This window comes from Lissotriton vulgaris, chromosome 4_1 (assembly GCF_964263255.1).
Source record: "Lissotriton vulgaris chromosome 4_1, aLisVul1.2, whole genome shotgun sequence".
Lineage (NCBI taxonomy): Eukaryota > Metazoa > Chordata > Amphibia > Caudata > Salamandridae > Lissotriton > Lissotriton vulgaris.
The window spans coordinates 1,389,389,279-1,389,677,636 of record NC_141691.1 but is presented as its reverse complement, the minus strand read 5'-3'; positions in this window follow the sequence as shown (position 1 = coordinate 1,389,677,636).

Sequence of the window (288,358 nt, the reverse complement as noted above, 5' to 3'; positions counted from 1 at the left end):
TTGAGCGCCCCCCAGAGTCATGCGTTGTAATAGAATGCGATTTAAAAACCGCGTTGCAATAGCACTGCATGCTAAAAGTTGCGTCGTAAACGACGTTCCCCCTTTGCAACACCCTGTTGTGAGCAGGGTAGACAAAAATGCCTTAACACAAAGAGGTTGGTAGCACGTGCGCGCCCCATCATGAGGTCACACCATGGAGGACTGAAATAAGATGGGCTTAGCCTCGCTGTCCCACAGTTGGTCCCAGTGATCCACCAGATGTAGCTGCAGGAAACGGATGAAGTTTGTCATAGAACACCGTCCCAAGGTGGAACTGCTGTACTCCCAGAAGCCTCTGGAACTACCAGGTTATCATGGTCCCATAGGTCAGTTAGCGGTCCATTGTCTGAGAGATGGGCATTTGAATGACCTAAACAATGTACGTATGTCCTTTCGGTCATAGCCCAAAAAAAGAATTTGGTGATTAGATTATTGGCCATTTGTCTTACCTGGAAGGACACTTAGTTAATCACCACTGGTCCAATAGAATTGCACAGTGGTTCACACGTCTTTTAAAGAGCCTGCAAAGTTTGCGAAGGAGACAGAAAAGGTCACAAAGCTGGCAAAAACCTGTAGGCAATGTCTATAATGCTGCCAGAGCACACACATAGTCAACATTTGCCCCGATTTAAAATTGAGTAGTTCCACAACTTTGACATGTGTTTGTCAATGGGCTGTGGGTTTTCTGTGCTGTGTTTGAGACCTTCACTTCCTTGCTGAAGTAGCGTTATGGAAAGGACAGTGGATTGCTTTACGTAAGATACTATCTGGTTGGTATCAGTTAATGGACCATGAAGCAAAAGATGAGTGTGGGAGGTTGATGGGAAAACACTATGGTGGAGGACCTATGCGTTTTATTAGCACGTGCAAGGGATTTTATGGCATTACAACGCATGCCTTTACCATTCATTCCTTTTCCATGCAGCCTTTAAGAGGCAAATCCCTTTATCATGTGTGTCTTTATCGCGCATGGCTTTACCACACATGGAAGTATATGTGAGGTAAGTAAACTTCACTCTATACATAAATACATATTTAATTTTAATTTAATATTTTTTTTCTTTTGGGGGGGGGGGAACCCTGCCAAACCTCTCTTTTTTCTACAAACTCCTAACTTCCCTTTAGCCCTACCCACCCCTCAAACCTAAAATTACGCATCCCATTCCAACTACCCACCCTTAAACCCTAAAAGTACTCTAACCTCCCTTTACCACTGCCCACCCCATAACCCTAAAATTACCCTTACATCTGGTTACCACTACCGATACCTAAACCTTTATAAAAAAAATAACATAATCATGTTCTTTGAAAAAAATCACCTGCCTGGTGAAGGCTGCGTGGTTAAGGCATTACGTGGTAAAGCCTTTGTAGTTGTAAAACCTGCTTCCAGTGCAAGGAAGCGTTAACATATTCAGCTTTCAAGTAAATGCAAATTGATGCACGGAGCCGGTTGAACATGGTTAAGGTTTCCAGAGAATACATTATTTAATGTTTATTATCTAAGACGTTTACCCTGATGAGGGGGGCATAGGCCTAGCCGATGTCAAACTGTATTACTAGGTGAGCCACACTGTACCAATCAACGATTGGCTCTTTGCAGACAGTGACAGTCCATTTTGCTTTAAAGCTGGACTGCATAGAGTCTATGCTGTATGTTGTATATTACATCAGCCCTCGGGATCCTGTTCGCGCTATATAAAACTTTATAAATAAATAAATATGGCCCATGCCCTAACCCTGGCCTTCCACCCACCCAGGCCATCACTGGCATGAAGCCCTCAGGTGGAGTAAGCGGGCAGGGTGTTAACTGCTGAAACTCCCCTATGGACAGGCACTTGCCTCAAACATATGGTGAAGTTGGTGGGATTCCATCCTTGGGAACATATTGAGATTTCCATAATCTTGGACACAGGAGAAGCCAACCACATTAGACAATTCTCGCGCCTAGTAAAAACATGCAATATGCGACACTCACAATTTTATAGATACCTACAACTTCATCATGCCATACAAGCTCACCGCTACTGCCGCTCCCTGACTAAAATTCCTTGGATGGCCAGGTCACCATCTCCGAACTAGAGGGGGGGACATATGTCGACTCTATCGTACACTTGTAGATACAGAGATGGATGGATCCAGAGCGCGGGCCCCTTGACAGAGGCGAACTGGGATGAAGCGAAAATGGCCCCTCGGGTTTTGGCGATTTCATTGCACATTAAATTCATGCAACTGGAGTACCTACACAGGGTTACCAGAGCCCATCTAGGTTTATTAGGATGACGCAGGGTCTTGACCTCTTCTGCCTCATATGTAAAGCAGGGTTATGCACCTTTTATCATAATGTATGGACATCACATCATGTACTGTGATGCAAAGATATTGGGAACAGATAAACTCAATTCTCACTGAGGTTGTGGGCCGAACAATAATTCCGGATCCAAAGATTATGCTCTTTGGGCTTATTTATTTATTTATAGCATTTTATATATGGCGAACTAGACCCTGGAAGGGTATCAGAGCGCTTTACAAATGTTACAGCAAGTGGAAAGCAGGATAATAGATGAGTGAGGGCAGTCCGCGTGCAACCAGACTCCTGGTGGCTATGGGCCTATCGGTCGCGAAACAGGACATAGCATAGCAAGACGGCGCTCCAGCAGAGCCCCCCACCCCATACAGGAATGGATGAATGGCATGGGTTTGCGCGCTCGGGAAGAGGAGTATGTCTATAAGTCCAGGAGTTCCCCCAAAAGACATCAAAGTATGACGCATGTGGTTGGATTATTCTTAATATGTAAAGATTTTCGTTATTTGCACGATTTCTGGATACTGTGATTGATAATGATGTGGACATGTTTGGCGGTGCCTCTGATTTTCCGTTTGGTTTTGTTATTTCATAAAAATCTATATGTGTCATACATGCCAACATGTTAAACGAAGAAAGTGGGAGATTTTTAAAAAATAATTGGGAGAATGCATTTTCCTCTATTGACTTATATTGAAACTGAAGCAATTTCATGCGGGAGACAGCCAAAATGAAGCTATTTTTGGCATTAAAAATGGGCAGTCTCCCGCCTGAATCGGGACTACTGGCATTAAAAAAAAAACAAGCATTTACAATGCAATAGGTCTCGCAGCATTAAAGTTTGAGTTATTGGCATTGTGTATGACAATGCGGTGCATAACATTTTTAGCAAACTTTGAATTGGTGAGCAGTGAGAGTGTGTGCAAGAGTATGCTGTTTTTAAAAGCAGTGTGGTAGAGAGTGCAGGAATTTGGGTGACCTGAGCAATGCGGATGATGCACCTCACGCACAGGCCTGCCCCAGTTATTATTCACACAGCTCTGATGGTGCACTTCACTCACGGGCTCACAGCTGTTATTATTCACACAGCTCTGATGATGCACCTCCGGCACGGGCTCACAGCTATTATTCACACAGCTCTGATGATGCACCTTAGGCACGGGCTCACAGCTGTTATTATTCACACAGCTCTGATGATACACCTCACGTACGAGACTGACGCAGTTATTATTTACACAGCTATGATGCACCTTGGGTACGGGCTCACAGCTGTTATTATTCACACAGCTCTGATGATGCACCTCACTCTCGGGGCTGATGCAGTTATCATTCACACAACTCTGATGATGCACCTTAGGCACGGGCTCACAGCTGTTATTATTCACAGAGCTCTGATGATGCACCTCACGCACGGGGCTGACGCAGTTATTATTTACTTAGCTCTGATGCATCTTAGGCACGGGCTCACAGCTGTTATTATTCATACAGCTCTGATGATGCACCTCACGCACGGGGCTGACGCAGTTATTATTTACACAGCTCTGATGCACCTTAGGCACGGGCTCACAACTGTTATTATTCACACAGCTCTGATGATGCACCTTAGGCACGGGCTCACAGCTGTTACAGTGCTTCCTTCTTTTTACTGGGGGCAACCTGGCTGGATAAATGCAGTGAAGTTTCTCAATGTAAAGACTTTGCTGCCGCAGCTGCATGTTTAAGTCTAAGCTCGGGACTAAGCTCGGGAGAGGATCCATGCAGTACAGGCCGGACCCCGCTTCACTCTCACGGGCTCTCTTCCAACTGTTGCCCCACAGCAGGAGCCCTCGGGAAGCATCACACGGGTCATGAGGAGAGTTCAGCCCACAACGTACAAAGTGTTCAGCAGTCGGAAAAAGATGTCCCCCTATCAGGCTGTTCTGGGGCCAAACCAGTAATAACGAGCAACACCTTTGGGTAAAGTTCGCGCTTTACAAATTCGCATTACATAAATAACAATAAAAATAAAAAAACGATCGCTTTTGTAAAAAAAAGGTAAAACCCATACCAGATATGCGACCCCAGGGCGAGAGAGCGGAATGAGCGGAAGCAGGAATAGACGTGCGCGTGCACTGCCGAAACCTGCCGTGGGGCAGGACTTCCGTTTCTGCTGGAAGCCCACGCCCACGAGTGCCCGGCCAGAGGATCAGTGGTGACGCGGGGCTTCCATGCCCGAGGGAGAGCCCAGCGGTGGCGGCTGAAGTCCGGAGTGAGGTGAGTGGGGCTTAGTTGAAGTGGGGGGTGGCGGCGGGGGAGGGGGGGTGTCTCTGTGTGCTGGTGTGTGTGTGTGCGCTCGTGTGTGTGTATGCGCGCGCTCTTGTGTGTGTGCAGTGGGGGGATGTGTGTCTCTGCGTGCTCGTGTGTATGCGTGCGTGTATGTGCGCTACGCTAGTGTGTGTGCGTATGTGTATGTCTCTGCGTGTGTGCAAAGAAAATGAAAGCTGACAACACTATCGCTCTAACCGTGCACTTCCAGAGCCATCTGGACAGCAGTAAAAACGAAACTTAAACAAAGTGAAAGCACTGTCTCTCTAAGCACGCATTGGAAGGGAACCATAAACTGCTCAATGGAACGCGCGTTCGCGTGCCCCGCTCAATTCCGGCTCTTTCACATGTGCGTGGCCAGTCTTGTCTCCTGGAAAGCAGAATCTCTAACAATAGGCCTCTGGCGAGACCGCACTTCGCGCGGTTAACGCCACGAGCCCTAAAAAGGTTCACCCGGGGGGCGTGGCTAGCAGCCGATGATGGCGGCAGCAAACTAGAGAGGCTCCCGGAGTAAGGCGGCTGTCCGCATCAATCCGCATGCCTATCCGCACAAAAACGAACCCAGACGAGATGTCCAGGGCCCGGTGACCGAACGGCACTTGGAGGAGAACTTTGGGAGTATCGGTGCCCCAGGAACGGGAGGAAACGGTGACCTCTGGGTGTGGCCTGGTGGCGTGAATACAGCCGCGGCGACTTGTTTGGGAGCTGCCCGGGCGGAAGTGGAGCCTCGTCGGTGCTGTTAACCAGAAGTGCCCACAGCGAGTACAGACCCCGCGATAAGGCGCTAGAAGTCTGAAGCTCCTTAAAGATCACATAAGGGCTGGACATTTTGCTCCGAAGGCAAGACTTTGCTGTGGAAGACGGCACTGCTAGTTGCCACTGAAGCCTGAAAAGTGAGTGCGTAGTCGCCGCCATTTTATATCACATCCCCCGCTGTGGGCACGAACCTTCTCGTTTGCAAGGCCAGGCGTCCTGTACCATTCTCTTGGAACTAGATCTTGAGCAATCATCACGATTGAAGTACAGAGTGCGGACCCGGCCGTGGGTAGCCAAACGACTACGAAGATTGGTCGCCGCTGAAACTCGGACGGCCCGGCAGTCCGCTCACCACGGGCACTCCCGTTACAAGGGACCACCACAGGCTGAAAGTACCGGAGTGGTAAAATGGCGGGCAAAGGGTCCAGAAATACCTCCACCCAAGCTAAGCTTGATAAATTTGCCTATGAGAAACAATCACTCTCCCAAACGGAACAGCGCAAATCCCTGGGCAAAGGCTCTGAAGGAGAGGGAGCGAAGAAGGCTACTTTGGAGGACTTATTGAACGCTTTGGCCCAAGTACAGGCAATGGTGGGAGCAACCGCAACGGAAGTAACTTTGATACGTGCGGACCTCCAGAAAATGAGCGAAAGGGTGAAACAAGTGGAGGTAGTCACTAACAGCCTGATTCATCAAGGTGAGTATTTGCTATTCCTTAATAGCGATTATTAAGGAATCGCTATTAAGGAATAGCAAAATGCTATTCATTAAAAAATCGCTAAATAAATTGCGATTTCTAATTATTCCTTAATTGCGATTAGCAAATTGCTAATCGCAATTAAGGAATATCTCCCCATTCATTCCTATGGGCCCAAAGGCCCATAGGAATGAATGGGAAGACATTTCAATGTGCGAATCGCATTTAGCGATTCACATATTAAAATTGCGATTTCAAGGGTGCAGGGGTGTCCAAAGGACACCCTGTAGCACCCCTGAAATGTATGCTACATTGGTGTTGTGCACACACATGTCCCAAGGACATGTGTGTGTGTAACATGAAACTTAGAAAAAAGCATTTAAATGCATTTTTCTAAGTTTCCGCTATTTACCACGAGGTTTGACCTCGTGGTAAATAGCGGGAAAATTTTGCGAATTCGCAATTTAAAAATGTTTCAAGAATAGCATTTAAGGAATCTCTAATAGAGATTCCTTAAATGCTATTCCTCGCAAATATGCGAATTCTTAAATAGCGATTTTTGCATTTGGGATGATGAATCCCAAATGCAAAAATACCGCTCGCAAAGGGCCAGATTCTCAGAATCTGGCCCTTTGCGACCGGATTTAACAATGATGAATTAGGCTGTAAATCTTTGGTGGAGGACGTCTCAGACTTGCAGGTGGAAATGGAGAAACTGCAGGCCGACAATAAGTTGCTCAAGGAGAAGCTGGACGATCATGAAGGACGCTCCCGACGAAACAACGTTCGCATTTTGGGTGTCCCGGAATCTGAAACCACGGGAGCTATGGATTTGTATGTGGAGGACTTGATCAAGAACAAGCTAGCCCCAAAAGGTGTCTAGAACTTCTTCACCGTGGAACGGGCCCACAGAGTACCAGGAGGAACACCGAAACCAGGGGCCTCACCGCGCCCGATCCTGGCGAGACTTTTTAACTTTAGGGACCGCGACACCATCCTCCAGGCGGCCAGAGTGACACCAGCCATTCAAATTCAAAACTCGCGCATATCCTTTTTCCCGGATTACACGGCGGAGGTAACGCGACGGAGAAGAACTTTTTTGGAAGTAAAAAAGACAGTGCGTGAGCAGGAATTACCATACTCCATGCTGTTTCCGACTCGGCTACGGGTGGTCGCCGAAAAGAAAGTCTGGTTTTTTGATTCCCCTGAGGCGGCAAGGGACTGGCTCGAAGGCTGGCGCACAGTAGAACGCAAGTCCGACAGAATGCATCACAGACACCGAAACGATAGTCGGACCGGCTCACAAACTTCGGATAGAAGAGGCGCGAGCACATCACCGACACCGGATCTATCTGCGGCAGCCGGGGGAATATAACATGGCCAGCCCATGCATGACTTGAACACTGACTCCCTGATTGAATACACACACAGGTCGTTAGTGAACGCCGGCCTGGATACTCCGAAGGGTGCAGGGAAGCCGCCTGCTCGGGGAGACACTCTCCCCCAACGTGCAAGTACTCTGTTTTTGGGATGGGTTAAGCGCTCTGCTAAGTTGGGGAGGTGGGCACTTGAAGGTCCGTTAAGCAGGGAGGCAGGGAGGGAATGGGTGGGGGGGTTGGTTTTTGGCTGGAAATTCAATATGTTGGTCAGGAATGGGTACTCGCTGTATATGTGCTAGAGCTGGTAGGATAGGCCTACAGGTACGATTGATCCTTTTAAAATCGTTTGTATGTGTCTGCATGATTGGGAATGGCGACTGAGCAGCTAAGTCACGTGGGGAACGCTGAGTCACAGTCGGGAGGTTCCTCCCTTAGAATACTCTCGTGGAACGTGAGGGGGCTTGGGGATAAGGTGAAGCGCGGCCTGGTACTAAATGTGTTAAAGAGGCAAAAACCCCAACTGGCGCTCTTGCAGGAGACACACTTGACGGGGGGGGGCCACTAAGGCCTTAGATAGGAGAGGGTACAAGATGGTGGCACATTCGGAATTTACATCAGCTCTCGGGGAACTGGTATTTTGCTTAAAAAATCCTCACAATTCATTCCAATGGGCACAAAAACAGATGGTCAGGGGTGCTTCGTAGCCTTGCAGGGGCAATGGGAAGGTCGCCCCCTAACTGTGGTATCGGTGTACATCCCGCCGTCCCTTCATTCAATAATGCTTCCAGCTCTTAGCGACTTTTTGTTGTCTCTCCCTGAAAGTGATGTAATTGTGGGAGGGGATTTTAATGCAGTGGTAGATTCACAGCTGGACAGATTCCCTATGACAGCTTCGCCAGGGGGGCCCTCCCGGTTTCAGCGATTCCTGACAGCGATGGGACTGATGGACATCTGGCGTCACGTACACCCCCAAGACAGGCAATACATGTTTCACTCCACAGTCCACAACAGTCTCACCCGGATAGATTATTTCCTGGCATTGGGGGGAGGGTTACAGCACATAGATTCTGCAGACATACACCCGAGAGGCATTTCAGACCACTCCCCGATCACCCTAACAGTCTCCACCCAGGAAAAATCTCACCACCGTATATACCCCATTCAAGCGTCATACCTCAAAATCCCGAAAATCAGGAAAACGCTCCAAAAGGCTACAACACAGTATTTCGAGGAAAATGTGGCTACTGTGGCCTCTTCCGAGGTGCTCTGGGAGGCCTACAAGACTGTGTTGAGAGGGCAAGCTATAAGCTCTATTGTGGCCCATAAAAAGGAACAGACGGCTGAGCAATCTCAGCTTGAACTGACACTACGCAGTTTAACAACTTTGCATGAGGCTAACCCCACAGTAGACACTGCACATACCCTTGCACTCCATTAGCAACTATATACAGAACATGTTGGCCAAATGGTGAAGGGACACATTACCGATACACAAAATCGGATATACGACGTTGGCGACAAGGCAGGAAAGATGTTGGCCTGGCTCGACAAGAGGGGGGGTAGTTCCAGAGGGATTCAGCAAGTGAGAGAAAGCAACGGCGTATCACAAACAAGCCCTGAACAGATAGAGGAGGCATTGGCGACACATTTTGAACAGGTGTATACTCCGGAGAGGGTAGTGACCGCCGACATGGCATGGGAAGCGCTAAGTAGAATGGAATTCCCAGTACTGCAACCAGAGGCAATAGCAGACCTGGATGTGGCCATAACCAGCGATGAAATACAGCTGGCCATACGAGCACTCAAGCCTGGCAAAGCTCTCGGACTGAACGGCATTCCAGTGGAATGGTATCAGTCCCAGTCCGAGGAACTCAGTCCATACCTGCTCAACATGTATGAAGTGTGCCGAGATAGAGGTGAGCTTCCACTCGATCAAAGGACGGCCACTATAGTGGCGTTACCTAAACCCGGGAAGCCACAGGATGACTGCGCCTTATATCGCCCCATCTCCCTGCTCAATGCAGAAGGTAAAATCCTGGCTAAACTCCTGGCTACCCGATTGATGGCACATCTGCCTGATCTTATCCATCCAGATCAATCCGGATTTATGCCCCACAGGAACATGGCACTAAATCTCCGCAGGGTACATGGGGTACTGGCGAGGGCGGACTTGATCCAAGACCACGCAGTTATATTGGCCCTGGATGCCAAAATGGCTTTTGACTTAGTAGAATGGGCCTACCTCATTGAGGTTCTGTCATGTATGGGCTTCGGCTCGAAATTCATATCGTGGATTAGACTGCTGTATACGAAACCGATGGCACATGGAGTGGCGAATGGCCACATTTCTCGTACATTTTCGCTGGGGAGAGGCACCCAACAGGGTTGCCCCCTATCACCTCTGCTTTTTGCGCTTTCCCTAGAGCCACTGGCTAACTTAATAAGGCAAACGCCCTTACTTAAGGGAATACACTGGAAGGAGGGTTGGGAAGACCGACTGTCCCTCTACGCGGACGACATGCTGGTGTACTTAACTGACCCCGAACATGGTGTACTGGCTCTCTTGAATCTATGTGACGGTCACGGTAAAATCTCAGGTTACACGATTAATTGGAACAAGTCAGAGCTATACGTTCTGAAAGGCCAGATCCCAACGCTCGGCCCTGATTGCCCCCTGAGACTAGCTGGCTCTTCTTTCAAGTATTTAGGTATTCATGTCACACAGGATCCATTGGAATATACGAAATTAAATTTGACGCCACCATTGGAACGGCTCAAACAAGATGTCAAGTTCTGGGCAGGGTTACCATTAACAATGCTAGGAAAAGCAGCGCTATATAAAATGATGTCTTTGCCACGTTTTCTATATATACTGAAAAACACGCCTTTTCCGGTGGCGCCGGGATACTTTAAGAAGGTGGCAGCAGTTGTCTCCGGTCTGCTTTGGGGCAATCGCCCGGCACGCATAGCGCAAGCAAAGCTACACAGGGGTTGGTACGATGGCGGAATTGCGTTGCCGAATCTTCACTTGTATTATTGGGCGGCACATCTTAAGCCCATTAGCCAGTGGATACATGTCTCACAGACTGACCCAGCATTCCAAACGGATAGGGCACAACTGGGCGCCAACAACATGCTGGCCCCGCTTTACGACCAACATAAAGTGAGAACATTAACGGGGCCTACCAAACTTACTGTGTCGATATGGTATGCGGCACTGGCCGCACTGGGCTGGAAGGGGAAGATCACCAAGCTCACCCCACTTTGGGACACCCGTGCCTTGGGAAACCTGAGATGCAGTAGGGGCTTCTCTCACTGGGATTCCATCGGGATATCCACAGTGGGCGACATGTGGGAACGGGGTGAAGTCATTTCATTCGACCGTCTGAAGGAACTATATGAACTGGGTCCACACGAAACATACCGCTACGTTCAGATACGCCATGCATTGCTTGCAGCCATCCCCTCCGGGTCGGTTCTGCCAGAATCATCTCCGTTGGAAGATCGACTTCTAACTGACTTTATGTTAGAAAGAGCGACATCACTGACTTACCGTAAACTCCTGAATAACCTGCCTGACCCGTTGGCCCCCCTGAAAGATAGGTGGGAAGGGGAAGTGGTCGCCCTAGACGAACACGAATGGAATGAGGCACTGGCATCCCCTAAGGAGGTGGGCATCCCAGGTAGGCTGAGACTTGTACAGCTTAAGGTTCTCCACAGAGTATATTACACGAGAACACTTTTACATCGCATCCACAGAATACAACATCCCTTCTGTCTCCGTGGCTGTGGGGAGGAGGGGTCCTTTTTCTACAAATTTTGGGACTGCCCACGCATACAACATTACTGGAGACAAATACTGCGCACTGTGTCTCAGACTCTGGAGACCTCACTTCTCCCAGATCCGAGGCTATGTCTTTTAAATGTGTGGGGACCGACTGACCTGTCCAGATGCGGCCAACTCTGGGTCACATTAGGCATGATAGTGGCTAAGAGAGATATTGCCCAGCGTTGGGGGGCGGCAGAACTACCGACGAAGTCCTGAAGTCGCAGTGGTGTATGAATATGGACAAGATGATGGTGACAGAGAGGGTGGTCTACTTGAGCCGCGCATGCCCTGGAAAGTGGAATAAGATATGGTCCCTATGGAATGTGTACCGCGGTGAAATTTGTGACCCTCTGCCAGAGGACGACCAGTTGGAGTCGGATGATGAGGGGGGGGGCAGGTTGAGGGGTAGAGGGAGAGTAGGGACGTTATACAATTACACGTAGATTTAGGGATGTTGCCACCTTTCATTTTGGCCTGCACTCCTGACAACACATAGCAGCACGTACTGTCATGGGACCTTTCATACGGTTAAACTGCACTACTATTTCTAGATGACCGCATTGTGATTTCCTGATTGTTATTTTTGTTAATTTCATAAAAAACAAAAAAAAAAAACCTTAACTGACTTGCAACATGATATTGATTGTATACCTTTCACCCGACCGTATGATACACCTTTTGTCCTTAGCAGCATGAATATAACATGGACTTACTATATACAGGACTTCCAATGCTCATTTATTAGCGGCCGGCCCTTTGGGTTGTAGGCAAACTGCTGTGTAAATCTGTGAAGGTATAATAAAGGTTGTGAAAAAAACAAAAAAAGGTTCACCCGCGAGAAATTTCTAACTCTGGGCGTAGTACTTCGCTATGCCCACGGAGTGGACGTAGTGTTGCCTACTTCGCCATTTACGAAGTAGGTGTAGCAGGCAACACTATGCCCACTCCGTGGGTGTAGCGAAGTTGCCCGCCACCTGCCTCCCTCCCGCCCTCCCAAAATACTTAAATAATGTTTTTAAAAAGAATAAACACCACTTACCTTGTCGGCTGCGTCTCCGGGGCTCCCTCTGGTAACCGCGCCACCATCTTGGATACTAATGCGCATGGGCGGCCGCGCATGCGCATTAGTATTCAAGATGTTGGCGCGGTTACCAGAGGGAGCCCCGGAGACGCAGCCGACAAGGTAAGTGGTGTTTATTCTTTTTGAAAACATTATTTAAGAATTTAGGGAGGGCGGAGGGTAGTATTTAGCGAGGGCGGGAGGGAGGGGGGTGGCGCATAGTGGGGCTACGCGAAGTGCGTGGGTGGATGTAGTTTCTGTCCCACTTCGCGTAGCTTCGCGTAGCCCCACTACGCCTACTACGCCCAGGCTTAAAAATTTCCCTCACTCTTAAGGCAGCTGAACATTGTCTCTGAGATAATACCGACGGGCAGATGGCTTTTCCAGGCACCATGTAAAAGGCTAAAATGTCGGTATGGCTTTGGTGATATTTTAAACCACTTATGAATGGCAACAAGAAGGACTTTTAGGTTGTATGAGGGTCTGATTATGTCCTGAGTCCGTGTGGAGAGTATAGAATGACATCAGTGGAGATCTAGATATGTAAAATGATGCCTCTGGGAGCATGGGGTTTACCCCTGGACTTGGGGGACTATGGTGTACTCTGTAATTGACCAAATTAGTGGAACAGAAAAGTGAGAATAACTAACATTGGCTTTGTGGGGTTGTTCCTCACTGTGGTGGCCAAGGAGAGACTGCCAATCAAAATATACGTTTCCGGTCAGCAAACTGGTCCATTGTGCAAGTAATGAACTGTCCCCATGCTCTTATCTTACAGAGGACATCTGTACATAAACATTTGATGATGAATATTAATTTCAATGTATGGGTGAATTAAGTCAATTTTTGCGAGACTGCCGCAAAGAAGTTGCTCATGCTCTCTTACTTCAAGATGAAGGTAAGTCATAAAGGGCTCCTGTAATACAGCTGGAATTTTGGTACCCAGAATAGAGTCTTCACGAAGATGAGCCGCGGTAGCGCCAGCAGGCCTTCAAGGATGGTTCACGAAGATGAGCCGCGGCAGCGCCAGCAGGCCTCCAAAGATAGTTCACAAAGATGAGCCGCGGCAGCGCCAGCAGGCCTCCAAAGGTGGTGCACGAAGATGAGCCGCGGCAGCGCCAGCAGGCCTTCAAGGATGGTTCACGAAGATGAGCCGCGGCAGCGCCAGCAGGACTCCAAGGGTGGTGCACGAAGATGAGCCACTGCAGCACCAGCAGGCCTTCAAGGATGGTTCACGAAGATGAGCCGCGGCAGCGCCAGCAGGCCTCCAAGGATGAGTTCGTCTCGGTGTCTCTCGAGTCCAGGATACAACTGCCTTCCTCCTCTGGAGCTGCTCCAGTTATAGGTCTGGTGCCCTTTGATGACCGGACCTTCGCACTTGGAGGTCGGGGGGTCCGGGATGAGGGAGTCCAGACACCCAGCAGGGGGGTGGAGCCAGCGCCCAGGGAGGCTGGGGGCAATCGAAACCAGGCGGAGGGGAGCCATCGACACTCCTTCTCCCATTGACTCGCCAAGTGGTCTTCTTACCCCCCTGGGTGAACGGTGGTGCCTCGATGTCGGGGCTTGGATGGGCCGGAGGCTGAGGTCAACACGAGGCCATGGGGCCTGGTCCTGGAGGGTCCAAGATGGCGGCTGGGTCGGAGACAGTGGTTCGGGAAAGGACCCGGGCCAGCCGAGAGGGCTGCGGATATGAGTCTGGGTTCCGTCGGGGAAGAGCTGGGGGGTGGCCCGGAGGGGCGGAAGGTGCGGCTCTTGTCCGGGGAACAGGGGTAGCAGTAGTCCGGGACCCGCCATGCGGGAGGGGTCGGACCACGCCACGAGGCCGGGTCCAACAACACTAATGGTTGATGGATGGTGCTACAGCTTTAATTGTGGAATAGACATTGCAAAAAAGGGAAAGCAAAATCATGAGCAGTTGTATGGCTAGTAGTTTTACTTTTCTTAGAAAATTCCAGGTCTAGGGGTGAACTACACGTGAGGTTCCCAGAGACAGGGATGTTGGGTGTTTCAGAAAGATGCAGAAAGGTGGCTCCAGATATGTGGGAAAGTATTGCCATCCATCTTGAGGTTTAAGCTATTTGCCTGCACTTATGTCCTGACTTTCTACAGGCCACTGAGGATGAGTGTGATGGCAATGGCCAAAAGACAACAGGAGGGTCATTGATTCTTTAAAGACAGTTGGGTGGAAGACAAGAGATTGGAGTTTAAGATCAAATCAGAGCCAGATCAGGCTGACGGGGGCAAGGGATGGTGCTGGGAGCTTCCACCAAGAGTCTTTGGGTATAGGTATGGATCACCAAGGAAAGCATGCCTAGTATGAAAACTAAATAACATGAGCTTTATATTCAAGATATAGAGTGGGTGCCCACTTACTATTTAGAAATGTGTCAGTGCAAGAAGACTACATTGGTCAAGTCTGGGCTGGGGCACATGCACTAGAACATGCTGGGATAGGAGCAGCCTTGGAAGAAGCTGAAATGACACTCGACAGTCTGATGGACATGGTAATGTGGTGGTCCAAGCAGCACATTAAGCAATAGTGAGTTAAGGCAATGTGAGAGGCAGACAGCACAAAATGTGACCTTAAACCGCAAGGATACATCGCTAAGAGGTCGCATGAAGGACCCATTTTCATTGTTGATCGTTGATTGGTGAAACCCATATTCTATTTCCAATTGGTTAGGTTTCCCTGGAAAAGTTGGAATGGGTTTCCAAGGCATGAGAGGATAAGGGCAGTTTCAGAATGGGCTAACGTTTGAGAAATGGAGTAAGACATTGGGCCCACACCAAAACGTTTGCCAACCATCTTTGGAGGTTATGACAATACTGCACCTCTTGATCCATCAGGGCCGGCTTTAGGGCAGTGTGACCAGTGCGGCCACACTGGGTGCTGACCTGGAGGGGGGGCTTTGACCTCAGTGGGGGGGCACTCTGTTTAGCAATAACATATGATTTAAAAGCACCTGCTCCAGAGTTCCTTGGGGGTCCAGATTTCAGGCAACAATAAAAATGTCAGGATAACTCTTGTGATTAATGTTCCTGCTAGAGACAGAGACCCGAGTTTTGTCTAGTGGCAGTTTTCACTCGCCATAAGGTAGCACAGAGGTTTAATATGCCTGCTGCATAGAGCAGATCTATATTTTATGTGGATGGCTGAGTGGATTAGTAAAGCCAGTCTTTACCAGCGCTTCAAAACAAATGATTTGTATTTCAGAGAGGGGCTATGGAGAGATTAGGGGCTCTTTTGTGGGTGGTAGTGAGGAAATCCAAGAAAGAGGTCATGGGGGGGGGGGGGCACAAAAAAAGTTTGCCGCACTGGGCGCTACCAGCGCTACAGCCGACCTTGTGCTATGTTTCAGTTGTTGATCACTGTTACATGGCCTCAGTGTAACTTCTCCTTAAATATTTCCCTAGAGTTTTTTTTTGAGTGAGTAATAGAAGGTAACCTTTTCTCTTCCAATGATTTGGTGGTGTCAGCGCTTCGTTGAATTTCTGGTAGGAATGATATGGTAGCTAGTAACCTGCTAAAAAATTGGATGAGCTGCATTTTTTCACCAACTTTTGGTATTTACAAAAGGTATTTTGTACTCCTTAAAGAAGCGAGTGATGGTGTGCTTGCTATGTTTTAAATGGAGAATCCCTAGGCAGAGTGGACTAGCACAAAGTTGGAGCTAGAGACTGCATGTGATGATTATTAGTTGCAATGTCCATCAATCTAACTAGAGCCTTTGAACTAGATGGCTGAGGTGGTTTTATTCACTGGGAGGCACAAATTGATATTTTGGAGGACTGCAGTTACCGCAGTCGCTCTCATGTGAAAGAGTACTCCACCTACTAAAGGGAAGATAGACTGTCAACATATCCAGACCGCGGATGCGGTTTAAGGTGTACTCGTTTGAGATTAACAATCTCCCCCACCCTCCTGATTATCACAACCTCCTTTTAGCGTTTAATAATCCAGATGCTAGAAGGCAGCACTTATCCCAGTATTATCATTTAAATCACGTAGCTGTTTTATGGCACCCATCCATGGAGGTTTGAAACAATTATGTAAATATCAAAAATGGTTGTTGTCTTCTAACCCCATGCATGTGTTGAGTCTTAGGTGTAAAGAAGAAGGCTGGGTTAAATACATTATGATCAATCTTCTGTCAGGTCCTCGTGATCAGCCTGGTCATGTGACCCAGTGTGCACCAGTCAGCCTGGTCCAATCTTATCAGTTGTTCTTGCATTCCACCCCCAGCTACACTGAGAACACTCCCTTTATCACAGTGTTGCATCCTTAAGCTCCATTTGGTTCCTCTCGGCTAGTTTGTTAGACATTTTATGATAAACCTTTTGGCCTAATGTTTATCACCTTCCACTCTAGGAAATCCCCTCATGGCCAAAGATAGCAGTTTGTACAAAACCCATACTCTTGTTCTTAGAAAGTAAAGGTGGTATTAGAAACTTTTCCCAGGGCAATAGGAAGTTGTGCTGCTGGGACAAAATAGGATCTCTTGCATGAGCCAGGGCTTTGGCTACAATGAGATGACCACAGCCTACAGCTTCTCTTTTTCCTCTTCAATCTCAGCATTGCGGCTAAGAATGTCACCAATGGAGGGTCATCAGAAAGGGAGGTCTTCTGGGTTTAATCACCAGTTTTGAATATAAAACTAATTTGTTCCGATGAGTGTACACAAACTTTTCAGGGCCTCCCTATCTCTAGGAGAAGATTTACTTTACCACATCATAACATTCCACCAAACTGTGTTAATATTATGTTTGAATAAATGTTTTTACAAAAGTAAATCCTTTGTTATGAATAGAAAAAGTTTCTTTACCCTCATAAAAAGGCTATACAGGGTAAAAAAGGCTATGTGCACATGAAATCAGAATTTACAAGCACAAAGAGCTTTGCAAAATTGGGCTCTAAAGGCTCAAATGTAATGACAATATGTAGAGTCATGAAATACAGGACAAAGAAGGCTGTAAAATCATTTTAGATAATGAGTGGTACTGGCTTATGGGGCAATCAAGCAGGGTTAGAAGTGTGGGCCTGTTTTATGGACTGGTGGGCCATTTTTGACTGTTGATTTCCCCGATATTATCTCAAATATTGCCTCTGTTATGTTATGTGTATTTATAAAGCGCACTATCACCCGTGAGGGTATCCTGATGCTGAGCAAGTGTGGGCCTAGCCTGCATATGGTAGGTTGGTTAATTGAAAAGCCAGTTCTTTAACTTCTTATAGAATTCAGGAGAGAAGGAGACTCTGATGTAGAGTGGGAGGTCATTTCCACTCTTTAGGAGAAATGTAAAAGAACATTCATCCTCCTGGATCTGGTTCACTGTATGCGTGGGATTGTGCGAGTAGAAGTTCTGTGGAGCGGAGTTGTCTGGGGGGATAGTGGAAGGAGATGGGACTGTTCAGATAGGTGGGGCCAAAGTGGCATAGTGCCTTGGATGTGTGTATGAGGCATTTGAAATTACTGTGTTTGTTTATCGGGAACCAGTGGCGCTCCATGCGGTGTGGTGTGATATGAGTTCTGTGTGGGAGGTTGAGCATCTGTGTGGCTGCAGAGTTCCGGATGGTTTGTAGCCTTCCACGGAGTTGCTTGGTGTACCCAGTGTAGGGGTATTCCCTTGGTCCAACTTGCTGTGGCTAGAGCTTGAGTGACAGTTTTTGTAGTGTTACTTAGGAGCCATGTGAAGATCTTTGTCAGCAACCACAGCAGGGCTTGAGTCAGGGTACCACGCGGGTGGACGGCGTCCCCCCACTTATTTTACCCGGGGGACACCGTCTCCCCTGCCAAACAGCTGGACTTCACTCTTTGGCCTCTCTGGGACTAGGAGCTCAGCACCTTTCGTGATGTCACTTCCGGTCGTGATGTCAGCGTCCCCCCACTTCTTTTTTTACGACTTGTGCCCTGAACTACAGGATATGGAAGCATGATGCAGTAACAGCATTGACTTGTCCATGATTATCCTGAAGTTCCTGACATGGGTGCTGATTCTAAGTTCAACCAGCCACCCGTTTACGTCCCATGATGTGTTCTTGCCGAAGATCACTACTTCTGTCTTGTTGGTGTTAGCTTGAGACAGTTGACAATTATCCAGTTCGTAACTAAGGTCATGCAGGCGGTGAACTTGTGCCTGTGTTTGGTGCCTTAGCAAACACAAATGCATGCAGTCTCTCCTACCTTGAAAACACCTACACAACATTTCTTTACCAGTTCAAAACTGCTCCGATTTCAGATGTGGACCACTTTTTAGCTATCTAATTAGCTAATGGGGTTTACTTTTATTTTGATGCCCCGGTCTATTATCTGTACCAGTTCGACCCAATTCAGAGGTACTTAGCATTTTAATTGCTAAATTGCTGGCCTTTGAATATTGAGATGTAGATTTTTATGGTGGTTTCTGCACTTTATCATCCATCATCTGGTTCTCTAAATATCGTGTCATATTGCCCTATGTGTCAATTGTGTAATGCAAAAAAAGGTACAATGTGCTTTCTTTTTTATCATCCCAAATTCATATTACTGCAGGCCATCTCCATCACATCCTGGTTTCTTTTATCTTGTTTCAAACCAAATCTGCACACCTGTTAGGACCAGATGCACCGGGGAATGTGGATACAAAAAACCTCAAACTTTAATTTAGGCACAAAACTGAATTCATTTGCAAGGGAAAAATCCCAACCTTGACTCACAGTATTAGGACTGACATACTTTTATCCTCAGAAATAAGATTTTTAACTACTGAACTTGTAACAGCATGGTGAAGTTTCCAGTATCGCCAATTCAGAGTTAATGCAAGTTCGTGGATATGTGAGATAAAAAAAAAAATCCTAGTGCAACTGTAACTGTAACTGCTATAGCCATCTTCTTGCTTTTGCTAACCATGCCTTCAAATTGTGTCCATCTATGATGTCTAGAGATTGGAAGCACTTGAGATGAGTAGCTTCCTAGGCAGAGAAAGTTTACATTTCAGTATCTATTTGAAAGTTGCATGTAAACGTTTTCTGACTTCAGAATCCAGCACCTGTGTAACACCTTTGTTTCAGTCTCATCACATTATCTCTATTCAATCCCTGTGTAGGAACTCCAATAATTTTGTTTCTTACCTCTGCTTGTTCAGCTTATGCTCAGTTGAGGTACTTGGACATCCCTTTGTGCCTATTTATATGATTCAGAAATCTGTTTTTCTTATGTTGATAAATATTTTCATTCTTCTAATTGGAGTGTGGGCAGATTTTTCAGGTGTGTCTTCATTAGTAGGCGAACAAGCACACACATGCAAATCAAATATCCTGTGCAGATAGTTTTCCATTCTGGAAATGCTGACACACACTGCTGACAATTGTATGAGTAAGTGCTTTTTTGTGGGAATTGGCAAAATACCTCTAAATTAATAAGGGTACGCGCAAGAAGAGTTTGTTTTATGGTAAAATATCCCTCAGAGAAAAGAAAACAAGAATATGACATGTGCAAATGTACATTTGCTTCACATTCCCAAAAGCAGTATTTTGCACTTTGTGGACATTCTGATAATTTTGAGCATGTCAGTACTTCAGGTAAACTGTAACTATTTTCAGGAGTACTCAATGGATTATTGGATTATCCTATACTATTTGGAAATTTGTTCCAATTGTTGGAGAAATCCAGCTGCAAATATTTCTGGCTTTATTGCCCTATTGTTTGTGAATAAGCGCAACAGTTTTCACACTGCACAGTGTCTTCAAGACATTGCTGTTGGAATAAAAATATACTTTCTAAAGGGTTCCACTGCTCCTTGGCTCTGGGGAGACAATATAATACATATCTGCAATAAATAATTACCAGCTCTGGGGCAAATCAGAGGGTGATCCTGTTGGTTGCATCACATTCTATTCTGAGTAGGTGGTATGGAAAGCCAATGACAGAATGGTGGATGAAGCTGGAAGTCGGTAGATGTTGTGCAGCTGTTTTATAAATCACCTATAAATGTGCAGTATTTGTACAGCACTTACTAGCAGTGCTCAGCCAATTTTTAAGTGTAGCCATTTTTTACACATTAGAAATAAAGAAAATGTGGATAATTTAAGTAATGTACAAAATAAGTTTATTGTTCAGTTAATTAAAACCCCAACAATAACAACATTAAAACAAATATCACTTTTTGTGTTGTCTAAAGATAAAACTATTTCTTATCATGATATTTACACTTCTTCCTATATAATATAAACAAAACCTTTAATAAAATTACTCAATATTAAAAACAATACCTCAAGTGTTACATCAAAAAACTAAGTAATGTAGGCTCCCTCAGTGTGGTCCAATGGGGAAGCAATGCTTAAAATTAAGTTCTTTTTAGACAACAGTGGTCCCTTATAGGAGGTATACCATAGAACAATAAATATAGACTCAGTCGTTACTATATTGATTTGACATGCCCAGCCGGACAGAGGTCTGATATTTACTCGCAAACAGTAAGAATGAATATTACACAGCAATAAACAAAGTGGGGCACAAGCCTGTACCCTACTTAACACATGTGCAACATACAGTGAATGACAAAAACTGAAACACAGGGCTTTTAGGCAAATAGCTTGAGGTTTGTTGCAACGGTAATTGCACATTGTCAAGATACAACAAAACATAACAAACACCTTTACATTTAAAGTACACGTAAGGTTTGGGATGTATAAGGTGCTTTCAATTGTCGACGGCGTTTCGATCCGTTAAAATTAAGGGCTCTTGTTTCCATCATCCACGTTGTATGTCAGACTATCACAGACATAAATATTGTCTACCATAAATATCATGGTACAAATATTATTTACAAAAATATCATTACATTTAGTGTACATTATTCTATTATTAAGTCCAATGGGGCGGTGATGTTTTTGTAAACGATATTTAGAACACAATATTTATGTTAGAAGTTATTCTGACCACAATATTCCAGTACCACACCACAGTCCACAATTTAGCCCCCAAGCAGTATATTCTTCTGAGACATACTCTAGGGCGGAGGTTTTCAAACTGTGGGGCACACCCCCTCCCTACCGGGGGGCCCTGGGTATGTTCCCAGGGAGGTGCAAATGCCTTTGTAAATAATTGTAAATGAAGATGGCCTGGAAGTGCATTTATCGCATTTCCAGGCTGTCTTCATTTACATCCAGAAGGCAAAATGCATATAAAAGTATGACAACTGTGATTCTTGGTGCCATGGTGGCGGGGTCAAAGACATGGCTAAGTTGCTAAAACTGAAAGAGCAACATTTTCTGTAAGTATTTTGATGTTTTTTCACATTTAGCCAGCTGCATGTAAAATAATGCACATACAGTAAACAAAAAATAAACGCAAATTAATCTCATCCTTGGGAATCTCATGCGATCACTGCAGATTGCTGTTTGTAAGACTGGGGGGCTGGGTGGCATCGTCCCTGCTGCAGTGCCAAGTGAATCCTGGTTAGCACAGTGCGAAATCGGGACCTGTGTATATTATGTTATGAAGTCTCAGTAAAATGTAAATTGATACTTGTTTAGCGCACTACTCACCCGCAAGGGTCTCAAGGCGCTTGTACGAATACCACTGTGGAACCCATCCTGGCTTTCCCTGTGAGGCGTCCACTCCTGGGCACCCCCAAGGTGGAGGCCAGGCATCCTTATGTTTATGTTTATGTTTATGTTTAACCAATTTATAAAGCGCACTTTGACCAAGGTTTCATGGCGTTGTTGAGACTGTACTGAGTAGCCTGATCTGAAATGGTAGCAGTGGGAGAGAATTACTCATGTGCCTGTGTAAACAGCCATGTCTTAAGCTGCTTTCTGAATTGGAGCAGATGGGGACAGGACCGGATCTCCAATGGGAGTGAGTTCCAAAGTTGTGGCGCCAGGTAGCCAAAACGGCTTCCACCATGCCGTTTGCGTTTAAACTTTGTGCTGACCAGCAAGTTTTGATGTTTAGAGCGGAGGTCACGGGAAGAGATATATCTCACGATTAAGCTGTTAATAAACATAGGACTGTGACAGTTTAGGGACTTGTATGTGAGACAGGCGGTTTTGAAGGTGGCACGTTGGAGAAGTGGGAGCCAGTGAAGCTTTTTTATCAGAGGTCTGGCCGATTGCCACTTAGGATGTTGATATATCAAACGTGCCGCCTGGTTCTGCACAAGCTGGAGTCTCTTGATCTGAAAAGAGGGAAGGCCTAGATAGATTGAATTTGCATAATCTAAATGCGACAGGACTAGGCCAATCACAGCTTGTATCAGTGCTGCCTGGGTGAGCAGGTGATGTATCTTCTGGATTTTACGTAGTTGGAAGAAACATTTAGAAACAACTGCTCCCACCTGGGTGTTAAGGGACAGGTCTCCATCAATAATCACTCCTAAACTTTTTACAGAGGAGGAGGGTTTAGGAAAGGGCCCCAGTTCGGTCGGCCAGTAATGAGGGCCCCAAGAGATGCGACTGTCTCCTATTAGCAGTACCTCCGTCTTTCCAGGGTTTAGCTTCAAATGGTTATGATCCATCCAATGACGGATGAACACCATAGTGTCCTGAAAGTTGGTTATAGATTCGATAGAATTATCTATTGTAAAGGAGAGCTGCAGATCATCTGCATAATTGAATGTTTTTACTTTCCTCTGTTTTAAGGCTTTGATCAAGGGGAGTAGATAGATGTTGAACAGGTGTGGGGACAGGGAAGAATCCTGGGGGACCCCACATGTGGTACTTAACTCAGAAGCTGTGAAGTTAGCCAGGCGAACCGCCTGTGAGCGATCTTCCAGAAATGAGGTAACCCATCTCAAGGCCCTGCCCTGCAGGCCTGCCCATCCGACACGGTCCACCAAGATCTTGTGGTCCACCGTGTCGAACGCGGCTGACAGATCTAAGAGGACTAAGGCCTGGGGGGTTCCAATGTCAGCCTCCCTTCGAATCTCATCCAACACTGCCAAGATAACCATCTCAGTCGAATGACCTGGACGGAAGCCTGCTTGGTGGGGGTCCAAGTGTCCAGACTCTTCTATGAAGGTGGACATGGATTTAGCGACATGTGCCTCCAAGACCTTGGCTAGAAATGGGAGCAAGGAGATGGGGCGATAATTGGACGGGTCAGCTGAATCGCTACCAACCTTTTTGATCAGAGGGACCACTGTAGCGTCCTTGAATGATTTAGGGACGCAGCCTTGGGTGAGTGATAAGTTTAATAAGGAGAGAGCAGGTTGGGGGATGGTGGAGAAGACTTCCCTCAATATATGAGGGGGACAGCAGTCTCTGGGAGAACCCGATTTAACCTTAGACATCAAGGAGATAAGAGATTCGTGATCGATCGTTGGAAAACTATCCAGGGTACGATTGTTCGTGAAGGAGTCAGATGGGATCGCGGCTGATGAAGAGCAAACAATACTGGCTTTGATTGTAATGATCTTTTCTATGAAAAATGTATTTAATTTATCACATAATTCCTGTGTAGGGGTAGGTTTAGATGTCACTCTATCAGGGTTGGATAGTTCATCCACTATTGAGAAGATCTCTCTTGATTTGTTTGTGGACGTTAGGATCTTGGAGGAAAAGTAATCTCTCTTGGCTGATTTAATTGCTATGTTATATTTTGCCTGCTCTGATTTATAAAGGAGTTTGTCTCCAGGGTCATAGCGAGCTCTCCATCTCCTTTCCTTTTGGCGGAGTGATAGTTTCATCTCCTTTAGTTCGGGGGAGAACCATTTATGGGCATCTGCCTTCCGGTTTATTTTGATTTTTTTGAGAGGGGCAAACCGATCACTTGCTGTTTTTAACCAGCCGGAGATCTGAGTGTCCAATAGGTCCACGTTCTGGTCCGGATTGGGTATCGATCCGGCCAGAAAGTTATTAAATTCAGATAGATCAATGGATTTCCAAGATCTAGCCGACCCACCCTCGACCAGGGGTGATTTACTCCTGATAGTCAGAGTGAGGTGAAATCTAACTAGACAGTGATCGGACCATATACACGGGGCTACCTGTAATGCGGAGATGATCGGAGTTGTTGTCCATACATGGTCCAGTATATGGCCTTTATTGTGAGTAGGTGTGGAAATATGTTGTTTAAGGTTAAAGTTAGATAGAAGATTGGTGAATTCAAGTGAATGGGGGCCGCCAGCTTGGTCGCCGTACCAATAATTGAAATCGCCGATAAGCAGAATATTGGCATATTTGGTTGCTAAGTTAGCTATCTGTTCACTCAAGGTGATGGGGAAAAGAGGCATGATCTGAGGGGGTCTATAAACGACCACGCAGATCAAGGATGTGTGATCTGAATCAAGTTTGATCACTAAATTATCTGCAGCGGCTAGGTTGAGGGAATCAAGCGATGTGAAATGGTGTTGGCGGCTAATAATAGCAGCCACTCCTCCTCCAGCCTTTCCAGCCGGACGGTCGGAGTGGAGAATGTAATAATCAGAGGGGATAGCGGCCAATATGTCAGGAGCCGAGTCCGGAGTTATCCATGTTTCCGTGAGAAACAGTATATCAGGTAAGTCAGAGGAGAGTAGAGTGAAAATCTCCAGTTGATGTTTTATTAAGGAGCGAGTGTTTAAGTAGGACACACGAAAGTTCAAATGATTATGTAGAGTAATTGCCTTGTTGTACCTTTGAATACGACGTATTTCCGGGAATGTATCCCTTTGCTGTAGGAGACCTAGTCTGTCAAGGCGAGGCCTAATGGTTGCATCAGATAATTGAAACGCTCTGTGCAGATGGCAAAGGTCAGCGGCGGTATATTGCAGATAATGTACAGAGTGAGGTGCCCCATGTCTCGTACTGGCGCGGACGGGCGCAGACGGGCTTGCCTTAGGCGCGCCTTCGGCGCGCTGACGGCGCGCCCGCTGCGCCCGTCCACTGCGCTCCCTGTTGTGGGGGACCATTTTGTAGTGTATTGCGCGAGGGGCCGAGCACTAGACCGCTCGCTGATTTTCCCCCCTAAGATGGCGGGCGCCAAGGAACCTAGTCGAACCCACGCAGCGTTTAGTCGGCTGCAGTGGGCTAAAACAAGCAAGTAAGTCTGCAAATCCTACAAATTGGTTACAGTTTTAAAATATACTTTTCTAGTGCAAATAATAATTAAGATCGTGCAAGGTTTAAAATTGCGGCGTAATTGCTAATGACACAGCAGTCCCGGCTTCCGCCTCAGGACAAGACTCACACACTCTCATCCTTAGCATTGTGGGGGCCGTTGTGGAGATTAAGCAAGCTATTGCCCAGAGTTGCAGAGTGGGACTGCATGATTGGAATAGGCACTGAGGCGAGAATGATCAGGTCCGTGGAATTTTGAGCCCAAGACCCGCCGAGGCAGGGAATTGAACCCTGGTCCCGGGCTAGACCTCTGCATCAGGGTCTGCCGCTCTAATCATTGAGCCACACTTCTCCACATTGGGCCACACTTCTCCACCAGTCCGCCTTAAAAAGCACTATGAATATGCAAGTCATTATTTAAAAATTGTATTATACACTGTATAAGCAAGGCTGCTGGAATTATGCATGGGAAGGAAAAAAATATTTGGCAGGGTTGACTAAATCATGCAGAGAAAAAAAGCGAACATATGCGGCTTAATGCAGCACTTTTTGTGAAAGTCTTACTACTTTATTTTATCGGTTTTACACATGCTAACACTGTGTGGGCAAATGTTTCACCTCATTATTGCCAGATAAACACCCAAATTCAGCAATAAGCAACAGAGAGGTGACTGTCAACCTTTGTGATGCGCCTTCCAGTCAGTGGAGTAACAAACCTTGAGGGCCCCCCGCTGCAGGGTACGTGAAGGGGCCCCCTCTGGACTCAATCTAGAGCTCACCAGAAGTGCGGTGCTGACGGACCCCCCTGGAGGGTGAGGCCCCCCCGCACCACGGGGGCTGCAGGGGCCTGTGTTACGCCCCTGCTTTCAGTGCGTGGCAACATGTCTTGTTGCCTTTTTAGCAGTGGTGGCTGCCTCAGAACGGGTGTGGTGAAACTGGGGGAAGAAAAATAAATTAAATTAACTTACCTTTGGCCGCCGCTGCCTCTCCTCCATCCTCACTCGGCACTGCAGCAGGGACGATAGCACCCAGCCCCCTGGACTCTCCCAGCCTATAACAACCCTGGAAGAGTAGGTTCGTGATTGGTCTGAGCGGCCTGTTTGGCCGCACAGGCAGTGCCAGGGAGCCTGGGCATGTTCTCCATCGGGCTGTGCAACACAGCCAGGTGGAGAACATGCTAAGGGTGGATTTCTGTTTGGCCCGCTGTACAGTCATGCGCACTTAGCAAGTGCAAACTATTCCTCACTTTATCGAGCTCAGCCCCGCCCCACCCTGACCTGACTCAGAATTCCCGCAAGGAAAAATTAAATGATAATGTCTTGTTATAATCATTTTTTTTCTTTTGCACTGCTTGAAGAGCAGTGAGGCAATGCTCCTCTGCCTTAGTGGACGAGCCACCATTGCGTTTTTGTAACTTTTGATCCCTTTGAGCTACAAACACATTTTTTGTTAAAATCTGTAGAATTTGCAGCCGATGGTGGATTATGTCACAAATGCAGCAAATCCATAATTATGTGGAAAATGCAGCAGCAGCAAAATTGCATAGTTCCAGTGGTCCTGAGAATAAGATAGGTTGACACAGAATGATTTAGCAATTAAGAGGAAACAAGTGCTTTCAAGAAATATATAATTACACTGTACCCAGTGCAAACATTTTTTAAATCCATTTAAAGAAAGCTTTCCAAAACTTAACAGCCTTAGATCACCTCTCAAAAAAAATAGTGACTTCATAAATTAGTCTGTACTCTGTTCCAGACATCCTTTACATTTGGTGAGTAACCACTAGCAAACATTTACTTTTCTTTCAGACTGTAGGTACCCTGGAGAGAAGGCCTGTTTCTTCTTTAGTTCCCTGTCCATGAATAGCCTCAAGGAGATGGCCCAGAGGAAAGGGTGATTTGTGTGGGCTAATTCTTTTCCTTTTCAGCAGGGCCGTTTCTAGGTGTTTTGCCGCCCTAGGCGAGAATTGAAAAATGCCGCCCCCTCCCTTTTACTACAATCTCTATTGCCCCCGTCATCCAGGCTAGAGGAATTATTCCATGTACCTGGAGAACACTGTATAGGCAACAGACGCTACTACATACATTTCCTCTCTCAGCATCATTGTAGATGAACCAGCCAGAGCGAACCCTTCCCAGCTCTGGTAGAAGGTCGAATCATGTGAGATCTCCAGGGACACCGTTCTGCCCACCCTTTGCACCAATCACTACTCTCTAAGCCCTATTGGTTCAATATCTCCATGTCTACCTTATTTTATTTATTAGGCCTGGCTTCGGAAAGACCTATTGTAGCCAAGTCTACAAAATATCCACAGAGTAGCCCGGAGGAGAATTTCCCTCTCTTACCTCTTGCTACTGGATGTTTAATGCACCACTCCTGCTTCCATTGCAATGCAGGACGGATTATTGTACATCTCAAAAGCACAGGGAATTCTTGCACATTATGTTTTTCATTTTATGTGTGCATTGCATACAGAAAGAAAATCGTTTTTTTTTCTGTGCATCAGGTTTCTTTGCTTTTTTTGTCAGGAAATGTGCATGAGTCATATACACGCATATTTTCAAAAACTTCTATCGAAACAGCCCAGGAATCTAAAATATAATAGCATTGGCTAAACGAATAGGTCTGGCATTGCATGAAGCACAGGCACTCCCACATGCAGTTTAAATATTTTGCACGCATACAGTTTAAATAATTTACACATTAACATCAGTTCTATTGGCTTTGCCAAAGCTTGTGGCTCAGAGGCTCGCTATCTTCTTTTTATTTTTTTCAGATGCCTCCACGCAAGTCTTTAGTGCTAGCTAGGAGCAGCTTCGCCTTATTGCCTACATGTTTCCATTCCTGGCTTTTGTTTTAAAAAGTATAATCAGGGTTAGGGCCTGCTGCTGCAACAAACAAATGAAACCCACACCAACATCCATATCCCTCACAGTTGTGCGCCCATCTCTGGGGCCGTGAGGACCGAGATGAGTTCATAGACTCACTCACAGGCCTCTTTTAAAATTACAAGTAGGGACTCATTACAAATGTTCGCAGTCACATGCAGCAAGCCTGAATGATGATGTTCTAACTTCTTACTCACCTGTGGTCACATCCACACGCAAGTCCGCTCTAGCAGAACAGACCCTGGAATCGGATGTACAGTTTGCAGACTCCGAGGCTCGTGGTGCACTGCTGGCTCGTGGTCCTGCTGCTGCCTGCATGTTTTTTGCCGCCCCCCACCTTCTGCCGCCCTAGGCGGCTGCCGCCTAGTCCTGCCTAATGGCAGAAACGGCCCTGCTTTTCAGATGAACAGACACAGCTCTCTCAGGGAAATCCCGTTAGGAAGGTTTAGATTTTTTTAAATGGCCATCACTACCATTAGTGCAGCAGGTGCAGAGGCACTAGGGCAGTGCATCCCAATTTTGTTTGTGTTGCTAGCAAAATGATGGGTGGGAGCCCTTTTTCCGTGTTAGCATTAGGACCCAGGTTACCCTTGCTGGTTCAAAGCAACATGTGTTGAGATGTTATGTTATGTTAATGATACTTATATGGCACACAAATACCACAGGTCTCTTGGCGCTTACCGTGGGACTATTGCAACATGTTACAGCCAAGCTTGTTAAAAAAAAAAAGTCTTCAGCCTTTTCCGAAAGAGAAGAAGAGCTACTTTTTTCCTCAAACTCTCCGGCAATCCATTACAAATATAAGGAATCAAGAACGAGAATGCCCAACCCCCCAAGGTAGCTTAACTAAATTGTGGGCAGGTCAACAAATTTGCCTCAGGGAATCGGAGATATCTACTGGGCAAATAGTGCCCCAGGCCACTCTTTTATATAGACCTGCACAGTACCATACAGTGTCTTCTGTGCAATACATAAGCCTTTAAACGTGTCCCTCTGTTTAATCGGCAACCATTGAAGTTGTTGCAACAGTGGAGTGGCATGCACCCTTCTCAGCAGTTTGAGCAGCAAACTAGCTGCATCATTGTCACCTAGAGCTTGCCAATTTATTAGGGAGGCCGATGTACAAGGCATTCCCCTAGTCCAGACGTGACAATATCATTGCTGCTACCCCTGCCCGCATAGTTGAAAATGAAAGCACTGGGACCTGTTTCTGTAGTTGTCTGAGAAGGGCTACTGTCTAGCTTAATGCCAAGACTTTTTACTACTGGTACAGAACACAAATGGCCAAAAACTGCCCAACCAGGGATTCCCCTTCGTAGTGATAGTCAGCACTTCGGCATTTTCTGGATTGATCTTCAGAGAGTTCGCTGCCATCCAGTTAACAGTGAACCGCAAGCTATTCTGCACGTTCAACTGTGACTGCGTGGAGCTCTCAATCCGCAGGACCAGCTGAGTGTCATCCGCATAATTAAACCGTTGGAAATCCAGCTGTGCCAGAGTTGCAGTCAAAGGCTGTATATTGATGTTAAAGAGCAGGGGGGATACTGCGGATTGTTGAGGCACCCCACTGGTTAATGTCTTTGCCCTTGAGAAATGACCACCCATCTGTACCCACTGTGAGCGATCAAACGATAAAAGCCTCAGAAGGGCAGATGCTGTAATCCCACAAACCAGCAACAGATGCACTAGCAGTTGAGGATCGACCGTATCGCACACTGCCATGAGATCTAACTAGATTAGAGGCAAAGATCTATTCTTATCTGCTGCCAACCTGAATTCATCCAGCACAGAAAGTATTACTAACTCTGTCCTATGATGGGCCCAAGACAGATTGTCATGGGTGGAGCAGCTGTTGATCCTCCACAAATTTTGTAAGGGTCTTAGTGACATGTCGCTCCAGAATCTTAGCCAGGAATGGCAGCAAGGATACAGGGCGATAGTTCTTTGGGTTCTTAGGGTCACCCCCAACTTCTTCAGTAGAGGGCTTATCATGGCACTTTACCTGCCACCAAAGAGGTGTTCAGGAGCAAAAAAAGCTCAACCCCCCTCCCCATAGCTGAAAATTGCTGCTTTAAACAACTCTGGCAGGCATGGGTCATCCGGTGAACCAAAGTCTCCAGATCCAAAAGTGGGAATGTAGCTAGCTGCAGGCCCAGGTAAGGGGACACAACAGCCGGCAGCAAAGAGTAAGGATACAACAAAGTATTCCTTATCTCATGCTTAATATTTCTACTTTTATTCTTATAGAAATCCTGCATATGATTGCTGTCCTCGCCGGGGCATTATCTTTAATCTGGCTTAATTCTTTGAGCACCCTACAGGTTTCTTTCTTGAAGTCTCTGGCTTTAGCAATCCTATGCTTATAAGAGGCAGCTTTAATAGTCATGATAGCTGTTTTATAGAAGCCCAACTCATCTTTGTAATTTCTCAAAGCTTCCGGATCATAGTGCTTGCACCATCACCTTTCATACTGATGAAGCCTCTTCTTCCGAAGTGAGGGGTTGTGCTAAGGAGCATACATAGACCTATCCCTTACTTTTTCCCTATGTGCTGGAGCCACCATGTCCATGGTGCCTTGAATCCAATTCAAGAACCGCTCACTTTCCTGCTCCAGATCCACTCCCTTACTTGGGTTCTGCATCGAAGACAGTAAGGAGGCTACCAGCTGTGTATCATCAATTTTAGACCAGCTGCGAGTTGTATGCCAAACTGGTAGACAGCAAACATGCTGGGTTGGCAGGATTACCATAACATTGATCTAGTAAGAGTCTGACCAACCACAGGGTTCAATCCCGTTTAGCCTGGATATCGACTGAGTGGCCAATACCAAATATGACCCTTTTCGTGTGGAATTTATTCCCTTCTTTTTTACACATAGGGGCATACAACTTGCTTTGCACCTCATGTGTAGGAGTGATGGGCCAGTGGAGAGATGGGCAGTGTAGTATGTATCATTTGTGCTGCAAATGCAGTGGCATAGGGTCCCAGGGGTGTGAGACATTTACAAAATCCCAATTAGTACTATTTTACTATCTTTTCTTGCTTACTTTAGGCATGAGTGCACCCTTGTTGCGCCAGTGTTGCTTTGGGCCAATTGCCCATGAGAAGGGAAAATTGAAGCAGTGGAGACACATTTGCTTAAGCCTCAGAGAGATGAAAGAGCGGGGAATGGGGCAAGCCGGAGACCAATTTTTTCAATAAGTGGCAGAGAAGACTGCCACTTTGCAAGGCAGAAGATCTCATTACTGAAGCAGGTGCAATGGCACTGGGGCCCAGAAGTGAGAGGTCCACTGCATAACAATTATGACTCCCTTCATTTATAAAAGAGGTTTGGAGGATCACTTTTCTTCCTAGCATTATAGCTCAGGGCACCCTTGTACAAAGTGGTGGGCAACATGCTGGAGCTCATTTTACTCTGAAAGGGACAGAAAATCTGTTCCAAGATTGATGTGATGGCTCTGCGGGGTGGAGAAGGGGTGAAAGAGACAGAGGACACAGTCATCTACTCAGGACTGCAGCTGTCATTAGTGCAACAGGTGCAGTTGCATTTGATCCCAGGAGCATGAGGGGCTCACAACACCCCACATTTCAGGAGCCGTGTTTTTGTTAGATATATTTACTCATTTATAAGTCTCACATCTAGTGTGAATTATCAACTACACAAAATCTACGTCTGAAATGGTAATCCAACCCCCTGCACTCAGGACAGACTTGGGGGACTATTCTGCTCCCCCAAGTCTGTCATAAAGTTTTGGAAAGGGCTCCAACTTGAAAACATTTTGCTCAGGAAGGCTCACAGTAAAAATGTTGGAAGTCTTCTGCTCTAGGATGGTGCATTCCATTCCGGAGGTCACATTTTTTGTACAGCTTTGAAAGACTGAAACAGTCCTGAAGACGGCTACTGAAAAAGTCAGAATCTGACCTACCAACCACAGGAGCTGAGCGCTAATCAACAAAGAGGTATGACCAGGGCAGCAACCAACATGGCCCAAATGAGGGGATATTTGAGTGTCAGTGCAGATACTACAGGGATCGTGAGTTATGATGGAGCATTTCTTCATGAATATATTGAGATTTGAGGCTTTATAGTTTAGTCCCTGGGAAACAAACCAGTGCAATCAAATAAGAAAGGGGTGAATTGTTGATACTCTGGACAAGTGAGACTGTTGATGCAGATGTCATCCTTTGGTGCGGAAAAGCAGTATGAAGGAGCAAGCGAGGTGGAAAGAGAGGGGGGGACAGACCCAGCCTGGTGAGGCTCTGTCTACATGGTGATACTACACCTGGAGTATATTTGGGGCACAGCACACCTGCACCGGGTTTGAGGGGGGTGGGGGGGGGATAAACGCCTGCATCTGAACTTTCACACTGAAATGCACTAAGAGGATCCAACATTATTAATTAATCAGATAATATATGTGACTGCCTAATATTGATATACTCCTGGCCTCTGCTTTCTTATTACATGTGCCTTCCTACACCAAAAAAATGCCTGGAATAAAAAGATTACAGTGTTACTCACTTATAATAATCTATTACAGTTGAGTATGGATGTCCTCCACAGCAGGACAGAGCAGTGGCGGGGCCCAAGAACGTGGTCTGCTTCCAAGCAGCAAAGTAGGTGGCTGATACAAATGAGACCGCATCATAGTCATTCGTTTTCTGCCACGAGGTGCAAGGCCCTGGGCCATTTATTAACTCCCACCCCTGTTACGTCATAGCAATTACCATCTCGGACAAGACGGAGGTCCTCATCCTCGGATCCCCCCCTTCAGCCTGGGATGACTCCTGGTGGCCGACCACACTGGGAACTGCCCAACACCCACCCACCATGCACAAAACCTAGGGGTCATCCTCGACTCCACCCTCTCCATGACTAAGCAGGTCAACGCTGTTTCCTCCTTCTGCTTCAACACCCTCCGCAGGATTTACAAGTGGATCCCCACCGAAACAAGAAAAACAGTCACTCAGGACATCGTCACCAGCAGGTTGGACTACGGAAACGCCTTCTACGCAGGAACGTCGGCCAAACTCCTGAGACGGCTGCAACACATCTAGAACGCCTCTGCACGTCTGTTCCTCAACATCCCCGAGGCAGCCAAATCACACCCCACCAGAGAGACCTGCACTGGCTCCCCATCAACAAGAGGATCACCTTCAAGCTCCTCACCCACGCGCACAAAGCACTCCACAACACCGGACCAGCATAACTCAACAGATGACTCAGCTTCTACACCCCCATCCGCCAGCTCTGCTCCGCCGGCCTTGCCCTCACCACAGTGCCCAGCATCCAAAGAACAACTGCCAGCGGCAGAACTTTCTCCCACCTCCCCGCCAAGACCCGGAACACCCTCCTTACCCACCTATGGCATAGCCAAAAGCTGCTGGTCTTCAGAAGACTCCTCAAGACCTGGCTCTTCAAACAGTAGCAGCACCCCCCCTCCCCCAGCGCCTTGAGACCCTCACGGGTAAGTAGTGCATTTTACAAGTGACTGATTGATTGATTCATTGATTGATCATAGTCTCACGTAACGTGGTTGCTCCCTAGAGACTCCCTCACTCGGGAGGCGGCCTTGGAACAATACAACCCCGGAAACACAACAAGCAGGTGCCATGCTTTCCTTCAGAAAGTCTGAGTGAAATGAAGTGAGGCAGCCCAAACCCAGTCTGTGTGACAGAATACAAAAACTCAGAGGACAGAGAGTCTATTCGATTTCTGTGCATCATATCCCTCACTGATTCAGAGGAAAGGTGTGAGTTTGTCCATTGAAATTGCCTGTCTATTGTGAACTCTTTATTTCTCACGCGGACAGTGTCTCAGTACAACACCCTCTGAAGAGACCATGGCAGAAAAAATTGTTATATAAAAATATAATTTGGCCCGCAAAGGGCCTCCCTTAATACCGCAGCCAGACTGATAACTGGTACAAAAATAAATGATCTCATATCCCCAGCCCTAACAACCATAAACTGGCTGCCGTACAAAGCAAGAATACAGTTAAAGATTGCCTGCATGACTCATAAAGCTCAACATTTCAAGACCCCCATATATCTGGTACAACAGGTAGAGTTATCAGGGGGACGCAGAACTTCACGAAGTGCAAGTTCACTACTACTGAAACCACAGATTTTCCACAAAAGGAGAACGAGTTACAGAGCCTTCTAGGGCATCGCCTCAAAGATTTGGAACTCTCTGCCAACGGATGTCCGTCGAATCCCATCTACTGCTTCATTAAACAAGCATTTGCAATGCATTCGGTCTCGCCTTTGGGACCTTATATGTATTTAGCTATGCAGCACATTAGCCTGGGCGCTGAAACATCTACTGTTCTTTAACATGGAGGGAAAGTAAGCACCAAACTGCGTGACACACCAGGTATGGGAACACATTGAGCAAATTATTGCCATTCAGGAGGAAATGGTATAGTCCAAAGCTCTGTTTTTAATATAAAAGCAGGGCCTTCGGTGGTCATATCACTGAAAATACAAGATCTGAAAAAAATATTATTGTCTATGGGTGATCGTGGAAGGCAATTTCTGTGGACTGGAATCTAGAAAATGCCAAAGTGATTCTGGTATTTTACTAACCTCTGCTGGTCGTTTTCTATCAAGAAAGTTAAATAGAGGCAGTTGGCAGAAAAATAAACAAAGAAAGCCCCCTAGCAGAAAGCAATTCTGGTATTTTACTGACCTCTGCTGCTCATTTTCTATCAAGACAGTTAAATAGAGGCAGTTTAACAGAACAAAAAAGTCCCTAAGCGGAAGCAGACAAGTCCCAGGGCTGATCTCCATAGCCCACAAAGTACATACACATATAAGTATATACTAAAGTATATATACAAAAGTACATACAATAGGTCTCGAATGCTCGACCTAAAAAGTTTAAGATACTGTGCCCAAGAAAGGTTTTTAGGAAAAAAAGACTCCAAAAACAGAACCATGGGCGGTGCCTATTGAATTAATTCAACAGGTCTGTCTGATGTAGAAACTAGATCAAGAGGGATCTAGTTGGCAACATTATGCTAGTGATGGAGCAAGGATTTGCACATAACGCGACTTGCTTGAATTCAGTCCTCTCGACATAACGTTAATGCGCTAACCAACATGTTTGTCCTATTAATATTGCATTACATGACATCTAAGTGAAGCTTGCATATGTGCTTTTACTAATTTTAATCCGCTTGCAATAAAATGGCCGCTGCTACGCGGGATTTCTTACTGCGCATGCTTCTGTCACACTCACGTGACATGACGTACTCTTTGCTTTGATGGGAATCTTTTGCTTCTGTGCATTAGAACTAAGATGGCTGCTCTGTGTTACAGCATGCATGAAGCTTGCACTGCTGCTTTTGCTAAGCTGTTTGTTCTGCCTAATTTCTAATGCAATAGTTGAGATAAAGTAATGAGAATAGAGTAGAAATAAGTGGTATACAGTACATTCATGTATTCTGTGTTCTAAAACTGTTTCTTTCTATTTTTTCATGTAACGTAATCTTGGGCCTGGGAGATGCTATTACTCCATTTTGAAAACCCACATCGCGCATGTCTAACTCTAAGAGAACTGAAGTCATCCAACCTTGAAGCAATGTCAAGCTACAACCCACCAGAAGATGCGCATGGGAAAATGAACTTTTGAACCCAAATGGAACAAAGCTTGTTAATATATTGTAACAATGTATTTGTTAATAGAACATTCATTGTCGGGTGGAATAAAACATACGTGGGAAAATAAATTGATGGGCGGGAACGCAAACATTAATATTAATTCTGAAAGTTTAATTTAAGTGTGCTGTGATGACCTATCCTCATTCTTTTGTCCAATCAAAATTGGGGATTCTTACACTAGCAACATTAGGGGTGGTACAGTGACCTGGAAAATAGTATAACTAGGGTAGGCTTAGCTAGTTAGTTTGTCCGACTTGTCCGAATAGCTGACCTGTCACTGACCCAACGCACTCAATAAGTGATCGGGAGCAGAGATGCTGGTGGAGCCCTCTGTCAGAAGGTTCGAAACCCAGATCGGGTTTGAGAGCTGAAGTGCTGGCGGAGCACTTTGTCGGAGAAATCGATAACTCTTACCGGGTTCTGGCTGTTAGCTGCAAAGAGGGAGTAATGCAGTCATTGCATCTTTAACTGCGGGTGCTGGTCTTAGCCCTTGGTGGTCCTGTCCTGATCCAATTTGGCTTTACCTGTCCTGATTCCGATCTGCACCTGCTTGCCTTTATGGTTCCTGCACTTTTGGGGTTCTGTCCTTTAAACTGACCCATGGCCAGGGTTAGTTCTTCACACCATTCTAGGTAAATATTCAATGTGGGTATGTCATTGTATTGTTTCCTTCTCTCTTTCCACCCTCTTGTCAAATGTGTAAAGATTGCTTTATAAAAACTCTGCATATTTTCATCCTAATCGTTATTTTCCTAATTAAGAATTTTCTATTATTCAATGCTTGGATTATGACATTTTAAAGATTTTAGATAAAGAGGTTAAACCTTTACTGAGTTGTGGTTATTTCATGAGTGCAAATGCTCTATTTCTACCAATTATGCTAACACCCTGATCCATTAGGTTTACAGGTACCGGTGACTAGGATTGGTAAATCCAATGGTATAGGTCCTGAATGGTTAAAACAACATTTGATATGAGTGAAGGTTTTACCTGTTCAAATTGAATATATATATAATTTATGGGTCCAGGTGAGTATGGTAAATAACGGGCAGGTGAACCTGTGCTCTCTCACTAGTTGTATCAAATGAGTCACAGAGGTCCAGGCAGTTGAGAAAATTAGTCACAGATGCATTCTGAGTTTAAGCTTTACTTTACTCTACCCCTCCCCCCCCCCCCGCTTGAGAGGTAATCTTTCAAGTCCAGGCAAAGAGGTGATTTGCTAAATGATTGATCATACTTGTGTTGAGAAGAAAGGTGCTGGAGGGGCAAGGACAAGAAAATCTATACTGTCAAAAATGCAAGATACACTAAACGCCACAGCGGGTAGCGGTTGCCGGGGTGTTTGCAGAGAACCAACAACAATGGATTTTGTATAGTGGGCCAACTAGAAATCCAGGCTGCGAGAGATGTGCAAAGAGCTTCAGTCTGAGATCAGGGAGGGTTGAAGAAGAGGTTGGGATAAGGACAATTTTGCAGTTGGGTGGGAGACTCATAATGGGAACGGGTGGCAGAATAGCCCAGGCTGGAGTGGTTCACAAATAGGTTCAAACTGGGCTGATCTACAGAAAGGTACAGGTTGAGTGTAACAGAAGGATCTGAGCCAATATCCGCAGGCACCAGGAGCTACACTTTACAGAGATGATCAAACTTATATTATATCGAAAAGCCATGACAAGCCTGCCTATTGAGAGCACCTGAGCAGAAGTCTCAGACCAAGGGGGCCGGGGTGGAAAAGAGGATGCCCAATGGAGTTGTCCTTGCAAACCAGACAGTGACAGAGTACAAGGCAGTGGAAGACCGAGTGTGTTTATGTGGGGGCTTTGCAGAAGTGGTAAAAGGGTATCTTGCAAAGGGGAGACTATTATGCACCAAGTCCTAGGAAGAGAAATGTAGTGTATACGGGCTGCTTTTAGATCTAGGACTCTGCCCATGCCCAGAGTAGTGGTGGGATGCCCTTGTAGGCAAGAGACTTTATGCACAGAGTCACAGAACGACAGTGGTCTGGGGCAGTGGGTTCTGCTTAGATCCGAAGACGGACAAAGGGGCTCCTTGCTGACAGGGCAAGCAAGCATTATTATGCACACACATCAGGGTAGATGGCATGACACGTCTACTGATGGTAGGGGGACACTCCAGTCACAGATATGTGTGGGAGCCAAGGTCCCATACAGACAAGGCAGGGAGATGAAAATACTTTTGTGCTGAGCCCCAGGCATAGGTTGACTGACAACCAACTGGTCGGTGAGGGGGCAGGCTCTGTCTAGTCCTGGGCAAGGAGACTCAAACCAGTCTGTCCAGAAAGCCGGCCAGTAACAGAGAGATGCCTTTGAAGCCTGGACAGGTTGGGGGTGTGCCTGCTGACAGCCCTGGACTCTGTCCAGGTTCGAGGTGTTCCTTGCAGACCTATCCGCTATCCCCACCCAAAGCCCGGGTCGTGAAAAGCCTCCGAGCTGGCTCAACTTTGGGTGGCAGTCATTTTTTAAAGTTGTGCTTCACCTACAGGATCCGTGCCATGGGGAGGTCCCGTGGTCAGCTTTGTTGGTTGGCGATAAAAACATTTCACTACTCACAGCTAGGACAGATCACTAAATCTCCTGTGCCTACCAAAAGCAATGCAATAGGACTCGCATTTACGCAAGACCTATTGCAGTGAAAACGGGAGTGCGGGCGGAGGGCAGGGAGCAAGAAGGCACGAACAACAAGAGTGGGGGGGCGAGAACACATGGCCTGCGGGAGGGGGGCGGTGGGGGAGAGGCACGGGAAGAAAATAGATACCATGCAACACTGGAAGTAAAGGGGCCAGTAGCCTGGGAAGGATACAACTGACGACATGGTTGTCATGAGGTGGGACAAACCAGCCTAAATCCAATCGGAAGGCAGCATTTAGGACCTAAGCCAATGAAAAAGATGGGCAGAGAATGGGCGGAGCTTCCACAAAGCTTCCACGCTATAATAAATACTGCATGCCTCGCAAAGCGAGCAGTGCATGCGCTGCAACACTAGGCTCGACCTAAAAAGGAAGTGAAAACAATACTAATGAACAAGTTTCTGCCCTAAGCTACATTGGTTCTATTGTCTATTTACCTGCCCACTATTCCAATGGCCTGAATGACCATTACATTGATGTGCCACCATGAACTTCAGCTTTACCATGCTTTTCCCATATGTAACGAATGTCTTTTCTTACAACCGTATCCTACATACCCTATAATGTGAAGTGCTCTGATACCCTCTAGGGTCATATTCGCCCTATACAAAACTTTATAAATAAATAAAAATAAGAAAGTAATTCGACCAAAGCGCAAGCACCAATTAGCGTTTTAATAAGCCCTAGGCCGTGATTCATGCTATAAAAATAAAACCGTCAGTGTCCATGCCTGTCTGATGGTACCATAAACGGTCGCTTAGCAGCTATGGGAGGAGGGGTGCAACATAGTCTTCTGGAAAGCAGGTAAGAAAGTAAGGCCAAACATTATAAGGAATAAAGTACATTATAAGGAATAAAGTACTTTAACCATATTAAACCATATTAAAAAATAATGTTGCCACCTCAGAGTTGTGTAATCTCAGTAGGGCATTCGGTTTTGTTGCTTTACAGATATATATGGCACCTCTTCTGTGAATTACAATATCCTTATGATGTACAGTTGAAAGAACTGTTTCCCATATTTAAATGAGATCAGAGGAGTGACAGGGCATGTGAGCCTAAGACCACCTAAATCTGCATATATTATGCATGACATATATTATACATGACATATGCAGTGGACACAGAATATAGATGTGTAGAGCTTGAGAAAAACTGCTATGCAGAGAGCCAGTGGACCCTAACCCCGAGTGCTGATAGTGGTTGGGACATGGAGCTGAGTATCACTGCTGCCTGATGAGGTCATTGAGTCAGGGAAGAGGGTGGATCTTGACAAAGCGAATCGCAAAAAAAGATGAAGAGCAAATAAATGATTCTGTCATGACCTTAAAGGTGAGGGGGAAAGCACTTGTGATAAAACTACTGTATGTAACAGCCAGAAACGTTAAAAAAAGCAGTGCTGATGAAAAAACTTTCAATGGAGCTGGATCGAGCATTGACAAAGCCAGGAAGTATCAGCTTCAAAAAGGCTAGGTTATTGGCTTTGCAAAGGATGTTTTGGCACTGGCTTGGGAATGCATGTGTCTAGCTGCACATGCATGCATGACCAGCAATCTTGCAAAAAGAGAGAGAGAAAGGAAACACATGAACTCCCACGTAGTTCTCAACAAGAGACATAAAAGAGTCCCTTTAAGTATGCTGTGGAATTATATGATTCTTCCAATCAGAACAGTGAGACCAAAATGCTCCTGAGAGGGATAAAAAGCCAGCAAATCAAGAGTAGGCAACTGTGATAGACAAGCAAACCATCAAATCATGACCAAGGAGTTGACCAAAGGCCAAAGGCCAATCATAGTATATAGTCATAGTATATAGCTTAATATATGTATTCGAAACAGTAGGTCTGCCTACAGACAGCTCAAGCTGTTATGATACCATAAAAAGGTGATAATTATTGGCTTGTGGAAATGCTTGGCACTGAGGTAGTCTATCCACCGAAATTCTAGGTAGTTGAATCAGTGGTCTCTTGAACCTACCACTATGCATATGCTTTGAACATCCACCAGATTAGCAGCATTGACTTCCACAAGAAGTGCCCTTAAAATTGAAGCAGGACTGACCATACATTTCACCTTAAAAGGCAAACTTAAAATAGACACACATTTTCGCACCTTGAACAGAGAAAGAAAAGTTAAAATGAGCAGATCTGCCCAAATCTGTACACTGAAATGGAGGACCATAGAAGGATCTTTGAGCAGCTTTGAAAGCATGTTCTTCTCTGCAAGTCAAGAAGTTATGTCCTGCCAAGCTAGAATAGTTATAGAATACTAGCAAAAATGTGGTCTGAGATGTTAAAGATGAAAATATGTTGCTCAGCTCAGTACAAGCATCTCTGTGCAGAGATGCTGTCTCACCCGCTGCACATTCCCTTAAGGAGGAGTTATCTCACCGGTGTGGCCCCTTCAAATGGTGCGCTTTTTTAATGGATTTAAAGACGGCCCGCTCGGTCGTGGAGGGGGCCCGCTGCCGGAACGGCGAATCGTGAGCCACTACTGTGTAGTTTCTAAGACCGGTGGGTCTCCTTTTGAGACTGTAATATTGGCAGTGATGTGATGCACGGACTCTATGCCAACCCACTTGGGATTTAATTTTGATAAAAACTCAGGCGAACATTACGGAGCCCACTGTGGTAAGATGAGAACACTACAAAGAACAGAATGCCTTGCAGCCTATAGGGGCTGGGCTTGATTGAAATAAAATGGTGACTTCTCTTCCTGAATTGCTTGTGAACAAGGGTGCAAGCCATAAACGCGTACAGCTAAAGAATTCTGTGCAGAGATGCTGTCTCACCGGCTGCACGTTCTTTTAAGGAGGAGTTATCTCACTGGTGTGGCCCCACCAAATGGTGCGCTCTTTGGATGGATATATATATATATATATATATATATATATATATCAAGTGAGCAAGGACACAGCCTCGTGTCCGAAACGCGTCTTGAGGCATGCACTGTTCCAGCACTTTGTAATCAATACATTAATTCTGAATACGGAGTGGATATATATATATATATATATATATATATATATATATATATATATATATATATATATATATATATATCCAACATCGAAGTTGCCACTGTGAGGAGGCCCTCACAGAAACTTAGACTCTTGCAGGGAGGTCGAACAGCCTCTGCTCTATCTCGCTCTGACACGCTTCCTTCGCTGGCTTTACGCGTTTCGGGACAGACTCCCTTGATCACAAGCCTTGACATTCAAACAACAGCAAACAATGTTTGGGAACACCTGCTTTTATTTCAAACTAACCAAGTACGCCCCGTGAGCAGAGACTTCCGCCTACGTGGGCGTGACCCAAATTGATTTCTGGTACTTGCAGTCCCAAACTTCCTTAAACCCCAGTGGGTGTTGCCTTTGTTTGAAAAATAAATGTCTTTAAAATCCCAAGTGGGTGAATGTCAGTTCGAGTGCAGCAGCTCTGTCAATAACTGAACACTTGCTTAAGAGCGTTTCCATCCTTGTTGTGTTCCCGAGGGTCCGCCCCCGAGGTCCGGAGGGGCGGACAAGTTGGTCATGTGACCGCTCTATAATAAAAAAGAGGTCGAGCACGTGAGAGGACGTTCAGAGACACGCGCCGACCGACCAAGCAACTTTATTCCCAGTGTCTGGCTGAGTTTATTCTAGGGCCACGTGCTAGGCCTAGTCAGGGTTAGATGTCCCTTGAGCGTAGATCACCCGACACAACAATTGGCGACGAAGGTGGTGATCGATTCCCCGCTCGGGGTACGTGTGTGTGTCCCTGTTGGGGTGAGGCGGCTGCGGGCACTACCACGTGTCCGCGGTGCTCGTGCCTTACCACCGCACACCCCCCGCTTTGCCTGCCTGGAGGAAATACTCTGATCCCTGGCTCTCTTCAGGTGAGCAGCGCTGGCCTGCATCTCTCTGCAGCGCGCAGGAGTCTGATTGGTCGCGCGAGGTGCGTCCGGTGCTCCGACTGCCGCTGGAGCATATCCCGGCTGCCCACGGACATCCTCCCGGGCGTCCAAAGTGATGGCTAACATTCCGCCCATTGAGCCGTTTGTGGTGGAAGGTGCGCCGTCCACTCTCGCACCGAAGTGGAAAGAATGGGTGGACAGGCTCTTCATATTCTTTGAGGCCACCAAGGTCCATAAGGAGCAGAAGCGTGCCATGATCCTCCATCTTGGTGGCAAGGACATTCACTCCATCGCCCGCACCCTTACGGAAGCAACTCCCAAAACCCACCACACGCTCATAAACGCACTCAATGCGCACTTTGAACCCATGGCTAACCAAGACTATGAACGGTTCATCTTCAGACAAGCGCGACAACTGCCAGAGGAATCGCTGGACGCCTATCACTCTCGGTTGAAGAAACTGGCACTAACGTGTGGATTTCAGGATGTCACGGAGGAAATCAGAGGCCAGATCATTCAGGGTTGCGCTTCTGCTAAACTGCGCGAGAGAATTCTGGAGGAGTCGGGGAAACCCCTCCCAGACATTCTCACGCTGGGCCGCACGAAGGAGCTGTCCAAGGCCAGGGCAGCCCACATGGAAGCAGCTCTGCAGGCCAACATGAAAGTGGAACCAGTGAACAAACTGCAGGTCCGCCCACAGCCCAAATGGGTGAAGCGAACAACAACTCCGCAGGGCGGAGCTTCGGCACAATCATGTGGTTACTGTGGAGGCCCGAGACACCCGGCGCCAGAATGTCCAGCACGGGGCAAGATATGCTCCGGGTGCGGAAAAATGAACCATTTTGAAAAGGTGTGTCGGTCCAGAAAGTTCAGCAAGCCCCGCCAGACAGTACACGCGGTGGCGGAGCCTGAAGGCGCGGAAGGAGGACCCAGCAACAGTGATATGGACGACGACGAGGAGGAGCGGTCCGTACACAAGGTGCACATGATCGGCACGGCCACCCGACGCACAAGGACACTACCACAGTGTGCAATACAAGTAGCGGATCAGGACATCATGGCAACGGTGGACACGGGCGCCTCAATAAATCTGATGAGTGCGTCCCTCTACGGAGACATGGCTACTCCACCCAGCCTCCGCTCCACTCCGATCACCGTTTTTGCTTATGGCCAGGACGTGCCCCTCCGCATTCGAGGAAAGTTCAAAGCAGCAGTCCGACATGGAGACAAGATCACGCGTGCCAACATCTTCGTGTCGGAGGAAGGACAAGGCATGCTCCTGAGTTGCCGGACGGCAGAAGACCTGGGAGTGGTCTCTTTTGCGTTTGGGGTGCACGAGGAATCAGTGCAGCAACTGATTGCAGACTTTTCGGACCGATTCGAAGGGATCGGCCGCTTCAAGGGTCGGGAAATACACCTGCATGTGGACCCCACTATCCAACCGGTGGCCCTGCGACACCGGCGGGTCGCGTTTCATTTGAGGCCACTGGTTGAGGAAGAACTACAGAAGCTGGAAGCCGCGGGCATCATTGAAAAGGTGTCCGGACCTACCCCCTGGGTATCGCCCATCGTGGTCACCCGGAAACCCAAGCAGCCGGGAGCGGTCCGGATATGTGTGGACATGCGCCTCCCCAATGCGGCCATCAAAAGAGAACGACACATCACCCCCACGATCGATGACCTGATCGGAGAGATGGCTGGGGCCCGGTGGTTTCCAAGTTGGACCTCAGGGCGGGGTATCATCAGCTCGTGCTGGATAAAGAGTCCCGGAACATTACGACGTTCTCCACTCACATCGGACTGCGCAGGTACACCAGACTGAGCTTCGGAATATCCAGTGCTGCCGAGGTGTTCCAGAATGTCATCCAAGAGCTCATTGCTGGCATACCGGGGGTGATCAATGTCAGTGACGATATCATGGTGCACGCAAGGACAATTCCTGAGCACAACCAACGCTTGGCACAGGTGTTCCGCAGGCTCCGCAGCGCTGGACTCACTCTGCACCGAGACAAATGTGAGTTTCTTCAGACCAAGCTGGGGTTCTTCGGCTACGTGTTCTCGGCCGATGGCGTCAATCCTGATCCGGACAAGGTCAAGGACATCAAAGATGCACCTCCGCCCACGACTGTCACGGAAGTCCGAAGCTTCCTCGGGATGGTGAATTACTGTGGTCGCTTCATAAGAGACCTAGCCAACCTGACCCTCCCTTTACGTGATCTAACCAAAGACTCCACGCCATGGAACTGGGGACCGGAGCAGGAGAGGGCATTCCAAAACATCAAGAGTGCGCTGTCCAGCAACACCACGCTGGCGTTTTTTGACCCCAGACACTTCACTCTTATCGCAGTAGATGCCGGACCGGCGGGATTGGGGGCTGTCCTGATGCAGAGAGCCCGAGACGAGATAGATTGGGCCCCCGTCGCCTTTGCCAGCCGGTCCCTCACGGACACAGAACAAAGGTACTCCCAAATTGAAAAGGAAGCCATCGCGATTCATTGGGGATGCCGGCACTTCCACCTATATGTATATGGCAAACCTTTCACAGTAGTAACGGACCACAAGCCGCTGCTGTCGCTGTTCTCAGGTACCTCATCCAAACCACCCCCCAGAATTGAAAAGTGGATCTTGCAATTACAGGAGTACAACTGTACCATTGAGTACCAGCCAGGGGCAAAGAATCCGGCGGATTATCTGTCACGACACCCCCGGGCGGCCACCCCCGAGGAGATGGAGGAAGCTGAAGAGACGGAGGCCTATGTGCGATGGGTCGTGGCCAGATCATGCCCGCGCCCCATATCCCTGGAAGAGGTGGTGAGCGCCACGGCTCAGGACGCCTGCATACAGCGGGCCAAAGATCTGCTCCGGACGACCAACTGGCAGAAAGCCAGGGAGAGCTGGAAGGCACTCACACCTGAGGCCCAGAAAATCATGGACGGTCTGTACCACGTGAGGGCTGAACTGAACGAGGACGCGGCGGGGTGCCTCCTGCGAGGGCATCGTCTGGTGATCCCGACGGCTTTGACAAGCCGAGTAGTTCAGCTGGCGCATGTAGGGCACCAGGGAATGGTTAAGACAAAGGCCCGGCTGCGGACAAAGGTGTGGTTCCCGCTCATGGACGATATGGTGGAAACTGTTGTGCGCACATGCACGGCCTGCCAAACTACAGGCGACAGCCCCCGTGAAGCCCCCATCATCGTGGAACCCAGGCCCCGAGGCCCTTGGGAAAGGGTCAGCATGGATTTTGGCAGCCTTCCGGATGGACGGCACACGCTAGTGATGATCGACGATCACTCCAAGTACCCGGAAGTCGAAATCATCACCAGTACCAGTGCCGACTGTGTGATTCCCAAGATAGAGAAAATCATTGCCACCCATGGAGCCATGAGAGAACTCAGAACGGACAATGGGCCGCCCTTCCAGGGTCAAGACTTTGCAGACTATCTCTCGTCCCTAGGAACCCGTCACAGGCGCATCACCCCAAGGTGGCCTCAGGCCAATGGAGAGGCCGAGCGGTTTATGAGAACTTTAAATAAGGTGATCCGCATCGCGCATGATAAAGGACAGTCCATGGAAATGGCCATTCTCACTTTTCTCCGTAGCTACCGCCAGACCCCTCACTCCACAACGGGGGTAGCTCCTGCACACCTCCTCCTAGGGCGGGTGATAACGGACTCCATCCCTCATCACCCCCAGTGGGCACCTGAACTGATAAATGAACAGACAGTAGAAACGAGGAGACGGGCTGCCTATGACCAGATCAGCAAGAAACGTAGGGCTGTGGCCCCCCATTTCAAGAGAGGTGACTTTGTGCTCATAAAAAATCGGGCCACTGGTGGCAAATTTAAACTCAGTTATGAAAGACGACCATGGCGAGTCAGTGGTGTGAAGGGCACCCGCATCACAGCCACTCGAGGACGAGACAAGGTGACTCGCAACGTGTCTCACTTCAAGCTCTATCACTCGTCGAGCAGCGAGCCAAGGCGCCAGCAAGGCGACAGAGAAACCGAAACTGCAACTACGTTGCCACCTGGTGAATCAACATCTCAGCCCGAGGTCAGGCCACGTGACGAGCAGCAGGTTTCTAGTGAGGATGTGGGTGGAGACACGGAGGCCCTGAATGAGGCCCCAGATCCGGAGGGGGCCGACAACGAGGCGCCAAGCCACGAGGTGGAGGCTGGAACAGAGCCGATGACTCAGCGAGGGTCCCAACGCCAGCTACGTGCCAACCCCACCCCCTCCAGCTGGCTGAGAGACAATCCTGTACCAAATGTCAGGCAGTCCCAACATCTCAGGTTCCTCCTCGCGGCTCGGGCACAGCCGCAAAAACATCCAACATCGAAGTTGCCCACTGTGAGGAGGCCCTCACGGAAACTTAGCCTCTTGCAGGGAGGTCGAACAGCCTCTGCTGTATCTCGCTCTGACACGCTTCCTTCGCTGGCTTTACGCGTTTCGGGACAGACTCCCTTGATCACAAGCCTTGACATTCAAACAACAGCAAACAATGTTTGGGAACACTTGCTTTTATTTCAAATGAACCAAGTCCGCCCCGTGAGCAGAGACTTCCGCCTACGTGGGCGTGACCCAAATTGATTTCTGGTACTTGCAGTCCCAAACTTTCTTAAACCCCAGTGGGTGTTGCCTTTGTTTGAAAAATAAATGTCTTTAAAATCCCATATATATATATATATTACTTACTGTGGTCGCCAGTAGGTAGGTATAGTTAGGACCTATTATGCATAGGAAATACGCAACGTTCTATTTGAAATAACTTTTGCGCCGATTGACGAATCTTCCAGAAATTTTCAAAATGTTTGGCCAGCTCCGGTCCGCTCCTATCCTGAAAGCTTCACTGTGATTCATCAAGCGGGGGCCAAGAAAAAAGGGGGGTCCAAAAAAGCGTTTTCTCCATGCAATTTCCCATTTGACCTTTAGCCACAGCTACAGCCCGAACTGCTGAATGGAATTACACCAAATTTAGCAAATAGGTAGTCCTTAGTTCAGACTTGTGCCTTATGCATAAATAGTGTAAATCCGTTCAGTAGTTCCTGAGAAAATGACAGTTAAAGTTATTTATATATCTATGGGCGCGGTGGATCCGCAGACGGATCTGCGTACCCTAAGCGAAGCCAATGCGCACCCTGCCGTGCACGAGCTGTATTTTAATTGGCTGTCAACACTCCAAACCAGGATGTGTTGGCAGAACCGAGGCACAAGAACCCCCCAAAAAGTTGTAAAACGCAAAAAGGGGGCAGGGTAGAAACACTCTGACCCCCTAGGCCTGCTCAGGGGGTCCCACAAGGACCACAAAGGCCCACATTTTTTTTTAAATTTAGAAAATGGGAGTATGAGTGCAGAATACACGCATCCTGCCGATAAAAAAAAAGAAATGGGCCTTCCGCGCTAAATATGCAAATTTGCCCCCAGGAAAGCCAAATCCTGGGGGCATCATCAAAAAAATAGTGTGGGGGTCCCAATCCCTCCCCACACTGCCCCGGGGACCGCCACCCCCAGGGGCTCTAACTTAATATATGCGGGGGTTCACGGGCCCCCCAGCCCTGAGGACCGCCACCCCGGGGCTTCAAAGCCTGACTGAGGGGCGTTCTGAGGCCTCCCTAGCCCCAGGTTCTGCCACCCCCCGGGGCTTCTGCAAAATGTGGGAGGGGGGCCATGCGGCCACCCTCCTGGAGCCTTTTCTAGGCCCTGGGGACCGCCACCCCCCAGGGCCGGCTACTGCAGTGTCCAGGGTGCCCACCCCCGGGACACTGTAGTTTGCAATGACAGGGCGTGAGCCTCGCGGCTCCCACCCTGTCATTGCAAACTGCTTTCCTATTTGGAAGAGAGAGCAGGTTAACCTGCTGTCTCTTCCAAATAGGAAAGCAGATTGCATGTTAGCTGCTCCCCATGTGGAAAAGCAATGCCAGTTCCCGCAGGACGCAGGGAGCCGGCTGGGACCGTGGGGGATTGGGGACCATCCCCATGGCCCCCTACGAAGAGGGCCAGCCACGGGGAATGGGGTCCCAAGGGCCGTAAGTGGCCCAGGAGGGGGGCCAGGTGGGCCTCCTACCCATTTATCAAAAAATAATTAAAAAAACAAGGCAAGGCCGGGTCTGGGGAATGAGGTCCCCAGGGCCATGAATGGCCTAAGGAGGGGAGCTCCCGCCCACCTAAAATTTTAAAAAGGAAAAAGAATGGCCATGCCCCGGGGGATGGGGTCCCCGGGGCAAATTATGGCCTTAGGAAGGAGGCCACGTGGCCCCCTTCCGTTTCTTTTTGTTTAATTAAAGATTGGGGGCAGGCCCTGGGGGATGGGGTCCCCAGGGCCAATAAATTAGACAAAGAAGGGGGGCTACACAGCCCCCCTTCTCAAAAATAAAAAAGGGATGGGCTGAAGGCCACGCCCCCTCCTTGCACCACTCTGCAAACGCGCCCCCCTGGCGCGTTTGCAGAGGGGGAACAAATTCCCCTTGAACACTGGGGGTCCCTGGGGACCAACTAGCCCACCAGTAATCTCCAGTATACGCCAGGGGGCTACGTTGCAGAGAGGTGTTCTGAGGCCATGCCCCTTTTTACACCTCTCTGCAACACAGCTCTATGGCACTCACTGGAAGTACCTGGTGGGCTAGTTGGCCGCCAGGGGACCGCAGGATTCAAGGGGACTTAATCCCCCAACTTAAAACGCGCCACGGGCCGTGGCCTGAGGTGATATGTGTGCATACACGCATGTGGCACGTTTTAAGTTGTGGAATTAATTCCTCTTCAATCCAGAGGCCCCCTGGGGCCAACTGGCCCACCAGGTACATCCAGTAAGTGCCACAGAGCTGTGTTGCAGAGTGTTGTAAAAAGGGACGTGGCCTCTGAATACCTCTCTGCAACCAGCTCCCTGGTGCATACTGGAGGTACCTGGTGGGCTGGTTGGCCCCCAGGGTACCGCAGGATTGAAGAGGAATTAATTTCCCAACTTAAAATGCGCCACAGGGCATGTTTGCACACATGTCACCTCAGGCCCTGCCCCTTCTTTCACCATTATACAAATATTCCTGTAAAATCGGTCGAACTACGAATTGCGATTTACTTACCTGTTATCAGGAGAGAACCCAGTGCTGCATCTTTTAGCCCAGCACTGACCCTGAAAAGTAATTCTAATCGTACTTACCAGTAACTTGTATTTTCTTCCATAGGAATCCATTGTGTGGTTTTCACCAGAAAAGTTTGTGTCGATTTTTAAAACGTACAAATATTCCTCTAAAATCAGCCCAACTTGCCAAGTGAATTTCCTTCCATAGGGTAACATTGACTGGATTCACTTGCTAATTCTTCTAAGTGTGGAGTTTTGGAACTTTAAAATCTATACTACTATTATAAAGAGAGAACACAAACCTTTTGGCAAGGTAAACTCGGGAACCACAGCGCCAATCCACACACCCAATACATTGTTGTAATCCTCAGGGTGTGCAGATGGACATAGGCTATAGAAAATAAAAAAAAAAGTATTTAAAAATATAACTTAAAAAAAAAAGTAGTGCCCTGAAAGTAGCGCCGGCTGCGACGCTGACGGCCACGACGTAGCGCTGGCCGCAACGTACGTGATGACGAGGAGGAGCGGCGTGAAGTGAGGAGCTTGGGGAGGAGCGGCGGCTCAGGTAAGGCTCTGGGACACGGGACGGGAGGGAGCCGGTGCAGGAGGTTGGCCCGGAACAACTGCGGTAAGGCTCAGGGTCTGGGGGCAGCATTTCAGGGACACGGGACGGGAGGGAGCCGGTGCGGGAGGTTGGCCCGGAACAACTGCGGTAAGGCTCAGGGTCTGGGGGCAGCATTTCAGGCTTGCGTGCACTCCCGCCCCGGACCCCGCCCGCCACGACATTGTCCGGGACACAGACAATGTCGTAGCGGGCAGGGGGCCGGAGCGGGAGTGCACGCAAGCCTGAAATGCTGCCCCCAGCTCCCTTCTTCCCCGGGCAACGCTGGGGCGGGCTGCTACACAGACCCACGGCTGATAGTAACACTCCTGTTCACATTACAAGACTAGGGGGCATATTATCAAGGGGGGTTATCTCCGCTTTTTTGGCTTTAAAAGCCAAGAAAGCGGAGATAAAATTATCTCCCTATTACCTAGCTGCCGCTAACACCAGTTAGTGACAGCTAGTAGGAGATAGCGACCATCTTGGGCCCCACTTTGCATGTCAGTGATATTTATCACTAATGAGATGCAAAGTGGGCGTGCCAAGATGTTAGAGACTGAAAACAGTCGCTAACATCGCTATCTCCTATTACCAACTTTTGGAGATATTCGCGCTAAGCGGGAATATCTCCAAAAGCTAACACCTGCCCTGAGCAGTTCTTAGCCATGTTATCCAATGGGAGGTGGATAACATGGCTAAGAGCATTAGCTCGCTAATGCATGAATATCGCTGACTTTTCAGCGATATTCATGCTTTGCGGCGATTTTTACCGCATTTGCGTTAAACCTTGGTAATACCAAGGTTTATTTGCGGTAAAAATCGCCGCAGCGCTGCGGTAAATTTTTGTCTCTAACCAAGCAATAGCGATAATTATCGCTATTGCTTGGTAATATGCCCCTAGATTCCAACGTCATTCTATCCCCCCTCAGGAACTTCATGATTGTAGAGAGGTGCACCAACCTTCATCAGCTGCGATCTATTGTTTGGAGACCTGGGTGAGACATGGGAAGATTGGGGTAGTAAGTGTTTTCCTTTACGATCCAACAACCAAGAAGAATACCTTTTAAAGTTGATTGTTGTGACAGAACAGAAATAAATATCTGCCTTTACCAGTATTTACAACTACAGTATTTAGTTACAATAATTAAAAATGTTAGAGTGCACGCAAGCCTGAAATGCTGCCCCCAGCCCCCTTCTGCCCCAGGCAACGCTGGGGCGGGCTGCTAGTATTCCTATAAAATCAGCAGAACTACGAATTCCGATTTACTCACCTGTTATCAGGAGAGAACCCAGTGCTGCATCGTTTAGCCCAGCACTGACCCTGAAAATTAATTCTAACCATACTGACCAGTAACTTGTATTTCCTTCCATAGGAATCCATAGTCTGGTTTTCACCAGAAAAGTTTCTATTTTCACAAACTAAAAATATTCCTTAAAAATTGCCTGTATGACTTAAATGCATTCTTTTTTACCAAGTGACGACGAGGCGGTCTATGGAATACCAGACTCGCAAGTCTCGGGAGATCTGCCTGATATCACACCGCAAACGTCAGACCTGTTCGGCTGACGGAGCGACACGTATTAGCGGCCCGTCAATAGTGCCCCACTCATCCTCCCGCCACCCCCCTCCCTAATGGCTCCCGACCAGAACGAGCAGAGCATGTGAAGGGGGCGGCCACGGGGTATTGAGCACCTGCACGAGATGGACACGACGAGCCAGCTTCCTCCTGCGGAAACACCGCCTGGGACACAGTGAGTAGACAACTTTGCCAGGGTAAGATGGGGGGCACAAGGGCAATTCACGGACTCATTTCCAGTTTTACGAGGAGTCCGTCAGGGGTGCGTCCTCGCACCCACGCTATTCCTACTCTTTATAGATCAGGTAGTGAAATTCTTCGGGTCCACCAATACTGACGCTCCGTCTCTGGCGGGGACTAAATTCCCAATGTTGATCTTTGCAGACGACACCCTCCTCTTATCAAAGACGAGGGGTGGTTTACAGAGGGCTTTAAATCTCTTTGAGGAATACTGCAACCTAAATGACCTTCAGATAAATGTGGGGAAAACTAAGTTCATGGTTTTCTCCAGGAAAAAACCTATACGTAGTAGTGTACAACTAAACAGGGTTAACCTGGAACAAGTTGACACGATGACGTACCTGGGGGTCACTCTGGATTGCCAACTGTCCTGGAGGCCACAAATAGAGACCCAACAGTTAAAACTGGCCCAACTGACCGGCTGTCTCCTGCGTGAGCAAAAGAAATCTATCACTAAAAGGGTTGCCCCCGCCTTACAAATTTATGATGTTAAAATTAATGCTGCTACACTTTATGGGGCAGAGTTATGGGGTTTCATGGACCTCTCGTGTTTGTACAGAATCCAGTGTAGGTTTCTTCGCAATTTGGTGGGGCTGCCCCAATCAACCCCAAAGATCCCTCTTTGTCATGACATGGGTTGCCCGCCAATAACGGACATGGCCAGATACAGAGTAGTGTCCACTTGGAGGCGCTTATGGACCACGGAGGATCTGGCACTTTTTGCAAAGGAGCTAACCGAGGTGAGGGCTATTGTGGGTTCTGATCGAATCCCCTGGCTTCGCTCAGTGAAAAAGAGCCTGCATGATATGGGCCTGAGTCATCTATGGGTCTCGCCAGGCACTAATAACTTCCCCTCGAAAAAGGAATTTAAGGGTTTGTTTTGGGCCTCAACTCGCCTTCCTTTGGTACACGCCTCTAGTTCTGAAGATCTGACGGGGCGCTTTTTAAGTTTCAAATTGGATCCGGCTCGTGAGACATATTGGGACCTTATCTCCAGGCCAATGGACAAAAAATTGTACCATCAATTTCGGGTGGGATCATTACCCCTTAATTCCTTTACCTCATCTTGGGGCAATAACTCTACTAATCTTTGTAGTCGTTGCTCCGGATGTAAGGAAACCGAGGGCCATTTCTTGTTTGCCTGTCCCCAATATAGAGAACCTCGTTCGAAATGGCTAAAACCCATCTTCAAACGTATGAATTGTAAAAAATCCTCGGATGCAATTTGGGCCTTAAAAACAAATACCCCTGATTTTACCGTGATATGTTTGGCCAAATATTTAGGTTGGGCATGGGCAATCAGAGTTAGAAGGAATTTGACTGCCACATGATTTAAAAAAATGTGTAAACTGTATAGTGCTTTTTTAGCAAATGCTAAACGTATCTTTAAGATTATTTATATTTAATGTCTTGTTTCTTCTCAATAATGGTTTAATAACTTTTTAACTATGGATCTAGACATACTGTATATTTGTTGATAAACATCTAGACTTAACTATTTTTATAAGATTTTGTAAAATGTAGAGACTTTGAAGTTGTTCTTAAATGTTTTGTCAAAACTGTCTTTTATGATTTTATTATCGAAATAAAGACATTAAAACCTGAAAACCTGAGTAGACATTGAGACATTCATAATGCTGGCTATTGCCAGACGGATGGCCAGAGGCGTCCATTTTCCAAAGGTTATGCTGTCGTGGGGGTCCCCTCCAGGTGGGTCTGGACCGCCATCGCACTCTGAGCTATGGCAACGCTGGTCCCACATGACTCGCTGGGAGCGCTGCTCTGCCTTCGGTGGAGCCAACAAGATGGCCAGCCGGCGACATGCATTTCCTTCCCCATGTGTGATTGCACACGCACCCATGCACTGCTCGATGTTTGTATTACATTTGCCCCACGTAGCGGGTGTAGCAACCCCTCAGACTTGAACGTTAGCTGTCTTGGCAGAGTGTTTGGACGGCTGCACGTTTGGCAGCCGACCCTGTGGTATTATCCCCAGTTCATGTTCTTCCTTCTCCCTTTTGTTGAACTATGCTGCACCTACAGTTTGGCGATGACTCTGCTGTCTTCACTATTGTGCCCAACAGGTTTGTGTGGAGATGTTGTTGAGACGGGTGGTGGGTGGACGTACGGGGGACTGTACGGGCTGGGGGGGGGGGGGGGATATGACCCACCTGACATGCTGCGATGACTGAGGTTAGGATCTGCACTTGGAATGTGCGTGGCATACACACACCAGCGCGTAGGTACATGATCTACTCATACCTAAAGAGACACAGGGTCCAAATAGCACTCCTGCAGGAGACACACCTGACGACATCTGAGGTACACACATTACGCAGGCGGTGGCGCGGACAGTTACACGCGACTGGGTTCTCCTCTTATGCGAGGGGTGTACTGATTTGGGTGAGGCCGGGGATCCCGTTCGCCGTTGAAGATACCCACATAGACGGAGAGGGGAGACTGGTGGCTGTCAGGGGACGCCTGGACGGGCGCCAACTGGTGTTGGCGTCGGTCTACGCTCCCAACACGGACCAGCAGGGTTTCCTCGTGAAGGTATCGGCGGCCCTATCACACTGGCATGGGATACCCTGGATACTGGGAGGGGACTACAACTGTGTACTGGACAACACATTAGACCGCTCCTTCCCACCATTGCCTACTGCGCCAGTGGTGGGTGCCATGAAGGCCCTCAGGGCCTGGGCTGAGCATTGGAACCTCTGGGACGTGTGGAGACACCGAAACCCGTCCACTCGAGCATACTCATATTACTCGGGGGCTCATACCTTGCATACTCGACTAGACAGGTACATGCTCACTGAGGACTTACTCCCGCTGGTGACGGATGCACACTACATGGGGAGGACGCATTCGGATCACAACCCACATATGTTGACAGTCTCTTGGGCAAACGCACGACCCCCTATTCCCACCTGGAGACTGCAGCCAGATCTCCTGCTAGACGCACCCTTTCGGGACTCACTGTCCACACACATAGTGCATTATTTTGAGGAGAACGCGGGTTCCGCCACCAACCCCCAGATTGAATGGGACGCGTTCAAAGTGGTTATAAGAGGGCAATGTCTGGGCACGCAGGTCATCCTTAAACAAAGTGTAGAGAGTGAACTAAGAGGGGTCGAGGCGGAGTTGATGCAGCATGAACAGGACTCCATACGGGGGGACGGGGCTGAACTGCACTCCGCGCAGGCGAGACACGACGCGTTGCTGGAGAGGCTGCGATGTTTAAATTATGCGGCCCATGCAGCGCGCACTCATGATAGAGGCGACAAGCCAGGCAAACTACTGTCCTGGCTGATCAGCAGGGAGGAGAAGACCAGATCAGTCACAAAAGTGCTGGGGGCCAATGGCACGCTCACACATACACAACAGGGAATACATTCCGCATTTACTGAACATTATGGCGCGCTATACCGCTCTCACCTGCCCACTCCCGCCCCAGACACGGAGGGATACCTCAGCCACATACCGCTACCGGCACTACGCGAAGCACAACGTGATGACCTAGCGGCGCCCATTACCACTGAGGAACTCCGGGTAGTCATAGCAGCGCTCTCCAATGGGAAATCTCCGGGCCCGATGGACTCCCAGCGGAGTTCTATAAGGCGTATCCGGACCTCCTGATCCCCGAACTAATTAAAATGTATGAGTCGGCGATTGAAGACTCCTCCCTACCGCCCTCTCTGAATGAAGCCACTCTGGTCTCCCTCTTGAAACCAGGTAAAGACGAGACGCTGTTGGGTTCGTACAGGCCACTCGCCCTCCTGAATACTGACTATAAAATACTGGCGTCCACACTGGCCCGGAGGCTTGCCCAATATACACCCTCCCTGGTCCACGCAGACCAGAACGGCTTTGTACCCACACGTAGCACATCGCAAAACATCCGCCGACTCTTCAGGGTACAGGAATATGCGAGGGAGCTCTGGCCGCGGTCAGGATGCCTTGTCCTAGACCTGGAAAAGGCATTCGACTCAGTCGAGTGGCCGTACCTCAGGGCAGTCCGGCGGAAATTCGAACTGGGAGAGGAATACCTGGATATGGTGGGCCTCCTCTACCAAACGCCGAGCGTCCGGGTTCGGACTGGGTGCCTCCTGTCAGACACCATACGAGTCAGACGGGGCACGAGGCAAGGCTGCCCCCTGTCGCCTCTGCTTTTTTCCCTAGCAATGGAACCGCTGGCGGAGTTGCTAAGGAGACGGGGCGCAGAATGGGGTATCACGTTGATAGACGGCACACATACGGTCTCGCTGTACGCGGATGACCTGCTCCTCTATATCAGGGACCTCACCCAGATGCCGCAGGACCTCACAGACACCCTACGTGACTTCACAGCCCACTCGGGATTGAGCGTAAACTGGGGGAAATCCGGGGTATACCCCTTTCATCCCAACATGCAGGAGTGCGAGGTGCAATTAGGCGGGACGACTTTGGCCTGGCACGCGGGTACCTTCAAATACCTAGGCATTCGTATATATCGATCTCCGGCAGATGTGCTGGATGGCAATCTGGTCAGGGCCATATCTTCCTTGCGAGCCCAGGTGGCTTTCTGGGGCACACTTCCGTTGAACGTCCCGGCCAGAATCACTCTAACAAAAATGATTGTCTTGCCGAGACTCCTTTATTACTATTCGAACATACCGGTATATGTCCCCGCCCGGATATTTAAAGAATTGGAGTCATTGATACGAACACTCATATGGAACAAAGGGAGACCCAGAGGGGCCCTGAAGAAGCTGTACACCCCGACATCCCTGGGGGGACTCGCGGTTCCCAATCAGGAACTTTATTACCTTGCAGCGCAGCTTCAATGGGTGTTGGCCTGGCTCGCTGGAAGAAACCTAAGCGACACGGCCTCGACGGCACCGGCCCTGACACATGCTGGGGCTCTCGCGATGTTCCATCCCTTAAATACGGCTGCCCGTGGGGCACAACTGCATCTCACGGTGGCCTTTAAATGCTACAGACGTGCTCTTAGACTCACGCGGGCGGCTACCCCCTATGCTCCGGCACTCCCAATACAGGGCATTCCCAGGCCGGGAGGGGCGGTCACCGCGACGCAGCTGGACAGTTGGGGGCGTGAGGGGATAGAATCGATGGCGGATCTGTATAATGAAGGCGCCCTGATCCCGTTCGAGAGGCTGGTGGAGGACACTGACATTCCGGCAGGGCAGTTCCTACTATACGCCTCTGTGGTCCGGGAACTCATGAGACAATGGGGGGACATCACGGAGGAACCGCAGACGCACCTGCTGATACAATACCTTCACATCATGGGGAACGGCTCCCACGTGATACACTGGCTGACACAGGCATTACAATCCCACACAATATGCACGCTTCAGCCATTGAGGGACAAATGGGCAGCCGACAGAGGGAGGGACTGGACAGACAAGGAGTGGGAAAGAATCCTGGAAGGCCCCCGCCACATACCTCGCAACTCTAGGTTCAAAATTATACAATTCTACATAATACACAGGGCGTATCTGTCCCCGGACAAGATCAACCGTTACTTCGCGCTGGACACCTCCAGTTGCCCACGATGCCCGTTGGTGAGCGCAGACCTCCTGCACATGCTTTGGGCGTGCCCCAGGCTTCAGGCGTACTGGCAGGATGTGACCACACTCCTGACAAAGGGGACGGACACTGAACTGCGGCACGACTGGGATACCTGCGTGCTAGGCCTGTTTAAAAGGACGAAACAGAACAAGGCTCATACCAGGTTCTGGGATTTGGGACTGATCACTGCCAAGCGACTCATAACGCGACATTGGAAGGACGCACACCCACCACTGACGAAACACTGGTGTGCCTCTCTCACCTACTGGGCGACGGCTGAGGGCACGGTCCTCCGCAGGGAAGAGACCGCGGGACGGAGAGCCATCCCGATAGCGCAGATCTGGGACGATATCCTAAAGACATTCAGCGCGGCCTGCCGAGAACAGGGGATAACGCAGGCGGGGCGACTCCCCCCCCCCTCCTCCTCAACCCCCCTCCCCTCATAGTAGCGCGGCGACACACTACAGGGAGGCGAGACACAGGGTAGAAGCGAGGTGACAGGAACACACATGTAGGGGCATGGGGGCAATGCTGCCTCTGTCTCTCCGCCCCCCCACCCACAGACCCTCCGTCCTCCCTCCCCCCTGCACGGGACGACCGACAGTGCGGCCGACTCACCCGGAACAATACCGCCCCACAGCCAGCGGCCCCCGCCACTCGCCCGCGCGCACCGACTCACGTGTGTAACACATCTTCACTTCACGTACACACGATACATGGACACAGGACTTAGACAACAGGAACCGCAATGCAGCACCCCTCACCCCATTTGAACTCAGGTTCACTTCATCCCCTGATTTCTCTCTTATTTCCTCCCTTGATTCGGAGGTTAGTTCTGCAGATAGTCGCCCCCCAGTTGACTGAGCTGCACCCTAATAACTGCTACACATGTACATGAACACACGCCACACGGCGCCCCGGGCCACAGCCCTCCATTACACTGGGATAATGATCAGGAAACCCCCATAAACACCAGCGCAACTGCACTGCGCAGACCGACAGATCTGACCGGCGAGGCCGGCTCCTTGGGAAAATGGCGCATAGTAACACCTAGTGGAGGGTTGTGAACATCATTGAGGGCTCCGGCCAGGGCCCCCCCTGCACGACCGGGCGTGCCGGATGCTCTGGTGAGATAGATGACGCAACATACGACGATATGCGATGAGAGACTGTTATTTTGTGGCTGCACTGGGATTACTCCCATCACAGCCGAACACACAGTGCATTGATGATTGACTTCATTGGACTTTGGCTGATGTAACGGCTCTCACGGAATTTGTACGGACTACATATCCTTCTGTTTTCTAATTGTCCTATGCTCACGATACAGTAACTATATGTTAAATGTTTCAATAAAACATATTTAAAAAAAAAATGACTTAAATGCATTCTTTCAACTGTTTACAGGAGATGCACCAGTGCTGGATCCAGGATCCACCACTGAGTAAGAAAAAGTGACAATAGCACTACTTACCTGCTAAAGGAATTTCCTGCCATAGGATAACATTGGTGATTCTATGTGAAAAAAATTCTGAGTGTCAACTTTTAAAATACAATAATATTCCTTAAAAATCACTACTGTAACTAAAACGCTTTTACTCAAAAGGTTACAGGCGATGTCCAAGGACTGAATCTAGGATCCAGTCCTGTGGTTAGAAAAGTAATCCATAAAGTAACTAATTGCATTTAACTAGAAATTCACATTGAGGTCAATGTTGTATTGTGTTTGAAATTGTATTACCCATTGCAACAACTGAAACTACTGTACTTAAATGTCTATTGCCTATTGGCAAAGTATTTAAACTAAAGTAATTCATTCTGAGAAAGTGTATTTTGTAATATAATGTATAATGTAATTATAATGTAATTTAAAAAATAAAATATTTAAAAATAAATAGTTTAAAAAATGTAGTAAATCAGTATCAAAAAAATAAATATAACAAATAATACATTTAAAAATTGTCATTTACAAAACCTCAGGTTTCAGGCTTGACATAGTTAGAAATTAGCATTTAAAAAACCTTTGAAATTCACTGAAAAAAAAACATAGGTTTCAGGCCTGATATAGTTAGGAATTAGCATTTAAAAAACCTTAGAAATTCACTGAAAAAAAAATAGGTTTTAGGGGTGTTATAGTTAGCTGGACATTTCACTCTTACAAAACCATTGAAATTCCTCCGATACAGTTAGTTGTACTCACAATATCACGCGCACCCGCAATCCACTGCTGATGATGTCACATATTACATAATTCATGACATGGTCAGTGACACACATCTAATCACTTACCTATAGATTCACTCCTACATGCAGTCAATGATAAATAGAAGACTATCAAATATACTTAAACACCTATATCGACATTACACACCAGCACACATCCTATTCACTTATGAAGTCATCCTATTCACTTATGCAAACAATGGATCATACTTACATTTACTTAGCTATATATACACTTATACAAACACCACTTTATCTATTCATATAGATAGTAACTCTTACTTAGTGTGTTATAAAATCACTATTACAAGTATATAGTTATCCATACAGTCCCTCATACAATCACTGAGTCTTATGTATACCTATTTATAAACAACAACAACTGACACATACACTGCCATTTATTTTTCTAGTTTGTTGGACATGTACTAACTATTCACACATCTTTGGGCAGTCACACACCCCCCACCGAACCACACACACATTCACTCTCCCATACAAATACTCAGTTAACTAATCAATAACTAATATAGACTTTCAAATAGCTAGTAACCAACTGGAGAAGCAGTTTACACAACAACTGACAAAGTGATACAGATGTTCACACAGTTTAGTCACTAACCAATATATTTAGTGAGACACTTTAAATTAGACAAGTAAACAGTCAATCACACTGCTACTAAATCCTCCATACAGATATTTATATTTATATATCCACTCATTCTTCAATGCAAATTGCTATATATACATAATACATATTTAAATAACGAACCAAACCACATTCACTGGATGATGTCATCAGTGATGTCATTTGAGATATCATCAGTGCATCAGTGATGTCACTGACCATTTCATGAATTATGTAATATGTGACATCATCACTCAATCAATCAATCAGAGTACTTGTAAAGCGTGCTACTTACCCATGAAGGTCTCAAGGCGCTGAGGGGAGAGGGTGCCGCTACTGCTCGAAGAGCCAGGTTTTGGGGAGTCTTCTGAAGGCGAGTAGGTCTTGGGTCTGCCATAGGTGGGTAGGGAAGGTGTTCCAGGTCTTGGTGGTGAGGTAGGAGAAGGATCTGCCGCCGGAGATTGTTCGTTGGATGCGGGGAACAGTGGCGAACAGTGGCGAGGGTGAGGCTGGTGGACGGAGCTGGCGGGTGGGGGTGTAAAAGCTGAGTCTGCTGTTCAGTTAGACTGGTCCGGCATTGTGGTGTGCTTTGTGTGCGTGGGTGAGGAGCTTGAAGGTGATCCTCTTGTCGACGGGGAGCCAGTGAAGGACTCTCAGGTGGGGGTGATGTGGCTGCGCGGGGGACGTTGATGATCAGTCGGGTGGAGGCGTTTTGGATACGTTGTAGTCGTCGTAGGTGTTTGGCTGGGATTCCTGCGTAGAGTGCATTGCCGTAGTCCAGTCTGCTGCTGACGAGGGCCTGTGTCATCGTTCTTCTTGTTTCGGTCAGGATCCACTTGTAGATCCTGCAGAGCATGCGGAGGGTGTTGTAGCAGGAGGAGGAGACCTGTTTTGACATGGAGAGGGAGGAGTCGAGGATGAATCCTAGGTTGTGACCAGGAGTCGTCCCAGGCTGAGAGGGTGGGTCCGAGGATGAGTACCTCCGTCTTGTCCGAGTTCAGCTTCAGACGGCTGTTCCTCATCCTGTCGGCAACGGCCTTCATTCCCTCGTGGAGGGTGGTTTTGGCGGTCTGCGGGTCCTTGGTGAGGTAGAGGATGAGCTGGGTGTCATCAGTGTATGGAGATGATGTTAAGGTCGTGATGACGGACCACTAAGTGCGAGGGGGCCATATAGACGTTAAACAGCGTTGGGCTGAGGGATGAGCCCTGGGGGATGCCGTAGATGATGCAGTGGTTTTGGATCGGAAGGGCGGGAGGTGTACGCTCTGGGTTCTGCCGGAGAGGAAGGACGTGGTCCAGTCAATGGCCTTCTCTTGGATTCCGGCTTCTAGGAGGCGTGTCTTTAGAGTGCGATGGCAGACCGCGTCGAAGGCGGCTGACGGGTCCAGGAGGATGAGGGCTGATGTTTGGCCTTTTTCTAGTTGGCGCCTGATGTCGTCTCTGGCGGCGATGAGGGCTGTCTCGGTGCTGTGGTTTTGTCTGAACCCGGACTGGGACGGGTCCAAGATGTTGTTGTCTTCCAGGTGGTGGGCCAGTTGCATGTTGATGATTTTCTCGATGACCTTAGCCGGGAACAGGAGCAGGGAGATGGGCCGGAAGTTCTTGAGGTCCTTGGGGTCTGCCTTGAACTTCTTGAGGAGGGCGTTGATTTCGTTGTTCTTCCAGCTTTCCGGGAATGTCGCTGTTTTGAAGGAGATGTTGATGACCTTCCGTAGTTGGGGTGCGATGGCTGTGTCTGCTTTGTTGAATACGTGGTGTGGGCACGGGTCTGATGGAGATCCTGAGTGGATGGAGTTCATGACCTTGCGTGTCTCGTCGTTGTTGACGTTGGACCAGGAGGTCAGGCGGTTGGCGCTGGTGGTGTTCACAGGGGAGCTGGAGTCTGGCGTAGTCGGGCGGTCGTGGTGTTGAAGCTGTCATGGATGTCAGCGATCTTGCGGTGGAAGAAGGTGGCTAGTGAGTCTCACAGTTCTTGTGAGGGCGGTATGTTGTTGGCGTTGGCGCTGGGGTTGGAGAGTTCCTTTACGATGCTCAAGAGCTCTTTGCTGTCGCGTGCGTTGTTATCCAGGCGGTCTTTGAAGGAGGATCTCTTGGCTAATCTGAGGAGGTGGTGATGTCTGCGGGTGGCATCCTTGTGGGCTGCGGGGTCGTCCGGTATGCGTTCGGGGAGCCATATCTTCTCCAGTTTCCGGCATGCGCGTTTGGAGGTCTGAAGCTCGTCAGTGAACCAGGTGGCTCTCTTGCTGGCGTGGCTGTTGGAGGGTGTCTTGAGCGGGGCGAGGGTGTTGGTGCAGTCGTCGATCCACTGTCTGAGGTTGCAGGCTGCGGTGTCTGGGTTTGTGGGGTCAGTGAGTGGGTTCTGGGTAAGGGTGGGGATCAGCTGGTCTTCGGTCACTTTGCTCAAGCAGCGGCGGGGTAGCTGTTGGGTGCAGTGGTGCGTGGGTGGTTTCTTGAAGGTGAAATGGATGCAGCGGTGGTCGGTCCAGTGGAGTTCAGTGGTGTGGTCAAAGGCAATCTAGGTGCCTGTGGAGAAGACGGGTTCCAGCGTGTGGCCGGCGGCGTGGCTGGGTGTGGTGACAAGTTGTCTGAGTCCAAGGTTGGCGAGGTTGTTGATCAGGGTGGTGGTGTTGGCCTCGTTGTTGTTCTCAAGGTGGAAGTTCAGGTCCTCGAGGAGGATGTAGTCCGTGGAGGCGAGTGCGTGGGTACTGGCGAGGTCGGCGATGGAGTCGCTGAACTGAGCTCGGGGTCCGGGGGTCTGTAGATGAGTGTTCCTCTGAGGGTGGTGTTGGGATCGGTGTGGATCCGGAAGTGCAGGTGTTCAGCGTGTTGAGGGTGTCATCTGCGTGGGTGGCAACCTTAAGGGTGGACTTGTGGACGATGGCTATTCCTCCTCCGATTCTGTTGGCGCGATCCCTGTGGGTGATCTTGTATCCGTCCGAGATGGCTATGGCGATATCGGGCGCCGAGGAGTCGTTCCACCAGATCTCGGTCAGGAAGGCCACGTCTGGGGTGGAGGTGTCGAGCAGATCCCAGCGCTCGACGGCGTGTTTGCGTGCTGAGCGGGTGCTGAGCAGTGATGTCATGAGTGATGTCACTGACCATGTCATGAGTGATGTAATATGTGACGTCATCAGCAGTGCATTGCACGCGCAAGTTATAGTGAGTCCAACTAACTATAACGTGGGAATTTCAATGGTTTTATGCGAGTAAAATTTCCACCTAACTATAACTGGTGTGAAACCTATGGTTTTTTCAGTGAATTTAATAGGTTTTGTAAATGCTAATTCCTAACTATAACTGGTGTGAAACCTATGGTTTTTTCATATATATATATATATATATATATATATATATATATATATATATATATATATATATATATATATATATATATATATATATATATATATATATATATATATATATATATATAAATAAATATATATATATATATATATATATATATATACATATATAGATATATAGATATATATATATGTAAAAATTCTATGGCAAAATGAAACCCCTCATTTTGTTCCTTTTCAAATTAAATGTAATAAGTGTTACCACTTTATTCCAATCAAGATGACTTCAGGTGTGCCATACCTTTGTCATAAGTAAGACTTTAGCGTTCTAGTTGTTCTTTAAAACACTCTGGGACATTCTGTCATTAAGCTATAGTTGGGCTACATCTGGCTGATATTTGGGCTACATTTGGGCTCTTTTGTCTCTAGTGGCCATCTTGGGAGACTGCATATCAGAATTTTTTTAATGAAATATAAGAGGATTTGAGAAGTCACTCAAAATGTGCCCTAATTTTTCTTTCTTCAGCACTAATCATAATTTCTATGGCAAAATTAACCCCCTCATTTTGTTCCTTTGCAAATTAAATTTTTTAAGTGTTAACACTTTATTCCAATCAAGATGACTTCAGGTGTGCCATACTTTTGTCATAAGTAAGACTATTAGCACTCTAGTTGTTCTTTAGAACACTCTGGGACATTCTGTCATTGGGCTATAGTTGGGCTACATCTGGCTGATATTTGGGCTACATTTGTTTTTTTTGTCTCTGGTGGCCATCTTTGGGCTACATTGGGCTACATCGGGCTACATTGGGCTACATTTGGGCTCTAACATATATATAGCCCAATGTAGCCCAATATATATTTTTTCAAAGTTAATTTTCATAAAAACCACTGGAGCACATATCTTGAGACATAGCAGAGGCACATCGGGCTACCAATCCCTACATTGTTGCCAAGTTTGGTGCGAATCCATTCAGCCGTTCGGGCTAAAAGTGAGTTCGACCGCCCTATTGAAATTAACATGGGGAAAACACGTTTTGGGACCCCCCTTTTATCTCGCCCCCGCTTGACAAATCCCCCCCAAACTTTCAGAGAAGGACCGGAGCTCCCCGAGGCAAATTTGAGGACATTTTCAGGCAGATTCGTCAACCGACGCCAAAGTTATTCACAATAGAATTTTGAGATTTTGCATTGAAAAAAATCCTAACTATAACTACCTACTGGCGACCGCCAGTAGGTAATATATATATATATATATATTCACTGAAAAAACCATAGGTTAGAGACCATATATAGTTAGCTGGACATTTTATTGACAAAAAACCAATGAAATTCCATATATAGTTAGTTGCACTAACTATATATCGCGCACCCGCAATCCACTGCTGATGATGTCACATATTACATCATTCATGACATGGTCAGTGACATCACTGATGACATCACTGATGACATCTCAAATGACATCACTGATGACATCACTGATGACATCTCAAATGACATCACTGATGACATCATCTAGTGTCTGTGTGTTTTTGTAAAGTTTAAATATGTTTTACATATTGAAGAATGAGTGGATGTATGGAAGACTGAGTGTGTGTGTGGCTGGCTGGGAGGTGTGTGACTCTGTGCATATCAATGTGTACTTGTATCAGTGATTGTATAAGAGAGTAAGTATGTGTTAGTATATGTGTGAAAAGTATGGTGTTCTGTGTTTAACTGTATAGATGAGGAAATCGAAGTGTGATTGATTCTTCACAGGACTGACTAGGTGTATGAGTGCATATGATAGTGTTGTAATAATGAGTGACTGTATGTATGAGTGATTGTATGGGTGAATGAGTGAATGTGTGTGTAGACGTAGGAATCAGTGAGTGCGTATGTAGTAACTGGTATTGGTGTGTCATGATGTCATCAGTGATGTCATTTGAGATGTCATCAGTGATGTCATTTGAGATGTCATCAGTGATGTCATCAGTGATGTCACTGAAGTATGGTGTTCTGTGTTTAACTGTATAGATGAGGAAATGGAAGTGTGATTGATTCTTTACAGGACTGACTAGGTGTGTGAGTAACTCCATGGATGAGTGGCAGTGTGTGAGTGTCTGCATAGGTGTATGAGTGCATATGATAGTGTAATAATGAGTGACTGTATGTATGAGTGATTGTATGGGTGAATGAGTGAATGTGTGTGTAGACGTAGGAATCAGTGAGTGCGTATGTAGTAACTGGTATTGGTGTGTCATGATGTCATCACTGATGTCATTTGAGATGTCATCAGTGATGTCATCAGTGATGTCATTTGAGATGTCATCAGTGATGTCATCAGTGATGTCACTGACCATGTCATGAATGATGTAATATGTGACATCATCAGCAGTGGATTGCGGGTGCGCGATATATAGTTAGTGCAACTAACTATATATGGAATTTCATTGGTTTTTTGTCAATAAAATGTCCAGCTAACTATATATGGTCTCTAACCTATGGTTTTTTCAGTGAATTTTCAAGGTTTTGTAAATGCAAATTCCTAACTATATATGGTCTATAACCTATGGTTTTTTTCAGTGAATTTCATTGGTTTTTTAAAAGCTAATATCTATAGCTGTAAAATATATTCTTTATTACGTGACGTATCACGTAGCCACGTGAGACGCCTCATGACGCGTCGCATAACCGTGACGTATCGGTTCTGCAGCGCAAACAAAACCCGTAACGTAAGCGTGCCGGAGCACGCTTACAGATATATATATTTTTTTTAACCTTAATTAGACAAAATCCACACGTGCACATATCTTGAGGCCTTGCAAAGGCACATCAAACAAACAGTCCCTACAATTTTGCCAAGTTTGCTGGAACTCTATTCCCTTAATTTTTTTTTTACTGTTTCTCTTGGTTTTCCCCTTGTTACGCTTACCGGGACGCTACCCGGTACGCGAACCGGACGCTCCAAAAACACAAGATGGCGGACTCCCGTTACGCTGCCGGTTAGCTGCACGGTTCGCGTACCAGGAAGCGCCTCTACCGCGAAAAATCACGGGGGACTTTAATATCCCCCTCATAAATCCTAGGGGGTCAGGAGGGGTTTACCTTGCCCCCTTTCCTTCATTTCCCCCTTCTTTTTTCACCACATCTTGTCTCTCGAACCTACCGAGAGACAAGATGGCGGCCGCTCCGGACTGTTTACAATGTTGACAGCTACGCTGCCGGTTAGCTGCCCGGTTAGCTGCCCGGTGAGCTGCCCGGTTCGCGTACCGGGACGCGCCTCTACGGCGTAAAATCGCAAAATTTTTTGCCCCGCGGGGCACTTTAATATCCCCCTCATCAATCCTAGGGGGTCAGGAGTGGTCTACCTTGCCCCCTTTCCTTCATTTCCCCCTTCGTTTTTCACCACATCTTGTCTCTCGATCGTACCGAGAGACAAGATGGCGGCCGCTCCGGTTTGTTTAGAATGTTGACAGACACCGGAGAGCCAATCAGATTCGCTTCGCGAAGTTCCGTTACGCGTCAGGTACGCGAACCGGGGCGCTAACCGGAGCGCTGTCACAGATATATATATTTTTTTAAACGTTAATTTCTCAAAATCCACTGGAGCACATATATTGAGACATAGCAAAGGCACGTCGGGCAAACCATATCTACAATTTTGCCAAGTTTCATGTAAATCTATTCAGCCGTTCGAGCTAAAAGTGAGTCCAACCGCCCTATGGAAAAATGAATGGGAAAAACGCGTTTTGGGACCCCCCTTTGTTCTCGGCCCCCCCTTGACGAAACCCCACCAAATTTTCAGGGGCTGCTCAGAAACAAAATGTGCCATTTTCCTGAAAATTTCAGCCAATTCCGTCCACAAACGCCAAAGTTATTAGACATAGAATTTTCAGAAATCCCATAGAGAAAAAATCCTAACTATATATACCCACTGGCTATCGCCAGTAGGTAATATACATATATAAACATATGTAATCTGCATATCTATATAAATATAAATGCATGCATACATATACATATATGCATACATATGCATGTTATTTACATGAAAGTTTTAAAAACACTAATAAAAGCAAAGCTAAAAAGCCACCTCATTACAAACAGAATGGCTTTAACTTAAACGAGGGCGAGATCTATTGCATTTTCAATGCTTGTTTACTTTGGTTCTATCAAGAAGGCATTCAGATGTGTCACACATTTGCCATAAATTCTGAATGTTAGCACTCTAGTTGCTCATTAGATCACTGTAGTAAAGCTAGTGCTCACCGGGGAAGTCTGCTCCTAATCATGGTTTGCAGCCATTTTCCCGCATTTTTTATCCCGCAGACTTTCAGTCCGCATACCATTATCCCGCAAGGTCATTGAGCTCGCATACCATTATCCCGCATTTTTTCAAAACGCATGTGCATTTATCGCGCATGCCTTTACAAAGAATTACGTTTTAAAGGCATGTATGGTAAATGCATTTGCGTTGTGAAAACCACGATGACGAGAGAGGTAAGTGGGTTTGTGTTAATTTTTTCGTGGGTTAGTGATTGTGTAGTGTAGTGTAGTGTTGTGTAGTGTAGTGTTGTGTTAGTGTAGTGTAGAGTTGTGGTGGTTGTTTAGTGTAGGGTCATGCTGGGGGTAGTGTTTTAGGGTTTAGGGTTGTGTTGTAGTGTTTGCGTAGTGTAGGGTCATGCTGGGGGTAGTGTTTTAGGGTTCAGGGTAGTGTTGTAGTGTTTGCGTAGTGTAGGGTCATGCTGGGGGTAGTGTTTTAGGGTTTAGGGTTGTGTTGTAGTGTTTGTGTAGTGTAGGGTCATGCTGGGGCTAGTGTTTTAGGGTTTTGGGTAGTGTTGTAGTGTTTGCGTAGTGTAGGGTCATGCTGGGTGTAGTGTTTTAGGGTTTTGGGTAGTGTTGTAGTGTTTGCGTAGTGTAGGGTCATGCTGGGGGTAGTGTTTTAGGGTTTTGGGTAGTGTTGTAGTGTTTGCGTAGTGTAGGGTCATGCTGGGGTGTAGTGTTTTAGGGTTTTGGGTAGTGTTGTAGTGTTTGCGTAGTGTAGGGTCATGCTGGGGTGTAGTGTTTTAGGGTTTTGGGTAGTGTTGTAGTGTTTGCGTAGTGTAGGGTCATGCTGGGGGTAGTGTTTTAGGGTTTTGGGTAGTGTTGTAGTGTTTGCGTAGTGTAGGGTCATGCTGGGGGTAGTGTTTTAGGGTTTTGGGTAGTGTTGTAGTGTTTGCGTAGTGTAGGGTCATGCTGGGGGGTAGTGTTTTAGGGTTTTGGGTAGTGTTGTAGTGTTTGCGTAGTGTAGGGTCATGCTGGGGTAGTGTTTTAGGGTTTTGGGTAGTGTTGTAGTGTTTGCGTAGTGTAGGGTCATGCTGAGGGTAGTGTTTTAGGGTTTAGGGTAGTGTTGTAGTGTTTGCGTAGTGTAGGGTCATGCTGGGGGTAGTGTTTTAGGGTTTAGGGTAGTGTTGTAGTGTTTGCGTAGTGTAGGGTCATGCTGGGGGTAGTGTTTTAGGGTTTAGGGTAGTGTTGTAGTGTTTGCGTAGTGTAGGGTCATGCTGGGGGTAGTGTTTTAGGGTTTAGGGTAGTGTTGTAGTGTTTGCGTAGTGTAGGGTCATGCTGGGGGTAGTGTTTTAGGGTTTAGGGTAGTGTTGTAGTGTTTGCGTAGTGTAGGGTCATGCTGGGGTGTAGTGTTTTAGGGTTTTGGGTAGTGTTGTAGTGTTTGCGTAGTGTAGGGTCATGCTGGGGGTAGTGTTTTAGGATTTAGGGTAGTGTTGTAGTGTTTGCGTAGTGTAGGGTCATGCTGGGGGTAGTGTTTTAGGGTTTTGGGTAGTGTTGTAGTGTTTGCGTAGTGTAGGGTCATGCTGGGGGGTAGTGTTTTAGGGTTTTGGGTAGTGTTGTAGTGTTTGCGTAGTGTAGGGTCATGCTGAGGGTAGTGTTTTAGGGTTTAGGGTAGTGTTGTAGTGTTTGCGTAGTGTAGGGTCATGCTGGGGGTAGTGTTTTAGGGTTTAGGGTAGTGTTGTAGTGTTTGCGTAGTGTAGGGTCATGCTGGGGGTAGTGTTTTAGGGTTTAGGGTAGTGTTGTAGTGTTTGCGTAGTGTAGGGTCATGCTGGGGGTAGTGTTTTAGGGTTTAGGGTAGTGTTGTAGTGTTTGCGTAGTGTAGGATCATGCTGGGGGTAGTGTTTTAGGGTTTAGGGTAGTGTTGTAGTGTTTGCGTAGTGTAGGGGCATGCTGGGGTGTAGTGTTTTAGGGTTTTGGGTAGTGTTGTAGTGTTTGCGTAGTGTAGGGTCATGCTGGGGGTAGTGTTTTAGGGTTTAGGGTAGTGTTGTAGTGTTTGCGTAGTGTAGGGTCATGCTGGGGTGTAGTGTTGTAGGGTTTTGGGTAGTGTTGTAGTGTTTGCGTAGTGTAGGGTCATGCTGGGGGTAGTGTTTTAGGATTTAGGTTAGTGTTGTAGTGTTTGCGTAGTGTAGGGTCATGCTGGGGGTAGTGTTTTAGGGTTTAGGGTTGTGTTGTAGTGTTTGCGTAGTGTAGGGTCATGCTGGGGGTAGTGTTTTAGGGTTTAGGGTTGTGTTGTAGTGTTTGTGTAGTGTAGGGTCATGCTGGGGGTAGTGTTTTAGGGTTTAGGGTAGTGTTGTAGTGTTTGCGTAGTGTAGGGTCATGCTGGGGTGTAGTGTTTTAGGGTTTTGGGTAGTGTTGTACTGTTTGCGTAGTGTAGGGTCATGCTGGGGGTAGTGTTTTAGGGTTTAGGGTAGTGTTGTAGTGTTTGTGTAGTGTAGGGTCATGCTGGGGGTAGTGTTTTAGGGTTTAGGGTAGTGTTGTAGTGTTTGTGTAGTGTAGGGTCATGCTGGGGGTAGTGTTTTAGGGTTTAGGGTAGTGTTGTAGTGTTTGTGTAGTGTAGGGTCATGCTGGGGGTAGTGTTTTAGGGTTTAGGGTAGTGTTGTACTGTTTGTGTAGTGTAGGGTCATGCTGGGGGTAGTGTTTTAGGGTTTAGGGTAGTTTAGTTGTTTAGTGTATGCTAAAGGCATATTCGTTCTAAAAGTTTTCGTTATTTTAATTTGCGGCCTAATAGTACATGCGGGATTTTTTTTGCGGACTGATGGTATGCGGGATTTCGTCATATATTCGCTAATCATACTTTCTATGGCAAAATGAACCCCCTCATTTTGTTCCTTTTTAAATTAAATGTTTTAAGAGTTACCACTTTATTCCAATCAAGATGGCTTCAGGTGTGCCATACCTTTGTAATAAGTAGGACTGTTAGCACTCTAGTTGTTCTTTAGAACACTCTGGGACAATCTGTCATTGGGCTATAGTTGGGCTACATCTGGCTGATATTTGGGCTACATTTGGTTTTTTGTCTCTGGTGGCCATCTTTGGGCTACATTGGGCTACATTGGGCTACATTGGGCTACATTTGGGCTCCAACATATATATAGCCCAATGTAGCCCAATTTATATTTTTCAAAGTTAATTTTCGTAAAAACCACTGGAGCCTATATCTTGAGACATAGCAAAGGCACATCGGGCTACCAGTCCCTACAATTTTGCCAAGTTTGGTGTAAATCCATTCAGCCGTTCAGGCTAAAAGTGAGACCAACCGCCCTATGGAAAATTGCATGGGAAAAACACGTTTTGGGACCCCCCTTTTTTCTCGGCCCCCCCTTGACGAAAACCCCCCAAATTTTCAGGGGCTGCTCAGAAACAAAATGTTCCATTTTCCTGAAAATTTCAGCCAATTCTGTCCTCATAAGCCAAAGTTATTCGACATAGAATTTTCAAAAATCCCATAGGAAAAAAATCCTAACTATATATACCTACTGGCTATCGCCAGTAGGTAATATATATATATATATATATATATATATATCCCCTACTGGCAGTTGCCAGTAGGTTGTTATAGTTAGAACCTGGTTTCCATAGGAAAAGCATTTTTCGACTTGGTTATAACTTTGCGCCGTTTGATCAATCATCATAAAATTTTCCAAACAAAGGGTTAAAGTAGGTCTTGGTTGTCAGGGAAGGTTTGGGGGTGACTCGTGCAGTGGGAACAGAAAATTTGGGGTGAAAAATAAGGGTGCGTTTGTAATGTTAATTCCCATTGGAACCTTTAGCCACAGCTACAGCCCGAACTGCTGAACAGAATTATGCCAAATTTGGCAGGAAGGTAGATGTTGGTTCGAGGAAGTGGCTTTTGCTTATTTGGTGTAAATCTGTTCAGTAGTTGTTAGGAAATTAAAGTTTATAATTATAGTGATATCTCTGGTCATGAAGTCTTTGCGAACAAAGACGAGCTCCTGCAGGAAAATGCACTGCTCTGCTTGGCCGCCAACGCCTCAACCAGGAACTGTTGGCAGCCATATTGGGACTGGACTTCACCGAGTCCCCCCAAAAAAGTGAAAATATAGAAAAGGGGGCATGTATAGGATTAAAAATGGCTCCAAATTCGTGATATTGACGAATTTGCTGCAAAATATTTTTTTCAAAAGTAAGCCCGGGCTCCGGTGCTTGCTTTAAAATAACCTCCGGGTGGGCCAAGTTCCGGGGGCATATATTCTATATAGGAGGGGGGTGCACAGGTCTATCAGCCGCGGCACGTGCAGGTAAGAGTGGTGGGCCGGGTAGGGGGATTTTGAGAGACGATGAGGAAGGAAAATTAAATACATCATTAATTTTCCCTCGTCATCATCTGTCAAAATCCACCCCTCCCCCCCCAGGCCCCATCACTCGTACCTGCACGGGCCATGGCTGGCGGCTATTATTATTATCAGTTCAGGCAGGCACACAGGATACGCTCGCAGCCCCGGGCCTATCCCGCCCAACCCCAGGGGCTGCCACCCCCTCAGGGCTAATTGAAACAATATGGGAGGCCTCGCAGACCCCCCTTCCCCAGAGACTGCCACCTCCCTGGGGCTAATTTCAACAGTGTGGGGGAACCTTGTGGACCCCCCTGCCCCAGGGACAGCCACCTCCCCAAGGTACATGCATATTTTCTTTATTTTAAAGCGGGGGAGGCCCTACTGCCTACCCTGCAGCCCAAGGGACCGAAACATCCCCGGGGTTAAAGTAAATCAACAATAATGCATGGGGGAACCTCTGGCTCTCCTGTGCAGCCCCAGGGATCGCCACCTACCAAGGGCACCTATATACTAAAGAAGGGGGTCCATTACAGACCCCCGGCCCCCGGGGACAATCACCTCCCTGGGGCTATCTATATACAAGATGGGAGGGGTCCGCACCCCTCCTGGAGCTCTAGATGGCCCTGGTAACCTCCACCCTCCAGGGCTGGCTCCAGCAATATCCTGGCGTGCCCACCCACGGAACATTGCAGTTTGCTAGTGCTCCCGCCACCCCACAGCAAAGAGTGTGCTCTGCTTTGAGCAAGAACAGTTTTCTTTTTACACCTAGGGAGGTGCATGTTAGCAGCTCCCTGGGTGTAAAAAGCAATGCCGGCTTCTGCAGAAGGCAGGGACCAGCCGGGACCATGGGGGGTCTGCAGGCTCCCCCCGATCCCCAGTGAGATAGCCATGCTCTGGGGGATGGGGTCCCCGGGCCGAAAATTGCCCGGGAGGGGAGCCACTCGGCCCCCATCAGCCCCCTTCATGTTAAGAAAAAATAGCCAGGCCCTGAGATATGGGGTCCCCCGGGCTAAAATCGGCCTCAGGAGTGGGGCCGTGCAGCCCTCTTCCTTTTAAAAAGAATTAATATAAAAAGGGGCAGGCCCTGGGGGACGGGTTCCCTGGGGCCATAAAGGGTCCAGGGAAGGGGGGCCACATGACCCCCCTTCCTTTAACTAAACAAAAAAAAATGAAAGGCCTAGCTCGGGGGCTGGGGATGGGGTCTATTTATTAGGGAGGGTGGCTGTGCAGCCTCCCTCCCATTTTATAAATAATAAAAAAAGTCTCCCGGGGTCCAAAATGGTGTAGGGAAGGGGGCCTCACAGCCCCCTTCCTAATGAATAGGAAAAATAAAAAAAGCCAGCAAATTGCTGAGGCCCTGTTCCCTTTCGTCACTACTCTTCAAACACACCTCCTGGCATGCTCCTTGTTGCGGGATGAAGTCCCCTTGGCTCCTTGGGGTCCTTAGGGGCCAAAGAAGACCTTCTGTTACCTCAAGTTAGCCCTACACAGCAGGATTACTGAGAGGTGTTCAGAGGCCACGCCCCCTTTCTCCACCACTCTGCAAATGTGCCTCTTGAAGCACAGCTGGTGGGGGGATGAGGTCCACTCTCCACCCATATTTGTCATTGGTTTGTGTCATTGTCCTTTGTAAGTACTGGCTTCTGATATGTAAAAAGGCTTGCTAGTCCCTCCTTGGTGATGAAATGAAAATGTTTTTACTATTTTGTCCTTGCATTGTTCCATGTAAGTTAGCATTCGTGGCGTCATTTTATGTTTAGCTGCCATTTTGAATCATGCCATTGACTGCTTATTGTCTCCTGGTGAAGTAGGCTATGGAAAGTTTCATTTCTCCAAGGTTAGTCCTCACTCTTCTAATGAATACATTGTTCCTATTAGTGCATACCTTTCCCTCTATATAGAGGTCTTCTCCCACCAGTCTAGAGGCAAGCACAGACAGAGTGACCTTGAGACAAGATACTGTGTGCCCGGCCTCAGAATCTAAACCCATCCTACTGTACGTCTTTGTTTTAGTTGCACCTGCTTGGAAAATTCCATTACGAGCGGGTCTTCCTTGGTTCTGGAATGTACATAATGTATTGCTATGTTTGCTGAAGTCTGTCCTCTCTGCAACACCTCTAAGCGACTGGGTTATACTTGGTTTGTATTCTCAACTGTCTGATCGACTCTTCATTTGGTATGGAAGGATGAGAGGTGGTCGTGAATGGCCGAGGTGACCCTAAACGGGCCAATTCCTTCATTGGTACCACCTTGTCTGTATTTGTTACCGCCCATAACGACTGGACCTTTTAATTGGCTTGTTACTCGCCCTGCTTTATCTAGTTGACGCCCGAACAGGGACTCCTTCGGGTGAGCGACCCATCCCCTCCCGGTGACAGGTGGGAAGGTCGGGGCTATCATCAGGTCAGATGGACAGATCAGGGATCCCTGCACAAGAGAGTTCCTAAACTTGCAGCTGCCCCTTCTGTTCCACCGGACGGTGCCTCGACCAGTGGTCATCCCAACTAGAGTCCAGAACGGCGAAAGCCTTTGATCTGACCGCTTGGTCCAAAGAGTCGGCAGTGGAGAATACATTTGTTTGACCTGCATATATCAGGTGAATTTGTTTTGGTTCTTTGTGGATATGGTACCATTTTGGTTTGTATTTGGTATGGTCAGAGGACCAATTTTGGGTGAAAAGTGTTTGCAAATACTTTGCCGGGCATATGTAGTGAACTTGCTTTCTTTTGTTTTGTTTGGGCTGTCGTTGTTGTTCTACTGATGCTCGATTGGAGGAAAGTCAGCCAGCGCCTCTAGAAGGCACTCCTAATGTTGATATGTATGTGAAGCATGGCCTTGGCCCTATTATGTTTAGTACGTTATGGTACAAATATACGAGCTGCACTGGCCATTGACGGGTACTTTTGATGAACAAAAGCTTGGTTTCTTACAGGAAATATTGTTTGCAAAGCGAATAAGGCCGTCTTTGTTTGATTCTCTTCGAATGTGGCAAAAGGAAGCTAAACAGAGACAGATAACAGCAGAGAAAGAGGCCTGGAAGGGGAGAATGCAAACATTGACTCAGAAAGCGGTAGCACATGATAGAGAGAAACAGGAGATATGGATCGAATGTGCAGTTAGGATGTTTTGATTGAATATTGATGAATCTTATGTAGCCCAAGAAGAAAATGATACCTTGGTGGAAGAATTGTTAGATACTCGACCCCCACCTCCAGGTGCCCCACAGAGGATATATCCTACTATTCCTTCACAGTCTAAGCCTCCGCTACTTCTGCTCCTTTTACTGTTGATCACACTGCTTTAGCCAGAGGTCCTCCTGTCTTTTCTTTGCCCTTGCCATCTGCAGCAATGATGACTGTCAGTTCCCCTGACTCACCTATTGTTTCAGCATCCCTTTCGCCAGCTCTTACACGTACGACGCAGCCAGCAGCAACGTTAAAGCCTGTTACTTCTGTTGCTACTCCCGCTCTGTTCTTTCATCCCCCAACATTAGGGAGTAGTGGGACACCAGTACGTGGCCTTAAGGAGCCAGACTGGACAAAATAAAAGGAACACATGGGGCAAAAGTTAGTGCGATCTGATGTGGGAGATGAAGAGAGAAGAGTAGTAGCTAATCAGGCTGCCTAGTGGGCTTCAAATCCCATTTACAGTGTGGAAGATGTTTGGCACTTGATGAAGGATTATGAGCCTTATATACAACAGTATGCCCTTGAGCATATGTCTGCTACTGTGATTGGTCTTTGGGAGCAGTGTCTCAAAGATGCAGCACCACAGATTTTATATGATATTAAGGATCATGCAAATGTCACTAATATGGGGCATGATCAAGTTTTTAGTAGTGTCACAACAATGATTGCTTATCGGGGTAGGGTACTTGAGAGGAGCCCCACCTCGGTGTCTCAGTTTTCGATGCGGAAGGTTCACCCTATATATCACCCCTGGATACCAGAGTTAAGGGACCAGCACAATGCTGTTATCAGACCAGGAGAAGCAGCCCGTATCCAAGAACAGAAGTGAAGTATTATCTCTTAAGACTCACCCGATCCTAGGAAAACTCCTACGGCATATTATAAAGAATTGACTGAAGCTGCTTCTTCCAAGGTAATGACACTTGCAGATATTGAAATGTTCTTTGATTTGTTGATTGCAGTTGATATTTGGAGGCAAGTGCATACGCAAGATCATGTGGTGGAACTGAAAGGTACATGGGATCAAATCTAAGCATGGGATCAGGACAGGAAGCCAGGTGATAAGCCCAGGGCAGAGATACTTGCTTTGCTAGGTCACATTATAACTTATGTGAATTCTCTTATTCTGCCAAAGAAGGTTGATTGGGACAAGTTATTGGCTTGTCGTCAGAAGAAAGATGAGAGTGGGTCTGATTTTTTCACTTGGTTTGAAAATGTGTTTCCGGATTATAGTGGGCAGGATTTGCCTTTTGAGGGAGGTGTCCGATTGTTTTTTAATAGATTTGTTTCACATTTGCTTCCTGAGATTGCAACTCGATTGCAGGCTTCCGAAAGCACCTGGTCCACTTCTTCACCTTCTATCATTTTGAATATGGTGCAGTATTATGAGCATAGGGAAAATGAGGATAAGGAGAGGACAGAGAAGAAGCACATGGATTCGAAGATGAAGGTGTTGTTGCAGCAGGCTTCTAGAGGGAATGGTACGGTACGTGGCAGTGAGCCTTTGCAGCTTCCACACACTAGCAGGAATACTACGCCTGCAGGGCCGAATCAGTGTGCGTATTGTACGGAGGAGGGGCACTGGTGCAGCCAGTGTCCTGTGTTGATGCAGAAGAAAGCAGTCCTAGAGGACGAGGTTCTCATGGATGGGGTTTTGGAGCTGGTGGATCGGACAGAGTTCAGAATGCCGTGGCCTCACAGGATCGTTCTGATAATAATTATTTTGATGATCCTTGGGCGGACAGTATTATCATAATGATTATGACCCAGATGAGGTGACAGAAATATCTTACAGCTAGGAGAGCCAGGGACAGAGTGAAGGACCAGTTCCGATACCTGTAGATCAGCATGGTCTTTATGTTACTGCGAACCTGCATTGCTCAGCTAAGGAATTTTTGGTGGCTACAGGTGCAACAAACAGTTCTAGTTCTCGTTCTTTGGTCCCTGGGGTGGCTCTGTCTGGCCGTAATAATGTTTCAGTTGGTTTTTTGATGTACCGGTTATAAGCCCCATTTCAAAACCTCTTGCATTGACCATAGGTCCTTTTACTATGGATTCATCATTTTTTTGACATCTAATTGTGGTGAGAATTTGATGAGTCTGGATTTATTGAAAAAGTTGCATGCCACAATTTATTGTTCTCCAGAAACTGTCTATATGACAATACGTCCGGATATGGTGTGCGCTAAGCAGTGTCTGTCCAAAGATGCGCCCCTTTCTGCTGAGCTTAAAGACACGCCACCCACTCCGTGGGCAACAGACAACACAGACGTGGTATTGTTGCAGATATCGCCTGTTTCGATACGCATTAAGAATGGTGCCATTTTACCCCGTGTCCCTCAATATAGAATATTGTAGGTTGGAGAGCGAGCCTTGTTGCAGATCGTACAGAATTTGTTTGAGAAAAGTGTGGTTCAGGAGACGATGACTAATATTTGCTATAGCCCTATTCTTCCGATTCTTAAAAAGGGCACCCTTTTATCGTTTTGCGATTGATTTGCATGAAGTTAATAAAATAGTGATCCCCCAGTGTACGGTGGTTCTTGACAGCACCACTCTCCTGACAATGATTTCCTCTTCTGCTAAGTTCTTTTCTGTCATTGATTTGAAAAATGTGTTCTTTAGTATTCCCATTCATCCTGATAGCAGATATCTGTTTGGGTTCATCCTAGCTGGCAGAAGCTTTAGATTCTATCGAGCTCCTCAGGGCTATACTAAACGTCCATATATCTATGGTCAAGCTTTGAAGGCCCAATTGGACTCCCTTATGCTTCCTGCAGGTAATGTATTGCTTCAGCATGTTGACGACCTCCTCATCGCTTCTGACACAGAACAAGGCTGCATCTGGCACACCACCAATGGATTCTAAATTATTCCCAACTAACTAAACCTCTGCTTGCTTTGACTCCTAAAGCTGTACATGAACCCCTCCCTTGGACTCCTGAATGTCAGCTGTCTTTTGAGCAATTAAAAAGTGTGCTTTGTTTGGCTCCAGTGCTTAGCACATCTAACTATAGCAAGCCCTTTGTATTGTCCATGAGATGGCTGGTTGTGCACTTTCTGTTTTAACACAAAAATTTGGAGAAAAGCAACGGATGTGTGCTTATTTCTCTGCTCTTCTTGATCCCATCGCAGGAGCCCTCCTGAGCTTTCTAAGAGCGGTTATAGCTGGGCTGTCTCAATAAGACAATCAGTTGGGCTCATGCTTGATACTGATCTCACAGTCATGGTATCTCATGCTGTGGAAACACTTTTGAATGAGACTAAGACACAGCACCTCACCAGTGCACGTCTAACGGGTTATGAATTGACACTCTTCCCAAACATATTACGATCAAACGATGTGCCACTCTGAACCCAGCCACAATACTAGCCCTCCCTTTTGAAAATGACAAAAATGAGAAACATGATTGTATCTTCTGGATTCTATCTTCCGGACGGAAGAAGAGACGAAAGGACGGGTAGACTTGACTGATGTTTCCTTATCTGACCCACTAGGGGAACTATATTTCGATGGCTCTCGTTTCAAATTGACAGATGGCACTACAACTGCTACTTATGCCATCACCACATTGCGTAGAGTCGTAGAGACATTATGAGTTCCTTATCAGTCCGCCCTAGCAGCTGAGTTAGCCGCCCATCTTTGAGCTTGTGAATAGAGCCAGGGACTGGTTGTCAATATTTATACTGACAGCCAGTATGCCTTCGGGGTTGCACTTAATTTTGAACAACTCTGGGCTGAGAGAGGGTTTCTTACTTCCCAAGGCACAAAAATCCAACACAGTCCCCTTATATTGAGACTTTTATCTGTTTGACACTCCCTAAGAAGTAGACAATAGTGAAGTGTAGCACCCATAGGAAGTTCACTGATGATGTAGGTAGGGGGAATGCCTTTGCTGATCAGACAGCTAAGGAAATGGCATAGACTAAAATGAAGAGAATGTTTGCAGCAGGTCCCACGAGGCGAGTGCCTGAAGAAGCTATGTTTGAGGATATGCTTGAGAACGGGAAAGAGATACAAAGTGAGGCTACAATGGAAGAATTAGCAATATGGCAAGAGAGCACAGCAGATTTGAATGAAAAGTGATGTTGGATTGATAAGTCAGTAAAGCAGAGATGGATGTTACCAGATGCAAATGTCATTCCTGTGGTCACAATGGCCCATGGCCCAGCCCATATCAATGCTAAAGGTATTTGCAAGTTGTTAGACCCTGTATGGCAAAATGATAACATCCCCAAGACAGCGGCACATTTAATAAGATATTGCATGGTGTGCATGATGCACAATCCTGGAAAAGGCACTACTATCCCACCGGTAACTTTGAACCACCCACTTTCCCATTTGAGATCCTCCAGATGGATTACAAAGAGTTAGATAGTGTTAATAACTTGAAGTACATATTGTGGTTGTCTGTGCATTCAGTAACTGGGTTGAGGCTTATCCCACTAAAGACAATACAGTCGTTACAACTGTAAAGGTACTCCTGAAGGAGTTCTTTCCTCGATTCGGCTTGCCCCTTTTGATTTGGAGTGATAACAAAAGTCATTTTAATACCAGGGTCATTCAGCTGATTTGTGATGGTTTGCACATAAAACAGAGGTTTCATGCTGCAAATCACCCACAGTCGGCAGGTTTGGTTGAGAAGTACAATGGTACTCTAAAACTGAAATTGGCCAAGATCCAGGAGACAACAGGATTGCAGTGGCCAGATGCTTTACCATTAGCTCTTTTGTCAACAAGAACAACAGCACATTCTAGGACAGGATTATCAACATACGAGGTTATGTTTGGGTGCCCCGCAAATGTCTGGGGTGTCCAACGTCCTTGTAGATTTTCTGACATTAAATACCCATTGTTAACAGATCACCCTTGCAAGTTAACTAAAAATGTGCGTTCTATTCACCAACAGATCAGAGGGCCCCTTCCATTTACACCAGAGGGACCCGGACATGACATTCGGCCTATGGACTTTCTGCTGATCAAGAATTTCCAGCTGAGGAAAAGTCTGGAGCCACTTTGGAATGGACCTGAACAGGTCTTCCTGGCCACTCGCACAGCCTTGAAAGTCGCCGGCCGAAAGAACTGGATCCACACCACTATTTGCAGCAGGATCCCGTTGCCCTTGCCCTTTGACCAATGGGTGGGGGATGGTGTTAAGGATACTGAGTGTGAAAAGGTGACTCCGTTCATCCCATTCAGCGACGCAAAACTGCCTTGGACCCAAATGGAAAAATAAAATGATGACGTGTTGAATGCAGCAGTCCCCCCGGAGATAAGAGCCATAAAGGAGTCGCTGTTTCTTGATCAAACGGTGCCTGGGGCTGCTAGGTATAATTTACGGCCCGACCTGGGAATAGTGCACAAAAGGAGAAGTCAGATTAGACAGGGATGGACTGTGTAAGTTAGGGTGTACTTTGCTGTAGTACCAACTGAGTCAGTTTAGGATGAAGTGATATTTGTCCACTGTTCATGACATTGGACAGGATATGTTGCATGTGCTCTCCTAGAGGGGGGTACATTATCCTGATTGTCGTGGGATTCATCCAGAGCTTAGGACTGAGCAAGCTCCACCGCCGGTGCTCAAGAGCACCAACATTTGATGAACAGTAGGAGCCTGTACCATTGAGGCTGAGACGGACACTGGGAACACTTGTTTTTATTATCATTTTCGTTGCATTTCTTTCCTTGCCTAATCACGCATCCTTTTGGTTGGCCTGTGGCTTAGGAGGAACAGCCATTTGCAAAACTGCGGTCAATGAAGGGTTGGTCGAAAAAGAGTAAAGTCATTTGCATATTGATTGTTGTGATTGTATTAGCAACAATACTTGGAATATCTGGGGGGCGTGGCTTGGGCGCCGATGGCGATGGTCGCCTGAGAGCTCGGCTCCGGGACTAAGCCCGAGATTATCCTGAAAATCGGAGGCTGAGGGGCACCCCAGACCCCGCATTCGGTTGTGCGAGGCGACGACACCCTGCCGGGGGCCTTAGTGGAGGTTGGACGGGGGCTGCCCTGAAGAAATGCCGAAGTCTGCGGAGTTGCGGAGTGCGACCCAACATGGCGCCCGGATTCCTTTGTCCCCTCGATCGAAGCTGCTGAGTTGAGGAGGACTCGCGGGTGTCGGCTGGCACCCGGATTCCCCATCCTCGGTTGATTTGGACACTGGACATTGACGGGCTCGGACTTTATACAACGGGTTCACACTCGATTAGACGACCGGGCGGGTGCCCACGCACTGGAGGGCACCGGGTGTGGGAGCCCTCGGCTACAGGTGGTGGTCCGCATCGCGACTCCGCAACCAGCTACGTCCTCCCGGCCAATCCAACTACATGGGAGGCGCGACACTCTGGCGCCACGGAACGACCGGGGGAGTTGATGGCCCTCACCCGGGAGCTATAGTGGGTGAACGGGCCTGCCCGTCCAGGCGACGGTTGTCTCCGCCCCCTCATCGGTGCCCTCGGACGACGTGGCGGTGGTGTGAGCCGAGGCGGCGGAGTCCTCACAGGCTCTGGAGAAGGAGATCGCCCAGACCCGACGTGAGAACGAATTCCCGGGAAGGTCGTGATCGACTCCTGTACGCGGAGACGCATACTCCGGGACACCTACGGAGAGCCCCCGGCAGCATGGGGAAACCCAGAGGAGCCAAGGGATCCAACCAGACCACCTCGGACTCCGAAGCCCAGGACAAGGAAGAGCAAGGAGACCCCAAAAGACCTGATGGCGCTCCGCTGCAGCAACAGTTCGACCGAATACTGGAGGCGATAGAGGCTACTCGGTCGGCCCTCCAACAGGACATTGCTCAGGTGGCGACAGGCCTGGGCCTCCTTCGGGCGGACCATGGTAAACTCTCAGACCGGGTCAAGGAGGTGGAGGGCACGGTAAAAACTTTGGAACCGGCGCAGAGAACCTTAGCTGCGACGATTAAGGATGCCATGTCCCGAATCGAGACCCTCGAACGGAGGGCGGAGGATGCGGAAGGCCGCAACAGAAGGAACAACATTCGAGTGGTGGGCCTGCCGGAAAAAAACGAGGATGGTGATATGGTGCGATACTTGGAGACCTGGCTCCGAGACACGGTGGTCCCGGAGGGGCTGTCCTCCTTCTACACTCTGGAACGGGCCCACAGAGTTCCAGCACGACCCCTACAGCAGGGACGCACTCCAAGGCCGGTGGTGGCGCGGTTGCTACATTTTCGGGACAGAGACTTGATCCTAAACGCCGCCAGGCACAATGGCCCGTTCCAGGTTGCGAACAGTCAGGTGAACCTCTTCCCTGACTATACCTACGAGACGCAACGCAAGCGGTTCTCCTTCCTGGCGGTTAAGCGTGAACTCAGGAGTGAGGGCATCCAATATTCCCTCCTATTCCCCGCAAAGCTCCGCGTCATTGTCGACGACAAAACCCAGTTCTTCGACACCCCGGAGGAGGTCTGTAACTGGCTCGAACTGTATCGGACAGGGAAAGATGGTTTCGGCGCCTCGACCCAACGGGAGGATGAGCCGGAACAAAGGAGGCGATCCAAGAGAGTCAGAAATCGCCGCGGCCGCACGGGAGGGCCATCAACTGCGGAGACATCATCGGAGCGGAGGGGAGTGTTGGAGGTTCTGTCGGAACTATCGGGAGCAAGAGGTGACACCCTCGAGGAGGAGGAAGAAAACCCGGGTGCCCAGGGGGCACCGTCGGACTCGGAAGATTCGGTGGCAGACAGTACCCACACACCGGTGATCACACCGAAGTCGGTGGAGGATCTTTTAGACGGACAAGGGTGACGGGGTACGCTGCCTTGTTTTGGGTGGGGGCCCGGCAGGGGGGAGGCGGTTGCCGTTCTTTATTGCGGACAACGGAGGAGGGAGGGTTGGGGGGCCTCTGCTCTTGCCCCAGGAGGTCTCGATACCGGGGGGGGCTTGCTATAGTCCTGGTAGCCTGGGCGACGAGGGCCCACTGCCTCCGCCCAGCCCGCACCTGGCCCATAAGGCCTTCCTACGGTGGCGACCGTGGGACTAGGGGGGGTTTTGGGGTTGATACACGCCGAGGTTTGGATGGGATCTAGATAGTGCAGTTTGGGTCCTGTTCTGGGGTGGTTGGGGGGGGGGCCTTGTTGGTTTTTGGGTGGTTTGGTTTTGGTTGGGGAAAATGGTCGCCATCAGCGCTGGGAGGATTGATGCTTTGTCTTTGGGGGGACCCAAACGGGAAGACTGTGCAAGAACACTCTGGGACAATGGCTGATGTTGCTAACTTGAAATGTGTTACTTGGAACGTGAGGGGGCTTCACACTATGTCCAGGCGTCACAAGGTCCATGCTTATTTAGTGCGTAGGGGAGTGCAAATGGCGCTGCTGCAGGAAACGCATCTGAACAAGGCGGAAGGGGCGGCGCTTCAGCGTAGGTGGCGAGGGCAGGTCTTCTCCACGGCGTACTCTGCTTATGCCAGGGGGGCGCTAATATGGATTAGGGCAGGAGTCCCCTTTCAGGTCACGAGGACAGTGTTGGACCCAGAGGGGCGTTTCGTGGCCATCTCAGGCACCCTAGGAGGGAGGGATCTGAACGTTTGCTGTGTGTATGCTCCTAATGTTGACCAGACTGCCTTCCTTTCCGGGTTATCGGGCTCGCTGGCCCACTTTTTTGCCGGGCCCCTCCTGCTGGGGGGAGACTTTAACTCCGTAGTAGATGTGGACATGGACCGCTCGCATCCCCCGCTCCCCGATTCCCCAGTCCGGCGTACGGCCAAGGGTCGTCAGGATTGGCAGACCCGCTGGGGTTTGACGGACATTTGGAGGGCGCATCACCCCGCGACTAGAGATTATTCATACTTCTCGAGCCTCCATGAGCTACATGTCAGGCTAGATGGCTTTCTTGGTTCGCCCGAACTAGTTTCGGCAGCGGTCCGTTCGGAGTACCTATCGCGGACCATCTCGGACCATAACCCCCTCCTGCTGGACATTCGCTGGTTCCCCGGGACGCCGGCAGTACCCACCTGGAAGATGCGCCCCGAGATCCTCGAGGACAGTGTCTTCAAGGCGGATCTAGGGGAGAAAATCACGGATTATTTTGCGTCCAACGGCGGTTCCGCGAGTACTAGGGCGTTCGAATGGGACGCTTTTAAGGTGGTGGTGAGGGGCTACTGTATCTCTAAGAAGGTGGGCATGAGGCGTGTTATCCTGGCTGATTTAGATACAGCGGACCGGGCACTCCGCGAGCTTGAGGTTAGCCGTCCCGGGCACCCGGAATTGCAAACGCAAACGGTAGAGGCGAGGGAGAAGGTAGCGGTGGAGGTCGAGCGGCTCCGCTGTTTTGATTATAAGGCCTATACGGTCCGGTCTATTGCGGAGGGAGACAGGTCGAGTGCGTTGCTGGCGTGGTTGGCCAACCCCACGCGCCAGTCCCAGACAACGACAAATATGCGTAGGGCAGATGGGACAGAGGTTTGCACCCAACCGGAGATTCTTAGTTGCTTCCGGCATTACTACGAAAGTTTGTACCGTAGTCGCTCCGCGCGTGACCCAGATCGGCTTGATAACTATCTTAGCCCACTGGAACTCCGCACAGTAGGACAGGAAGTGGCTGAAACCCTGGGATCCGATATAGACTTAGGGGAGATCCGCGGGGCCATCAAACGGATGGCGAGAAACAAGACCCCGGGCCTAGATGGCCTCCCAGTGGAGTTCTATGCAGCTTACGCTGACCTCTTGGCCCCTCGGTTACTAGTGGTCTACAGGGAGGCGAAGAGGTTGGGTCGTCTCCCTGGCTCGATGTGTGAGGCGTTGGTGGTTCCTCTCCTCAAGCCGGGCCGGGACTCGTCCGACCCGGGGTCTTACCGTCCCCTATCCATGCTGACGGTGGACTACAAAATATTGAGCAGCATCTTGGCCTCGAGGCTGCTGGGACATATGAGTTCCCTAGTACATGAGGACCAGGCCGGTTTCATCCCACGGCGGAACACGACTATGAACATCCGACGGTTGTTCCGCTTGCTTGGGGAACCATTCGTGGAAGCCCCGTCCCCGGTGGTCTTGTCGGTAGACCTGGAGAAGGCTTTTGATAGCCTGGAATGGGACTACCTATGCACGGTATTACGGAGATTCGGCCTCGGGGAGGGATTTGTCAAATGGACTGCAGTCCTCTACGCTTCCGCTTCGGCCAGGGTTAGATCGGGTCCTTTGATTTCATCGCGATATCCGGTGGAACGTGGCACGCGGCAGGGATGCTCCTTATCCCCGCTTCTTTTTGCACTAGCGGTAGAGCCGCTGGCGATGCACCTCCGCTTGGGAGCCCACTACACGGGCTTATGGACGGCGGCGGGCCCGCATTATGTCTCGCTCTATGCGGACGACCTGTTGCTTTTCCTGGAGGATCCGGTAGACGCTTTGCGGGGAGCGGAAGTAGCGCTAACGGAGTTCGGAGCAGTCTCGGGTCTCCAAGTGAACTGGTCTAAGACCTGCCTCTTCCCGATGCGCAGGGGCACCCCCGCTCCTGCGCTAAGTAAGGAGATCAGGTGGGAGCCCGACTGCTTTAAATACCTCGGGGTATTTGTGTATCATGACCAACCCGACCTCCTAGATGGGAACATCGCCCGTTGCATGCGAGCGCTCCGAGGCTGCATGGACTTCTGGGCCACGCTGCCGCTCTCAGTGGCGGGACGTATTGCCCTGCTCAAAATGGTGGCGCTCCCCCGGCTATTGTATTACTTCCGAACCTTGCCGATCTGGGTCCCACCGGCCACGTTTCGTCGCCTGCGTTCTATGGTGGTCGGGTTCCTCTGGGGAACGGGCCGGCGGCGGGTGGCCCTCAACACCCTGATGAGGCCAAGGGACGAGGGGGGGCTTGCTGTGCCGGATTTCGAGAAATACTATCTGGCGGCACAGCTCCAGACCTACACCCAGGAGATAGCCAGGGAATTTAGAGGCCCGGAAGACGGAAGGGGGACGGGTATGGCCAGGCACATCCTTTCCTTTATCGCGCTGCGACAACGCTTGGTCCTACGGGACCTATCGATGGAGGAGCGGACTATCCGACTGTGCTGGAACCGGGCTCACGCTAGAGGCCACTTACGGAAGCCATATGCGCCTGAAATACCGTTGGGGATGCTGACGGCCCTCCCCCACGGAGGGGATTGGTCACGATTGGCGGACTGGGAGGACTCAGGTTTACAGCTCGTCGGGGACCTGTATGAGGACGGAGCGCTCTTGTCCTTTCAGGATCTCATTGACCGCTTTGGGATCTCCAGGGGCGACTTTCTGCTGCATTCGGCCATTGTGCGAGCGATCCAGGCGCACTGGCAGAACGGGCTAGAGGAACCCCAATTGTCTCAGGTATGCCAGTACGTGATGATGTCGGCGGGCACGGTGAAGGCGGTCACTTGCCTCTACGGCAGGTTGATTACCGAGGGGTTGGTTCCTCTCACCACATTGAAATCCCGCTGGGAAGAGGACATTGGTAGGGAGATCCCGGAGACGACCTGGGCCCAGCTGGTGAGGCGTGCCTGGAAGGGTACACGTAGCGCCCGTTTCCAACTGGTCCACTATTATGTTCTCCACAGAGCGTACCTGACCCCGGTAAAGATCAGGCGTTATTTTGCCACGGCTTCAGCGGAATGCCCTAGGTGCCCGGCTCAGGAGGCGGACCTTTTACACATGCTATGGGCCTGTCCAGGACTGACGTCCTACTGGCAGGAGGTAGCGGCGACCTTAGAGGAGGTGACGGGGAGGCATTTATCATTCGATGTGGCGGTAGGGCTCCTGCACTGGTTCCCCCATACCCCTCGGAATAAAATCTCCAGTAAATTCATTGACCTGGGGCTCCTACTTGCTAAGCGAGAGGTGACCAGGAACTGGAAGGCACGGGCTGGTCCGGCAGGCAGCAGATGGCACAGTGAGCTTTTGAAGTGGGCGGCGGGTGAGAGCGCGCTAAGATACCAGCTGGCTTGGAGGCAGGGTAACGAGAAGGCGCAGGAGGCCGCGTTAGAGTGGGAAACGCTGGTGCAGGCCCTCAGAGATTATTGTACCCCCAGCGACTCCGAATGTGATGAGGCAACTCGCCCCGAGTCCCGATAAACATTAGCATTGATAGCACCATTACCTTCCCCGTGGGTCAAGCAATGGATCCTATGTTGATGAGCTCCCTGGCGCTGATGGTGGGGGGGGGGGGGGGGGGGTTCCACAGTTACTGGGCAGTTTGAGGGGGGGGTTTGCTTTGGGGGTTTTGGGTTTGTTTAGGAAAGCAGAAGACGGACAGTGTTTTATCCGGACCAGCTCCAGCATTCTACTGACCCCAGCTGCATTTGCCGCCCGACCCCAGGGATATGGGCTAATTGGCTGTGTACAAACGTTATGGAGGGGGGTCAGTGGGCTTTCTGTTGTATATGTCGTTTATAACACAATGCTGGTCGATACTGTATTGATGTACTGATTCCTGCAATAAAAATATATTTAAAAAAAAAAAAAAAAAAAAAAACAATACTTGGAATATCTTGGTTTCTAGAGCAGAAATTTCCTGTGCACTCCTTGGTAGGTACTACTACCATTTCTCCTGAGCACATTTTTGTTACTTTGGCCCCTCACAAAGAAGAGCATAGAAATACTTACACAGACAATGTATTTATACAAATGTTGCATCAAGCTCTTGATGTTTCCAATACAACTAATTGTTGGGTTTGTGGATTGCTCACCTCAGTTACCAAAAAGAGCCACAATTTGTTGTCCATGCCATTGTCATATATCACCTTCGGTGCTCATGACGAGCTCAGCTCGTCATGAGGCACAGTGGTGCTGTGCGCGCGGCCTGCCGCACCGCGGGGGAATTAGCCCCGCGGTGAAGGGGATATTGATAGCTGTGAAGGTTGGTTTGAATTGTTCAGTATGGTGCATTAATACTTCCAATTCTCTACTCTGGGTATGACACCTGCTGATTCTCACACTGTGGTAGAGTATATACGTTTTCATCACAGGTTTACTACCATAGGACCAGCAGGAAAAGGGACCCTTGGTACATTATCCTCAACGTCCTGTATGAACACATACCAAAAAATGAAGAATTAAACCTGGCTTCGAAAGGAAATGGTTGATTTCCAAAGGTTTAACACCTCTGAGTATTTTCAATCTTTCCAAGCTTTCAATATTACCAAAGACAAACCGATGCCGGTGTCCGTGGTCAATACAACAGCTAGTTTCTGTGTCCTGGGGACTGGGGAGGTAAAGGTGGGGAGAGTAAATGCAATTTCACCTACAGACTCAGAACGATTAATAGTACGGCACTGATCCTACCTCATAATGTTTCTTTTGTCTGTGGATCCCAAGCTCATGTCTGGCTTCCGAGGAGAGGGTCAGGCAGACGTTATCTCTCTTTCCTCCTTCCACCTATATATGTTGCCCCGGCCAATTATCACAAAGATCATACGTTGCAGCGTAGGAGTACATTCTTGCCCTGAGTCAAAAGGACTGTTAGCAACAAAATAAAGCACAAAGTTCCCCAAAAGGACTAAGAAGGAAGAGTGTGTATGTGTATAGGGAAAGCCAAGAGGGAAAGGAAAAACGGAAATTTCCGTCTTGGGAACTAGAACCCTCACACACCCAGCAAGCTAGGTGTCATGCTTCATCATATGGGTCCTGCTCCTCGTCAGACTGGCGCTGCAATGTCTGATGGGCACCCGCGAAGGGGCTCTTTAGCGGAGATCTTTTGTTCCAGCCATATGGTGCATGCGTGTTAGAGGGCAGAAAAAGTATGTAGACGTGAGAAGGTGGTAGTGATTAAAAAAGGTAAGTCAGTCCACAAGGATTTTTAATAGCGTGGCTGACTCCCTTGGTTAAAAAAGTGGGAGGGGAGATAGACGCTACGGAAGTAAGTGGCGAAGGTATCTGCAACCCTCTGATTAGGTCGACATGTTTCTTGCTAAACTAGCAATTCCTCAGGACCTTGGTGACTAGTACTACACAGTGAATTAAAAAAACTTTTATACAACCTTGACTTGATTGGTCTGTGATAGGCAGGCCAAATGGTCCTGCTTCAAGTGATGCAACCTAGAGAAGGGGAGAGCATATAGGGACGATTGTCAACATAATTCTCCTCTAGAGCCTAGGTGCATTTCCCTATAAATAAACCATACACACTGAATTATTTACAAGACTCAGCCGAGTTAAAAACAATGGAAGATTGGACAAAAAAAGCTTACCCTGAGAGTATCCCTAAGGTGCCCCGCAGTCTGCTCCTGTGGGACCTGCACAAAGGAGTCAGGGACCTAGGGGATGTTGGGGAAGGAGGAAGGGAACAATTAATTTCCTTCAATGGGAGCCAGCTGTCAATTACAGGAAGAGAATAATCACAACCGGGCTAAACTGGTCAATTTCACTTTTGATGCCCTATGTCCAGGTCTCAGAGCGGTAACCGTGGCAAAATTTGGCCTGCAGAATGGATTCAGAAGGTACCGCCCCTCCAATGATTAGTGGTGTTTGACAAGGAGAGTCTGTAAGCCCCACCGTATCCCTCGAGTCTGCAGCGTCAGCAAAGGAAGCAGAAGTGAGGCTGCGAGGTGAGGAGAAGCCCACGCTCCCTTCTCAGAAATACATCCACTCAAAAATTATGGCAAGGTACGGACCCCGTCTCCAGCGTTAGCCCTTGTGCCCCAGGGTCGCCTGTCTCAGCCTCCACACCAGACATCAGCGCGCAATTGTGCCGAAAACCGCAAGTATTTCGATGAAGCTCAACCCCAGTTTGTGAGCCGACATCAAAGCAAGGAAACTTACCCGAACGGCGTGCGGTCTCTGCCTGCAACACCTACCCCCACGTGGAATCCGTGGTGGATCTGTAGCGACTGGTAACTGGGTCGCCATTGTTCCAGTGTACTTGTACCCATCACCTCCGGGTTACGGTGATTGCCATTGTGGGCGTGGTTGAGCCTTCCGAGTCCGGGCATGCGTAAGGGTTTGCAAGAAGGGACTAGCTACGATCTGAAAGGAGTGAGTGGAATAGATGGGCATATCTGGCGGCCATGTTGGGTAGGTAGGCTGATGGATATTCACCTCTATGCCTCATAACCCCATGCGATCGTGACAGCCCGATGGGTTGTGGGATCGATAATTCCCGTGACATGTAACTACGTGCACAGGAATAGAGGTTCATATTAATTTAATACATCAGGACGGGGTTGAAGTCCAGGAAGGAAAAAAGGTAAAAAGGTTTAAGGACTCATGAAGGTGGAGTTGGTGGAGTCCAGTCTGGACTAAACACATGACAGGGGCAGGATCAGGAGTGGGGAGGACCGATGCAAGCTTGGCCAGGACTGTTGACACCAAAGATATTGATCAGACAGACACCACTGCACAGCAATTTGGGTATGCTATCAAGTGCCTACTGCCCTTTTGTGGCCCCATGGCTAATAGTCTCCAACTTCGTCGGCTAACAAAGAATTGTGGAGGGGGTTATTAATACAACTGCTGGGATACTGACAAACATCACTGCTGAGCTTCAGGCTATGAGATTAGTAACTTTGCAGAACTGTATGGTGTTAGACGTCATACTTGCAGATAGAGGTGGGACATGTTGCATCATTGGCAGCAGCTGTTGCGTTTACATACCTGATCACGTTCCCCACGTGTATGCAGCTATACAAAATATGCATAGACTTTCATCTGACATACACCAAGAGACAGGTACTTGGACACTATTGGGGTGGTTTTGGGATATACTCACATCTTAGAATTGGAAGATCCTCATTTTCCTATCTGTGGTTGCTGGTATCTTCTTCATGTGTTCCCTCAGCATACAATGTCTCCCAACTTGTTGCTTCTATTGTGTCACTACCCTCACTCTCAAGCTGAAAATGACAGTTCATGATACCAATGCAGCAGTTATGTTACAGAAAGACATTGACAAAATGATGTAGATTGACGAAAGGATTTTTTGATTCTACATCATCCCTTGCAGCTTCTATTCCTGACACTGAGTATATGGATTGTTCCAAGTACTGATGTCTTTTTGCTCATAAGAATTGTTATGTCTTTTCTGCCCACCACATGAAATAGTTAGCGAATGCTAACTGGAGAGTCTGATGAAATAAAAATGTTTTTGCTATTTTGTCCGTATATTGTTCCATTGTAAGTTAGCATTTGTTGCACCATTTTATGTTTAGCCATCATTTTTAATCATGCCATTGACTGCTTATTGTCTCCTGGTGAAGCAAGCTGTGGAAAGTTTCATATCTCCAAGGTTAGGCCTCACTCTGCTAATGAATACAATGATCTTATTAGATTATACTTTTCCCACTAGATAGAGGTCTTCCCCACCAGTCTAGCGGCAGGCACGGCTAGAGTGTCCTTGGGTAGAAGATACTGTGTGCCCGGCCTCAGAATCGAAACCCATCCTACTGTACTTCTTTGTGTTAGTTGCACCTGGTTGGAATATTCCATTATGGGCGGTTCTTCCTTGGCTCTGAAATGTACACAATGTATCGCTATGTTTGCTGAAGTCAGTCCTCTCTGCAACACCCCTAAGTGACTGGGCAGATGAGGCTCCACTCGAGTGTATCTGAATAAACATATACTTGGTTTGTATTCTCTACTGTCTGACCGACTCTTCATTTGGTAAGGAAGGCTGAGAGGTGGTCATGAATGATCGGGGTGACCCTAAACGGGCCAATTCCTTCATTGGTACCACCTTGTCTGTATTTGTTACCGCCCATAACGACTGGACCTTTTAATTGGCTTGTTACTCGCCCTGCTTTATCTAGTTGATGAGCAGTATTTTGTTTATTGACAAGGATAGGGACAATGGCAGCCTCTTTTCTCATAGAGCGTTATGCCATTGTAATTTGCATGGTGTGTACAGCGCCAGCTTTAGGGATGATGCGCTCATTTTACATTTTTATTTTGCTTTTACTTTGTAGTTGAGCGGTGCGCCCGCTTTAGGGACACCGCGCTCGTATTTTTTTTTAACTTTATTAGTGAGCGCAGCGCCCGTTTTTAAGGGACACTACACTCTGCAAACCAATAGGTATTGCTTTTGCAAAACTTTGAGCTATTGGTATTGTAAATGACAATGCCTTTTAATATTATAAAAGGCATTGCCATTTACAATGTCAATAACTCAAAATTCCACAATTGTGAGACCTATTGCATTTTAAATGCTTGTCTTATTTATTGAGGAGCAAACACCAAAAGGGAATCGCGAGAGCAGCAGAGTCCTGATACCCTCTAACCCTTGCTCAATGGGACATTTGTAAGACTTTATTTAAAATGAATTAGAGAAGTACTCCCCAACGGTTCATAGATATCAGCTCATTACCCTTTGAAAACCCACTTTCAGGAGGATGATGCCGCATCTTGAATTTTCTTCCAGTTGAGATTTCAGCGGAAGGTTTATGCATAATCAAGGGAAATCAAGTTCACTTCATGACTGTTAGATTTGGGGGTCTCTAGTTGGCACAGGTAGGTACTTGTGACAAATAGGGACCCTTGCCTCTAGTCAGGATAAGGGGGTACACTCCTAAAATAACCCCTGCGCACCCCCTTGGTAGCCTGGCATGAGCAGACAGGCTTATCTCAGAGGCAGTGTGTAAAGCATTTGTGACCATCAAGTGAAAACACTACAGATGGACACCACACAGGTTTTATATAAAAAATTAATATTCTTTATATAGACTTATCACAAGACCACAAACGACAAAAATCCACAATACTGTATTTAAAATGGTAGTTTTAGCTTAGTTCTGTTCAGTTCTTAAAATGCGACATTTTAAGTCAATGTACCTTACGATGTGTGACGCTTCCACAACAAAAATGTTGCAGCAATGGAAATGCGGCAAAGTTCCGGTGCAAAGAAATAAAGACATGAAGATCTTCCAGATGCAACATGCTTCTCCGATGATGCGAAGTCTCGATTCGATGTGTCAGCTGCTGCGGCGACACCCTTGTTCAGCAATGCGATGACAACAGCTCCGATGGCGGCACGCTTCTCCGGGGATGCGAGATGCTCCTCTCGATGCGGTGCAATACGACAGCTACAGCGGCGACATCCAAGATGCAACGACAGCAGCAGCGACGGCAACATGCTTTCTCTTCGTTGCGAGACGCTTCTCTCGATGCGGTGCAATACGACAGCTACAGCCGCGACATCCAAGATGCGACGGCAGCAGCAGCAACGGCACCACCCTTCTTCCTCTGGAGTTGCGCTTCTAGTTCCTTGAGACACGCAAACCCTCAGAAGGCCAAAAACAGCAGCAGGCACTTCCCGAGGAACTCTGGGGAGCTGTGGGTTGAAGTCTGCTGTCATTGAGACTTCAGCAGGAGGTAAGCTCGGTTCCAAGCCCTTGGAGTTCCTTACAAGTTGATGAAAGTACACAAAGTCCCTTTCTCCTTTCTTTGGCAGTCATGCAACCACTGCAGGCCAATCCCCCAAGCAGCACATCAGCTTAGGGATAGTCTCTCCTCAGTTTCTTCAGGTTCCTCTCCTCAGCAAAGGTTTCTTCTTGTTTGTCCAAAAGTGATCTTATTTCTTGGGATCAGGGTCCCAATATTTATATCCCAACATCCGTTGTCCTCTGAGGGCAGAGGGGCCTTTGCCCAGTCCAAACCAGTTCTGGAGCACTCTGTTTACATGACTCCTTCTTTCCTTTCACAGTGCAGGGCAGAAACATCAGAAGCCCCAAAGGGGGTGGAGCCAGCATTGTGGAGGAAAGGCACAGCCCTGGAGCACTCTGTGGACATGACTCCTCTCCTTTCACAGTGCAGGGCGGAGCCATCAGATGCACCAGAGGGGGTGCAGCTGGCATTGTGGAAGGCAGGCACCCCTACTCAGGTCCCATGTGCAACTCCTCCCACCCATCTAGATGCAGATCTCTCTATTCACCACTGGGCTGACTCATCCTGTCTCCTGGAATCCCCCAGCCCTGTTACTCAAACTCCAGACAAGGAATACACAACCTAGCAGAGGCAGGCTTGGATAGTTAGACAAGAAAATACCCACTTTCTAAAAGTGGTATTTTCAAACACAGAATGTTAAAATCAACTTTACTAAAAGATGTATTTTATCATTCTGAGATCAGGCTTACTAATCTCGAATTTCTACCATGTTCTCTGAGTCAGTTAGGATTATATGATGTAATAATCTAACTGCCCATTCTGGGCTATGGAGAACAGGTAGCCTTGCAATAGGGAAAAACAAAAATGGCTGTAATTCACTATTAGGACATGCCACACACACCAGGGCATGTCTTACCTTATACTTACAATGCGCCCTGCCCTTGGGCTACCTTATACTTACAATGCGCCCTGCCCTTGGGCCTACAGTTGGGGTGTCTGATATGAAAAAAAGGGAAGATTTAAGGACTGGCAAGTGGGTGCACTTGCCCAGTCAGCATGGCCGTACCAGACTGCACACAGGCTCTGCAGTGGCAGGCCTTAGACATACTTTACAAGGCTGCTTCTGTGGGTGGCACAACCAGTGCTGCAAGCCCGCCAGCAGCATTTGGATTTACAAGCCCTGGGCACGCTCAGTGCACTGCACTAGGTTATGACAATTAACCAAATCAGCCAATCATGGAATCACTAATTCATACATCAATTTACAATAGGGAGAGCATATGCACTTTAGCAGAGATCAACAGTGGTAAAGTGCCCAGAGTTATAAAACCAACAAAAACAGGTCAGACAAAATGAAGGAGGAAGGCAAAAAGTTCAGGGATGACACTGCAAAAAGGGCCAAGTCCAACAATGACTTTATGAAAACATCTACATATTCATAGCATATATTAAATTGCTTAATTACTTGAGCATTTTTAACAGAACCAGTGAATGTACATTCCACGGATCACCTTTAACGACCATGAAGAGACTACAACGGAATCAGAACTCGGCTGCCAGACTAGTCTTGCATATTAAACAGCGAGACCACATCTCACATGACTTTAATGCATTGGTTACCGGTTGCCAAAAGATCCATGTTCAAGCTACTTTGTATCACCCACACCGCAATACATGGAATGGGACCACTCTTCATCAGGAATAAAATCACCAAGCACATTCAACGAAGGAACCTACACTCTAAAGGGGCATCTCGCCTCAAAATCCCATGATACAAGAAAAAAAACATGGGTGGCACATCCTTCTCTGTTCAAGCAGCCAAACTATGGAACTCTTTACCCCCCAACATAAGATCCACCGACAACCACCTTATCTTCAGAAAACTACTCAAGAATTGTCTCTTTCCCCACATAAGCACAATACGCAAACAGAAATTTACAGCATATTCCTCTGTATATATGCATTTATTTTCAGTATAGATATGTACCTATCTTTGTGTATTGCTTTGTATAAACATGTAGAATAATTATGTTGTTGAAAATAAATAAATGAAAGAAATTTTAAAAAATTCATCTTTGGTCTATATGTACTTACTTCCATTGTGCATCTATGTACCTTCCATGTACTTGGATCTGTGTGTCTGTTACTTTTCTCCTGAAAAACCATATCCAATGCACTACTCTATTTCTCATCCTGTACCTCTATCAATATCTTTAATCTATATAGACTTACCTCCTTTATGCATCTATATACTTTCAATGTACTTATGGATCTATATATTTATCACTTTCTTCTAATTTAGCATCTCAAATGCACTACCCTATTTCCCAGCCTATACTTCTCTCAATATATCCTCAAGCCCAACCTTCTGACTCATCTCTTTCCAATACACTACCCTATATTTCACCCTATACATCTACCAATATGTCCTCTACATCCACTCTCATTTATCCCAAACCCCATACCACTACTATGATCTCCAAAATAACCCTTTCTAGACTCTCTCCTACACTACCCTTCCTTGCATCATCTGACACCTCTGTTACTATACTGATCCCCAAAACAAACCTTTCTAAACACGTCCCTCAGACTCTTCCCCTCAAAAACCCCATGTTATTCATCCAAAAGCCTCCTCCTACTGCTATCACCTAAAAAAGAAAAGCTCACTCTTCTGTCCCTCCACTATCCTTTTCATTCAAAATAACAGACTAACATGTTCACTTCTCAAATTCCATATTCCATGAAACTAATTCACTGCTAATCCTTTATGGGTTCCAGGGTAGCGTGCTACTCGCCAATAAAGCCTTTCAAAACCCCATCAGGGTTACCAGTGCTATATAAATGCAAACCTTTTTCCCTTTTCTACCCCTCCCCAACCCTTCTCAATCCAAATAACTGACTAACACCACTCAAATTACTTTCATGTTTCGCCATACTAATTCAACAGTAATCTTTATGGGTTCCAGAGTAGCGTGCTACTCGCCAATAAAGCGCTTCAGACCCCCATCAAGGTGTAGCAAGCGCTATATAAGTACAAACCTCTTTCCCTCTTCTATCCCGCAACCTACCCATCTCTATCCAAATAACTGAATAACATTTCCACCACTCAAATTACTTCATACTTCACTATACTAATTTTCAACACTAATCCTTTATGGGTTCCGGAGTAGTGGCCTACTCGCCAGAAAATATCTTCAACACCCATCAGGAGTAGCAGGTGCTACATGAATGCAAACCTTTCTTCCCTTTTATCCCTCCGCTATCCTTCTCACTCCAAATAACGGACTAATATCCACCACTCAAATTACTTTCATATTTCACCATACTAATTCAGCACTAATCCTTTATGGGTTTCCGGAGTAGCGTGCTTCAACACCCCATCTGGTGTAACAAGCGCTATATAAATACAAACCTTTTTTTCCTCTTCTATCCTTCTGCTATCCTTCCGAATCCAAATAACTGACTAACCTATCCACCACTTAAAATGTACTTGCATGTTTCATCATACTAATTCAACACTAATGCTCTATGGGTCCTGGAGTAGCATGCTACTTGCAAAAAAAGCGATTTGACACCTCGTCTGGGGTGGTAAGCGCTATATAAATACAATTACAATACAATACAATATAATAATAAAGCTGTAGAAGGAATAGAATAGGCCGTAAGAATAGTGGAAAATGGTAAGTGATGAGCAGGAAATTAAAATATTGACAGAAAAAAATAACCCCCCCCCCCCTTTCCCCCATGGAGAAAACCTTTCTCCTAGACCCCCACAAGATCAGGGGTGATCTGTTTGTTCCCCTTCCCATCCTAGAAGGGAATTTACTTCAGCCCTTGTTGGACAGAGTAACTTTCTGACCATTTTCGGTGTGGGAAGAGGTTGGTTTGAATTTTGTGAATGCCTACAATACACGTTGGCGAGTAACCCTTAACTGATAATGGCTAAAGTGCTCAGCATCAAAGCTGTAGAAACGGGTTCGATCCTCGGAGGAGACACTCAACATCCTGTGATTCTGGGCAAATCACTTAATCTTCCAGTGCTTAACAAAATGAATGTGTCCGTCTGTGACACCACTGGTGCACATGGCAAGCGCTCTGATACCTTTGGGTCGAGTTCACGCTATGTAAAACTTTTTTTTAAAAGTAAGAAGATGCAATGATTTCTAGAGGGCTATAAAGATTCTTGATTCCATGGACAGCGAAAAGCTAATAATCCCTGTTAGAATGGTGAGCCCGGGGGAAGCAGAGTCGCAGACTAGTCTTCCCCCAGGGTCTTTCGCGCTGGGAGGGCCAGGCTAAGGGTCAAGGGGTGTGGTTTGGGGGTGGGTATAAGAATGCAGGGGAGGAAGGCGACTTCCTCTTCCTGCATTCTGGCATCGTCGGTTGGGAGAAGTCAGAAAAAGGCCACCCACCCACCCTATAGTTATTAGGGTTCGGTGGTAGGGTTGGCAGAGCGTGCCAGTTTAGGACGGGCTGCATGGTTTGCGGTACTTTGGAGGGGTGGGGGAGTCACTAGCGGGCGCGCCCATCCCTCTGGGTGGGGGGAGAGTGAATGATGGGGGGGATCTGGAGGCAAGAGTGTAATGCCAGGTGCTACCGGGGAGGATGCTGAGAGAGATCTGAACAAATGGTTGAAGAACGGAATGGGTCATGGAGTGGAATGAAAGGTGAGTTTGGAGTGGGCGAAGGGAGTGTATGGAAGAAGAGTTGATGTTGGGGTTTGTTGTTCGTTAATTGTTATTTGGTTTTTGACTATGTTGTGCAGCCTGGTCCTAATAAATGGCCGTTTACACTTAAAGACATCAGCGTGATCTGTTTATTGCGCGATGAGCTGCGCATTAGACCTGGCATGGCCAACTGGAGCGAGATGACGTAACAGGAGTCAGCGACATGTTAGGGGTCGTGAAAAGAAAAGGAGGTTTCATAGACAGAGCCGCATAAACGCATTACTTGGCATTTGAATAAGAATTGTCTTCTAGAATGCACGGCAGTTCCACGATTCAAATTGAACTAATCAGCAGCAAATGTTCTTTATTTGCTATCCCAGTGAATAGGCATCTCATTCTGTTGTAAACGATAAGATAACCGCATTCAGAAAAGTACTCAGCGAGAGGACGTGACATCAAACTCTGCAATTCTTGGGAACCAGCCAGAGTCTGATTAGTCTGCACAAAAGCAAGCGTCGAAAGCGTTAACTCTGCTGCCTTATCTGCAGAAGTAAAAAAGGTTTTAAAAAATCAATAATCCGGAGTTGAAGATTTGTGGCCCATTTTAGTATTGCCTGTGAGAAAAGGACCGGTGACCTCTGCTGAAGTTAATGATTAACATGTTCATTTTACTGTATTAGCACTGGATTTTAGCTTAATCAATTCACGGGTCACAAAGTACCTTTGTGTCCTGCCCACAAATGGGAGGCAGCGCGGCGCGCGGCTCCTGACGTGGGATTGCATGAACTGCGCAATCCAGGTGACTGGGGGTGAGGAGAAGGCAGGGGCGTGGCTACCAATGGTGCCACAGGTGCAGCGTCACCGGGACCCCGAATGGCCGTGTCAATACATGCGTAGCGCTGATAAATGCCTCAGGGTGTAAAATCAATTAAATGTACTGCGCAATAAACACCACATCAGTGAATAACGCTAAATACACAACCACTACCCCGCAGAATGTGCTGAGTGGACTCGTAGTCCCCATATCTCAGATATTCATTGACCTTGGCCTGAAATGGGGGCCCCCCTGCCTAGTTGGGGTGGGAGAACTGAACGGGTGGGCTTGCAAGAGCTTGTGTTACGCCCCTGCACCGCAGGAATAGGGCCTGCCACCTTTCAGGGTGAGATGGTGCACTGCCAACCACCCCTTAGAATGTTGGTGACAGGACAGCAAAAAGAGTCCACAAGGAGGGAGGCCCAGGGTAAGTGCTGGGTGAAAGAGGGACAGACTTCTGGAGAGAGACAAGGTATTTGGTATGGGGACACAAAAATATTAGGACTCTTCTTAAGATTCACGTAAATTCAGTGCTTAATTTGTAAAAATAAAATAAAAAATAAGTGCCAGGACCCTCCTCAGACAGCCACCACTTCTTGCACCACACATTGCCACTGCGAGCGCTGCCAATGGCAGTATCTGCGCAACTACTAAACATCACACTTCTACGAGTGGGACACTTCAGACTGTTTGAGACCCTCAAAGCTATAAGAATGGCTTGGGTTTTTGGTATTAATTGTTTTTAATGTGTATTGAATTAATAAACAACTGTTTTTCTGCTCATCTTTTAATTACACAAACAGTGACACCATGTGACAGCTGTCATAAGTGCTGGTGTTGATAATTTCTGGTGCTGAGCACCGGAAACCACAGGCTCAAATTAAGCAATTCCATACAGTCAGCGGAATGCTTGGATAGTCTCTTAGAGGAATTAAAAATATTCAGGTCCAAGATGTTTTGCAACGTATTCTTTTTACTCAAGGAATTTAAAACAGCCTTTTAAAATATCACTTTGATAATATCAAAACTCAACTCCAATACTACAATGAGAAGTTGTCTGCGTTATGAAGTGTTATTTAGACCTGAGAGCATAGTGCACTATGTAACAAAGGGCCCCATGCCACGGCGGGAGTCCCACCCTTCTAACCACTCCTTGCGCGCAACCCAACCCTCACCCTCAGGTACACTGGCACCATGACAGAGTTTCTGGGCCTTCTGCTATTCCCCTCCTGCCCCTCCCCTTAGTGCAATTCATAACAACCTACTTCCTTGTGCTGAACCTGGACAGTGGGAGCATTAAGCCTACACAACTTCATCAACTTTTTAAGATTACAAAGTTTTATGCACTCCCCTTCTCACAATTCTTACAAAACTGCCCTATTTCAATACCAGATTTCCCTTGCTCTCCCCCTCTCCCCCTCTCCCCTTCACCCATCACCCTCAAATAATCCTCATATAAACATCAGGCAGCCTGCATGCCACAAGTAAAGAAAGGATTGACTCTAGGAACTTGGTGCCTTCATCCTCATTACCAAATATTCAGAAAGAGCCTTTATACAACACTTTTAGTTTAGAAAGCTGAATTATCGAGGCCGGCCCCCCCCGCTGTTTCAAATTTGGATTCTACTGCCATGTCCGAGAAAATATGAAATTTGACGTTTTTTACAGACTTAAAGGCCTTCTCCCTTATCGTTTTAGACAATATTTTCTCTTTCACTCTATAATCGGAGAAATTCATCAACACAGTGCTGGGGTACTTGGTATGACCTCCAATTTGAGCTGGTACACGATGGACCGGTGTGATTGTTAAATGGCGCTATAATCCAGAAAGACTATCAGATTTTCCACCAATTTTATGCATCCTCCAGTGTCTTGTGTCCTCTCTATGCTCTGGAATACTCGTAATCCGAAGGTTCGATTTTATCACATATGTTTCCATCTGCTCCTGTTTCTCTTTAAGCCATAGTGTCTCCTTCTCCAGCTGTTCATTAGCTTTTCCAAATTATGTATCTTGTCCTCCCAGTCAGACACTCTTTGTTCCACTTCATGTAACCGAATAGAGAGGCCCCCCAGCTGTGCTTAGACTGGATCTAATTGGTCTTTCAATTCATCCGCCATCTTTTCTAGCCGGAATTTAACAGCTGTCACCTCTTTTAGAACCTCCTGAAACACACTGGCAAAGCCCGTCAGAATCTCTCAGCCTCTGCCTGTTTAGCCACAGAGCCATTTCGACCTAGTACAGAGCCTGCCTGCTCCCCTGTACCAGTGCAATGCCTCTCTGAATTGGTCATCTCTAGCTGAGTAGCAGTCTTATTGGGCTCCACACTCAGACCTGGACTATGGGAGTTTTTGGAAGTTTCACCCTAACTCCTCCGCCTGATACTGCCACTCGTGGCCCTCAGCATAACCAGGCTAGTCTGGAATAAGGGGTATAAACTACCATCTTCCATACACTCCATAGAAAATCCCCTTTTTCTGCTCGCCTCCTAGAAAATATTGCAACACCAGCGACCCAAACACCACTGACCTCCTGGACAGCCTTCTCAACATTGGCCTCATGCAACTCGTGACTGGCCCCACGCAATCAGCAGGCCACACAATGGACCTCATCACAAGCAACATAGCCAAAGTCAGCCACATCTTCACGCTCACCTGGATGGACCACTTTATCATTCATTTCAACATTTCCACCACACCCCGTACACGCGAACAGCGACACCCCCACCCAGAGCCGCAACTGAAAAAACATGACCCAACAAGGAGTAGTTTCTTTTCTGTAACTCCAGTTCTGTAGTAGGGGTATCTCTGTTATAGTAATAATCTAGTGAATAGTCCCGCCCATGTGCGTGGACCCCGGAGCAATCAAAAATAATCACTTACAGTGTCGAAAAAAATGCAGAACTGCATAGACACTTAAGAGAGAATTTAAAGACATATAATGCAGCCTATAAAAGGCTACACTGTCCAGTACTTCAGCTAGAAATTCCACCAAAAATCCACAAAACAGCAAAGCCTGTCCAGATTTCCCTTGCCTTCAGCACAAACCCCTCTGGAAGATAGAGAGGAGGACATGTACGGCATCTAGTTCTAGCGAGACCCGGGCTTGAAGCTTAGATATTTCGTCATCTATGGCTATGTTAGTGCGGGTTATGAAATCATCCATGGGGCCACTGATTTGTGACCCACGTTTAGAGGACTTGCTACGGGTTACCCTTGGATCCATAGCACTGTAGCACTATGACGAGGATGGGTCTGTTTCCCCTCAATTGATAGTTTAGTTACCAAAAAATATTGAGCCAAGAGGGGTGGGCCAGTCCAGTCCTCTCTGGCCTCAAACGGCCCGCTCTTTGCCCGGTCTTAGCCCCGGGTGCTCCCGCGCGCTCCCGCGCAGCGTCTCTCTCTGATTTTTATGGGCCAAGAGCAATAGGGCGTGTTGTAGGAAGGTGGGGGCGGGGCGTTCAGGGAGAGCGGGGCCAGGTGACTCAGCCTCACGCTCGCAGCCCTGAAGCCTCACACGCCCCCACAGAGCAGCCAGGCAGTAGACCACGAACTAACAGTAAAAGGTGAGGTGAAATCCGCAGCGGGACCCGCGGAGCGGGTTCCGCAGTCGTGGGTCTAAGGCAGCCCTTTGCAACAAACAGCTCCAGCCAGGTCCAGCGAGCAAGCAGCGTCCCACGAGGGGAGAGTCCAGGGGTGCCTTTTTGATTGTAGGAAGGTGGGGGCGGGGCGTTCCGGTAGAGCGGGGCCAGGTGACTCAGCCTCACGCTCGCAGCCCTGAAGCCTCACACGCCCCCACAGAGCAGCCAGGCAGGAGACCACGAACTAACAGTAAAAGGTGAGGTGAAATCCGCAGCGGGACCCGCAGAGCGGGTTCCGCAGTCGTGGGTCTAAGGCAGCCCTTTGCAACAAACAGCTCCAGCCAGGTCCAGCGAGCAAGCAGCGTCATGTACAGACAAGCCCCATAGGCTGCCATTATGTGGCTCAGAATAGGATACTGTGCCTTTAAGAGAACTTTCCAGAACTTCACAGTATCCCAGAATGCCCTGCAGGTCTCGCTTACTTTCAGTTCTTTTTGAAGGTGTAACACGCCAGACCTGTAGCATTCCTTACATGATTATCTCTTCACCGGGGAGGAGGGCGGGCGCTTATGACTATAACAGAGATACCCCTACTACAGAACTGGAGTTACAGAAAAGAAACTACTCCTTCTGTAGTAGGGGATCTCTGTGTATAGTCATAATCTAGTGAATAGAATGGCAAGCCCATCCCACACCAAAGCGGTGGTGGAGGAAAGAAACCAACACCACTATTGTGCGAACAAATTCCGCAGCGAAGCCTGTCCAACCTGAGCATCTGCCCTGGCATCAGCGTCCAGACAGTAATGCTTAGCAAAGGTATGAACCAACTTCCAAGTGGCGGCCTTGCAAATTTCTGCAATCGGCACATTACGGAGCAAGGCTGTCGAGGCAGCCTTGCCCCTGGTGGAATGAGCCTTAGGCTTACCTCCTAAGGTCTTATTAGCTTCATGGTAACATAGCTGTATGCAGGACACAATCCACCTAGAGATGGACTGCTTAGAGGTCGCAAGACCCGTCCTGACCGATCCGTAATTGATAAACAATTGGTCTGACCTACGAATATCTTTGGTCTTATCCAGATAAAATTTCAACACCCTCCTAACATCCATGGAATGTAAAGACCTTTCCGCTGGAGATGAAGGATTCTGAAAAAACGTAGGCAAAGTTATAGTTTGGTTGACATGAAAGTCAGAAATAACCTTGGGAAGAAATTTAGGGTGAGTACGCATAACAACCTTAGCAGTATGAAATACAGTATAAGGTTCATTACAACACAACGCCTGAATTTCACTCACCCTGCGGGCCGAAGTAATGGCCACGAGGAACGCCGCCTTCCAGGACAGGTGCTGCAACGAAGCCTTATGAATGGGTTCAAAAGGCTCCTTCATCAATCTGGACAGCACCACATTCAATTCCCATGAAGGCGAAGGAAGCCTGACAGGAGGGAACACTCTCTTCAAGCCTTCCAAAAAGTCTTTGATCACAGGGATCTGAAAGAAGGAAGTCTGTGAAGGGCTTTTCCTGTAGGCAGTCAATGCAGCGAGATGAACCCTAATGGAATGAACATTAAGGCCAGATCGCGCCAAATGTAGAAGGTAGGGAAGGATGACATCTTCCTTGCACGTCGTAGGGTCAAAGTTCCTGGAAACACACCAGATACAAAACCTCTTCCACTTGTAAGCGTAGGACGTCCGAGTGGAAGGTCTCTTAGACTCCTTCAGTATGTCCATGCAATCTTCGGGCAGATTCAAATGGCCATATTGCACTACCTCAGGAGCCATGCCGCCAAACTCAAGGACGAGAGGTTGGGGTGCACCATCTGCCCCCCGAACTTCGTGAGAAGGTCCGGCCTGCACGGCAACCATATGTGTGGAAGGAGGGACCGGTGTAGAAGGTCCGTGAACCACCACTGTCTGGGCCATTCCGGGGCAATCAGGATCATCCGTGCCCTGGACCGGGACAGTTTGATGAGCATCGCCGGAATCAGGGGAATGGGCGGAAAACCGTAAACAAAGCTGTTCGACCAGTTGATCCAGAGTGCATTCCCCAGCGTCCCTTGCTGGTAGTACCTGGAGGCGAAGTCTCGGCATTTGCTGTTTTCGGCGGTGGCGAACAGATCTACGTCTGGAGTCCCCCACCTTGCGAAGACTTCTCCTAGTACGTCGTCGTTTATGACCCACTCGTGGTTTTCCTGAATCAGTCTGCTCAGTGCGTCCGCCTGAACATTCTGTACACCTGGCAGATGGGTAGCCGTTATCGTCAATCCTCTGGCAAGAAGCCAGTGCCAGATCGTCTGCGCCTCCCGAGACAGGGTGCGCGATCTCGACCCCCCCCTGCTTGTTGAGGAGGTAATACATCGTGGTCATATTGTCCGTCTGTACAAGCAGAGAGTTGGTCCGGAAGGATGGATGAAAAGCCTTCAGCGCCAAGTGAACAGCTCTGAGTTCCAGGAAATTGATGTGATACGTGGACCCCGTCTGAGACCACGTGCCTTGGATCTGTAAGTCTCCCGAATGCGCTCCCCAGCCCTGGAGAGAAGCATCCGTCACGATAGTCTGAGTAGGAATGTCCTTGTGGAAAGGAACCCCTCTGAGGAGATTCTCCGCTGAACACCACCACTTCAGAGACTGGAGAGCATGCAGAGACAGCCGTATCCTGTCGTCCCAAGATCCTCTCCTCTGGTCCCATTGGTCCTCCAAGCACTCCTGCAGAGGTCTCATGTGTAGTCGTGCATGAGGAGTGAGGAAGATACAAGAGGCCATTGACCCCAGTAGAGAAGACACCGTCCTCACTATTGTAGATGGAGCGGTCATAAGAGCCTGAGCCTTCCAAAGGATCGATCTCCGTCGCTCCTCCGAAGGAGACACGCTTGCTGACAGCGTATTGATGGTGGCTCCCAGGTATTGAATGCATTGGACCGGGATCGGGACAGACTTGGACATGTTGATGTGCAACCCCAACTTGTTCAAGAGAACGCACGTCTTCTGGAAGTCTGCTTGAGCTTCTGAGAAGGAGGAGGCCTTGATCAACCAATCGTCCAGGTACGGGTAGACAAACACCTTGTCTTTCCTCAGGTGTGCTGCTACCACTGCCATGCACTTCGAGAATGTCCTTGGCGCAGATTCAAGCCCGAAAGGCAGTACTGTGTATTGGTAATGGTTGGTGCCGACTTGAAATCGCAGAAACTTCCTGTGCTTGTACGCGATGGGCACGTGGAAGTACGCATCCTGTAGGTCTATGGCACAAAGCCAGTCCCCCTGTTGCAACTGAGGATAAATCGGATGCAACAACAGCATGCAAAACTTTTCTCTGCGAATCCACTTGTTTGCCTGACGCAAGTCCAGAATGGGCCTGAACTCGTTCTTGTCCTTCTTGCGAACCAAAAAGAATCGGGAGTACAGACCTCTTCCTCTTTGAGACAGAGGTACGTCTTCTATCGCCCTTTTCCTTAACAGGATATCGGCCTCCGCCTGCAGCTCGCGCAGTTGATACAGCGAGCTGACCGGAGGGATCACTGGAGGAGGACTGATGAATCGAAGACTGAATCCATTGCAAACAATATTCAGCACCCACTTGTCCTGAGTAATTTTTCTCCACTCTGCCAGAAAAAATTGAACGCTTCCCCCCACCGGAGCGGGTAACGGATGACGGGGAAGTAACCGCTCAGGGTCGAGACCCGGCCGGGCCCTTGTTCGCGGTAGAGGACTGCTGTCCACCTCTACCCCTCTGGCGTTTCTGGAAGGGTCTTCGGAACTGCTGCTGTTGTTGCTGCTGCTGTTGTCCCGAAGACTGTCCTCTTCCTTTCCCTTGCGAGCCGAACCGCCGTTGGAACTGGCGGTAGGGTTTCTTGTCTTTGGGCTTTTCCAAGCCCACAGCCGTCAGGGTTTCCGCCTCGGCCTTCATCCGGGCCATTTCGTCATCTGAGTGTTTTCCGAAGAGCGTGTCCCCGGAAAACGGCAGATTGGCCACTCGCTGTTGTGCCTCAGGCTTGAGTGACGTAAGCCTGAGCCACGCATGGCGGCGTTGGTTGATACCGTGGCAGTAGCCATATGCGGCCAACAAGGAGATATCCGCCGCGGCACTGATGGCCTGGTTCGAGACCAGCATCCCCTCCTTGACGATTTCCATGAAGTCCTCCTTCCTGTCACACGGCACAAGCTCCGCGAACTGCTCCATGGAATCCCAAAGCACACAGTCATATCGTCCCAGTAATGCCGAGTCCCTGGAAGCCTTCATCGTGGTGGAGGAAGTCCCACATGCCTTCCTTCCCGCCGAATCAATCCAGCGGCTCTCCTTATCCGGAGGCACGGTGGAGGACGGGGAGGTAGAATGTTGTTTCCTGGCCGCCGTCACTATCACTGAGTCGGGTACTGGGTCCATCCTCAAGAAGGCAGGGTCCGAGTCCGGTGCCCTGTATTTCTTCAAAAGTCTGGACGGGGCAGCTTTCACCACCGCAGGTGTAAGAAACATCTCTTGCGCCGGTTCAACCAGTCCTGGCACCAAAGGTAACAGAGGGCGAGGCAGGTGCTTCTTGTGCAAAGTTTCGAATATCACGGATGTCGTAGGTGTAGGAGCCGTCACCGTGATACCCAACTTCGCAGCCCCCCCTCAGGAGAACCTTTTGGAATGTACCGATGTCGTCGATCGGAGACACCCTAGTCTCCGGGGAATCGGACAGAGTAGGTGAATAGGAGCGGGTCCTAGAAGTCGCACTGGACCTGGATCGATGCCTCCTATGGAGCCGTCTAGAACGGGTGGAGGACCTGTGTCTGCTCCTCGATCGTTCTCTCCGGCTGGAGCGCGACCTCGATCTCCTGGGCCTCGGACGGTCAGCCGGAGTCTCCGGGACGGACGACTTGGGCTTATGCGGTTCCTTAGATTTAGGAGTCTTCTTGGGAGGGGTCGGGAGCCTGGGCAATGAGACCGACCTCGGCGGAACCGGTGGAGGCTTTTCAGGCGCCGGGGCCCGTGGCCCGGTTGGAAGAGCAGGCAGCGGAGGCAACGGAGGAGGGGTAGGAGCCCTCGGACGCGGACCTCTAGGTAACGGAGGAGGAGGTGTAACAGACTTCTTCGGAGTATACACCTCCGAGTGCACCGATCCCGGTGACCCACCATCCTTCCCGGACTGAGGGGAGCCCCCCACAGCCCTAGGCCGCGCAGCATCATCCCTCGGCGCCGACGAATGGTGACCAGACCTCGAACGTCGGTCCCTCGACGTCGAACGTCCCTTCGGCGTCGACCGTCTCCTCTGTCTCAGCGTCGAACGCCTGCCATGCCTCGACGTCGACCCGGACCATCTCGCCAACGATCCTCTATGCCTCGACGGCGATCTCTTGCGCCTCGACGGCGACCGCGACCTCCTTGACGTCGCCTTGGAATGACTCGACGTCGACCTCGAACGCCCCGACGGTGATCTCTTCCGCCTCGGCGGCGACCTCTTCCGCCTCGACGGCGAACGCTTCCGCCTCGCCGGCGAACGCTTCCGCTTTGACGTCGGTCTCTACGACGAGGATCCCCTCGACGACGATGATGTCTTGTCTCTCGACGGCGATCGACGGTGTCGCCCAGACGGCGAGCGCCGAAGCCGGACCCGTCGACGCCGAAAGCTCGACGTCGAAGACAACGATGAAGATAATGTCCTGGGGGTCGACGGCGGCCTATGCAGGTCCCTCGACGTCGACAGGCGACGTTTTCTCGACCCAGAGCCCTGGGGAGACGGGGAGGCGGCCTTGGACCTCCCTCTCGACATCGTGGTGGGTGCCACTGACCCCGACGGAGAGTGGGTACGTGTGCTGGACTTCCTGCCTCTGGGGAGCCCCCCAGAGGCCTCAACATGGGCAGATGAAGCCCCTCCAGACCCACTTTGCGCCTTCAGTCTTCTTTCTTCGAGTCCCTGAAGCCTGATCTTCAGTCTGTCTTTCAGGGTCCTGCCAGTGAAGCCTTGGCAGATCTCACACTCCTCAGGGATGTGAGAAGAGGGAAGGAAGAGGATACAGACCTCATGGGGGTCTGACTTGGCCTTCTTCCTGGAGCACTCCGGGCATTTGTCAAATAATGCAGGCATTATGGATAACAAAAGGGTGCAAACAGCCAAGAAGAAGACACCAAAGTACTTTAAAAGTACACAAAATCGAATTTAATGCAAAAAACACCAACAAAACCCTTGAAAAGGGAGAGCTCAATGCTCCAGGGTCCTGCTTGCAGGAGCCGGAAAAAAGAACTGAAAGTAAGAGAGACCTGCAGGGCATTCTGGGATACTGTGAAATTCTGGAAAGTTCTCTTAAAGGCACAGTATCCTATTCTGAGCCACATAATGGCAGCCTATGGGGCTTGTCTATCCATGTCCTCCTCTCTATCTTCCAGAGGGGTTTGTGCTGAAGGCAAGGGAAATTTGGACAGGCTTTGCTGTTTTGTGGATTTTTGGTGGAATTTCTAGCTGAAGTACTGGACAGTGTAGCCTTTTATAAGCTGCATTATATGTCTTTAAATTCTCTCTTAAGTGTCTATGCAGTTCTGCATTTTTTTCGACACTGTAAGAGATTATTTTTGATTGCTCCAGGGTCCACGCACATGGGCGGGACTATTCACTAGATTATGACTATACACAGAGATCCCCTACTACAGAAGCATGGATCCACAACCTCAACCTACATTGTCCCACTTTCTCCGCTGACAGAAATGCCCAGTGCCTCAACGAATGGATCACCACCTGCACCAACAGCCTCACTCTCCTTAAGGTTAGCAAACCCAAGAAAACCTGAAAATATGCAAACTCTTACATAGACAACCTCAGGAATGCCAACAGACATTGCAGACAGCTGGGAAGGAAGTAGTGGTCCTCTCAGAAGCCCTCAGACAAGAGAGCCTACAAGAACTCTCTCAGATCCTATCACCAGGAACTGAAAGATGCCAAGAAGAGAGTCCTGTTCTAGAGAATCGAAGCCGGCAACAACAAACCTAAAGAACTCTTCACAATCATCATAGAATTTACCCACCCGGCAGCCACATCCAACTCCATCACCCGTTCGCAGGACCTCTGAAATCAACGTTCAAACTTCTTCCACAACAAAATGTTCAACATTTACATGAAATTCGAGCCTCCACCTACTCCCACAACCCTTCCTCCTTCACAGGCCCAATCGCAGGATTCCCAAATCTCTCCAACTGGACCCCGACAACTTCCAAAGAAGCCACACAGATCATGGCATCCACCCACTCTAGTGCTCCCGCGGACCCTTGTCCCCATCGCCTCTTTAACCTAGGCAGCACCACGATGAGCTCAGTACTACAGTCCATTGTCTACACATCCATCACCACTGCCACATTCCTGGATGCCTGAATACACGCAGATATCACCCCTCTCCTCAAGAACCATCCGCAGGCCCGGTTGTCCTCAGAAGAAACTATCAATTAATCTCTCTGCTTCCCTTCATCGGAAAACTCATGAAAAAAGCATTTAAAATCCAGCTTTCCCACTGCATTGAATAACACAGAGTCCTTCACAACTCACAATATGGATTTTGCAGCAACCATACCACTGAGACGGCCCTCATCGCAGCGTGGGGGGTAGTAATCTATGGATTACGGAGCTTTACAGGTAAGTAAACATATAAATAGATAAAATGAATTATGTTGCGTGCACTGCATCCCCAAATGCGATGCAGTGCTCGCAATGAAATTTGTTTTATTTATTTATACGTTTACTTACCTGTAAATCTCCGTAATCCATAGATTACTACCCCCCCATCCTGCCCCTCCCCATGTTACCGCGCTGCAGGTACACCCATTACCGACCGCGGCTGCCTGGTGCTGTCACTCAGCTGCGGCCCTGCCCCATCCCGAAGATCTGTTCAGGACAGGGGATGAAAAATAACATGGTAATAAATTATCATTTTATTTTTCATCTCTGGGGCTTTGGAGTAATTTAAGCGGGCGACGCTTCTCCACTCCAAAGGAACAGAATCTGGAAGGCCAGTTACTAATGTACATTGTACTAAAACAGCATTAAGATGAAGGACTAAAAGTATATTTTTTAACAATACAATGACTTTATTTTACAAAGTTTATATTTTGCTAAGAGTGCAAAAGGAAAAAAAGTAGATTATAGCAAAAGAAAAGAGGAAAATACTTATGGCCACATTCTGAGTGCTCTGGCATCATTCAATTTGAATGCAAATGGCGTCTTTCTCTCATTTTCAAATCATTGGTTCAGCTCAATTTACTCTGCTCTAGAGAGGACATTGCACCGCTAAACGGTGCAGAAAATATAATATGGGTAATCAATTTGGTAAAAGTAAGCTGAAATTGAGCACCAAATTTTTCGAAATCACCTCTTTTTTTTTTATGTAGCGCAAACTAGACTCGAGACATTGGGTATCAGAGCGCCTTACATGAGCACCAGTTTTGTTACAGATGGACACATTCATTTTTGTTAGGCACTGGGAGATTAAGTGATTTGTCCAGAATCACAGGATGTTGAGCGTCGTTGCCAAGACTCAACCCGGTTCCCCAGCTTCGAGGTCGACCGTTCTAGCCGTAAGGCCACATCCTCTCCCCCATCCTCTCCTCTGATTTTGCGAACCGCCCTGTGTATTATTAGGGGTATTTGCAAAATCACCATTTGTAGTGGGTCACAGTATGACCAGCCTCATTAATATGAAAATGCTTGGTAAAATCATAAATTAAGACCCACTACAGTTGGTTGCAATGCAAGAATGAAGGGCTGTTGGGGTAGGCTGGCCACCATGTCTATGACTGCTTTTTTAGGTCTCGCCTGTCGATGCGCATGCGCATCGAGACTATGGGGGCTTATCCACTCTTTGTCCAACTTGCAAGGAATCGTGGCGATTCCTTGCAGTGCCCGTGACTTTTAAGCTCAATGCGCATGCGCATTGAGCTTAAAAGCGCGTGCACATGCCCCCAGCCGCCTGCCTTGCCTACTCTCCTCACTCCTCCTACTCTCCTCCCCTCGCCGTCTGTTCCCGCACTCCTCCCACACCCCCGCTCCGCCCCCTCCCCTGCCTGCCGCGTCGCATTTGTCGAAACTGGTGAGTCTATGTCTGTGACAGGAGGAGCCACGTCGTCTGTGTGTCTTTGTACCCACAGGTGTCCAGAAGTTTGGCCATGTTGTTTTTATGTCCTCGGAACCAAGGCCTGCTTCGATTCAGAGATGCTCGATCCCAAGTGTTTCTTCGGAGCCAATGCGGGGTTAAAGTTTGTTTGGTAGCTTTCGGTGCCAATGTACTTGTTGGTGCTGACTTGTGCTGGAGCCATCCTCCTGATGTGGCCTTGTCGCCGGATCGAGCACATTCTTGTCCCTTTTCAGCTCCAAGGAATGCTTGTGTTGTCGACCTGAGCCTGAGGGCTGTGACGTACCGTGGCACGGTGGGGAAAGTGTTTGCAAGATTTTCTTGGCACGTGAGTGAGCGCAACACTTCAAAGTCAGTCACATCAGCAGATGTTACGGGCACCCGGAGCTCACAGCCACTCTCTCTGCCCGCCCGCTCTCCACTCCATCAGGCAGCCAGCTTCAGGAGAGCAATCTGCGGGGTGCCGCCATTTTGTATAGGGTAAAGGCTCAGGCGCCAGCATCTAAAAGTTATATTTAAACAGCCCCCTCTCGCAGCAATTGTGTACTTGCAATGTGTAGATCTGGCGCTCGAGGCAGCGCGGTCCGCCAGCCCCAGGCACCTTTGCGTGCTTTGCTTCGTTCTCCGCAGTTTCCCACAGCTGCGGCCTTCAGTCTCGCTTTCCGCCTCGGGCTCGATTTTAGCAGCAAGATAATGGTGCTCGGCTGCGTCTGGTTCAGTGTCTCCCAATCGGGTCCCACCTTCCTCCGGATCTCGCCCAGCGGGACACTTTTCGCTCCGTTGTTTTTCGTTCGTGTGGCCACCAAAGCTTACCCCACCGTGTAGAGTGAACAGCACGCCAGTTACACCTCTCACACCCTCACTCACCCTCACACACACTCACACTCACGCAACGTCACACATCCGAAGCCTCACACCCCCTCACTCACACTCACCCTCACACCCCCTAACGCTCACACCCCCTAACGCTCACACCCCCTAACGCTCACACCCCCTAACAATCACCCCCTAACCCTCACCCCTTCACTCTCACCCCACACCCTCACCCCCTCACCCTCACCCCTCACCCCCTCACCCTCACCCTCACCCCCTCACCCTCACCCCCCCCACCCTCACCCTCCACCCTCACTCACCCTCAACCCCTCACCCTCACACCCTCAACCCTTCACCCTCAACCTCTCACTCACCCTCACTCACCCTCAACACCTCAGCCTCACCCTCACTCACCCTCACTCACCCTCAACCCCTCACACTCACTCACCCTCACCCTCACTCACCCTCAACTCCTCACCCTCACTCACCCTCACCCTCACTCACCCTCACCCACACTCACCCTCCCTCAACCCCTCACCCTCACTCACCCTCAACCCCTCACCCTCACCCTCAAACCTTCACCCTCAACCCCTCACTCACCCTCACTCTCACTCACCCTCACTCAGCCTCAACTACTCTCACTCACCCTCAACCCCTCACCCTAACTCACCCTCACCCTCACTCACCCTCAACACCTCACTCACCCTCACCCTCACTCAACCTCAACCCCTCACCCTCACCCACCCTCACCCTCACTCACCCTCACCCTCACTCACTCTCACTCACCCTCAACCCCTCACCCTCACTCACCCTCACTCACCCTCAACCCCTCACCCTCACTCACCCTCACCCACCCTCACCCTCACTCACCCTCAACCCCTCACCCTCACACAGTGCAATAGGTCTCAGACCATTTCAGTTAGAGCTTTAAGAAATGTTTATGGCTTTTTTTATTTGTAATTCTTTAGCATTGGCTACAGGAAACAAAAATGCTAAACATTTACAAAAAAAACCCATAAACAATTCTAAAAGCACTAACTCTAATGGTGCGAGACCTATTGCATTTCCAATGCTTGTTTTAAATGCATCCTATTTTCCTAATTGGAAAACGGGATGCATAAAAAATAAAAAAACTTTTACAAACCTTTTTATATGAGTAAGAGTAACCAGTGATCCCATGAACCATTGCCTACTCCTAAAAAATGTTTTTTTAAACATTAATTTCACAAAGGGAAAAGGATCGATGGTAGAATGTTAATGTTTTGTGACTGGATTTGGTTGCAAAATATTAATGCATCCCATTGCAAATCTCTTATTTGGAAGGGACACCCTAAACTAAGGGTGGGCGGAGTATGCGTAGGGGAGCTCCGCGTAGAGCCACGTAGTAAAGCAAAACCTCCGTGGAACTACGCTGGGCTCCGCTCCGCCCCGGGGCCATTCGGCATATAATTAAAAAACATTTTTAAACCACTTACCTTGTCTGCTGCCTTCCCTGCACCTCTCCACGGTGTCTCCCTTCTTTCCGTGTCCTCCTCCTCGCATCCCTGAAGGTATTACGTCTTTCGTGAACTGTGCATGCGCAGTTCACGCATGACATAATACCAACAGGGCGGCGAGTAGGAGGACACCGGAAGAAGGGAGACACTGCGGTAAGGAGGAGGGAAGGCTGAAGACATGGTAAGTAGTGTTTTTTAAAAAGTTTATATGGGGGGGCTAGCCTTGTACTATGCTCCGCCACGGAGGCGGAGATTTGCCCAACTTTGCGTTCCCAGCGGAGCGTGGAGTTGGTAAATCTCAGCAAACTCCGCTGGCGGAGGGGAGTACGATGCCCAGGGTTACCCTAAACACACCCCTTTCAAATACCGATTTGGTAGCTGGACCCAAACCCAAATAGTTATTTGGTAATGTGTTACGGTATCACAATTTAGGTTAGGTGCATACCAAAAACTGTTTTATCATTTCAAAGGGTCCAACTCTGCAAATCTGAACCTTTGCAACCACACAATGCCTTAGTACATATGGCCCACACTGCACTAATACCTGTCACAAAGACTGTTGCTGCATGTTATTGACCATTTCCAGTGGAAAATCTTAGAATCAGATACAAAAACTGACCCATTACCGTGTAATAATAGTATTTTCCTCTGGGTGGGTGGGGTGGGGGGTTGCGTGGGGTTGGGAGGGATGGGTGCTGTGTTCTGTGTTTTGTATTATTTTTCCTTATTTCTCCTTCATTCTCCTTCTTTCTTCTTCCTCTCCTTTCCGTATCACCTCTTTCTTTTCTGATCTGTCTCTTTGCTCTTGACTGGACAAGTTGTATCATGCATATGATGTGTTTGTATATCTATACTCAGACTGAGCGTGCTATATCATTGGGTATCCAGGTATCTGGTGGTGGTTTTCGAATGTACTTCATCTTGAGTGGCAGAACAATATGTCCTTTACATGATGCGCCGAGTACCATGTTTTCCCTTGGGTCTCTTGGTACAACCATGACACATACACCATTGTAAATGTCACATAGAACGCTGTCCACTCCACTTGGTACAACCTCTCTTGATCGATTGAAAGTTTTATCCATGAATGTTAAGGGTCTGAATCAACCCGTTAAAAAACAAAAGATATTAGATTATTTGCGGAGACAAAAGGGGGACATTGTTCTGCTACAAGAAACCAAATTGGATGCTAAACAATTCTATACTCTGCGCAACAAGTTTTATACAGAGGTTGTAGGATCAAGTGCACTCGGTAAAAAGAATGGGGTTTTGGTATTATTGTCAAAGAAGTCCAAGGTAGAGCTACTATCATCCTCGTCAGATGAAAAAGGTCGCTGGGTTACGGTGAAACTCACTAAGGATAACACGGAATTCTTTGTCACTAATGTTTACGCACCTAACACTAATGATTTAGAATTCTGGCAGGATTTAGTCAAACAGATTGCAACGGTTCCTGACACGGCGATACACATAATTGGGGGGGACTTTAATCTTCCGTTTGACCCGACCTTAGATAGGGACTCTAAGTGTACATTCAAGCCAAACAAATCACATAATGCCTTCATCAAACTATGCCAACAATTCCACTTAATTGATGCGTGGAGGATACAAAACCCTACTGATAGAGACTACACATTCTACTCTTCCCCTCACGACTCGTTCTCCCGTATTGACTACATTTTCATTACACAAAATGGCGTAGCAAGGATAGAGGATACTTCAATTGAGCCAAGGGTACTGTCGGACCACTCATGTATATCTCTATCCATCGGTAACATTAAACCATCCCCTAAACAAACGGCCTGGAGACTTAATGAAGAAATCCTGCACAAAGAACAGAATAGGACTAAAATCTTGGAGGCTATTAGATCTTATTTGGAGACTAATGTGAGGGGGGACACTTCAGAACTAGTGCGATGGGAGGCCCTAAAAAGCACAATAAGGGGGGTGTGCATCAAAATCCGTTCAGCAATGAATAGGGATTGTAATGCGAAGTTAGAAGGGTTGGAAGCTGAGATAGCTACTTTAGAGAACAAACACCAAATGACAAGGGACCAGGAAACGTTCAATATCATGACCCATAGAAAATACGAATATAACAAGCTAGTGAGCGAAAGGGCGGGAGTGTGGCTAGATAGGAAGCGAAGGTTTAAGCTATGTGAATCTAATAAAGCCGGTAAGAGCCTGGCAGCATACTTAAAATTTAAAGTGCAAAGGAATACTATTAATGTTATCAGGGACTCGGCGGGAGTTGCTCATTCGGACCCCCAAAAGATAACCGAGGTCTTTAAAGACTTTTATGAGGACCTATACGCTAAAAACGAGTTGGTGATGGGGGACAAAATTCAGGAATATCTACAAGAATGTGTTCTACCAAAGTTAAAGCCTGAGGAACAACTCAGTCTGAATGGGCCGATCTTGGCTACTGAGGTGGAAAAAGCGATCAGGGGGTTAAAATGTGGGAAAGCACCAGGTCCGGACGGCTTCACGGCCAACTTTTATAAAAGTTTTGCTCGGATTTGGTTGATCCTCTTCTAAACCTCTTTCACGAATTTACGGAGTCAGGAGAAGTCAAAGGCACGTTGGCAGAGGCGACTATTGCAGTCCTGCCTAAGGACGGCAAAGACCCGTCACTTCCAAAGAACTACAGGCCGATTTCCCTGATTAACCTTGATTGTAAATTACTAGCCATGATCTTGTCAGCCCGTCTGCAAAAAGTCCTCCCTACCCTAGTACATCCGTCTCAAGCGGGTTTCTTAAAACATAGACTATCTAGTGATAACACCAGAGTACTGGCCCATGCTCTAGAAAAAGCGAAGCTTTTGACAACCCCCACGGTGGCAGTCACACTAGATGCGGAAAAAGCCTTCGACAAGGTAGATTGGTCCTACCTTGAGGCAGTTTTATGCAACTTCAACCTAGGAGAGACGTTTACTAAACTCGTAATGGCTTTGTATGCAGGTCCTACTGCTAAGGTCAGAGCGGGCGGCTCCTTCTCTTCCTCTTTCTGCCTAAAACAAGGGACGAAACAAGGCTGCCCACTATCGCCTTCTCTGTTCTTATTGGCAATAGAACCCTTTTTGTGGCATATCAGACACAATGAAGCCATTGCTGGGGTTCCATTTGGTGATTGCACTGTAAAACTGACTGCTTACGCCGACGATGTCCTGATCTTGACGGAAAAAGCTGACGAGGCTATCCCGGCCTTGATGGACACAATTGAGGGGTTCTCCAGAGTCTCAGGATATAAATTAAACAAGGATAAAACAGAGGTTAAGTTACTAAACAACATCGGGGATAAAGGAATTCTGGGAGCATCTGGCCTTACCTGGCAACCGAAAGCTTTTAAATATTTGGGCCTAGACTTTGAGAAGGACTTGATTACGACTCTGAAATTAAATGAAGACTCAACATTAAAAAAGATATCCACTTTGCTAGACAGCTGGTCACCAAAATTTTTGTCCTGGTGGGGTAGGGTTGAGACTCTAAAAATGATGTGCACGCCTCTAGTTAACTACCTGGCTAGCATGCTCCCCATGACTTTCTCAGACGAATTTATTAAGAAGGTAGACAAGCTGTTCGGAGAGTTCCTATGGCGAGGGAAAAAAGCCAGGATATCACTTAAAAAGCTGCAGCTAGCAAAAGATAAGGGCGGCCTGGGCCTGCCCTCGTTTAGGAACTACCAAACGGCCTTCCTCTGTAAGCAAGGGGCCCTTTGGCTGGTTGAGGATACGTCCTACACTCCAGTATGGCTAACTATTGAACGGTCGTTATTGGCAGATGCACCCCTCTCGTCTCTCCTCACCATGGATCTGGCCCATATACCTCACTCTAAATACATCCTTCTAAATACCAGAAGAGCGCTTCTCCGACTTGACCAGTACCATAAGACTGCTCGGGTGATTAAGAGATCCACCCTACTCTCACTATGGCATAACCCTAAGATCCGGATAGAAGGGAAAACCCTTTTTTGGGAAGTGTGGGCTGGGAAAGGTATACACATAGTGAATGACCTCTATGATAAGGGCAGACCTCTGCCCTTTTCGACATTGCAAGAAAAGTTTAGCTTACCACCCATAGAATTTTACCAGTTCCTAAAACTGAAGGCCGCTATCTCCAAATGCCCCCTCAACACAGACTTACCCTGGCTTGTGACCCGGTTACGAATACTATACCATGCTGACCACTTTGTATCGAGAATATATAAATTGCTCCTCCCCCTATCCAAGAAACCACATAGGCTGACCGAAATTAAGTGGGAATCGGAACCTAATTCCACAGGCATTGCATTAGACTGGGAGGTGATACACAACACCGCACTGACAAACAAGATATCCCCGATCCTATGTCAAACAAAATATATGCTGTTAAATAGAGTGTTCTGGACCCCCCAGAGATTGTTTCAATGTAAACTGAGGGATACGCCTACCTGTTGGAACTGCCATGAAGCTCCTGGTGACTTGGCACACATGTTTTTTCATTGTTCCCTATTGCGATCATTTTGGAGTAAAATATTTACATACATTCAACAAGTACTTGGAATCACGCCTGTCCAAGAATTCATATATGTCATTTTAGGTCCTCTGGAAACACAATTGCCGGACATTCATGACAGACAATTGCTTGATATTATGCTGACATTGGCATGCAAAGTCATTCTTTACAAATGGAAAAATTTTGACGAAGTCAACTTCAAAATGTGGCTGGAATGGCTTTCATTTTTAAGAGGGGCAGATAACCCTGCACTACAGTCAGCCACTTGGAAGCCCTCAAACAAAAAACTCTGGGCATCCCTGGATGCGTCATCCTCCCACTTTGAGCCACCATGATATGCATCTCAACACTCAGCTTTCCTAGACAGAATCTAGGTGGAACTTGTAGTGTTTGCTTTTGTTTTTGTATATTTACTGTATATTCTCTGCTACACACACAGTGTGCCACGTCTGGGTAAACCAACTACTATTGCCATATGGATACACCTGTCCTCTCTCTTCTCACCTCTTCCTTCTCTTCTCCTCTATCTTTTCCCTTCTCTACCTCTCTTTCGCTTTCTCTCTCTCCCTTTTCTTATCTTCTTCCCTTGATTTGCTTTTTGATTATTGTAAGTGTCATGATACCAATAATTTGTTCATTTGCACCTTTAAAGATTTATTGTATTGTCTTTATTTTTTATCTTACTCTTCAATAAAAAAGATTTGAAATAAAAAAAAAAGTATTTTCCTCTGCTCCCGATTTTTGTAACTCCTAACTTGTAAGGAGGCTCATGCAATATTCTATTACCTATGCCATGATAATACATGGAAGTCCGCAATCCATATAAAAAAAGCATGTCTCTAATTTTCTTATTACATTCTAATGAAGATATCACTGCTCATGACTAACATGAAACTGTCACCACTACTCTACTGCAATAATGTATTACAGTTGGATTAAAACACTACTCTACTTTTCGCCAGAGCCAGCAGATGTAGGAAATGCAGCTTCCTAAGCCAAACATCAACTGCATCTGGTACTTGAATATTTAAAAGAGTAGCTTATCGGCTCCATTTATTTGTCCTATTCTGAACTTTGAGTCATTGGCTGATAAGGAGACATTTATGATGTCTTTTTATTTATTGCACTGCTAGAGTTGAGAACAGGAGAGCAAAAATCTATTTGCATGTTACCAGACATTCTAAACTACAGGGGTGCTTTGATAGTAATTTGCATCCAAATGCTCAAAATATGCTAGTACTAGTAGCTACATCTAAGAATTTTATGTTGATAATACAAAACCATGAGCAGTAACTCTTCACCCACCTTTTGCATCCCAGATGTTGCTCTATGATGCTCCACACACAATCGGCAATCCCTTCCCCAGACAAATTAAGCTGTATCCATCCGTGTTACTCGCTGTCACCACATTTGCAGTCTCTAGACTTCTCCTAATGTGTAAAATACCAAGGTACTTAGGGCACCGCAGTTCTCTGAAATCTTATGAGAGGTGCTTAAAGAAGGGTTCCCAAGTCTCGTTAAAGTATTTGTTTTACTGTTCTATGTGTGACCTTCTCCAGCCTCCATATGCCCCATAGTCAGGGCCACTGGAATTATACGATTGTGCGGCTGTGGTGATTTCCGCATAATTGTGGGTTTCACGCATTTGCCACATAATCCATCAACTGCCACATAATCTGCAGATTTTAACAACAAAAATTGTTTCTAGCTCAAACGTTTCAAAAGTTATTTAAAGCGCAATGACACATGTTTCTGTGCAGTGGAAAGGCCTTTGCAAAGGTTGACTGGTCACCTTTCTGTAGCTTCCTGCTATATTTGAGTGTTATACTGGTACTAATGAGGTAAACTAATGTCCAGAGAGCATTACGTTTAAAAATGACCAAATAAAGTAGTAATACTATTACAAACGGTGCCGCATAATTTCTCGACCCTGCCGTATCATTTGACCCTCCCCTGCCGCATAATTCCAGTGGCCCGGCCCATAGTGGATAATGACATTTTACTATATATGGGTTGCCGGTCTTGTCTCATAGCGTTGTCAGTACCTGTGCCAAGCACCAGGGAAATTTGTTTCCCTCGTTTCGAAAGAAGTGGGAATGTATGTTTGCTCGGAAAACCAAAGATAGCTTATGCCAGGAACCAGGCGGGCAACTAGAGCCAAATTTCGGGGGGGGGGGCTGAAAAATATTTCGGGGGGGCTAATTCTTCCAACCACAGACAGAGTGGCTTGGCTGTAAGAATGGGTGAACACAACAAAAGTCTTATTTACAATTAATGTTTTTTTAAAGACCTGCTAAGTACTCAGGTGTGGCTGCAATTAGATGCTCACCAGACCGGGAAGACGTGTCAGCCCAGACTGACACACACAACGGGGGGGGACAGAAGCCCCGTGAGCTCAATGGGTGTTGCACGCCTGCCAGGAACCTTGGCATGCCAGTGTCAAGCATCATAACAATTGCTTTTAGTACATTCCCCCCATAGAGATGAATTAAAGTGCCCCTCTCACCATGTCCCCTCCACTATGTGGCATCATCCCTCCCGCCTAAGGAGTGAAGCCCAGATGGAGTACAGTACCAATACACAGCACATTTTTTCTCAGACTCAGGGAGATTTCTTTCTAATTCCTTCTTTTTTTAGTTAAAAGTCACCACTCGTGGGATGTGATGCTTTGGTGTCTAGCATTTATTAAAGGGCTGTAGTACTAGGTGCTGTATTGGTTGGTGTTTTAATCTTTCTGTTTCCTCAAGCCTATATTTGATGTTCATGTCTTGGAATGATAAAGCCTGTGTCTGTGAATAGGTCTCCTATCCTCAGCTTGTGTTTTGTCTCCCACGTTCTTGGACAGCGGGGGTAAATTCTGGGTTAACACTGTGGGCGTGAATGGAGAAGAAAATGTCGCCCGTCCCTTCTTCATGGCTACTTTGTCCCATATCAGCTAAGAAGACAACATGGCTGCAGAGGAACACACACCTCAGCTGCCATATTTCTTAAGGAGCCAGGGAATTTTCCACATGGTTTCCCCTGTAATTCTTTGTTCTATAAATCACCATTGTTGAGAAGGTTTGATTCCATTCCCATAGGTGTCCTAATTCTGCTGCTTCATAATATGGTAATATTTTGTCAGATTGGGGGACCCCAACTTGACATTTTTGTGTGGAAGCATGCATACACGATTTGGATGTTTTTTTTCAGGCCAGATGGCCTGATTAATTGTCTTTTGTAAATTCCAGATCAAGGATAACGGTGCAGGTAGGGGAATACTGTGAAAGAGACAAGAGTTGTCATGCTTTTGTTGAACTGTAATTAAAGTGACCCACAAGACTCCATTTTGTGTTGCCATGCTCAGGTCAACCTGGTGAAGAATTGCTTTCCACGTCCCTGCTGAAGCTTGCTCAACCCCACCGCTCCTTGTGGTCGAGCCGATTGTGAGAAGCTGCCTGTGTGCCTCACCCCTCAAGTTGTGTCAGAAACTTAGCCACATCCTGCCCACCATTGGTAACTCAGCCTGTCACGACCAACTCCTGTGCCTTGTGACCACACCATCTGGTCAAGGAAGCACGAGGCTGTGCCCCGTGATCACACCATCTGATCAAGGAAGCACGAGGCTGCACCCTGTGACCACACAATTGAGCAAGGAAGCACGAGGCTGTGACCATTGTGCAATCAGAGACAGATGTCCCCTGGCCACAATTGCACCACATGAGACTGACGAAGAACTTGTCTGATGAAGAACTTGTCAAAATGTGGAACTTTGTATTGTGCAAATGGGCGTGGCTAGCGCTATAAGTATATGTGCGCTGCGGAGTAAGGCAGCAGTCTCCGTAGAATTGTCTTTGTACCATTCTGGGATCCTGCCCTTAGCTCGAGCTAATTAATAACTTACTTCCCTCCACGGCCGGTTGTCCTGGTCTTTTTGGTAAAGTATGATTTAAGCAAGAAGAACCCGTAGATTCTAGGTGTCCCCTGAACTGCTGGCTTTTGATTCTCCAGTGGGGAGAGGTCTTAAAGAAGCCGGTTCTACAATTTGGCGCCCCACGTGGGGCGTCTTCGGTAGTCGTCATCGAGCCTGATGGTCGTGAGGGGTCTGTGATCGAATCCCAAGGGAGGTACGCCACTACATCGGCTGAAAATTGTCTTTGTGGGCCCGAGGTCTCTGATAGCATGATTCCTCCCTCCAGTGGGCTACCCGACTGACGCCCCAGTTCTGGTTCCTAGTTTTGGGAGATCAAGACCTTAGTGACACTTGCCGTGTGATGGAAGATTAACGGTCAGGTAAGAGTGGGAGTGGCCCACTTTTTTGGTGAATTGTATTTTGGTTTTGGGTATTGTTCGACTTTTGCAAAAGCCGAAGCCAGAGGGTAAGTACAGTTATATGCTGTAAATATTACATTTTACCCTTTGATGTTTGGAACCAGGATACACGTCTAGAGATGCCTGGATTTAGTACGTTTTGGAAATGGCGTTGTTGTTATTGTACACAGGGCTCCGCATTGGAGGAATCTTGTCCGATTCCTCCTTTGGGGACCCCTAATCATGAAGTCTATGCTAAACATGGTGTTGGTCCGATTATGTTTTCCTCACTTTGGCACAAGTATACAAAGGGTAATGCTGAGTTACAATGGCCAATGTACGGTAGTATTGAACCTCCTATATTAGATAATTTAGAGGAGAAGTTGCTTCAAAGAAAAGCTAGACCTGCGATGTTTGATTCCTTTCGGGTTTGGCGCAAGGATCCAAACAGAAAGAAATCAAAGTCAAAAAGAACAAAGCTAAAATAATGCATATTCAGAAAGCCCAGAATAATGATAATCAAAGAATAGAAGGAGGTATAGTGATACACGACAGATTACATCGAATGAAGGTAGATGGATGTTACATTACAAAGAAGGTTCCCGAAAAAGGCCCGGGACAAGGAGGATGACACTCTTATAACCTCCATGTTGAGCACCCCTCCACCTTATACTCCCGCCATATATCCGACCCTTGATCCCGCCCAATTGACCCCCGCTACTGCTCCAGTTGTTGACCCTGCCCATGCCTCGGTCCATCCAATACCTCAGCCACTCGTTCCCAACGCCCGACTGTTCAGGTCAGTGTACCAATGCAAGTCCACCCTTCCTTTCCCATTGTTGCACCTTCCACTGGTCCCGTACCTGTCCAACCTATTGTGTCTTTAACTCCCGTCACTCCTAACCCGTTTCTGGTTGACAGTCATTCAACACTTTCCCCCAGTACCGGGCTATTAGCGAATGCCTGGTCAGTGGTCCGTGATTATATCCCTTATGTAACTCCGCATAGACCACCCAATCCCAGATGACGCACCTTGCGCAGACTGATAGGTAGTACACAAGAACAACTCGCTATGAGTCAACAAGCTCATGTGTGGATGGAAAATAACACCATGTACACCACTCAGGATATATGGATGACAATGGATCAGTGGACGCGCATTCAACAGATTGACATTTTTTGTGATATGTGGGAATCACTGATCGAAATGTGGGAAGATTTTGTAGAATCAGGTCCACCCCCAGGTCTGTCTGACCTTCGCCATAAGGTTGAAAAAGGGGACATTCAGGGCCCAGCACTATTATGCGATCTGATCACATTAGTGGCCTACAGAGACTCTTTGTCTGGTGTCACGCTAAATAAGGGTTTCCCAATGAGGGAGGTACAGCCTGTTTGGAGGGACCGCGTTGTTGGCATAGATGGCCAGCCTGACATACCGACGGGTTTTAGACAGAAGTGGGTTCATGTCCCTTGGAAAAGGTCTGACGTCCTCCAACTTAAAAGCCAATTGCCTGACCAGCGTAAAAACCCAGCAGGTTATTACAAGGAATTGACTCAGACACTCCAATCTTGCGTGATGACTTTAGCAGATATAGATATGTTAATGGGACAGGTAGTACCGACTGAAGTATGGTCTAAAATACGCCATAATGATCAGGCAGAATTTGGCCATACATGGAAAGAATTTGAGGAGGCTGACAGAGCTCAAACTGGGGGTGAGAAACTCGATCCCATGATCTTAGTCCTTCCGGCCCAGATACTTACTGCCATGAAAAAGATGTTGACTCCTCACTGTATCAATTGGGAAAGATTAGCTGCTTGCAAGCAAAAGAAAGATGAAAGTGTCTCTGACTTTTTTACATGATTCAAAAGCACATTCAACAACTATAGTGGACAGGACATGACTTCAGAAGGGGGCCAGCGACTGTTTGTGGATAAATTTGTGTCGAACCTGTTAGCAGAACTTGGGACTAAGCTCAAAATATCAGAAAGTGCATGGCCCATTTCCACTCCATCTGGCATTTTGACAATGACCCAGTACTATGAGAATAGGGCGAATGAAGAGAGAGATAGAACGTATAAAAATACTAAAGACTTAAAGAAAAAGGTCTTACCCCAACAAGCATACCCGACCCATACCCAAAACAGAGGTGCCCCTAAGTTTCAGCGAATTGCTCAGAAACCTGCCCCCGTGACTCTTCGCCCACCGCTTTGAACCAACCAGTACGCTTATTGTTGCCAGGAGGGTCATTGGCGCCACGAGTGTGCCTTGTTGGACCAGAACAATTCTGCCTCAGCTGACCGCTTCACAGGACAACGTCCCCAGAGAGGACAAGGGCGAGGCGCACCTAGAACACAGTTACAGGACAGGCCCCCCTTATGCAAGAGAATAGATTTGATACCGCCAATTATGAAGACCGCAATTATTTTACTGAGGATTATGAGCCCGAAGAAGGGACGGGTTTTTGTCCCACTAGGATTGCCAAGGACAAGAGAAGGGTCCTGTGCCTATTCCTGTTGACCAAAAGGGAACCTATGTCCATGTTACAACACTGGGCTCTACAGAAAATTCTTGGTCGACACTGGTGCAACCATAAGTTCTATTGCTAGGTCTAAAGTCCAAGGGGCTCCCTTGTCTGGTGCAAATAACATTTCTGTGGGGTTTTCTGGCACCCCAGTATTTAGCCCCGTTTTACAACTACTGGAACTAACGATAGGACCCTATACGGTTGATTCCCCTTTGGTTTTGACTTCCACATGTGGCAAACATTTGTTGGGTTTAGATCTATTAAAAAGATTACATGCCACCATATACTGTTCTCCTGATGGGGTTTACATCACTATGGGCCCCCCTACCACACACCCAGTATATTTAGCCTCCTCAGATCCCATTCCCCCGGAACTTCAGAATGTCCCTCCTGCTCTTTGGGCCCAAGGTGATACTGATGTCGGCCTTTTGTCCATACCCCCCTTTCCTGTTACACTGAAGGAAAATGCTTGCCCTCCCCGACTTCCCCAATACAAAATACCCAAAGAAGGGGAAAGGGCATTACTCCAGATCATTTCTGAACTTGTTGACAAGGGTGTGGTTGAAGAGACAAGAGGAAACGTGTACAATAGCCCAATTATGCCTGTCCTAAAACGCACCGATCCTTCCAAGCCCCCTATTTATTGTTTTGTCATTGATTTGCGCTAGATAAACAAAATATTAGTTCCCCAGTTTCCTGTGGCCCCAGATATCACCACTCTACTGACTATGGTTCCCCCGTCTGCATGTTTCTTCTCTGTAATTGACGTAAAAAATGCCTTCTTTAGTATACCCGTTGATGAACAGAGTAGGGACCTTTTTGGATTCTCATTGACAGGATGAAGTTTCCAGTTCTGCAGAGCTCCACAAGGATATACAGAGAGCCCTTCAATTTATAGTCAGGCCCTCAAGGGACAACTTGATTCCCTGTCCCTACCTCAAGGTACGGCACTACTCCAGTACGTTGATGATTTACTTATAGCAGCAGACACCGAGGCGTTATGTAAAGAAGCTACAATAAAATTGCTCCTGCATCTGGCACAGTTAGATCACAAAGTTTCTCTCTCCAAACTCCAATACGGTCGACATGAGGTGACCTACTTAGGTCATCTCCTGTCAAAGGAGGGATGCCGCCTCACCCCTGAATGAATACAAACAATCAGTAAAATGCCCCCACCATAGACGCAGAAAAAGGTCTGTGCTTTCATTGGTATCACCTCCTACTGCCACCAGTGGATACCCAATTTTTCTTTACTCATTAAACCTTTATTGACCCTCACACTTAAAGATGTTCCTCAACCACTCCCTTGGACAAATGAGTGCCAGCATGCATTTGAAGAACTGAAAATATCCTTGTGTTCGGCCCCGGTGCTAGGCACCCCTAGTTATCAGAAGCCCTTCACTCTTTTTGTACACAAGCATGATGGTTGCGCATTGTCAGTGCTAACACAGCGCTTTGGCGACAGACATTGCCCCTGTGCATATTTGTCTGCAGTTCTAGATCCCGTGGCCAGCGCACTACCCAGTTGTTTGAGAGCAGCAGCTGTAGCTGCCGGTACACAGACAAAATATCGAGTTTTAAATTTCGATATACAATTATATCGAAGTTTAAATATCGAAGGGACATAACATAGAAGGTAAGTAATATCGACACTCTTAATATCGATATTAGTAATATCGAAGATTTAAATATCGATGTCAGTAATATCGAAGTAAATAATTTCGATGTCACTAATATCGATTTTTAAATAAATTTTGTGTATATTATATTGTATTTATTATGTTTTATAATTTATTTTTATTGTAATTTAATTAAATGTTGTCTTTTAGTACTGTAGCGGGTTGTGGGTTTATAGGGGAATAGGGTGGGAAGTAATTTAATTATGTTAAATTAATGATTAATTAGTAGGAATGATTAATTAATTAATTGAGAATAATTTTTACATAATTTTAATTAATTGATCAATTGATAAATATGTTCTGTAGCGGGTTATGGGTTTAGAGGGGAATAGGGTGGGAAGTAATTTAATTATGTTAAATTAATTATTAATTAGTTGGAATTATTAATTAACTAATTGAGAATAATTTTTAATTAATTGTAATTAATTGATTAATTGATAAATATGTTCTGTAGCGGGTTATGGGTTTATAGGGGAATAGGGTGGGACATAATGTAATAATGTTGAAATAATTATTAATTAGTAGGAATCATACATTAATTTAAAATAATTGGTAATTATATTTATATACTTTGGTAATTATTTTTAATTAATTGATTAATTGATAAATATGTTCTGTAGCGGGTTATGGGTTTATAGGGGAATAGGGTGGGAAGTAATTTCATTATGTAGAATTAATTATTAATTAGTAGGAAGCATACATTAATTTTTATTAATTGGTAAATAGTTTTAATTAATTGGTAATTAATTTTAAATAATTCATTAATTGATAAATGTGTTCTGTTGCGGGTTGTGTGTTTATAGGGGAACATGGTGGAAACTAATTTTAATGTAATTAAGTAATAATGAATTAAAAATCATTGTTAAGTTAATTTTATAATAGTTAATTATTTATTAATTGGTAAATAAATATTATAAAATGGTATTTTTTAATGATTATTTTAGGTTACATATATTTAGGTAATCATGTTTTTAATAATGATGTATATGTATTGTAAATGGTTTATATTTATTTAATAGATCATATTTGTATTATTAAAAAAAAAAATTTTTATAAGTATGTTATTTTAACCCCTACGCTATCCAACACTTTCCCTATTGTTGCACTTTCTGGAGTGGGAATAGTCATTTTTATCCCTCCTCTATCCAACACTTTCCCTACTGTTGCACTCTCTGGAGTTGGAATAGTAATTGTTACCCCTACGCTATCCAACACTTTCCCTACTGTTGCACTCTCTGGAGTTGGAATAGTAATTGTTACCCCTACGCGATCCAACACTTTCCCTACTGTTGCACTCTCTGGAGTTGGAATAGTAATTGTTACCCCTACGCTATCCAACTCTTTCCCTACTGTTGCACTCTCTGGAGTGGGAATAGTAATTTTTACCCCTACGCTATCCAACACTTTCCCTACTGTTGCACTCTTTGGAGTTGGAATAGTAATTGTTACCCCTACGCTATCCAACACTTTCCCTACTGTTGCACTCTCTAGAGTTGGAATAGTAATTGTTACCCCTATGCTATCCAACACTTTCCCTACTGTTGCACTCTCTGGAGTTGGAATAGTAATTGTTACCCCTACGCTATCCAACTCTTTCCCTACTGTTGCACTCTCTGGAGTGGGAATAGTAATTTTTACCCCTACGCTATGCAACACTTTCCCTACTGTTGCACTCTGTGGAGTTGGAATAGTAATTTTTACCCCTACGCTATCCAACACTTTCCCTACTGTTGCACTCTCTGGAGTTGGAATAGTAATTGTTACCCCTACGCTATCCAACACTTTCCCTACTGTTGCACTCTCTGGAGTTGGAATAGTAATTGTTACCCCTACGCTATCCAACACTTTCCCTACTGTTGCACTCTCTGGAGTTGGAATAGTAATTTTTAACCCTACGCTATCCAACACTTTCCCTACTGTTGCACTCTCTGGAGTGGGAATAGTAATTGTTACCGCTACGCTATCCAACACTTTCAATACTGTCGCACTCTCTGGAGTGGGAATAGTAATTTTTACTCATACACTATCTAAAATGTATTTAGCTTTTTTATTAGTATTATGTTGGTATTAATTGTTATTTATGTGATTATTTTATGTATATACATGTATTAGTAAATTATTATATTTTTATTTGTTTATAAGTTATGAAAATAATTAATTTAGAGTTATTATTAATGAAAAATATATTATGTATTATATATTTATTAATATTAATTTGTATTACATTATGTATTCATTTTAAATATTATAGTATATTTTTAAATATGTTTATTACATTTATAAGTATTATGTTGTTAATATTAGATTTTTATTTAATAAAAAATAAACGATATTTTACAAAAAACAATATTTTTGTCATTCTATATATTTTTTTCGATATATTTGTACTTACCTTGTTAAGAATAGGAATCCGATATTTTTACCTCGATATTTTAGTTCCGATATTTTTGTATATCGATATTTGTGTTATCGATATTTTGTCAGACATTCGTAGCTGCCATATCCATTCGCCAATCTGCTGGCCTGGTCCTTGATACTGCACTTACAGTTATGGTTCCTCACGCAGTTGATACTTTATTAAATTGGAAAAAAACTCAATATCTTACTAGTGCACGTTTGTCCGGATATGAATTGACTCTCTTAGCCAGTCATATCACCATCCGCCGCTGCACTATGCTAAATCCAGCCACATTGCTACCCTTTGTTGATGGTGACACTAGTTCTGATCCACATGTTTGTGTCCTCAGGACGGAGGAAGAGACTAAAGGCCGTGTGGATTTGACTGACACACCCCTCACTGACCCTGATGGTACCCTGTATGTGGATGTTACTTGCTTCAAACTTCCTGATGGTAGCACAACTGCTGCCTCTGCCATCACCACGTTACAGACAGTAGTGGAGAGTGAGAGAATACCATACCAATCAGCCCAGGCTGCTGAGTTAGTGGCACTGATCAGAGCTTGTGAACTAAGTACAGGGATGGCCGTCAACATCTACACTGACAGCCCATGCGCCTTCGGAGTGGCCCATAATTTTGGGCGACTATGGGCAGAGAGGGGATTTTTGACTTCTCACGGTACTAAGATACAGCATGGTCAGCTGGTCAGCAGGCTGTTAAACGCATTGACTCTTCCTTCAAAGATAGCTGTGGTTAAATGTAGTGCCCACAAGAAAGTAACTGATGGCATAGGAAGGGGTAATGCATTTGCTGACCAGACTGCAAAGGAAACAGCTAAAGATGTCTCTACCCGTATGTATGTAGCTAGCCCCTCAAATTGGGTACCAGACAAAGGGATGCATGAGGACACTATTGAAAATGTGAAGGAAATACAGGCGGAAGCAACTAGAGAGGAAAAGGCTCTCTGGGAAGAGCAAATAGTCCTATTAAATGAAAATGGCTGTTGGACGAATCTGTCTGAACAACAACGATGGTTGTTACCCGATGCCTATGTTTTACCAGTGGTCACTATGGCTCATGTCCGAGCTCACATTAGTGCACAAGATATTTGCAAATTACTAGCTCCGGTATGGCAAAACAAACACATCCCAAAATATGCCGAGAGGTTAGTCAAGAATTGCATGCCCCAACCTCTACAAAATCACTTAATCAACATGTGTCATTGCCCACCCATGAGAAGAACAGAAGGACAGGTTTCTTTAACAACACTTTCATTCAAATGTTACATCAGCACCAGCTTGTGGTGAACACAACAAACTGTTGGGTATGTGGGTTGCTGCCCCGTACTGCAAGCACCGGAATGTCCCTAATTCCTGCTCCTTTCTCTCGAACTGGTTCAGCCTACGGATAGTATACTGTGTTCTTTGATGCATTCTATTCAGGTGACACATCCACACGATCCTTGGGGAAGATCAGTAGCAGACAAGCATTCACCCACATTATGGCTACGGAGTGGCCAAATATGGATAAGGCTTCACCAGAAAAGGATGAATATGAGAACAATCATGGGTCTTTCTATCCATCGAGCCTCTTCAGTGGTGGGGGAAAGAAATGTCTGCCACCCTTCAGGGACCTCCCTGTCTACCCACATCCCGGACAATACTGAATGAAGAGCAGTGGAACAGTATGGGTGGGAGAAAGTGACTGTGCTTACGCACTTCAGCTCAATGGTTTGACTCGCCCAGCTCTGGTGCCTTCACTGAATACCTATTTTGTGTGTGGGACCAAGGCCTATACCTGGCTGCCCAAGTCTTGGGCAGGCACCTGTTACATTGCTTGGTTGCTTCCCCCCACCTACACAGCCGATGCAAAACACCACATCCAGAAGAGAGGTGTGGTTGATACTGAAGACACAGCTGGCCAAGAATTTGGTGACTTTGTTGAAGGGTTCCTCCCCTTTTGGGGCCCTATGGTCAATAGTCACAGTCTCCGACATCTCACCAGGGTGGTGGAGGCCACCATCAACGCGACTGCCGGTGCCCTCAATAACATCACAGCTGAACTTCAAGCGGACCGCCTCATGACTTTACAGAACAGAATGGCACTTGACATAATACTGGCGGACCGTGGAGGAGTCTGCACATTGATCAAAACAAGTTGCATTTGCATACCTGATAATGCACGACAGTTTATCAAGCAATCCAGAAGCTCCATAAGATTGCTTCCGACATCCATCAGGATAAGGGTTCATGGTCCCTAACAGGCTGGTTTTGGAGCATTGTATCTCAGTGGGGATGGTAGATAATGATTTTCGTTGCAATCCTTGCAGCCACATTTTTCTCTTGCTGCCTTTGTGTTCCTATGCATGCCCGCACTGTGTGGGCTCTGTGCCACCTCTTTGACACCAAAACAAGTGAATTCACACCATCACAATGCCATGATGATGATCGAGAAAGAGGTCCGGGAGATGATGGACATTGACCTAGACCTTTGGGCACAAGATCGAGAGTGTGCTTTGCATATTTTGTTGAATCTCAAGCGTTGATGTCCCTCCAATTTGATGTCAAGAAATTCATTTTGGGGATAAGAAAAGAAATCCATCCTCTGGTCAGTAATAAGTGCTGAAGTATGAGGCAAGATTCCGTGAATGGTACGTTTGTGTGCTGTTGTTTTTACGTAGTTGAACTAGGAGGATGGTTCACAGAAAACAGCCTAGAGTCTAGGGGTGGTGGTGTTGGAGGTATGGTTCCATTTCTTGAATGGTGAGTAGGTGATAATAGGGAGGTGAGGAGATTGAAGGGTGAGTTAGAGGACTCAAAGTATCAAGTCTTAGCATCTCCACCCATAGTAAAGCTTTAATGGCCTCTGGTTGCCAAACAGTGTGGTGTGGTGAAGATTCACAGGTTGATATCCAAGGGTTGTAAAGTGAAGTTTCCTTCAATGTGGTGTGTAGCACACTGACTAAGGGGGGGGAAGTGAAAAATAAGTAATATGAACTAGAGGGAGTAACAAAAGGTAGGTGTGAACAGGGAGCATAATCAACAAGGCAGGAATAAATCAGGGGCTGGGGAGGTCCAGGGGTTTGCAAGAGGGGAAGATACAATTGAACTATGAGAGACTAAAACGTGATAGCTATGGAGACAGAGTGGGAACAAGTCAAATTGACAAAAGACGTGAAGGGAGGTGGAGGGGTAGGAAGTAGGATAGAGGGGAAAAGCTAACTTATCCGAGTGAGAAAATGGGAGAGGGTGAAGTACCAGATAGTCTAAGGGGAATTAACTGGAGAGGTAATCATTTAAATGCAAATAATCAAAGAGAACATAAGGCTTTTGGCTCAAAAACAGTCTAAAGAATTGCAACTTTAGAAGCTAACATAATGACACAGAGTGGTCTTAGTATTCATATCATGGAGAGAGACTTCCATAGAAGAGTAGTAGCTCCTGTGAAGGATTGGTACAGTGTATGGGTGGTTTTGAAACTTGTGGTTTCAGTCAAAAGATTGGTTCTTTTTTTCTAGACTCCTCAAACCACCTGATAGTTTGAGAAGATAGGAATGGTGAGGTGGAGAGTTGACAAGGACTGCTTTGTAGGCTGAACATCCCAATTTGAATGTTATTCTAGCCTCAATGGAAAGTCAGTAAAACTCTTTGAGAATTGGAGTGATATGATGAATTTCATCAAAGAGAATATAAGTTTGGGTCTGGCAGGTAGAACAGTTTTTAACAGCAAGCGAAAAGGCTGGGAGACACCTGCAAGGAGGATCTTATTAAATACCAGTGGTGACAGGATTTAGGGGTGAGCTGTTATTTTTAGAAAAGCAAGGAACAGAACAGCTTGATTTTCTTGAAGACCCATAGTTGAAAGTTTGACATTCAGGTGATTTTATTTATGTTGAGAATCACAGACAGTTAGTGCTCTAGAATGATCCTGAGTAAGAATACATTGGTTGAAAGTGTGTGGGAAAGAGACATCCTCAATATTCAGTTGTTTTCGCAACTCTGGGTTGATGAGATTTTTGTGGGGGGAGAGCAGGACAACTTCAGCTTATTGGGGATTGAGAATATGGAAGCTCTCAGACATACAGAGTTGGATGTTTACAAGTAAAAATTTAAGAGTAAGAATTTCAAGTAGTGGTGAGGTTTTGAAGCAAATTTGGACACCATCCGCTTATTTATTGATTGATACTCCTGCGCCTTCACAGACTCTAGAAGGGTATTGCATGTCTAAATTGAAAAGTGTTGGTGCTAACATACATCAACATACAGCCTTGTGGAACCACACAAGTAATAACAGCCAGCTCAGAGATATTAACTTCAATCTTTCCAATTTGGGTATGGATGGATAGGAATGAGACGGCCCAATTTACTTTTGCACCCTCAGTCCCAAAGCGGTGTTCAGGTAGGGATAGCACCTGCTTGTGGTCAATTTAATTAAAGCTATTGCGAGGCTGAGCAGAACTAAGAGGCAGAAGTCGCCTCTATTTAGCATCCAATAAATATTGTCCAGAATTTTTAATGAGACTGTTTTAATTCTATAACCCACTCTGTACTGAAACTGATGAGTGGAGAAAAGGTTTTCAGCAGTGGTTTAGTTCAGGAGATACATTTTGCCATAATCTTGCTCCAGCCACTGATAGTTTGGGTTTGAGAGGTACTTATTTATTTATTTATAAAGTTTTATACAGTGCGAACATGACCCACAGGGGTATCCGAGCGCTTTACAATATGCAGTTTTTGAGCATTAGATGGTTGAGGTAGTAGACAAAGATTCAGTATTCGCCATTCGGTGCAAAATAGGTAGATAGGATTATATGGGTGGCATGGGAGACTAGTAGTTATTAAGGAATGATCCACAAGGGAATCAGAGCGCTTTGCAATACACATATTATTACGTATTAGGAGGTTGAGGTAGTATACATACATTCGATATTCGTCATTCAGTACAAAAGAGGTAGACAGTAGTGTAAGGGTAGCTGAATAGAAACAAGAACTACCCTGCCAGGGTAAATTTCAAGGTCCCATGGGGATCCTTACAATCAAATGAGAGATGACATAAGATACGTATCAGAGCCAGTAGTTCTTGTTTCTATTCAGCTGTTCTCTCCCCTGTTTCCTGCCAGCATCCTAAATCCCTCTGGGGAACCCCCTTCTATTTTGTAGTAGTGTAAGGGTAGCAAAGGAGACCGGTAGTCATCATAGAGTTAAAGTCTTAGGATGTGAATTTGTTCATTAGGAGCAGTTTTACTTCTTTTTTGAAGGAGGTAAAGGAAGTGATTCCACAAACCACTGGAGAAAGGGAGTTCCAGATCTTTGGAGCGATCCCTGAGAATGCTCTGCAACCAGTTCTCTTTTTGTGGAAGGATTGTGGTGTCATTAGTAATGAACTCGCACTACACAATAGTCTGCATCCTCCTGATCGCTCAAGCTTTCGTGCTAAGTAGCTGGGGGTATTGCTATGCAGGGCTTTGTAAGTCATGCAGGCAATCTTTAGGTGTATTTTTGGTAGTTGAATGGCATCCCTGAGAAAAGGTTCAATTTTTAGAAGAGGGGTTACTTAACCACATTTTAGAGTCTGCAAAAGTTCCTTGGATAAGGAATTGCTTGATGATTTTGCACAAGGCATTGGCAAAGTAGGAAAAATTTCCCTTGATCACATTTTGGTGGAAAAGATTCACTGGTTGGCTGTTGTTGTGTGTGGGAAAAGAGGAGTTCTGCTGCAGGTCATGCACATGTAAGAAGGAGCTTAGGGAGTTGTAAAGTTGTCATTTTCATTCTTCCAGTCTATGTTGAATTTTCCGATGTAAGTGTTCATTTGAGAGAACATTTGGCAAGGGCCAATGTATTAGGAGATTTACAACTCAAAATCAACTTTGAAATGGGGGGAATAGCTGATGTGTAAGAAATTAGTGTAAGATGGGGAGATCTAGAATGCAACTGATAGAGCGCGCAGGTCACCCGACTATAATTTACCAATACTCACCTGGGCCCATAATTCAATTACACATTTACTTAATCAGGTAACCCACACTCTACTACCAGTCTATTTTATTCCACTAATTCCTATACCATTGACTTACCAATTCTTGTCACTGGTACCAATGGATCAGGGAGTTGTGTAAAGAAAGGCAATCAAAAATACCATAACATTTGCACTCATGTAATGACCACAGACTCAGGGTAGGTTCAAACTCTTTATCTAATCATCACCAATAGTCATAAGCCACAGATTAAAAGCAATTAAACCATCAATAACCAAGATCAGAAACAGTGTATAACTATGCAAAAAATAGATTATGCCAACCATTTAGAAAAGTTTGAAATAAAGGGAAGGTAAAACAAGGAACATACTATTTCGAGAAAACAGACTTACGCAATTGTACTAAAGGAGGGTAAAGAAAGGGAACATACTAAACCAACAGTTTTGTAATTATTTGTGGTTTGAGAAAAAATACCAGGTGCACTAACGAAACTACATTTTTAGCATATAACTATAGGGAAGGGAAGAAATTGCAACTCACTATAAATTCAAATAATTAAACCTAACTCCCTAAAGGAGGGTAAAGAGAAGGAAACGTTATATTATCATGAAAAACATTTAACATTGACTAAAAGGTGGCTAGAAAAGTGGAACACGCTAATAAACAGCAAAAGATGAATTTATCATTTACCAAGGGAAGGGTAAGAAAAAGGAACATATGCAATCAAACTTTGCAAATTCAGGGAAGGTAAAGAAAAGGACGCAATTATATTGACAATTATCCACACAGATTTATATTTACCTAAAATGGTGTGAAGACCAACCCTGGCCACGGGTCAGTTAGAAAGGACCGAGGAACCCCAAAGGATGCAGTGCCAGTAGGCCAGCAGGTGCAGTTCAGAAATTCAGGACAGGATAACCCAGAATTTGGATCAGGACCGGACCACCAAAAGTTAAGACCAGCACCCGCAGTTTCGGTTGCAACGCCTGTGCTACTCCCTCTCTGCAAGGAATCAGCCAAAACCCTGGTTGGGTTACAGCATTCGCCAACAAAGTGCTTTGCAAACACTTCAACTTCCCAGAACCCCGATTGGGTTCTCGAACCTCCCGACAGAGTGCTCCGCAGCCCTCTGCTCTTAGTCACCTATTGAGTGCGTTGGGTCAGTGACAGGTCAGCTATTCGGATAAGTCGGACAATTTCTCTAGCTAAACTTACGCTTGTTAAACTGTTTTCCAGGTCAGTGTACCACCCCCCAATGTTGCACGTGTAAGGATCCCCAATTTCGATTGGGCAAAGGAGGAGGACAGGTCATCACACCACCTAAAATTTAGACTTTCGCCTTCTCCTTATTCAAATTTATGTCCACGCCCATCAAATTTAGGTGCTCATGACGATTTCTTCTTCCTAACAATGGATGTTCTATTGACGATTACAATGTATACAATTTAGAGTTCATTGGGGCAGCTTCTCACGAGCATCTTCTAGTCAGTCAGCTCCTTGGCAATAGTCCAAAGGTCACTGCTCTGGAGATTTGTGATTCTCGCGCAGACACAGTTTCAACAAAGATGGAGTACAGCGTTATGAGACAGGCCAGTTTTCAAAGTGTAACAATAAGTGGAAAAGAAACAGTTTTAGAACACAGAATAAATGATTACACTGTATACCATGAATTTCTACACTATACCCATTACTTCATAATAAACTATAGCATTAGGATTACGCAGGATGATCAGCTTAGCAAAAGCAGCAGTGCAAGCCTCTCGCATGTGAGAACACAGAACAGCCATATTAACACTAGTGCGCAGATGCGATAGGGTTCCCTCCAAAGCTGCGAGTACGTCATGTCACATGGGTATGACAGACACATGCGCAGTAGAAATTCACGCGCAGCAGCAGCCATTTTATTTGCAAGCATATTAGGATTAGAAAACACATAAGCAAGCTTCACACGGATACCCAATATCAATAGAAAAAGGGTAAATTAGTAAGACAAACAGGTTGATTACATAGTTAGGGTTACTTGAGGTTCATGAATTGGAGCAAGCCGCTTTTCGTGCGAATCCTTGCTCCATCACAACCATGTGGCATTCAAAGGTGGAGAAGGATAAGAGGTGTGGCGCAGCTGCCAGGACAGCTGGCTCCGGAACCTGGGGGCTCACAGTTTGATCCCCTGCAGCAGATTATCCCAGCACCATGTGACTCTCGGCAATAGCGCTTAATCTTCCCAATGGCCCAGAGCACCTTGACACCCTTGGGTAATTGTTTGCGCTTTACAAATACTGGACACTTACATTTATAAGGTTTTGACATGTGAGCTTTTGATAGACGCTTTGTGGACGATTGCATTGTCACTGCTAAGCTTAGGTTGTCTGTTTTTGTGAATTATTGTTACGTTTTGAGGGTCTATAGTGTCCAAAATGGGATGGGAGTATTTGTTTAGCCAGGTCTTTAGAAGTGATGAGGTCGGCGGTATCACTGTTGTGGGCATTTTCTGGCCCTGTGGTTGTGAAGCATGCAAAATAATTGAGAATGAGAGAGTGTTTTGGGTAGTGGAAGAGTACAGTAGTTGTAGGATGTATGTAGGGATAGGAACTGCCTAAAATTATACACTGAGAAAATGGAAGTCCTGTTTTTCAGCTGTTCCTTGCTCCATCCAGTCTATAGTGGCCATCAATATTGAATCCTCCCCCACCCCTCTCAGAGGCTGCCAGGAATCTGGGAATCAGGTTGGACAAAGAGCTGTCCTTTTCTGCCCAGATACAGCATATCTCGCCCACCTGCTTTTGGAAGATGAGGTGTTTTAGGAAATGCCAGAAGTTCATCGGAAGACGGTAGTCCATGCGATAGTCACATCCTCATTTGAATATGCAACCAGCCTATACCTGGGACTACCTGCATACTTACTGCGCAGGCTCCAACTTAGGGATGGCTCTGTCTTGCACTCGTTGGGAATGAGTGGCTCTGTCTTGCACTAGTTGGGAACGAGTGCAAGACAGAACCATCCCTAAGTGTGGTTGATGAATGGCGACTGCTGGTATGAACTTTGGTAGCAGCCACCCAGTTATACTTGAAGTACCAGTGAGGTGAAGACTGGTCTCCGAGCCCTGATGAAATTTCCTAACTGAAATGGTCTAACACTTGCTGTTCTTTTAATCTGAGTGTGCTCACAGTGTTCAATAAAGTATGTATATTTGAAAGTGAGTAACAACTCATTTTAGCTTGGAGAAGCAATCTTTTTCTTCTTTCTCACTATGGGGTCAGATTGGCAAAGAATGACACAAGTATTTATATTGCATTCTTTCACACTTTACTCTTTTCTTCACCTCTAAAATCAGAACACTGTTTTTCTTTCTTCACAGCCATGAAGGTCACCAATGATAATAGCGTGAGCAAACTGCTGATTACCAATCAGCAGCTCCATTGGTGATGCTTACTTGAGGTACCTTCTGATCTTTCACACATTTTTTCCTCTTGTTTATTTTTTCCTCTTGATTATTCTTACAAGATGAAATGCTATTTGGTGTATTGACAATTTAACACTGGGAACCAGGTGTAACTGGTATTTTTATGAAGCCAGCTCCTGGTCAGGGATAGTGTCAGACTGCCCCTGGTGTCCTTGAAAAGATATAGTGTTCTTTCATAATCAGATATTGTGTATTATGGTTCAGTGAGTGGTGAGCGACCTGATTATAATTGTCCCTCTTTTTTTCCCTTTTGTGCATGAAGGTATAGCAGATTTGCCCAATACTGAGGGGCAGATTTACAAGCCCCTTGCACCACTTTTGCGTCACTTTGAACATGGGAAAAGTGATGCAAAAGTGGCTCAAGCGGCTTGTAAATCTGCCCCCAAGGGTTTAGTTTATAAATGGCCTGAGGAATGCCATTTGGCTCTGGCGCACTGCCTCTTCACCCTATGCTTATTACTTGTTTTACGTCATCGGGAGAGTTGGGCTCCTGCTTAAAGTTACCCACAATTCAAGTGGACCACTGTTTCCCATGGCTCTTAAGTTATTTGTATCCTTTGTTGTGCTTCTACCCTCATTGTTGATCCCAGCTTAATGGTGCCCACATTCGGCGGCAGATACGTTTCAGTTCCGCCTTTAAGAGTGGCACTCTTTTGATTCCAATAAGGACTTATGCGGGCAACTATCTCGGTAGCATCAGGGCAGCAATCACCGTCAAACATCCTGGCCAAGCAATCAACCCATGTATCCTCTGGGACATATGAATTGTTTGTTTGGCTTGTTTGGTCTGCCGAGACCGTTTACGATCTCCCAGAATGATCTGGAATTGGTCTGTGTTAGGCTGCAGATACGTATAGCTCAAAACCCATCCTTTTTAGGTTTTGCCTGCGGTTTGCGCACGTAGTGCGCAAGCGCTAAAAAACCTCTTGAGTTCAATATCGACTTGATGACCCGCCTCTGTCTCTCATTGGCTAGCTCCATAAATGGAGGCTAGCCATTGGGAGACAGAGGCTGTCTATCACGCTTTCTCAGAGAAAACGCGATTCGGGGGCGTTTCTCGGGCTTTTTTTAAGCCCCGCCCCTTGTTGCCGCGTGTCCCGGGCCGCGCTGTGATTGGCTGCCGGCCCGGGACACCCCCGTGACGTCATTCCCGGGCCGCGCTGTGATTGGCTGCCGGCCCGGGACCTGACTTGTTATTGTTTAGGTTGCCACCCTTCCCGACCTCGGATGAATTTACTTAATGGTTTCGCCTTTGTAAACAGTCAGAAAAGGCCAGTGGCGTGACTCGTGGCTCCCAGGAGATAGAACAGTTAGGACTTGAACCATTTCTGTGATGGGCTTGTTGTGGACGCCATTTCCACTGCCATATGGTCAGAGAAAGTGCCATGACTGATAGATTTGTAGTCCAGTTATCAGTTGACGCAGAGAGCTTAATTTACCCTGTACGTAGACCCCCTTGACGACGCCATATTGGGCACACAGGTTAAATGGCATGAGAAGAATGTTTGTTAGCCACAGTCCGGGTGCCTCTTGCATTTGAAGTCCATAGCTAAATGCCAAAAGGATCATCGTGAAATCAGATGGCCCATATCTGGGATGCAATACGTCACAGATTCTTTCCTGATAAATCTGTATCGCCCAATGTCCCGCCTCTGCAGGTGTGTTCTGGGAACCTGGCAGCACCCTTCTTTCCAAGACGGGCCGGTCGAGCGAGATCTGAGTCAGGGCTCCGCCACAGGGAGGAGGCTCTCCCCTCACACACCTAAAAGGAACCTGGGGCACCCGAGACACACTCGCATGATGTCCCAGAAAGGCCACATCGGAACCCCTCTGGAAACCTTCGCCTGCACAGACAGGTTGTAAAACCGGCAGCGAGGTGCACTTTGTACGAAGCCGGCCCCGCCCTTCTCGCCCTACCTAGCGCGCTCTTTTTATTTTCATTTTTTAATACTTTGCAAGTTGCTGCTAAAAGACAAGTTACAGTTAAGCAGTGACAGGGTTGGAGATAAGAAAAAAAAAGCTGTCACGTGACCTGCAAGCAGCAGGAAAGAGCAGCAGCCACCAGGGTGAAGGTGCAGCAACAGCCACCAAGGCAGGGGGTCAAGGGAACAACAGCGTTTTCGCCCATCCCTCTTCACAGGATACCGCAAATCCTCCGCAGGGGTGTTGCCTTTGTGTTTCGTTCTAGTTGGCTTTGCACTTGTCGGATGGGGCGATCCCGGCACCAGCCGCTCTGAGGGATGAAGCAGCAAAAACAGAAACCACACGCACGCAGGTGAACTCGTTTGCTTGGCAGCGCTTCCAGAGCTCCCGACCGCCGCCGCAATGTCTCTGAGCCGCAGGAACTGGTCTGCCCTCTCCAGGTGAGAGACCCGCTGTTAATGCTTAACTCTTGCGGACCACCTCCTCTTCGTCTTGGACGAGCCTGGGGGCATGGTATGGAGGTGGCGGCAGGTGGATTATATAGGGGGGGGCGGGGGTGGCATTGTTGATAGCAGCGCCGAACGTGTGCAGGTCATTTACCCAGAAAAAACGAAAATAGTTCATTTTTGAGACGATGTGCGGCTCACAAGTTTTATGCTTTGCTGTTTCTATATGTCAGAGAACTTCCAAAGTTCAATGTATAAGGGCGTGTGTTGTGCACGGGAGAGGCGGTAGCTCCACGCATGAATGAACTGTTTGTGTTCGGATTTATTTATGTGGAGCAGCCCTGAGACTGCTTAACGATCTGGGCATGGGGCTTGTTCCAGTGAACGGAAACAAGGACAGGCAGAAGGCGAACAGTGCAACGAAGCAAAGCAGTGCATCTGCTATACAGCACAACGAGGCCTGGTAATTCAATGCGTGCCTGGAGTAACCAATGCGTGCCTGGAGTAATCAATGCGTGCCTAGAGTAATCAATGTGTGCCTAGAGTAATCAATGTGTGCCTGGAGTAATCAATGTGCGCCTGGAGTAATCAATGCGTGCCTGGAGTAATCAATGCGTGCCTGGAGTAATCAATGCGTGCCTAGAGTAATCAATGTGTGCCTAGAGTAATCAATGTGTGCCTGGAGTAATCAATGTGCGCCTGGAGTAATCAATGCATGCCTAGAGTAATCAATGTGCGCCTGGAGTAATCAGTGTGTACTTAGAGTAATCAAATCGCTCCTGAAGTAATCAATGGGCGCCTGGATTAACCAGTGCGTGCCTAGTGTAATCAATGTGTGTCTAGAGTAATTAATGTGTGCCTGGAGTAATCAATGTGTGCCTGGAGTAATCAATGTGTGCCTTGAGTAATCAATGTGTGCCTAGAGTAATCAATGTGTGCCTGGAGTAATCAGTGCGTACCTAGAGTAATCAAATCGCTCCTGAAGTAATCAATGGGCGCCTGGATTAATCAGTGCATGCCTAGTGTAATCAATGTGTGTCTAGAGTAATTAATGTGTGCCTGGATTAATCAATGTGTGCCTGGAGTAATCAATGTGTGCCTAGAGTAATCAATGTGTGCCTGGAGTAATCAGTGCGTACCTAGAGTAATCAAATTGCGCCTGTAGTAATCAATGTGTGCTTAGAGTAATCAAATTGTGCCTGGAGTAATCAATGCGTGCTTAGAGTAAACAATGTGTGCCTGGAGTAATCAATGTGTGCTTGTTCAAGTGGTGGCCATGGGAGGCCAAGGTGATAGTTGAACATTCGAAGTGAAGGAGATGGCTTTTGAGGCACATTTGAAGGTCCTCTGGGAGAAAGCAGATGTCTAATCGTGGGAGGTATGGCAGAGGTGAGGTACCTAGGGTGCTTTTGTCGAGCGCACTCTATAAACCGATCAACACCCGTGTTTTTGCTCACTGCAGTCCATGGTAGCCTTGGGGAGGATGTATGTGTTACAATTGGAGCATTTCAATCACTTTCCGAAGTGGAAGAAGATGGAATCTAAATGAGTATTGAAAAGATTTAATGCAGCAAAATAAAATTGGTGGAAAAGTCCGAGATCACACCACTTCTCCAGGGAGAGGTCACTCACAAGGGCAGCATGTGACTGGTCTCTTATCACCAGAGCCATGCTGATTGCCTGACTGCACCTGCACTGCAGGGGAAACAGATTCTTAGAAATCCTTGGGGAGATGCACAGAAATGACTGTGGCTCAAGAGGAGAGGTGGAGGCATGCAGTCAGGTGCATATCTTGACTGGGTCATTTCTTCTCTCCCTTGAGGAATACAGTGACCTTTGAGGTGACATGTCTATTGGTCATCGGCTCACCAGCAGGCAAAATAATCTCTGATCTATATTTCAAGCAAACTGTTCTTGTAATGTTCTGTCTTCCTCCCACTGTTCTTCTGCTCTATCTCTCAGGCTGCATTCTGTCACTTGTTGCTCATTTTACCAGTTGTATCAGGTATTTCCTTTGCTCTACGTGTCTCCCAAAACTCCTTAGTTGCCTCTCAAACTTTTCGCTCTTTTTGAATTACTTCCCAGTTCTCACTAGTGCCACTTTCATTCCCCCTTTCTCTATCATTCTTCTCGGAGGTGTCTCATCTCTTGTTTTCTCTCTAGCTTCTCATCTTAATTCCCCTCTGGCTTTGCTCCTCTTTGTACGTCTAGTTACCTTTCCCTCACTATAACACGCAGTCCAACTTCTCTCTGGAGAGTCTTTGTTTGTCATCATTAACTGTTTTATTATTTCTTTCTTGCTCAATGACTCTTTTTTTTTATCAAAACAATATCTCATATCTGCTAACTTTTTCTCTTTCTCTTACCCTCTCTTTCTTGTCCTCCCTTGTAACTGTGGCTCTAGCTCCTTCCATCTTCTTCCTACCTTACGATTTTTACAATATGTCATTTCCTCTGTCTAACATGGAATTCTTTCTACCTCTTTCTGATGTTTTCCTTACTTTGCAAATTTGGTTGCAGTGCTTCTTACTCTCCTGTTTGTGGATTGAGTATTCCCTCCATGATCACGCCCATCGTTGCCAGATCTCTGATTTATTCTTATCAAGTAGAGCTGCTTCCCTGCCCCCTCGGTTTTGTGTGTTCCTCTGTTGCCTGCTTGCGACCCGGTTTTGTGTGTGCCTCTGTTGCCTGCTTGTGACCTGGTTTTGTGTGTGCCTCTGTTCCCTTCTTGTGATCCAGTTTTTTGTGTGGGTGTGGGTGCAAATGCAATAGGTGTCGCATTTGCGAGAGATTAGGCTATTGGCTTTGTAAATGACATGGCTTTGATATCCTAAATAAATGGCAAACACATAAATAAAAATGTTGTCATTTACAAAGCCAATAGCTTTAACTTTTCCAAAGGCGAAACCGTTGCATTGTAAATGCTTGTTTGATTTACCGTCTCCCCAGAGTTCCTTTTTGTATTGCTTTCTTAGTTGCTTACTTTTTCTCGTGAAGTGGGATGGATATCCATGGTCTTCAGGTTTCGCATTGATTTTCTTTGTTTCCTTTTTGGGGTTTGACATTTGAGGGACAGTCCAGTGGCACCCTTGCATGCATACCTCCTATTGTTTTTGAACGGAGGGGCTTAGGATATTAATATGGTTGTAAAATCCCTCCATACGTCCAATTGATTAGTAGCGGTTGCAGTGCTAGACTCTAGTACCTGTTTTGCTTGGGGGAACCGGCCTGCTAGTGAATTGTTGGACCACCTCAGATGAGTTAGGTTAGTTGATTCTTAAAAATCCATGGTCTGCTGGGGCACAGTTGTGCATCAAAGGACTTGTTCCCAGCGTTAGTCATTGATAAGAACTACAGGTTGTATATTCAATTATATATAGTATTAAATACAGTATCAATGAATGGGATAAGATTATGTAGTCTCGAATGGATTGTGATGTTGCACCATGAAATGTGTACTTTGGTGTTATGTCTTGGCTTGTTCTGCCATTTACAACTCCCAAACCTTGATTTTTCAAGGGTTTTATTAGGCTTTTGCCATGTCCCTCACACCGGCTTGATATATGACAGTACTGTAGTTTCACTTTCCAGATTGCGTTTTCCGTGCTTAATTATTCATCCTCACCAGCGGTGGGTATTAGACTGGCGTTAAAATCCCCTCTCCCATGATAGATTTGCATGCCTAACTTCTGTTACCTTGGTAATTTGAAGATTTATATAGCGCAGCTTATCACCCATGAGGGTATCAAAGCGCTGCCAATGGGCACAGGATGTTTCGTGATTTGCCCAGAATCACAGTATGTTGAGCTGACGCCAAGACTCAAACCCGAATCCCCAACTCCTGAGTCGGCAGCTCTGCCTTCTGCCCCACATCCTCTCCAGCATTGCATAGAATGCTTGCTTTTCTTTGGATTGGGATGTGCGTGCACATTAAGCAGGAAGACTGGATTGATCACATGTCTACTACACTTACTAAACTTAACTATTAGTAGGTCAGGATCTGGTGGTGGGAGTGGTTCTGACTTGATGTTTATGGCTATTGATACATAAACTTCAAGGCCACCTGTTTTTGTGACCTTAACATGATGGTGCTGTTGCAGCGCTTCTCCGGAAATAATTTCTAAAGACATGTTACCTCTCCCTGAAGTATAATTTCTGACATTCTATCAAACAGTGGGGCCCATAACACTGTGAATCACTCCTAAACACTTACACATTACTTCATGGATCGGTGAAATTTCAAAGGAAAAGCTGCTGTAACCTAGTGGAGTGCCTAAAAACTAAACTTCATATTTATACTATTTACACCTGCAGTTTAGATGTATTTACCATGGTTTATAAAATACAATAATTTCATTAGACACACCACCATCGAGGACGATAGATCTGCTAGTAAGTAATTAGGCGTAGGAAAACTCAAGACCAGCTTGATTCTCTATTTATCTAATTTTTATTAATAGCAAATCAGCATGTCTAATATAATTCACTTTTATTTATTTTATTCAGAAAATTCAACATTTAAATATATAAGAATTCAGATTTTAGGACAGTTAAATCATTTATTTAAGGAAAAATTAAGAACAAACATTTTAGTATTTTTGAAAAGTTCAGATTTTAGCCAAAAGACAAATAGTTTCCAAACATTTAACTACTCTCCTAACCTCCCTATCTAGACTCTCAGATAAAGTGCATTTCCCTGTTAAGAAAAACAGAGTTAGGCAGGTCTCTTACATCTCAGGAAAAATCATCAGATCCAACAACATCTCGAGAGTAAATTGAAGGAAGCGATCCCCTTCAGTAAAATCAGCACTTTTTATACCTTTTTCACTAGCTCCATCTAACTAAAAGTGTATCTTTTGAATTTTTGGGTGGATGTACAACATCTAGTCATCGAAACTCAAATTTCCTTCCGTCTGCAAATTTCTAATGGGTCTATTGTTTTATTAAGCGTCCAGCCTAGTTCGGCTCTCGGTTGGTAACTTTACCAAACTTTCTCACGTTCTGTACCACTGTGCTCATCACTTGGCAGCCATCTGTACTTCCAGGCCAGTCCGTCCTTGCACAAGCAGCCCGCATTTGAATCTAGTCTTTGACTCGCACATGCTCAGTTCATTTGTGGCCACAATAATCGAGTGACTCCATTTTTCTCAGGCCTCATGACTCAGAAATGGGAACTATCATAGAAACAAACACAAACAACGTTATTTTAAGTCGATTAGCCCTTCTGTTTACCTCCCCTTTTACTAAGTTTCCCAATTAGTATTTACCTAGCAAATAGCTACATTTAAGCGCATTATACTTACTTTATCTTCGCATTTTTACACAAAGACACATAGACAAAAGCAAATATATGCCGCATTCCATTAATTTAAAGCTGCTTATTAGTTTAGGACATGACAAAATCACATAATTAGTTGATTATGATTGCAACACAAGCAAGATTAACTTCCCACGTGTATTTGTGTTGGTGCATTTCGTACTCTACGTTGGTTAATCATGCACGACATTTCATTAATACAAGTTATGGTTATTTAGAGTATAATTTCACAAGGGGTACACAAAATTTTGTTTCACCACCTTGCTCCATCAACTCCCCCCTTTGGTGATTTATACCACCTAAAAATGTGTACTTTTTTTTTAATTTTCCCAAAACATGTTCCAAATTCTTCTTGTTAGTTTTTCCACACTTTTGTATCATTTTCTCTTGTATCTTTGAAGACTTTTTCTTGAAGCTCTTCCATTTCTATATCACCCTTTTCTCTTTCTCTTTCTCGACTTTTCTGAATCATATTCTTTAATGACTTTCTAACATTCCTTCTTTTTCTATATATGCAACATAACCTATCAAAATAACTAATACTATTACTGTTACTGCAATTAGTATTTTACCTATAACTGAACTTCCTATTTCTTGAAACCAATGTTTAATTGCTGTTAATCTTTTACCATGTCGTTCAAGGATACCATCAACCTCCAGTGGTTCAATTTCTCTATGCAATTCTATAATATTTGTAATATACTTTTCAATGTTTTGACTTTTATCCGGAATGTACGTACAGCAATGTAGTACCTTCAAAATTCCACAAATTCCTCCTTTTTTTGCTAATATAATATCAAGTGTAAGACGATTTTGCATTACCATTGTTCTCATAGCAACCATTTCGGTGTTTACCATTAGGAATCCACCAGCTGTATCTGTTGATAAGTGATCTACTATCGTTTAAAATTTTCGAATTCGATTTGCATTGAAAGATATTCCCACTTTTAATATCAGTGCTCCAAAAACATCACCTATTATTTCCATAACACTCTCTCTTTTTCTATGACTTAAAGGTTTACCTATCTCATGAATTCCATTTGTTCCTCTATCTACATGGAACATTTTAGGAAAGACCAAACCCATACCAATGGTCAGGCAAACTATAATAAGCTTTATTTCCACAATTGAAATATACTGCAGGAAAAACAGGATCATTCCCACCTTTAAATCCCCATCCCCCTAGGATGCGATAAGTATCTTTACATTGACTTGCTCCCACAAAATAATTGTCATACATGGTATTGTCTCTCCTAATGCAAAATTTTCCTAACAATGGAGTGTCTATATTTATTGCTACATTCACATTTCTTTCATCAATATTTTCATCATTAAATGTCCAATATTTTGATTTTTCATGATTCACTTTTTCTTTACGTTTATAAGCAATTCTCCTTTCTTCAACCATGTCTAAAAATGCCTTTTCTTCTATTCTCATCTTACAAGTTAAATTGTTTTTAAATGCATAATCATGACTCAATTCATGTATTTCCAACAAAAATTCCCCCATAACTGTTGCAGGTCTTTTCTTATTCAATGCACTATCTATTTTCAATTTTACAAACACTTCATCTAAATTAGAATAATGATATTCCAATTTACCTGTTTGATAAAACAAACTTGCAATCACACTAAATGTGACTCCATATGTAAGTGGGAGAGGATGATAGGTCACCCCCTCAGAAACAGATGCAGGCAATTTTACACATGCATAACAATCACTAGCATCCATTGCTCTAACATATTCAGTTAATAGTCTTGAAAACGTATTCTTTGTAAAATCACTAATAGAACTATCTTGCTGCAATTCTGGCTTATATACATGCTGCTTATTTGATTTTGATTTAACATTCTCTTCATTTGAGCTTTCATTATGCTTCCGTTTTACTATCTTGGTAAGGAATAACAATAGCTAAAATGATCCATACCAATATTAACAATTCAGTACAAAATAAACACATTCTACACCATTTTCTAAAAATAGAACATTACGTTTTATGGTCATTAGTAACCATTTTTTTACTTATTATTATTATTTTTTTTTATACAGCAAGTTTTGCTAACAGTTTTTCTTCGACCTTATGTCACCTCTAAATCCTAATGCTTCTAACAAGTTTTTTTCGACCTAATGTCTTTACAAGCTTTGTTTTCTAACAAGATTTCTTCGACCTTATGTCACTTACAAAAATGTTCTTTCTACTTTCAATTGTCTTTCTATCCTTTCCTTCTTCTGAAATTTAAAAATTTTACTTTGATCAATTACCACTTCTCTTCCCAATCCAACTTTTTACTCACTTTTCCCATTCGTTTTTGGGCAACTCAAATTTTCTTGACTGCTGTTTACTTCCTCAATTGGAGGTAGTATTATATACGTCCACTCAGGTGATTTATACTTCTGATTTGGCCTTCTCACTCTCTTTGGCCTTTGCACAACTTCTATTTTCTTTCCCAATGCTTCTCTTTGACTGGTTATTTCATGAACTTGCTCTTCTTGTTGTTTTTCTTTCTTAACCAGTTTAAATCTCAGTCCATCATTTGCTTTAGGCCAATTATCTCATTTACAAAATCTTTTAGTCTTAGGCTCTGTGGTATTATGTTCCACTCTCCAAGCCCTTTTTCTTGGACTCTTCCTCAATGGAGTTTCATCTGCACTGTCATCAGTTTTACTGTTAGTATCTTCAACAGTTTCATTGATAATGACTTTCACAGTGTCTTTCTCCTTTTCAGAGTCAGCTCTATCTTTAGACCATTCTTTCACTCTGTTAGGAACATCTCCATAGCTGGAACTTGGAATCTCATCTTCTTCATGAGTTGTTTCCGCCTTCCCAGTGTCAAGATTTTCGTTCCTGCCTTCAGAGCTTTCAGTCTGTCGCTCAGAATTTTCTTCTTCACCAGTTTCATTTTCACTTTGCTCAGTGTCCTTACTGATGTCTGTCTTTACCATTTCTCGATATTCAGATTGATCTTCAGAAATCAGTATTTCAGTGCTCTCTTCTTCTCCTTCAGATGCAGAACTTGTATCTGATATTTCCAGACATCAACGTTCCTGTCGATCTTCTGTCTCTGGTTCACCTTCTGAATCTGAATCAGTTGTGCTTTCACCTTCCTCGTCAAGATTTTCAGGTTCAGGCACACAAATGGTATGGCTAGCATGTACCCATCTCTTTACTCCAGCACATTTAACTGCAGTAGTACTAACCAGAACAACTTGTCTTGGTGTCTGCCAACGTGGCACCAAACAGTTTCTTCTGCGGTGAACCTTTATCCTCACCCAGTCTCCATGGACTAGATAATGAGCTGGACTTTTCTCTTTGGTGTTCGATTCAGTTCCCACCTGATGGAACACAGAAGTTACTACGTCAGACAGGTTTTTGCAGTAATCCAGTATGATGTCATCATTAATTGTTAACAACTTATCAACTGGTGCATACGCTTGTCTCATTACCCGTCCCATCAAGATCTCATGTGGACTTAATCCAGTTTTCCAGTCAGGAATGCTTCTTAAGGTCATCAAAACAAGTGGCAAGGCATCAGGCCACTTTAATCCTGTTGCTAGGCACATTTTTGCTATCCTGTTTTTAATTGTTCCATTGACTTGCTCTACCACTCCTGAAGCCTCAGGTCGGTAAGCACAATGCAGTCTCTGACGAATGTCCAGTGCTTCACATACCATTTGTATGAGCTCATTCTGAAAATGTGGACTACAGTTGGTTTTAATCATCACAGGGAAACCAAACCTTGGTATGATCTCCCTTAAGAGCAGTTTTGCAACAGTTAGCCCATCATTCCTCCTCGTTGGAAAGGCCTCCACCCATCGGGAGAACAAACAGATGATCACAACACATATCTGAGTCTGTTACATGGTGGTAGTTCTATGAAGTCCAACTGCATTCTTGTAACTGGATCTCCCTCCCTTCCTATGGTTCCCAAACTCACAATTGTTCTCCTGGTTGGATAAAACTGTTGCCAGACTAAACATTTTTAGCACAAACTCTCAGCTATCATCCTAAAGTTGGGATTATACCATGTCTGTCTAAACAAGCGAAGCATGGCATCTCTTCCAATGTGTGCTTGACCATGGTACATTCAGGCCATATTTGAGATCATGCTATCAGGCATTACTGGTCTTTCATCTTTGTAAACCCAGATTTCATCTTCCTCTCTTTGTCTGCACCCTGCTTTTAACCAGACATTTTTCTCTTCCTCATCGGCTTCTTCCTGCATTTGCCTTACTTCCTGCCATGTCTCAACTACAGTTGTTAGCATTAAAGGACTTGGAACATGCTCCTTTTCCCGTTCCTTATTATTTGATGCAAGATTTCTGGCACAGTATTTAGCAATTGAGTCTACATACCTGTTACCTTGGGTGATATAGTCATCCCCCTTTTTGTGTGCTGCACATTTTACCACAGCCAATTAGTCTGGCAGCTGAATGGCATCCAACAACATTTGTACAAATTCAGCATTTCGTATGGGTGTTCCTGCAGAAGTCATATAACCTCTTTGGGACCACAGTTGTCCATAATCATGAACAACTCCAAAGCCATACTGACTATCAGTCACTATGGTTACTTTGATTTCTTTTCCCAACTCACATGCTCGAATCAGGGCAATCAACTCTGCTATTTGAGCAGATCGAATTCCTTTCAAACAAGAAGCTTCCAATACATCTGCCACAGTACAGATAGCGTATGCTGCACTCAAAGCACCCTCATCTGTTCTTAAACATGAACCATCGACAAACATCACATAGTCTGATTCAGGCAAAGGCTCATCTCTGATGTCTGCTCTTGGTTTGGTACAGTATTCAAGAACATCCAAACATTTGTGATCAACTTCATTCCTCACTTCTGTTTCCATCGTGTCAGGCAATAACGTGGAAGGGTTCACATTAACACATCTAGATTTGGTCACATTTTCTGCTCCTAGAATAACCTTCTCAGTCATCCTATTGTTAGTCAAATACTGTGTCTTAGTTCTAGTAAGGAGAATCTCCACAGAGTGAGGTACAGACACTCTTACAGGAAATCTCATCACTATTCCTTCACTTTGTTCTAAACTAATGCTTGTAGCTGCTACTGCTTTCAAGCAACCTGGCAATGCTTTTGCAACAGGGTCCAAAACAGCTGAGAAATACGCGATAGGTTTCCTCAGTTTTCCATGTCTCTGAATCAAAACTGACAATGCGCATCCTTCTCGCTCACTGCAGTATAGCTCGAATTCTTTTTCATAATTGGGCATTTCTAAAGCTGGTGCTTCACATAAACTTCTTTTCAACTGCTCGAATGCTTCCATTTCAGTTTTAGTCAAAACTATAGGGTCTCTGATATCTGCTCTTGTTAATCTTAGGAGTGGCTTTGCGATCAATGAAAATCCACTAATCCACTGTCTGCAATAACCTACCATTCCTAGGAACATTCTCACTTGTCTCTTAGTTTTTGGTGGTTGCATTCCTTGTATCATCCTGATCCTTTCTGTAGTTACTTGTCTGATTCCTTTAGCAATTTTATGACCTAGATGCTGCACTTCCTGCTGACAAAATTGCAATTTTGACGGTGACACCTTATGTCCCTCTTGAGCCAAACGATTCAATAGTGCAATAGTATCCATCACACATGCATCTTTTGTATTTGATGCCACAAGGAAAGGATTGTGAAACTTGACTCTTTTATTCTTTGATTCTCGAACACTGGTATTACAGGTCCTATCGTTACTGGGACAGTCACTGCTTCCATATTTTTCGTAAGGTTTTGGATCAGTTCATGAGCAGAACGTTCATAATCAGAGATATCTGGTTGCTCACTATTTTGTTTTTCAGTTCTTTGCACAGTCTTGTGCGAATCATTTATTTGTACAGGAGTACCAGCAATTCTAGCCTCCCCAATCGGTGTACTCTGAATATATCTCGTTTCTACTCTTTCAGGGAATTCTCTGAAATGTAATGATTGTCTCGGAGTTTCACTATTTCTCTCATCTGCTATTGGAGCATTTGGGGTAGTCCATAAAGAACCTGGATGATACGGTGGTGGTCTCCTATTTAATATTTCCTCCATTACAGCATCCTCTGGTTCACTTTCACCATAGCTCTGATTCCCTGTTTCTATATTTTTCTTTTTTCTGTACATTTCGCCCTTCATAATCATCCACTAATCTGACTGGATACATACCATCACACATATTAGCATCTCTCCATCTACGCATTCTACTCTCGTGTGTTTCTCCCCAAAGATTTCTACCTCCTCCTCTGGGTCTGATATGTCTTGACAATCTCTCACTTTCCAATTCATGCATCTCATCCTCCCATTTAGCTAGTGCTTCAAATTGAGTCGGTCTAGGTCTTGGATCAAGATTCATCATTTTATCTCTTAGATTTCTCAAAATTGCCACATCAAATGATCTTCCTTCTGGAAATGCCAAAACACCATCATTTCTAGTATATCTTGTCCAGTTTTCTAACCAAACACACGTATGGTAACCATATTTCGACAACATGTAAGAAGCAGGAGTTTTTGGTGGAGGAAGTATTTTTCCCTCTCTTGTCACAATCTCCTTATCCTTTACAAATACATTCTTTAATTTCTTAAACCATGAAGGTTTCTTCTTTTCTTCTTCGTAATAATAAGACATTTTTCCGGTAATCCTCTGTCTTTCAAAAGATCGTGCACTTCCCTGTTTGCTGGTCCGTAACACCAACCTATCACAGCGCGGTTCACATTAACTCACCAATTAGAACAAGATAAGTTTTCTTAGTGCTTAACCAATAACTTTGCTGCTTTTTCGTGATGAACCTATCAGCTCCTACTCTGTCCTGGTCACAAGGACCAATCCAAGCGCGACACTTTTGACATCACCAGTGCTCCGGCTTCTGCAGCGCCGACTGACCCCCCCTTTACAAGGATTTTTCAAGAAGCCGTATTTACAAGATATTTTACAAAATCAGTTAGTAACTTACACAAAACAACTCCACTAATCTGTTTCGCTAAAACACAGTGATAGACTTTTCAATCGTGCAGGTATCCCATATGTGAGGTAGACAACGCTTATCTCCACAGGATCTTTCATTTATCGATAAAGTAGCACAACCCACTACCTTACCATTCTATCAGGCAATAATGAACCTGTTTCTCCAGCAAAGCACATACAGAGATCTTTTTCACCTCCTTAGAGTCAATCCCAGAGTTTCACAAGAACGCATATTGCTATTTCATTTACACACGTTCATGCGGAAATCCCTATTCATGTATACAATAATTCTGTATTTCCAGTAGGCAGCGCTTACCTCTAGCCCACCACAGATTTTCTCTTTCGTTAGTAAAGTAGACGCAACTCCTTTATCCTTCTTTCGAGCTCGGGTTAAGTCCTACTACTCTCCCAGCAATAAGTTTTAAACCAGAATACAAAATGATCCCTATACTTGAAGGCTAGGATTTCATAGACTGCCCTCACTATGCATTTATCCTTTCACACCTAAGGTCCCTAAACTTGTGATGTGCGACAACACCACTTGTGATATGCGCAGATACCACCGTAGTATACAACGATATTACCCTTTGAAACAGACTAATGCGATGTGCGACTTCACTTGCCACACTTCCTCTGCCTGCAGACAGAGTAACTAGCTTCACACCGCACTCTGAAGCTTTTCAGGACTACATATAACGCAATACGAACTTAACAGATGTTAGTCATAATTTTGCACATAATATAAGACTCCCTTTAAAATACTTTATACATGATACTAGCTAATTCTATAGCAACCAATAGTCTGCTACCAAGCTAATTAACTGTTGCAGCGCTTCTCCGGAAATGATTTCTAAAGACATGTCACCTCTCCCTGAAGTATAATTTCTGACATTCTATCAAACGGTGGGGCCCATAACACTGCGAATCACACCTAAACACTTACACATTACTTCATGGATCGGTGAAATTTCAAAGGAAAAGCTGCTGTAACTTAGTGGAGTGCCTAAAAATTAAACTTTATATTTATACTATTTACACCTGCAGTTTAGATGTATTTACCATGGTTTATAAAATACGATAATTTCATTAGACACACCACCATCGAGATCGATAGATCTGCTAGTAAGTAATTAGGGGTAGGAAAACTCAAGACCAACTTGATTCTCTATTTATCTAATTTTTATTAATAGCGAATCAGCATGTCTAATACAATTCACTTTTATTTATTTGATTCAGAAAATTCAAAATTTAAATATATAAGAATTCAGATTTTAGGACAGTTAAATCAATTATTTGAGGAAAAATTAAGAACAAACATTTTAGTATTTTTGAAAAGTTCAGATTTTAGCAAAAGACAGATAGTTCGAAAAAATGTACCTACTCTCCTAACCTCCCTATCTAGACTCTCAGATAAAGTGAATTTCCCTGTAAAGAAAAACAGAGTTAGGCATGTTTCTTACATCTCAGGAAAAATCATCAGATCCGACAGCATCTTGAGTAGAAATTGAAGGAAGCGATCCCCTTCAATAAAATCAGCACTTTTTATACCTTTTTCACTAGCTCTATCTAACTCAAAGTGTATCTTTTGACTTAAATGCGAGTTCTGATTGGACAATTTTGGGGTGGATGTACAACATCTCGTCATCGATACTCAAATTTCCTTCCGTCTGCAATTTTCTAATGGGTCTATTGTTTTATTAAGCGTCCAGCCTAGTTCGGCTCTCGGTTGGTAACTTTACCAAACTTTCTCATGTTCTGTACCACTGTGCTCATCACTTGGCAGCCATCTGTACTTCCAGGCCAGTCCGTCCTTGCACAAGCAGCCCGCATTTGAATCTAGTCTTTGACTCGCACATGCTCAGTTCATTTGTGGCCACAAAAATCGAGTGACTCCTGGGTCAAGCTTGCGTTGGATGCCTGTTTCTTTCTTTGTGTCATAGCAGTTGGTGTAGGTCTGCAACACTAAGGGGGTCATTAGGATGGCAGACGGACCTGCGTCCGTCCGCCACCCCCGAGGTAGAGGGACCGTCCGCATGGGCAGTGGCGGTCCCTCCATGCAAATTAGGATGTGACCACCACCCTAGCGGTCACATCCCGTACCTTTAACCTTGCGGCGGGTGCTGCTTGAAGTAGCACCCGTCGCAAGGTTAAAAATGCATGTATTGCATTTACATGCACAAAGCGGTAGGCACCGCCCGGTGCCTGCCGCTTTGTGCATGTAAATGCTGTGGGGTACCATAGGTACCCCCATGTGCACCCCCCACCCCCGACACCCTGGGGGCCCGCAACAGGCCCCCAAACACCACATGCTTTTCCACGACGGAAAACCCGCCGTGGAAAAGCAGGTTTCCGCATGCAACCTAATATGGCTGGCGGTGTCTGCTAGACACCGCCATCATATTAGAGCTTTTCCGCCGCGGACCGGGCGGAAAAGCTGCGGACGATCTTCCCGACCCCCCTGCCATCCTAATCTGGTGGGGGGTCTTTTAAATCACCGCAGCGGTGAATCCGCATCCTCCGGGCTGGCGGTGGCTTCCGCCGGCCCGGAGGATGCGGATTCACCGCAATCCTAATCGGCCCCTAAGTACGTGGGGGCTATTTCCTGGGCCATTTTTTCCCTAGTCATCAGCATCAAAGGGAGTGGGTACCGGGGCATTGAATTCTTTGACATTACGATGCCCCATGCTTCAAATTGTTGTTTGAAGTTCAGGATTACTAGAGCTATTTCTTCTGATCTCCATGTGGTGAAAGTGTACTCTGCAAGATCACGATCTTCATTGGGAATAAATTCCACTGATGACAGATTTGTAGATTTGAGGTGTTCTAGACTGAGAATTTCTGCAAGAAATCTCATTATGTTTCCCCTGTTGAGTATGTTCTCAAAGCCTTTTGAATCATATTCAGGTTCGAGGAGAATTTGCTGATTTATCATCTCCATCGATGGCAGGTGATTCTTATTTAGTTCTGAATTACTATGATTTGCTTGAGTAGGTTTTGGGGTTTAACTTCTCAGTTTGGACATTATTCCTTGAGTGATGATTTTGATAATTTTTCGGCCTTTGGTATATCAGTCATATGACTGCCCGGCCCGCCCCATAGAGGGGCAGCTATTTCATTCATTTTCAGGTTGTTGAAGATGAACACGACTTCTTGATTGCTAGTTGCATTTCACAATAGTATAATTTGAGGGGGCCCTGTCGTTGGCAACATCTTTTTCTGTGTGCCTGCGTAGTGTCCCTTACATTGTGCACAGATGATGTCTGGGTGCCCTGCATAAGTGGAAGTATGCTTTGCAAACTTACTCAATTTTCATGATTATGTATAGGCTTGACCCTACTTGATCCTGTTCATAGGACATTCTGCTGTGCGTGCTAAGTTATTGCATAGTTGCATTCCACCACTGGTGGCAGATAGTGTTGGAATGGCATTATCTTGCTTGGATGTAGTAAAAGTCATTTCTTTAGCTGAGGCCAACATATCTAATGAGTCTGAGACTGAGGGTTCCTCCTCCGTTATGATGCTTGGATGCGTATTAGTTGATATATTAGTATTAGAGTCATTGGTTCTGGTCTGTTTTCTTGTGAATAACAGGTATGTTCTAGTCGACTCTTCCTTTACCAGGTGCTGGTGTTAGTTCCTAACCTTCCTTGCAATTTTTTCTGCCGCTTTGTTTGTGGGCCCTCTCTAGGCCCTTTGGGACCTGTGTAACTTGTTGGTAATTGTTGAATAAGTTGCGTTGTTACCTGAGCCATCTCTTGCTTTTTTGAGTGATTTACTCCATCTCCACTTGTTGGTAGTTGTTGCGTGGATTGCATTGTTTCTTCTGATAACAGTCAAATTATGGAAGGTTTGTGTGCATCACCACATGGTGAGCATGGCCCTGGAACTCGGTGTAGAGCGACTGCCAAATTGTATGGCTGTTGTTCTTGTGCTTGAGTGTTATTGGTAATTTGTTAGTGAGGGATATTTTCTTCATTTCTAAAATGCTTCATAGAATCGCACGTATGTCAACAATGGGACCACAAGCAAAATTGGTTTGTGATGGTGGATACATTGCTTGGACCCTAGTTCTTCAGTCTGTTAATTTTTCTATCTTTGCATTGATTCCTGAGATATGAGAGGCCATCAGATTCATGAGATCTATTTGAATGTCTAGTTTATCTGACTGCATATTGAGAGCCTTGATTGATTCGTGTAAGATGCTTACCAACGAAACGTAAGAGCTCAAGGTACTTTCATCATTGTGGCCAGTGTTCCCATGCAACTTATCTTTTTCCATCCTCTGCCAGGTGCTTGCTGGGCCAATTTCATTTTTCTTTGAATGCTGTACGAAAACTCTGCTTCTATTTCTTCCACATGTACCTATTGAATCATTGTAAATAACTTTGGTGAGGGCTTTTGTATTTTTAAAGAATCTCCCTGCATATTTTGTTATGACCTAGATGTTGTGTTGGTGGTTAATTGCTCTTGGCCTTTCGTAATGTCAGCCAGGTCGATTGTTTTTACCTCCATCGCTTGCACCAAGTCAGTGTTACTTGATATTGAGATTGAACGTAATCAGGAGCCATTTAGCTCCTCTACAGAGACCATGGGGTTGCAGTTAGTTCTTTGTGGAATGTCACAAGTTTAGGTGAGTCTAGGTGTCAATTGGAAATGGTTTGGAGCATGAACTTGAGCTTGTGTTGTTATTACCTTTGAGACTGGCCCGGTGGTGTGGTTGTCTTTGAGCAAGGTTAGCTTTGCATCTCTGGATGGTTCTGTTGTGCACCGTGGTCTTATTTAATTGTTATTAGGCTGTTTTTTTGAGGAGTCAGTGGAGTTGGAATAACCGTTAAGGTTTCAGATGAAGAGTAGATTGCCGCCGCCGGATCTTTAAGAAAAGTACATTAGTGATTTTGATCCATATTCCCAAAGAGCTTATGTGTTGGTGATATCAGAGGACTGCTCAAGGTTTCCCTTGATTTTGTTGTGATGACCACCTCGAATTTCTAAGATTTCTCTTATGGTTTGGACATTTCTGAACAGGCTGCTGCCTGATTTTTCCAGATCTCATTTTCCCCAGAGTAACTGGAATTACTTGTTTTGCAAGCTGATACTTCTACTCCTGATAGGGACCTTCTTTGGGACAAAGTCAGCAATGATAAAAGTTGTGGTGATTGACAGGAGTGGAGCAGGATCTCGGCCGGTAAGCGGAGCACTGGGTGGTGTCTTTGCCCGGCTTAGGCAGCGCAATATTGTCGGCCGCGAGCATGTCGGGTGGGATGGAGCCGGGACCCTGGAATGAATTCAAAAGTTTAGCAAGAATCGGGGCGAGGACCGGACAGAAAATCTTATAGAAACCGGAGGAAAAACTGTTGGGCCTGGCGATTTCAGGGGTTCGAGGCGTGAGATAGCGCTTACCACTTCCTCAATTCAGATGGGAGTATCTAGGGACCCTGCATTTGCTGTGTTTAGTGCAGTGGTTAGTGTGCGGAGCAATCTGAAACATCGCTGCTGCTATCACAGCCACTGCTTCTGTCGCGTGACACTGCCATGACCCTGTCTCTCCTCTCAACTGCTTGACCGCCTAAAGACTTCTGCAGATTCTGCCTCCACTTCCACTTCAATCCAGACGCGATTAGAATGCCAGTGGCTACATATAAGATTAAGATACTTAAGAGTAACTTTTACTATAAACTATTTTTATTTACCAATTTTTTATTAACTTTATAATTTTACATTATTTAGTTCTACTCATTTCCTCAACACATCTTTTAATAAATCCAATTTTTAATAAGAATATTATGAAATAATCACAAAAACTTTACTGTTATATATTTGTTCCGAATATAAAATAATAGTTTGTTTTAGTGCAAGACAAAACATTGTCCATGTGCTAAACTATTATTGCATATTCATTCTCATACAGTTTATTTCAACATGTTCAAAGTGATTTTTGACATAAGTTTAATTTTTTCCACTTTTTAAAAGTTTTTATGTGTTTTAATACATTAAAAAGTACTATGAAATTTATTCGGATTTGTTTTTTGGTATTTATAATATATTTATTTGACATTTTGGGCATGTTTTTCCCCTCAAAAAATATATTTTAATATTTTTAACATGTTTTGTAATAATGTACAAACCTTATTAAAAGGTAAACATTGTTAAATCCATTGTTTCCTATGGGATATAGGTCTTTTTACATGTCGTTTTTCTACATTTTTTAATAGATTCCTTGATTTTGTAGTCTATTTTCGCATTTTGGGCTATACATGTGAGAGTAATTTACAGTTACTTTCTACGGGTTTAGTATTTGGGGGAAAGGGTTTCAAGTTAGCTAGGGTGATGTTTCTTAGTGTAATTTTTATTAGTTATTTTAGGTTAGTGAAGCCTTTATCATATTTGATTTTATTTACTAATTTTATTTAATCTGTTTGAATGTACTTTTATGTTTTTTTTAAATCATGAAAATCGAATAAAGGACTTTTTGATTTGATTTGATATTTGTATGTATGTGATATGGGTTATTTTTCTCATGATTTTCTACTGTGCTGTCTTTGATATTTGGATTGTACATCTTGTTTGGTTGGGTTTATATGTTTTTGGTTTACAGGTTTTTATCAGATATTATTTTTAACCTTGATACATTTTCTTAACCAAAATTGTTTTGTTTCTCCTTAATTGTTTGGTTTTTCTGGACCGTTAACATATTATTTAGGTGTTGGGTGGACTCTGTGGATTAATTAAGTTGTACTTAACTCTTTTTTATTATTCTTTCGTGGATTTGCTTTTTTGGGTCATGATTTCACTTACATCGACTTCAGCAACAAAATTACAAATGCAATTTTAAACTATTAATTTATTTTATTGGGTGGGAAATGTTGGCTTTTTTTTGTTTAAATTTGTTTTATTGATTTCAGAAAACAAGACAAATACATTGCAATGTCGTATTGAGTACACGAGAGAGCGCCAGTGCCTGGCTAACGTAGCCACTGTACATAATGGTGCATGTAGCTTCAAGAGCTGTCGGGCTCTCGCTTGTCCTTGGGTTAAGTTGCCATAATGACTTGTGAGTCTAGGTAAGGATCTCCCATGTACCCAAGCTAAGTCTAACAAGCCAACAGACCCCTCCTCCCCCAAAAAACTCCCCTCCCTCCCTGAAACTTCCACAACCCCAACCAGTGTGCCGATGTGAATGGATTAAATAGAGTGTAACTGTGAAGTGTTCACTGCACTTCTGTCCCAGAATCTGCGGTGGCATGGGTGGCGTTGGTTAAGCGTAATAGGCAGAGGTATCTAGGGCACGTTATCTCCTTGAATTCCTGGGCTTAATGTGTTAGGAGTGGTTGCCAAATTGTTTGGAAGGTAGCTGTGGTCTGTGTCAGTGTGGCCTGAATGTGTTCCATCCCCAGTGTGTACCAGAGTTTGTGCAACCAGCCTACATGAGTGGGCCGAGTGCTAGTCACCAAGAGGGACAGAATGTGTTGGGAGGCTGCCTGTAGTGCTAAACCCATTTGTCGCTCCCTGATGGATTTCAGCGGGAAAGTGAGCGTGTTCGGGAGTCCCAAAATGGTATAGGCAGGGAGCCGTGGGATTTCGGTGTCTAGGGATGTGTCTATGTCGTTGAGGACAGAGGTCCAGTAGGTTTTTACCTCCTTGCAGTCCTATAGAAGGTGTGTCAAAGTGCCTATCTCTTCGCACCCCCTCCAGCAAGTCGGGCCTCGGGACGAGTTTCCCTTATGTAACCTAGCTGGGGTTAAGCACCAGTATGTGACCAGCTTCACAGCTGTCTCCCTTCCCGCTGTGTTCCTAGCCGTGTGATTGGCTCTGTAGTAAATTGACTGACACTCCCGGCTCGTGAGCGTTCGCCCTAATTCCCCTTCCCATCGCCTCTGACCTGCCGATCGGTGTGTCTCGAGGGAAGGAAAAAGCATCTTATAAAGATCTGTGATTAAGCCACGGTCCAATTCTTTTCTAACGAGCCATTTTTCGAATCCCGTCTTTCGTTTGCCAACTAAGGGATCAGTCTCAGGCTGTGTAAGCCAGTGCTGGAGTTGGAACTATTGAAAGAGCTGTGGTGATTTGACATCATAGAATTGTGAGAGTGTGGAGAGTGGGAGGAAGCCCTCTAAGTCGAAGAGGTGTCCCGCCAATCTGTAATTGGAGCCTTGCCATTGTGGAAACGCATGGGTGTCGACGCCTGGGACTAAGTCGGGGTTGTCCAGTATAGGAGTTAGCGGGGATGGGAATGATGTGAGATCCTGCTTTGTGGCTACTGAGTCCCACAACCTCAGTAGTGTACGCGTAATGGGTGATTTCTGGAGATAGCGTGGTCTGTGTGCGCGGTGGAGAAAAGGAATCTTCCATAAGGAGGCCTGGGCCATGGCTCTATCCTAGAAGAGCCACCTCTTCTCTGACTCGGGTCTGAACCATTCAACCAGGTACCTCAACTGTGCTGCCTGGAAGTATTGTTGTAGGTTAGGAATGCCTAGGTCCCCCTCATCTGTCCCACGAAAAGCTAGCTGTCTGTTCTTACGCGGTCTCTTCCCCGCCCAAATAAACTGTTGTATTGCCTCCTGCAATGACTTAACAGATCCAGTCAGGGGTAGCACTGGGATAGTCTGAAAGATATACAGTATCTTGGGAAGTGCCGACATCTTCACGGCCTCGATCCTCCCTAGCAGGGACAAAAGATGTGTCTGCCAGCGCCCAAGATCGCTATGGATCTGCGTTTTTAGGTTGGCGTAATTTAGGACCACTGTTTGTTCCGTGGACGGCGTGAGGACAATACCTAGGTAGGGAAGTTGCATTCTGGACTTGTCAACCCCCGCTATACGTGGGTGCTCCATGTTGTGTGTGAGCATTTTTGCCAAGTGGCAGTATCAGCGTCTTCCCTCTGTTTATCTTAAGGCCCGACACTCTACCAAAGGCTTCCACCTCTTCTAAAAAGGCCAGCACAGAGCGCCTGGGATCATCAAGTGCCGTCAAATTATCATCGGCGTATAGGCCGATTGGGTGCGGCTCTCCCACGAAGGTTATGCCGCTAATATTAGGGTTATCGCACACTCTCTGTGCTAGCGGCTCGATGTAGAGCGCAAACAGGAGGGGCAAGAGCGGGCACCCCTGCCTGGTGCTGCGTTGGGTTGCGAAGGGGCGGGAGCTCTGGCCGTTGATACGAGTTTGCGCCTGCGGATGATAGTAGTAACTTGCTACCCACGCTCAAAAGCGTCCCCGACTCCAAAGTGTAGTGAAACCTTTTCAAGAAAGCCCCAATCAACACGATCAAATGCCTTCTCGGCGTCGATAGCCAGGAGCACAGAGTCTGATTGTTGGAAGTGGGCTTTGTCAATTAAGTGGAGGAAGCGTTTAATGTTGTCGCTGCATTGTCTGCCGGGGTTAAAGTCCGACTGATCTGGGTCTATGATCCCCAGGAGACAAGGGCTAAGTCTTGAGGCTAGTATCCCTGTAAAGATTTTGAAATTGAGATTAAGCAAGGATCTCAGCCGGTAAGCGGAGCACTGGGTGGTGTCTTTGCCCGGCTTAGGCAGCGCAATATTGTCCGCCGCGAGCATGTCGGGTGGGATGGAGCCGGGACCCTGGAATGAATTCAAAAGTTTTGCAAGAATCGGGGCGAGGACCGGACAGAAAATCTTATAGAAACCGGAGGAAAAACCGTTGGGCCTGGCGATTTCAGGGGTTTGAGGCATGAGATAGCGCTTACCACTTCCTCAATTCAGATGGGAGTATCTAGGGACCCTGCATTTGCTGTGTTTAGTGCAGTGGTGGCTGCACCACGTAAGTAAGTATCAGCGCCAACCTCGGACGTAGGATCTGCCTTGTAAAGAGACGCATAGTAGTCCCTGAACACCCCCGCTATTTGTGCCTCATCACGGATCTCCTCCCCATCCTTGTTATGCAGGACTAAAAGTTTTGAGTGTTGGACCTTGGGCCGAAGTGCACTTGCTAGAAGGCGTCCCATTTTGTTCCCCCCACGTAATATATATGGCATAGCCTAAGAGCAGCGTACTCAGCCCGATCAGTGACTAAGCTTGCTAGTTGGGCACTGGCGATTTTTAACTGCTTCCAGATTCTAGGAAGCTCCTGTACGACTATGCACCCATTCCAATTCAGCTACTTTGGCCGCTAGGGGTTCCCTTTTGATTTTACGGTCTTTGACCTCTGCCGCCAAAATGGCTATCAGTTTTCCTCTCACTAATGCTTTTAAGGCCCCCCCACACAGCCGCCACAGGCGTCTCCGGCCAGTCGTTAAGCTCGAGGTAGTCTGTGATGCATTTACGGAGTTGTTGAACTATCTTTTTACGTTGCAGAAGGGGTTCCCACAGTCGCCACCGGCCGGGTGGTTTCTTAATTTGAGGGAAGTTAAGCGTTATTTCCACTGCTTCATGATCGGAAAGGACAGCCGGGGTGATATCCGCGTCCACTACCTGTGGCACTAACTCAGAGGAGCCTATGAAGTGGTCTAATCTAGTGAACGTGTGGTGCAAGTGAGAGTAAAACGTGTAATGCGAGGCCTCGGGGTGTTTAATGCGCCACAGGTCCCCTAGCCCACTCTGTGTCAGCCGTTTCTTCCCTGCTGCCGAAATGGCACCTGTGCTGCCAAAGCGATGGCCTGATCTATCCTTTTCTTTATCCATTACCAAATTTAGGTCTCCCCCTACAAGGAGGAAGACGTCTGGGGAACGGAAGACCTCCGATAAGGCATTTTTGCGAAAGGTCTCCTGATTCGTATTAGGGGCATGAAGGGACCCCACTGTCATTGTCATACAGCCCACCAAGACATTAAGAGCTAGAAGTCTACCTTTGATCTCCCCGACCTTGTCTCCAAACAGGCCGTGAAAATGTTTGGCAACCAGAATCGCGACCCCTGCCTTTTTGTCCGGAGTTGAGGAGAAGAACTGGTGGGAGAACGCACGGGACCTCATCCTGTGCCAGTCTTTAGTGAGTAGGTGAGTTTCTTGGAGTAGGCAGATCGCGGCGTCTGAGTTTTTTAAGACGGACAGGACCACTCGTCGCTTAATGGGGTTATTGAGCCCCTTAACATTTAGTGTAAGAACCTTTAACGAAGCTTCAGGCATCACAATACTGGGTTACAGATTTGCGCAGTCTACCATTCACATTTTGTATTGTTCCCTGCGCCTGGGCTTCACTCCCTGTCGGCATACTGGTTGCCATACGCCCCCCCATCCCACAAAACATCCAACGGTCGTACCCCACCCCAACACCCCCCGGATCTTTTTAACTCTTCTCCCAACCTTATGCAGAAATAAAGCACTCAATCCCCCCACCACCCTCCGCCCTAGCCCCAACAAGAAAGCCCCAAAGTGTTGTCATAGTCCCAGGTCAGGCAGTCTGTAGCGCAGACCTGTGGTGAGGTTGTGAAAAAGGAGCGTGAAACTGTGGTGACCCCTCCGGCCCTCCGACCACCCCCCCCTCCGGACTAGAATTGACGTGTTGCTAAGGAGTCCCCATCGCTTAGAAAAGTCAGTCTGGGGACCTTGTGTCCCTGGAAACCTCCTGAATGGCCATGGCCTGTTCCTGGGCTATAGTGGCTGGGTCTGGTTTCAGAACCGCTTTGGGTGAGCGCCTGCGGTATACTCTCTGCCACCCACCCTGCGATGATTGTTGGGACGGTCTCGGGGAGGTAGATCCCTCTTCGTGGTCAATATCAATTATGGCGCAGGTGTCTTGGAGGGATCTCATTTGATGTAAGGTTCCGTTCCACTTGAAGATCAGACAAAAGGAGTGACCCCAAGAGTAAGGGACCCCTTTTTCCCGCAGGAATGTCGTGACTGTTTTGAATGCCTTCCGTTTTTAAAGTATGATGGCTGGGAGGTCTTGAAATAAAGCCACTGGATGCCCTTGGTATTTAAGAGGCTGCTTCCGACGCGCCTCACGGAGGATCCTCTTCTTCAAAGGAAAGTCTAGTAGGAAGGCCATGATGTCGGGGGAGGAGCAGGCGCCAGTCTCACCAGTCTTACTCTGTGTGCCCTGTCTATGCGGATGTCGAAGTCCGCTGGTTCCTCCAAGATTTCGCTAAACATCCCCTGCAGGTAACTGGTGATGTCTGCGCCTTCCGCTTTTGATGGTACATTATGAACCCGAATGTTGTTGCGTCGGGACCAATTTTCAAGGTCTTCTGAGTGCGCTTGCAAGTCAACTTGTTGGTCTCGGAGGTGAAGAAGTTCTTGCTGAAGTTGTTCCACTTCCCCGCTCCTGGTCTGGTCCGAATCCTCAATAGCTGCCACCCTTTCCCCCAGACCGTCCACTTCGCGGCGCAGCTCTCGGGCCTCCCCGGCCATCTTTTGCTTCCATGATTGAAAGTCTTCCTGAGGGAGTTGAACAAGGATTCAAGGAAGGACTTTGTGATGGGCATCTCTCCGGCGCCCTGATCTGTGGGTTGCTTCGACGCCTCCGGAGAGGTGGATCCTTTTTCTCCCTTGGGGGGACCTTTGAGGAGCATATCAGTGAGGGTGCGCCCGCCTCTCCTCCCAGCGCTGGCCATGGTTGTCGCCGTCTACCTGCGTTGTTGCTCCTGGTAGCAGCAGGGTTCTCCCGGGCCCGCTCCTGCGTCAGGACCACTTGCTGTTGGATGGTCGAGCAAGAGCCACCGCTCAGTAGCCTGATGGTGGACCCCCCCCCTCGAGGTCCTTGTGGCGGTGGGGGATAAAAGGAGGTGGTCCCTCTAGTGTCGCACTTTCTCAGCAGGCCCTGTGAAGTGCTAGAACCCTGGCTCGGCACTGTAGCCTTGCTGAGGAGGCGCCCTGGCCGAGTAGATCTGTGGTGTTGGTCGCAGCTCAGTGAAGCGTGACGCCCCCCTCCGGTTGCCAATCCCCTCCTCCTGCTGTGTTCCCAGAGGCCCTAATATGAGCAATGCGGGCTCTTGTACAGTGGGGAACTGCTGGTGCAATTTGCATCCAGACCTTGGGTTAATGTCTCTGCAGGGCCTGGTTCATCCCTTATGTTCGTCTGTGGGTGACCCAAGAATTGAAGTTAACAGCGGGGGCCCCACCTGCCACAATGAGTCCCCCCCCGCTGCCTGTGGGCTCACCGCAAGGAGTCACCTGCCGCCCCCCCCCCCCCACAAGGAGAGGCTCTCTATGCTGGGGCCCTCCAAGAAGCACCGCTCACCCAGGCACAGGCGCCCATCTTGCCTCACCGTCTCGGGGGTGGTTGGCAGTGTCCCCCGCTGTCTGCTCGCTCAGTCTGGGTCCCGCTGCTGCCTCCCCACGGCAGGCACTCGGGCTGTGCTGAATGCGAGGGAAGGTGGCCCCCTCCCACGCCGGGAAAGGCCGCTCCTCCGTGGCCTCGATTTTCACACCTCTGCGCGTGTTGCAGGCTCTCGGGGGCAGCCAGGGATGCCAGCGGCCCCCGATGCTCCCAGCCACAACAGGAAATGTCTCCGGGGGTGACCAGCAATGCCCTCCGCAGTTCGCCTTCGCCGTTGAGGTCCAGCCGCCTCCCCCCTGGTGCAGGCACACGGGGCTGTGTTGAGTGAGAGAGCTGGAATGCATCCCCCTCCCACGCCGGGCAAGGCCGATCCTCCGTGGCCTCAAGTTTCGCACTTCCGTGCGCCTTACAGGCTCTCGTCCTCTTGCCGCCCGCTGGGTATGGCAGCAGGCCTCTGGAGCTCCCAGCGACAGCAGGAATCGGGAGCGGGCTGCACGCTTAGGTGGGAGATGTGTGTCCCTCCAGTCCGCTGCGCTGCAGATACCAGGGACGCTCTCTACCAGCTCCGGTCACATCTGTGGTGGCACCCCTGCAGTTAGGGCGCCATTTCACGGCTCTCCGAGGCAAACCGCTGGGGTCGTTATCTGTGGCTCCCCAGCCGTGGGACTCGCACAGAAGCTGGCCCGGGTCGACAGCCTGCCCCCCCCCCCCCCCCCCCCCCGCCCCCGCCCCCCCGTCGCCCTCGGGACCGATGGGGAAGATTGCAAGAGATAGAGCCGGTAAGAGGGGTCCAGCACGGGGAGCCTCCGGGATTCACGACCAGCTATATCGCCATCTTGGCCACGCCCCAATGTTGGCTTTTTAATGTTATTTATGCTGTGTTATTATGTATTACTATGTTTTTATTCTGTTAGTATACATGTATAAGTGATATTGAAATGTGTTTATATATTATTGATAAATATTTTGAGGAATTGTCTTGGTAGTTGAGGGGTCTGTGAGCCATCCTCAAGCAACAACTACAATCCCTGTCTGGGTGAGCCACAAAAAATCACTAAATTAACCTGTGCTTAATCTCTGGTAGATTGGCACAAAAGCAGTTAGGCTTAATTCAGAGGCAATGTGTAAATCATTTATGACACTCGCAAACAGGAATACAGTGAAAATACAACACAAGAACGATCCCACACCAATTTAGAAACATAGGATGAAATGTAATAAATTATTTGACAACATAACTACAACAATCCAATCAGTAAAACAGGAGGCATGCACTTTCAAAGATTTAAGGTAAGTATAGTACATAAAAGCACAAATTGCCACTCGCAGGTATCTGGTGTACAAGACGGAGTGAAAGTCACAAGGTCGAGCCGACCGCAATGGAGCACGGCCGGATATAGGGACCAGGCTAGTCCAGGTAAAAAAGTTACCAAGGAGTAGGGAGAGCCTCGCGGATTGTCATCACTGTAGCGTGAAGAGTAGGCCAGGTGCCACAGGTGGTCCTTGCTGTAGTGTGAAGATCCTGTTGGGCGTCACTAATGGTCGTTGCTGGAGCTGTCGATGCTGTAGTACGAAATGCAGATCTTGCACTGCGGGTCGGTGCTGTAGCGCAAAGAGTCGGGCTCACCAGAGCTTCGTGTTGGTGGACAACGTGGGTGGCAAGAAAAGCCCAAAACTTCAGGATTCCTCCTTTCTTCTAGTAGGAGCTCAGATGATGCCACTCTAAGGGTACAGGATCTGGTTTGCAACTCGTGGGGATCAGGAACTCACTCCTCCAGAGGCCAGCATGGTTCAGAAAGATCCAGTTGCACGTCCAGGCAGGTCCAGTGCAGCAGGTCAGCTGGGCAGTTGCAGAGAGACCTCTGGAACTTGTTGTGTCCCTGTAGCTCACAACAGGAAGCCAGCTAACTAGCCCTTGGAATCACTCAGGTAGCCTGGGATGAAGGGAGCAGGTCCTGGTTTACTTCTCAAACAGTAGGGAGGCCTCCAGCAGCAGAGCAGTCCTCATGCAACAGGGCAGTCCTTCTATTGTAGTGTCCACAGGTCAAGATGTGTACTGAAGAGTGGGTCTGAAGGTCCCAGCTTTATACTTTGTGCCAGCTTGAAGCGGAAGAAACTTCTGGAGTTTCCCCCCACAGATTCGAATGAAATGTCCTGCCTCCCTGTCCTGGTTACAGGATGTATGATGCACCATAGGCTAGTGTGAAGTTATTTGTGTCTGTGCTGAGGCAGTATCTTTGAAGTGATAGTGGAGCTGATGACAGCTCCACCCCTCCCATCAAGTCAGAATGGCCCGTCCCGCCAACACCCAGTCCCTCTTATGTGTGACTGTCTGGGAGGAATACACAAAGTCCAATTGCACCTAGTCATGTGTAATTTCAATTGACAACCATCTACGTTAGATTGGGAGCAGAATAACTTGAAAAATGCTTGCCCTTTAGAAAAAGAAAAACTATTGGAAGATTTTTTAAGCACATCACAGTATTGCTGAGTCTAATAAATATATTCATGGATCATTCAGACAATAAATGCTGAACGAATTTCTTGGGGGACTGAAGAATCTTTCATCAGATTCTAATGAACAACCTTTGCTCACCTTTAGTATTTTGCCAGCAGCAAGACAATCGTCAGACAAGGTGCATGCAGGATAAGGGATTCTAAAGTTATGGAGAATGTAAAAAAAACACCAATAAGCATTTATATGAAAAAGATGACACACCGGAAAACAGTTTGTAAAAAGTTTTACCATTCAAATTAATGCTAAAATGTTACACTACAAATCAAAGGGAAATCAATTATAATAAAAAGATGTCACTTATAAAGTTGACTGGTCCTTGTCACCTCTAGTTAATGAGTGTTGAATATTTGTGGTTGGATACAAAGACCTTCATTACAAGGTAAGGACTTAAAACGAACGCAATGGGATTGGAATTGTGAGTAGTGTATTAATTATCAAACCCTCACAGAGTACCCCTGATATATTCCAACTGGTCAAATCTGCCCACATTTATCAGGGAAAAGACACATACAAAAGGCAAAACATGCAGATCGGGTGTGCTACATACGGATTCTGCATGGTTTGCCTCATTTACAAGTTGAAAACCCAGAGTAGGAGATATTTACCACATGTAGTAAATACGCCACCCTGGGGTAATGGTATTTGCCACATGTGGTAAATACCCCACCCACACAGGAAGTTTATCCTAGTGAATGATTTTCAAACTTACAAACAATTATGGAGTTCCAAAATCTTAAGAGGGACCAACCTTGATGGTGTATCTGATTTATGTTCCATGAAGCATTATATCTCAAGTCCCAGACCTTAGTCTAACCAAATGGTACATGACACAAAGGTTCTGTCTGAAGGTTCCATACATGTTTGTGCTTCTAGAGGGCCAGATACAATTTCTGGAGCTCCCAGTCTATCGTAGTTATTTGCCAATTGAAATTCCAAGTAGCCATAATTATGCTCAACAGCCTTGGTTCCAATCAGACATGCCAGTTTATCAAGCCATATTCTAGTTTTGCATTGAGATTTCTGGTTTGAAAACTCAGTACAATATCTGATACAATTGTTGATACATCCATTAACTTGGGGGAATTTACTATTGTTAGTTTAAAACAGGATGAATAACTTGCATGTACGAACAATTCACAAGCTCTGGTTGAAAGTAACCAGATTTTTAAGTGTGAACGTACATGTGTGTATCACAATCCACTGAACATGGATAGACTTCCTGTAGATGGACGGAGCATCTGAACCAATCAAACACTCACACCCAGTAAACAGATCTGGGTTTAATCCATCATCGTTCCTTAGCCCACTCTGCCACCCCAGTTCAGACATGGCCATATGCAAATAATCTGTTGACTGGGTGTGAGTGTTTGATTGGTTCAGATCTGGGTTTAATCCATCATCGTTCTTTAGCCCACTCTGCCACCCCAGTTCAGACATGGCCATATGCAAATAATCTGTTGACTGGGTGTGAGTGTTTGATTGGTTCAGATGCTCCGTCCATTACCACCCCCTTTTGTACCGCTTTGTTCGCCATAAGTTGGCAGGGTATGCTCAGACGTGAGTCCCTTGCTCTCTTTGCCACTGGATTCAAGCAAGCCTGGCTGAAGACGGCTAGAATGCCATAAAACGCTCCTAGGAAGCTTGTTTTTGGTCCAGGGAAGGCATGGCTTGGTAGTTCGGGCTGGACTGTTCCCATGAGGCACAGGGTCAGACTGATTTGCATTTGGCCATGTCTGAACTGGGGTGGCAGAGTGGGCTAAAGAACGGTGATGGATTAAACCCAGATCTGTTGACTGGGTGTGAGTGTTTGATTAGTTCAGATGTTCCATCCATCACCACCCCTTTTTGTCCCGCTTTGTTCGCCATAAGTTGGCAGGGTATGCTCAGACGTGAGTCCCTTGCTCACTTTGCCACTGGATTCAAGCAAGCCTGGCTGAAGACGGCTGGAATGCCAGAACCCAGTCCTAGGAAGCTTGTTTCTGGTCCAGCGAAGGCATGGCTTGGCAGTTCGGGCTGGACTGTTCCCATGAGGCACAGGGTCAGACTGATTTGCATTTGGCCATGTCTGAACTGGGGTGGCAGAGTGGGCTAAAGAACGGTGATGGATTAAACCCAGATCTGTTGACTGGGTGTGAGTGTTTGATTGGTTCAGATGCTCCGTCCATCACCATCCCCTTTTGTACCGCTTTGTTCGCCATAAGTTGGCAGGGTATGTTCAGACATGAGTACCTTCCTCACTTTGCCACTGGATTCAAGCAAGCCTGGCTGAAGACGGCTGGAATGCCAGAAACCGGTCCTAGGAAGCTTGTTTCCGGTCCAGGGAAGGCATGGTTTGGCAGTTTGGGCTTGACTGTTCCCATGAGGCACTGGGCCAGACTGGTTTGCATATGGCCATGTCTGAACTGGGGTGGCAGAGTGGGCTAAAGAATGGTGATGGATTAAACCCAGATCTGTTGACTGGGTGTGAGTATTTGATTGGTTCAAATGCTCCGTCCATCACCACCCCCTTTTGTACCGCTTTGTTCGCCATAAGTTGGCAGGGTATGCTCAGACCTGAGTCCCTTGCTCACTTTGCCACTGGATTCAAGCAAGCCTGGCTGAAGACGGCTGGAATGCCAGAAACCGGTCCTAGGAAGCTTGTTTCCGGTCCAGGGAAGGCATGGCAGTTCGGGCTGGACTGTTCCTATGAGGCGCAGGGTCAGACTGATTTGCATATGGCCATGTCTGAACTGGGGTGGCAGAGTGGGCTAAAGAACGGTGATGGATTAAACCCAGATCTGTTGACTGGGTGTGAGTGTTTGATTGGTTCAGATGCTCCGTCCATCACCACCCCCTTTTGTACCACTTTCAGTGATATCACATGGTCGATCACTTGTTCACAGGAAACAGCCTCTACAATGCGGTTATTACCACAAAATACCTTTACAAGCATCCGTTACCATGCATCATCCTTTGCCACGCAAATTTTGACCATGCATATACTGATACCATGCATTTACAACGAAAACGTAAGTATTTCACAGGTAAGATGGAGCGGACCCACCACCTGGACTTCTAGAAGCACTGGACTTTCTTTTTTTTTAAAAAAAGAGGTGGTCTTGCTGACCCCTCTCCTGGGCTTCTGGACCACCACTTCCCCGGGGCAATTTAAACAATTGGCGGGGGTCGCTTTTTTTTTTAGCAGGAGGGGGCCCCCTTCCAGGCAGCTCTCAGCCCCGGGGAGCACCACCTCCCTGAGGTGGCCTTTGCAAACAAAAGTAGAGGAGCTACGTGGCCCCCCTCTTCAAGACATATGGCCTTGGGGACCGCCACCCCCCAAGGACCGGCTCCCTTTGCTTTTGTTTGGTGGGGGCTTTGACAGCTTCCGACAAGCAAAAACAAACACTCCGCTTTCAGCAAGTGGGAGCTGTCAACGTGTTCCCACCCGCTGGAAGCGGAGGTTTCATCTCTTCCCATGCCTGCAAACAAGCGGGCAAGTAGATAAAAAAAAATGCTCTTGCACGCAGGGAGCAACATTTCCAGCTGGTCTCGGTGGGACGAGATGAAAGAGTCAAAATAAAGGTCAGAAACAAGCAGAAAGAGGCAAGATAAAGGTGAGGAACGAGCAGAACGAGGCAAAATAAAGGTCAGAAACAAGCAGAAAGAAGCGGAATAAAGGTCAGCAACGAGCAGAAAGAGGCAAAATAGAGGCCAGAAAGAAGCAGAAAGAGGCAAAATTGAGGTCTGAAATTTGCAGAAAGAGGTCAAATAGAGGTTGAAATTAGCAGAAAGAGGTAAAATAGAGGTCAAGAACTTACAGAAAGAGCCAAAATAAAGGCCAGCCATGAGCAGAAAGAGGCAAAATTGAGGTCAGAAATTAGCAGAAAGAGGCAAAATAAAGGTCAGAAGTCAGGAGAAAAAGTTAGAAATCGAACAGAAATTGAACAGAACCCACTCAGGCACTGGTGCACCCAGTCATACAACAAGTCAGACACTCACAGACACTCATGAACCCACTTACAGAATCACTCATACTCTCCCCCGACCCACTCACAGACCCACTCAGAGACTCACACACCCTCTCACAGACTCACTCAGAGACTCATCCACCCACTCACCGACCCACTCAGACACTCATGCACCCACTAATACAGTCACACACTCAGTCAGTCAAAAGTACTTTATTCGGTTCAGATTAAAACCATAAAAGCATACTAAACACTTCATACAATAAGACTAAAAAGAACCAAGAGTTACAATAACACTATACAAATATTAGATACATTCAATACAGATAATCAATTCATTTTTAAATAACTTTTAAAAGACCACATTTCCAGATTGAAGCATCCTTAAATTCAATGAAATCAAGCTAGTTCATAAGAATGAGCAATACACAACTTATTTTCCCTCTTTAATCTGACCGCCGCAGTGAGAAACCTGGCGATATTAAAAATCTCCCACACATTCGAAAGCAGCTGCAGATAAAGGAGGCTTGGCTTAACTTGCAAAAAGCCCCTGTTTTTTAAAATTGGGAGGATAAAACGCTTCCGAATTTGAAGAAAGTGTTCACAGAAAAAAATAAAGTGCATTGTGTCTTGAACAGAAAAACTATCACAAGGACATATCCCCAAATCTTCCTCCCTTTTCCAAAACCGGAGGTTCAGCGAAGAGGAAATGAAATTGATTCAGCCTACATTGGACCAATAAAAAACTGTGATTTTGGTTGGTGACAATGTTCAAGTATGGCTCAATTGCACAAGATGTTTTTAGCAATTGGTGAGCTCTTACAGTCGGCTTAACCAACTCGCTTTCTTCTCCAGCCATAGCAGCCATTAAAAAATATGAATCCTTTACCCATTTAAAATCCCCTTTCACCAGCTTTTCAGGTGAGTTATATAACTCCGTTTGGCCCAATTTTACTGTCAATTTGTGGACATAGCTCAGCCAGGGGATGCGATTCCCGTGGTCAAGACTAGACAATCTCTTAGGATTTCCTGGTTCAGCTCTAATTCAGTGTTTAACCAGGTTAAAATCCATTTTAAAAGAGGTGCAATGGCTATTAAATCCTCCACGAAACCAGCTCCACACTCCTGATGGACAATATAACCAGATGTAGATTGTGGGACAGATAAAATATTTCTTAAAAACTTGTTCTCAACTACTTGGATTGCCTTCACATTGCTAATACCCCAAATATCCGCACGATACATTGCGAGGGAGATGCATTTTGATCCGTATATTTTTAGAAGGGCTTGCATTGATTTGGCCCCCAGTTTACGTGCAAATCCCAAGACAGCTGATGTCGATCTGGCCAGAACATTTATTTTCGCTTGTATTTGTGGTGGCCATGTGCCTTGATCATCAAATATAATTCCTAGATACGGAAAGGTAGAAACCCTAGACAACACATTCCCCTTGCAGTGAAAGGTTTTGACCCCTTTTACTTTACAGCCAGTAATCATAACATGGGATTTAGAAAAATTAACACTAAGGTCTAAAGACTTCATAAAGGCAGCAAATGAATTTAAAAGGAGTTGCAACCCTGCCGCGGTTCGTGCCAAAAGAGCGGCATCATCTGCGTAAAGCAGTACCGGGATCAGGCGTTTCCCTGCCAGCGGGATGTCTTTACACACATAAAACTGGGGCCAGGTTATTAATGTAAAGGGCGAAAAGTAAAGGGGCCAAAATTAATCCCTGCCGAACGCCATTGGCAATGCGTATTCCTCCTGTGCAATTGCCCATATGGTCATATCTCACGGTGGCAGATAGATCCCTATGCAGATCAGCAAGAAAGTGCACAATGTTTTTATCAACACCTAGTTGGAGAAGCATCACCCATAATTTGGACCTATTCACTCAGTCAAAGGCCAAGGAAACGCTAAATAAAGTGTGCCCTTCTTGGCGACTGTATACTTCCCAATTAAAAGGTGTAAGTTGAGACATTTATCAGTTGTGCCCCTACCTTTTCTAAATCAAAATTGCAGATCTGAGAGGGTATTCGTTTCGGCCAGCCATCTTGTGAGTTTACTAAGTACCACCCTACCAAGCACCTTAACTGCAGAATCGATAAGGCAAATGGATCGGTAACAACTAGGATCCCCTCTATTTCCCTTTTTGAAAATTGGTACTATTACTGACTCAGACCAAGTGCTAGGCAATCCCGATTTACAAGCCTTATTAAAAACATTATACAAAATTTGGAACCACGTCTTGACACCAGATTCAAAAAGATCAGCAGGAACACCGTCTTGTCCCGGGGCATTATTGCACGTCATCTGGTTAATAGCCTCTGAAACTTCTAGCTCTGTGAAGGATAAAATGTACTCCTCAATCTTAAATATAGTGTTAACATGACATCGAGTACCTTCACCTTCATACACTGATTTAAAATGATTACACCAGGCCTGCTCCTGGATACCACAATCAAGGTGGTTATTGAAGGAATCTTGAAAAAAGGGCTTATTGACCACTTCCCAAAATTTGGAGCTGTTTTTAATAACGTCAATAGATAATAGCTCATTCCAAGCCTCATTTCTAATCTCCTTTTTCCTATTTTCTAAAGTCACTTTGTAGGTTTTCCTTAATGCTGCTATAGTGGACTTGTCCGGTGGATTTTGCTTCAAGGCCACCAGCAGCTTCCGATGGGCTAACGAGCAATTATGGTCAAACCATCTCTCCCCTGGTTTATCCTGCACCTTACACGGCCGTTTAAGATCTAGGGCAATCTGGGCACACATTTTAGTGTAAGCCACAAGAACTTCCTTATCCCCTGCACTGTCATTCATACAGATAGACATCTCACAGCCAACCTTAATCAATAGATTGGAATGAAAATCCTGTGGCACCACCCGGCACCATTTAATGTTGCGAGCTTGATCTGTAGGCCGTATATCTAGTTTACCCACCATTCTGACGGATTTCTTAGGTTTCTTAAAATCGTCTGCCAAAGTCAAAAAGACTGGATTATGGTCCTTAAACATAGACCAAATTGCAGTATAGCCACTAACCCTGGTGCTCAGAGCTGCACTAATGAAAATGTAATCAATGATTGAACGTGTACCATTGCATTTAAAAGTTGGGACTCCCTGCGATGAATGTTCAAATTGAGTTTCTCCTTGATCTACTGTGCCTAGGCTATCCCAAACATAACAATTCTCATTACAATAGTGCACATTAAAATCACCTAAAACAATAACCGAATAAGAATTAGTATTTTTCTCCTTATACAATTCAAGAAAATGATTCAAACTGACCAAGTGTTCATTAGAAAATGCTCTATCAAAAGAGTTATAAAGGTTTACAATAAGGATAGTACAAGCATTAGTAGATACAATTTGTACTGCCAAACAATAAGTTGAACCTGTCTCCAATTTGGTATGAGTGCCTGCAATATTCAGGGAAATCAGGGTCAATAACCCGCCCTCCGCCCTCCCCATAACGGAGGCTATCGCTGGTGTCGAATACGTGGTATAGCCATCTAGACAGAACAGATTATTATTGGTATACCATGTTTCCTGTAGCCCAATGATACCCGACTCACTTAAAAAGTTTCTCCACCTAACATCATCTAACTTATTTTTTAGCCCCGCAATATTCCAACTGAGTATCTTCGTGCCCTCATAGATTTCAGTAAGTGTTACCCTGTCCCTAATAGAGGTACCTAGTGCTGGGGTTTCCTTGGTATGAATCAACTTACTGTGTGAGATGGTCTTAGCTAATGGTCAATCTATCTCTTCCAGACTTGTAAATGCCTCAAATCTGTTATAGGTAGGTACAGTATACTCGTAGATTCCCTGGGCTTGTGTTTTATCCATGCGTTCAAGCCTACTTCTTACCATTAGTGGCATATTTCTGTAAAAAAAACCCTAAAGGAAGAATACAGATGCCATCTCCACTTAGGTGCCTAGTTCCAGCCCTATTTAAAATCAATGTAACAATCTGTGGAGACCCAAAATTTAATATCACACAGTCACCTCTACTGGTTTTAACCGAATTCCCTATCCAGGCAATCCTGCAGGACATTTTAAATTCTTTAAATAAACGACTACCTAGCCCTGTTAGGATGTTTAAATGGTGAAGAGCCTTATTCCTAAGGGAAACCCAATGCTCCTTCTCTCTGCTTTGCAAGGGGGGTACATTTGACAGAATAACGGTATATGGCGTAGCCTCAGGAGTTAGATTAAGCCTGTCTGCTCTTCTATGACAAAGGTGGTCTCCCTGGTCCAATCCATTATTTGTATCCAAGCTTAAATCATTCATTTTATTACATTGTGGAACATGGGTACTACCTGTGGTAACTGGGGAAGCTTGGACAACAGCAGTGAAGCCTACACCAGCCATATTTGGGGTCTGCTTTGACACGTCAACTAATTCCCCAGTCAAGGCAGTAGGCACACTTGTCCTTCCATTTAGTAAATTAAGTTCAGGAGAAAGAAGCTGATTCTCAATTTTACTCAATCTGGAATCTATGTCAGAGAGTTTAGTGGAAATGGGTTTCAATAATGTCAATACTTTCTCCTCGAATTTTGCTACAAAACGAGATTCCAGGTCGCAGGACACCTGCCCAGACCAGGCCTGTGAGCTAGTGCTTTTTAAACTGGGTGTACTTGGGGTAACAGCCTCAAGCGCACAGCCTTTCTTACCCCGGGTACTTCCTCTCGTTTTAGGCACTTTGCTGGCCTGGTGTAAAGTACCTGGCCAACCACCGGCTTTCCTTTTTTTGCAGCGACAGTACACTCCCCTTCTTTTGCATGAGTTGCTGCGACGATGGTCTAGCGAAAGCCTCCTTTGGGTCAGCTCAATCTCATGGTTAAGTACTGATTCTGCTCTTAAAAGAAACACATCAAGAGTTCCTACCACCCCTGAGCCCCCTGCCACCTTACAGCTGCCCTTGCTCATGACTGACAATAACTAGAATACACAGTTGTAATAATATACAAGTAACAAAACAGTACAATGCCCCCTAAAGTTTAAAGTCACTAATCAAGTCTTTGAAGACACAGGAATGTCAATAAAAAGGGCGTGGCCCAGCCCTGCCTCCTCCTGGCTACGACGGGCACGTATGGGCCTGCCCTTGGCCTGGGCTTTGCCTGGGCACGCCTGCTCGCGTCCCGAGCTGCGGGAGGGCAAGGCCGGCTTTGAGGGCCTCCGGTGCCCTGCGCTGACGCTTGACGAATGTGCCTTGCACAGCCCCCTGGGAACTGTAGGCAGGGGGGGCTGCTGGCACAGATGGTCGATGGCCGTTCCCCTCATGGCGGCTGCACCAGGAAGAATGAGCAGGGTCTCCTCGAGAGCAGGGTAGACACTAAACGTTGGCCGTTCCCCTCACGGCTGAGTCTCAGTAATTCGGCGTGTCCCGCGCTGCAGGAGGGCCGGGCCAGATTTGAGGGCCTCCGGCGCCCTCCGCTGATGCATGACGAATGCTTCTCACGCAGCCCCCTGGGAATTGTAGGCACGGGGGGCTGCTGGCGCAGATGGTCGATACCCGTTCCCCTCGCGGCGGCGGCACCAGGAAGAATGAACAGGTTTTCCTCGAGAGCAGGCAACAGGTAGGCACTAAACATTGGCCGTTCCCCTCACGGCTGGGTCTCAGTAATTCGGCGCGTCCCCATCAACACTCCTGAGTAGGCGGTACTGCCGCCCTACTGCCTCTCTCCTGCCGTAGTCCACGCACAAATCGCTTTAAGTTTCAGTCTTGGAAAACTTCTCATGTTACACTCATGTAGCACTCTCCCGTAATTCTCGCAGCCGAGCCTTTTTATTTGAGCCACACTTCTCTGTCAGTCTGCCTACAAAGTACAAACGCCGACCCTTTACTCTGTAGCTCCCGCTGTCGTAAGTCCGAAAAAACAGGGAAACCCTTGGTTCTCGTCGCTCAGCGGTCAGAGAGACCTCAATAGCTAGGGCAGACCTCTACGCCGTGCACCATCACCGTCTCCGCTAGCCAAGATCACTACGAAAGTAGCCGTGCAGGATGCTGGGGACCAGCTGGGACAGCGCTCTGTAGCGTTTTTCAGCCCGTTTTCAAGCAACAGCGCCTTGGCGTCTTCTCATGGAGCAGCGCATCAAACCTCAGTAGCCGCAGTCACACACTCACTCACAGACCCACTCAGAAACTCATGCACCCACGCAAACAACCAGTGAGACCCTCACACACCCTCTGAGACTCTCATGCACTCACACTCACTCTCAAGGGTACTGGTTACAGTTAAGAAATACTATTTTAAAAAACCTTAGAAATCTACTGAAAAAACCAAAGGTTATAGAATAAAGAGAAAATAGAGGTGGCATTTATAGAGCGCATGGCTACCCATGGGCATCCCAGCGCTAAAAAAATGACAGGAGCTGTTTGAGATCTATCTAGGAAAGAGCCAGGTTTTCAGCAACTTGCTAAAGGTCATATGATTAGCTTCCTTCCGCAGGGACAAAGGCCAGATGCAGTTCGTCTGAGCGTAAAGACCCATTGGGACTGTGTTATTTGACTAAGGGGGAGAAGATCTTAGGTCCCTTCCCTCCAAGCAGTCTGAGGGTAATACAGAGAGCTTTGAAGTGGACTCTCTCCCGGATGGGCAACCAAAGCTTTCAGGGCTTGCTTGGCTGACTGTCGATATGGCGTGCCCATAAGGGTTCTTGCTGCACAGTTTTGAATCATTTGAAGCTGGGAAAGCACAGCCTGTGGGGCGCCCAAATAGAGTGCATTAATGAAGTCCAAGCGAGATAGAATAAGCGCTTGCACTACAGTTTTCTTAGCTTGAAAAGGAAGTAGGGGAAGTACATTACGTAGGAATTTTTTTTAAACAACTCTTTTTATTGATAAATCGCATAGAAGACACAGCACTCCGTACCCCGGAGGAACTGCAGCAAGTACAGTACATCGTAATCAGCGATTCATTTAACATTAGAAGACATGCCCTCCAACCCCCCACCCCCTTTCCCAACCTCCCTGAACCCTTCCTCCCCTACCCACCCCCTGCACAGCGTCTCTACGATACTGCATAAATTGTTCATATATAAAACAGTGTGTACATCCTCGCCCCCATGTTCCCATCACACCTGCCCCTCCACGTCTCCCATCGGTGCCGGAGGTTCCAGCCACAGGCCCCTGTATTCCGCCCACCTTTTCCATATTTTATAATGTTTCTTGGGACAGCCTCTGGCTTTGAATACTGGCTGTTCCAATCCCATGCAAAAGTCAATGCCTTTTTTCCACACAACCACTTTGGGAGCTCTGGGGTCCTTCCATGCCTGAGCTACATCCCTCTTTGCTACCGTAAGGCCCAGTAGGAGTAGGTGTCTCTTGTAGATGTTGCCTCCCACCCCTTCCAGAACATGAAGTAGGCCCAAATTTGGGGTACGAGGGAGGTCCCACCCCAGCACCTCCGACAGACAGTCCCATACCCCAGTCCAAAATCCCACCAGGCCACTACAGCCCCACACTGTATGCAGGAAATCGCCCATGTCGTGGCTACATCTCAGACACGCTGGAGACTCAATCAGGCCTGCCCTCCACAATCTCTCTAGTATAGTAGGCACGGTGTAGGTACTTAAACTGTATTAGGCGCAAGCGCATGGCGATAGCCGCTCCTCTGGGGGATTCAAGAGCTTCTCGCCAATCTTCTTCCTCCAGCTCCCCCACATCTCTCACCCAGTGATCTCGTAGTGGCTGTAGATCGGAAGAGCAGTGTGTGACTAGTGTCTGGTATATACGGGATATTTTCTTCTCCCCCAGGTCCCCCATGAACACCTTCACCTCTAACGGGCTAAATTCGGGCAAGGTTTTTAATCCCTCCAGTGTGGGTGAAAGGGCATGCTGTAACTGTAGATATCTAAAGAACTGCGTGCGGGGCATACAGAATTCTTCGCTAAGTTCTTGAAAGGATTTAAGTGTTGTGCCCTTCAGGACATGGCCTAATGCAGAAATTCCTATTGAGTCCCAACCTCGGAAGCCTTGCAGCAATGCCAGTGTCGGCAACTGCCCATTGTGCCAGAGTGGGGTCTCCCCGTCAGTTCCCCCCACCATCCCATACGACGTAGTGATTGTCGCCAGAGCTAAAAGACCACCTGGGTTGCTCTAGGCAGCCCCTTTCTCAGCATTGCCGAGTATAAAATAGTGTGCAATGTGTCCGGGTCCATCAGGTAACTCTCAAGGGCGTATGCTGGGTCTCCCCTGTTGCTGTACCACCATTCATTCAAGACTACGAGATGGGATGCTTGGTAATAGGACAATATATCTGATGTCGCCAATCCCCCACAATACGTGGACAAAAAACAGGTACGTAGGGCCACTCGCGCCGCTCCCCCGGCCCATACAAATTGGCCTAGAGCTGAGTTGACTTGTCGGAACCAATGCGATGGGATCGGGTATGGGTGATTCTGTAGTTGGTATAACATGCGGGGGAGGGAACCATCTTACATATAGCTGACCTGCCGTAGATATTGAGGGGCATACGGGACCAACACCTCATCTCCTGTTGTACTTTATCCCACACCGGGACGATATTACTTTCCCAGGCAATTGCCGGCGAGACCTTCAAAAACACCCCCAGGTACTTGAGACCTCCAGCCGCTATCTGTAGTGTCGATGCCCACGTCCCAATCCCGGTGCGGTCACTCAGCATCCAAAGCGTGGACTTCCGTGGGTTTAGGTACAGTCCTGATACTTCTCCAAAAATTCTCATTATCTCTAGGACCCGCGGCCCGGACCGATTCACATTTGTAAGGAAGAACAGAACATCGTCCGCATATATTGCTATTCTGTCCGAAGGTCCTGCCTCCCATTCGAAGCCCCGCAGCTGCGCATCTATCTGGACCCATGCGGCTAACGGCTCCATAGCAAGAGCAAACAGGTATGGCGAGAGGGGGCACCCCTGTCGGGTGCCCCGTCCTATTGGGAAGGCCGCCGATGTCTCTCCCGCCACCCTCACTGAGGCTGTCAGGTCGGTGTATAGCAGTCGTATATAGGACATAAAATGTGGCCCTAGATTGAGACGTGGAAGGAGCGTGAACAGATAGGTCCAACTCAGGGAGTCAAAGGCCTTGTCAATATCCGCCAGTAGCAGCGCCGCCTGATCCCCGGTCTTACCCATCGCCTCCACTGCCACGTGTGCGCGTCTGATATTGTGCCTCGTCGCTCTTTGGGGCATTAATCTGGCCTGATCTGGGTGGATCAATTCCGTGATATATGGGAGTAGTCAATTTGCAAGCTCCTTGGCCAATATTTTGGCCTCAATATTTAAAAGGGAGATCGGTCGATAGGACTCGTGTCGGTCTAGGGGCCGTCCAGGTTTGCAGAACACCACAATTTCTGCATGCCTCCAGTCTGCTGGCAGAAGGCCATCCTCTCTCACCGCCTCTAGGGCAGCCTTGTAGTATAGCCCTAACTGGAGGTGATATCTTTTGAAGAACTCACTTGGAAACCCATTAGGCCCTGGGGCCTTACCGGTATTGAGCTCCCCCAGGGCTGTACCCAGTTCCTCAGCCGATAGCGTGGCCTCGACTAGCTCCTCTTTCCATTTCTGGCGCGCTGCTGCACACCAGGCTATATCTACCCCACGAAGTGTGGGCTTCAGGGCCTCCTAAACAGTCCTTACATCAGACACGGTGCCTAAATTCTCTTCCCAGTAGCGAGCAATAGCCACCTCCATATGATGTTGGTAGGCTTCTTGTTGTAAGTTCCAAGCGGAGAGGCGCCATCGAAATGGCTGTCTCTCCTTGTCTAGGGTGACATCTATCACAACTGGAGAGTGATCCGACAGTCCACGCGGTAGGATGGATGCTGAGGTAACCCTCTTCACAACGGCAGTAGGGACAAAAATATAATAAAGTCTCGAAAATGAGTTGTGAACCGCTGAGACATAGGAATACTCTCGTTCATGTGTGTGAAGGTAGCGCCATGTGTCCACCCAGCCCATGCCCTGCACCATGTCACTCAGTTTGGTGGGAGTATCTGCAATGGGGTCATCCCCTGGCCTGAAACGATCAAGTCGGCATTGCATAACATCGTTCCAATCCCCTCCGATCACCGCCAGTCCCTCCGGAATCTCAGCCCATACTGTAAACAGTTTCTCAATCAGTGCCCACTGTAGTGGGGGTGGGGCGTACACACTCCCAATTATTAGTGACTCCGTGCCAATCATCCCTTGTATGAAAACATACCTACCCTGCGGGTCAGTCCATTGCTTCGTGTGGGGATAGGACAATCTGCGGTGCATCAAAATCACCACCCCCGAGACCCCCTCAAAAACCCTCCGTGATAGACCTGGTCATAACCGTATCTCTGCAGGCCAAGTGCTTTATTGCCCAGTAAGTGTGTCTCTTGCAGCAGTAGAATGTCCACCTTCTCCCTTTTCCCCAGCCTTAGTACTGCGCCTCTCTTAATCTTATCGAGCATGCCCCGCACATTCCAACTCATCACTTTCATTGAGGCCATAGTGGGTCTCTGCTCGGAGTCTTCAGCCCCCATCTAGGCATAAGCGCAGCAGCAGGTATAGCAATGGGCATAGTGGGCATGGACACACCAACAGCATCATTCAAGACAGCCATGTGCAATACAACTCCCCCCCATCCCTTAGCCTTCGGTTCCCCCCGTCCTCCCCCTTCCCCCCAAAACACCCAACGTAGCATACATTTCCTCAACTCTTCCTCAACTCCCCAACCTCCCCCCCCCATACCTCAGCAACGTTGAAGTACCTGTTGCGGCATAGGACATCTCTAGCCCCCAACGGGAGACCTGAGACCGTCTATCCCAACGGAGCCCCACCAACAGCCCCCCAACTCCCCAACTTATCCCCTAGAAGATCGAACTTCCTCTAACTTGAGGCACGTGTCCGCCTTTTAGTCTGTCCCTCCCCACCCAACCCGCATCCCGTGTCTGTAAGTCTATAATCTGCTACACAATATTTCGGTGCTTCTGAAAAGCGTTCATCATCTCCAGCTAGGCCTTCTATGTCCGCTCACATTACCTGCGCTGTGATATATAGTCCAAAAAGGTAACCTGTGTTCCTTCGCCGCTCACGGATCCACCTTCTGGGTGTCTGGAGGCTCGGTCTCCTCCGTACTTCCCCCCTTAGCGGGAGATCGTTTCGACGAGCGGGATCTCCAGTTACGCCTACTTCATGAGCGTCTGGGGGTCCGCGGCGGCAGCGCTGAGGAGGATGAATCAGAGTCTCGGGCCGGCGGGGTATGCGGTCTAACTGGTACTGTCTCATCAGTCCAGGTGAACACTTCTTCAGGAGAGTTAAAGAACAGAGTACGTGACTGGTAGACCACTCGTAGGCGAGCCGGATAAAGTAAGGCACACTGGACTTTGAGGTTTCTCAGGCGAGCTTTGGCCGCTGTGAAGGATTGCCGCTGTTGCTGCACCAACCTTGTATAGTCCGGGAATATCAGAATCTGCTGATTGTCGCACATGAGGGGCTCCTTCTCTCGGGCTTGTCTCAGAATAGTGTCTCGATCATGGTAATTGAGTAGCTTGGCTATCACCGGCCTTGGGCGCTCGCCAACCGGCGGCTTCTGGGTAAGCGCTCTATGTGCCCGTTCAATGACAAAGCAATGAGAGAGGGACTCCGGTGGGAGCCAGCCCTCCAACCACCTAGTGAGAAAGGCCTCCATGTTGCCCTTTTCGCAGTCTTCCGGAAAGCCAACGAATCTTAAGTTGTTGCGCCGAGCCCGCCCTTCGGCATCCTCTGCCCGGAGCGCCAGGCCCTTCTGTATCCCTTCCATGCTGGCTACTTTTTTCTTTATTATCGCCACATCATCTTCCACTCCAGTGATCCTGGCTTCTGCTTCTGTAATATGGGCTACTGCATTTCGCAAGTCTTGGAACAGCAGAGTGACATCAGCCCCAACGGCCCCTATTTTGGCATCCAACATGTCCCTAGATTGAGTGATCGCCGCCAGGAGCGCTGCATTCTCCGGCCCTTGGACCTGGTGACTTCCCGAAGCTCCAGTGTTCCCACTCGGGCCGGTGAATTTATCAATAGTCCCCTGTTTCGAGGCTCCGCCGCCACTCCCGCCTCTGGTCATGATCTATGGCTGATAGGGTCGGTCTACGGGTCTCTTCCTGTGTCTCTCGTTGCTCCGGCACCACGCCACAGGGGGGGGCTCCCTTCTTCAAGATGTCGTCCTTCGGGGCCCACCAACCACTCCCCCTGCGGAGCACCGAGCTCAGACAGTCAAGCGGCTGGCGACCCGGGCCTCACCCAGCAATCCACAACTCCCAATGTCTGCCCCCGGTGTCTTCCCTGTGGACCCACCACCGCTCCTTTTCTTGCGTCTGTCCACCAAGGGGCTCCTACCTCTTTAAGCCAAGGCCCGGACTAGTTCATCTGTGGCTGATGGGGCGGTCAAATGGAGCTCGCCATATATATACTGTCTATCGCGGCGCTCCCAGTGCCTACACGGCCATTACATCGCATCCAACCCAAGATGGCCGTTCCAAGGGCCCGACCCGGGGCGCCGGCTGCTGCACTTCGCCCCCAGGAGAGGCCTACTCGCTCGCGTGGAATCCTGTCCTCCTCGGTCCGACACGACCGCCGGGGTCTACAGTACCTGCCCCTCTGCTCCCGCCACCTCTCTTGGCCGACTCCGCGCACCTCTGGGTCTGCTCACCGTGTGAGAAGCGCCTCCGGGCCCCGGTCGTGCCTCGACCTCCGGCCAGCCGACGTCCAATGCTCCGGTCTCGGCTATGCGGCACCCATCTGGTTCCACCACCGCAGTTCCGGATCTATCTGTCTCCTCCGGTAGGTCGCACGCGTCAGCTCCTCACTCCTTCACCAGGGGTGCAGCTCTCGGATCAGCGCCAGTGAGTCTGCCGCCAGCCCTTCTCCTTTTCCGGGCGTCACCAATCGTGAGGTCCCCAGCGCCACTTCCTGAAGCAGGCCGCTTCGTCTCTGGGCGTGTTTCGGTACCATCCGTGCCTCCGAAGCGGCCCAGAGTTGCCCTATGCCTGCCGGTCACCCTCCGCTGCACCGCATAACATCGGGACACTCTCGGGTGCGGGGGAGGCAGGATAAATTAGTGGATGATAAATTGGCGGGACGGAGCTCTGTTAAGCTACGTCCGCCATGTTAGCTGCCTTAGCCACGCCCCCTTTACGTAGCATTTTAAGCATGCCAAAACAGGCCGCAACTACCTTCCTGGCTTGGAATTTAAGAGTAAAATCTGAGTCCAGCCAGAAGCCCAAACTCTTTATGTTTGGTTTGGGAACAGGTGCTGATCCCATTATGGTCGGCCACATCTCAATTGTTCTGAATAATGCAGAATTACCAAGCATTATGAGCTCTGTCTTATCCCCATTCAATTTAAGATGGGAATAGTTCATCCATTTAGCCACTTCTTTAAGGCAAGTGTGGAGGCAGGGTATGGGTGAGTCAAGATGATTAAGTGACACCACTAGTGGTGTATCATCAACGTATGTTTCGATGTTCACTCCATAAGGCTGTATGATATTTGCCAGAGGTGCCATATAAGCGTTAAAAAGTGTTGGGCTTAGAGAAGAGCCCTGTGGAACTCCACACAAAAGGGGCCAAGTCTTAGAGATGGAATCGCCCTCAAATACCTGAAAATCGCCCCTCCAGAAATGATCTCAGCAAAGTTAACGCCGTTCCGGACACACAAATTTCTGAGACGGTCAATCAATATACGGTGATTTACCATATCAAAAGCCGCGCTCAGATCTAGGAGGAAAACAGCAGATGATCCTCCAGAGTCAAGAATTTTCCTTGATTCTTCTAGGACAGCTAAGAGTGCTTTCTCTGTGCCATGACCAGGACGAAATCTTGTTTGGGTTGGGTGAAGGAGATGGTTAGATTCTAAGTAGGCAGAGAGTGTAGTATTTACGTATTTCTCCAGAATTTTAACTGATTCCTGGGAGGAGGGAAATTGGACGATAGTTGGCCAAACAGTCAGGGTCTAAGTTAGGTATCTTCAAAAGGGCTCTCACCATGGCTTTTTTCCAGGAGGGGGGAACCACTCCCGATGCGATATAAGAATTAACCAAGTCTAGAATGACCGGGCCAACTGTCTCTGTAGCTAGTTTAAGGATCTTAAGTGGGGCTGGGTCAATGGGCGAGCCACTTTTTACTGTGCCCGCAGTTGCCAACAGAGAATTATAGTCCATAGTAGGAAAAGCTGCTAAACGTGTATCCTTATCCTCTATGTAAGACTTGTCATGACAGACAGGATTAAGGTCTTCATTGGGGGAAAAGGATTCGTAGATGTTCCTGATTTTATTGTGAAAAAATTCTGCCATTTCATCACAGCTAAGGTCTGGGATGGCAGATGGATCAGGGAGAGAGGGGACATTAGTCAATTTTTTGGACAACTTGAAAAATGTCACGGTAGGAATTGGCTGAAGAAGCAATAATCCTCTCATGGTGGATAGTTTGAGTATTTCTAATTTCAGCTTTATATATTTTTATACAATTCTTATATTCTTGCTTCTTATCTGGAGAAAAATTCCTTCTCCAACCTCTCTCTATCTTTCTACACATTCGTTTCAATTCTCGGAGCTTTGGGGTATACCAGGCAGCTTTATTGGGTCCTTTATGCATCTTCATAGATGTGTTTGGGAGGACCAAATCTAAGGAATTATTGATCCAATTGTCAAAACTCTCATTGGCCACTATTGGATCAGGGTCAGATACAAGTGTGGATATGTCCAAGGTTAATAACCAAGGGGCCCATTATGATGGCGGGCCGATTGCCCCCGCCAGGCTGGCGGTGGCCACCGCAAGCTGGCGGGGGCAATCCGGCCGCCATCATCTCTCGTTTTCCCCCCGCCATATTAGTGTGGCGGGGGGACCTCGGCGGACGGAAAGACCGTCCGCCGCTTTTCCGGCCTGGTCGCCTTGCGACCGGGGCGGAAAAGGAATAATATGGTGGCGGTGTCTATTAGACACCACCAGTCATATTATCATGGGAATTTTTCAATGCCTTTCCGTGGCGGCTTTGCCGCCACGGAAAGGCAGGCGGACTTCACTCTGGGGGCCCCGTGTGGGCCCCCAGAGTGAGGGTGAGTAGGGGGGTGAGCACGGAGGGGGTACCTGTGGTACCCCCCTTTATTTGCATTCACAAAGCGGCAGGCACCACGTGCTGCCTGCCGCTTTGTAAATGCAAATGATGTAAAGCATTTTTAGAATTGTGGTGGGCGGTGCAGAGAGCACAGCCCGCCACAATGCTAAAAATACAGGATGTGCCCGCCACTGTGCCCGCCACTGTCAGGATGGCGGGCGGGCAAAGTCCGCCCGCCATCCTAATGACCCCCCAAGTATCTAAAGGAAGTTTAGACCAGCCACGAGATTTAGTTTGTACTGATCAGGTTGGGGGAATTATTTGAGTGGGAGACCAAAAAAAGGGAATGAGGGAATGGTCCGACCAAGGAATAGGTATTGGTCCATGGCAGGACAATTCCTTCAGTCCTGAGAAAATAGGATCTAATAAATGTCCTTTTAAATGTGTTGCTGATGGTACTTTCTGGGTAAGCTGTAGGGCTGCAAGATCTGAAATCAATTCAGTTGCATGTTTGGAGTTTATATCATCAAAATGTATATTAAAATCTCCAAGAATAAGGAAATTGGGAGTGGAACTTGCTAATTTAGAGACCGAATCTATAAGTGAGTTGTCGAATTGGCCCATAGGTCCCGGAGGACGGTAGAGCAAGATCCCTAAAAGAGTTAGTGTAGGTGAAAATCCAATTGAAAAGTGGAAATGTTCACAGTTTAAAAGGGGGTTCCCTAGAATTCTGCAAATAAGATGGTTCTTTAAAATAATAGCAATTCCGCCCCCTTTATCGTTAGATCCATCTAACCTCTGTATTATATAACCGGAAGGAAGGGCTTGGACTATGTCGGGGTCAGCGGCTGTATTTAGCCAAGTTTCCATGAGGAACAGCAATCCGGGCTTGAATCCGATCCCTCCGGGCCGGCGATGGCTTCCGCCGGCCCGAAGGATGCGGATTCACCGCGATCCTAATCAGGCCCTAGGTTAGTAGAGTTAGGGTCCTGGAAGATATACTTACAGTGCTTGCATTTGTGACTCCAACAGTCAGGGGCGATGGAATAAGAGCAGACTAAGTCTAGAGTTAGGTTCAAATCCTTAAGTTGGTTTGAGTTATACCAGCGTTTTTCTGATGGAAAAAGGGCAGAAGATCCGGCCCCTGGTCCCAGATGGGCGCGGGCGGGCGCAGACGGGCTTGCCTTTGGTGCGCCTTCGGCGCGCCAGTGGCGCACCCGCTGCGCTCGTCCGCTGCACGCTCACGTCATTGGGCTTAATTAGCCCTGTTAGGGTCAGCAACTAGAACGCTGACTTCAAGAAAATGTCGGCCAGTAATGTGAGCACAAGGTTTCCCCCGTCAATTCCCCACAAAGTGCAAAAGGCAGTTTGTGCAAAAATGCGGTGGCTAACAAGTAAGTATTAAAAACGGTTTTAAAATTCTAGTTAAACCATCTCAAACATTTCTATTAAAAAATTGCTTTCACTTTTCCCAACAGCGCTGCACTCGTGCTGATATTTGTCAAGCAGCTTCTATCACGGTTATAGGGATGATATAGTTAGGGAATAGGAATTTAAAAAACGTAGAAATTCATTAAAAAAACAAAAACGTTACAGGGATGCTGTGGTTAGGAAATATTAAACAAAAAACCTTAGAAATTCACTGAAAAAAACAAAGATTGCTGAGATGTTATAGTTAGGCTTAGATTTCTCTCACACAAAACCAGTGAAATTCAGCAGTTAGAGTTACCTGAGCTAACTATAACTTACCCCCACACTGCACTGCTTATGATCTCACATATTACATCACGCATAACATGGTCAGTGACATCACGGATGTCATCACTCCTGACATATTTAGTTTTTTCAGTGTGTGTATATATATATATATATATATATATATATATATATATATATACTGAAACAAACAAAGGTTACAGAGACATTATAGCTAAGCTGATATTTTACTTGTACAAAACCAAAGGTATTCAACAGTTATAGTTAGCTGAGCTAACTATAACTTGCGCCCCCGTAATACACTCCTTATGACCTCACATATTACATCACTCATGACATGGTGAGTGACATCACTGATGACATCTCAAATGGCATCCCTCATGACATCATCTGGTGACTCTGGGTGTTTCTAAAACGTTTGTGAGCGTTAAATATTTATACACTAAAGTGTATTGATAAATGAGTGGGTGTTTGAGTGCCCGTATGGATGATTTAGTGGGTGTGTGACTGACTGTATAAGGGAGTGATTATATGTGTCTCAGTGAATATATGGGTGAGTGACTAATTTGTGTGAATGTTTGTATCAGTCTGTCAGTTGGTTTGTAAGTGGCTGTGTGCGTTGGTGAGTAGATACATGGGTAGCTGTATGGATTATTGATTGGTTTTCTGAGTACCTGTGTGGGTGGGTGAGGGTGTGTGTGACTCCCTGCATGGATGAGTGAGTGGGTGAATCACTGGCAGTATGGGTTCATGAGTGCATCTAGGAGGGATGTATGGGTGAGTGAGTGTCTGTATGGCTGTGTTGTTGAGTGAAAGGATGTGTCAGTGCATATGTGAAAGGCAGTATAGTTGAGTGTTGGAGTATATAAGTGACTGTATGTGTGAGTGAACGATTGTGAGAGTGGCTGTATGGGTGAGCAATGTTCCCTCTAATTTGTTGCCTCTGTGTGCGGCTGGGTAAGGACTCTGTGTGCTGCAACCAAGACTATGTACGCGAGGAACCAGACCGCGCGTGGGGGTTGAGCGCCAAATATAATTCCAAACCTTTGCTTAAAGAACTTAAAAGACAGTGCATTTCCACACATGCAGCGCCACATGAATGGTCTAGAAGCAGGTTTTCAATTTAGATACGCATGCCATGACATGAATTGGTTACACATTTGCACTTTCCTTACATTTAAATTATGACATTTTAAAATTCTGACCATATTTGCCTACATTTTCTTTCAACAGCAATGGTTCTATATACTTTTAGTACCAAATCTCAGTGAACTACTGTTCACAAAATGTGAACATTCGGCGTCTTATGCCCTGTGGACCACAGTTCCCAGATTCCCGAGTGCAGAAACCCTCCGCCTCCAGTTTCAAAGAGCTTATAAATTCACAGGCTCGGAGATTGCCTTTGGTACAATTAACATCCTTTTTGTGATATGGCAGCTGTTCTAAACAGTGCAATGCACCTCCTCCTTGGAAAAAACCTACAAAAAGGTGTGTTTTATAGAGAAACAACTTGCTGGTTGCTTGTTAGTGAGTGAAACCATCTCTGATATGGAACTGGGGCTGGCATCACAGAACGTTCTTTTAACCCACGCTCCAAAGTTAGTGTTTGGTTACTTAACCATTGCGATTGACATATTTGCTCTCACTCTCTCTCTTTGAACCACCATGGACTGCCTGATTTTCTCTTGTAGAAGCCAGTGTGTCTGTCTTTTTACCCTCTCCTTGCCAGTTTATCTGCAGACAACTGGATCAAAAACATTAGACTAAATGCAGCTATTAGTCTGTCTTGGGGAATAGATATTGGCTATAAGTAAACTAAATATTCCCAATTAGCTGCATGCCTATTAAACCATGTTTAGCTGAGTGAGCACAAGCACTTTAGCACTGGTTAGCAGTGGTAACGTGCAGAGTCCTAAGGCCAACAAAAGCAAACATCCAGTACAAATTGAGGGTAAGTAGGCAAAACATTGTGGGGAAGATCAACCTAAGGCTGACACGTCTAAAATGCAGTAATTCACAAAACCTTGGCAAAATCCCACAGTTTGTAGAATTGTATCCATTTTTCCATTGACAATAGTAATGATCAACCCTGTTCCTATTAAGTTTCATGAAATCTATATTTGATGTTTACACCAACAACATTTTCATTGAAAAATCTTTCATCAACTGGGATGATCAGGGAGCCTGCTACTTTTGGTGTACCCAGGCACTCAGTGTCCCATACTTCCTTGCCGCACAGAAGAAAGGAGGAGGGGCCACATCTGATTCCCCCATGCTACATGCTTTCCAGCTCTCTTCCTCCTCCTGCAGCATGGGAAATGCACAGGCCACACTACTGCAAAGGGGCAGCCAAGGGCCGGCCCGTCCTGCCCCCATCAGCACCAGAAAGAGCCAGGGCAAGACCACCCTACTTGGCTCTATCATTGGACATCTACTATTGTTCTTGGTAAGAGTGTTTAGCATCCTTTGGGTTTAGTTCTACCATAGCATATGTCTGATGGTCCGTCTGACAAAAGGTTCATGCATCCTCTGAATCAAGGGGAGAGATTGCTGGGTGCTTGTGGGTGAGGGTGGGCCAATGCTCTGTTGCTGTGCGGTAACCCTGGACCCACACCCTTTTTATCTCATGACCTTTTTTCAGACTAATCCTAGTTCTTCAGCCTGTTGGTTTGGACAAGAGCAATTGTAAGGTGTACTCCAGACACTGGGACCTTTGCATTTGGTCCCCTATTTAATTGAAGTGAAATAAACCAGGGTGTTGCTGTATGGCCGTGGATTTTGCCACTTGCATCACTTGAGGGGGTAGAGTAACAATTGTGCTGGGAGGTGCCAAGACGGAGCATGGGATTGAAGTTATCCCTAACATCATGCCCACAGAACTGTGGTCAACCTGCAGCACAGGCCAGTTGTACCATTTCGATCATTTGAGGGGGACTTTCGGTCCCAGTGACACTTGTGTTAAGAGGCGCCAATACTGAGGAGGGGCTGGAGTCCTCCCTTACAATGTGCTTACAGCACCGCCAATTCGTGGTGCCAGACACTCGCACCACATTAGTGGCCTGATGAATTTTAAACTCTGTGTGTGACCTTTGATCACTAAATTGTTATGCAAATTGACCAGAGTGCCCATGGAGTCCATTGATTTTAAACTAGCCCTCTTTGGCAAAACTGTGTAAGACTTCAATCCAAAGGGGCCCATCATATTACCTGAAAGAGTAATTTCTAATAATATTTCACTTGGGCATATTTTGAGTGTTTCAAGTTGACCCATTTGTAGTCTGCCCATTCGAAATCTCAGTGCCCCGCAGCTGTGCACTGTTAAGAAAAGAAAAACAGTGTCTAAAACACGACATGTGCTTTAGCACACGCTGTGTTTGAGACTCTGCTTTTCTTTTCTTAACAGTGCACAGCTGCCGGCTGATTGCGGGCATAGGTGCCAAGGTTTCAGATTGCTGTGTGTGACATTTTCATAAATTCAGTGTAATTATGAGTGACATTTCAACAACTGCGAGTGACACTCGCCAGCAAGTTTACCTAGATTGAAAAAATGCAATGAATAACCAAGTGTTAACAGTATCCAATCCCGGTGTGCAGTGCATTTACAACCTGTCTGTGCATTAGCTTGTACTCTGCACAACATGAAAATAGCCTAGCATTTAAAGTTTGCGTCTCTGCCTCAAGCCTGCACTCAGCAATGCTACAAAGTGTGCTGATGTCCTATACATCAGTGACTATCCTTCAATATTTGAATGACCCATCATGATTTTACCTGGGTGTATCCACGTTGTGATTATCAAATTATTGTCAAAATATTATCAACTTTTTGTCTTACCATCATCCAGGCATGCATGCCAAGGGCCTGCTGATGAAACCCTGGACATCTTCAGAGGCAGTAGACTGGGCTCCCATAACTCTAACTAGTTCTGGCCTTGCGCTTCTTGGTTTTCCATTTCAGGCAGTGCAAGGCTGGCTGTAGGCAGGCAGGCTCAGGCCGCAAGCCACCACTGGAAGCGGAAATTCGTGTTTGCCACCCAAGGGATGAGGCGCGGACTCCGAGGGGGAAGGGTTAGAGATGGGATCAGCATTGACCCCATCACTGCCTCAGCGGCCGTCAATGGACTTGGGGTGGGGCACTCCTACCTTGGTCAAACTACAAAAGGTTTCTGAAGTCGCTCCTCATGTGCTCTGGGGAGCCTGATGAATCCCTAATGGATTTCGAAACTTAAGAACCACCGCATAGAGCTGGAAGCTCACTCAGAGCAGGGCTGGAAAAAATGTCAAAGCTACCCCTGCTCCTTCCCTTCTGTTGCTCTCTATCTTTCCATCCATTCTGTCTCTTCCCTCTCTCTTCTACCTCTGATCGCTCTTGTCTCTAGCTAGCCACACACCCACTCCCTCTCACTTTGATCTGTTTTCCTTCTCAGATCTCTCCCCTCTTTCTCTCTGTCTCGAAAAGCCCCCACTGCGTGAGCTGCCCTTCACCTCGAGGAGCTGGAGACCAGCGCGAGCTTCGGTCCAGAACCGTCTGAGCCTGGCCTCTAGTAGCTTGCCTGCCACACACGTTCCCTTTATGTGCGTGGCGTCATTGTTATCCTCCTTTAGGTCAAGTGTCAGATTTAGTAATAAACAGCATTTCCTGCTACGCTAGGGTAAGTTTGATCGAAGGTAACCATATTGTACTTAATACAGTTTACAAAAATATTTTGAAATTCCAGAAAAATGAAAAAGTTGCAGTTTGAAATTGTTAACAGAGCAGTGTATAACTGTGCACATCTATAAAAAAACACATACATACACATCCTCGTAGATTTTACCCCAATATTTACCTCTCCATGCGTGTGGTGGTGTGTTTCATTTCCGTATCTCTCGTCATACAAAATGTGGCTTGCGCTTCTGTGACAAATCCTCGGAGCCATCAGCACCACATGCCGTTTTAGTGGAAAAAACTGACATTTGAAGCTTCATTTATGTTTTGTATAGCTTTCTTCCGCCGCAGACAACGCCTCAAAACAATTTACAAACACCTTCTGATCTCCAGGGACTGGCACAACAAACAATTCATAAATGAGCCCTGAAGAGGTGAGGTTCCAAATGATGGAGCGTTTGTCCCCCTTGACTCGCACTTTCAAAACTTTGAGGCCGGAACTTGGCCTGTGAGTTAGTATTAATGTTAATTGCAGCACACACGGGTGCTGCAATTAACATGAATACTAACTCAAAGGGTCACAATCAGCCCCATAGCTGTGCACAATTAAGAAAAGAAAAGCAGAGTCTCAAACACAGTGTGCGCTTTAGCACACCTCATGTTTGAGACACTGTTTTTCTTTTCTTAACAGTGCACAGCTGTGGTGCTGATTGTGGGCCTTGGGTTAGTATTCATGTTAATTGCAGCGTACGTGTGCACTGCAATTACCATGAATATGGTTTTGCAGGATCAGATGTTGTGTACGCGCTGAATACAGCACACTGCACTTTTGGTTTGATTTCGGTGCGCGCGGCTTATTGGGAACTGTGTGGATGAGTGTGTACTTGTGTCAGTGATTGTATAGGTGAGTAAGTATGTGGTAGTTTGTGTTAGTATGTAGATGAATAATTGAGTTGGGGTGTGTATAACTGTATATTTGAGTACTTGACTGTGATCGACTCTATGAGTGAATGAGTATGTGTGTGTGTGTGTGTAGCTGTATGAGTGTCTGACAGTGTGTGAGTGGTTGTTTGGGTATATGAGTGAATATGTCAGTGGTTGTATTAGTGAGTGGGTATATGAGTGGCTGTATGTGTGAGTTAGTGGATGTGTGTGTAGACCTATGAATTAGTGAGTTGGAATGTAAGTACTGGTATGGGTGTGACAATGGTTTTGATAATGGTAGTGTGAAAGTTGGAGTGGGTGTATGAAAGGTTACATGGGGTGTGAGTGGTGCATCAGAGATTCTATAGATGATGTAATCAGTGATGTGATCAGTGATGTCATTTGAGATGTCATCAGTGATGTCACTGACCATGTAATGAGTGATGTAATATGTGAGGTCAAAAGCAGTGCATTGTGAGGGGTGAGTTATAGTTAGCTCAGTTAACTATATCTGCTGAATTTCTCTGGTTTTGTAGGAGTGAAACTATATTGTCCCTGTAACCTTTGTTTTTTCAGTCAATATCTAAGTTTTGTTTTACTCCTATATCCTAACTATAACAGCCCTGTAACCTTTGGTTTTTTCAGTGAATTTCTTAGGTTTTTGAAAGCTAATTCCTAACTATAACTTACCTGTAACCTTTGATTTTTCAAACTTCCATATACATCTTCTTTTCTTATGTATTTTTTTTATTAAGAATTAAAAAGTTATGTACATACCAGTGAATACAGTTTGAAGAATATATTGTTCTTTTAGCTCTTTCTGGTTAGTTTTGACAATGTTAGGTTTTCTGAAAACTAAGCACAAGAATGGTACACAACTCTCATACAAAGCAACCATAAAATGGCAACCTATTAACTTTGCACTCTGTGATCATGAGAAAGGCAGCAAAATAAATCCTGTCTTGCATTTTAGCTTGCACTATCTCCTCTTGTGACTGGTTAGTATCTGTTAACCGTTTCCCTCTCTTTTAAAAAGAGATTCCTATTTATGTGTGTTTGCGATGTATTGAGGATGATCGCAGAGAAATTGAGCAAAAACACAGAGTCCAAACCTATATCTAGATTCATTTTTACAAAATGTAAATACAACAAAACATTTTTTACATAGGGCCTGATGACGATGATGGTGAGACCCCCACGACAACCTGTAGGTGGCGGTCCCACCTCCATCATAATACTGATTACCGCCCGCCACATTAGGATTGCGGGCGGATGTTTGGAGGTGGGAGAGACCGACCGCCACGCCGGCTGTCTGTCGGAGGGACTTGTACCCCTAAAACAGTGGCGGTGACTGCCAGGCACCACCGTAAGGATTACAATGTCCCTTTCCGCCGGCCGTTTCATGGCGGTTTACCCCTATAAGAGTGTTAGTTAGTCTTTGACAGCTATGAAAAGGTAAATTAATCAACAATTCCTAGTTATTAAGCAATTGTACAAGGGAGTTTGCCCAGGTTTTGAGTAAGGATTGCTGCCTAGACCAAGCTGCATCCCTTAGTATCAGCAAATAGACAGTATTATTTTACTTCAAGGTCACAGCCCAGCCCTACCTAAAAAAAAGTCCACTTTTTGTTGATCAAGCAGTGGGTCGACTGCACAGGGAGTGACTTTGTGAGATCTCTTCTTTAGTGATAAGAGATTTGGCACATTTGTGTGATGTTTGCAAGAGTAATTGAGCAATGTCAGTGAGTATTAGATAAGGTAATCATGTCTATAGAGGCCATGTTCTATATGTGTTTATTTAACAGGTACTTCACCTGGCACACTATGAACGACAGAGCCCATAAAACGAAACTTCACAGAAGGAAAAATGATTATTTGAAAAAATCAGCACGAGGGGTGCTGAGCTGAAGTTATCTGAGATCTGAATTGAAATTGCTTCAAAGAACAGTGAATTTAGCAGGTGATGATCATACACAGTTTGATCAATTAGAATTACAATAATAAGCAATGCTTTAGATCAGATACTTGGGGTAAGCTCTAAATGTCTTATCTTACTTCACATTATATATGAATGGGTTGCGACACCTTTCTTTTCACAGTTCCTCCGAATTCTTTTTTGAAAATCCTTTATGACATAGTGTGCTCAATGGTGTTGTGCCCAGCCCAACAGGCACGTGTTTTTGAACTGAACTCCAACACTTGGGGCAACCTTCTGCCCCCAACCCCTGGCACAGCGAATTGCATTTAGCAGTATATTTTCATTATTATCTTCATTGCTAAGTCACTCTCTTTTCTGTCTTTTATTCACTCCATTTTTTCACCACTCTTGTATTGACAAACTTTCCAATCCGCATGCAAGGAATTACGACAATTTCCCAAGTTTCTAATGTTACTGCTTGGCCATCCGTTCCTCTCGTCAAGAACACAACATAAGCCAAAATCATATGTAGCAGTTTATTCAAACCCAATGCATTTCGGGCCTGAAGAGGCCCTTCGTCAGGGGAAACTGCTAACAAAATAACTTCCTCCGTTGACCATCTCAAAAAAAGTCTTACTTCGCCTTATAGGACTAATTCACAAAAAAGTAAAAGGATGATGGAGATTTACATCTCCGCCAGGAATATACTTTAATGGTTTTTTTTTCCAATTGACAAAAATTCACAGACATGCACATGAAATGATGTACCATATGCAAGTTTATAGGCATACTACTGGGAATGCCATGTGACATCTCCCATGGTTTTCTATTCCCCAGTGGGGAAATCTTCACAGTGTATTTGTACCACTGAAAGAGTGTTACTCTTTGACTCCCCCAACACAATTGTAGGTGATCTGTTCCACTGTCCACCCTGGAAGGGGAGTTACTTCAGCCATTGTCTCCTGTAAATTTCTGACCAGTTCCAGCATGGCAAGGCCCACAAGCATACGTTTATGTGCATTCACAATGAATGAATGAAATAAAATTTATAAACGCGCTACTATGCCCAGTGGGCGTCAAGGCGCCTAACTCAAAATTAGCTGCGGGCAGACAGAGACAAGAGCTCACTGATAAGCTTTAGTAAAACACCAAGTTTTCAGAACTTTCTTAAAAAGATCAAGTGAGGGCTGTTGTTTGATCTCCAGAGGAAGAGTATTCCAGAGTTGAGGTGCAAGAATGGAGAAAGCCTTGCTTCCCCATCGTGCCGTCCTAGCTCGAGGGACTACCAATTGATTAAGCTCTGACGAGCGAAGGCATCTGAGTGGGACATACCTAGAGAGCAAAGAGCCTAGGGCATCAGTCGGGCCTGCCTTCAAGGCATTATATGTCAAGCAGAGAAGTTTAAAAGAGACTCTGAATGGGATAGGCAGCCAATGGAGATTCTTCCTTGCCAAGGTCGCAGAGGACATCCACGGCAGGGCCAGAACGAAGCGCGCTGCGGCATTTTGCACCACCTGCAGGCGTTGGAGAAGGCCCTTGTTGGCCCCGGCGTAAAGTGAATTGCAATAATCCAACAATCTTACAGGAGTAACCATGCCTTCTAACTCTCACTTCCCACCCCTTGAGTGGAATTTACTACTGCAGATTTCTCCACACTCTTGCTAAAGAACCCTGCTGTAGTAAATCCATGTATACTGCAATGAAACTTTTTTTTAATTCCTAGCAGGAATAAATGAGCCATTTTCAGTGAATTGGCTATATATATAAAACCAGGACCCACCCAGGAAATCACCAATATTTTTTAATTCAGGCTCCATAGATCAAAAGCTGTGCAACCGTGTGTTTAATACTAGAAAAGTCACAAAAGTTGCTCTATGAAAGACAGTGTTAACTTTTGGAGAGTCGTTAAATCTCCTTTCCTCTTAGGTGAGAAGGTGTATCCCAAAATAGACGTTGCCGTTGACGACACGAGATGGGTTGGGCACTATACCCAGATATTTAGCTCGGATTCACAGGAACACTCCGAGGAAATTGAAATAGATGGGCGGGACATTCGGAAGTGGAAATTGCCTTACTAGCTAGCAAGGGAGAGAAAGCACCGGGCCCCGACGGGGTCCCAGTTGACCTTTTTAAACATAATTTGGAACTATGGTCCCCCATTTTCACAAAAGTACTTGAAGCTGCTTGTGCCGTAGGACTAGACGAATCATGGTCAACTTCAATTCTTGGTCCTATTTTTAAAAAGGGCGACTGCCACAGTCCATCGTGCTATCGTCCTATTTCCCTCCTAGACTCCCTTGGTAAGGTGGCTGGTCGTATTCTTCTGGAACATCTCCAGAGCTGGGCAGACGATCAAAATATAGTCTCTGACCTGCAATATGGGTTTAGAGAGGGATTAGGTACCGTGGAGCAAGCCCTTAACCTGTCTCTTTTAATGGGGAAAGATGTTGGAGCAAAGGGTGGGCATTTACACATGGCTTACGTCGATTTGACAGCAACCTTCAACTGTGTAAGTCATCCCAAATTATGGTCGATCCTCTTGGAAATGGGTGTAGACTTACCCCTGGTCAACTTTCTTCGTGAACTCTACTCTGGCGCAACGGCAAGAGTGAGGTTTGGTCTGAGGGGAGAACTCACGGCATCATTTGGAGTGGAGAGGGGGTTAGGCAGGGCTGTGTCCTGGCTCCTTTCCTTTTTACCCTGTACACCAACGGGTTGGAAACAGCTATGCTGGAAGGGGGCCCTTTATCGATTCTCTTCCAATACCGGCCCTCCTGTACCCCGATGATGCCGTGATTTTAGCCAGAACTCCTCTGGAGCTCCAACGTGTTGTAAAGAGATACCGCAGTTTTATGGCTAGCTTGGATCTTAGAATTAACATTAAAAACACGTTCATAATTCACTCAGGAATAAGATCCAAGAAAATAAGGGATATTTTTATTGACAATACAAAGTTAGAGAGAACGAACAATTATCCCTATTTTGGGATTCTAATAGACAATAAGTCTTCATGGAAACAGGCTATTGAGGCGAGAAAATTATTATGCCTTAGGGCAACTACTGCCCTTGTAGCATTTGCACAAAGGCTAGGTAAAAGGTCACCAACTGAAATGATCAAGATATATCAAGCAAAATGCATTAGCGTAGCATGCTATGGAGCTGGGGTTTGGGAGCATGGAAAGGTGGACGCCCTTCAGAAAGTCGAGAATAGTTTCTTGAGATATTTGCTTGCTGTTCCACAGAGCTCCTCGACCTATTGCTGCCATTTAGAGCTGGGGATGGTATACGTATCAGACCTGGGATGAGTTTAGGTCCTGGTTGCGAAGTCATACGATTGATGTATCAATCGACACAAAACGAAGTGGATGGTTGCCTGATCAGCTGGTACGAGAAGACAGGGCTGAATCAGGTGTCCAAAAAGAGGTGTCCACAATCGGTGCAGTGACCGAGTGTTAATACCCTGATGAATCTGCCAAAAGCATTGGGGCAGTGAAACATGTCGGTATCAGGTATCGGTATGCATTATTAAGCTACCAGCCGTTTTAATTCACCAGCACACACTAACACGAATAATAAAGATATATAGTGCGTGTGTCTGATGATTTTATGCAAAAAACACAGGTGATGGACCGAATGTGGATCAATGTCACACACTCACCCCAGTCCAAAGATCTGGGCCCAAATCCATCGTTTTTTTGCACTCCACACCACCCTGGGTTAGACAATGGCGATATGCAAATCAGCTCTGACCCTGTGCCCCATGGGAACAGTCCAGTCCGAACTACAAAAGCCATGTCCTTCCCAGAACGGAATCAAGCATCCGAGGACCGGACCGGTTTCGAGGTAACACCTCTCATCAGCCCGGCTAGCTTGACTCCAGTGGTGTGGAGTGCCTGGGACCCACGTCTGGGCATCCCCAGCGCACTTAGGGCGGAATATGCAAAAAACACAGGTGATGGACCGAATGTGGATCAATGTCACACACTCACCCCAGTCCAAAGATCTGGGCCCAAATCCATCGTTTTTTTGCACTCCACACCACCCTGGGTTAGACAATGGCGATATGCAAATCAGCTCTGACCCTGTGCCCCATGGGAACAGTCCAGTCCGAACTACAAAAGCCATGTCCTTCCCAGAACGGAATCAAGCATCCGAGGACCGGACCGGTTTCGAGGTAACACCTCTCATCAGCCCGGCTAGCTTGACTCCAGTGGTGTGGAGTGCCTGGGACCCACGTCTGGGCATCCCCAGCGCACTTAGGGCGGAATATGCAAAAAACACAGGTGATGGACCGAATGTGGATCAATGTCACACACTCACCCCAGTCCAAAGATCTGGGCCCAAATCCATCGTTTTTTTGCACTCCACACCACCCTGGGTTAGACAATGGCGATATGCAAATCAGCTCTGACCCTGTGCCCCATGGGAACAGTCCAGTCCGAACTACAAAAGCCATGTCCTTCCCAGAACGGAATCAAGCATCCGAGGACCGGACCGGTTTCGAGGTAACACCTCTCATCAGCCCGGCTAGCTTGACTCCAGTGGTGTGGAGTGCCTGGGACCCACGTCTGGGCATCCCCAGCGCACTTAGGGCGGAATATGCAAAAAACACAGGTGATGGACCGAATGTGGATCAATGTCACACACTCACCCCAGTCCAAAGATCTGGGCCCAAATCCATCGTTTTTTTGCACTCCACACCACCCTGGGTTAGACAATGGCGATATGCAAATCAGCTCTGACCCTGTGCCCCATGGGAACAGTCCAGTCCGAACTACAAAAGCCATGTCCTTCCCAGAACGGAATCAAGCATCCGAGGACCGGACCGGTTTCGAGGTAACACCTCTCATCAGCCCGGCTAGCTTGACTCCAGTGGTGTGGAGTGCCTGGGACCCACGTCTGGGCATCCCCAGCGCACTTAGGGCGGAATATGCAAAAAACACAGGTGATGGACCGAATGTGGATCAATGTCACACACTCACCCCAGTCCAAAGATCTGGGCCCAAATCCATCGTTTTTTTGCACTCCACACCACCCTGGGTTAGACAATGGCGATATGCAAATCAGCTCTGACCCTGTGCCCCATGGGAACAGTCCAGTCCGAACTACAAAAGCCATGTCCTTCCCAGAACGGAATCAAGCATCCGAGGACCGGACCGGTTTCGAGGTAACACCTCTCATCAGCCCGGCTAGCTTGACTCCAGTGGTGTGGAGTGCCTGGGACCCACGTCTGGGCATCCCCAGCGCACTTAGGGCGGAATATGCAAAAAACACAGGTGATGGACCGAATGTGGATCAATGTTACACACTCACCCCAGTCCAAAGATCTGGGCCCAAATCCATCGTTTTTTTGCACTCCACACCACCCTGGGTTAGACAATGGCGATATGCAAATCAGCTCTGACCCTGTGCCCCATGGGAACAGTCCAGTCCGAACTACAAAAGCCATGTCCTTCCCAGAACGGAATCAAGCATCCGAGGACCGGACCGGTTTCGAGGTAACACCTCTCATCAGCCCGGCTAGCTTGACTCCAGTGGTGTGGAGTGCCTGGGACCCACGTCTGGGCATCCCCAGCGCACTTAGGGCGGAATATGCAAAAAACACAGGTGATGGACCGAATGTGGATCAATGTCACACACTCACCCCAGTCCAAAGATCTGGGCCCAAATCCATCGTTTTTTTGCACTCCACACCACCCTGGGTTAGACAATGGCGATATGCAAATCAGCTCTGACCCTGTGCCCCATGGGAACAGTCCAGTCCGAACTACAAAAGCCATGTCCTTCCCAGAACGGAATCAAGCATTCCGTTCTGGGAAGGACATGGCTTTTGTAGTTCGGACTGGACTGTTCCCATGGGGCACAGGGTCAGAGCTGATTTGCATATCGCCATTGTCTAACCCAGGGTGGTGTGGAGTGCAAAAAAACGATGGATTAGGACCCAGATCTTTTGACTGGGTTGAATGTGTGACATTGATCCTCATTCGGTCCATCACTTGTTGTTTTTGCAAACTCGCTATAAGTGTACTGGGGATGCCCAGACGTGGGTCCCAGGCACTCCACACCACTGGAGTCAAGCTAGCCGGGCTGATGAGAGGTGTTACCTCGAAACCGGTCCGGTCCTCGGATGCTTGATTCCGTTCTGGGAAGGACATGGCTTTTGTAGTTCGGACTGGACTGTTCCCATGGGGCACAGGGTCAGAGCTGATTTGCATATCGCCATTGTCTAACCCAGGGTGGTGTGGAGTGCAAAAAAACGATGGATTAGGACCCAGATCTTTTGACTGGGTTGAATGTGTGACATTGATCCTCATTCGGTCCATCACTTGTTGTTTTTGCAAACTCGCTATAAGTGTACTGGGGATGCCCAGACGTGGGTCCCAGGCACTCCACACCACTGGAGTCAAGCTAGCCGGGCTGATGAGAGGTGTTACCTCGAAACCGGTCCGGTCCTCGGATGCTTGATTCCGTTCTGGGAAGGACATGGCTTTTGTAGTTCGGACTGGACTGTTCCCATGGGGCACAGGGTCAGAGCTGATTTGCATATCGCCATTGTCTAACCCAGGGTGGTGTGGAGTGCAAAAAAACGATGGATTAGGACCCAGATCTTTTGACTGGGTTGAATGTGTGACATTGATCCTCATTCGGTCCATCACTTGTTGTTTTTGCAAACTCGCTATAAGTGTACTGGGGATGCCCAGACGTGGGTCCCAGGCACTCCACACCACTGGAGTCAAGCTAGCCGGGCTGATGAGAGGTGTTACCTCGAAACCGGTCCGGTCCTCGGATGCTTGATTCCGTTCTGGGAAGGACATGGCTTTTGTAGTTCGGACTGGACTGTTCCCATGGGGCACAGGGTCAGAGCTGATTTGCATATCGCCATTGTCTAACCCAGGGTGGTGTGGAGTGCAAAAAAACGATGGATTAGGACCCAGATCTTTTGACTGGGTTGAATGTGTGACATTGATCCTCATTCGGTCCATCACTTGTTGTTTTTGCAAACTCTGATGATTTTATGTCACTCGTTTATGTTGGTCACACCAGTTGGCTACTGTCTTGAGCTTTCTGTCTAGCACCTCTTTACACGCAGTTTTTCTTTTGTGTTGTACATTTTCTATGTTTTGTACACTTATTTCTCGTTGGATTGGAATGGCAACCGATGATGAGAAAGGGGCATAGTATTGGTAAAAACATCTGCCAAGTTCCCCGAGGGTTGTTCGCCCGTGAGGTGCCTTCCTCTCCACCACACATTTTTTCATTTTATCACTTGTTTGAGTGTGGATTGATGGACTGCCTGATCAAGGGCAGGTATCATTGGACATTTTGAGTTGATTGCCACCCTGTGATTTTAAGTTTCTAAGACACAAACATTGCTTTGTGTATGTACAGCGAGACATTAGAGAAAACACACCTCACTGTGGAGAGAAAGGGGGTTGTTTCTGGCACATTATAGTAATAGGTCCAGAACAAGTGTACTCTCATGTTGAGTAAATAGACTACACTATCTGTCCTTGGTACAGGGATCTTTTTTGTGATTTGAACTATTAAACTCCAACCAATACTTTTATGGCACCGTGTTTGGTCGTCCTCACAGAGTGAATTATCCCGAAACCTTCTGCGCGATTGCCTTTTGCTTGAGAATGGGCATAAGATTAGTTAGCTTGCTTATGTAAAAAAAAAAATTCTCTATGATCTAGGCCTGGAAAAAAATAATCACTCTCTGTTAACTATATCGGAGGTTTCAAGAAAGGGATTAAAAAAGCTATGCATTGGGGGGCGTGGCCGAGCGCGAAGCGAGATGGCTGCTTAGTTTGCGAGCTCCGCTCGCCACGACACAAATCCTGTTATTATCCTGCCTTCCCCTGCTTGCACGAGCTCGGGGCATACCTGATGCGGCGTCGGAAGAATTGGTGACTGGCCGGCTGTCACTCCGGAGTTTAGACGTGTCCGGCAACTCTCCTTTGTGAACCTTTCCGCCTGGACCGCGACTGAGTCCGCCCGCTGACCGAGGGGCCGGAGGTTGGTGCCGGCTGCCGACGACACTCGAGGACGCGGCTCTGCAGGCCAGGACGTCCGAGGCTTGGAATTGCTGGAGGCAGCATCGGAACCTCTCAGACGGCTGTGGTTGAAGAGCGATGCCCAGGATACGGCAGCGCTCGAGAGATTCCACACCATCGGCCAGTAAGACTGCTCCTTTGTTCTCGAGGCAGCTTTATGTGAGCTGGCTGGACGGGCGGGTGGTCGCCATTTTAGATCGTGTGTAACGCAACAAGCACTCGGAGACAGACCTGTGCTTCCTTTGTGGACCCCAGTGTCCTGCAGGTTGGCAATTTTGTATACGGCTGGCAGGTCTGTCCCTGGTAACATGATTACCAGCAGCACAGTGCGACCACTACCCGTGCCTTCTATCGGGCGCCCACGGACTGAGTGACTGGCTAGTGGCTACTGTGGAAATGGCGGATTGCCCCCAGTAGCTTAGTGTGGAGATGGTCCCCCCTTTTTGGTGGCTCTCTTATTAGCTCTCTGGCCAGGTGAAACTGTGGGGGCTGCTGGTGCCGGTTGGGGAAGAAACTACACTGAGTGCGAGAGAGTTTGTGCCGGCCACGCGCGATGGAACCCACGACTCGGGACCTTATTGTTGCCCTGGGCTCTCTCCACCTTGCCTGGGTAAGGGAAGCCAGGGACCTTGGACGGAAATTGGACGCCATTCTTACCCCATTGACGGATGATGGCTTCGACGATCTGGGAGAGTGTGCTGCTGTTAGTGACTCCCCACTGCCACCGGATGAAACTGCTGTGTACCTACTGATGGCTCCGCGGGGAGCCCTGCCTAGTGTTGAGTACGAGTCAGAGTCGACCGACCGCGTGAGAGCGGCATTGGGGACTGAAACTGGAATGCAGGCGGATTGCCTCCTTGGCGTTGTTCCTTTGTCCATCCAACTCACGTTGCTTTCGGCGTGTTGCGATTTGGGAGATTGGCCCGGAACCTTGCTGCTGTGCCTACATTGCTGGAAGTGCTGTTTCCTCGGCCCATTGACGCTGGGGTCCCTCATGGAGTTGGTTCTGCTTTGTTTGACTGGTCACTTTGATCGTCCGAAGTTGTACTGCATCGCTAACTATCAGTGGCCACGTGTTGATGGCAGGGTCAAACTGGGCCAGGGGTGAACTCTTCTTACTCGTTATGAGGGACGGATGCCCGTTCAATCATTGGGATGAGAACGTTTTTCCGAATTGTGCTACGACGCCACTATCGTTTGTTGACTTACTGGTCTCTTTGTGTTTGAACCTGAGCTACTGGGTGTGAGTGGGGGGAGGGCAGGGGTTTGGAATTAGTGACTTTCCCCCGTATTTTCCCTTTCATTGGGACACTTTTGGGGTGACGGGCACGTTAGTTGAGGGGTGGGCCATAGCCTCTTTGACGTGCGGGGTGGGGGGTTGGAGGGGGGGGGTTCTTGGGTCTATCTGTTCTTCACTCTATGGCCTTTCTTGTCTACGTCTTCTCTCTACATTTCGGGTATTTGTTTTGAGGGCGACAGGCACGCTGCTAGGGGGGGGGTAGGCCGTAGCCTCTGCAGGGGTGCAGGGTGGGGGGGTTGGGGGTTGGGGTTCTTGTTTTGTTTTCCTTAGTTACTATGGGCCTTTTTCTTCTTCTTCCCTTCTCTTGTGCTCTCTTTTTTTCTTTTTCTTTTCTCTCTTTTCTTTTGGATCGTTATGCTGGGTTAGTTGGGTGCCTCTCGTTGCTCTCCGCTTCTTGCGGTTCTGTGGGAGGTATTTGGGTTGCTTTACGTACCTGAGATGGGCGACGACTGGTATGTTGCTTATATGGTTTACGCTTAACCCATTGGTAGTCTTTCGCACCGGTACTCTGAAAATGCTTGCTGCTCAATTGCTATGCTACACGCATTGCCCACTCGGTACTCCATGCTAGATTGTGCGGCATTTGATCCTTTATATTCCATAAAATTTAAAAATTAACCTTAACTCTTCCTGCTTCTCAGTCGTCGCTCTGGGTATAGTGTTGCTTGCTTTGCTTGCTACTTGTATCGATGTGCTACTGAGTAACCGTAAATTTGCTGCTGTGCTCCATATCGTAGCCGAGGCCGGCCAGGTGGTTGTAGGCCCATAACTGTTTGCTGATACTGCACAATAAAGGTTTTCAAAAAAAAAAAAAAAAAGCTATGCATGTCTCATCTAGAGCAGCTACGGCTAACCACTGAGGTCGGAAAATGCTCAGTGCAGCATATTTTATCCATTCAGACCACCTTTGCTATGCAGCCTTATCTAACTTATAAGCTGAGCTTTTACGAGAAATTTTTACTGACCCGTTTTAGGTTCAATATCTTCCATCGTTTGGTGACCTTTCCACAACCAAATGATTGGTCCAAGAACCTTTCTGTTTGCCCCTGTGACAATGTATCTTTTCAATCTCTGATTCATACAGTTTTATCTTGTAAATTTTACAAAGAGCCTAGGATATTTTGGATAATACCAATTCTAAAAAAGTTGGGACTGCGTAGTTGTCGCCCTGCTTTTTTTGTCCTCCAATTTTGGAAGTAGAAACTTATGCAAAAAACATTGAATATTTCCTAAAGTTTTGTGTTAACCATAGACCAAATCTTGGCTAAACTCATGCCTGGTCAAATTTGTTTAAACAACTGTGTATCATTTTACAACCTGATCTGTCTAGATTTTTATTGCATTTTAATGTTGCCTCTTTTAAAATATTTCTGGAACATTGTAATGTGATGATTTAAACATATTAACTGCACGTGTTTTTATGTGTACTTTTATGGTTTTCTATGAAATTTTGGAAACCGAATAAAGGAATTTGAATTTGAATTTACTAGAAAAGCCTCAGCACCAAAATAAAGCAAGCTAAAATGATGTACCTAATGCATTTAGGCAGTGTGTTTTGTAATCATTTGAACCAGTGTAGAGTTTCAGGGCAAACCTCATGTTTTGTATGAGACCAGAGGTCATGTTTGAATAAAGGCAGGCACTCTCAGAAAAAACATGACTTGTATGTGTGCATCAAATATGCCATTTGTGCTGTATCACTACCCTCCAAAACCCCAACTAGTTTTTTAACATGTCCCAATTTGACCTATGGCCTGCCACATATTGTAGTAGGCATCACTATTGGTTTTCTTGCAGGTATAAAGCTTGTGTGAAGCCTATATGGTGGTCTTTATTATTCCCAATGACCATTGAATGGATAATGGTGTCAGCTTTCCAGATGTTGTTGTCTGTATTTTGAAAATGTACTATAAAAAATATCAAAGTTAAGAAGAAGAATGTGCTTTAAGTTATTTAATGTCCTTTTTTAAATATAGTTGCACATACTGTTTATATAATTGACTCATAAGATATTGTATTTTAATTAGTTTGATAAGTATTTGTTATTTTAAGATTATAGGTCAATAGCATTATAAAACTATTTGTGTTTAATCAGTTTTAATATAATCTGTAAATTTGTAAAAGGATATATATATTTATTTTTTATTTCAATTAGAAATTGAAAAGGAAGGTTTTTAAAATGTAAATTATTGTTTTTGATTTATAATTAATTCTTTGTGTAATTTAATTTCTAATTGATAAATACTTACATATATATTAATTGGTTAATTGTTATTTGTATTATTTTTTCATTTTTAACTTATTCATTGTTGAGCAGTTTGCTTAACTAATAAATTGTGTTAAGTTTATATTTAATGATTATTTTAATTTTAACTGTATCTATATTAAGTAATTTTCTATTAATATGTTTTCCTTTGTAATGTTTTCATTATCTATGAGTGTTTGTCGTTTGTTTTTTAGGATGGTTTTAATTTAAAAAGGAATATAAAGATGTATGCCTTAGATGTATCTGCTTTATTTTTAATGATATAAAACATTATTCAAAATATGGTTAAAAGTTCTTTGATTTAAATATAAATGTTTCATTTAAAAAGAATTAGGAGTAGGAATACTAAATATATGATCCCGCCAAAGTCCAGCACTTTCCCTACTTTTGCTTATCTTGGAGTGGAAATTCTAAATCTAACCCCTCCAAAGTCCAACACTTTCCCTACTTTTGCTAATGTTGGAATGGGAATAGTAAATCTGGCCATTCCAAACTCCAACATTTTCCCTACTTTTACTTACAATGGAGTGGGTATAGTAAATCTGACCCGTCCAAAGAGTTTCCTCCTTTTGCTTCGATTGAAGTGGGAATACTAAATCTAACCCTCTACAAAGTCCGACTTGTTCCCTATTTTTGCTTACGTTAGAGTGGGATTATTAAAAATAACCTCTCCAAAGTCCAACACTATCTTTACAGTTGCTCAGGTTGGAGTGGGAATAGAAAATCTGACCCCTCCAAAGTCTAACACATTTCCTACTTTTGCCATGGTTTGAGTGGAAGTATTGATCTTCACTTCTCCAGGACTAATTGTTTATATTTTTTATTAATTTATTTGTTCTTTTTTTTTTGTGTTCTTATTCCATATATGTTTTATATTTAGGGACCCATTTCGATGTCGGGCGGAAAGCCACAGCCCAACAGTCGGAATCTTCCTGGCCGCTTTGGAGCGCTTCAGACCGACTCAGTCGGTTTACAGTCCGACTGCCCGATTGCGATGTTCGCGGTCAGAACGTTAACTGGCCGGTCATTCTGACTCGGTTCCGACCGACTCGCAGACCATTCCTGTTGGTCGGAACCAACACGTAATCCCCAATGGATGGTGTTTCTGCCGTCTGGATTACGATGTTGGTTTCCAACAGCCTTTATGCGCTGGCCTTTCCGACACGGAAGGCTGTCAGAAAGTGACTTTGGGGGCCCCTGACTGGGCCCACTAGCCCACGCAGCCTGCGGTTGGTGGCCGAGGGGGTCCCCCCTAAGGTACTCCCCTGTAAAACCCTGCACTGTGTGGCAGGCACCATTGGGTGCCTGCAAAATAGTGCAGGGTTTTACACACACACACCATTTCCCCATAGGAACCTGTGTTACGGCCGGTTCAGGGGCCTAGCACGAGCTCCCATAGGAAACAATGGAAATCCGTAATCCAGTGGTCAGAACTGCCGACCGCAAGTCGGTTGGTCCCGTATCCGAGAGTTTCGGGCTGAGGCTTTCAGCCCGACATCGTAATGAGCCCCTTAATGTTTAGTACTATATTAATGTGATTAATATTTTTTATTTATGCTTACATAAAATGTTATAGGTAACTTTATTTTTTGCAGTTATTTTGTCACCAATATTTTTGTTGGGAATATGACGTAAGACAACCATTTGTTGCCATCTGTAGTTTTGTGAGAAGCTGACATGATTTCTTTCGCAACTTTTCCTTGAGTTGCATATTTGCATATGAACTACAAAAATAAGCTAAGTTCCACACTAATTTGATCTTTTGCATGAAAGCGGGGAACGTTTTAAACATGTTAATATCGCATAGTCTCTATTTTCAACATTTTTTCGTGAAGTGTACTGTGACAACCTCACCCTCGTGAGTGTTGAGTCACCCAGGAGGAAAAATTGCGCAAGGTAAGCACTCGCATGCAAAATGCATGACACAATTTCACAAACCTTGCAAGAAAAAGGCACATCTGGTTTCAGCCCTAAACTAACACTCCCAAGAGAAAAACTACCCTCTGGCACAGGTGGAGGAAAATTAGGAAACTCCACAAACTATGTAAAAGCCAATAATCAGTAACTTTGTGAACCTGTGACCAAGTGCATTGTTTTATGCAGCGGTGTGGCTATCAACAGTCCAGCAGATGCAGTGGCACCAAGGTGCAGTAGTGTAAGGAGACTACTGGACCCCAAGTATGGCTGTTTTCTTCCTTCCAAACCGGGGAACAAGTGAGGGGGATTTTATTCCTGCTTGCATTAAGAATGCAGCTGTGGCCTGTGTTTTGTAATGGACACACACTCCCTGCTTGTGTCATAGTGCACCTTAAAACAGGTGCACCAGGGGCAAACGGGCACAGTGAGCCCTCCCTATTACAATCAGTGTGATGACCCTTGGACAGCTGCAAACTCTATAGAGACCCCGCTTGAAGCAGCCCCTCTGTCTTTTACTATGCAGGAGGCAGCCATGTGCACTTCCAATGAGAGGAGGAAGATCCCCCTGAAGGCGGGTGCTGTGGGTGACTGCACCCAACTTCAAGAGGATGTCGGGAGGTCAATGGAGCCTCTTTTGCCCCGTCCAGAGGAGTGCCCTGGGAAACAATACTGACTGTCCACCACCTCTTTGTGGCATACAGTCAGTGCACCTCCTGAAGGCCTCTTTGTCTCTGCGCCCGTGTCGATAACTTTGCACAGAGGCAAAGAGTTTTCCTCATTTGCATAGGACAAACCACCTTGCAGATGAGGGGATGCTCCAATACTGCAGCACCAGCACTATCTGTAGTACGGAAGAGCCTGTTCCGTAATACTGCAGTACTACAAGGGTGCAGAAAAGGGCATGTATGCACTGTACGTAATACAGGCGCTAGTATTACGGATTTGCTGGACAGTTCTGGTTTTTCACCATTTTTCCTAGCAGATTTTGTAAATTTAGCACTTTTAATGGACGGAGGCAGATATTCTTGTGTTGCAGACCCAAATATTTAGCACCGCTATCAGAAAGCTATTTAGTTAACACAAATGATGCTGTGAGTACAAGTTGCCTTTAATTCTGCCTAGCGCCTCATTGTTATGTGTTTTCTGTACAGACTCACTTTCTGGTAAGCCCCTAGAAATAATCTTGATTGGGCTAATCTACTAACTGGTGAAGAATAATCATGAACCCAAACAGGGTTTGGTTAACAGTATACCAGCTGTTTATATTTTTCAGAAATAAATTGTGACTAAAAAACACTGTGTACGTTATTGTTGTTCGTTCATCTAAAGTACAATGGTAAGCAACTCTTAAATATCACTAAAGTCACCCTTACCCACAGAGCTAATACAATTAGTGGCACTACCCCATGTCTTAAAAGAAATTCTTCAGGATACTTTACTCATATTTTTGGACATTCACAGGTAATCTCTAACTCAATCTTCTAAACGGCTCTTCTTCATGACAATGGATGATCCTTGTACTGAACCCCCACTTTCATTTGAACTTAGGTAAAATAATTAATCGCTGATTTTTTAAGTAGCACACCCTTCATTAAAAATTAAATCAGTGGATTTAAATTCTTGTCACCAATCAGCTACCTAATTGAGATTTATGGTCATCCTCTATATCCTCAATCTTCAATGAATTAACTTTGGGTTTGTAGGATCACTAGACAGCTCTCCAGCTCTCTTTGTTGAGTCGGCCTTACACCCCCGTCTGTAAATATGCCTTACAATTTTGAATATGAGTTATCATCATCTATAGTTTGGGGAATGGTCTTATATATACCTTCAGACATATGTCAGCAAAGAATCCACAATATATACGTGTTAAAGGTTGTTGTTAACATTTTGTCTTTTTTCATTTTCAATTTTAGTTTTTGCTTTTTTGCATCTTCCTTCTATTGATCGTTATACTTATTAATTATAAATGTTGTCTTTAATTAGACTAATCTCTGTGTCATAATTAATTGGCGAGTAACTTCTGCGTTTGAGAGATTGTCCAGGTTTTTGCTTTTCAAAATGCGGTCACCCTCACATGTGTAGTAGGTCAGCGGTCTTGTTGGCCGGAGCTGGGACCGGATGTACATTGCACGTCATCCGCGGCTGGCCCGTGGGGGTTGAATAAAAGGGAGGAACCGCTGGTGGGTTCTTCTCCCGATCCATCTCCAGTGTGTGAGTGTCGTCATTCTTATGTGCCCCATTACTCGGGCCGGCCACCAGGATCACACCATCACAGTTTGAAGACCTGTGGCACCTTTGCTACGCCACTGTGTTTATAAAGGTTGAGATTTCAGCAGGATTGTGTCAACTTAAGCCCACAGTCTTCCTTCCACTACACTGGACCTACTTTTAGAAGGAAAATATTCAGGGGCAGATTTACAAGGTCTGGCGCATCTCTGCAAATCAGCAGGGATGCGCCAGAACACTTGCGACACGCAAAACCACCCGTGTGCCACCACTGATGCGTCGAATTTACAATGCGGCGCGCCGTTGCGCACGGATGGGCAGATGTGTGTCGCATTCTAAGGCGGAAATGCTGCGCATTGCTGGAGTCGTGTCGCAAGCGAGACGCGGCTCTAGCAAGGCTCGGGGTGCCCTATACCTAACATGCTGCGTCACTCATTACGCCTGCTTTAAGCAGGCGCAGGGTTTTGACGCAGCATGGCCGTAAAAGCGACTCTGTGAAAACTTGTAGATTTCACTGAGTCACTTTTACGAGGCGTACCTGCTAGGGAACGCCCACCGTGCTCCGGAACGCCGAAACCTGACGCAGGGCTCATGTGGCGCAGGGGTTTACAACGTGACGCATCTCCCTAGATACGTCTCAATGCATTCACGTCCACAATCCTTCTTGCTTTCCTATCACTATGGCGTTGTGCTTGTCTTTGACCCTGTACAGTTCACATCACAGCTGCCTTTAGGCTGAGTTCGCGTTGTAGAAATACTGTATACGTCCATGCAATTTACTGAGACCGAGGCATGGGATGGGAGTAGGAAACACACCTCTCCCCCTCCCCCCCCTCCCCCCCCCCCTCCCCTCTTTTAACCAGAACTCCCCGTGCTCGGTGCTACACCTCGCCCTGACCGGCGGTTGCGCTCCCAGGGCCTGGATTTACAACGAAGGCGGAGACAAACACCGAGGGAACTTTGTCCTGATCAATAGAAGCAACGTCCAGGCCCCATGGGAGCTGGGGAAAGAGCACAGGTGCTGACGGCAGTCAGCAAATAACCTAATTATAAGTGGCCCAACATGAGGAGGGGGGCACGGGAAGGTCAGGGCCGCCCATATTTAGGCAACGAGCGATCATTAACCTGTAAAGTGAGTGTGTTTGCTCTTAGGTGGCATTAAATAAAACCGGAGCAGGCCCTTCACTACAATAAACGCGAGGAAGAGACGGGTTTACTGCCACCGTGTGGAGAGAAGAGGAATTGGTAGAGCCGGCTTCATTGATAGTGAAACTGGTCCCAGAAAATCTAGCAGCAAGCAAAATGTGGAAATGTATAGCCCTGCCTCGGAAACCTAGGGACCACGTGGCATTAAACGCTAATTACCAAATTTTCACGTTAACCTAATAAAGTCCTGTTTGCAGTTTTATCACTTTTTTTTAGCAAAAATATAATGCTGTCCTGCTGCTGTCGCAGTAGCACAGATCTGTGAAGTTCAAAACATGTTTAGGATGGAAATCCTCTCAGCCCAAACTCAAGAAATGTCCGCACGTTCCGCGTTTAGGTAAATCTGAGCTATCATATCGCGACCACAATGACCAGCTGCCTGGATTTTTAATTATTGTACATCCTTAGAAAGGGTAAAGAGGACCGACCCTGCAATGCGCAGTCCATGTGCATGCATGCCCTTTCCAAACCAGGGAGCCGTTTATCCACTGAAATGAGGTGCCGTCGCAGAATTGTGTTTCCCTATGTGTGCAAACAGCGCAACGTAAAGTTCGCAAATAATAATAGTTTGCACTGAAATATGTGTATCGTGCAAACATGCGTTGGTGGACATGCGTGCAACATGGTTGTGTGTAATATATATATATATATATATATATATATATATATATATATATATATATATATATATATTAGAAAAGTATGGATAAAACGCGATATAAGAAAGCGAGTTGTTAAAATCCCACATCAGCTTCCCTTGCGAAAGTGCCAGTTGCGAATGTTTTCAACGCAAATTCTCTTGGAGTTTATAAGCTTTTGGACGTATAAATAAATGCACGTGTCACTCGTTCAAAAACAAAGAAAAAAATGACAAAGTATTAAACAACATGCAAGTGTCATCGAGTGAAGTTTCCTTCCGAGGATTTTACTCCGAAAATTCATGTGGAGGAACCTGAATCAACTGGAAGTTACTGATTAATTGACGGACGGCATTTCTAAAACATATTTTCATTAAATTCCAGTGGCTCGCTTTCATAACGTAACTACGTAACGGTGACAGAAAGATAATAAAAATTAACAGGACAACATTAGAGAGATTTGAATTACTAATGCCATCAAAATTCTCATCGCAATTGAAATGTATTTTAGTGATTATAGCCTTTATCGCCAGTAAAGTAAAGTTAAGTTTCTTAACAGCTCTTTATCATAGTTAATTATTACATGTAGCAGCTTTATTAGTTTAAAAAAAAACAGAATTATGGTTATTATCGAACAGAGCTGAATGTCGAGCCTTAATAATGGAATACTTTGCATCTATTCAGCGCTAGGAGACCATACTATCGGCTATTACAGCGCTATATGCATCTCTGTTAACATAACATGTTCTCCATATCTTTTGTAGGGGCGCACAGTGGCATATGGCTGCCCCCTGTGCCAAGAGGTGTGTAATGATGTAATATTTCTTGTTTTTCAGGGGTGCGGGGTGTGGGAGGGTGTCCCGCTCTTGTCCATCGGTCTGCACACCACATCGAACTGTTCGTCTTTGACTGTGATGCTTACAGCGCTCTGGGCGGGTGCACAGTCACGTAACCTTTTCCATAGATATGCGGTACTTTTCTATGACCGTACGGTCCCTCTCTGCTGCTCCCCTCAGTGTAGTCCCCGGTATTATCGCCGGTTTATTTTTGCTTGACATACTGGTGCAATTGTCCCAGAAAACTGTCAGTCATGTTCGGACAAGGTCACAAAGCAAAATCTTAAAATGTAGGTTTGTAAATCCGGGATTAATCTTCAGGGGTGATCTGTTCTACGGACGTTCTCCTCTTTTGACCCGACTTTTAAGCACTTCTATTTTGCATATGCCGACAGTGACGTTTGAATTGACCCTGTCAACCTTCCATTTGCCACAGCTGGGCAGATCATAATTCTTACATAATTTCTTAACAACATATTTGAACCTGGATCCCGGAAGAGTAGAACCATGTTCTCTTCTGAGTGATAATGCAAAGATCTGCATATACATTCAGGATACATTCTTAAAAGTTTTGCAAACCTAAGCTATGCATTGGAGCGTCATAAATCTATTTGCGAGTGTAGATTCACAATCTTTGATTCCCAGAATGACGAACCGCCGAAATGTACCCGCTGCTGGTACCTGCGGGAATGGAAAAAAATCTGCCAGCATCGCGGAATGACGCAATCACAGACGGAGGGTGAGAGGCAGGTTTCTGGGCGCCTCTAGTTGAACCAGCCTGGCAAAGTGGGTCATCACCCACACACTCAAACGTTTACGGGTGTTCAAGTACCTCTCGAAGAGAGAGTGGGGACTAGGACTGAATATTTCCATATTTCTTGATTTATGGGGGCGGGGTGTAGGAGATGGGGGTTCTCCGCGAAAAATAGGTAAATAATATATTACACGGTGTCCCATTTCGATAAGCACAATTTTTTCTGCTGCAGATTCAAATGTAGGCCACGGCGTATACAACTGGCACACATTTTCTTGATCACAACCGGCCTCCTTTGGCAAATCCCGTATCATTTTTTCCAACCTAAGGAGCGAGTGGATCTTAAAATGTCTTAAATTGGGGCGCAGCGCCATCTACAGTTGGAAACAAAACCAACAAACAAATGAAACGAAAACAACAGCAAAAAAAGTAACTAATGTAAAAAGAACCAAAAAAAATAATGTTTTATGGGATCCGTAGTGAGTGGTGAGTTTCCGGTGATGTCTGCATTGCAAACTGTTTGCTTCACTGCCCTAAATTGTTTTAAATAATACGGCAAGTAATGGAAATTATGCAGAATAATGAGACATGTTTTGTGATAGCATTATTCATTATTTTGACATTTGTACATCCCATCGCTAGTATCAGGTAAACACCCAAATATAGCAAAAAAGAACTGAAAGATGACCAGTCAATCTTTGTGAAGTGCCTTCCATTGTGCAGCAACATGTGTCGCTGCGTTTTTAGTAACTTTTAATCCATTTGAGCTAGAAACTTTTTTTGTTCAAATTTTCAAATTCTGCAGCAGATGATAGATTATGAGGTAAATGTACAATTATGCGGATAATGCCACAGAATCCTATAATTCCAGTGCCCCTGGATAGATTATATGTTTCACTCCATCCTGCACCGACTGTGCAAAATCCACTGTGATGTATCGCTGCAGTGTTGAGTAAAGCGCCATACATATTTTAAAGCACACAATAAAAAGCATCTTGAGACTGATTCTACAAAAAAAAAACATACATGTGCCGTGAGGAGGAGGCTTACTCCTTTGTATAAATCACGATTTAAGAATTAGAGAAATTCGCAAACCTTTCCAAGAGTACTCCTGGAAAATTGCGATAGTCAGAAATGTTTTGCAAAGTCACTTTTGTGTGCATGCGAAGCCAGTTGCACATGCATGAGGGCAAATGCAATTATGCTTTTTTTTATTGGTTTTCCTTACAGAAAAAAGATTTTCCTTGAAGGAGAAACTCTTTCCTGAGTGCAACTAACATTGCTTTCCCTTGCCATTCCTAAACTCTAAGGGGATTTACTCCTGCCCTTGGCAGCAGTATGTCTCTGACTTTTTCTAGGTTGGGAATTGGTCGTAAATAAGTTTGTGAAAACCCCAAAACTCCTGTGCTTTATAATAATAATAATAATAATGACATTTATAAAGCGCCTGGTTATACTGAGGCCAGTGTGTCCCCGCGCTGCGGAGCAAAGACAGCAACAATCAACAGACAGCTCAGCAGAACAGATTAGAGGGCAGGGAACAAGTGCGTTTTAAGACCCTTCCGAAAGGTGGATTCCGAACGCTGCAGCCGGGGTGTCTGAGGAAGCGAGTTCCACAGTTGAGCTGCCAGATAGCAGAACGAGCGGCCACCCATTCTAGCTCTTCGAATTTTAGGAACAAGCACCTTCCCTTTCCCACTAGACTTTAAGAGTCTAGACGGAAGATAGGGGATTAAGAAGTCATGCAGGTACCTTGGCCCCTTTCTCTGTAGAATCCGGTGGCTCACGCACAAGGCCTTGAACTTTACTCTTTCCCTAATAGGGAGCCAATGTAAAGATGCCAACGCATCAGAGGCAGAGGCCCTTTTCGGGAGCATAAGAACTAGCCTTGCTGCTGCATTTTGGATGGACTGCAAACGTTGCAAACATTTAACATTAGCGCCCAGATACAGCAGATTACCGTAATCAAGTCTTGAGGTTACCAGAGCATGCACAAGGATTTTCCTAGATGACGTAGGTAGGCTGTCCAAGGTTTTCCGTAGTCTCCTCAAGATACCAAAACAGGCTTCTAGGGTTTACCAGATTTTCTACAACAACCCCGTTCTAGAATGCTCTGCTCCTAAGAGATTTACTTACACGCAGTATTACACAATACTGGATAAATATTAAAAACAAGTTAATTGATTTAGGAGTGTAACTTAAACTTTTGAAATCACACTCGTACGTAAAGTCTTTTATACACATAATTTGAATGTACTTGTGCAGATGCCTTGTGCACCTAAGCAAGGCCTCTGCTATGGTCAGCCACATAAGATGCCTCATATATGGATGAAGCTCTAACCCTACAAGTTGATTTGTACATTATATTCTGACAAAGCCACTGGCAAGGTGATTGGATGATGGTGACATGGCAAAATAACAGGTTGAAACGGGGTAAAAGGAGTGTTCTATGTTGACCCAACCACTGTTTGCCATTTGGCTGCACCCCCATGTTATTGGATATGATGGCAGCCAATAAGATCTTATCTTGAGATCTGTCAGAATCCATGGATCCTTCACAGCTTGAAATACACAAAGTTTTTGAGCATTCATTTTTCAAAATCCACTGAATAGATTTACAGAAAGTCACAAAAAGCTTGCTGTCTGAACCAAGATCTAGCTGTCTGCGAAATTTGGTGAAATTCCTTTCAGCAGTTTATTGAAGTATTACTGTTCAGTTTTCCAATGGAAAAATGAATAGGGAAAATAGGTTTTAGACTCCCTCCCCTTTGTTGGCCCTTGTTTTACAGATCACCCTGAAACTTTCCAGGAAAGTGCTGAGGTAGATAAGACTTTTGTTTTGAACATTTTGTGAAGATTTGTCAAACAACACCAAAGTTATAAGCAAAAATGCTTATCCTATGGAAACTATAACTCGTGCTCTAAAGTAACTTTAACTCAAGCCTCCGCTATGCACAGTGTTGTCATCAATGTCATTTCAGATGTTACAGTGATATTATCAATGATGTCATAGAAGATGTTATGAGGATGTGATATGTGAAGTCTTAAGCAGTGCATGGCGAGGGTGATGGTTATGGTTACGTTAGGGCACAAGATATAGTTAATTGAGATTACTATAACTGATGAATTTAAGTGTTCTTTTTGTTTAGAACAGTATGTTTTGACTGACATTTTTACTTAACTATCAGGTAGATTCATCAAGCATTTTTGCGAGTGCAAACGGTGCGAATCGAAAAATTTGTCCGTTTGCGCCCGCAAAAATGGCATTTGGAATTCATTAATGGGTCATGAACTCGCAATTTGAAAAATCACGAATAATTGCGATTTCTCAAATTGCGATCGCATTTAAGGAATCTCAATTAGAGATTCCTTAAATGCTATTCATGAACCTTTGAAAAATTGCGAATTCGCTATTTTTTACCGCTATTTACCGCGAAGTCTGACTTCGTGGTAAATAGCGAAAACTTAGAAAAATGCAAATTAGTGCATTTCTCTAAGTGGTATGTTACACACACACACATGTCCTTTGGACATGTGTGTGCGCAACATCAGTCTACATTGACATTTCAGGGGTGCTACAGGGTGTCCTTTGGACACCCCTGGCACCCTTTAAATCGCATCCTTATTTGCGATTAGCAAAATTTGGCCCATAGGAATGAATGGGGAGTCAATCCTTATTTGCGATTAGCAATTTGCTAATCGCAAATAAGGAGGCTGTAGGAATCGCAATTTATTTAGCGATTTCTACATGAATCCCGATTTGCAAGTCCTTAATAGCGATTCCTTAATAATCGCTATTAAGGACTCGCAAATCGGGACATTGATGAATCTGGGTGTATAACTCTCCTTTAAGTTTTGTTTTCTTCAGTGTATAAAAAAAAAATATATATATACATATTCACTGATAAAAATCAAAGGTTAAAGGGACATTATTGTTAGGTGAAAATATCACTTAAAAACATTTAGACAAAAAAAAACTATGAAATTCACCAGTTATAGTTAACTGAAGTAATTATAATTCATCCCCCATCCATGCACAGCGTTGTCATCAATAATGTAATTTCAGCTGTCGTCAGAGATATTATCCAAGATTTCATAGAACATGTCATGAATTATGTAATATGTGAGGCCATTAGCCATGCATGGGGAGGGCGCAAGTAATAGTTACTTCTGTTAACTATAGCTGATGAATTCCAATGTTTTCATTAGTTTAAAATAGTATTTTTAAGTGACATTTTCACCTAACTATACCCTCACTTCAGCCTTTGTTTTTGTCTGTGAATCTCAATGGATTTTGTAATTTATAGTAAGGTATTACCATACCCACCTACCTACGTATGACAGCACTTTAACCTTTTTTTTTCAGTGAATGTTTTAGGTTTTTAACACAGAGCAGTGATACTCAAAGTATGCCCAGGGGCCACTTGTGGCCCTCCTGAACTTCATAAGCAACTGCCTGCCGAACACCGGAACCAGGCTGCTGTTTACTTGAGAGAGCATTAACAATTAGAAGGATTTTAAATAAACTGGCAAACAGTTATTTGCACACTAACTGTAGTAAAACAACATAAGTAAATAAAGTGTCCTGCACCATTTAACTTTAGGAGCACATTCATTTTTGAAAATATCTTGCAACAAATGTGTAAAAATATAATGTCTCTTCAAATTAAACAAACATTGGCATAGCCAATAGGTCTCGCCTTTGGGGCCTTATAAGTGTTTTGTTATCCAGCACAATATCCTTGGTGCAACAACATCAAGTGTTGCATTGCTAAACACTTATAAGGTCCCAAAGGTCAGACCTATTGGCTATGCCAATGCTTGTTTTGAGTGAGTGGCTCATGCAGGTATGCCACTGCGAGGTACAGATGCTGCCAGTGGTTTTACAGGAGCCCCTGTGACATTGTGCCTCTTCAAAATGTATCTTGGGTCTGGTGTAATACTTCTAGCCCCTATTCCCATCTTCTCGCACCTAATGCATCCTTAAATGCCCCATGTACAGCTGGAGTTGAAACTCCTATTCCCCCTGCCCTCAAATGACACTTTACCTGTCACAGGTGGTGGTGGAGGACGTGGTGGTGGATGTGGTGGTGGATGTGGTAGTGGTTGATGTAGTGGTGGTGGTGGACATGGTGGTGGATGTGGTGGTGGTGGACGTGGGGGTGGATGTGGTGGTGGTTGTGGACGTGGTGGTGGTTGTGGATGTTGTGGTGGACATGGTGGTGGTGGATGTGGTGGTGGTGGATGTGGTAGTGGTGGATGTGGTAGTGGTAGATATGGTGTTGGATATGGTGGTGGACGAGGTGGTGGTGGACGAGGTGGTGGTGGACAGGGTGGTGGACGTGGTGGTGGATGTGGTGGTGGCAGTGGTAGTGGTGGACGTGGTGGTGGGGGTGGATGTGGTAGTGGTGGACATGGTGGTGGTGGTGGACGTGGTGGATGTGGATGTGGTGGTGGTGGTGGTGGACATGGTGGTAGTGGATGTGGTGGTGGTGGATGTGCTGGTGGTGGATGTGGTGGTGGACGTGGTGGTGGACATAGTGGCGGATGTGGTGGTGGTGGTGGACGTGGTGGATGTGGTGGTGGTGGTGGATGTGGTGGTGGTGGACATGGTGGTGGTGTACTTGGTGGTGGTGGATGTGGTGGACATCGTGCTGGATGTGGTGGAGGATGTGGTGGTGGTGGACATGGTGGTTGTGGTGGACGTGATGGTGGTGGACTCGGTGGTGGTCGTGGTGGTGGTGGACGTGGTGGCAGACTTTGTGGTGGTGGATGTGGTGGTGGTGGACGTGGTGGTGGTGGATGTGGTGGTGGTGGATGTGGTGGTGGTGGACGTGGTGGTGGTGGACGTGGTGGTGGATGTGGTGGTGGTGGATGTGGTGGTGGTGGACGTGGTGGTGGTGGACGTGGTGGTGGATGTGGTGGTGGATGTGGTGTGGTGGATGTGGTGGTGGTGGATGTGGTGGTGGAGGTGGACGAGGTGGTGGTGGTGGACAAGGTGGTGGTGGACATGGTGGTGGTGGTGGTGGACATGGGGGTGGTCAACGCAGTGGTGGATGTGCTGGACATGGTGGGGGTGAACATGATGGTGGTGGATGTGGTGGTGGACATGGTAGTGGTGGACGTGGTGGTGGTGGACGTGGTGGTGGTGGACATGGTGGTGGTGGACATGGTGGTGTGGACGTGGTGGTTGTGTACATGGTGGTGGTGGATGTGGGGCTGGACATGGTGGTGGTGGACCTGGTGGTGGTGGACCTGGTGGTGGTGGACATGGTGGTGGTGGACATGGTGGTGGTGGACATGGTGGTGGTGGACATGGTGGTGGTGGACGTGGTGCTGGTGGATGTGGACGTGGTGGATGTCGTAGTGGACGTGGTGGTGGTGGTGGATGTCGTAGTGGATGTGGTGGTGGACGTGGTGGTGGTGGACATGGTGGTGGTGGACATGGTGGCAGACATGGTGGTGGTAGTGGACGTGGTAGTGGACGTGGTGGTGGTGGACATGATGGCAGTGGATGTGGTGATGCTGGATGTGGTGGCGTTGGACGTGGTGGTGGTGCTGGTGGTGGTGGTGGACATGGTGATGGACGTGGTGGTGGATGACGGGGTGGTGGTGGACATGGTGGTGTTGGTGGAGGATGTGGTGGTGGACGTGGTGTTGATGGATGTGGTGGTGGTGGTGGATGTGGTTGTGGACGTAGTGATGGACATGGTGGTGGTGGTGGATGTGGTGGTGGACATGGTGGTGGACATAGTGGTAGTGGACATGGTGGTGGATGTAGTGGTAGTGGACATGGTGGTGGACATGGTGGTGGATGTGGCGGTGGATTACGGGTGGTGGTGGACATGGTGGTTGTGGCAGAAGTGGTGTTGATGGATGTGGTGGTGGTGGACGTGGTGGTGGTGGTGGATGTCGTGGTGGTGGACGTGGTGGGGGACGTGGTGGTGGTGGTGGTGGGTGTGGGTGTGGTAGTGGATGTGGTGGTGTTGGTGGTGGACGTGGTGGTGGATTTGGTGGTTGTGGATGTGGTGGTGGTGGACATGCTGCTGGTGGAGGTGGTGAACTTTCTGGTGGATGTGGTGGTGGTGGACGTGGTGGTGGACTTGGTGGTGGTGGTGGACATGGTGGAGGTGGTGTTGATGCTGGTGGTGGTGGTGGTGGATGTGGAGGTGGACGTGGTGGTGGACGTGGTGGCGGATGTGGTGGTGGCAGATGTGGTGGTGGTGGACGTGGTGGTGGATATGGTGGTAGTGGACATGGTGGTGGATGTGGTGGGGTGGACATGGTGGTGGTGAACGTGGTGGTGGTGCTGGAGGTGAACATGGTGGTGGTGGACGTGGTGGTGGTGGAAGTGGCGGTGGTGGTGGTGGTGGTGGTGGTGGAAGTGGCGGTGGTGGTGGTGGACATGGTGGTGGTGGACATGGTGGTGGTGGTGGACATGGTGGTGGTGGACATCGTGGTGGTGGTGGATGTGGTGGTGGTGGTGGATGAGTTGGTGGTGGATGTGGTGGTGGTGGACATGGTGGTTGATGTGGTTATGGTGGACATGGTGGTAATAGATGTGGTGGTGGTGGATGTGGTGGTGGATGTGGTGGTGGTGGTGGTGGTGGTGGACGTGGTGGTGGTGGACGTGGTGGTGATGGACGTGGTGGTGGTGGACATGGCGGTGGTGAAAATGTAAATTGATACTTGTATAGCTCACTACTCACCCGCAAGGGTCTCAAGGCGCTTGTACGAATACTGCTGTGGAACCCATCCTGGCTTTTCCTGTGAGATGTCCACTCCTGGGCACCCCCAAGGTGGAGGCCAGGCATCCTTAGCGTTGTGGGGGCCGTTGTGGAGATTAAGCAATATATTGCCCAGAGTTGCAGAGTGGGACTCCATGATTGGAATAGGCACGAGGCAAGAATTATCAGGTCCGTGGAATTTTTGGTGGTGGACGTGATGGTGGACATGGTGGTGGTGGTGGTGGTGCGACTGTGGGCGAAAGAGAGAGTGAGTGAAGGGGGAATGAAAAAAAAGATAGATAAAGTACTGACACTGCTTGAATTATTCAATGCACTTTATGCCCCACAGCTGGTAGTAGGAAAGTAACATGCAAACATAATGCAATGATGTGATGGGACACTTTGGAGAGAGAGCCGTGCCTGAGGTGAAACTTATAATGTGATAATGTATGGCTCAGTAGTGTCTGCCTCATATTGAGGCTATTGTTAATTGTTGTTACAAAGAAAATTGTAAGACGAATTGCTGTCTCTGTGCGACCTGCGACAAGAAAAAGAGAGAGCGAGAGACAGAGTGTGAGCAATAGAGAGAGTGAGTGAGGGGGGGGAATGGAAAAAAAAAACGTGCCCCGTGCTGTGTTTAATGAATGTGAATGACTAATGCTGAAACTCAAACAAGCAGCAGCTGTTTTCAAGCACACTCATGCTTGTGGTGGCATCCGCCTTGCGGGAGCGAGCAGCGGCCAATTAGCACACTCACCGCTGCTTGCTCCCGCAAGTGGATGCCACCACAAGCACAAGTGTGCTTGCAAAGAAGCAGATCGATGGCTAAATGCCCACCTAGAGCAGGGCATGCACGCTACCTAGGCGAGACCTAAAAAATGTGTATGTCATTCACATGCAGAAGCTTGTCACCTTAGTACATCATACTATATCAGTGCATTGAGAAGTATATTTTAAAAGTCATAGTTTAAAAAAATGAACATACATAGAAACATTCATTCAATCCTCCCACCCAGACAACAATGACAATAATGAACTAAGAGGTAGGTCATTTGTCATGTGGACCCTCTGGGTGCCTGGGCTGTTATACATGGACAATATTCTAGTTTAATAAATAATTCTCAAACGCATGTATTTTAAGGTGCTCTCATATGTGATAGCGAAGAAAAAGGAGGAAAAGTGAACTAAAACAACTGTCTAGGATGACACAATTTGGTCAAGGGGGAAGCTGGAATTGATCCCAGGCCTTTTGGTTTTTGTGCAATTCTATTTCACTCTAATTCGATACTCTAGTTAATTCCTTTTCACACTTGACTTTCCCAAGGCAGTAATAGTGACCAGAGAAGGCTTAACCCAAAGTGCTACAGAGGGATATAGATTCAGATACAGCATAATATAGCCTGATCTAATATATGATTCTTCTAGAGACTAGGGTCTTAATTTAGAGGGCAGTATGAAATTAAACCCTCAAAATACCTCCATGACTAACTGACCGCGTACATGGTTCTCGTCTCCTATCCCCACATTACACCACCCCTCATCTTCCAAAGCAGTGCTCCCTCCCTTCCCCGTCCCCCACTGGCATGGATGTGGCCCTGGTCCATACCACAGACCATACCTTTTGTCCACTGTGAGTGCCCACGACCTAGAGTAACAATGTAAAGTTGTGTCATTTTTAAATAAGACAGACCTTCTAGCTTTGTCAAAGGGTCAGACCACCAAACTATAAAAGAGAGGTTTCTCTGCGTTATCTGAGGATCAGTCAACACATCACCATATCTAAAGGAGCTGTATTGGCTTTGTCGAAAAGGCACCACAATAGTTTATCAATGACCTTAATAGAATGTATTTCTCATAAATATACAAATGACAATAAATAACAGAAATTCTCACAAAGATATTTTAATCACAAGTTTTTTTAAATTTCAAAACAACCATACATGTGTTTGAATCTTCCTTTAACACTTTTAAGACCACTAAATGCAGCCATAACACCAACCACAAAAGGTCCCTACCATCTAGCTGAAGGCCATAGAGCTCTAGCTTGTAGTGCTTTGACTAAAATAGTAAGCCCTCCCAGGGTCATGCATTCAGTGAGCCAGAAGGCTTACTGTTTTGTTAACATTCCTGTCGAGCTGCTCTGCTTCTTGCAGCCCCAACAACACTTTTATTTGTAGTTGGTGGTGCCCTTGCTCCTTCTTGGGGCACCACAGCAACTAGAATACTTTAAAACGTAGCCTATGCAGGGCATTTTGGAGCTCTGACACTTCTCTATTGAATTGGCGAGGCCGTGACTAATGTTCTTTTTATATTTTTTAAATTGTGGGGGCCCTTGTCCCACATGCAGCAACCACAGCCAGGATTTATGTTTTTTTGTTTTTTCTGTCTGCGTGGGGAGCCCACTTGCACACTGCAGCATCTTATGGTTTTTTTTTATACTTTGGCTGTCCCAGTTTCACCTGGGGCATCCATAGCTCATTTTTTAATGGCAGTGGGGGAGCCCACTCCTTCACTGCAGTGGCATTTACCTTTTTTATTATTGTGTATGGTGGGTGCCTTGGTCTCACCCGGGCCACCCACAACTTTACAACGCTAGTGACTGTGGGAGAAGCCCGCAACCCTCCTGATTGGCTGGAGCAGGTTTTGTTTCTGCTCCCGCCTGGCAGGAGCAAACCTTTCTTCTCTGCCACCAAGAACGCGGGCAGGGAGTTAGATTTGCATTCCTAAACCTTGCACTCGTGGCCAGAGCACAACACAGTGTGCATTGTATGTGTATATGAGACGTTGGAGATGTTGGAGGTTGGAGGCGTGGTCTGCAGCAGCCAAGGTGGGGTCCAGTCTGAGCGGCCAAGTGGCAGAGAGTCGAGCAGAGCGGTGTGAGGCCGTGGCAATGAGGGCACCTGGGGGGGGCGGAAACTCTAGTTTAGGTCCGGTTGGGGCTCCGAGTCAAGAGAGCCCCGCAAGACCCGTGAGTCCGGCATGACCCTTGTGCCTGTAAGTGAGTGGTGGGTGGGGCGTTTCCATTAGCAACAACTTCTTGTCTTGTCTCGTGACCCAACTGACGACCGCTGCTTGCCTAAGCTTCACAGGGCTCTGTTCAGGGCCCCTTTGGTGTTGTGCCAAGGGCCCGCACATTAGCAAAGTATAATGGTGGAGTAAGGAGACGCATGACCGGACCAGGCTGGCTGAGGCATAAGAAGGCCGGATGTAAGGAGACATTTGTGGAACGAGGTACTGAGGCGTGAGGGGGTAAGTGCCTAGGGCACAGGACAGCACCCCACAGTAAGCGGAGGCGGCCGATGTTAGGTCGGCGCGGCTTGCCTATGCGGGGAGTGATCACTCTACCTCAATAGTATGCTGTACCTGTAACCCGGAGCAGGGTCATCTAGAATGCTTGTGCTCCTTCTCTGAAGTATCAGGATGTCATTCATCCACTAGGGAAGGTGAGGAGGCGTCCGTTCTTCAGAATCTTCCTCCATCTTTGGACGATCTAAGGAAAGACATGGGCCCTGGGAGCCACCTTACAACTTTGTCTTCTTAACACTCCCTAAAAACCTATTGCAGAGTGGTGAGAAGGGGAAGGAGGCGAATGCCATGGCAGTCATCAAGATCTGAGGGTATTGTGGCATTAGTGACCTCATTAGGATATCAGAGCCCGCTCCTGCAGAAGTGACCTGGATATGACCTGCTGCGGCTTACGGGATGTAGGGTCCTCCCACCCTCAATGATCCTCTTTGACATTATTTTTCTTATTTTGCTCCATGTTCCTTCAGGGGGTATATGACTGCATGGAAACTTAGACCAGGAACAATACTGTTTACTAGACTGTCAAAAGATAAAGCTAACCAGTTAAGAAATAGAGCGGTCCATCTGGGAATTTTTGAAGAAAGAGGCATAATACCAGCGGATCACCAAAAATGATCTTAGGGAACCTCTATTCCTATTTTAGTGGTGCAGACAACGCTGACCGGGACGTCAAAGGCTGAGGAAATCCATCTGCCTGAGATTGCAGAGAACCTAGGGGGGGCCTCATACTTCGTTTCAAAATCATAACCAAGCGTCCCTTTCCAAGGAAGCAACTACAGGTCCACCTTGAGATCACTCTTTAGTTTGCAGCTCCTTAGTCTGTAAGAATACAGAGGCTAAATCAGCTTCCCCGGCCTCACAGTTTTCACTAGCACCGGACTACACCTAAACCAGAATCTGTGGTGATAAACAGCAGTATGGCAGCACTGACCAAAACGCCTACGCTGCAAAAACAATCTATGACCATGTTCTTGAGTGCCCCTAGTTCTTCAACTGCCATATTATCAAATATCTAGGTGTCTCCTGACCAATCGGATCCACCAATTAACATCCCATCCAATTATGTGTCATTTGCAAGGTCTTTGCAAAGCCCGGAGCATGTACTGTCATACATTTTGTACTTATTGGAGAAATCTACCAACAGCTCAAATCAGATTCTAGACATTTTCTCAGTAATATTCAGTAATACTGGAAGAACTACCCATAAAGTCAGTTGTGGAGGAAATCTTGATCAGTGAAAAAAGTTTTGACCCTACTTTTGTAAACGCCAGTGTTCAAGTGGGTGGTCTGTGGCTTAAACCCCAAAGAAAGGTCAAAAGATGTGACCGGTCAGTAGACAAACTATTTGGAAGTTCTCTCGAAAGAAGAAGATGATTTAGTCCCAGAGGCTATAAATAATGGTATGGAACTGCTGAGCCAAGCCACTAATTCTGGGAAAACTTGTGAAGTTTTCTCAATGTTCACAAAATCCAAAACAAATAACCCAGTGGCAATTATTCAGGATCCTGGCCCTAAGCCCTGCAAAGAAAGGATAGAAGAAAGACAAAAAGGGGGTTGTGAAGGCTAAATAAGAGAAGTATAAAGGGTTACATTCCCTGAGATGGATCCGCATCCTGGGGAGCCGGCCATCCTACCAATAACAACCAAGGAAAGTGCCTCTGTTTCTCAGGAGATGGATTCCTCCAATTGGTCTCAATACAGACTGAATTAGCAATAGTGGATTATAGCCCTGCTAATAAGCCTGTACAGAAGGGCTATGATGCATTAGTGTCCTCACAGGGTAAGGTGGCACTTGCTGCAATGGCTGGAGCTGAGATCTCCAGGCAGGAGGTTGATCTAAGGTGGGACAAGGGAATTAAATCCAACCTCTATGTGGAAGTGGACTGGGTCTTCCAACCGGCAGACATCTTCGCTGACTCAGAGTCAGAATGTGTGTTAAATAGATCGAGTATTTTATCTCTGTTCAAGTTAATACCTTAGTTGGCCAAAATATCCTCTAAAGACATTTCCTTGGTCGCTTTCCCTAAAGTCTGTGATACAGCTGATTCCTGGCCATGTGTATGGGTGCATTTTTATTCCAGGATTGATGGAGTAGTAGTTCTGAATTCACTGTATGAGCTACCGCAGTCAGGCGTTGACATCTACCACACATTTACCCAACAGCCTGCATTCTCTAGGGAGCAGCCAATTTATGAAAAGATCATGGAGAAGCTAATCGGGCACAATTTAACCAGCACAATCGTGACTCCCGGTTGGCGGGTTTGGGGGACCAGTAGGGTGCTGGGTCTGGAACAATCTTCATTGTGAAATCTGAAAAGGGGAAGCAAATCTTCACTAACCGTCAGAAAAGAATTATACCAACTGGAATTGGATTGTAGGTATAATTAACTCAAAAAAGGTGACATCAAAACCCCTTTTCCGTAGATCCTGATATTGTTTGAGCTAATCTTTTGTCCTAGAATATCGCCGGGATGAAAAGGATCTTTGGATCTCTTCTGTCTGTCATAGTTGAGAAGAAAGTTATGATTACAGGTTTGCAAGAAACCTGGGAACTGGATGATGTTGTGCTGAGCGATTAGAGAGTCTTTAGCGCTAATGCAGTTAGGATGCAATTTGTCCGCCCTGCTGGGGGCTTAGCTGTTATGATGGATGTAAAATATGATGTTGTTGGGGTCATCCTATTCAAGGAGTGCACTCATTTGTTGACTTTGCCAGTTTCTGGTCTGGTATAAAAAAAAAGAAGAAAATGGGGTAAAATGGCTTTCCTGGGGGGCGTGGCCAAGATGGCGGGCTGAGAGGTCGCACTTGCCGAGAGCTCCCGGACCCCTGAAACCCTGCACCGCTCGCAGCCGCTGATTCCCCCCCGGATCGAGCGGTGACTGAGCCTGGTGACCCCCGTGGTGGTGTGGAGCACTCGTTGAGCCCTGGGTGCCCCGACAGAGGTGCGATTCTGACCGAGATAGCCTGGGGCGGAGCCCGCTGGTCAGCTTGTGTGCGGCCCGGAGGCCGCGAGGCCTTCAGGCTTGGGGTCTCGACGATGTGCTTTGCCGGGTGTGAGTGGCCTGCCGAAGTGCCTGCACCGTGGTGATCGAGTGGGTACCGAGGAGGACTTCGCCGGCGGAGCGGAGCCGAACGGAGGAGGGCGACGGAAGCGGAGCCGGCCTCCGGCTACTACGCAAGTCCGGGGCTTGAGAACGCTCGCCTTGCGCGGCCGCCCCGGCCCAACCCTGGTCGTGGCGGAGTGGTGTCGCGCTTCCGGAGCATTTCTTCATCCAGACGTGCCGGCCCCGGCTACCTTTGCCCCGCGAGCCTGCCCTCCGGCTGTGTTTATCGCCATTGGACTCGCGACAGAGGTAGGCCTCATCCCCTGGGCGTTGGCCCGTTGACTGTAACGGGCGGCCATTTTGGGTACCGCGGACTGGCCGCCCGGCCTTGGTCGGGGCCTCTGTGTGGCGGTGCTTCCTGGCTGGCGAATAGCAGTTCTGACCCTAGTGGCCTCCTCGCCGAGCGACGGCCAACGGTGGCTCCCGCGCCGCCAGGATGTCGAATGCCAGGGGTCAGAGGAGAGGCGACCGGACTTTGCCGCATATGTTGGGACGCGGTGCCCTGCGCAGCGGAGGGAGCCAGGCCGCTCCGAACTCCCCGGCCCCTTCTAGAGGCGCTGAAGGCGGGGAACCCCCGGTGACACGATCGTTCCTGGAGTCGCTGTTTAGCTTCTTAAGGGAGGATTTTCAGACTTTGAAGCAGGAGGTGGCCTGGGAGGTCCGCGAGGTGCGGAGAGAGGTGGACTCCCTGGGGGAGCGAGTCAACACCGTGGAGGAAGCTGGTCATTCCAGGGACGAAGAGATCACCCATCTGCAGCAAGAGGTCCTGCGGCTGCGGGAGCAGCAGATTGAGCTGCAGGCCCACGCCGAGGACCTCGAAAACCGATCCAGGCGGAACAACATCAGGGTCCGGGGCGTCCCGTCCGGCGAAGAGGGTGAAGACGTGACCGCCTACCTAGAGGCCCTCTTCCGTGCAATTTTGGGGGAGTCAGAGGATTTTCGAGTCCGCATCGACAGGGCGCACCGAGTGGGCCGCCCTCGCAGAGCTACGGCGCCCCCCCCCCGGACATTCTGGCCTTCCTACCGGACTTCCCCCTGAAGGAGCGGATCCTCCGCGAGGCACGGCGGCAGCAGCCTTTCAGCTTCAGAGATCACCCGGTAGCCCTCTATCAGGACTTGTCTACGGTCACGCTGCAGAAGAGAAAATCCTTCAAAATCGCTACGGACTTTCTCCGGGAGCAGGGAACGCAGTACTCTTGGGGGCACCCCTTCCGCCTGATTTTCAGATGGAACGGCATTTTGCACCAGCTCCGGTCCCTCCAGGATGTGTGCGCAGTATTGGGCATCACGGCATCGGATGCAGACACCCCGGCGCCGCGCCGCAGACGAAGCACCCGAGATGGTTGGCGGCAGGTTGGGGAGAGGCGCTCCCCGCCACCGGAGCGGCCTGACTCGCCCACGATTCGGGCGGACATGTCGGCCGCCATCCAGGAGGCCTCCAGGGCAACAGCGGTTGGCGAAGTGGCCTTGACGGCCTGAACTTACTCCGGGGGGAGTCTACACTAGCCTTTCCTTATTGCAGGTGCGGGAGTTCTGGGGGTGGGGAGGGACGGGATGGCGAGTGCAGGTGGTTGTGGCTGGACGTCCACTAGACTAACTTTCCACGGCCTTGTCCGATAAGGACCGGACTGGGACAATGACTTCTTTGAATGACTTGAGGAGCGGGGATGGGGATTGGGAATTGCAGGGGGATGTTTTGAGTTTGGGGGTTTGCAGGGGGGCTGGGAGTTTGGAGCGGTATGGGGTTGGGTGTGTGAAGTTCCAGGGGAGGGGGGGGATCCACTTAGTTGGGGGGTTTTGGGGTTTGGGGACTGCACTGTGCCGTAGGGATGTCTGCGTTTGCTGTGCGCTGAGGTTTCGTGAGGTGGCCTCTATGTTCGCCTGCTGGGCCTTGCCCACCTTCATGTGCGTTTTAAGGGTTCCCCTCCTTGATGGCCCTTAAGGTTGTTACTCTGAATGCAAAAGGGCTGAATAACCCGGTTAAAAGGCGGGCAGTGCTGTCTCTGTTAGAGAACTCCCAGGCTGACATCTGCCTGCTACAAGAGACCCATCTGCTGGCCAAGGATTGTCCCAGAATGCGTACCCCCAAGTTCCCCACGCAGCTTTTTTCCTCCAGCGCTTCTAAAACGGCAGGGGTGGCACTTCTGTTCTCCAGGGGGTTCAGGGGGGAGGTCTTACGAAAGGTAGCGGAACAGAAAGGGAGGCTCTTAGCATACAGGATTAGGGTGAGGGGCCAGGTGATGACTGTAGGCTCTATCTACGGTCCCAACGTCCATCAAGATCAATTTTTGCACAGGGCACTGGAAGACGTGGCGTCCACCTCTGATAGGCACATAGTGTTGGGGGGAGATTTGAATCTGGTCTTCGACGCGGCTCTGGACAGGTCTGTGCAACGGCGCTACCAGTTGGGAGAGCTTTCGGGCTCGGTTCGCACCCGACTTGAGGAGCTGGATTTGCATGACATGTGGCGCCGCCTCCACCCTGCGACCCGCGCGTACTCCTATTTCTCACACGCACACAAGTCCTACGCGCGACTGGACCATCTACTTGTGACTGGCCCGATGCTCGCTCTGGCCTCGAATGCCGACATGGGGGTCCTCTCTCTTTCCGACCATGCGCCGGTGGAGGGTATCTTCAATTTACCCCCGGTGGCTCGACCAAGGGGGGTCTGGCGACTCCGGGACACCCTATTGCACAGACGGTCGACGGTGCAACAGATTCGCGCGGCCATTGCAGATTTCCAGCGCGTGAACGATAATGATGACACCTCCCGCGCGAGGCAATGGGCCGCCCTGAAGGCTGTGCTCCGGGGCGAATTTATCGCTATCTCCTCGGCGGAGAACAAGGATCGCCAGCTCAAGAGGGATGAGCTTACCCGACAGGTGCGGGAGCTGGAGCAGGTCCATCTTAGGACGGGAGCCTCAGGGTCTGGAGACAACTGAAAGCCGCCAGGAAACTCTTGTCTGCCCTTGACATGGACCGGGCTGAGTACGCGATGCTTCGTCTGAAGCACAAGTATTATACCGGTGGCGACAGGTGCGGACGGCTCTTGGCCAACAAGCTTAGGGTGCAACACCAACAGCACCGGGTGCAGGAGCTGGTTACCCCTGCCGGAGGTTCAGTCACGGAAGACGAGCAAATTGCGGACGTTTTCCGTAGTTTTTACGCTGACCTCTACACTGGCGAGGCCCCCTCCGCCCGTGCGGAGGCGGACTATCTGGAGTCGGTGCCGCTCCCGTCGTTGACGCCGGATCAGGCCCAGTATCTGGAGCGGGAGATCCGTATCGAGGAGGTGGTTACGGCGATCTCCCGGCTTAAGCCGGGCAAGGCCCCGGGCCCGGACGGCTTCATCCCTCTTTTTTATAAGACCTTCTGTCAGGAGCTGGCGCCTCTGTTGACACGCCTCTTCAACACGTTCTCGGAGCCGGGCGCCATTCCGCCCGAATTTCTCCAGGCCACGGTCTCCGTGATCCCGAAACCGGGCAAGGACCGGACTGCCTGTGGATCCTACCGTCCTATCTCGCTACTGAACGTGGACCTGAAAGTGTTCACTAGCATATTGGCGGCACGTTTGGCACTTCATCTCCCGGGCATGGTCGACTCGGATCAAGCCGGCTTCGTGCCTGGCAGGCAGACGGTGGACAACACGAAGAGGGTGACTCATATTCTTGAGAAGGCCTCCAGGATCCCCGGGGAAAGAATGCTCCTTTCCATCGACGCGGAGAAGGCTTTTGATAGAGTGCACTGGCCCTACCTGGAGAAGGTCCTGGGCAAGTTCGGGGTAGGCGAGAAGTTCCGGCACCTGATTTTCAACTGCTACCGGTTTCCGTCCGCGGTGGTCCGAGTGAACGGAGGCAGCTCCCGGCCCTTTCCCATAGAACGGGGTACGCGACAGGGATACCCGCTGTCCCCTTTGCTCTTTGCTCTTTATATGGAGCCGTTTGCTCAAAGGGTTCGACAGAACCCCGATATTATCGGGGTCAAGATGGGAGAATTTCACCACGCGATTAGCCTCTATGCGGACGACGTCATTTTGACGCTCGATGACCCGCGGAGGTCGCTGCCGGCTTGTATCGCGGAATTGGACCTCTTCGCCGCGGTGGCGGGCTTTAAGGTGAATCTCGGGAAATCTGCTGGCCTCGATATTTCGCTAACAGACGCCACCAGGGCGGAACTACAGAGGCTTTTCCCTCTGAGCTGGTCCGGGGACCGGATTCCGTATCTGGGGATCCTGTTGGCACCCTCCCTCCCAGCGATGGTCACGGCCAATTATGCGGCTTTGAGCACGAAAATCAGAGAGGAACTGGCTCGGTGGGATAAGGGCACGTTGTCGCTGCTGGGTAGGGTGGCCGCTGTGAAGATGACCCTTCTACCTCAGGTACTGTACCTGTTCAGGGCGCTGCCGCTGCAACCCCCCGCAGGATGGCTCGCAGAGACTCAGTCGGCTATTGCGCGTTTTGTGTGGCAGGGCCGTAGGCCACGGATTAAAAGAAACATTGCTACGCTGGCACCTGAATCTGGAGGGCTAGAGATACCAGATTTACGGAAATATTTCCAGGCCGCCCAACTTCGCTATCTGGTGGAGTGGAGCCGGTGGGAGTCAGACAAACACTGGCTGTTTCAGGACCAGGCGGTAGCAGGCAGAACGCTACAGGAGGTGCCATTCTTGAGACGGGCTCATCGACCCCCTAACCTATACGCCTCTTTTGTGACGCATGTCCCACTTCGGGTGTGGGACTCAGTGGCCACTAGGCATGAACTCACTACCTTTCCCTCTCCCTTCACGCCGCTAATTGGCAATCTGGACTTTGGTCCGGGAACTGAGCCTGGCGCTTACGACTGCTGGCGGGCGGCCCGCTGTTGCACCTTGTATCACCTGTATGGCCCAGAGGGTGTCATCCCCTTCCAGGACTTGCGGCGGGATTATGGCCTCCCTGAGACGGAGCGCATGCGGTATATGCAGGCGCGCCACTGGGCGCTACAGTCCCAAGTGCGCGAAAGGGCAGACCGGGAGATCACGGTGTATGAGCGCTGGTTAATCACTCGCACGTCGGACGCTAAGCTTATCTCTGATTTGTACAAGATGCTACAGCCCCCCCCCTTTCACATTCACAGCCCGGGTCGGGAGCGCTGGGAACGGGAGCTCGGTCGAGTGTTGAGTCATACAGAGTGGGACCACATCTCCTACCGCTCACGCCACTCTGCCTATCACACGGGGCTCACGGAGACCTTCACCAAAATTTCGACCTATTGGTATCGCACTCCTGAGAAATTACATGAGATGGATAGGTCAATACCAGGGACGTGCTGGCGTAACTGTGGCCAAACTGGCACGCTTACACATATTTTGTGGGATTGTCCCCTTTTGGCTTCTTACTGGGAGGAGGTCCTTAGCGAGGTTGACAAATGTTTCGAGATAGAGCTGCCACGGTTCCCTGCCTATGTCCTATTGGGATTGCCGAATGGGTTGATGTACCCCCTCAGGTCTAGAAGGGGTAGACAGATTGCGATAGCTCTGGGGTCAGCGGTGCAAAACATTCTCATACACTGGCGCTCCACCACGCTCCCCACCGTTGTCGGCTGGCTGCATAGATTGTGGCATGTTCTTGGCATGGAAAAAATGTCCTTAGTGGCAGTGGGGGATGTAGATGCTTTTGAGGAGCTGTGGGCACCTTTCCATAGTCTGTTGTGTTCTGAGTTCAGGGAGATCACCTGCCCGAGGTATCTCAGGCTGTTGCGGCTGACACCGCCGCCGGATCCGCCTGTTTGATTGGTCGGAGTCGGCGTCTAGTAGCGGAGTCAACCGGAGGGTCGCTACGAGGGGAGAGCAGATGGTCATTGGCACAGTGCAGGGGGTGGGTTGGGGTGCTGTAGTTGGGGGGTTTGTTGGTTGGGTAGGATATGGAGCAGGGTTTTTTCCCCACCCTTTTTCCCCCTTCTTCCTTTTTCCCCTCCCTCCCCTTCCCTCTCCCCCCCCCCCCTTTTTTTTCTTGTCTTTAACCACAGGCGCGCAAGCTGTATTTCCATGCTGGATGATGCCCATTGAGGAGACAGAAGTGCTTTGATGTATCTACTGTATTGCACGCATTGATTGTGGGGCACCTGTGGTTTTTCTTTTTCATGTCCTTGTTGTTTCCTTCTTTACCCTGCTTCAATAAAATACTTTAAACCTAAAATGGCTTTCCTGATCTAATACTAATCAATACGTACTTCCCCGCGAAAAAAGTAAACAAAAACAAGTTAAAGAGCTGGCAGCATTATTGGAAAAGATTCATTTGGCTTACCCTAATGTGCCATCCTTATTGATGGGTGACTTTAATGCAAAGATTCCATCTAACCAGTTGAAGGATGAGCTACAATCAGAGAAATAAAATGCTCTGTTGGAACCCTTGTCAGGTCTTGCTGTGTCAGTGGGGGGATGGGATGGGTAGACAACTAGTTACTCTGCTAGACAACCTAAATAGGACTTTTATAAATGGCAGATGTGTTGGAGATCAGCCATCCCAGCCCATATTTGATAACGGGAAGGTGGCTACACTGATCGATTATGTTTTAATCTCAGCTGAAAATGTGGGTTAGTAAAGGATCTAGTAATAGGAGATCTGGTCGGTAGTGATCACTAACCACACGTGCTTTCGCGGTTTAGTGGTGCCCATCAAAGAGATCACTGGTAAAGTAGTCAGGCAATTTATTGCGGGAATGAGCGTAGATTAGTGTGGTCCACAAAACGACAAGTTCACATTTTAAAGGGTATGAAGGAGTTGTTGAATTCTCAAACTAATAAATCGCTTCCGAATATAGTTGAAGATTTCAAGAACTTTATTGTCGCTATAAGGGACAAGACATCCTCAGGATTAAATAGTGGGTGGGTGAGGAAAGGTTCATTTAGTTTTGACAAGGCACTGGCAAAGTCATCACTGAATAAGAATATATGGGAGACGTATAAAACAGGAGGAATTAATAGGGAGTGCCTAATAAAACTACGTAGGAAAGCCTTCAGGAAAGAAATAAGACAAATAAAGTGGAAAGAAAAAGAGATTGTATGGACGTAGGAATCGCAATTTGGAAATCGGTGAAATAGGGAATCTTAAATTGCGATGCCCTATTAGCAAATTGGAACCACATTTACTAAGGATTACCTATTTACCAATGGGGAAAAAAGAGCCTGTTAAGAAATGCAATTACCACTGATCCTGACCAGATGGGAATCATGTGTAAACTATAAAAAGAGCCCTAAAATGCATTTGGCTCTCTCACAATGGCGGCATTATCCATCTTGGCAAGGAGTATGAGGATTTTGGCGCTGTGTGACAGGAGGAGGCGGAGACATGAGAGGATATTCAGGATGAGGGTCATCCTATTTAAACCTGACAGAAGAGATCATAGACAGGTATAGACTGAGTAGTCAGGTCATACTAGACCTGATTGCTGTTTTACATCCCCAGCTACAGGCACCAACATAGCGGAGCAACGCCATACCCTCCCATGTGCAAGTTTTGTGTTGCCTACACCTCCTATCGTCATGGAGCTACCAGTAAGTGATAGAAGTGGCAGGAGTGGGACACAAAGCTCACTTTCTAGGTTAATCCACACATTTATTGACGTAATGGTAGGAAAGTTAAACCATCACATATTTTCCTGGAACACTCCAATCATTGCAGCAGACAAAACTCTAATTCTGCAGGGTAGCTTATTTCCCCAATGTAATTGGTTGTGTGGATAGGACATATATAGCCATATGCCACCAAAGAATATATCCATCGAAACAGGGCCGGACTGGCCGTAGCGGGCGCCGGTTGTTTACCCGGTGGGCCACTAGGGTGGGGGCCAGTTTTGGGCCCATGGGGGCCGATTTTATTACCGGGGGTCAGCAATATTGGCCTCCCTGTAACAAAATTGGCCAAACCTGACCCTCGCAAACTGCTCGGCTGCACTCCCCTTTACACCAGGGGGGGGGGGGGGGGGGGGGGGGGGCTGAGCAGTTTGCCAGGGCCAGTTTCTGTTCCCAGTCCGGCATATTCCCTGAACGTGCAAATGGTGTGTGAAGCCTCCTGTGTTATCACAGACCTTGTGGCCAGATATCCAGGGAGCAGCCACAACTCCTTCATCTTCCTCCACAGTGGCATTAACACCCGGCTGGCACAGTGCAGGTTAGGAGATAGTTACCTGCTAGGTAAGGTGTCCAGAGAAGCAATGAAAGCACTTGCCAGGAGTGTATGTGTGATCTGAACTAATATATACCGGACTGGTCATAGCAGCCCCTGGGGGCCGTTTTTGTTACAGGGCCGTTTTTGCAGCATAGCTGCAAAACCGGCCCTGTACAAAAATCGGCCGATAACCAGCCGCGGCTAAGAGCTCGGCGGCACCCCCAACCCCCAAGTGGGGAGGGGCGAGCACTTTGCCAGGGCCAGTTGTGGTTCCCAGTCTGGCCCTGCCCCCTCTTGCCCTCAGGTGACAGTGTGTATGCATTGAGACCCTGGATCCGCACACCTTATCTCACTCCAAGAACACCTAGTACCATTTCCACATCATACACAAGACAGGTGGATCATTCCTCTACAAGCCACACACATGCTGCAAGATCATAGCAACCTGTGCAATTGTCACCATTGAGCCAGAGTTTGACAATGAATCTGATGATGACCATCAATCATCACAGGAGCAGCAGAAACGAACACGTGTGGCTGAGGGGCATGCACTACTATCTGAGATTACACAAAACTACTTCTGAGGTGAGTAAAGACATGACACAGTACAAAAGATGTGACACAAAGGGGAAAGGCTGGTGCATAACTCAGTGGCCACCTGTTATTCAGGTGGCTACTACAATTTGATAAACACAATTCCACATATTGGAATTAAAGTGTGAAAATAGGAAAAAGGTAACACAACAGGAACTCAGCATAGAGATCTTTTTTGCGACCTTTTGTGTGGGTGGTCTCCTCCGCTGTGCTGGTTTGGGTGGCAGATACTGTGTCATTCCCTGAATGATTGCGACGTGTTCACTTCAGTTGTTGAGGTTCCTGCGCAGAGACACCACTTATACTTGATCCCTTCTCACTCAGGTGGTGGGGGTATGTGGGGCACACACAGGTTGTTTCTCTGTATACTTTCCAGGACTGTGGTGACTTGCACCAGGTCACAAGCAAAATACTAGCAGCAGTGGGACATGACCATTTGTATGTTGAAGGTATGCCTGGCCAGGCTCGAAGTGACATTTGCAAGGTGGTTGATTGAGTGTGTGAATGTGCCCTAAGAATTGTCTGTGGCGTATATGGTAAGCCCTGTGCGGATGTATGTCAGTACAACGCGAACTTTTAGATCGCTGTACTTGACAACGCTGCCATTACAACGCAAGTCGTTACAACAACTTGCGTTGGAGGGCGTGGATTATGGAATATTATAATTTTATATTCCAACACCGGTCCACGTAACAGTAGGGAAGGTGTTGGAATATAAAATTACAATATTCCTTAACCAACAGCGCCATCCAGCGCAAGTCGTAGTAACGACTTGCATTGTAATGGCAGCATTGTTAAGGTAGTGCGGTGTAAACACCGCGTTGTAAACGATGTTCCCCGCCTTGTGCTCATGCTCCATTAACATCTGCCATTGTTCCTACCCCTTCTCAACTGCCTTGGTCAAGCGCTGTAGCTCTCTGATGACCCCAACATTTTCTTTTATTCAGCAACCTCTGTATCCGCACAATGGATTGCTTAAGGCCACCATAGAAGGGAGGTGTTCCAGCAGGTCTACCCATGGTGTCCATGTGGCTCCTCACAGGACTGGCCTGGCCTCTGTTGTGCCGGAGTCTACTACTGTGGATTGTTTGCCCTCACAATCTGTAAATTGGGACAGTGGGTTGTTGGTGGCTCTTCTGCAGGTTGATGTTGAAGTGCAGGGTGGGGGTGATGTTAGTGTGTTAGGCTCTGGCTGGACGGCAGTCGCTGCACCCCCTTCAGTTGTCCCAGGTGCAGTCACATCCGGGCTGTGATCTGTGGGAGATATTTGTACATAATGTTTTGTAAATACATGGGGTACACTTTTGGCACCATGATGTTGTGACTCTGCTGCATGTGTGCATGTCATGTAGGTGAAGTGAACATTATTTTGGTCTGGTCATCAGCACTCAGTACTACACACTGAGGGAGTGCACTACAACTCCCATGATATATTGCCTGGGTGGGCCTAGTACCCCAAAGGAATTTTGCTAGCTGTGCTGTATATATTGTGGTTTGGATTATTTTATTGGGCATAACATGAAGACAAATGACTTACATTGGCTGCTGCCTCCTGCAATGGAGGTGTCGATGTTCCCAAGCCCACTGACACTCTCTGACTCAAGGGTACCCTTAATCAGCCTCTCTATGGCAGATGGGGGGGGGATGTGTGGATGGTCCGCCTCTGGTCTTCTGCTCATCTGACTTTCTGGTGGCCAGCTTGTACTTTGTTCGTGAGCGAAGATCATACCATCTCTTCCTGATTTCAGGGATCGTCCACTGTGCTACCCCCTGGGAATTTAGCTTCTCCAAGATGCCCTGCCAAATGCTGTTTTTCTGTTCATCTGGGACAGAAAAGGATGCTTACCCAAAAGTAGGTCCATATTGGCCACGCACTCGTCAGTGAGCACCTACAGCTCCCTCTCTGAAAATGTAACCTTGCATTTTCTGGGATTCCCACCTTCCTTTCCTTTCTCTGCAGCCATGTTGTGGGTGAGCTGAACTTTAACTGTGCTGTCAAATGTTTTTCTAAGCCTTTCCCTGCTTCCTGTATGTGTCAGGAGCTCTGCCTGTGAGCCACACCATGTAATCAGCTTCCAGCTGGCCTCTGACATCATCCACTTGTTCTCAGCTGCAGTTTGGGACCATTTCTTAATTAGCGATTATTTATTTAAGAAATTGCAATTTTGTGATTTCTTAAATACCAATCTCTTAACAGCTATTGCGATTTTGTAGGAATCGCTATTAAGGAATCGGTTCTTTCGTACATACCCATTTGCGGCTCGCTAATAGCGATTCCTACAAATTTTTGGTTTTCGTACATCTGGGCCATTAAGATTATTGAAACTAACACCAGGAAAAGATGGCTCCATGGACAGTGCCCTGAGGATAAAGTGGGCTCCTACTAATAAATTGTTTAAATATAAACAGAGGATCCTTAACTATCGGGCCCGTCTCTTAAAGTCAGAGGAGGGCTCCTTTAGGTACATTATTAAAACATACCTGGAGAAGTATGTAGGCCAATGGGTTGTCAACCTCCATGATATTAAGGCCTCTCTGAATCTCCCAGTAGGCTACAAACCTCAGAATATGTCTATATCCCAGCAGAACCAAGTACTAAAACGTATGGTGAAAGTGTGTTCTAGGAAGTGTGATTTAGATGATGTGGCCAATAGAGCCAGCCTGCAACATCTATGGGAGTCAGACGATGGTGGGCATATCCAGCCTTATTTTTGCAACTTTAAGAAGTGGGTATGTCAGGAGGTGGGCCATGAAGGTCAGGCTGGGGCAGGTTCCGGTCTTCATGAAATGAAAGTTAGTCAGACAGGTTAGGACTGAAAGAGGCACCTGCCCCTTCGGCCAAACGACCCCATTGTCCTTTTCGCACATAATTGTATTTTGCACATGCATTGATAAAATTCAAAGAAGTTTGTTACTCCCTGTTTTTAGGATTTTACAGGTATGCCATTAGTGAGCTAATGACAGTAATTTTAAAGCGTAATAATATGAGTATGTGTTGCTCTAGGGAAACTATTGTCAATAGTTGCCGAACGGTTAACTGTTCTGAGTAGCCCATAGCAATAGATAGAATTATTTTTCTGTGACAACTGCATTTTGCACAAACATTATTGCTTTTTACACATTTTATAATGTCACAATTGTATATTGCACACAGAACATCTGTATTTTGTACAAATCATAACAATTGCGTAGCTGCATTGATTAGTTCTTGTATATGGTTTTTAGAATAATAGTCTGCCTTTATGATCTGTAATTGTACACTATTTTTACTGTATTTGCACCTCATAATCTTTTCTAGTCTACTCCTTTTTAAAAGTCATACATCCATTCAATGTTATAACTATATTTAGGACATGTACAATTGCATTTTGCACAATTGGTAAGGGAAAGTGTCTTATTGAAGGTTAATTCCAGCTGTATATGAATATAGGAAAACAATGTATGTCTGATGACTGGAGGATCTAAGAATCAGGTTGTATCCTAATTTTAAGGAAATATTTTGTAGTGTAGGTCCTATATTCCCAATAGGCTCTGCGCATTGGAATAACATATCCTATAGATTTGACGTACGACTGAGGTCAACTAGGTCTCTATCGAATATACTAAACTTAATTGTGTGTGTGTGCCAGCTAACTCAGAGGTCACTAGAAACTTTCTCGAATACACAAGAAGGGATTAGTTTCTGACAACCGCATAAACATGACAACTTTGTTCCCCAAGAATAAGAATATATTTCTCAGCGTCGCGGAAACAATTGATAAGTATTTCACTTAGTCAATCGTGCATGCTTCGTTTCTACAGAGTTGCAGAGAAATAGTGAGACAGGCGTTTTCAATAAAAGGTTTATTGAACAGTCTTCTTTCTCATGCAAGAGAAGTGAAGTGCTACAATCGTTAGGCAGAATGCAAAGTATAATCCATACAGCCTAAAACGTAATATGAAATAATACTGTAAGAGCATTGTATGGTTTCTAAGCCATATAAAAATACATACATAAATAACAGACTAAGGGCCAGATGTAGGTCAGCAAATACCGGTCGGTAACGGCCGAATTCGGCCGTTACCGACCAGTATTTGCAAATGGAGATGTAGGGACCTTCAAATATACAGAATCTGTAAATTTACCGGTTCGGTAAATTTACCGATTCTGTAAAATACCGAATCAGTAAATATACCAAATCAGTAAATCCAGATGTAGGTGGCACTGAAAACAGTGCCACAGGCCATTACCGATTCGTTATTTACCATGTAATTCTATTGCATGGTAAATAACGAATACCTGTGTACATGCACATCATGCCCCTAGGGGCATGTATGTGTGTCACATGGCACACAAGCCAAAATCAGGGGGCCAATGGGAATCAAAGGCAATTACTGAATCGGTAAATACCGATTCGGTAATTACCGAATCATACAGATTCGGTAAAAAGTACAGAATTTTTACCTACATCTGATTTACCGAATCTAGAATATCGAATCAGTAAAATTTGGTATTCTAGAGTCGGTAAATCAGATTTACCTACATCTGGGCATAAAATACTCAACTGGTGCTTCTAAACTACGTCTACCCCAATGTACCTAACCTAAGTCTAGTAAGAGGGAAGAAGTAAGTATTGTGTAGCGCAGGTTTAGTTATTTTGCCCAGAATCTACCAAAGGTTTCACTAGGTTCTAATCAGCTCCATACCTTTTTAGAATGAAGGAGGTCTGGTAACTCTTTCTCAGGACTCGATTTCCCAACACCCCGCAAGGGGAGCCGGAAACACTGGAGCTCGATTCTCGGCAGGAGAAAGGCAGCTTCCTGATCAGTACGTCAGCTGGAGAGTTGGCTTCCTTCTGCACTTGCTGTAGCGAGCTGCGTCGGGCAAGTAGGTCTTCGAACTGCTCCGAACCACTGTATCTTGCTATAGCAAGTGAAGGTATATTTATACCTTGAAGGTGTTTAGGAATGCCATAGTACGACATAAAGTTGTGCATATGAACGTCATGAATGAACCCTTGGGAATAGTTTTTCATTGTAAAGTAACTGAGTTCTTGGAGAAATCAATATTCAAGCAAGGGGAAGTCCCTTACTGCTTAAGCTGGTTTTCCAAGAAGTCGTTGTGACGTTGGTACGGGTGGAAGTAGCCATGCGTGTATTTGGGTAGCATGGGCTATGTACATATATAAGGGCATGATTCGGGAAAATTCACTCGGAGCTTAAAATGCCACACAAATATTTAGATATGAAATGTTTGTATTGCCTTATTGGCATGGTATCAAACAGTTAAATAAATATGGTCCCGAAGTTTCAGAATTTAAACTGACATGATTACACCCGAGCTCCCCCTTTCATCATTGGCTATAAATACAGCAAGAGCAAGTATAACAATGTTAAGTAAATCCTCAGTAGATCCAAAACTGTATTTTTCTTGCATGTTATTAGGATCAGGGGTTTTAATGACCTTGACAGAATCAGTTGCATAAGGGATGAATAAATGCACAGTAAATACACTGATCAATATTATAACATTTTGGTTAACTACCAACTTTTCTCCTACTTTTAGATTTTCAGTTTTTTGTTCCACATGCCTAAAGAGTTGGAAGTAAGAGTATTAGTTACTTATGTACCCCCTTTCTTTCCTTTTTTTAGGCCGAGTCTGGTCAGCGCATGCGTTGCTCTGCGGCATGCTGTTTTGGAGTATGGAATAGAAGTCCCGCCCACTCTCCACCTATATTTGTCATTGGTTTGTGTCTTTGTCCTTCGTAAATGCTGGCATCTGATTCATTAATAGGCTTTTTAGTCCCTCCATAGTACCGCTCTGTCTTCATTAGTAACCTCCCATGAGGACTGGCCCGTTTACATCAATTGTTACACGGTACGTCTTTTTAAGTCTCTAAGCATTATTTTCTTTAATGAGTTTCTCCTACTGCAGGCACGACATGCTTTCCCGCAACATTCAGTTCGACATGCCCGCTTTCAGTTTCCTGAACAGCCCGGGACAATGGCGGCCACTTCTTTGAATATGTTTCGCATTTACAAGAGTTTGAGCTATTGTCATTGTAATTAGCAAACCAGATAAATAAAAGCATTGTCATTCACAATGCCAATAGCTTAAACTCTTGCAAATGCAAGACCTATTGCATTGCAAATGCTTGTTATTTTTGGCCTTCATGGAGTATCCAACAAAGTACCATATCTCAAGCTGATAGAATCCCTTCTTCCATCTCTAAGAAATCCAGATTTGTCTCATCCTGACCAGGGAAGACAAGGGGTCAGAGCGAGCAGCATCATCATGTGTCCCTAAAGGCAAGGCATCTATGTCAGCCTGCCAGTGAGATAACACATTGAGCTGAATGCCTTCAGAGACCAAGGGTGTTTCTCAAACATTGTGCTCTTGATGAGAAGTAATACCTCTGAAGACTTTAATATACATGAATACAACTCTCTACCAACTCCTTTAAATTGATTTGATGTCTGATGTAGACCACCATGCATAAAATTGTGCATGTAAGCTACATTATTTAGAAGGGCTACTGAGTGTTTGGGGCTGTTGCTGACCTGACTGGGCGCTTCTTCTCCAGGAACGTGATCGGATTTTGCTCTTCTGTTCCCCGGTTGCGGCACCCGCTCCTCGGCTGCTGCTGGACCCCGGACCCGCCCACACCGCCTACACCGCTGCAGGACTACGAGGCGATCTTCCACACCTGCAGTCTCTTCCCGCAGCGGCAACGCCCCCCCGCCTGGCTCCCGTAGTAATTTTCGCAGCACCCGCTGTGCGGGTGCTACTCAGTGTTTGGGGCTGTTGCTGACCTGACTGGGCGCTTCTTCTCCAGGAACGTGATCGGATTTTGCTCTCCTGTTCTCCGGTCGCGGCACCAGCTCCTCGGCTGCTGCTGGACCCCGGACCCGCCCACACCGCCTACACCGCTGCGGGACTGCGAGGTGATCTTCCACACCTGCGGCCTCTTCCCGCAGCGGCAAAGCCCCCCCGCGCCTGGCTCCCGTATTAATTTTCGCAGCACCCGCTGCGCGGGTGATACTCAGTGTTTGGGGCTGTTGCTGACCTGACTGGGCGCTTCTTCTCCAGGAACGTGATCGGATTTTGCTCTCCTGTTCCCCGGTCGCGGCACCCGCTCCTCAGCTGTTGCTGGACCCCGGACACGCCCACACCGCCTACACCGCTGCGGGACTGCGAGGCGATCTTCCACACCTGCAGCCTCTTCCCGCAGCGGCAACGCCCCCTCGCCTGGGAGGATAAAACCAGTCTACCCGGTTCGCGCAGCGGGACGCGCGCGGGACGGAGCTCGGGGCGAAGCCCGGGCAAAGGGCGGGCCCTCTGTGGCCCTCAGTGGCTGAAGTAGGCTGGGCCGGGCCCACTTATTTTTAAACATATATATTTCGTATCCATTCAAGCCACTATAGACCTTGGCAATTGCCTCAACACTTGTGGTTTGATCGATGCGCTTCATTTGCTTCGCCTTTTTTAAACGTTGAGCATATTTAAAATCGTTTTCTGGCATTGTGTATTGTTCTATCTTCTTTGAGGCATACTCAGAAATATGACCGCAAAAAAGCTTCGATCTGGGAGATTGTTGGGGGGAAGATCCTGTGCTAAGACAAGATCCAACCCCCTGCGAAACAAGGACGACTCAACTCTCCAATTGAAGGGCCAAAGCCAGATATTTCAGTTGTGGGAGAAAGACTGTTTTTGATAAGGGTGCTTGCTCAACTCCCTTGCATGACTCAGTGCCCGATCAGGAAAAGAATGAGACGGAATTGGGAAATTTAAATTTAAGCTTACATTCAAGTTTGGGTGTCTTATCATCTCCTCCAATATTCTCTGAGAATGACAAGTGTTCAGTCCCTAACCTGGATAATTTACATCAAACTAAGGATCCACTAATATCCGAAAACTGTATTCCCAATATCTCGTTAGGCCATTCCAAGTTAAGGGAGGTTATTAATGGGGATTCTCAGCCTTTGGATATTGACTTAGAGTTGTGTGGACGCTACTTGGCAGATGAGTCCAGGAAATTACTAGAGGTTATAAAGACCCCAATTGGTGCTACCCCCTCTGGTTTACATCTTTATAGTAGCACTCCATCCCTCAAATCCCAAGATTTATCCTTTCATACTAACATGTCAAAGAGTCTGATGCTTAATATAACGGGGATTGAGGCCATTAATGCTCCTAGATCAAATTCATCTGAGAAACCTATATCAGAATCCCTGATTTCCTTGGAACATTTATTATCTTCAATTCTAACGTTATTGAGCAAATTTGTGGGTAGTACAGATTGTGTATTAGAATCTGTCACTCAAATCTTAAAGGTTTTATTATTGAAAACTCCAGAAAAGAATTCCTGTATGGATCCTTGTACTACTCTACTCCCTGAAAAAATACCAGCTAATGCATCTTGTTTGCCATCTGAGAATATACCAGTTGCTCCTGTTATGAAGGAATTATGCCCAGTTTTTAAAACGTCTGCCTATAACTGTATAAAAGATTTAGAACCAGGCATTGTTATAGATGAAAAAAGTGTTGTATTGTTAGATGCCAATGTAGAAAAGGTACTATTTCCCATTTTTGGCCCAGAATTCAAGGGGATGGAGGTTGAGGAGAAAGTGGGAAAACAAAAAAAGAGTAAAGGAAAAAAGAGGAAGCCTCTCCGTAGATTTAAAAAGAGGAGGCAGAGACAAATAATTTTCGAGGACTCCCAAGTTTGCCATAACTCTCCCCCTACTAAGGTTGAGATCGACAATGGGATCTCGAGGCATGATTCAAATATTTTGTTATTCAATACTGAGGTTCCTCCTGTTAAAATCAATGAAATTACCACCAATTGTTCTAATCCAATTTCAGGAGATCTGGACGTAGAAGATGAAAGGCCGATGGTCCCCTTTCCTGTAATAGAAATAAGAAAATCTGTTCCCGTGGTATCAACCGTTCTTAACCCCACTGCCCCTTCCTTCCATACATTGGCAGAAGGGGTAGTACCTGCTCAAAACTTTTCTAATAATATGGTGGAAACCCATACAGACTCATTGATTTTAGATTTTCTCCCACTATTTGATCTTGATTTGGTATTGAATAGAACTTTACTGTTGAAATGCTTCAAGGACATAGAGTGTCTGAAACTACTTCAATCAAATGATATCGACTTAGTAACGATATTAGGAACTGGGGCCATGTCATTTATTAGGGTAAGGTTCCATTCCAAGTTGATAGTGAATCTTATACTAAACCAAGCAGAAATTTTCCAGAGTCAGGGGATTGACGTGGTGCCCTTTCTAGCTACATGTGTCAATAACCACTATGAGAACGGCTATCAACGGGTCCTGGGTCAAGCCGGTTCTTCTAAGCCTTTTGAAGACTTAAAGATTCGCGTCTTAAAAACGAAAAGGCTAGTTACACATGTTATCCCCGCACCAATGACAATAAATAGGGGTATAATTGAGAATGAACAGCAATGGAACTGGTTACCCGGTGCCTTGTCGACCAAGGTGTCAGACAACCCAAAATTGTTTTCTCACCTTTAGCAGCTCTTTCACTGTTCTTTCCTGGAATGCCGCTGGCATTAACAACAACCCTGAAAAATTACAGTACCTCTCTTCCTTGAATGCCAGTGTAATTTGCATCCAGGAAACATGGTGTGTTGACAAATTGAATGTAGGGAGAGATTACTTTGTGTTGGAGGTGGCAGCCACCCCTTCCAGTAGAGGACATGCAAAAGGGGGAATTGCGTGCCTACTGACCAATAGAATAAAGTGGGATTTCTCCCACTACGTAGACCCCAGTAATCTTTTCCAGGCAGTGACTCTTTTTAATCTAGATAATATGGGAGAAAAGTACCCCTTTATGATAATAAATGCCTATATACCGCCAGACGATCATTTTAATATTTTATTAAAACAAGTTTTCGTTTTTATTAAACAAATCAAGGAGACAGTTCCTTCCCCCAACTTTCTATTAGTAGGAGATTTAAATTGCAAAGTTTCCAACCTTAGCCTAGAGCTTTTTAGAAATAAAGCAAAAGAGGAGGCTCTGTTGATTCCCCAAGCCCTTTTTCCAGGAAATATAAAAACAAATAAACGGGGTAAACTACTGTTAGAAGAATTGTATATTACGGAGGGGCTCATAGCTAACGGTAGGCTTCCGTCTGATGTCCCCGCAAATTATACACATAGTTCCTCCCAAAGTAAATCAATTCTGGACTATGTAATTGTTGATCACCGTATTTTCTCTCTTTTAAGGGACTTGGTTGTTGTAGAATCAACTTTCAGTGATCACAATGTTATGATGTTAACACTTTCAGTGGATCCTCCTAATTCTGACCTTTGGTCGCTTAATGGTGACGTGGTCTCCTTTAAAAAAAAAAACAGGCAGATGTTTCTGGGATTTTAAAGCTATGAAGGGTTTGGAGCCAATCCTTGAAAAAACTTTAACTAACTTATTTAATTGGCAGGGTTTGAAACTACCCTCTTTTGAGGCTTTTATGAAGGAGATTATCTCTGCAGTAAAAAAATCTAATTTAATTACAAGTAAGATCTCCCTCCCTAAAGCAGTTATCACCCTCAATAAGGAAATAAATAAGTTGGTGAGGGAGCAATATATATGTAGATCAGCAGAGAGACTTCAGAAAATATATCTCTCCTCAAAAAAAGGAGAAGCAGGGTAAAGAAAAAAATTAAAAAAGAAAAGGAGGACTCCCTATAGATTGGCTTGCGGGAGGCTGCTGTTCAAGGAAAATCTAGACAATTTTGGACTCTCATTGGGGAGGGTTGTGGTACAAGAGTGCGTCCCCTCCCAATTCCTATCTCGGAACAAACCTGGGTAGATTATATATCAAATTTATATGCCAGGAATGACCTGCGAGTGGAACTTAGGGGAATAGGTGAAGATATCAATTCCACAATTGAGTCCCCTTCTGAATCATCCATAGAACTGGCTATTAAGGATATGCGTCCATCAGGAGCTATGGGACCGGATGAACTCCCGATTTCAGTCCTGAAACAAGATCCAGTATCTTGGAGTAAAAATTTTTTCTCTCTATTCAGGATCTGCTTCATTAAAAAAACTATCCCATCTTCTTGGAAGGGGAGTATTTTGGTGCCCATGTTTAAAAAGGGTGATAGAGATGGGGGCGTGGCTTCGAGGGCGAAGATGGCGGACGCGGCTCTGTAGAGCTCCTGCCGGCCCGATCCTTATCCGCTAATTTATCCTTGCCCTACCTCCTCTTCCCCCATCTCTGCTAGTGCAGGAGTTTGCTGGGGTCCGGCGGAACCCGGTGGTGTGCTTCTTGGAGCTACAGACGCCCGCTGGCCCGACCATCGGGGGCCGTCCATGCTGGGCCTACCTGCCGCGTGGTGAGCCGGGGCCTCGATTTTCTCCTGCCCGCCGGGAATCCCTGAGGCCGGCTGGGCGTCATCCATCTTAGTTCGCGCCGCCGGAGCGGAGTCACAGGAGCCGAGAGACTGGGGCTCGTGACCGTACCCTATGGAGTGGGGTCCCGACGCATTGGTGGTGTGGACCAGAAGTGTATCCTGATCAACCTGCCCTGACACTCTCGAGGGGCTGCGGCGTTTCCAGTGACGGAGGATCTGGTGGCGCCAATCCGGCGATTCAGCCTTGGGCCCTTGCCTGGTGGTCCCGGCGCCTCGGTAGAGTGTGCCCCCCCCCCCCCTTGGGTCTGGCCTATCTCTTGACGAACTGGGGCGCGCTACACCCGAGGAACGGCGGTGCCGTGGACGTCCCATCTGCTGCTTGCTTCTGTGGGGTGACCCATAGTGAGTGTCTCCCGCCGGACTACCCCGCCGGCGGCCATGACGAGAGGCAAAGGCGGTCTCAATGCAGCCACTAAGGGACCCATCCACAAGTTCACCGGCCCCGGGAATGGTGCTGGGGCGGCCGGAGGGAGTCAGGCGGCAGGCCCGGACAATGCAGCGCTGCTAACGGCCATCACGCAATCCCGTGACATGTTGGATGCGAAGATCGGCGCGGTGGGCGCCGACGTGATGCTGCTGCACCAAGACCTCCGCAATGTCGGTGCCCTGAAGAAGAGAGTCGCCGACCTGGAGCGGACGCAGCGGGGCCTAGCGCTCCGTGTGGAGGACGCCGAAGGGCGGGCGCGGCGGAACAATCTGCGCTTTGTGGGCTTTCCGGAGGGATGCGAGAAGGGGCCTATGGACGTGTTCCTTTCCCGGTGGCTGGAGAGCTGGTTGCCCCCGGACGCCCTGTCAAGCTGTTTTGTGGTAGAACGCGCCCACCGCGCCCTGACACAGAAGCCGCCGGCTGGGGAGCGGCCTCGCCCGATCATTGCCCGGATCCTGAATTACCACGACAGGGATGCCATCTTCCGGGAGGCGAGACTCAAGGACACCCTGCTGTTTGATAATTGCAAAATTATGATCTTCCCAGACTATACCAAGTTGGTTCAACAGCAGCGGCACTCTTTTCTGGCGGCCAAGGCCAGACTCCGGGGCCTGAAACTTCAATACTCGTTGCTATACCCGGCCCGCCTCCGTGTCATCTACAATTCGAGGACCCACTTCTTTGACACTCCGGAGGCTGTCTTTGCCTGGACCGACGAGGCGGTCCGGCTTCGTCCACACGTCCAGCCGGGGCTGCACTCCGGCTCCTCCCGCAGTTTATCTCAGGAGCGGGGCGATCAACAGGCCAAAGGGAAGCGGCACCGCAAGTCCTGTTCGAGGCGGAGGTCCCTGTCTCGAGACCCCCTTTTGGGGGACACGCAGCCGGAGACGGATCACTCTGGCGGGGGGTCGTGACTTCTGTCCACCGACCCTTGACTCTTACATCTCTATTGTGGCCACCTGCTGCGGCGGCGACCTGCTGCACGACGGTCCGGACCTTATCTGGTGCAGTATTACTTGGCCCTTACGGGCCTAGCTGGGACTCCTGTGGACAAATGCACTATATCTTGGAATATTATTGATGGTGCTTATTGATGGGGGGAAGGATGGGGCATGTTTTGTGGGCTGCTTCCTCCTGTTGGGGTTGGGGGAGGTTTTTGGGTGTGTGCTTGGTTGGTGCTAGGGGGTTGTGTGGGATCCATTGGCATGCCTAACTTTTGGTGCTCTGTTTTGTACCTGAAATACCGTATGCCGCGACAGATACTTCATTGTTTCTTGAGGTATTGGGGTGGGGGTGGGGGGTTTGGGGTTGTTTGGTGGCGTATTGGGGGGGTTGGCATTGTGGGGGATGTGGGTATTGGGGTATTGTTCGTTGGGGTGCACGTGATCTTTCTGACCTATGCTACTGTGGGGTTTGGGGCCTGGGCCGGGGGCAGGGGATTGTGGGGTTGGAAGAGTCGTGATGATGGTTGATGTCCCTCGTTTGGCGCCTTCTGGCGCCTCCATGCATGTTCTTAGCTGGAATGTCCGAGGTCTCTTGGATAAGATTAAACGGGGGGCGGTACTTCGCTGGGCCAAAAGGGATCTTGCAGATGTGCTCATGCTCCAGGAAACACACATGCTGGGTACGAAGGCCCTCAGTCTCCAGCGCTTTGGCTTCCACCAGGTGTTCCATGCCGGGTTTGCCAGGGGTTTCAGGGGGGTGGCCATTCTTATCCATAGGCGGCTGGCATACACTCACGAGCGTCAGTGGCTCGACCCCCAGGGGCGCTTTGTGTTCATTCAGGGGAAGGTTGGTGCGGAGCCTGTGGTGTTTGGATGTGTATATGCTCCCCCCCCCTGCAATGGGCCTTGGCTGAGCGGTTATTTGCCTTATGGGCTGAACTCCCTGACTCCTTGGCGGTGATTGGTGGCGACTGGAACGATGTTGTGGATGTGGCTGTGGACCGACAGCGGAGGCTTGGGGTGGCGCCCGTCCCCCCTCCTATGCGGTTGGGGGCTATGATGGATGTACTGGGATGGGCGGATGTGTGGAGACATCTACACGCGGAGCGCCGCGAGTACACATACGTCTCGGCGGTTCATGGCTCCCTTTCGCGCCTGGACTATGTCTTCGTCCCGAGGACTTTCCTTGCCAGAGTGAAGGGGGCGGCGATTCGGCCTCGCGGGCTCTCCGACCATTCCCCGGTAGCGGTCCAGATAGACCTACATAGGCCGCGCCAGCCCTTCAGATGGCGGATGTCCACGTGGCATCTGCAGCGACCTGACTATTCCCAGCATCTTCGTGGCGCTATCGCCCAATATTGGCAGGACAATCTTGCCGTGGGTGTGGACGCGGTGACTGTCTGGGAGGCCATGAAGCCCACTCTGCGAGGTATTGATTTGACATGGTGCGTGTCGGCTCGTTGGGCTCGGCTGGAGGGCATAGCCGCTGCGGCGGAGCGGGTGGAAGAACTAGAGGCTCGCCACAGAGATGCGGCGGATGACATCACCCTGCGACGGCTCCTGCAGGCGCAGCAAACACACTCCTCGGTCTTATTGAACGAGGCTCGCCAGGCGTGGCTGGCCACCCGTAGCCGGGTCTACCAGTGGGGCGACAAGTCATGCACAATGCTCCATCGGCTCTGTCAACAAACCCTGCAGCCCCTTATGCTCCCGGGCCTCGTTGATGCCGCGGGTGTGGCGATTACAGACCCGGCCACTCTTGCCACGAGCTTTGCGCACTATTATGGGCGTCAATACGCCTCCCGGGAAACTCTCTCCCCCGCTGCTATTGCAGACTATCTCACATCGGTCCCCCCAGCTGCTGTGTCTGATGAGGTGCGTGACGCCCTAGATCTCCCCCTGACGGCTGAGGAGCTCGGGGACGCGCTGGGTCAGCTGAATGTGGGCAAGGCACCAGGACCGAGCGGCTTTCCTAGTGAATTCTATAAGAAATTCCATCTACTGCTCGGGCCGCACTGCCTGCGTGCATTGGAGCTGGCGCGGGAGCGGGGCCGCCTCCCACCAGACTGGCGTCATGCCGAAATCGTCGCGTTCCAGAAGCCGGCAAGGCCACCGGACCGCCATGACTCTTATCGGCCTATTTCCCTTATCAACTTCGAGACCAAGCTTCTGGCCAAAGCGCTCGCGAATCGCTTGCTTCCCCATATCTCTGCTCTTGTTCATCCTGATCAGGCTGGCTTTATGCCACGCCGGGCAACACGGCACAATATACGGCGGGCGCAGGCGGCGATTGATGCTATTGGAGCTTCGGAGGGTCAGGCGGCGTTGTTGCTGGCTGACATTGATAGCGCCTTTGATTCAGTCAGCTGGACTTTCCTCTTCACCCTTCTACCGCTGCTGAACCTCGGCCCGGTCTTCATCTCATACGTTCGCCTGCTCTACACTGAGGTTACTGCCTCGGTGCGGATCTCGGGGGCGGCCTCGGCTCGATTCCCGGTGACTCGGGGCACACGTCAGGGGTGTCCGCTTTCCCCCTACCTCTTTGCGCTGGCCATGGAGCCGCTGGCAGCCAGGGTTCGCAATGATGCGCTGTATCGTGGCTTTGTCTGTAGCGTGGACCACGCGGACCGCATCGCCTTGTATGCGGACGATGTGCTGTTCTTCATGACCGACCTACAGACTACAGGCTTGCGGGTCCTGGAATTGATGCAGGGCTTTGGTCAAGCGTCGGGGCTCTTCCTTAACCCACGCAAGTCGACCCTATGGGTGCTGGATGGTGGCGCGGTGGACTTCCCATGGGCTGCGTCCCTTCGGATTGCAGTGGAGGGAGTGAAATATCTGGGGGTTTTCCTCTCTGCCTCGCCCGCGGAGGCGTGGAGCCGGAACATTCAACCGGTTTGGGACCGGGTCCAGCTGGACATCAAGACGTGGACACGCATGCCTCTTAACATTTACGGTCGGTCGGCCATCTTTAAGATGGTGGCCTTGCCCCGTCTCCTTTACCAGCTGCAGAATCATCCCTACCCGATTGATCCGCAGTGGTTTCGCAGTGTTGACTCTGTATTGGGCAGGTTCTTGTGGGCTGGAGGTGCCTCCAGGGTGGCGCTCCGTACGCGCTTCCTCTCTACTTACTGCGGCGGCTTGGCTACCGCAGATATGCTGTCCTACTATCAGGCCTCCCATCTCCTGGTGCTCAACGAGTGGTGGTATGGGGACCGCTGTGACCCGGCCTATGCCCTGGAGCACTCTCTAATGGGCGACGCCTCCCTTCACACGTTGTTGTATTCGGCCAGGAGGAGACGGCTGCTCCCACGAGTCACCCAGGTGGTTTTTGCTGTTTGGCGGAGGGCCCTGCACCGCATGGGCTGGTGGGGTAAACTGACGGCGGAGACTCCGTTGTGGCATAATGGCCTGCTGCCGGCGCTGGCGTCGCTGCAGGGCTTCGACGGCTGGGACGCAATAGGGGTCTCGTCCCTGGGACATGTCCTCTCCGGCACCACTCTTAAATCCTTTCAGGAACTTAGTGCTGAGTTCAACATGCCCAGGTCCCAGTTCTTTCGTTATCTCCAATTTCGCCACGCTCTTACTCCTAGCCTGGTGGGGCTGGAGCGGCTCCCGGACTTCAGTCCCATAGAGGCGAAGCTGTTTATGGGAGATTTGGGTGACAAAAAAGTCTCACAGATTTACCGCTCCTTGGTCACGCATTGCACCCCCTCGCTCTCGACACTGAAGGCCCTATGGGAGGCCGATGTTGGCCCCTTGGACGAAGACGACTTGCGCGAGGCCCTCGAATCCCCCCGGGGGGCTGCCATTGCAGTCCGTCTCCGCTTTATTCAGTTCAAATATCTGCATCGAGCTTATTTCACAAGGGACCGTTTGTGGCGGGCGGGACTGATTGCAACCCCGGAATGCCTGGGGTGTGGTTCGGAGAGAGGCACCCTCTTTCACACTGTGTGGTCTTGTGTGCGGTTGACTCGGTTTTGGGCCGGGGTCTGGGATTGCCTGTCTGAGGTGCTGGGGTGGGACCTGCCCCGTACCCCTAGGTTGGGCCTTCTTCACATCCTAGAAAATATTCGGGGCAACATCTACAAGCGCCACCTGTTGCTGCTGGGGCTGGTGGTAGCGAAGAGGGACCTGGCACAGGCCTGGAAGAGTGAGCGAGCCCCCCCCCTCAGTGCCTGGAGGGCAGGCCTGGACTTTATCATGGGCTTGGAACAGCCAGTTTTCGAGGCTCGGGGATGTCCCCGCAAACATTTCAAGATATGGAAACGGTGGGCAGACTATAGGGGCCTGCCTCTCGACCCTCCTATGGACATGGACGATGCATTACCGTAGCATGTGGACCCTGCACCCTAGGCCGTTGGCCGGCTCCACCCTTGTACATCTTCTCTTATGGTTGACTCATGATCACGTGCACAGGGTTAGGGTGGGATAAGGGGTGGGCAGTGGACGGGGTTGGTGGGAGTTTTGGGGTAGGTGGGCGGGAGTGTTTTTTGAAATTTCGCTTCATACATGGGGTTCGATGCTATGACAATGATGTGTCTTTTCATATTTACCGTTGACAGTCTCCTCCTGACTGTGGAGGGCTGTGCTTACACCTGACTGAACTCCTAATAAAAATGGTTTTGAAAAAAAAAAAGGGTGATAGAAATCTTCCCAATAACTATCGACAAATAGCCCTCCTAGACGCTATTGGGAAGGTTTTCTCTAAATGCTTATTGTCCTTAATTAATGATTGGGTGGTTCTAAAACAAATTTTGCCACTAGAACAAACAGGCTTTCGCAAGGGGCATGGAACCCTGGATAATCTCTCCGCCCTTCAGATTATTACTGATAAATACATAAGGGTACGTGGCGGAAGAGTGTATGTGGCATTCATAGACTTCTCCACAGCATTCGATAAGGTTGATCGCCCTCCGCTGTGGAGAAAGCTATCTGCTTTGGGTATGCCCCCTCAATTGCTAGATATGACCCAGGCACTACATACAGACACATGGTGTCAAGTTCTTCAAGGAGGAGATAGAGGATTATCTAAGATCATTCCTTCAATTAATGGCCTTAAGCAGGGTTGCCTCCTTGCCCCATTGCTTTTCTCTCTGTATATTGCAGATCTACCCGCCTCACTCTCCTCTTGTGACGGTATAGCCCCAGTCTTGGGTGGAAAGCACATTTCATGTCTGTTGTATGCGGATGATATTTTAATAATGGATCTTATGCCTAAAGGTCTTGCCAAACGCCTCCATGCTTTACATTTGTATGCAGAAACCCATTATTTAAAAATCAATGCAGCAAAGAGTAAAATTATGTGTATTTCAGGCCAGAAAAAACATAAGTTTGAGAGTTTTGTCTGGTCTGTGGGAGGTGACAAACTTGAGGTGGTAAAGAGTTATGTTTTCTTAGGAAAATGAATCTCAGACTCTTTAAGTGATAAATCCCATATCGACAACAATGCCTGGAAGGCCTTATCCCAAGGGAGAAGCTTAAGTGCATTGTATTCGGCAATGGGAAGAAGGCACTTTTCTTATCTATTGGAGGTGTTCAGGGCAAAAATTCCCTCTACCCTCTTGTATGGATTGGAATTGGTCGACCTAAGGCATTGGGACTTTTTAAATGTGGTTGAAGGAAAATTATTAAGAAGCGTAACCTCCATTAATTCCGCATGCTCAGTGGCCGCTTGCAGACTTGAGTTCGGCCTGCGCAGCAGTTGGGTGCAGGGCCTGGCAGCTGTAGTACGTTGGGTCGCAAGCTTAGCCAGAGGAGAAGCGGGGACTATGAGATTCCTTTTAAAGGCGGATTTATTGGGAAGTTTAAGAGAATATTCCCTAATTGTTAAAAATTTTAGAAAGGCTGTATCGCTTCTGCAGTTGGAGGAGAGTACCCTTTTTTCCTTATCCGCAACCCAGTTAAAATCTGTCATGAAAGAGGCCTCTTGGGACCTTCGCTACAGATTGGACAGCGCCTCGATCCTTGCTAAGAAAGGTATTAATCCCCTTACTGACTCATTTGCAAGAAAATTTGTACAACCTTATGTCACTTGGAATTTGCCTCACGGCGTTCGGAGATTCTGGTTGCTCTTGAGGCAGGACTTGCTGCCTCTAAATAATCTTTTGTTTAAATGGTACGGAGTCCCTGCAATCTGCGACCTTTGTCACTTGTCCACTCAAGATCGAATGCATGTACTTTTCATATGTCCAGTGCTGCGTCCATTTCGCCGTAAATGATTAAGGTAAATATGCTTGCAAATGGGTATTTTAAATGCTAATTCTTTTATGCTTGCCTTATATAACCCCCCAAATGAGAGATTCTGTTTTAACATTTTTAACTTTTTTAAATGCTTTCTAGCTATTTATTGAAGGCTTGCTTATGAAGTATATATCTATGAACTACTTTGTATTGCGGTAATTATTGTAAATTGTCTTTCCGGTAATGAATGGAATTTTGTATTGTGTGTTTCTTTTATGTGGACCTCTACGGAGTTCCAAAACATAATAAAGATTGAATTGAATTCTTAAATAAAAAATTCTTCTTTAGAAGATCCCTGATTAAGTACCACATTATCATCAACTGTAGATTCTAAATGTAAATTTGGCTCTAGGAAATTTGACTTTAATGCAGAAGAAAGCATTCATTTTGAAATGGCCTGCAATGGGTGACAATAAAGGGCCATTTTCATGCGCCAACAAGTCTCCTGACTATTCTAGTTATAGAACTTTAGGTCTGACACTCAAATATTTATTTGTTTTTTGATGGCATTATTGGCCTATTAGTATCAGACTAGGATCCTTTGCTTACCTGGTAAACAGACACAGTCAATGAATTTTTGTCTGAAACTATAGGTCAATGAGCTAATGAGTGACTAGGATAGACACAAAGATGGGGAAGCAATATCAATTAAATGAGGTAGCCAACCAGACAGTACATAACCAACAGTAAATGAACAAAACAATCAAAAGTAATTTATCTTATTGTGCAGTCCAAGGAGTCCATAAGGACAAGAGCATGCAACTAATCTAACAAAAATGGGGGCATATGTACAAGAAGCTAGCGGAGCGCAGTGTTATAACAAAATTAGCAATGCCGCACTCAGACAGTTTTAAAATGCATGGAAGTGCCTTATCCACAAGAATGCTGTGCACCCCTGTGGTACCCCTTGCACAACAAGAGTTGCCTAGCCCCAGCACAGACACCCTACCGCCATTTTGCTAGGGTGCCTGCGCAGCAAGGGCAATTGTTTATGTGCAGGAAGGGATGCCTTCCTGCACATAAACAATCTTTTCAGGCGATTTACTCTGTCCATGTGTGCTGCAGAATGCAGAACTTAAGGATAGAGCAAGAAACGAGGAGAAAGAAAAATGTTTTTCCTAGTATCGCCTGCTTAAGACCAAGTATTCCATGGCGATATTTTTGGCGCTGTCCTATACCTTGTAAATATGGGGCAGTGTCTAAAAGCAATAAGTGTTGTGGCAGAACGCCCACTGCAACACCCATTGCACACCCCTTTCACACTAAGTGCTGCATGAATAGAGGCATTTTTGACAGGGCAGCGTTAAGCAGCTTAATGCTGAGTTAAGCAGCTTAACGTTGACTTGTAAATAAGGCAAAGGAGTTAATTCCACCAGAACGTCGGAAAAAGTGACATTCGGGTGGTGTTAACTTCTGGTAAATATGCCCCATTATTTTATAGACTGTTAGTAAATTAATTTCCACTGCAAAGTGATGGGACATATTGCAATATTCAGATCACAGACACCTCTTCTGTAGTGTCAGGAAATGGCAATGATAATGAGACCAAAGAACTTATAAGGTCCTTTACGATTGAAGGTTTTTACGCTAACTCTGTTACAAAAGAAAGTGTCATTTTTTTATTGGACTGTTTACACGTTTGGATGTGGGTCAACTTTCTTCACTACACGTGATCACAAGGCCATACCTCCAGATATTGGTGATGCTCCTGTCACAGTGTAAAATAAATATAAGGAAGACAAGTAGCAGACTCCTGAACGCTGACCACAGTTTCTTCAAAAACAACTTGAAGAACACAAGTAGAGTCAAGGACCCTGCTCCCAGCATCCAGATGCTAATTTGGCATTTGTTCTTTTTGTGTTTTCCATGCAATGCATGCAACTGCGCAGGAACTCACTGGAGGAGAGCCTTGCATCTGAGAGAGCGTCATGTTGTTTTGGAAAATTGTAGGGGTGCACCATATCTCCGTAGTCAGCACCCGCACATTTAGAGGGTATACTAACGTGTGCTTTTAGAGATATAACAGTAGGTTGGGAATTAGTGCAATGTGTAAACGATGTATTCATAACGTTGCAGACTAATGTAGAGCCTTAACAGGAGTGTAATGTTTTATATGATGTAGAAATGCTACTAAACGTGTGTATTGTAGGATTAATAAACGTGCTATATTAAGAGTTGCATGTGTAGGATATAGAATGTGACACTTTAATGTGGAAAATAACTCACATTTAGAGATGAAATGTAATGTTGTCTTTGTAATGGAATAGAGTGCATTGCTTATAATGTAGAATCATTTAGAAATGCATTTAAGTGCGTAAAGGCCAGGGACATGAAGAAAAGCCAGTAGAGGCCTACCTGTAATTTCTTTAGTTAGCATTGGTTATTCTTGTGAAATAGCTGCCTGTGGGAAGGGTGCTGTTCTTAGCTCATATTGAATTGTAAGTTAGGATGTGCACAAGGTTGCTTCTCCCGTATATCAGTTGCAGGTGCAAGGCCACGAAGCTCGTTTGGTAGGAAGATCCATAGTTTGGAAGTTAGGCCAGTAGGAGTGAGGACGAGTAGGTGCCAGAGGAATGTCCATCTGCAACATTTGCCGAGAAGGTGCCTGGGATCCAAGGACACCTCAACGGACGCTGGATGGAAGGATGCCATGCTGGAAAAATCCAAAGACCAACACCTGCCTTGGGCCTATCTACGATTTGGGAGTTTTGTATTAGGGACAGACCCGAGGGTGGAGAGCAGATTTTGTCAGGAGGTTGCTAGAGCAGGATGTAGGCAATCTTAGACAGTGTTGAGGGAACTTAGGGCAGAGTGGGGTGTAGGAAGGAGCATCTTAGAACCAGCTCAGTAGTTTAGTCTACTTATTTGAGAAACGTGAATGCACTTCTTAGGGAGTCTTCACTGCTGACACCTTTACTCTTGCCTGAAGGGAATTGTTAAGTAGGGATGTCACCTTAGAGTTAGTGTAGGGACAGATTAACCTTTCCTTTCCTTTTGTAAATGCAGTCCAGACTTCAAATATGGACGGTAATTGGATGCCTGATGTTCTTAGAATTAACTTTGTTTTTCATTCTGAGTCGTCTGAGACTCCTTCATAGGATTATGTTTGTATTAGTGCCAGTCTATTTCTTAAACCTTTTGCTAAGGTGTTTGCATGTCCAATTCTTTTTAGCTTTGTAATAAGCTCTTAACTTCAGTTTGTAGTCAGTGGTTCTTTAAATTGAATTTGGTTGCCGAGTTACAAAGCTGTTTAATTACGAGTTTGGAAACCTCCGCTCTACACTTCTTAGCAGACAAAAAGGTCCAGTCGACCTGTCATGGGATTCTGGAGAATTGATAAGGTAAAAATCTAGATAAGAATCCCAGCCCCATCACATCTAAGAAACAGAACTTTAACTGAGGTAATTCAACTTCGACTATTGCCATCTGGGTATTTTCTTGATGTAATGCCAGTCTAGGAACCTGCTTAAATTGTTTGCAAAGGTGTTCTTATCATTCAATGGGTAGGTCTCTTTCCAGTGCGTTCACTATGATGTAGCTTGAGGAAGGAAATAGTTGTGGAAGGAGTTCCAGCTTCTCAAAACTCACTGAACATCGAGGACATTTTGCTCTTTTCCTGCCCGACTCCTCCCTGCTCAACAGATGGACTGGGCCTCTGTATAGACCCCTGCAGCCCATGCTCAGAGCTCCTGGCCAGGGCAAAGTCAAGAGCCACATTTCCTCTGACTCCACACTTAAAGAGTCCTCCTGCCTAGAATTCACCCAACCTCCTCCCCCACCACACACTTTTCCCTCTTCCTTGTTGGGTTCTGAGCAACAGACGCCCCCTTCTCAACACCAGAATCACCTCACTGCACTTGTGATCTTGCGATTTCAGGGAGGGATGCATGCTGAACCACAATTCACTGCTGCAGGATGTCCCACCAACAGGACAGCCCTCTGGACTTCCTTCTACTCCTGCTCGGAAGTGTCATAGGAGAGAGTTATATGTGCAGTTTCAAACCCTCTTTGATCCTTCATGCTGCAAGATCCTCTCTGTGGACCTGCTGCAAAGTATCCAGTCGAAGATACCAGGGACTTGAAACCCCCAGTTAAATCCTCGGCAAGCACATTGATGCACTGCTCAGCATTATTTTTATTGAGGTCTACAAAACAAATGTGGAGTTTTTGTGACTGATGGCAAACTCGTGTTTGGACTGACACGACAGGAGCCTCAAAAGGAACACACTCTTCTGTACCAGAACGAGGCCCCAACATGTTGTTGGTTCTTCATTAGACCAGTATGCTAGTTACATGATCACATTAATCCCAAGATATGCCCCCCCCCCCGACGATGGCGAAACCATACTTCCTTATAAGCAGTCAATGGAAGCTTAAGATGACAGGGAGACCTGCAAGCCGGAAAAGCAGAAGTTACAGTGATGGTGACAAGGGACTTTGGGTCTTCAATTATGAGACCCTTTGAGATTGGGCCTGGCTTCCATCACTTCCCCTACCTCATGCAGACTCCTTATTCTCCTGTTTCTCCTATCCAGAAGAGCCTGGATTAATCGCGTAGGGCAAATTGATTAGGGAAATTGTGGCTCTTCTTCAGAATGATGGAGGGAATTGAGTAATGTAATCCCAATCCCATCTGCAGCGCTGAGGGGCAGGGCCTACCATGTTCTACCATGACATTTACATCTAGCACTCCAGTATGGTTACTATATTTCACTTTGTTAAATCTTGCTTCTAAGCCATAGGGAGGGGGTGGGGGAAAAGAGTGTGAGCATGTCCCCTTTGTCAATCCCAACACAATCTCTAAACCGCGATCGCAGTTTGCTGGTACATGTTGTCCTGAATCTGGCGGGCTTCAGGCAAGGAACCTATCCTATCTTTGGCTTCCAGCATGGTTGCCTTCCTACACCACAGTGCAGGATTGGCTAGCTAACCCCGCCTGCTGACACTTCAATTGACCTGTACACCAGAACTGACTCGGATGAACCAATAGTCTAGTGCACATGTGCAAGGAGGGCAAGGCCTCAAGAGTATGTGGCTGGCTTTGAAGAGCGGGGCTGCTTTCCTCTAAAGTAGCAAGACAAGCTCGGTCTCATTTCAAGGTTTATGTGCAAAGGAATATAGCTTTTGTATGATATTATTTGAATGGAAATATCTCAATATAGAAATGGTATATAATAACAAGACAAGCTAAAAGAAGGAGCTGATATTTAAACACAGGATCACACTCTATTTAAAGGAAATCAGGCCAGCTGCTAACTATACAAGACTGCCAGGAAAAGAGTCAGATCTGGGCTTCACAGTTTCACATTGGATTTCTCCTCCAATTTGAAGTTAGTAGGGTGATACTGGATATGAAAGAGGGCAGATCTATACCTCTGGAAAGAAACATCAAGGCAGTGATTTTAGCTCCCTTAATATTTATAAAGTTATACTGTTAGCAGCATAGGCCAATGAAGGCTGCACATGTATATAGATCCTCAGGTTATGTCTTACTCTATTATGCTCAAACTTTTCTTGATAACTTTTACGCTATGGAGAACCCCAGCGCATAATAGCTTTGCAGTAGAAGAAGAACACACCAGTTCCCAGTAAAGACTTACCTTACCCGAAGGAAGTCCATGTTGGACGAAACGCTCTGACTGGGCTGATGTACGCATGTCCCTTATGACTACAAATAAAGAAAAACTGAGAAAAGATACTCCAAGACTCCCCGCTCAATGTTTTTGGATCTTATGGATTTGTGATACTGATTGTATTTTATAAAAGAACTGTGCATAATTGTATGCTCCTTTTTATTGTTTGGTTAAAAAAAAATCCATTAATATTTATGCTCAGAATCAGGACTCTCTTTTTTTTAAAACTGTTTTCATGGAAGCAAGCATTGTACATATCAGGGAGACATATATAACTGCATGATATTGCAAATATACATAAAGCTTGAAAAAAAGGCTTTATTAACATAAACCTAGATGGGGCTACTCCCCCTGGAGCTCTGTCAGGGCTGTTATCTGCATTGATCATTATTACACAGTAGTGAGTTGCTAAAATATACATTACAAAAAACCAATAATACAGGTTGAGGGAACCCGGGCAGAGACACTCAACTCCCTTTCTTCTCACAATCTCCTTACACAATATCGGGTACATCTTCTCCATCTCCCATCTCTAATCCGTAGTGTCTCAGCTAGGGGGGCCATATCTTACGGATATTTCAGGGGCAACCCGGGCCTGATATGTCACCTTTTCTGCCACCATATAGAGGTCCATGTGTGTCCTCCATTTGTTAAGTGTAGGTGAATCTGGGGCTCCCCAGTAACGGGCTATGTCTCTCTTGGCCACTATGAGCATCTAAATTGCATAGCAGGAGTTTGCTATGCAGTAAATGTACCTCAGTAGGAATGCCCAACAGGATATACTTGGGCTCTCTAATTAATTGCGCTCCCAACACTCAATTTAGCGCCCCTAATATCTGATTTCAGAACATTTGGATGTGGCTACCGTCCCAGAGAGTATGAATATAATTACCTAGTTGTGTTTTACAGCGGAGGCAGTAGGGTGTTTCTGCTGTACCCATGGTGTGCAGGTGTGCTCTATCAAAGTATACTCAGAGAAGAATCTTAAATTATATGAGGCGTAGACCAGTTTAATAGCTACCTCTCTTGGGTGCATTAGGACTGCCTCCCAATCGATGTCTTCCAGTAGTCTTGTGGTGTTTTCCCACTTTGCCCTAAGAGGTCCCAACCTATCAGAGATGTTATTGCTTAATGTTTTGCAGGTTCAAGAAATGGCTTTATTGGTAAGTACTTCTTGTAATAATCTGACCTCTAAGGGTGCAAATTCTGGGATGTCCGTGGTGTCTATCCCTATCGCTCTCCATGCATGAATGAGCCGAAGATATGAGTAATTTGGGGTATCTCTAATTTAATATGTGTCTTTTAGTGTTTCAAAGGAGGCTAAGTTGCCCCCTACCACAATATCTCCCAGTTTGGAGATCCCATTTAGCTCCCACTGGTGAAACCCTAGGACTCTATTGTTTTCTGGCAAGAGTAATCCTTGCCAAAGGGGGGTCTCTTTCGTAAGCTTGTGATCCCATTTAATTTGCCTCTCTACTCCTCTCCAGGTCTCTATCGTTAGTTGAGTGGCAGGCAATAGTCGGCGGCATCCTTTGCCCCCATATAAATAATGGAGATGTGTTTGTTATCTAAACACTAGGTGCTCCATGGCGTATGTGGGATGGTCGTCCCTTGCATGTCCCCACTCATTCACTACCACTAGGTGGGCCGCTCTATAGAAGGACTTTATATCAGGCAGTGCCAGACCTCCATTATATTGGTTTCATTGGAGTGTCTGTAGTGCCACTCTCGGATGGGCTTCATCCCAGAGGAGTGTGCGTGGGTCGGTGTTTATTGCTGTGAATAAGGACTCTGATATCCAATAGTATGTATTGTGTAATACATAGAAAAGTTTCGGAAGCGTAATAATTTTATATAGGGCTGCTCTACCCATTATTGATAATGGGAGCCGCCTCCATCTCTCCACATCATCGTGAAAATCGGAGGTAACCCGTCGAATATTTTGGTTTAGATTAAGAGTGTCATTAGAGGTGACATATAGGCCTAAGTAATAGAATACTTCCTGGGCCACTCGAAAACAACCTGGGAGTTCCTGCGTGTTCAGGGAGCCACCCACTGCATTCACACTAGATTTATCCCAATTGATATTATAGCCTGCATGTTGGCCATAGTCGTCAAAGAGATGTAGTAGCTCTGGGAGTGACCTTTCGGGGTTAGTAACATAAATTAGGATGTCATCGGCATAAAGTGACATGTGCTCATCTCTAAGTGTAAAACATAGGAACATTCTCAGGGGTCTCACTGATACACCTGGTCCTTTTAAACGAACAAAGAAGAGATTGGCACAGAAGCTGTAATATAAAATACATATTTTAATAACCTCAGATGAGGGAGACTACGTCACACAGTACCCTCGGGAACTGTAGGAGGCATTCTAAGGAGTACAGAAAACAGGGACCTTATATATGCTCAGGTTACATTAGTCAGCATAAATCCAAGGGGAGGTCCTGAAACATGTAAGCATGCAAAATGACTAATATGGGTATACAAGATTTGCTTGCTCAACAAAGTGGGAGGAGAGTTCCTTCTCCTAACATAAACAAGAATAGCCTGACAGTTCTATACTAGGAGCAGGTGCATTCTACTAGCTAGGCCTCTCTGAGCATGTGCAAGGCTCTGGAAGAGGGAAACAGCACATGGCGAGCACATGGCTAACTAAAATGGCTGCCAAGTACAAAATGGCTTTCAACTCATGCTAACAAATCCCTGCAATCTTCAACATAAGGGTTGTTCCCTCGTTAGGGGGCAGCCCTGCCTGGTGTCTCTCTGTATCGGAAAAGTTGTCGAAGGCGCCCAATTGAACCAGACTTTGACTCTTTTTTTTTAAGCAAGATGGTAGGCAAGATTAAAAAATAGGGTTCACCCGAATTGATTGGGTAGAGAATTTCAAATATAGTCCCGTATACATGCCTGGACAGACAACCGCAAGATAGATAGACTCAAGGCTGCATGCCCCAATCTTTGAAAACAGAATTATGACAACTCAAATTTGTAGATATATAGAGAGAAACATTTCCTAACAATCGAGAATAAATTATTTTTTCCACATGTGCTCAGATCCTACTTGAGGATTGATCTGATGTGATGGACACAGGGGATCGCAAATGACACTCAATGTAACACGGTACAGCAGCAATATCAGATCATTCTATGCTGCTATAGGAGGGGGAATGGCCCTACTATCTGGAGTGCTACTAATAGTGGGTGGCTTTGAAGATTGAAGATTAGCAGCAGTCAAATTATCCAGACTACTCTATATTTCAGGCTCTTCCAACTAAAATTCTGGATAAGAATTTCAAATCCCTCTATTCAACTAAAAAGCATGATTTTCAAGAGGAGTCCTGAGGGCGCACTGGAAATTGGGAGGCTTGGAAATGTAGGACATAAAAAGTTTCTATTGGGCAACCTACCTTAAGATATTCTTTGATTAGTCTCTGCACAAGGGAGAAAGAAACAAGATCCACATGGATGTGTCAGTACTGAGACAGTCTCTCTAGACAATTGCTTAGGTGCCTGGAAACTCTAGAACCCAAGTATGTTATGTGTCATAAATATTGCACCCTACAGTAGAGATATGGGACATCATAGTCAAGAAAGACCATCTCATCTTTCCCCTATATGCCCCTCTTCAAAAATCCAGAATTTACACCAGGGTTGAGGGGAAAGGAATTCAAGAAGTGGTCGAATCGACGTTGCGAATGTAGGGATCGTTTTTATAGGGGAGAAAAACAAGACTTTTTTTATCATTTTAAGAAATAATTTGAAGTGCAAGAGGCTGACTGGTCTTAATATTTCCAATTGAGCCATTGGGTTATCCAACCAGAGAATAGAGGCGGGGTATGTAGACTCCTACTCCTTACTCTTTGGGAAAAGTTATTTGCCAACTACTCCACACCAAAAGGTCTAGTTACTAATGTTTATGCTGCTCTTGTAGATGAGTCCCATAGTTCAATGGCCATACTGGAAAGGTGGCAACAATCAATGGCAGACACTGGGGGAGGAAATACCTAGAATGTGCAAAAGTATTCAGAGTCCATGTATAAAAACCACTATGAATGTAAATCAGATGTATACTAACACTTCCGGCCTATGCTGGAAAAATTATGGAATGAAAGAGGACAAATTGCATATGTGATAGGTGTGTCCATGCTTTACACTGTTTTGGAAAGAGCTCTTGAGCCATGTAAAAGGAGTCAGAAACACCCAATTCGGGCCGATCCTGCTGTAGTTGGTTAGGTATTCGGCCTATCAAGATAAAGGTCTTATCACTAACTGATTGCAGGATAGCACGAATATTATACAAGCTGCTATTTTTTTTTAAAATTCTTTATTCATGCTTTTACATAACATGTATAACAGACAACAAAGACTGTGACCATCACTTTCCGGATCCATCATGGCATTAGGTAGCGAGAGGCCCGCTCAGCCCACCTGTAGTTGCCCTCTCTTGCATTGGTGCACCATCCTTATCTCATATATCCCCCTCAACTTAAATACCGTTACATACTCCATTGTTTCCTTAGCTCATGGCTCTGTCTGAGATTACCCCTGCATGTCCTAGCTGTTCGAGGTATCTCAATCTGTGAGAGTCTCATGTGCAGGATGAAGAACCTCCTCAGCAGAAGAGACCCTGATCCACCCTCTGCCCCCTGTGTCACTGCCTCCTCAAAGGTATCAACCAATTCTTCCCTAGTTTCTAGGTTTTCAATGACCTTGTTGTCTTTACGAGAGAAGAGGTGAAGGTGTGTTTTCTCAGACAAAGCCCATTCAACTGTGTCTTGTACTCAGCTGGTTAATCACTGTAGGGTTCCGTGTGCCCAGCCACACCATAGCAACAGGCCTTTTAGCCAGCAGTAATGCCAGCTGCAGGAATGAATAGTACATTTTAGCCTGTTTGGGACATTGCAGTATGCCCAGTAGGCACTGCTTGCCATCGGGATCCAATGTCAGCCATCGTGTCTGTCTACCACTTCCAGACAGTAGGAATGCACCTCCATACAGAACCACACCATATGTAAGAATGTAGCCTCTCCATGTCCAAAACTGGGGCAAGCAGTTGAAGGTACCACATATAGTCTTTGAGTTTAAGGGGTGTAAGATATGTGTGGTGCAGATAGTTAAAATTCAGTAGTTTAAACCTGGCATTTCTGAAACCATCTTAACTATTGCACAGGTCAGTTTCCATTCCTCATCTGTGAGTATTTCCCCTAGGTCCTCCCCATGCCTCTTTAACTGCCAACTGTCAAATCGGGCCTGTCCGACATAAGAGATCTGTACATCTAGGAGACTATGTGTCCACCCCCCTGCCCATATTTAGTAGTGCCTCAACATCTCAAAGTTGGCTGACCACCTTCAGGAACTCCCTCCAGATCTCTCTTGCCATTTGTGCAATATTTATTTATTGTAGCTATTGTCCATGCCCTAGGGATAAGACCTCCTGATATGTGAAAAATCACTCCCCTGGGTACAAACCTCCCAGGCTTTGACAGCCTCCATCCTGCCATTGAGCGATAGAGATGGCAGAGCCAATGTCCTTGAAGGACTTTAATGCCCAGATGTCCAGGTCCCTAGAAAGGGTCGGTCGTCTCAGTACTCTGGTTATAATCCACTCCCAGACCCAGGTTGTGTGCCGCACTAGGTAAGGGAACTTGTCCCTCAGTCCTGCCCCCACATCAGCAAAATCAACAAGGGCATGTTGTGCCCTTGTGTGTCTGTTTCAGCAATTACTTGTCATTATTGTCGATGTCTGGCAATGTGAGCCCCCCCTCTGCTGGGTTCAGTTTTAATCTGTGTAGGGCCACCCGCTGCCTCCAAACTGCCTAGACAAACTTTACCAGGCAGCTGTTCAAGAGGTTAAACGCGTCCTGTGGCACAAGGGTATAGGGCGTTTTTTAGCACATATATAGGCCTGAGGAGAAAATAACATCTCGGTGATCGCCACCCTCACCATTACTGACATGGATACACCCCTCCAAAACTGTATAGACCTCCCCTAATGCAGCACTCTACAGCCAGGCAGATTGGCATTTAGCAAGTGGGGTGATAGGATATTTGTTGCGGGCGGTTATTGAGAATTAGCTTACGCGATGTCGGAGCTCCTTAGGCCCGCATCTAAGTTGCCATCTTGCCAAGCCACGCTCTCAACTGATCCTGGCGGCAGCTAAGCAGCTACTGGCCCATAAATGGAAACCCCCAGACATACAGACAATGCAAGATTTGGCCATTAAACCGTGCACAATTTTTGGTATGCAAAATCTGTCTTGGGACTTGCATGATAAGGATTCCAAATACAAAGCCATGTGGGGCCCACTGTTGGGATATTTGTCTGGGGGAAGCCTGCCTCTGGGATGCCCGCAGTCATTGAAATCCGTGAGGTTGCCTCATTGACGATATCCAGGCGATATTAAAGATATGTTCGTGCTGATAATACAATCTGATGTGTAAGCAAAGGGTATTTTAGTTTACTCCTTGTACCACTGAAGGATTCTTGTGCCCACATGAGGGAGGCGGTATCTTGGGGAAGTGGAAGTAAAAAAAAAAAGAGAGAAGCGATGCGGTCTTTGACATACTTAACTTAGAAATCAGATTATCATCTTTCCTTTTAAGGTGTGGTGTTTGCCAAGACCTTTTGATTTTTACTAAAGTATAAATAGTATTCTTACATATAGGAGTTATTCGCCACCTCTCTTCATCCATTGGTCTGGTATTGAGTCATTCACATTTTGTCTCTGCCCACTAGAGCATACAGCTAGGGATAGTGGGTAAGCCTACTTAAACCACTGGTTAATTTCACCTTGAGTGACTACATTTAGACCTTTCACAAGGTGCACATTCGCACAAAAGTTAGCTCCCTTCAATACCTGTGTTATTTTTTTTAGGTTGAGCTTAGCGCAGCGCGCAATCGCTGCTCTAGGAGATGACCTTTTGGAATCGGTCTGCACTTTTCAAACACTTGTGCTTGTGGCGGCATCCACCTTGCAGGAGCGAGCAGTGGTGCGCAGGGGCCATCTGTTTTCTATTAGCGTGGCCGCGGTCGCTTACATTTGCCTGCTCACTGTCGCTTTCACTTTGCCTGCTCAAGTTTGCTTTCACTTTCTTGCCATCAAGAGGCAGATGCAGGCTGTCTCTGTGGTGCATGTAAGGGCCCATAATTACACTGGCATGTCTCATGCAATCGGACTCAGATGAGTAAAGGAACAGATTACAAAAATACTGTTAGGTGCAGATAGGAACGGTTGGTTTCTCTCGAGAAATTTTCTCAGAATGGCTCTGTTGTGGCAACGAGCCGTTATATATGGCAGTTATAAATGGTCATCTTAACAGCCGAATCTAAAACAATAGTTATTAAATGAAGTCATTAGGCCGAATGCGTAGCACCCTGCTGCTTGACATTCTTCTGTGGAAGTTTGCTGGAGAAACTTAAAATGTTTTAAATCACATGTGCTAATTTTTAATACAAAGAATATGAACATCGACCGAGCGCTGGTTCAGCTCTCAGGGCGCATGCGCATACCGGTCTTAACATGCGCATGCGCATGTTAAGACCGGTAATCATGGTGCTGTGTGTGGGTGAGTTGGTCATTGTGAGGCAAATAGGGTGGTATTCGCTGACAAAGCAGTCAGAGCGTGAACTCCAGCCATTAACCAATGTGACACAGAGGGAATGAGATACTTAGAAATGGTTAGCTAAGCAAGAGGGCTGGGGTATTAGGGACTTGAACAGAGAGATCTGGCACCCCACAGGGTGTTTGACAGCCTCTCTTTAGGGAACAAAGGAAGTTTGGGCCTAACAGTCAGGCACCCGCAGCCTTGTCATCTGCGAGGCCCTGGCTTCCATTAGCTTTCATGAGTGATTCCTCTCAGCCAAATCTGAAATAGAGGAAGGTCCAGGCAGGTTGGCCTAAGTCTCTGCAGACTCTCTTTACTCTTACAAACAGAAATGCAAATGGCCTTCATTATGAATGCACATTGCCACGCAAAGCAGTTCGCATTAAAAAGGGTGATGGAAGCATTCATTAACCTCTTCAAATGCTGAAGTCTTAGGAGGTTCGATCAAGTTTTAATAAGAGACAACAGATATTGGATTAAAGGATATTGGCAAGTTGAGGGAGGGAGGTTTGAAAAACAGTATGAAACAATTGGATATTGCCACCAAATAGCTACAGATAATTGGTATCCTGCAAAGAAAATTGAGGTCTCTACTGTAAACAAGATGGAAATGAGTATATTAGTCTCAGTGTGGCAATATAGCTTTTTGGCAGTGAACTGAAGACCGTTAATGTCTCTAGATGCATAACTGTGCATGTTCATTCACCTGCCAGACGCGGGGTGGCTTCCTAACGCTGTATTAATTTAATAGCAAAAATAATGATTTGCAATGCAATGTTTGTATGTGAAATGTATTTAAGGGTCTGTTTTGGTTGTTACTAATCCATTCCCACTAAACAGAGAGACACATGTCTCTACATCTTTTTGTTTCTGAGTTTGCTGACAATTATTTTTTGTAAACTCCTTTTCTCTTTTAATGAATGTGTTTATTTATTTATGTAAAGCGCTTTAACAACACTAAACTACTAAACTATCCAAGTGCTACACATCATAGTGTTTTGAAGGAATGAGGACATAGGTCAAAGGTCAAAGATCTTGAGGAGGTATGTTCTTTCAGTTTTTGATAACAAACATCTTACCTCTCATTACCTATTGAAGGAGAAGGTTTAGTGCTGTCTGATTCTGTCAGCCATAGGCACTTTTCTTGACATGTAGTCAGTGTCAGGGTGCAGGAAGCCCCTGCCTTGCACAGATTCAGATATTCATTCTGAGGTGTGATGCTCACAACGGCACACCAGATGATGCATGCTGTACGTGTGTTCAGTTCACTATGAGAGAGGCGCCCTTGAAACTGAGATGTCAACACAAGTAGATATAATTTGCAGTGTGTGTTAAACATCAATTGTTGCATGGCTAAACACTTATAAGGTCCCAATGGCGAGACATATTGGCTATGCCAATGCTTGTTCTACTTTATAATGACTTTAGTGTTGCCTTTGCGTTTATAACCACATGTGATAGCAGAACAATTCCATTTTAATCACATCCCATCTCCTGTCAATGCAATTGTAAATTCCTTTTGGAGTCTTTTGCTTTTCTAACTGCTGCTATTTCACTGCATACCACGCTCTGTCCATTTGAAAACTGTTCTGTATTGTTATCTTTTTTTACTTCCTTTCCCAATTTCTTTGAGTCCTTCTTTCCTTCTTTCATTCTTGCCTTTTCATTTCTCTTTCTTGCCTTCTTTCATTTTTCATTGTCTTTCCTTTAATTTTTCCTTCTTTTTCTTTTCCCTTTCTTTCCTTATTTCTTTCTTTCACTCTCTCCCTTTTCTTGCTTCGTCTTGCATTCTTTCTTCCCGCCCTTCTTGCTTTTTCTTTTCTTTCCTCTTTTCTTTTCTTCTCTTTCCTTCTTTCTCTCTTCCCCCTCTTACCATTTTTTTCTTTCTCTTTCCTTCTTTCTTTAAGGGATGAAGCAAACTCAACAACTTTTAAGTAGTTCCATTCAGTACCAGGAACTATTATGATGGTGTGTATTTTTAGACCCACAATATTTCTTTTTTGCCTTTAGCAAATCATTTTTTCTTTTTTTAGGTTCATGAGGGTCCAGCTTATTCCCAAACAAAGTTTCACAAACACTGTGACAAAATAAGAATTACCAGAAGGCTAGCAACCAATGTCAGACCTACTGAATTTGCCAATGCTCGTTTCACTTTGAAGCTCAGCCAGTGTGAAGGGAACAAGCAGGACAAACAAAAAACACCCAGAAACAGTGAGGGTAAACAGGTGAATGTGCTTTTTACCTCACGAGCTGATGGTTTTTTTTGGGGGTGGGGGGGGGGGTAAATGGTTACCCACGAGTGTTTAAAGTCTTGCCTATGCTCAATAAAATATTTAATACATAAAGTCTTCTCCATGAAAGACTCGAGGCTTCCCTCATCTACTGAAGAATAAAGCATGGAGAGGTGCATCTACAGTCGTTCTACAGGTCTGCTCTTTGTAGCAACAATACAAACACAGCCAGAAACAAGGTGGAAATGTCTTCACATCATTTAAAAAGCAAAAACGAGCAAACATAATGGGCAGTCAAAGAAAACCCCAAGTCACCAATGCCCAAGGCGATGTGTTGCTCCAGCAGTGAAAGGCCAGGTGACAGTGCAAGCAGACCAATGAAGAGACTGCCTCCTGAATGTGCTCCGATTGGACCTGCCCAAATTGCCATCTGTCTCTGCTTCCCAGAGGAAAGGGGAGTCAAGGCAGACCAGCTGACAGAAGAAGCATGTCTCCTATCCCCGTAGCGATAGTGGCATCAGATGCTAACCACACACAAAAGGCAGGAATTCAACCACATCACCGTTTCAGGTAAGTTGAGAGAATCGGGGCAAATCCTGAACACATTGCCTCCTGCAAAGGCTAATACCCATGGAGACGTGAGCATTGCACTCCCAGATTCAACAACAGGTCAACAAGAACAAAGTCCACTCTTAATCTTGACTTCAGCATGCGGTATCCACATGAGCTTCCTTTAGATGAAATGCTTAAATGTAAAATTAGGGTGAAACCATGTGAAACAAACGTGCTGTTATACAGTGAGATGCTATAAATTGTAGAAGGCCTGTTTGGTCCTACTGGATCAGGTGAGGTATATTCTGTAGCACATCTCAGAGAGGAATTGTTTAAAATGATTAAAAATCAATTACCACGTCAATCAACTTAGTGGAGACCAAATCTTACCATGTGGGTTAGATTTCAATTTTATTTTTTAGGACGTAGGGTTACAGAAGTTATGTACAGAATGTTTAAGAGCCAGTTATTATAAATAGGTTCAACCCAAAAATATATTTATTGCACATTTCTAGATATTTGGAATCTGAACTGAAAGGGATTTCTAGGGGGTGCAGCCATGCAAACCTGAAAAAATGTCTGGTCTTCTTCGACGCTGCACCTGCCTTGGAGTAGGGCTGATGGGGACTGGATAGATACTCTTGATTCTGCTGGGCTCCTCATGGGGTTGATGGTGGTAGGCACGAGTTTGCGCACATGTGGAGACGTTGAGTGCGGTGTTTCGATGCTCAGTTACTTGGATGTGTATGTTGGAATCTACAAACATCTACATTAACGAGGAATTCTTGTCTTGTGCAGGAATGTCGACCTGATGGGAGTGTTCAAAGCATTGGGCCAGGTTGCATCATTGGCAAGTCATTGGGGCCAGGGTCCTTTGAGGCTAGCCTACCCTCTAACACATGGGCACTCACAAACTTTCTCTCGGGGCCAAAATTACAGTGTGGTTTGTGGCCGAGGGCCGCACCATTGGGGGTGGGGTTAGTGGGGGTGGGTCAGTAGGGGTGGGGTATAGGTAAAAAAACCTGTGATCAAGAGGTCAAACACATGGACACATTGGTACTACTGAGCCACCAGACCCGGCATACACACACATATATATATATTCACTGAAAAAAAACACAGGTTTCAGGTAAGCCCGGTTAGAGACTTCTGCTCCGCCCGTGGAATGTGCGGAGAAGACAAATCTCCACACACTCCGCGGTGGAGTGGAGTTGGCCATCCCCTGCCTCCACCCCCCTATTAACAATTAATTATAAATTACATAAAAGTAAAGAAAGACAACTTACCTGGACTGCGGTGCCCCCAGGCTGCCCTCCTCCTCTTCCTCGCTGTCTCTGCAAAAACTGTGCATGCACATTTCTTGTGAGAAATGCGCATGTGTGGGCGCGCGTGCATGCACAGTTTTTGCAGAGAGGGCAAGGAAGAGGAGGAAGGCATCCCGGGGACGCCACATTCCAGGTAAGTGTTTTTTCTTTATTTTACATCATTTATAATTAATTGTTAATAGGGGGGTGGAGACGGGGGTGGAGACGGGTGCGGAGCGGAGTGGAGTGGAGTTTGCTCTCAACTCCATGGCCCTCCGCGTAGCCCCGCTATGCACACTACACCCGGGGTTAGTTTCAGGGACGTTATAGTTAGGCTGACATTTCACTCATACAAAACCAAAGAAATTCAGCTGTTCTAGTTAACTGAACTAACTATAACTCGGGCCCCCGCAAGGCACTGTGGGGCGCAAGTTATAGTTAGCTCAGCTAACTACAACAGCTACATTTCTTTGGTTTTGTACGAGTGAAATGTCAGCCTAACTATAACCTCCCTAAAACCTGTGTTTTTTTCAGTGAATTTCTAAGGTTTTTTAAATGCTAATTCCTAACTATAACGTCCCAAAAATCTATGTTTTTTTCAGTGAATTTCTACGTTTTTTTTAAAAATGTTAATTTCTAACTATGCCTACATAGGTAGGACATGTGCAGAAAGAGGGAGAAAGGCACAGAAAGAAGCAAGAGAATTGCAGAAAGAGGGAAGAGAGGTGCAGAAAGAGGGAAGAGAGGTGCAGAAAGAGGGAAGAGAGGTACAGAAAGACGAAGAAAGGTACAGACGAAGCAAGAGAAATGCAGAAAGAGGCAACAGAAGTCCATAAAGAGGAAGAAAGGTGGAGAAAGAAGCAAGAGATGTGCAGAAAGAACCAACAGAGTTGCAGAAAGAGGCCTACTTCGACTGTACCTTACAACAGACTTATACAAAGCAGCATAATGACTAATCTTTCTCCCAAGATGTCTTAGCTCTCACTTTCCTCTTTTAGGTTCACTATTCATTGACTGCTCAGAATGTTAGGCATACCAAATATAAAACAGCAATCCTAAGCATATCACTGTTGTAAGTCTGACCAAGTTTGTAAAGGTGTGCCTGCATGTGTCTCTGTTTTTTCCTAGTTACATAAAACTAAACATACAAATACTTGAATACCTGTGTTACAAATAGCATACTCTGTAAATTTGTGTACAAAAAGGTGTATGTATTTCTTTTTGCTCATTATACAGGGCACATGGGTATTCAATGCTATATTTGAGGAGCTCTATGACACATATATACATGACATGTCTGCCTCTGCAACCGAATGACAGAACTGAGAAGATTTGACCACCTATTGGAGAAGCTAACCACATTTTAAGCTACCATCTTCAAAAGCATAACAGATGTGAGAATACATGTACAAGTAGACATATACCTCTGTCACGAGTGCATTCAGACCTATAAACTTGATAGCTTGCACTTATTTATTTATTTATTTATTAATACCATTTATAAAGCGCATACGTTTGCCCGTGGGCGTCTTGGCGCTAAGATTACAACATAGGATCTCTGAGGGTGGTAGCTTATGGCCATAAGGACTCGTTACTGGTTGAACAACCATGTCTTCACCAGTGTCCTAAACTGGAGAAGAGATTGAACCGATCGAATTGTCAGCGGGAGCGAGTTCCAGAGTCTAGCTGCAGACACCGTGAAACGTCTGTCTCCCCAGGTGACCGTCCTGGTACGAGGTACTGCTAGTTGATGCAGTGACATCGATCTCAGTTGTCTTGACGGGCAGTAGGTAGAAAGCTGCTCTTGCAGAAACCTTGGGCCTTGGTTATGAATAGCTTTGAAAGTTAGGCAAAGTGATTTAAATTTAATACGATTTTTAATTGTTAGCCAGTGATAGCTTTTGATTGTTTGACTGACTGATTTGAATTTTGGGGTCCTGGAGAGTAATCTTGCTGCCGCGTTTTGAATCATTTGTAGTTTGGAGATTACCGGGGATTGTGCGTTGGCAAATAAGCCATTACAGTAGTCAAGAGAAGAGAGCACAAGTGTGCTCACCACTGTTTTTCCCGCGCTTTCAGAAAGAAATGGGATGATTTTCCTTATGAGTCTAAGTTTATGATGAGCATTTGCCACTGTCTGATTGGCGTGTGCTACAAAATTGAGCTTTTCATCGAAGACTATTCCCAAATTTCTGACCCTAGTAGAAGGAGTTGGCAAAACTCCTAAGGATGAAGGCCACCACACAGGAGACCATTGTGGGGCAATCTTCCCGAAAATGACTACCTCCGTCTTCTCGGAGTTCAACCTTAGGCAGTTGGCTTGCATCCAGTCTTTAATAGCCAACATACCTTCTTGAAACAGTGCCGCTACCTGTTCCCCATCATTATTGATAGCAAGCACCAGCTGGGTATCATCAGCATAGGAGGTAAGGCTCATCTGGTAGGTTTTAATAACTCTTGCTAAGTCCAACACATAGATATTAAACAGTGTTGGACTTAGCGATGAGCCCTGGGGAACTCCACAAGGTAAGGCAAGCTCCGGCGATTTAAAAGGTCCCAGCGTTACTGCTTGTGTTCTGCTGGAAAGAAATGAGGTAAGCAGCTCTCTAGCACTCGACCGGATGCCCAGATTTCTGACACGGTCAATCAATATGGAGTGATTGACCGTGTCGAAAGCCGCAGATAAGTCCAGCATTATAAGGACAGCTGTCCCTCCATGATCTCTGATGGTTCTGATATCATCTGCGGCTTTGATGAGGGCCGTCTCAGTGCCGTGGAACTTTCAAAACCCGAACTGCGTATCATCCAGCTGCTTGTTTTGCTCGAGGTAGTCAGCCAGCTGAACATTCATTGCCTTTTCAAGCACTTTGGCTAGAAATGGCAGACTGGCTATAGGTCTATAGTTTTTCAACAACTCCTTATCTAGAGATGGTTTTTTAAGGAGCGGTTTTAAAAGGGTGTTCTTTAGCATATTCGGGTATATCCCAGACCTGAGTATCACATTGCAGACTTGTGTGATAACTGTGCTGATAGAGTCAATTACCGGCAGATAGACTTTGGGGGGGCAAGGGTCCAAAGCCGATCCTGTTTTTATAGACAGAATGATGTCCCTAATTTGTTCCTCCTCTTGTCCTTCAAATTGAACTAGTGAGCAGATGGGGAGGTTGATATGTGTAACTGGGGAGGCCGGTATATCATTGGTCGAAAACTCTGAAAAAATGTCATTGATTTTGGTGAAAAAGAAGTTAGCCAAGGAGTCACAGAGGGCCTGCGATGGAATGGGGGCTGTATCTGTGAGCTTCCCAGCTAGTTGTTTCACTACTTCAAATAGCTGTTTGCTGGAGTTTTTAGCAGTCTCAATTTGATCTCCAAAAAACTTCTTCTTGGTCTCTGTAATCAGTTTTTTATAGATAAGCTCTGTCTCCTTATAGCGTAGTTTACTGACTTGATCATAAGACCTGCGCCAGTAACTTTCATGCTTTCGACATTCTTGCTTTTGTCTCCTGAGTTCGTCTGTGAACCATGGGGCAGAGGGCACCTTTCTGTTTCTGGAGATGGTCTTAGATTGAACTAGTAGATTCATCGTGTTCCCTATCCAGTCTGTAAATTGTTTGGCGGCTAGGTTAGGGTCCGTAGATATGGTGGGGCGGGACTTGATCAGCAGCTCAGTAAGAGCTACATTGTCTATGTCTTTCCATACTTTAAAAGGCTCTTGAGTTAAATGGGCCTGTCTTGTTGGGGATGTGTCAATGAAAGGAAGAGCACAGAGAATAACATAGTGATCGGACCATGTTAGGGGTAGGATATCCTGGACAATTATGCCGTGTATGTTAGAAAAAATGCCATCCAACGTGTGGCCGGCGTCATGTGTAGGAGCGTTGACAAGTTGAACCAACCCCAAGCTTTCCAGGTCTCCCCTTAGTGCTTGGGAGTCAGCATCCTCCCACTTCTCTAAATGAAAGTTCAAGTCTCCCAATACTATAAAAGAGTCCTCAGTCACCAAAGATTCGATAAGCGAATTAAGATTAGCCAAGAAAGCAGAAAGAGAACCCGGCGGTCTGTACATAAGTACTCCCTTAAGATTGTATGAGGGCGTCACCTTAATGGCAAATTGAAAAGCTTCGCAGCATTTGGACAGAATCGGAAATATTCTAACTGTCTATCATGTCGTTGTGCTGTGTATCCCTGTGGTATAGCGACCACCAGATCTGGGTCTGATTCGGCATCCATCCAGGTTTCAGTTATAAATAGCATATCTATCTTGTTATCTAGAATCAGATCATGAATTTCCTGTCTGTGCTTTCCCAGGGATCTGGCATTAATGAGTTCAATGATTATATTCCTGGTTTTGTTGTTAAAGCCTGGCTTGGCGCGAGCTTTGCTGTTGATAAACGGTAGAGAGGAAGCGCAACCAGGGCAAGCAAAGATTACCGTTTGAGAAATATGCTCGGGGTTATATCGGGGGCAGATGTTACATGGGACTGACCGTAGGTGTAAGAGATCATCGCCTGAGTAGAAAGTGCTTGGCTATCCCGTTTGAACCAGGGGTCGTGGCCCTCGGCACGGGTCGGCGCAGACGGGCTTGCCTTTGGCGCGCCGCCGGCGTGCCCGCTGCGCGGACGGGGTGACGTTCGTCTTTTATCCAGTGTTTGAGGAGGGTGGGAGGCGGCCAGCTACTAGAGCGGCACCCTTTCCTTCCCCCAATCTGGCTGCTGCTCACCTGTGTTTCAAAGCGTCAGCAAGTATTCTGCTGTGCTGAGATAGAATGAATGCGTGATAATGCCTGGAAGCAGAAGGCTCTGGTTTAAAATTGCCAAAATGAAAGAAAACGAGTATCACAAAGCAAAATATAATGCACACTATTTAAAAACAGGACTTCCCATTTGAATATAGAAACAGGCAAGAGAAGTACAGAAAGAAGCAAGAGAATTACAGAAAGAGGTGCTGAAAGAGGCAAGACAGATGCAGGAAAAGGGGAGAAGGGTACAGAAAGAAGCAAGAGAGGTGCAGAAAGAGGCAAGAGAGTTGCAGGAAGAGGCAAGAGAGATGCAGAAAGAGGCCAGAGAGGTGCAGAAAGAGGCCAGAGAGGTGCAGAAAGAGGCAAGAGGTATGCACAAAGAGGGTAGAAGTGTAGAGAAAAAGTCAAGAGGGATGCAGAAAGAAGCAAGAGAGGTACAGAAAGAAGCAACAGAAGTATAGAATGAAGCAACATAAGTGCAGAATGAAGCAACATAAGTGCAGAATGAAGCAACAGAGGTGTAGAAAGAGGCAAGAGGGGTGCAGAAAGAGGCAAGAGGGGTGCAGAAAGAGGCAAGAGCGGTGCAGAAAGAGGCAAGAGAGGTGCAGAAAGAGGCAAAAAGTGTGCAGAAAAAGGGAAGAAGGGTACAGAAAGGAGCAAGAGAGGTGTAGAAAGAAGCAAGAGAAGTGCAGAAAGAGGTAAGTGGTTTGCAGAAGAAGGCAACAGAACTGCAGAAAGAGGCAAGAGGGTTACAGAAACAGGCAAAAGGGGTGCAGACAGAGGGAACAGGTGGGCAGACTGAGGCAAGAGAGGTACAGAAAGAGGCACGAAGGATGGAGAAATTTGCAACAGAGGTGCACAAAGAAGCAAGAGCAGTGCAGAAAGAACCAACAGAGGTGCAGAGAGAGGTAAGAGGGGTAAAGAAAGAGGCAAGTAAAGTGCAGAACCAAGCAAAAGAGGTGCAGACAGAGGCAAGAGAACTGCAGAAAAAGGTAAGAGATGCAGAATGAGGCAGAAGAGGTGTACAAAGAAGCAACAGAGGTGCTGAAAGAGGCAAAAAAATGCAGAAAGAAGCAATAGAGGTACAGAAAGAGGCAAGGGAGGTACAGAAGCAGGCAAGAAAGGTGCAGCAATAGGGAACAGGGGTACAGAAAGAGGCAAGAGGGACACGTACATTTGCAAGAGAGGTGCAGAAAGAAGCAAGAGCAGTGAAGAAAGAAGCTAGAGAAGTGCAGAAAGAGGCAAGAGAGAAAGAGGGATGAAGGGTGCAGCAGAAAGAGGCAAGAGGGATGCAGAAATTTGCAAAAGAGGTGCAGAAAGAAGCAGGAGCAGTGCAGAAAGAACCAACTGAGGTGCAAAAAGAGGCAAGAAGGCTGCAGAAAGGGGTAGGAGAGGTGCACAAAGAGATAAGAGCGGTACAGAAAGAGACAGAAGGGGTGTAGAAAAAAGGAAGAGAAATGCAGAAAGAAGCTACAGAGGTGCTGAAAGAGGCACGAAGGGAACAGAGAGAGGCAGGAAAGGTATAGAAAGAGGGAACAGGGGTGCAGAAAGAGGCAAGAGAGGTCCAGAAAGAGGGAAGGGAGTGCAAAAAGAGACAAGAGAAGTACAGAAAGGCAAGAGAATTGCTGAATGAAGCAACAGAGGTGTAAAAAGAAGCAAGTGAAGTGCAGAAGGAGGCAAGTGATGTGCAGCAAGAGGGAAGATGAGTGCAGAAAGAGACAACAGGAGTGCAAAAAGGAGCAAGGCAGGTGCAGAAAGAAGTATGAAAAGTGTAGACTGAAGCAACAGGGGTGCAGAAAGAGGCAAGAGAAGTGCTAAAGAAGCAACAAATGTGCAGAAGGAGGCAAGACAACTGCAGAAAGAGGCAAGGGGATGCAGAAATCTGCAAGAGAGGTGCAGAAAGAAGCAAGAACAGTGCAAAAGAACCAACAGAGGTGCAGAAAGAGGTAATAGGGGTACAGGAAGACAGAACAGAGGTGCGGAAAGAGGGGTGCAGAAAGAGGGAAGAGGGGTGTAGAAAGAGGCAAGAGAGTTGCACAAAGAGGGAACAAGGGTGTAGAAAGAGGCAATAGGGGTGCAGAAAGACGCAACAGAGGTTCAGAAAGAAGCAAGAGAAATGCAGAAAGAAGCAACAGAGGTGCAGAAAGAGGTAAGAGGGGTGCAGAAAGAGGCAAGAGAAGTGCAGAAAGAGGCAAGAGAAGTGTAGAAAGAGGCAAGAGGGGTGCAGAAACAGGCAGGAGAGGTGCAGAAAGAGGGAACAGGGATGCAAAAAGAGGCAAGAGAGGTGCAGAAAGAGGGAAGAAGGGTGCAGAAAGAAGCAAGAGAGGTACAGGAAGAAGGAAGTGAGCTGCAGAAAGAGGTAACAGAGGCACAGAAAGAGGCAAGAGGGATGCAGAAAGAGGCAAAAGAAGTGCAGAAAGAAGGAACAGAGGTACACAAAGAGGGGTGCAGAAATAGGGAAGAGAGGTGTTGAAAGAGGCAAGATAGTTGCACAAAGAGGGAAGAAGGGTGCAGAAAGAGGCAACAGAGGTGCAAAAAGAAACAAGAGAAGGTCAGAAAGAAGCAACAGAAGTGCAGAAAGAGGCAAGAGGGGTACAGAAAGAGTCAAGAGAAGTGCAGAAAGAAGCAACAGAGGTGCAGAAAGAAGCAAGAGAAGTGTAGAAAAAGGTAAGAGGTGCAGAAACATGCAAGAGAGGTGCAGAAAGAGGGAACAGGGGTGCAGAAAGAGGCAAGAGAGGTGCAGAGAAACAGAAGAATGGTGCGTAAAGAGGCAAGAGGGGTACAGGAAGAAGCAAGTGAGGTGCAGAAAGAGGAAACAGAGGTAGACAAAGAGGAAAGAGGGGCACAGAAAGAGGGATGTAGAAAAAAGCAGGAAAGTTGCACAAAGAGTGAAGAAGGGTGCAGAAAGAGGCAAGAGAAGTGCAGAAAGAAGCAACAGATGTGCAGAAAGAGGCACAAGAAGTGTAGAAAGAGGCAAGAGTGGTGTAGAAACAGGCAGGAAAGGTGCAGAAAGAGGAAACAGGGATGCAGAAAGAGGCAAGAGAGGTACAGAAAGAGGGAAGAATGGTGCAGAAATAGGCAAGAGGGATACAGGAAGAAGCAAGTAAGGTACAGAAAGAGATAACAGAGGTGCAGAAACAGTCAAGAGGCGTGCAGAAAGAGGCAAGAGAAGTGCAGAAAGAGGTAAAAAGGGTGCTGAAAGAGGCAAGAGGGGTGCAGAAAGAAGCAACAAAGGTGCAGAAAGAGGGAAGAGAGGTTTTGAAAGAGGCAAGAGAGTTGCAGAAAGAGGGAAGAAGGGTGCAGAAAGAGGCAAGGGGGTGCAGAAAGAAGCAACAGGGGTGCAAATAGAAGCATGAGAAGAGCAGAAAGAAGGAACAGAGGTACATAAAGAGGCAAGAGGGATGCAGAAAGAGGGAAGAGAGGTGTTAGACGGACCGGGAGGGTCGGCCGAGGACAAGGGGAGAGGTCTCCGGGGAGAGCCGTCTCCAGCGATCGTACAGACGAGTAACTTCCCCCCCACAGATGGGCACCACACAAAGATAAGGTTTAACGTTCTTTATATGCAATCTTTAAGTACGGTAGAATGGTACAAGGAGGTCTGGACTCAGGGGTCCCCTCGAGTTTAGTCTCTTGGATGGGAAGGGGGTAGCGGGACAGTCTTGTTACCAATCTGGTAGATGTGATGGTACGATGGATAGCTCACAATCCTCGAGCTCGGCGTTCTAGATGGTCGGGCCGCGGCAGAGCCAGCAGGTCCCGAGATGATCGAAGGAGACGACGGTCCGCGGCGGTGCCAGCAGGTCCCGGTGAAGATGGTAGTTACAACGGTCCGCGGCAGTGCCAGCAGGTCCCGGCGAGGTTGAAGGATTCAGAAGGTTGCGGCAGCGCCAGCAGGCAGGGCAATAGTTCGCAAGGCAGGGCTACGGCAGCGCCAGTAGTCCGTCAAGGATGAGTTCGTCACGGTGTCTCTCGACTCCAGGATACAACTGCCTTCCTGCTCTGGAGCTGCCCCAGTTATAGGTCTGGCGCCCTTTGATGTCCGGACCCTCGCACTTGGAGGTCGGGAGGTCCGGGATGAGGGAGTCCAGACACCCAGCAGGGGGGTGGAGCCAGCGCCCGGGGGAGCTGGGTGCGATCGGCACCTGGCGGGGGAGAGCCATCGATACTTCTTTCTCCCATTAACCTGCCAAGTGGGCCGTTCACCTCCTGGGTGGATGGTGGTGCCGGGATGTCGGGGCCTGGCCAGGCCCAGGGTTAGGGTCGATCTGAGGCCACGCGGCCTCGTGGTGCAGTGTCCAAGATGGCGGCCGGGCCGGCCGAGGGAGCTGGAAGGGATTCGGCCCCATGATACAGAGATGTCCGAGGCAGGAGTCCCGCATGGGACGGGGTGCGGGTTGCTTTTGTGGGTAACATCTAGAGGACCGGGGCCCGGGTCCTGTCATGTGGGGAGGAGGCAAGCCCTTCACGTGGCCTGTCCAACATGCGTCCCCCCCAGCTGAAGGCGGGGAGAGTCACCCATCCTCTTGGGGACTCTCCTCGTCGAGGCGGAAAAATCTTGACAGGCCATCTGCGTTGGCGTGGTCTTGGCCAGGTCGATGTTCCATGGTGAAGTCCATCCCCTGCAGGGAGATGGACCAACGCAATAGTTTTGGGTTTTCCCCCCGCATCTGCATTAGCCACTGCAGGGGCCGATGATCTGTCTGCACCCGGAAGTGGGTACCGAAGAGATAAGGTCGGAGCTTTTTGAGGGCCCACACCACTGCGAAGGCCTCCCTCTCGATGGTGCTCCAGCGTTGTTCTCGGGCCAGGAGACGTCTGCTGATGAAGGCCACTGGTTGGTCAAGTCCTTCGGGGTTCAACTGGGAGAGGACTGCCCCAATGCCATGGTCGGAGGCATCCGTTTGGACGATGAATTCCCGACTGTAGTCGGGGGCCTGGAGCACAGGGGCAGTGCACATGGCGGCCTTCAGCTTCTCGAAGGCCGCTTGACAGTCTGGGGTCCAGTTGACCTTCTTTGGGTGGTTTTTGGAGGTGAGTTCCGTGAGGGGCCCCACAATGCTGCCATAGTCCCTCACGAACCGCCTGTAGTAGCCTGTGAGCCCCAAGAAGGCGCGGACCTCGGTCTGCGTGATGGGGGGCTGCCAGGACTGGATGGCAGCAATCTTGAGTTGAAGAGGGGCTACCAGACCGCTTCCCACCTGGTGTCCGAGATAGGTCACGGACCCCTCACCAATTTGGCATTTGCTGGCCTTGATCGTGAGGCCAGCCCGTTGGAGAGCCTGCAGGACCTCTCGGAGGTGGTGGAGGTGGTCGGACCAGTGGCGGCTGTACACAGCGATATCATCCAGGTAGGCGGCGCTGAACTCCTCGAGCCCCGCCAAGACCTGGTTCACCAGTCGCTGAAACGTAGCTGGGGCATTCTTCATGCCGAATGGCATGACCTTGAAGTGGTAGTGGCCATCAGGGGTGGAGAAGGCGGACCGTTCTTGAGCCCGGGGTGTGAGGCCGATCTGCCAGTAGCCCGCTGTCAGGTCGAAGATGCTGAGGTAGCGGGCAGCTCCCATGCGGTCGATCAGTTCATCCGCTCGGGGGATGGGATGAGCGTCGGTTCTGGTGACAGCGTTCAGGCCCCGGTAGTCGACGCAGAACCGGAGCTCAGGGGTGGTGCCGGGGGCTGTCTGAGGGCTCGATGACCCCGAGCGTGAGCATCTTGGACACCTCCTCTTGGATGCAGGCCCGTACCCAATCTGGTACGCGGTACGCCCGATGTCGGATAGGGGGACTGTCCCCAGTGTCCACGTCGTGCAAGCACCAGGGGGTGACCCCTGGGGTGAGGGAAAACAGGGCCGCAAACTGCAGCAGGAGGTCCCAGCAGCCTTGGCGCTGTTCCGGGGTGAGGGCTTCGGAGAGTCGGACCCCGTCTACGGAACCATCTTTCTCCCGGGTCTTTAGGAGATCGGGGAGAGGCTCGGAGTCTTCTTCTGTTCCGCTGTCTGTAGCCATCAGGAGGCTGAGCTCCGAGCGCACAAAGTGGGGTTTGAGTCTATTGGCGTGGAGGACCCGGAGGGGGTTCCGTGCAGATTCCATATCGATGAGATAGGTGACGGGGCTCTTGCGCTCGACCATTTTTGAGGGGCCCGTCCACTTGTCCTGTAAGGCACATGGTTCCGTGGGGGACATCACCCATACTTGTTGGCCAGGTTCGAATTCGATGGAGGAGGCATTTTGATCGTACCACTTCTTCATGTCCTCCTGACTAGCCTCCAGGTTCGCCTTCGCCATTTCTCTGAATCGCCTGGTCTGATTGCGTAGGGTCAGGAGGTACTTGAAGACATCTGGAGGGGTTTTTAGGGGGGGCATCTCCCAACCTTCTTTGACCAGGCTGAGGGGCCCCCGCACAGGGTGTCCGTATAAAAGCTCGAACGGGCTGAAGCCGAGGGACTTCTGGGGGACTTCTCGATATGCGAAGAGGAGGCACGGCAGGAGCACGTCCCATTGGCGACGGAGGGGCTCTTCCAACCCCCCAATCATCCCTTTGAGCGTGCGGTTGAACCGCTCGACTAGTCCGTTTCCTTGAGGGTGATAGGGGGTTGTGAATCGGTAGGTGACCCCGCACTGTTGCCAGAGGGATTTCATATATTTTGAAATAAAGTTTGTGCCTCGGTCGCTGACGACTTCTCGGGGGAAGCCCACCCGGGAGAAAATCCCCATCAAGGCCCGGCCGACCACCGGGGCTGTCACAGTTCGCAGGGGCACAGCCTCGGGGTAGCGGGTGGCGTGGTCCACCAGTACCAGGATGAACCGATGTCCTTGGGCTGTACGGGGGTCCAGGGGCCCCACAATGTCTATTCCCACCCTCTCGAACGGGGTGGTGACAACTGGGAAGGGTTGCAGAGGTGCTTTAAGTTTGCGGCCGCTCTTCCCGCTGGCCTGGCACGTGGGGCAGGAACGGCAGTGGTTAAGGACGTCGTTTCTCATCTTGGGCCAGAAAAAGTGGGTCACCAGGCGACTGTAGGTTTTGTCTTGACCCAGGTGTCCAGCCAGGAGGACATCGTGGGCCAAGTTTAACAAGAAGTCTCTAAAACGGAGGGGCACCACTAGCACTCGACTGGCCCCTAACTCCGCGAATCTCTGTTCACTGTACAACAGGTCGTTGTCCCAATAGATCCAATGGGCCCTGGAGGTGTCCCCTGCGCTCTGGGCGAGGGCTTGCTGGCGGAGTCCCTCGAGGGAGGGACAGGTCTTCTGCTCTTGACGGAACTGTTCCTGGGTGGGCCCCCCTTCCTGCCGCCACTGAGCTAGGCCGGGAAGGTCCTGGGGCTGAGCGAACCCTTCGGGAGTTGGCCCTGGGGGGTCGGTCTGGTCGGTGTCTTCTACTGGAGCGACCGAGGGCGGAGGTGCTGGCCATTCGGGTTCTTCGGCTCGGGGGATGGTACGGGCAGCCATGGCCCGGGTGGTTACGCACGCCCAGTCCGGGAGGCCCAACAACCCTAGGTGCTCTCTTCTCTCTACGGCGGCCCACGGGGAACTCTCAAGATCATTCCCCAGGAGGCAGTCCACGGGGGCATCAT